This window comes from Coregonus clupeaformis, chromosome 21 (genome assembly GCF_020615455.1).
Source record: "Coregonus clupeaformis isolate EN_2021a chromosome 21, ASM2061545v1, whole genome shotgun sequence".
NCBI lineage: Eukaryota > Metazoa > Chordata > Actinopteri > Salmoniformes > Salmonidae > Coregonus > Coregonus clupeaformis.
Genome location: NC_059212.1, coordinates 13,679,778 through 13,928,902, shown reverse-complemented (window position 1 = coordinate 13,928,902; position 249,125 = coordinate 13,679,778). Strand labels below are relative to the sequence as shown.

At 42.4% G+C, this 249,125-nt stretch overlaps 3 protein-coding genes across 7 annotated transcripts; 1 reads left to right on the top strand and 2 right to left on the bottom strand.

The window, feature by feature from the left end:
• Positions 1-42,401: 42,401 nt before the first annotated feature.
• On the bottom strand, positions 42,402-197,497 carry LOC121534953 (cAMP-specific 3',5'-cyclic phosphodiesterase 4B). Of its 4 annotated transcripts, XM_041841588.2 has the most exons (17): positions 197,387-197,497; positions 141,708-141,838; positions 127,595-127,821; positions 113,357-113,557; positions 113,137-113,173; positions 112,955-113,025; positions 99,474-99,523; positions 62,560-62,672; positions 50,746-50,839; positions 48,771-48,988; positions 47,983-48,081; positions 47,169-47,333; positions 46,537-46,636; positions 45,965-46,119; positions 45,588-45,710; positions 45,275-45,457; positions 42,402-45,042 (listed from the first exon to the last, which is right to left on the bottom strand). In XM_041841588.2, exons 2-17 carry the CDS (start codon positions 141,747-141,749, stop codon positions 44,698-44,700), a joined length of 2,223 nt encoding a protein of 740 aa, XP_041697522.1. In that variant the 5' UTR covers positions 141,750-141,838; positions 197,387-197,497; the 3' UTR covers positions 42,402-44,697. The 4 variants fall into 4 exon arrangements, with proteins under 4 accessions (XP_041697522.1, XP_041697523.1, XP_041697524.1 ...); XM_041841589.2 differs by lacking the exons at positions 62,560-62,672; positions 99,474-99,523; positions 112,955-113,025; ... (3 more) ...; positions 141,708-141,838; positions 197,387-197,497 and adding an exon at positions 57,938-58,210; XM_041841590.2 differs by lacking the exons at positions 62,560-62,672; positions 99,474-99,523; positions 112,955-113,025; ... (3 more) ...; positions 141,708-141,838; positions 197,387-197,497 and adding an exon at positions 57,962-58,210.
• A 10,142-nt stretch (positions 197,498-207,639) lies between these two features.
• On the bottom strand, positions 207,640-211,289 carry LOC121534952 (leptin receptor gene-related protein). The gene is made up of 4 exons (XM_041841586.2): positions 211,175-211,289; positions 210,469-210,544; positions 209,991-210,177; positions 207,640-209,525 (listed from the first exon to the last, which is right to left on the bottom strand). The coding sequence occupies exons 1-4, from the start codon at positions 211,188-211,190 to the stop codon at positions 209,409-209,411; spliced, it is 396 nt and encodes a 131-aa protein (XP_041697520.1). The 5' UTR covers positions 211,191-211,289; the 3' UTR covers positions 207,640-209,408.
• Positions 211,290-211,734: 445 nt separating this feature from the next.
• Positions 211,735-241,043, top strand: LOC121534951 (tyrosine-protein kinase JAK1-like). 2 transcript variants are annotated; one of them, XM_045206216.1, is made up of 26 exons: positions 211,735-211,790; positions 212,486-212,663; positions 213,133-213,337; positions 213,655-213,778; positions 217,385-217,535; positions 217,658-217,821; positions 217,984-218,185; positions 218,381-218,533; positions 218,667-218,849; positions 219,289-219,446; positions 222,426-222,540; positions 222,803-222,992; positions 223,495-223,598; positions 223,801-223,956; positions 224,579-224,666; positions 225,128-225,255; positions 226,437-226,572; positions 226,680-226,831; positions 227,169-227,319; positions 227,518-227,606; positions 228,317-228,509; positions 228,636-228,760; positions 230,526-230,698; positions 232,641-232,758; positions 233,185-233,295; positions 240,797-241,043. In XM_045206216.1, exons 3-26 carry the CDS (start codon positions 213,154-213,156, stop codon positions 240,917-240,919), a joined length of 3,471 nt encoding a protein of 1,156 aa, XP_045062151.1. In that variant the 5' UTR covers positions 211,735-211,790; positions 212,486-212,663; positions 213,133-213,153; the 3' UTR covers positions 240,920-241,043. The 2 variants fall into 2 exon arrangements, with proteins under 2 accessions (XP_045062151.1, XP_041697519.2); XM_041841585.2 differs by having other exon boundaries at positions 212,486-212,752.
• Positions 241,044-249,125: the final 8,082 nt, after the last annotated feature.

Below are 249,125 nucleotides of genomic sequence, written 5' to 3'. Positions count from 1 at the left end.
AGATATTTTTTCTCCAGAAAATCACATTGTAGGATATTTTATGAATTTATTTGCAAATTATGGTGGAAAATAAGTATTTGGTCACCTACAAACAAGCAAGACTTCTGGCTCTCACAGACCTGTAACTTCTTCTTTAAGAGGCTCCTCTGTCCTCCACTTGTTACCTGTATTAATGGCACCTGTTTGAACTTGTTATCAGTATAAAATACACCTGTCCACAACCTCAAACAGTCACACTCCAAACTCCACTATGGCCAAGACCAAAGAGCTGTCAAAGGACACCAGAAACAAAATTGTAGACCTGCACCAGGCTGGGAAGACTGAATCTGCAATAGGTAAGCAGCTTGGTTTGAAGAAATCAACTGTGGGAGCAATTATTAGGAAATGGAAGACATACAAGACCACTGATAATCTCCCTCGATCTGGGGCTCCACGCAAGATCTCACCCCGTGGGGTCAAAATGATCACAAGAACGGTGAGCAAAAATCCCAGAACCACACGGGGGGACCTAGTGAATGACCTGCAGAGAGCTGGGACCAAAGTAACAAAGCCTACCATCAGTAACACACTAAGCCGCCAGGGACTCAAATCCTGCAGTGCCAGATGTGTCCCCCTGCTTAAGCCAGTACATGTCCAGGCCCGTCTGAAGTTTGCTAGAGTGCATTTGGATGATCCAGAAGAGGATTGGGAGAATGTCATATGGTCAGATGAAACCAAAATATAACTTTTTGGTAAAAACTCAACTCGTTGTGTTTGGAGGACAAAGAATGCTGAGTTGCATCCAAAGAACACCATGCCTACTGTGAAGCATGGGGGTGGAAACATCATGCTTTGGGGCTGTTTTTCTGTAAAGGGACCAGGACGACTGATCCGTGTAAAGGAAAGAATGAATGGGGCCATGTATCGTGAGATTTTGAGTGAAAACCTCCTTCCATCAGCAAGGGCATTGAAGATGAAACGTGGCTGGGTCTTTCAGCATGACAATGATCCCAAACACATCGCCCGGGCAACGAAGGAGTGGCTTCGTAAGAAGCATTTCAAGGTCCTGGAGTGGCCTAGCCAGTCTCCAGATCTCAACCCCATAGAAAATCTTTGGAGGGAGTTGAAAGTCCGTGTTGCCCAGCGACAGCCCCAAAACATCACTGCAACAGTGTGTGAAAACCTTGTGAAGACGCTTGGCATTCAAGCCAAAGTGTTCAATCTTGGTTTCATCAGACCAGAGAATCTTGTTTCTCATGGTCTGAGTCCTTTAGGTGCCTTTTGGCAAACTCCAAACGAGCTTTACTGAGGAGTGGCTTCCGTCTGGCCACTCTGACATAAAGGCCTGATTGGTGGAGTGCTGCAGAGATGATTGTCCTTCTGGAAAGTTCTCCCATCTCCACAGAGGAATTCTGTTTTAGAATAAGGCTGTAATGTAACAAAATTTGGAAAAAGGGAAGGGGTCTGAATACTTTCCAAATGCACTTCATGAACTCACATGGTACAGTTTGGTACCTTGTAGGTATAATGGGACATTTTTCTACCCAATATTTGAATATAAGGTACGATCATCATTGCGTTTTGAAATATAGCATATTTGGGTCAAACATATGTGCATTTGTGCCAACCGTCTCTGAAAGTGCTGTAGCAGTTTAGGTGTTTAATGGTTATGCCGATGCAAGTTAAGCACCTCCTTTGACAATGTCTGTTCTGCAAACTTTGTAAAAAGAATGTGTCAGTAATGAGCTGCACTGTAAAGAGGTTATTGTTTTCCAGTAAGTCAATGTCAACATGTTGCCAGAAGTTGCTGTGAATTTGAAATGTCTTACTTAGAAACTACTATACTGAATATAAATATAAACGCAACATGTAAAGTGTTGGTCCCATTTTCGACCATGCCCCCTAACATGCTAATGAACCCCAGTCAGCACATTTCCCCCACCTACATTTTAAAGAGCAGTATAGCTCTTTAAAAAGCAATCTATTAATATGTTTTTTTTTTTACACAAATTAGGTGGTTCAAGCACTGAATGCTGATTGGCTGAAAGCCGTGGTATACCACAGATATGACAAAACATTTTGGGCCTTATTGCTTAATTATTCAATGGCATTGTTGAATACTCCTTTCTGATTGGCTTGAAGGGCATTCTAGAGCGTGCATTATTTCCCTATAACGCACAGTAGAATTCAATGACTATACTTCATTTTTACATGTTTTGTTTAAGCTGCTTTTGAATTATACACAGTATTGGTATTGTTGAATTCAATTTTCATAATAGCAAGCTAGAACTGATGGTTTGGTTTGCTAAACTAGCAAGTCTGTTTATTTGGTTACCACGGCAACTACTGTAGCTATCTAGTAAACTTGCTAGCTACTTCAGTGGATGTTGAACACATTTCTACCGGCAAATGAACACATTTCTAGTGACAAATGTGTTAAATTATAGCCATGGTATAAAAGAGATAATCAACTCGGGGCTTTATGCGTTCTCTGAAAAATTATGCAAATTAGCAAACTTCCACGTCATTCATAATTTTCCATAGAAGGCATAGCCCCTCATTGATTATCCCTTACATAATCCTCTACAACATGGAATAGGAATTATTATGTGGATTATAATTATTGGATATTTTTGTAGGGTTGATACATTTTTCGTAAGGGTAAATCTAGTGATAATGAAAATTACTAACTTCATAAACCTATTTAAACCTCAAATACACCCTGCAACAGGGTGGTCAAATTAAGATGCTACCCTCCGATCCAACAGGTACCAGACGTGCTCAATGGGGTTGAGATCCGGGCTCTTCGCTGGCCATGGCAGAACACTGACATTCCTGTCTTGCAGGAAATCACGCACAGAACAAGCAGTATGGCTGGTGGCATTGTCATGCTGGAGGGTCATGTCAGGATGAGCCTGCAGGAAGGGTACCACATGAGGGAGGAGGATGTATTCCCTGTAACGCACAGCGTTGCGATTGCCTGCAATGACAACAAGCTCAGTCCGATGCTGCTGTGACACACCGCCCCAGACCATGACGGACCCTCCAACTCCAAATCGATCCCGCTCAAGAGTACAGGCCTCGGTGTAACGCTCATTCCTTCGACGATAAACGCGAATCCGACCATCACCCCTGGTGAGACAAAACCGCGACTCGTTAGTGAAGAGCACTTTTTTCCAGTCCTGTCTGGTCCAGCGACGGTGGGTTTGTGCCCATAGGCGACGTTGTTGCCTGTGATGTCTGGTGAGGACCTGCCTTACAACAGGCCTACAAGCCCTCAGTCCAGCCTCTCTCAGCCTATTGCGGACAGTCTGAGCACTGATGCAGGGATTGTGCGTTCCTGGTGTAACTCGGGCAGTTGTTGTTGCCATCCTGTACCTGTCCCGCAGGTGTGATGTTTGGATGTACCGATCCTGTGCAGGTGTTGTTACACGTGGTGTGCCACTGCGAGGACGATCAGCTCTCCGTCCTGTCTCCCTTTAGCGCTGTCTTAGGCGTCTCACAGTACAGGTGCAGAGTGACCCTCAATGTTAACAATGAAAATATATATATATATATATATATATTTCAAAATGTAAAAAAATTATGAATTGTGCTATGTTGAGGGGACTGATCAGGGGAGAACGACTGCCCCCTCTCATTGAAGCCACGGAAGTCCAAGGCCAACTGCGGTACTGCAGGCATTGTTAGCAAAAAACAGGATCCCACATTAGTGAATGGAAAAATGGCGATCTTCATAGTCAATCTTCATGTAAATAAAAAAATAAAAATGAAGACAATCATGGTACCAAAAATGTCTTCTAATACACCAGATTTATGTTCTTGAACCTATCATTTTTAAATCGCACACCGAAGAATTTATAAGGATAATTTTGTTGCTAATGGCAGCCTGCAGTACCCTGGGCGGCCTTAAACTTGAGTTGCTCAATGAGAGGGGTCAGCACTGAGCTAGCCTGCACGTCACTTCCTGGAGTAGCTCATGAGACGCCATCTTAACCGACTTCATTTAAGTCTTCACATAGGAATGAATGGTGTCTTGTAATCAATGGCTTTGTCCATTCATTTATACAGTCATTGGGACAGATGGGGTAGCTTGTCTGGAGGTTGGGCGGCTGGAGTAGAGAGGTCACAGGTCAATGAGTGACAGAGAACAGTTCTCTTTCTAACCCTCTGTCTGTCACTCCCTCTCTGCCCCTCTTTCTTTCTCTGTATTTCTCTGTGTACTAGGTGGAAGCGATATGGTCAAAGGGCCGCCACTACGCTGCTTCTACCTATCCAGACCATTCAGATCTGCAAACAGCAAAGGGTTAGAAGAAGGGAGTAAATGGGGACTGAGCGTTTCTCTTTCTCTCTCTCTCCCTCTACCACCAAGATTGTATTAATTCCTGGACTTGTCCAGAAAAAAACAGATTGTTTTCGCTTTCTGTTAAGAAACACTCAAAAGAGTGTGCCTTAATAAATACAACCCAGCACTACCCTCTCCACCACTGGCAGGTCATAATCAGTGTTGTAGGCTAAACTGAGCTGAGCCTCTTAGTAACATGTTAATGGGATTATTCAGGACTACCAGGCTATCCCAGAACATCCTTGGTTCACAGACCAGATCTGCTAGAATTAGCCTGAAGGGGTCCTAGAGCAACAACAACACAGTGAAAGTGATGTTGTCAAGTTGAAGGTGGGCTCCCCTGCTGAAAATAAAACTGTATAGACCAGCCTAAATTTCAAGCTGGTCCATGCTGGTCTATGCTGGTCAGTGCTGGTCTGATGCTGGTCAAGCTGGTCTGACCAGCATGGTCTATCTGGTTAGGCTGGCTGACTAGCTTGTCAAGCTGGTGATGCTGGGGCCAGCTCATGCTGGTGATGCTGGTGACCAGCTTAATGCTGGTATGCTGGTGATGCTGGTACGCTGGTGACCAGCTTAATGCTATGATGAACAATCAATCTCTGTTACTGGGGAGGAACTGAGTTTGTTCCTCATGTTGGTGCTGTTGTGTCCCACCTGGAGTCCGGAACCTTAATACTCCTCCATGCCTTTCACAGGTGTTCTTATCAGTCAAGAGAGGCCTTCATTTAGGGGAGTACTGTAGTGTATTAGGATTATGTCTTTGTTAATGGTTTTAAGTGGAACTGAAAGAATGTTGTTTATGTTAGGTCAAAAGTAGCAGTTGTAGGGTGACGCCCCAGGGGAGACCGGTGATTGGACCGCAGAGGGAGCCACCCACATTTTTGCCATTGTTTATAAGTATGGGCTAGACAAAGAGGCGGCAGAAGCATTCAGATTAATTTGGGACGGTGCTTCTCCAGACTCCGCGGGTCTGTAACTTATGCTGTAAACTTGTGATATTAATAAAAGCTTCTAATCAAGGTGCAGCCTAAGCGGACTCTTTGTTTGACAGCAATAGCCACCAACAGCCGACGGGACACGACAGAATGGGGGCTCGTCCGGGATACTGATTGCATCGTTCTTGGCTCCCTTCCTGAGTCGCGAGTTGACTACTGCTCAAGCCGGCTTTAAAGGTGAGATTACTCACAAAATTTGGGCATTAGTTATTCCGCTGATTCATGAGAGGGCATTGAAGGTGTACAGTGAAAATTAGTTGGGATTGTGCGGATGTGGTGCTATTGCGGTCGACTAGGAGTCTGTAATAATTATTCTAAAATGTGGTTGCATTGGTAAACGGTAAATAATTTGAATTTTAGAGCAATCGATGGTAGGAACTAAGGCAGATATGCCCATTCATTAGAGCACTGTACCGCGTAAGACGCCAGGGGGGCCATTTAGAATGGGCCGACAAATCCGGTTGCGCGTTAGAATGTGCAGTCGGTGGGTTTTAAAGAAAACTCGGGTTGATGAAATTTATCTGATTGTGATTATTGCTCGACTTTCATCCGACGGGGGGTCCGCTTGGGTGTAATTTCTCGGTGAATTGTCATTAAATCCACGGTAGCACAAAACGGTAGGATAATAAGTCAAAAGAAAAGGGCAGTCCAGGATGCTTATTGTGTGGGGTAGGCCACAGTTAGCTAAAGGCTAATGCTAATGCTAATGCTAAATGCTGGTTCAGGCCACATTGTACATAAAGGCTAATGCTAAGGCTAAATGCTAATTGTGTTGCGTGCTACATGCTAACGGGTGTCCTTAGAGGTCCCATTGCGATAGGATAACCCTCTTAAATGTGTTTGTGTGTGTGTGAGCTCTGTTAAGTGTTATTGTCTGACTATAAGTGTAAAATAGAGAACTGAGGTAGAATGCTGGCGTTCTATTGTTTGGCCATCGTATTGTTAAATGGATTTGCGCATGCGCTTGATTTTACGGCGCTAAAACTACAACACGAGGGGATTGGCTAAAACTACAACACGGGATTGTGGGTAAAGTGTCATATTTCTGTGGGGTTGTGTGCCGCAGGGGGAGACAGAGAAACACAGACGAGGGAACAAAGAGGAAAGATTTGAAAATGAATTAAATCTTCTAGTTGTTACATCGGCTGTTGGTTAAAGATGAAACTTGTTTTGTGACCTATTGAATTTATAAATTAGATATATGTTGACGGATTATAATAAATTAAATTAAATGACGATTAAAATAAATAAAAATTAAATAAAAATGTTATTGATCTATTTAGTCCTGAGTTGATTCTTAGAGCGAATGTGAACGAAGGAATATTAAATATGGTTGAAATAACTCAGTGATTGCATTAACTACTAAAATCTTTTTGTGTCTCTGTTCTTTTGTCATATGAGAGGAACAATGGAGAGAGAAAGAGAGGGGGTGCTGACGTACACGTCACGTGACGCGACAGAGGATCAAGTCAAAAAGGTTTTGGTACTGGTCTGGTTACAAAATCTTCCCCTACAGGATATTTGATGTTATGACAATTTCACATAGGCTTGGCAAATACTGATTCATTAAAAATTGCATTTTAGAGTCTCTGGCATCACTTGGGTTTGATTGGAATTGTGTTGGGAATCAAGGACTGACATTATTCTTTAAAATTAAGATAATTAGGTGCTTATAGAGCAAGGGGGTTATGGGAATTGTAGTGTTGTAAGGTTATAAGGCTTTGTTTTTGGGATTGCTTTGAAGTTGACTAACTTACATTTACTTTCCTGATGGGTTGTGGTAAGATAACCACCACTAATATTAGAACATATAAATTGGTAAGATATGATATAGAAATAAAAAATTGGTTTTAATTATTCATAATTTTTAATAGATTTTTTAATTGATTTTTTATTTTAATTAGAAATGGTTTTTGAATAAAAAAATTAATTGAATAGACATATTCATATTTTGGTTTTCAAAATTCAAAAATTTTTTTGGGGTTGTTTGGTTTATATTAATAATTAAAGGGGGGAAGCCATAGGCTATATAGTCTAAAATAAAATAATTCACGATAAAGGAATATAAAAGGGTTGTTACAATGGGGAAAAACGACATCAAGGCTATGAAAGTCATTACACCGGTTGATATAGTAAAAAATAGTAATCCTTTAACTAAAGTAGTGTTAGGTTATCCGGCAAATGAAATAAAAGTTGCCCTTCATTCTCAAACAAAAACTGATAAAAGATTCCAGCGATAAGATAAAGGTATAGAGAAAATGCTAAAGGAAGAAAAGGCGACAGAAAAACTAATGGCAGAAGTTAGTACACCTTTCTCACATACGGATTCAGCAAAAAGACACCCACCTTATGAGAAGGAAGAAGAGCTTAGGGATGTTTATCCTCAGCTTCCAGTGATCATCCAGCAGGGTGATTATTGCATCAGAGATGAAGATGAACGAATAATAGATAGAGGACAAGCAGAAACGACCAGAAAGATGAATCCAAAACTCCAGAAGGAAGAAAATGAGATGTCTGGAAGAGAAGAGTGAGGTTAAGGAAGATGGAACTTGAAGAAGATGATGAAGATGAAGATCAGAGTGATTGAGAAGAGATCATGGGTGGATATGACTCTGTGATCAGAAGGAAGTTGGCAAGAGAGGAAAGAAGGATACTAGGGATTCGAGTTCAGATGAAGACAGCGATAAAGAGGAGACTAAAGGTGCTGTGTATTCAAAAGGAGTTTGTCCTACAAGGACTGGCACAGAAGAAATAGAAGAAGATATAGACCGATGCTTATCATGCCTGGATAAAGCGACTAGTTTAGAAGAAGTAACACAACTGGATGAACAACTCAAGAAGAGAAGATACAGAAGGAGAAAACCTGCTGAGAAAATAATCCCAAGAATTGGAGAAGAAGAATAATACATTGAGGTCAAGGAAAGGCCAATAGTAAGAAGATGATGGAAGATCATATTTCGAGGACCGAACTTAGAATATAAGCTTTTGAAGAATCCTGATATGTCAACAGCAAGAAAGAACAGGATCAAGAAACTCTCAGAAAACTCAATCATACAACTGGTGGAGAAGAGAAGCTTTGGTTATGAAGAATCAGAGTGAACCAAATCAACAATCACTGTTACAGCTTCAACTGAACAAGGCCAACCGCAATTGTACCAGCCACCAAGGGGGGTACCAGGTGTTTCATATCCACAGCCAGTTTCTGGACAGACACAGAATTGGAGAGGAAGAGGACGAGAAGGCTTAGAAGGAGGAGGAAGATTTCAGCTACACTTCCAGCAATCTCCAGAAGACTGTTATAATTGTGGACAGGGTGGTCACTTTACCTGTGAGTGCAATGGGCCAGGAGGAAACAACAGAGAACATTTTTAAGGAAGATACAGGGGCCAGTCAAGATCACCTGTTCTCCAGGTGAACCCTAAGGATTCTAGAGTGCCTAGAAGATACAAAGGGGGGTGTCAGCTGATAGCACCGATTAGAGAAGAGGAAGAAAATATCTAACAATTGAAGTAAAAACAGAGGACTATGAGAAGTGATAGTGAATAGTGGAAAAACTTGTATCTGTGTTCAGCCTAAAGAGGTTAAACATCTCACTATGTAAAATTAACTAATTAGGATAGGGATTTGAGGTAGTAAAACAGCTAATTACTCTTAAGGAACCAATTGAGCTCTGCTATAAAAATCAAAGAGAAATTAAAATAGACATACTAATATTAGAACATATACCTATTGCATTGCTGGAAAGAGATGCATTGTGTAAATTGAACTGTACAATAAGATGTACACTAGACGGCTGTCTGGTAGAATATTTTAAAAAGTAGGGTTTTTGGGAATCATATTTGCTTAAAAAGATAATATCATAGGAAGAATGATAATCTATTAGACTGCCTATTAGACAATCTGTCTGAAAAATAAAGTTAAAAGAGGTGACGGGTATTCTGGGTTACATTCTTACACCAAGGGATTTCAGGCTAGGCTAAAAGGTGTTTAGTCGTTTGCCAAGTCTGTGTGTAAAGAAGTCAGAAGCATGTGGGGACTTCCCAATCACATATCCTAAACATTTGGTGGTAAAGGGATTTTGTGAATAAATCAGTGGAAAAGGTTTTTAAAGGTTAGGAGAAAAGATTAGATAAAAATAAGTTAGGAGAACTAGGTTGAAGGGACTCTAAGACAGTAAGCTAAGTTTCAAAGTTAGTAGTAAGAGAGAGAACAGTGGTGAAGGACATTTTAGAGTTTAGTGGGAAGATATGGTAGGAGTTTAGATCTGTTAGGAGCAGATGCATTGAGAAAGTATGTGTTGCTGAATGATAAGAGAAGATTGAGGGTGATTGAGTATCTATATTTACAGTTCCCAGCAGGGAGATCAAGGTAATTATAGGTGTATTTTTTATAATCAAAAGTTTGAAAGTCAGGGATTAGAGGTAGGACTGAGAGTGGGAAAAAGTGACACTAGTGGTGATAGATGGAAGTACAAGCAAAGAGTTCAAAGCTTTGGGGAAAATGGATGAAGTAACTAAGGACATTAACACTTCAGTCTATTAAAACAACAGTGAGAAGCAATTTAACTCTTTCAACATTGATAGTTATTAAAGCCATAAATATATCGCATTTGATTATAAGGGAACCAATAGCTCCAGCATCAATTTTAGAGGAAAATACTTATTAGGGTTAGGATGGGGACGTTCCTCCCACATGGAGAGATAATTATGGAGAAGAAGTATTGTTATCAGGACCAGATGTAGAAGCTGTTGCACCTAGTCAAAGGAGGTATAGTTTGTACAACAATATGAAGTGGAAGAGGGTTATGAGTGACTGTTCACTTAGTTTGCGTAATGTTACAGAGAAAGATCAGGGAGAATATATGTGTACTTATCTAGTGCAAGCATTAAAATTTGTTCCGGTTAAGAATTATTGGTTAAAAGGCTATGTAATTCGTAAAGTGACGCTTAAAATGGAAGATGTGAAATCTGTTGAAGCTTCCACAGTCACCAAAGGAGTTCAGGAGGAGTAGATTGCAGTAGTCACTCCAACAGTAGATAATACACAGAGGATATCGGTAACTTTCCCGCTAGAAGTAGTTAAGAGTGTTAATACATCAACTAAATCAACTACTTTAATGGTAACTTTGGAAAGGGATTGATGATACGACGGCGGTAACAGATGTAGGAAGTATGACACAGACACAAACAACAACTTAGTAAGGATAGGGTTAAAAAAGGAGAGCAGATAGTGGTAGAGAGAATATAGATTCATCTGAAATAGTGAAGGATATTATCATGGAGGTACAGGATGAGGTCTTTGATTTTAATGACAGACAAGGAGAGGTATCTGATCAGTACCGCTCGTTAGGGAAGAGAGAAACTAAATGGATGGGTTTGATTCTTCTGTTGTGAAAATTAGAGATAGATGGGCAGGTAGGAATCTTTGGTTCCAGCAGCTCATTCTGTAAGATCAGTGAGGAATCTTGAGGGTCCATGTCTGTTGAGAATTCCAGCCAAACATTTTAGAGACGGTCGCTCGACCTCTATTAAGTATGTGTCAATCTTATGCTTTGTCATGACTGTTGTATCAGCAACAACGATCAGTAACAGATAAAATAATGTCGTTGTCAAAACATTTGTTTAAGCCTAGGTTTAAGTGTTCTTGGTTAAATGAATTACCCTCTGGGAATTTGTTAAATGGGAAGAAAAATCAGGTAACAGCGAACCCTGAAGCATTGGAGGTGAAACCATTGAGGGCTAAAAGTTGTTTTGTTCTAATAAAACATATGATGTAAGGGGTATGTTTATGGGAATATCAGATTGTGATGATTATATGATAACTTTGGGTAAGCAGGACCTTAAGGGTAGTAATGGAAATATGTTACTTTTTATGTTCCAGTTAGTAAGAAGAGCAGGACTTTGATGGTTAAAAGATTAGCTTTTGCCTGACAATGTGACTATGGGAAATTTTAGAGATATTTTGAGGGTTTGTGGTGATAAAGTATATATATTCTTACCCTATGGATGGATAGGATGTTGTTACATGTCAACGTTGAAGCTTCCATATGAGGTTTGAAAATAGGGTGAAAAGAGACATGGCGACATGTCATAGTCTTCAAGCCTATCATTGAAGGATGAGTCCAAGAGAGAAGGGGGGACTTTTTCCATGGTATGGTGTAACATTTGGGAAGATCATATTGATAATATTAGTTATACTTTGAGTCCAGATAGTTCAGATATTATCACTAGGGTTATATATGCATTGAAGAATATAAGGGATGCATTTGGTAGATCTGAAGGAGCTGGATGGTCAGCGAAGACTTGGTTGCAAGATCAGGTAGGCCAGTAGGAGCAGTGATGGATTACATTTTAATAGCAGTTTTGATAGCACTGTGTGAGATGTTTGTAATTTGTTACTGACCTTTGAGAAAGCTATGATATTGAGATAGGTTGGAGAGTGATGCCTGGAGACAACACTCAGATGCCGTTGTTGACTGTTCCTGATCTGGATGAAGATGGACAAGTGGGACTGGATGATAAATATCCTTTTTGATTATTTGATCATTTTTCAAATTTATTTTTTTCAATATTAGTGTGATTTTTAGTATGATTTTATGAATCAAAGGGGGGAATAGGGTAATGTGATTCATACATCATTTATATATCATTTTTATATTCTTAGTTGATATCATTTATATATAATTTTTATATTCTTAGTTGATATTGATGTTTAATTTGAAAGTGTTGTTTTGCAAAAGATACTGTTTGGTCTTTTCTTTTCTTCCAGAAGCATTTGGGGGAATATGTGGAGATTGAAATACTCAAACAAGGACAATATGAAAGGACAATGACTGGAGGAGATGAAACAAGGAGGGTGTGGAAAGGTTCCCATTCCATCATCAACAATCCATTGGAAGTCGAGACTACGGGGAGATGAAGTGTAGTGGACTACATTCCAGTGTCTGCAATGAAATATAGACATATTTGCATGTGTAATACATAATTTGTGTCATATTCTTAGGTATTAATTTTTGTAGAATGATATTTGATGTTATTGAATACATGTGGGGATCTTAGATGTTTTTGTTTATTTCGTTGATGCTTAGGGACAGGGAGTCTAGGCAGGGAGAGGTCCACTGTAGGGTCCAATGGGTTGACCAGCCTTAGAGTGGACATTTTTTGGATAGTATTTTGTTTGCAGGGGCTTACATGTGTATTTAATTGCATCATAGTTTCAAATGCATTGATAGGGATTTATGAGTTTATCTGGAGTATCTAGGTGGTTGCCTGGGGCAGAGGAACCGTGAGAGAATTTTACTGTCTTGATTGATGGATGGATATCTGGAAAGATGGCTGCCGGACAGTTTTTCGCTCTCACACTCCATAAAGATTTGTTCATATTTCATAATAATGTATTCACACTCCATAAACAGTTATTCATATTTCATAGTAATGTATTCACACTTCATAAACAGTTATTCATATTTCATAGAAAGGTATATACACTCTAGAGAATAATGTTTTTTGGTTTAAGGTTAAAAATACTCAATAAGATAAATTGTTACTTGTCATAATCCTATTCTGTTTGGTTTCGAGACTTTTAGTTCGTCTCGAAGGGGGGAAATGTAGTGTATTAGGATTATGTCTTTGTTAATGGTTTTAAGTGGAACTGAAAGAATGTTGTTTATGTTAGGTCAAAAGTAGCAGTTGTAGGGTGACGCCCCAGGGGAGACCGGTGATTGGACCGCAGAGGGAGCCACCCACATTTTTGCCATTGTTTATAAGTATGGGCTAGACAAAGAGGCGGCAGAAGCATTCAGATTAATTTGGGACGGTGCTTCTCCAGACACCGCGGGTCTGTAACTTATGCTGTAAACTTGTGATATTAATAAAAGGTTCTAATCAAGGTGCAGCCTAAGCGGACTCTTTGTTTGACAGCAATAGCCACCAACATCCGACGGGACACGACAGTACACATTCCTACATTCCACTGAAGTCCACTACATAATTACCCTTCTCATACACAAAGAGAACACTACTTTAAATCTCCAAAAATATGTAAAAGCCATCTATTCATACTAAGAGGATATGATGATATAAAACAGTCATATAAAACAGTAATGCACAACCTATACCCCTACCCATAACAAGTGATTTCTACTAATAAGTAGATTGGTATTACTACTAATAAGTGGATTGGTAATACTACTAATAAGTGGATTGGTATTACTACTAATAAGTGGATTGGTATTACTACTAATAAGTGGATTGGTATTACTACTAATAAGTGGATTGGTATTACTACTAATAAGTGGATTGGTATTACTACTAATAAGTGGATTTTGCAATTATAAACGAGCTCATTATGCAGTAGGCTATAGCAACATATAGGTACCTAAATGGTGGTTTCTTCCCTGTCTTCGCTTTCTGTCGCGAATGATGAATAACTGTAGGCAGACTGTGCAGAGGCCCGTCAGTCGGAGGCTTGACTACTTTGAGCAGGCCAAATCCGATGTGACAAGAACTGCCACAGACAGAAAACTCAAAACTGTTATGGACTTGGGGCTCATGTAGGCCTACGACGCACTTGAACTCGCCCTACTGTCCGAGTGGTTAGCTTTCAGAAACATATCACGTCTATTGAGTATGCAGACAAGCTGATCCAACGCATGAACCTCATCACACCAACGAGATCTAGGATCCAAATTCACTGTGTGTCTTATTTACAATGACGGCAAGAGGCAAAGGCCTCCTGTGGGGATAGCGGCTGGGACAAAAAAAACACACAGACAGAAGACACTGGCAACAGCACTTGTTCGGGCAGGTTTCGGCGTTTGTCGTCACCGGCTTACCGCTCCATATATCATCATTCCATTTGTCTTGTCTTGTCAATTACACACACCTGGTTCATATCCCCTCATTAGTCCGTGTATAAGTTTTCCCTCTGCCCCCTTGTCCTTGTGGGTGATTGTTTTATGTGAAGATGAGTGTAGCTCGGTTGAGCTACCCGTACTTTGTACTGCCAGGGTTATTTCTCCCTGTGTGCCTGTATTGTGTTCCAGTGTGCCTGTATTACGCCCTGTGCTGTTGACGCTATCCAGCGTAACTGTGTACTACGGAATAAACTCTGTATTCTGTGATTTACCCTCCTGCGCCTGACTCCTTCAAATCACACTCTCACAATCTATGTGTCCTTTGAACTCCTCCAGGGACACCAGGTCTTGGAGTTTTAGTTTGACTTGAAGGGACTTCCAAGACCAGTGGGCTGAGTAATGGAAGGACATTTTTCCAAGCTCGGTTCAAATTTTCGGGGATTGTTAGCATAAAACAATATTGGGATCTGAGCTTGGATGTGTTTTCATTTCAAGCTAGAAGAGAGGATAGATAAAATGGCAGTTTTCCTAAAATGGCCTTATAAATAATATTTGACGACTTTGTTACAGTGCTGTCCTTTTAGCACCACGATTCGAAGGGCGCTCAAATCACTTAAAATAGCCCTCATCATCAAGATCTGTTGCCTACGCATAATAGTCCTACTTATCACTTATTATTATTTCAAATAGAAGAGATTCTCACTTCTCACAATGGTGCTCTTTTAGTAAAGTTAGATCAAAGCTGAATCAATGTCTCGCAAGATCACATAATAATTTATTAGGATTTTACATTACAGATCCCAATATAATAGCATATACAGTGCCTTGCAAAAGTATTAATCCCCCTTGGCGTTCTTCCTATTTTGTTGCATTACAATCTGTAATTTAAATTGATTTTGATTTTGATTTCACGTAATGGACATACACAAAATAGTCAAAATTGGTGAAGTGAAATGAAAAAAATAACTTGTTAAAAAAAAAATGTAATAATAACGGAAAAGTGGTGCGTGCATATGTATTCACCCCCTTTGCTATGAAGCCCCTAAATAAGATCTGGTGCAAACAATTACCTTCAGAAGTCACATAATTAGTTAAATAAAGTCCACCTGTGTGCAATCTAACTGTCACATGATATGTCACATGATCTCAGTATATACAGTGATCCCTCGCCACTTCGCGGTTCACTTATCGCGGATTCGCTATTTCGCGGATTTTCATAATGCATTTTTTTTTTTTTGGTGCATTGTGCTCTGCATTCTGATTCGCTAAAAACTCACTCCCGCTTCTTGTATCAAAACATGCTACGAATTGTGCTATCATTTTGTCGTCTCGTGCAGTTATGTGTACGTACATAAAACAGCTTGGCAAATTTACATTAAGTTGGCCAAATTATCTTGTAATTTCGAACATCTCCTAAACCCATAATGTCGGCTTAAACGGCCTGGACCGACAAAAGCACCTGCGGATGGGCGACGATGAAAGAGAAGAGGGAGAAGAGGACACGAGAGATGAGGAGGAAGGACTAACGCTTGGTCGCTTAGCAACCATGGTGCGAATGGCCACTGAACTTAAGCGAGTAGCTGAGGAATGGGACCCTTTGATGAGCGGTTCGTTACAGTTCTCCAACGTAATCGATGGTGGCATGTCGGTGTACAAGGATCTTTTTGCAAAGAAGAAAAAAGAGCGACAACAGCTGCCTATCACTATGTTCTTCTCCCGAACAAACACACCTGCACCGCGGGCTTCAGAAGAAGAGAACACTGCAGAGCGCAGTCAGGATGCAGCGGCCCAGTCTGAAGAGCAGTGAAACGGCCTACACGTGAGTCACTGTATTTGTATACATGTAATAGTTGCTAATTGTAAAAAAAAAAAAGTTTTCTATTTCGCTGATTTCACTTATCGCGGGTCATTTTCGGAACGTAACCCCCGCGATAAACGAGGGATTACTGTATACACCTGTTCTGAAAGGCCCCAGAGTCTGCAACACCACTAAGCAAGGGACACCACCAAGCAAGCGGCACCATGAAGACCAAGGAGCTCTCCAAACAGGTCAGGGACAAAGTTGTGGAGAAGTACAGATCAGGGTTGGGTTATAAAAAAATATCAGAAACTTTGAACATCCCACGGAGCACCATTAAATCCATTTTTAAAAAATTGAAAGAATATGGCACCACAACAAACCTGCCAAGAGAGGGCCGCCCACCAAAACTCACGGACCAGGCAAGGAGGACATTAATCAGAGAGGCAACAAAGATACCAAAGATAACCCTGAAGGAGCTGCAAAGCTCCACAGCGGATATTGGAGTATCTGTCCATAGGACCACTTTATGCCGTACACTCCACAGAGCTGGGCTTTACGGAAGAGTGGCCAGAAAAAAGCCATTGCTTAAAGAAACAAATAAGCAAATACGTTTGGTGTTCGCCAAAAGGCATGTGGGAGACTCCCCAAACATATGGAAGAAGGTACTCTGGTCAGATGAGACTAAAATTGAGCTTTTTGGCCATCAAGGAAAACACTATGTCTGGCGCAAACCCAACACCTCTCATCACCCCGAGAACACCATCCCAACAGTGAAGCATGGTGGTGGCAGCATCATGCTGTGGGGATATTTTTCATTGGTGGGGACTGGGAAACTGGTCAGAATTGAAGGAATGATGGATGGCGCTAAATACAGGGAAATTCTTGAGGGAAACCTGTTTCAGTCTTCCAGAGATTTGAGACTGGGACGGAGGTTCACCTTCCAGCAGGACAATGACCCTAAGCATACTGCTAAAGCAACACTCGAGTGGTTTAAGGGGAAACATTTAAATGTCTTGGAATGGCCTAGTCAAAGACCTCAATCCAACTGAGAATCTGTGGTATGACTTAAAGATTGCTGTACACCAGCGGAACCCATCCAACTTGAATGAGCTGGAGCAGTTTTGCCTTGAAGAATGGGCAAAAGTCCCAGTGGCTAGATGTGCCAAGCTTATAGAGACATACCCCAAGAGACTTGCAGCTGTAATTGCTGCAAAAGGTGGCTCTACAAAGTATTGACTTTGGGGAGGTGAATGGTTATGCACGCTCATGTTTTCTGTTTTGTTGTCTTATTTCTTGTTTGTTTCACAAGAAAAAATATTTTGCATCTTCAAAGTGGTATGCATGTTGTGTCAATCAAATGATACAAACCCCCCAAAAATCCAATTTAATTCCAGGTTGTAAGGCAACAAAATAGGAAAAATGCCAAGGGGGGTGAATACTTTCGCAAGCCACTGTACTGTAGCACAGTAGGTCTATAATATGTTACACCAAAAACACCTCCTGTCTTCAGTCATTACTTATCTGAAGCTGAACAGTCAAATGTTTTCCCTCATGTGGCCAACACTCAACAGCGTGCGCCACTAGGCAGGATATACTGCTTTGACTGAAACAAAATAGGCCTACAAGAAAGGCTTATAGTTTGTTAACACCGTCTGCTTTCATTTGCTCACAAAGCATAATTAAAGAAGCTTTAAATGCATATCCCCATGAAACTGATAGTGATCAAATGATTGGCATGCAGTTTGGACATTTCACTGGTAAAACGTGAAGAATTTAAATTAAAGATTGACAGTGATGAAGGTCTATTTTGAAATTAGGTATGCCTACCTTGGTGATTGAGGGTATTAAAACTATAATTTTTTCTTGAGAGAACATGTGTGGGTATAGGCAGATGAGAATGCATTTTATGCATAGGCCTATTCTACACCCGTAAGTACAAACTTTGATTGAGAAATTATTACATAATTTTTTTAATTTTTTTGCGCTCCCTCACCCAAAAATATGTGCACTATACCACTGCATACCAGCATATGCTGATCACCAGTGTCCAAAACACAGTGAAGGATGGTGACCAGCTTGACTAGGCTATGCTGGTCTATGCTGTTTTTTCAGCAAGGTCTGAGACTGACTTGGCTAAAAGGAGTCCTTTTAAATTCAATATATAAATCCATAGACATTAATTCCTATTCATTAATGAATTTAAACATATACAGGTAAATATAGGCTATGAGGAATTTAGGCTACCATTAATGTATTGACTTTCAATACTGGTAGGCTACATGAAAAATGTCAGTAGGCCTACAGGTCTACTCTGTTGTAGTAAGCCATGGGTGATGTTTTATCAACCTGGACTCAGGAGTAGACGTAACATAGTAAACGTAAATCCGGGACACTCTGTGTATGCTACGAATGTACACAACAAATTCCAATTTGTTGTGGCTAACGTTAGCTAGGTGGCTAGGTGGCTAACACTTACATTAGCTAGGTGGCTAACATTAGCTAGGCTAGGGGTTAGTGGTTAAGGTTAGGGTTAAGGTTAGGAGTTAGGTTAAAGGGTTAAGGTTATGGTTACGGGAAGGGTTTGCTAACAAGCTAATTAGTTGCAAAGTAGCTAAAAAGTAGTAAGTAGTTGCAAAGTTGCTAATTAGCTAAAATGCTCAAGTTGTCCATGATGAGATTCCAACATGCAACATTTGGGTTGCTAGATGTTTGCGTTATATGCCCACCCATCCACTCCGACCAACCATCCTACTTTCATTTCTGCTTTAAAGGGTAATTTGACCCTGGCTGTGCCATGGCATATAGTCATTACAAAACATATCCTTGACTCAAACGATGCCAGCCCATTGAATGAATGAGAAATGGATGAATGGGCGATAATTGTGCACATTACTTCACAATATAATTTAAATTAGGCCTAACTGAACGATAAGGAGGGTGACGAGGTTGATTTAATTTAGAACAACAATAGTGTAATGATGAGTTTGTGTTATGCCGTTGACGCTCATGTTTATAGCAAATAATTTGACTGAGTGCCTTGCGGGTTGATATAATTTTATTTTACATTTTACTTTGTAAAAAGAAGCTGTTACATGACTGTTTTATTTACTATAGCTCTATTACTAATCAAATGTATTGTAAGAGAAACGAAAACATACATGTAGGCCTTTAGAATAATGCAAAACATATCCTTGACTCTATCCATGTTGATGAGCGAAGGGAAGCAAACGATGCCAGCCCACTGAATGAATGAGAAATGGATGAATGGGCGATAATTGTGCACGTTACTTCACAATCAAATTTAAATTAGGCCTAACTGAACGATAAGGAGGGTGACGAGGTTGATTTAATTTAGAACAACAATAGTGTAATGATGAGTTTGTGTTATGCCTATTTATCAGCATTGGCGCTCATTTTAATAATTTGACCGCACGCCTTGCGGGTTGATACCATTCTCTTTTACGTTTTACTTTGCAAAAAGACGCTGTTACGTGACTGTTTTATTTACTATAACTCTATTACTAATCACATGTATTGTAAGGGAAACGAAAACATGCTACGTGTTGCAGTAGGCCTTTAGAATAATGCGAAACATATCCTTGACTCTATCCATATTGATGAGCAAGGGGAAACAAACGATGCCAGTCAGCCTGCGCAGCCGGCCCATCGAAACTACACCTAAACTATACCGAAGCTAATTTTACACGTAATATGAGAGCCTATAGACAAGATTAAATAGTCTGATGAGTGACAATATTATCAGTTGTCAAATTATACATGAAGAGATGGGCGCATCTTGTAATTGACAGATGTAGGGAAAGGAGCATCAAATCCTCCTTTAGAGTCACAAGCGTTTTGATTTCTATAGCCTACAGTATCAGAAAGAGCATATGCTGTCAATGCGTTCAGCACACGACCACTCGCACGGCAGCATTGTTCTGGCCACTAAGCAAAGACTAGTAACATAATAAACGTAAATATGCTATTGTGTTTTCTTTTAAATACATTTCTTATTTCCAAAATGTTTCTTTACACTTCTTTGTGATGGACTTCAACTAGTGGTTTTTCGTTTTTTACTTATAAACATAAACTAATGAAAATGCTATGATGTTCTTAGAAATAATAGTTTTTTTGTTTTCTAATGTTACCTAAGACCTTTATAAACAAAACCAAATTATTATTCTTCCGATAGCATATACGAAATGTATTTATTAGACTGTTCGAATGTTGACCTGTCATTGGCTGGAAGTATCAAAAACTGGCTTTAGGCCTACGTTTTTCACCAGGACTTTGTAGAATTATACAAAACATATCCTTGACTCTATCTAAACAAAGATATTGTTGTTATATTTTTTACATGGATATATTTCCATGAATATTTCTTCTTGCAAATCATGCTTTACAATTGTTTATGCACTATTTATCAAGCCTTGGTGTTAATGTTTGCGCACCTTGTGGGTTGATATGCATCTGATGCATATGCTAAATATGACGGGCGGCAATGTTCTCAACATTCTCTAGTGGGTACTTATAGGCTGAAAGACCAGGCGGTTCTAGTGTTAAGTAACCTTCTGTCTTATGTAACCATACCAAACGTAACATATCATACTAATTTGAGTTGCCTGGATTTACATTTATATGTTACGTCTAGTCTATGAGATCAGGCTGGTTTTATCATCATATTAGCATCAAAATGAAAGGTATTGAGGGGCTTTTGTTTTTATCTACTCTATTAATGTATTATGTGTCTGTGTGTGGTGGGCATTGGCAACAGCAGCCTTGACATGTTGTGCTGGAGAGAATCACTTGTGAGTTCAATGGGAGATCTTGGCAGGCGACATTATTTGTTAACTTGGTTCATCCTAGGTTGTTTAAGGTAGCTGGCCATGTGTTGCCTGGCTGACGCGTAACCCACGTGACTACACAGCGCTGCGTAGAGAGGCTGGTTAGCAATAGGCCACGTGTCCACTTTGGCAAACATGGCCAGTTAATTTTGTCCTATCACTTTTAAGACGATTCCTTTTTCGTCTGTGTTTTGACTTTCAACACAGTTTATTTTACATTACCTGCTTCAAAAATGCATATGCCTTGCTTCGGTAATGTGGAATGTATAAGTTTAGTGGCGCCATTAAGGACGTTTTCCTCGTCTGGGTCCATTTTATGACATTTTCTCCATTAACCACTAGAGAGCGCAAAATATCTGAGTATTTCCTCAATAGCAAAGTAGCGTGCATCATCTGCATTGAGACGTATCAAAGTGGAATTATCAAACAACCTAGTGGGCAGTAACATTATACATTATAAAATATGTTCCACTTAAGTCAAAATGAACTCAAAACATTTCCCCATGCATGTCTAGTTCATTGGATTTTCGTTGTGTGCAAATATGTGTTTGGTGATTTGAGGCCATATTGAAATAATATTCAGAACTTCCAAAAAATGATAATGAACATATTTTTTATCTAATCTATTTTAATCCATTTCTTTTAATTAGCCCTCGTCTTTCCCAGTAGGGAACAGGGGCAAGTGATCCAGACATCCAAAGAAGATGACAGACATGGTCTTGGTCACCCTGCATCAGAGAAGGGAAAAAGGGGAGTGATTACTGTGGAAAACCCTCTACAAATACTGACTGAGAGAAATAACAGAAGCGAGAGAGAGGAAAGAGAGAGAGAGAGGGAGAGAGGGAGAGAGAGAGAGAGAGAGAGAGAGAGAGAGAGAGAGAGAGAGAGAGAGAGAGAGAGAGAGAGAGAGAGAGAGAGAGAGAGAGAGAGAGAGAGAGAGAGAGAGAGAGAGAGAGAGAGAGAGAGAGAGAGAGAGAGAGAGAGAGAGAGAGAGAGAGAGAGAGAGAGAGAGAGAGAGAGAGAGAGAGAGAGAGAGAGAGAGAGAGAGAGAGAGAGAGAATGGAAGAGCGAGCTGCCAGCCAGCTAATGAGACTGGTGTGGCAGAGTGGAGAGACAGGGAATGGCATCCCCAGTGGCATTCAGAGCTGCCCGTAGGCCTGCCAGCAATGCTAGTCTGCCCGCTCACACCCAGCAACTGAGACACATTAATATGTGCATGAACACATAGAAAATGTGTGCACGTATGCGCACACACACAGACACACACAAAATATTTACAGATACAATATATGTAAAACACACACACATACACACACAAACACACAATGCACATATACAGATATAATACATATACACACAATTAAACGCACAGACACACGTACACACACACACACAATATTACTCACACAGATCCCATCTGCTTGGGTTTAGAGTTGACCAGTCACAACAAGCCATCTAATCTGCATCGCTCATCGGGTCCAGGGAGCAATGTGCAGCCAGGGCCCAATTAGAGCCTGTGCTGCCTACAGGTAGCTTAGTGGTTAAGAGCGTTGTTCCAGTAACCGAAAGGTCACTGGTTCTAATCCCCGAGCCGACTAGGTGAAAAATCTGTCGATGTGCCCTTGAGCAAGGCACTTAACCCTAATTGCTCCTGTAAGTCGCTCTGGATAAGAGCGTCTGCTAAATGACTAAAATGTAATAGGGGCCCCTATTAGGGGCCACAGTAGCTCTCAGGTCTGGGTGGACCTGGTGGAGGGGGAAGTACCAGGGCGGCAGGGCTTTATCATTCCTGACGTGTACACACACACACATACACACACACACACAAATGTGCACTAATGTACGCATACAGAAGTATGGGACCTTATCATTCCAGTAAGACAGGACAGCTCAGTGGACTCAGAGGAAACCAGATTACAGTATTGAAGTGCTGCCTCACATCTTGACATCTTTTTTTTTTTTTTGGGGGGGCTACAGCTGAGCTACAGAGGACTATTCAATACCTCCCATCTATCTCTTAACACCATCCATATAGGATTTCTATTTGCCATATATATTTCAACCGTACTGTGATGTTTTACAAAAGTTCTGAACCTTTCTATTCTCATTGCTTCTACAGATTGTGAATTAAAAATAAACATTTTTGCTAAAAGTATTATTATATTATTGATTGATTGACTATGACTTTTCAGATCACCCATTAATGCTATCTGCAAGGTTAGCTCCAGGTAAATATTGCAATCCTTTAGCCATTCCTGGACCTGTGTCCAAAAACAAGCTATCAATGGACATAACCAAAACAAATGATCTAATGATTCTGTCTCTTCACAGCAAAATCTGCAGAGCTGGGAAGATTGTATCCCCCATATAAATAACATTCTATTGGTAGCAAGAATTTTATATAATAATTTTAATTGAAAGATTCTAATTTTTGAATCCGGTGTCGTTTTGCGTGTCAGTTCATAAACACTATGCCATGGGATCGGTATGTCAAAGATCTCTTCCCAACTATTTTGCAATCTATATGGGACGGCTGTCAATCCTTTGGTCCTTAAGTGAAACTGATATACTTTTTTATTTATCACAGTTTTCCTTAACCAATTATGTTCTTTAAAGCAAGGCCGACAGACAAGTTCCTTACTTTCTCCCCCTTCCACTTTCCTCTTCCATTTTTGCGGTAAGGCTGCAATTATTTGGTTGTAATTTTGGGTAGAGCAGACATTTCCATATGTTTTTGTTAGCTGCATGTGCGACATAACTCCACCAGTCCTACCGATGATATCATTTACGAAGATTATATCTTTTTTAAACATTATGTCAAAAAATTACGGTTTTTTGTCAATTAGTATATTTGAATTTAACCACAATATTTGTTGCATTATTTGTTCTGTCGTTTCTGGAGGATTAAATTGAAATTGCAACCAACTTTCTATGGCTTGTTTTAGAAATAGTGATATTTGGGAGATGATTTCCTTTTCAAATAACTGCAAATGAGTTGTTGTAATCTGAATAAAGGGAAAAAGGCCTTTCTTGAACATTGGGTGAGACAATCTTACTAATTTGCTTGAGAACCAGTTCGGATTTAAGTATAACTTTTGTATGACTGAAGCTTTTAGTGATAGGTCTAATGCTTTAATATTTAATATTTTCGGTCCTCCGAATTCATATTCATTATATAAATATGCCCTTTTAATTTTGTCTGGCTTGCCGTTCCAAATAAAATTGAATATTTTTTTCTCATATAATTTAAAAAACTGTTCGCTAGGCGTAGGCAAGACCATAAGCAAATAGGTAAACTGGGATAATACTAAAGAGTTTATCAGGGTGATTTTTCCACAAATTGACAGGTATTTTCCTTTCCATGGTAGTAAGATCTTATCTATCTTTGCTAACTTTCTATTAAAATGTATTGAAGTGAGATCATTTATTTCCTTTGGGATATGTATTCCGAGTATATCCACATCACCATCAGACTATTTTATTGGTAAACTACATGGTAATGTAAAAATTGTATTTTTTAGTGATCCAATACGTAATATAGTACATTTGTCATAATTTGGTTGTAATCCAGAGAGGTTAGAAAATGTATCTAGATCCTCTATGAGGCTGTGGAGGGATTCTAGTTGTGGATTTAAAAGAAAACATGAATCATCAGCGTACAATGACACCTTTGTTTTTAAGCCCTGTATTTCTAATCCTCTGATATTATTATTGGATCTGATTTTAATAGCTAACATCTCAATGGCCACAATAAATAGATATGCCGATAGTGGACAACCTTGTTTCACTCCTCTTGACAGTTTAAAACTTTCTGAGAAATAGCCATTATTTACTATTTTACACCTAGGGTTACTATACATGATTTTGACCCATTTTTAAGAGATTCTCCAAAATTGAAATGCTCCAGGCATTTATATATAAACCCCAGTCGAACTTTATCAAATGCCTTTTCGAAGTCTGCTATGAATAGCAGGCCTGGTTTCCCATATTTTCCATAGTGTTCTATTGTTTCCAATACTTGCCTTATATTATCTCCAATGTATCTTCCATGTAAAAAACCTGTCTGATTAGAATGAATAATATCCGACAATACCTTTTTAATTCTATACGCTATACATTTTGCTAGGATTTTTGCATCACAACACTGAAGTGTAAGGGGCCTCCAATTTTGTAAATGGACTGGATCTTTATATTTTCCACTTGTATCCTGTTTCAGTAATAATGAGATCAGACCTTCTTCTTGAGTGTCAGATAAGCTACCATTTACATAGGAGTGGTTAAAACATGCTAATAACGGTCCTCTTAGTATATCAAAAAAGGTTTGGTATACCTCGACTGGTATGCCATCCAACCCTGGAGTTTTCCCAGACTTAAAGTCTTTAATTGCATCCAGAAGTTCCTCCTCTGTAATTTCACCTTCACATGAGTCTTTCTGTGTGGCTGTTAATTTGACATTATCAATAGAAAAAAATCTCTACAACTAGCTTCAGTTAGAGGAGATGGAGGCGACTGAAAAGAAAACATATGCTTAAAGTACTTTGTTTCTTCCTTCAAAATATAATTTGGTGAATTATGGGTGACTCAATTGTAACCAGTTTCATTAAGTTATTTTTGGTAGCATTCCTATGTTGAAGATTAAAAAAGAATTTTGTGAATTTTTCCCCATATTCCATCCAGTTTGCTTTCTTTTTATAATATATTACACTTGATCTTTCTTGAATAAGTTTATCCATTTCTTATTATTCTGAGCCTCTATGTTACAGTTTTTATTGCCATCTATCTGTTCTGTTAGACTTTCTATTTCCTTTCTTAGTATAAACTCTTTTGACCTAAATTGCTTTTGTTTTCGAGATGAGTACTGAATTGCATGGCCTCTAAAAGCACATTTAAAGGTGTCCCACACAATAAGGGGATTCGCTGTACCTATGTTATGTTGGAAAAAGTCAGTTATAAATTCCTTTGTTCTAATTATAAATAAATTATCATCCAATAGGCTTTGATTACATTTCCAATATCCTCGCCCACGTGGAAATTCAGTAAGAGTAATGTATATGCCTATTATATGATGGTCCGACCGCATTCTGTCCCCTATCAACAATTTTTTTTACTTTTGGTGCCAACGAGAATGAGATAAGAAAGAAGTCAAGACGACTAGCTTGATTCAGTCTCCCCTATGTATATCTCACTAGATCAGTATATTTAAGCCTCCATATATCTACTAGTTCTAATGTATCCATGACATTCACAATTTCCTTAAGAGCATGTGGGTGATTGTTTGTGGTGTGATTTCCTTTACGGTCCATTGAGCTATTTAAAACAGTATTATAATCCCCCACCATAATAATATTGTCTTGAGTTGCTTGCAGGCTTGATAATTTATTATATATATTGTCAAAGAATTGTGGATCATCATTATTTGGTCCGTAAAGGTTAATGAGCCATATCTGTTTATGGTCCAATAACATATTTAAAATAATCCATCTACCTTGCGTATCTATTTGGACAATTTGCACATTCGGATCGAAATCCGAATCCCAACCGGCGAGGTAAAAGGTCGTCAAGGTTCTCATTAGCAGCTTTGAGAATTTCCTTGTATATTATGCTCTCCCATCAGGGGGCTCTGGCTTTGTAGGACCAACCCTGCCAGGCAGGCTCAGAATCTTGAGGGGGCGGTGCTGCTCAAGTAGGTCTCTGACCGCATTTATTTCTCTGTTTAGACATCTTGACATCTTGACATTTTGACATCTTGACATCTTTACATCTTGACATCTTTACATCTTGACATCTTGACATCTTGACATACTGGAATCCACAACAACACAATAATGATCAAACCCCAACTAATCTGATATATCTCTTAATGATCCTGACGAGTCTGTTGACATTCTAATACATAGAGAGACATAACATGATATTAAGTCTTATTATAAGACATTATAAAGGCGCATACATGCTTAGAACAGGTTACAAAGCATTATACCTCTATGTTTTAAGTAAGTGTTACCTACAGCGCTTACAGTAGTTTATAACCATGTTCTTATGTGAAAATGTTGTATGACTGAAAAACAATGAAGTAACTTCATATTTCATAATTTACTGTGAAAACAAACCAGTGTACATGTATAAGACAATATCTCATAATATTTTTTTAATGAAGACAGATAAGGTGCAGGTTTAGTTTCGTTTGCCAGAGGTATTTTGTAGATCCAAATCATCATGTAGATGACATCAGAAGATTATATTAAAGTTGCAACTCTGGTTGGACCGTGGGAAAGTTTACTGTTAACCTATTGAATGTGCCTCCACACACATACATACACATAGGCTAGCCATGCTAAAATGTACATGTTTTCAAGCCCTTGTATACACACAGGGCGTACATACACACGCACACACACGCACATACACTGCATGCACACACACACACACACACACACACACACACACACACACACACACACACACACACACACACACACACACACACACACACACACACACACACACACACAGTATGTGACATGTCCTTCCACACACTCCACTGTCAACTCACATTGCAGCACTCTCTCTGTCGGCCTATGGCTCAGTGATGCAAATGAAACAAGGACAACCATTCATCTGCTAGTTAAGACCCAAAACTCCATAGTGTCATTAAAATGATACAATTTACTATTCTGGATAGCTGCAAAGCCAACAAGGTTTTAGGCAGTATTTCACCATATATTAGATATTAAGTTTAATTACAAAACGCTATACAGTATGTACATTTTCAGAAATGTTGCTAAATAAGCTATTTTTCTTTAAGGAACTTACAAAAGAGATTTGTATGTTTTTTTCCCATCTGATCATGGCATGGGGTTGTTCAATGACAGACATATTTGTTTAAAACCTATCACTGGATTTCAGAGACACAAACAATTACACTCTCAGAGAAAAAAGTAGCACTGCAAGGTTTTACATAGTCAAATGTGACAAATAATAAAAAAAATTTGTAAAGAACTGTACAAAAGATACAAATGATAAAGAACTGTATGTAAGCCTCTGATTCCAAAGGTTGCAAGTTCGAATCCAGCGATCGAAAGTTATTTTTGTTTTAAACCTATTCCAAACCTTAACCCTTACCTTAAACATTCAGAGTTAATGCCTAACCTTAATATTTCAGAGTTTATGCCTAAACTTAACCCTAATCTTTAAAATACGGAGTTAATGCCTAAACTTAACCTTAAACACTTTGAAATTTGAAATTTGAGAAACATGGATAAACATTTAATTCTGACGTGAGACTATGAGAGCTAGTTGAACCAAACACTATAGCTTAAGGCTAGATTCATGATGTCTTGAATTTCTATGTTAAAAATACAGGATATTAACTTTCCATTCCAGCTAAACAACGGATATATAGCGTTTTGGAACAAAACCAATTGTATTATCTTTGAATTTAAAATCTGAGGACAGTAATATTTTACAAACACAGAGGTACCCATTAATTTCTGATGAAAAAACACAAATGTAAAAAATTAGTAGATTTTGTTTAGGAAATAAACTCTTCATGTAGGAGCTGATTCCGACCTGAGTTAAGCGTGCATAAATGGAACGTACTTCCCTTTTTATGCACCTTTCTCTCTATGCGTATTCTGACCTTGAACTTAGTATGAGAATAGCATGCTATTCACCCGCTATTCGTTTTGGGTGGAGAGCAAAGAACTGAAGGTGTCTACAGATATGTTGTATTCTGACTTGACTTAATTTCCTCATAATTCCACCACCTTTACGCGTGAGGAAACCATGAATAAGGTTGAGCAACCTGTCGGTTCCAAGTGGAACAACATCTACTTAATTTTTTCCCTATAGAAATTACACCATTCTCCATGCCCTGTAATTTACAAATTGGTAAGAGCTATTGATAAGAGCTAGGTAAATGAGTAAGCCATTAATACATGTAATTCAGCCTTTGTAAACTCTCCCACTTGCAGGCCAACTGATTTTCTCGTGGAGTTTTTATTCAATAGGGTTTTCAGTATTTGTCTCTTTTTCAGCACCAATTGGTAGATTTAAAAATACTCTGATCTTGTATATTATTTATGGTTAGGAAAGTATTTATGATTAACCCCCTAAGGTCAATGTCTGCGCCCCCACGGAAATCGAATTAGCATAATACAAAAATCCCCATAAAATCCGTCAGTTTAAACTAGAGATATCTGTTTTTTTGCATTGGAATGCGTCAATCCACCTATGTCGCACTTCCGCATCTGCAGTGAAAGGTGACAGAGCTAGAGGGGTGTTTGTCAGACCATGAGACATCCTGAAAATTGGTCTTCTCGCAAAATCGTCTGTAGTGTCCGAACGGTTTGGCTTACAAACTATTATGAGGAGGAGGGATGACAGGAGCGGTCTCAGCTGGGATGGGCGAGATTGGGATCACAGGGATTATGGGAGAGGAAGGCGGGGCGGCATCTGTCTGCTAAACAATAGCAGGGGATGGGTCAGAGGTCAGACGAACAGTGCAACACAGATGAACACCATGGGATGCTTCCCTAATGGCCCCCTATTCCCTACATAGTACACTACTTTTAACCAGGGCTCTGTTCAAAAGAAGTGACCTTAAAAGGGAATAGGGTGCTATTTGGGAAGCATCCCATGGTGTTCATCTGTGTTGCACTGTTCGTCTGACCTCTGACCCAAGAGAATGTGGATGTGGGAGGGAGGATGAAAGGATGAAGTTGTGTGTGTGTGTGAGTATGCGTGAGTGTGTATGTGTGTATGGACACAAAATAAAATCCCCATATCCCAATGGGACAATGAGGCACAGTGGGGGTTGGCCTCAACAGATGCCCTTTTTGTGCTTATTGAAAAATATAGAAATGTCAATCTCCAAATGTAGATAGATGTAATATTAACCCCTAAAACATCTCGCTTTGCAAGGGGTGCTTTCAGGGGACAAACAACTCCACAGGCATAGTACAGGACCTGCTGATATACGTATAAATGTTGCCAAATTTGATTGTGATGTTGCCTGATTTTATTGTGATCCAATAGAAGGTGTAGCATTTGTCCCAAGTGGGGCACAGGGCATATGATTAAATGTATTGTGGAGTTGACCCAGCATACACTCTGTGTGTGTCTGAATGCATCATTCTCAGAAGAGAACCCCTGTCACGTGATGTAGTAGTTCCCCTGCAGTGAACGCATCCAAGGAGAAAGCCCAAGTTTCAGTTTCAAGTTTTAATGTCACATGCACAAGTACAGTGAAATACCTTACAAGCCCTCCCCCTCCCTCCTCCCTCTCTGCCGCCGACTTTGTCAACCACTTTGAAAAGAAGGTTGATGACATCCGCTCCTTATTCACTCAGCCTATTGAGTCCACTGTTCCCAAGCAGAGAACTACCTTACGCCTTGACCTCTTTCTCCCCTCTCTCTCAAGGTCTGGCTGACCGGCAACCTGCCCGCTCGACCCCATCCCCTCCTCCCTTCTCCAGACCATCTCTGGAGACCTTCTCACATTCTTCACTTGCCTCATCAACACATCCCTGACCACTGTGTGCGTCCCCTCTGACTCCACTCCCCTCCTCAAGAAACCAACACTCAACTCATCTGACGTCAAAAACTATAGACCTGTATCCCTTCTTTCTTGTCTCTGATCAACTCTCTCGTTATCTCTCTCAGAACGATCTTCTTGACCCTAACCAGTCAGGCTTCATGACGGGTCACTCAACCGAGACTGCTCTTCTCTGTGTCACGGAGGCTCTCCGCACTGCCAAAGCTGACTCTCTCTCCTCTGTTCTAATCCTCCTCGATCTATTCGCTGCCTTCAACACCGTGAACCATCAGATGCTCCTCTCCACCCTCTCAGGGCTGGGTGTCTCAGGCTCTGCACACACTTGGATTGTATCCTCCCTGGCAGGCCGCTCCTATCAGAAGACGTGGAGAAGATCTATGTCTGCACCACATACTCTGACTACTGGTGTTCCGCAGGGCTCAGTTTTAGGCCCTCTCCTCTTCTCTCTACACACCAAGTCATTTGGCTCCGTCATATATTCACATGGTCTCTCCTATCATTGCTATGCAGATTACACTGAACTACTTTTCTCCTTCCCCCTTCTGACACCCAGATGGCGACAAGCATCTCTGCGTGCCTGGCAGATATCTCAGCTTTGATGTCGGCCCACCACCTCAAGCTCAACCTCAACAAGACAGAGCTGCTCTTCCTCCCGGGGAAGGCCTGCCCGCTCAAAGACCTCTCCATCACGGTTGACAACTCCACAGTGTTGCCCTCCAAAGAACCTTGGCATGTCCCTGGATAATACCCTGTTGTTCTCTGCAAACATCAAAGCTATGACTCGCTCCTGCAAGTTCATGCTCTACAACATCCGTAGAGTACGACCCTACCTCACACAGGAGGTTGTCCTAATCCAGGTACTTGTCATCTCCCATCTGGACTGCTGCAACTCTCTGTTGGTTGGGCTCCCTGCTTGTGCCATCAAACCCCTTCAACTCATCCAGAACGCTGCCGCCCGCCTGGTGTTCTCCCATGTCACCCCACTCCTCCGCACACTCCATTGGCTTCCAGTCGAAGCTCGCATCCACTACAAGACCATGGTGCTTGCCTACGGAACAGCAAGAGGAACTGCCCCTCCCTACCTTCAGGCTATGCTCAAACCCTACACCTAAACCCGAGCACTCCATTCTGCCACCTCTGGTCTCTTGGCCCTCCCACCCGTAAGGGAGTATTCAAAGAATATCTTAAATAATCCCCCTCCTCACCTCGACCCGCCACCGTTCTAAATGTACATGTACACTATATATACAAAAGTATGTGGACACCCCTTCAAATTAGTGGATTTGGATATTTCAACAACACCTGTTACTGACAGGTGTATAAAATAGAGCACACAGCCATGCAATCTCCATAGACAAACATTGCCAGTAGAATGGCCTTTCTGAATAGCTCAGTAACTTTCAATGTGGCACTGTCATAGAATGCCACCTTTCCAACAACTCAGTTTTTCACATTTCTGCCCTGCTAGAGCTGCCACGGTCAACTGTAAGTGCTGTTATTGTGAAGTGGAAACATCTAGGAGCAACAACAGCTCAGCCGTGAAGTGGTAGGCCACACAAGCTCACAGAACGGGACCGCCGAGTGCTGAAGCGCCTGCCCCAATGCATAGTGGCAACTGTAAAGTTTGGTGAAGGAGGAATAATGGTCTGGGGCTGTTTTTCATGGTTCGAGCTAGGCCCCTTAGTTCCAGAGAAGGGAAATCTTAACGCTACATACAGAAAATGGTTTGTCGAGATCAGTGTGGAAGAAATTGACTGGCCTGCATAGAGCCCTGACCTCAACCCCATCGAACACCTTTGGGATGAATTGGAATGCCAACTGCGAGCCAGGCCTAATCGCTCAACATCAGTGCCTGACCTCACTAATGCTCTTGTGGAAGCAAGTCCCGCAGCAATGTTCCAACATCTAGTGGAAAGCCTTCCCAGAAGAGTGGAGGCTGTTATAGCAGCATATTAATGCCCATGATTTTGGAATGAGATGTTCGACGAGCAGGTGTCTACATACTTTTGGTCATGTAGTGTATGTGGGTATACAGTGGGGGAAAAAAGTATTTAGTCAGCCACCAATTGTGCAAGTTCTCCCACTTAAAAAGATGAGAGAGGCCTGTAATTTTCATCATAGGTACACGTCAACTATGACAGACAAATTGAGAAAAAAAAATCCAGAAAATCTAATGGTAGGATTTTTAATGAATTTATTTGCAAATTATGGTGGAAAATAAGTATTTGGTCACCTACAAACAAGCAAGATTTCTGGCTCTCACAGACCTGTAACTTCTTCTTTAAGAGGCTCATCTGTCCTCCACTCATTACCTGTATTAATGGCACCTGTTTGAACTTGTTATCAGTATAAAAGACACCTGTCCACAACCTCAAACAGTCACACTCCAAACTCCACTATGGCCAAGACCAAAGAGCTGTCAAAGGACACCAGAAACACAATTGTAGACCTGCACCAGGCTGGGAAGACTGAATCTGCAATAGGTAAGCAGCTTGGTTTGAAGAAATCAACTGTGGGAGCAATTATTAGGAAATGGAAGACATACAAGACCACTGATAATCTCCCTCGATCTGGGGCTCCACGCAAGATCTCACCCCGTGGGGTCAAAATGATCACAAGAACGGTGAGCAAAAATCCCAGAACCACACGGGGGGACCTAGTGAATGACCTGCAGAGAGCTGGGACCAAAGTAACAAAGCCTACCATCAGTAACACACTACGCCGCCAGGGACTCAAATCCTGCAGTGCCAGACGTGTCCCCCTGCTTAAGCCAGTACATGTCCAGGCCCGTCTGAAGTTTGCTAGAGTGCATTTGGATGATCCAGAAGAGGATTGGGAGAATGTCAGATGAAACCAAAATAGAACTTTTTGGTAAAAACTCAACTCGTCGTGTTTGGAGGACAAAGAATGCTGAGTTGCATCCAAAGAACACCATACCTACTGTGAAGCATGGGGGTGGAAACGTCATGCTTTGGGGCTGTTTTTCTGCAAAGGGACCAGGACGACTGATCCGTGTAAAGGACAGAATGAATGGGGCCATGTATTGTGAGATTTTGAGTAAAAACCTCCTTCCATCAGCAAGGGCATTGAAGATGAAACGTGGCTGGGTCTTTTAGCATGACAATGATCCCAAACACACCGCCCGGGCAACGAAGGAGTGGCTTCGTAAGAAGCATTTCAAGGTCCTGGAGTGGCCTAGCCAGTCTCCAGATCTCAACACCATAGAAAATATTTGAGGGAGTTGAAAGTCTGTGTTGCCCAGCGACAGCCCCAAAACATCACTGCTCTAGAGGAGATCTGCATGGAGGAATGGGCCAAAATACCAGCAACAACGTGTGAAAACCTTGTGAAGACTTACAGAAAACGTTTGACCTGTGTAATTGCCAACAAAGGGTATATAACAAAGTATTGAGAAACTTTTGTTATTGACCAAATACTTATTTTCCACCATCATTTGCAAATACATTCATTAAAAATCCTACAATGTGATTTTCTGGATTTTTTTCCCTCATTTTGTCTGTCATAGTTGACGTGTACCTATGATAAAAATTACAGGCCTCTCTCATCTTTTTAAGTGGGAGAACTTGCACAATTGGTGGCTGACTAAATACTTTTTTCCCCCACTGTAACTAATGGTGGCTACCAATAGTGGCTAATATCTAACACGATACAAATTGTAAAAAATACAGTGAAAAGTCTGGGCATGTAAACATTCTAGAAATCATAAATCAACTTTGTAGGTTTGGCATTGTACTGTCATTTGTGTATGGCTACAGAGACCTATAGCTTGGGTAGCTAGATAGACAGCTAGATAGATATCTAGATATAAAGACATAAAACAACTGTCATTTATACAGTGAGGGAAAAAAGTATTTGATCCCCTGCTGATTTTGTACGTTTGCCCACTGACAAAGAGATGATAAGTCTATAATTTTAATGGTAGGTTTATTTGAACAGTGAGAGACAGAATAACAACAAAAAAATCCAGAAATACGCATGTCAAAAATGTTATAAATTGATTTGCATTTTAATGAGGGAAATAAGTATTTGACCCCATCTCAATCAGAAAGATTTCTGGCTCCCAGGTGTCTTTTATACAGGTAACGAGCTTGTCACGATCGTCGGATATAGAGGACCAAGGCGCAGCGTGGAAGGTGAACATACTTATTTATTAAATGATACACGAACAAAACAACAAATCGATGCGTGACGTCCACAGGTGCAAAACACAAACCAACACGGAACAAGATCCCACAAACACTGTGGGAAAACCACCTGACTAAATATGGTTCCCAATCAGAGACAACCAGCAACAGCTGATACTCGTTGCCTCTGATTGAGAACCACTCTGGCCAACATAGATATACAAAAACTAGACTAGACACAACGAGCACAAAACATAAACTCTACACACCCTGGCTCAACTTAAAAGAGTCCCTAGAGCCAGGGCGTGACAGAGCTGAGATTAGGAGCACATTAGGGAGTGCTCCTAATCTCAGTTTGTTACCTGTATAAAAGACACCTGTCCACAGAAGCAATCAATCAATCAGATTCCAAACTCTCCACCATGGCCAAGACCAAAGAGCTCTCCAAGGATGTCAGGGACAAGATTGTAGACCTACACAAGGCTGGAATGGGCTACAAGACCATCGCCAAGCAGCTTGGCGAGAAGGTGACAGTCTCCAGAACTTAATCCCATAGAAAATCTGTGGAGGGAGCTGAAGGTTCGAGTTGCCAAACGTCAGCCTCGAAACCTTAATGACTTGGAGAAGATCTGCAAAGAGGAGTGGGACAAAATCCCTCCTGAGATGTGTGCAAACCTGGTGGCCAACTACAAGAAACGTCTGACCTCTGTGATTGCCAACAAGGGTTTTGCCAACAAGTACTAAGTCATGTTTTGCAGAGGGGTCAAATACTTATTTCCCTCATTAAAATGCAAATCAATTTATAATATTTTTGACATGCATTTTTCTGGATTTTTTTTGTTGTTATTTGGTCTCTCACTGTTCAAATAAACCTACCATTAAAATTATAGACTGATCATGTCTTTGTCAGTGGGCAAACGTACAAAATCAGCAGGGGATCAAATGCTTTTTTCCCTCACTGTATTTACAATCCCCTTCTCCAAGCGGCTTACTAATTTATCCAGCTCTTATCAATAGCTCTTATCAATTTGTAAATTACAGTGAATGGAGAATGGTGTTATTTCAGAAAAAATTAAGTAGATGTTGTTCCACTTGGAATTGACAGGTTGCTCGACCTTATTCATTGTTTCATCGCACGTAAAGGTGGTGGAATAATGAGAGACTTAATTCAAGTCTTTAGACACAACTTAATTTCAATTCTTTAGACACAACTTAATTTCTTTGATCTCCATCCCAAAGAATAGCGGGTGAATGGCAGGCTATTCTCATGCTATAGTTCAAGGTCAGAATACGCATAGAGAGAAAGGTACGTAAAAAGAGACTTACGATCCATTTACACATGCTTAATTCAGGTCGGAATCGGCCCCTGGATGAAGAGTTCAGAATGAGAACAGAAAGAAATGTCAAAAGTGTATAGAAAGGGATTGATGTTCCATTTGTGCTAAACTCGGGCCGGAATTCCTCCCATATTGAATAGGCAGAAAACTCCAGGTGAAAATCATGCATGCATGATAGGTGCTATATACGAAGGTGCTATACAAATAAAATAATACATTTCAATACTGTCACTTCAGAATGGTCAATATTTACTCTGTAAAATTTGTGTTTGTCTATCTGTGTTCCCTGAGTTAGTCTGTCCATGGTTTATAAGGACAAATAGGCTACCTCCAGCCTAAAATGGCACAAATCATCTCCATTCAGATATTTCAGCCATGGAGCTCTCTCTCTCTCTCTCTCTCTCTCTCTCTCTCTCTCTCTCTCCCGCTCTCTCTCTCTCTCCCGCTCTCTCTCTCTCTCTCTCTCTCTCTCTCTCTCTCTCTCTCTCTCTCTCTCTCTACATCTGCTTTTAACCCAGAGGTGATGTTCCTTATCTCTCACTAACCGAGAATGACAGTGTGGTGTGTGTGCATGTGTGTGTGTGCACAGACACGCATGAGTCTGTGTGTTTGCACACAAGCATGTGTATTGTTCCATCCCCATTGGGATGTTCTCTTCTATATCCTGACTCTCTGTCGATTGAGGACAGGAAGCCCTTAGGAAACCACAAATGTCAAACTGGTTCCCATAACCTTAGAGAATGAGTGTACTGAAATGACACAATCTACTATCTAGTAGTGCACACTGCACACTGCCATTGCACAAAAGGCTGCTATTAGCTACATCTCGCCTGGCTTTGAGCCACTGATGGATGGATAGAATGTTTATATTGCAGCTATATGTTTTTTAGTATGGGCATCAAACAGATTATTCTTTGAAGCCATTCAATTAAGCATTTTTGTCTGGTGCAACAACACATGGCTTGAATTTTGTTGATTGTATGTACAGTGCCTTCAGAAAGTATTCACACCCCTTGACTTTTTCCACATTTGTTCCATTACAGCCTGAATTTTAAATGGATTACATTTTGTGTCACTGGCCTACACACAATACCCCATAATGTCAAAGTGGAACTATGTTTTTAGAAATGTGTACAAATTAATAAAAAATGAAAAGCTGAAATGTCTGTAGTCAATAAGTATTCAACCCCTTTGTTATGGCAAGCCTAAATACATTCAGGATAAAATATTTGCTTAACAAGTCACATAATAAGTTGCTTGGACTCTGTGTGCAATAATAGTATTTAACATGATTTTTTAATGACTACCTCATCTCTGTACCCCGCACATACAATTAATTACCTGAAAGGTCCCTCAGGCAAGAATTTCAAACACAGATTCAACCACAAAGACCAGGGAGGTTTTCCAATGCCCCACAAATTGTTAGATGGGTAAAATAGAAAATAAATAGCAGACATTGAATATCCCTTTGAGCATGGTGAAGTTATTCATTAAACTTTGGATGGTGTATCAATACACCTAGTCACTACAAAGATACAGGCGTCTTTCCTAACTCAGAGTCCATGAGGCCAATGGTGACTTTTAAATGGAGTTTAATGGCTGTGAAAGGAGAAAACTGAGGATGGATCAACAACATTGTAGTTACTCCACAATACTAACTTAAATGACAGAGTGAAAAGAAGGAAGCCTGTATAGAATACAAATATTCCATAACATGCATCCTGTTTGCAAATAAGGCCTAAAGTAAAACTGCAAAACATGTGTCAAAGAAATTAACTTTATGTCCTGAATACAAAGCGTTACGTTTGGTGCAAATCCAACACAACACATCACTGAGTACCACTCTTTATATCTTCAAGCATGGTAGTGGCTGCCTCATGTTATGGGTATGCTTGTCTTGCATCATGTTATGGGTATGTTTGTCATCGGCAAGGACTAGGGAATTTTTTTGGATAAAAAGAAACGGAATAGAGCTAAGCACAGGCAAAATCCTAGATGAAAACCTGGTTCAATCTTGTTTCAGAAGATAGTCCTATTTGGTAAAAGACCAAGTCCATATTATTGTAAGAACAGCTCAAATAATCAAAGAGAAACGACAGTCCATCAGTACTTTAAGACATGAAGGTCAGTCAGTTTCTTCAAGTGCAGTCGTAAAAACCATCAAGCGCTATGATGAAACTGGCTCTCATGAGGACCGCCACAGGAAAGGAAGACCCAGAATTACCTCTGCTGCAGAGGATAAGTTCATTACAGTTACCATCCTCAGACATTGCAGCCCAAATAAATGCTTTTGACTGGTACTGTATGTACAGTAAATGAGATATTTCTGAATTTCAATACATTTGCAAAAATGACTAAAACATGTTTTCACTTTTTCATTATGGAATATTGTGTGTAGTCAATTTAATACATTTTGAATTCAGGCTATAACACAACAAAATGTGGAATACGTGAAGGGGTAAGAATACTTTCTGAAGGCACTGTAGCTCTTAGAGGAAGTGCTGTGATTTTCATGGATATTTTATCTTTCTTCCATATGCACAGATACATTCAGTACAGACATGCATATACAGTGGGGGAAAAAAGTATTTAGTCAGCCACCAATTGTGCAAGTTCTCCCACTTAAAAAGATGAGAGAGGCCTGTAATCTTCATCATAGGTACACGTCAACTATGACAGACAAATTGAGAAAAAAAAATCCCGAAAATCACATTGTAGGATTTTTAATGAATTTATTTGCAAATTATGGTGGAAAATAAGTATTTGGTCACCTACAAACAAGCAAGATTTCTGGCTCTCACAGACCTGTAACTTCTTCTTTAACAGGCTCCTCTGTCCTCCACTCGTTACCTGTATTAATGGCACCTGTTTGAACTTGTTATCAGTATAAAAGACACCTGTCCACAACTTCAAACAGTCACACTCCAAACTCAACTATGGCCAAGACCAAAGAGCTGTCAAAGGACACCAGAAACAAAATTGTAGACCTGCACCAGGCTGGGAAGACTGAATTTGCAATAGGTAAGCAGCTTGGTTTGAAGAAATCAACTGTGGGAGCAATTATTAGGAAATGGAAGACATACAAGACCACTGATAATCTCCCTCGATCTGGGGCTCCACGCAAGATCTCACTCCGTGGGGTCAAAATGATCACAAGAACGGTGAGCAAAAATCCCAGAACCACACGGGGGGACCTAGTGAATGACCTGCAGAGAGCTGGGACCAAAGTAACAAAGCCTACCATCAGTAACACACTACGCCGCCAGGGACTCAAATCCTGCAGTGCCAGACGTGTCCCCCTGCTTAAGCCAGTACATGTCCAGGCCCGTCTGAAGTTTGCTAGAGTGCATTTGGATGATCCAGAAGAGGATTGGGAGAATGTCATATGGTCATATGAAACCAAAATAGAACTTTTTGGTAAAAACTCAACTTGTTGTGTTTGGAGGACAAAGAATGCTGAGTTGCATCCAAAGAACACCATACCTACTGTGAAGCATGGGGGTGGAAACATCATGCTTCGGGGCTGTTTTTCTGCAAAGGGACCAGGACGACTGATCCGTGTAAAGGAAAGAATGAATGGGGCCATGTATCGTGAGATTTTGAGTGAAAACCTCCTTCCATCAGCAAGGGCATTGAAGATGAAACGTGGCTGGGTCTTTCAGCATGACAATGATCCCAAACACACCGCCTGGGCAACGAAGGAGTGGCTTCGTAAGAAGCATTTCAAGGTCCTGGAGTGGCCTAGCCAGTCTCCAGATCTCAACCCCATAGAAAATCTTTGGAGGGAGTTGAAAGTCCGTGTTGCCCAGCGACAGCCCCAAAACATCACTGCTCTAGAGGAGATCTGCATGGAGGAATGGGCCAAAATACCAGCAACAGTGTCTGAAAACCTTGTGAAGACTTACAGAAAACGTTTGACCTGTGTCATTGCCAACAAAGGGTATATAACAAAGTATTGAGAAACTTTTGTTATTGACCAAATACTTATTTTCCACCATAATTTGCAAATAAATTCATGAAAAATCCTACAATGTGATTTTCTGGAAAAAAAATCTAATTTTGTCTGTCATAGTTGATGTGTACCTATGATGAAAATTACAGGCACCTCTCATCTTTTTAAGTGGGAGAACTTGCACAATTGGTGGCTGACTAAATACTTTTTTCCCCACTGTATTCTATGGTTGCAGTGCTGTCATCTCTGATAGCTGATAGCTCTGATGATTTTGGGATGGAGGCATCTTGTTCTTTGTCCTAGGATCTTAGAGTAAAGAGGAGGAAAGTACACACACGTGCAGACAAACATGCGCAAATGCACAGACACACACAGACACACACACAGAGGCATCTGGGGGCCTGGATCCACGTGCATGTAAGGGCCTCCACCACCACATGCTCCTACCACGGATGCTGGCTTGCTGGCTACTGGGGTTGGGCGGCCCATCCCCAGCCCCATTGACGTCAGTCACCCACACACCACAATACCTCTGTCGGGATTTTTAAAACAAACTTTGCCTCCTGTCGTCAAGGCAATGCGGACCCCGGCAACAGACCGCCATGGAAAAAGCTGGCCCTTTGTGACCATGTGTACGGTAAACAGTCAGGTTTCTCTTACTCTGCAGGAAAGAGGAAAAGGGTTCGGGTTTCCTCCTATCGTCTTAAGATGCAGCTCATACATCCTGCTGAGATAGAGAAATCAGACTAGACTGAATATACCTTTTCTACTTAGATATTACTACTACAGTACCTGTAATATTGTTCATTGATTTCACAATTGTAGTAGAATAGAGGAGTTGGAACTATGGCTACAGTACATAGAAATAGTTATTGTAAAAAAATTACAAAAATAACAAAATAATCACCAGCACTTCCACTTGAACCCCCCCTCCCCCTTCTAGCTCTAACTGTAAGTTGCTCTGGATAAGAGCGTCTGCTAAAAGACTAAAATGTAAAAAAAAAAAAAGTGATAGTGGCAAGCAGGGTATACATAAAATTATGACTGAATAAAAAGGCAAGAATTCACAGGAACAGTAGAGGAAGTTGGTCCTACTACGGTATTGATTATAGAAGTGATAGTGGCAACATGACAATGGTGAACTGTTCGGTGTATGCCCTTGAGTTCTTTCCCACGTATGCCTGATCCCTATCTCTACCTCACTGGGCTGTGACACTGGGTCTGTAGGCCATGGGAGAGTGGTTAGCACAGGGCCTAGCGTATAGCATCGCTATCTCTGCATTTCCTGTTGTCACGTACGTTGGGTGCAGGATTGAACCAAGGTGCAGCGTGGAATGCATACATGTTTGTTCACACACGACCAAACAACAAAAGCAACGTAACGTGAAGCTCACTATAGCTACACACAAACAAGCCAAACAAGAGTCAAGATCCCACAACATAGGTAGGCAAAATGGCTACCTAAGTATGATCCCCAATCATAGACAACGATCGACAGCTGCCTCTGATTGGGAACCACACCCGGCCAACATAGAAATACACCACATAGATATACACATAGAAATTCACACCCTGACCAAACCAACGAGAAACAACAGGCATTTAAAGGTCAGGGCGTGACACCTGTTTACATTCCTGCCCCTGTGCCCAGCAGCAGTCTGTTACAGCAAAGTCAACAACATCACAGTGGAGAGAGAGAAGCCCTGTCAGAAATGTATCCTTCCTTGCTAACTTCCATGAGATAATCACACCACTGGTGAGGCGTAGTGCTCAAGGTTGGGGTCAATTCAAATAAAAGCCAGTCAATTCAGAAAGTAATCTGAATTTCCAATTCAATAATTGGCATTCAATGACTGAATTCAAAGACTTCTCAATGAACAGAAAAATAATTGACCCCTAATTGTTACTTTTCTCCTGCCACTGGGCCTCTCATTCCAGCCATTCCTCCTGGACATCCACAGACTGCCCAAGGTCATGAAATAGCTGGTGAATCTCATCAAATGCCCTCCTGCAGCCATTGCGATGTCACGTCCTGTCCAGATAGGATGACACAGGGTCCCCTGCAGGCCTAGATGGATCCTAGCACTGCCACCAAATGATTGCAGGTCTGGAGCCCACTGCTGCCACCAAATGATTTCATAGTAGGTGAAAGGAAGTTTTCTATTGGCCTATGTTGCTTTCACCCATCAAATCATGTCAGATCAGTGATTACGTCAAGGACGGGAGGAAGGAAAAATACATTGTGATAGTATTGGAATGCAACCAGAGGCTTTTGAGTAGACTAGAGCAGCCTTCTCCTCGGGGACCCCCAGACGTTCTATGTATTTGAACTCTTCCAGAACTATCACACCTGATTCAACTCGTCAACTAATCTTCAAGCCCTTGACTACTTCAATCAGGTGTGCTAGTTCAGGGCTACAACACAATTGTGAAACGTCTGGGGGTCCCCGAGGAGAGGTTTGAAAAAGGCTGGACTAGAGGCTATTACCACAATGAATAATTTGAATTTCCTGTATGTTGTTCCTTTAAAACTAAAGTGGACTGACATCCTATATGACACTACAATTACAGAAAGGTAAGACATGAAACAATGCATAGAGTAAATTCATGCTCATTTTAATAATTTCATAAAAAATATTTGTTGAACACAACATACAATACCTTACCATGCATTGTGTGAGACTTCTGAGAAACACATGGGAAATATCGGTACAATATTTCAATAAACATATAGCTAGCTGTATAATGACCCGTCACCGTACATCATATAGGAACAACGCAGCCTTCATATGGCTCCAGATAACAACAGGAAAACAACAGAAACCGAGGAATTACGTTTTTGCTAAGCACCTCAGTTTTCTGCCAAGTAACAAGGAAATCTGCAAAAACTTGAGTATTATACCTTATAACAAATATTTCACTTGTTTTGACAGGTAATCGTAGTGCATATAAATGATACCAAACATACTTTTTGTGAATATGATTCTATTTACAGATCAAAGTCATAAATACACTGTTTCAAACAGTTCATGGATCGACATAGGACTAGGTGCAATGACGAGGAGATTGTGTAGCTAAGTTATCCTCATACACAAACACACACATGCACACACAGTCAAGGAGGGAAGTATTGTCATCTAGTGATGTTATGCTGATCTCCCCACACTCTAGAAGCTGTGAGTTGCAGCTTCCATCGCAGTACCATTTAGATGTATTGTTGACAGAAGAGCAACTAGGTGCTGAGCTATCCAGCTCGTCAAAGTGCTGGACAGAAATCATGGATTGTTTTTCAAACATTTCACTTCAGTATCTCCACTTCCTACACCTTTTAGGTGACATTAAATGAACATTGAATCAACATTTAAAAATATGCTATTTGTTTTTGGTTTAGTTTCATTGTGTTTGTTGCGCTGAGATTTCTGCCAAACCTCGAGAGGTGTGTTGTTGGCTGTGGTCAGCTCAAGGAAGACCTGGCAACCAAAATAATAACATCAGCTTATGTCAAATATTGTTGTATGGAGGTTTGTTTTTTGACATTGGTTGACAGTCACGAGGCTAGTCTGGGGCTTCAAAATATAATGTGAAGGGATTTTTATCTCTTTCTCTTTGGAAAGAAACCACTCAATCGTTAATTTGATTGGCCTTAATTGTCTTTAATTCTGTGCATGAATTAGATTAGGAGATCACATTTACTGGACTTCCATTCTTGGAAGATATTCTAGATATTTTTGCAAAAAATTCGAAGATTATTGATTAAGTGCTAATCAGATGTGGCACCACACGTCTGTTGGACTGAGTTCATTCTTGCTGTTAAAGCGCTTTTATCAGGTGATCTTTGGAGCTTATTGGTTTGGACAGTTTACATTGACTTTCATTGGTTTTTCCAACTGGGAAAATCTGAATGATGGAGATAATTGCTTTATGGTAGGAAAATATGTAAAATCATAAGTAACAGGTTTGCAACAGCATTGCTGTGAATATGGAACTTATGTGCCATTTGTTAATATTGACTTGACATTTGTGAGATAACATGTAACATATAACATTGAGCGTATAGTCTTATGAGTTGGGTGTTGAAAGAATAACCTGACTCTATAAATACTGTTCTAGCGCTCTACCCTTGCAAAAAGTGCAACTTGTGCTGGGAAGTCCGACGATTTTGGAAAGTCAACAAAACACCATTGTGAATACACTATTGCTGATAAGACATAAGGAAGACTGTGTGTATTCTCCTCTTGTTCGAGAGACAAATATATTCATTGTGTGTAGAAAACAAACATTTTACAATATCGACTTAAAACTGTTCAATAAATTATAAAATTACATACAAAAGACCCTGTCATAGAAAAGTCTTTAGACACCTGTTACAAATGGGTAAACCTTCTGCGTTACAAATACCTGTGGACTACTAGTTTTAACTTTGAACGCTACCCGGCAACATCCCATCCAATCCCGTTACAAAACAAAACATATACCCGAAAATAGTCACGGAGAACAACAATCGTTCTGAAGTGCAAGTGTCTCTCATCTTGTCCCAATTGAACACCATAGTCTCTTAGTGTAAATTAGCTTAATCTTCTTTGTCAGAGCAAAGATTGTAGTATCTGGCTAAGGACCAAAATACGGTACTTCTGCCACACAGCAGTTCAACAGGACTCCTTCAAGGCATCACTCTCTTCAACTCTTCATAATCTTCTTTCTGAGGGTTCCCAAACCAAGTGTTGGGGTCCCCCACCCTCTTCTGCAGGGGCCATAAGTCAGTCAGGCCCTCGCGCACAAGCAGAGCAGCTCCAAAGAGCCAGATTGCAGGATTCCTCCACTGCAATAAAACAATACACCAAACACAGCCTAAAACTGGTGCTTTTATAAAGATCAAGGGTCAAGGCTTGTTATGTGGGGGAAGCCCCACGTATCTCCATCTCTACTCCACCCTGGTACATTGGCGACCGTCCCCCTTCTGTCCCTCGCTCGCCCTCCTCCCTTCCTATCTGTCCATCCTCATCCTGTCCGTCATCTAGCGTCAGCTCAAACTGGAACTTGTGACCTCCTTCTCCTCCCTCTCCATCCCCCTCTCCGTCGCCAGTGTAGAAGGGAGGAGAGGGGCTCTGGGGGATCATGCTCTGGTACCAGTTCCTGTTGTCCTCCAGGGTGTCCAGGATGTCCTGGGCGTCAGGGTGCACCAGGTCGGCCCAAGTCTCCCACAGAGGGTGGACGATGTAGTCGATAAAGCCCACCTGGAGAGAGGGAGAAGAGAGAGGAGGGTGTGAGATTTAAAGATAGAATAGTGTGTATGAATACTGTATTAATAGCAGTAGAGCGGGTTGAGCGAGAGTGTGTGTGTGTGTGTGCAAACAGTATGTGCACGTGTAAGATGTGTATACACGTGTGTATGCGAGCAGTGTGTGTACTGTACGTATGAGTGTGTGCGTTCATACCTGTATATGTGTACATGTATTAGTAACCTACCTGGCTCTTCTCCACTGAAGCCGTATGCTTATCACACATGGGGCTGATCTCCATGCCTCTCTCCCTCTCCCGGTCTCCCTGGTGGGAGAACTCGTTCATGATGCGGTCGGTCCACTGGCGGTACAGGTCCAGGGACTTGGTCGGATTGCTCAGGTCTGCACAATGAACCATGTTACGCATCACCTGGAAGAGAGGGGTCGGAGAGAGGATTGTGTGAGCCTACATGCCTGTATGTCCACCTGTGTGTGTGCGTGCGCGCGCGTGTATGTGTGTTTGCGCATGCGTTCTTATACATGTGAGTGTGAGCTCCTACCTGTATTTTGTCTGTGTAGTTGTCCAGCAGCAGCACTCCAGAGCTGGTCACCTTCTTGGTCTCCACCATGGTCTTCAGGTCAGCCAGTAGGCTCATGTGTTTGGACATGTCAGTGGCCAGTACCTGGAGGGAGAGAGAGAGAGAGCAAGAGAGACAGATTGTTGTTAGTGATTTATACATGTTTATGCTTCAGTAATGTATGATTTGTGATCTATGATGCCAAGAAACCTACATTTAAAAAATGGAATTGAGAATTGAGCCAGAGATAGAAAGATGGACCGTCGGACGGACCAACGGACCGACACGCGGTCAAGAGACTCATACGAATGGGACATCAGAATCAAAAATCTTTGGTCAGAACCGGGACATTCTCTCACCATGTCTATGACCATCCTCCTGAGGGACTGGCGTTGTTTCTTGGTCAGGTTCTGGAAGATGTCACAGTTGTCCTCCTGCAGCAGCTTGAAGCCCACGGCTAGGTGGTGGTTCTCCAGGACTGACTCATCGTTATACATCAGGGCCAGCTCTGAGTCTGGACAGACAGAGAGTGACAGAGACAGAGAGACGGACTGATTAGAAGAAATAGGGAAACAATAATGGGTGCTTTCCCTGGATCAAATATAGCCAACCCACCATGACTACCTGCGATAGACTGGTGTCCTGTCTCCAGGCATCATACTACAGAAACCAGAGATAGGCTCCTACCCTATGGGCCGTTCTGACTCGGACAAGGCTACTTACCAGTTTATTAGTATCTATGTTGTGAACTTATGTGTTTTCTAAAACATTTACTTATGTGGTTTTTGTGACAATGCATTTGAAACTTGAATATTTCACTTGTATCTTCAAATATGTCAAGAAATTATAAATGCTAAGATAAGGTCGTACCAAAGTAGCAGAGATTATGAATTGGGCGCTGTTGTTAGATTTTGATGGAGAAAGTACTCACTGGTGTTAATGAGGAACTGGTTGGAGACCCCAGGGTGGTCCACGTCATGGATGGCTGCCGCAAAGATGGCCGCCAAGATCTCCAGATCTGTGAAGACGGCCTGTGATTGGACAGGACGGGGGGGGGATGGAAAAGGAAACAGGAGAGATTTGATGAGTTTTCAACATTGAGAGTGAAGGTTTCACTGCATTAAAAATCATGCTTGACAAGATAGAGTAACACACATGAATCTGGTAATAACTCATTATCGTCTGACATAACTAGGTGGAGTGGCAGTGACATATTTAGGTGGAGTGGTGTGACATTGTACATGTGTGTTTACTGATAACACTTGCTGGTATACATTATTTATTATTACTTGGGGCAGGGCTCTCCAACCCTGTTCCTGGAGAGCTACCGTCCTGTAGATTTTCGCTCCAACCCTAATCTAGCACACCTGCAGTTTACCTACAGGAGGGTAGCTCTCCAGGAACAGGGTTGGAGAGCCCTGACTTAGAGGTTTGCTATGTGAGATAGTGTTGTTAGTCACTCCTCAGAATATTCAACACAAATCAAGAAGAAAAAGTGGATAATATTATTAGTTATTAATTATAAGTGGATGATATTAAGTAGAGTTGGGTCAGATCACTTACGTCCAGAGCGGGTGTGGCGAGCAGGATGTGTGTGGACTGGGCCACGTCTGCAGCGTGGAGGCTGTTGTGGTATTCTACATCTGAGTGGTAGTGTGCTTCCAGGGTCAACAAGAAGGTCACGAATGTGTCCGCAGGGATCTTGAACGTCTTCATCAGGTCTCGCTCCTGCATGGGACACACAAACAGACACAGCACTGTTAGCTTAATGGAAATAATGTAACCCATAACGTCTTCATCAGGTCTTGGTCATGCACAGGACACACACCAACACAAGACAACACACCACCATTCATTAACTAAAGGAGAAATGTAACCCATATAATATACCATACTGTATGTAACACAACAACCCATAACCACTCTCTGATGATCCTTTCAATTTACTTCAACTTAAAATGACTGACTTTGGTTTTACTTTGAGTTTGTCTGTTTAAATTGCAATGGCTTCGTCAAACAAAAGGCAATTACAATATAAAAACTGCTAAGGAAAATGAATTGCTTGACTTGGCTGGCTAAGTAATTCATTGGCACTGTGTGTTAATGTCCACCTATCCATATGACTAGATTAGTTCCTAGACTAGTTCCTTCTACAGTAGCATAACTGATCATTAAGCTACTGACCCAGAAGATGAGGACACATTATTGAGAACATAGAGTGCTGATGTACAGTACTGTAGGCTGTGTGCTGGTGACTCCCCCCCTGTGTGTGTGTCTGCAAGGCACCTCAGTCAGAGAAAACACAGCATTCTGACAGGAACAAAAAAGGAAGAAAAGGAGGAGGAGGAAGAGGAGGAAGAGGAGGAAGAGCACTGACCTGGAAGATGGTGTACATGGTGCATGTGAGCGGGTGGTTGTGGGAGTGCTCGGCCACCCTGAAGATGTTCAGACCCCACTTGTTGATGTCCTCAAGGTCCTGAGAAAGAGAGAGAAATTGTCAGGGTACGTTCTTGCAGAGAGATGGCCGGAAGGTGCAGTCACAATGAATTATAATCAGGAAGACAAATTAAATATCCAGATATTTGTATTGGAATTTCAATTCAAGAATCAAAAAGTGCCGTTTGTTCTATGATTCCATTGGTGTCCTAACCTTGAGCAGAATATGTGCACCTTAGGTTTGGGGACATCTACTTAATATGTTGTCAGTTACCAGTTTGTCACATTGATAAAAACAAATAAGCTCATCATAAAAATGTGTTTGTCACTAGGTGATACCTCATCATTAGCCTACTTTATTGGTTTGTCTTTCTTACATTTATATTTTAGTCATTTAGCAGATGCTCTTATCCAGAGCTACTAGGGTTAAGTGCCTTGCTCAAGGGCACAGACAGATTTCTCACCTAGTCAGCTCTAGGATTCAAACCAGCGACCTTTCGGTTACTGGCCCAACACTCTTAACCGCTAAGCTACCTGCCGCCCTGTCTTTTTTGAAAGATAAGCTTGAAATGGGCATGGTCTCTAGTTCACTCAACAACCAAAAACATATTTAGCTAAACATTTTTATTATTATTATTATTTTTTTTTTATCAATGTTAGCTGGCTAACTCAGTGACACTGCTTTATATAGTATACCCCTCCAGTGTAAAGTACAGACTTCCCAAGTACCTTAGACAGCAGGTCCTCCTGGTCTGTCTTGACCCCGAAGCGGCTGACGCTGCAGCCTTGGAGCCCGGGGGTTTGGCTGACCTTCCTGACCCCACTGATCTGGGTCATCGTCCCTTGACGTTGAGTCTGACCCCCCTGCTGGGTCTGGGGGTGGGGCCTCTTCTTCCTCTCCCTGGTCTTGGCCATAGGGCACGGCAACTCCAACTCATTCTGCTTGTCTGGAGGGTGAGAGGGATGGATGGAAGGAGGGAAGGAGGGATGGAGGCGTGGAGGGAGAAGAAAAGGGCTTCAACTACTGCACCATGGAATGAAAACACTGAGTCGGAAAGACAGACTCACAAACAACCTTTGTGGTAATTTCAATCACAAAGCAATTTGACACTCCTCAGTTTTCTTTTACAGTACATAACATGAATTGACATGGTAAAATGGTAATTACACCGCATTGGGAGAAGAGGTTACATTGACTTGAGTGGACAATCATTCAGTCAGTAGTGTATATGAGTAACTGGTCTGTACTGGTTCTCTGACTAGACCATTCAGTCTTCCTCATCTACTGACAGTCATTCTCTTACTCTTTCAAAAAATCTAGCCCTTCTCTTGTTCTCTTCCGTCTCCTTCAGTTAAAATTCACTAGCAAAGAGCCAACTGACATTCAGCATAATAAACTATTTCAATATTCAATGTATAGGGAAAACATAATGCCATAGAAATAACATGTTAAAAACAAATAAATAGCAAACACATGCTAATGAAAAACAATGGTGTAACTTCTGTGATATATTCATAGAATTAGAGAAATTCCATAATATTCAATGAGGTGTCAATTCTCAGTGGAGAGATTAATAGCGTTTGGGGATAAATAAAAGCTTGTTGCCAAACCATAACAACGCATAGAAATGTTGGCTGCTGCTTTGTTGTATTAAGGAGAAGTGTTTGGAGGATGGCTTGTTCTGGTGGCGCTGAAGCGACCTCTCTTGAGGCGCTACATGTTAGCGTCACGCGGTGTGTGCAGCTGACCGTGTATGTGATTCTGCGGCTAACCGTGTGTGTGTTTTTCACACAATGCTTCACACACTGCCTCAGTTCTATTCTCTATGAGGCGTAGGAAGATGATTTGCCTCGACCTGACAGGTACTAGCCGCAATGCAGAACACAAAACAATTCTGCCTTAAATCACTATCCATTCTCTCTCTCTTCCTCCCTCTTCGCTTTATTCTATCTACCTTAATATCTCTTCACATCTTATCATCAACGTATCTTTATAGCTTATCAATGTCCCCCTTCTCTTCCTGACTTCCTCCCTCCTACCATCTCCCTCTCTTTCTCTCCATCTGCTTTTTCATCCGTGAAGAGAAAGATGGAGGCTTGTTTACGAGTCGGTGCACTGCGCAGTTTTCTCAGAGTAGTAGTTTTCTCTGTGCTGTGCAGTCAGCTAGCGCTGGCTAATTGGCAAGGAGCCATGGAATGTGTCACTGGGTTTTTAGAGATGAGGCAACACCACAGACACGTAACAAACACACTCTCTTTCGTTCTCTTTCACGTTCTCTCCCTCTCCCTCTCCCCCTCGCTCTGCAGAACGACAGAGGGACGGCGTCCCAGGGAAGAGTAGAATCGCTCCTCCCTTCCTCCCTCGCTCTGCAGTGAGACAGAGGGAGCACTCCAGCAGACCAGATCAGACTGGTTTGAAACTAGTGCATCTCCACATTGATACCCCACTCCACAGCATCTCTTTCTCTCTGTCCCTCAACCTCTTTTCTCCTCCTGCTTAATCATTTATGATTATTATATTATTATGATTTGTTTCTCTTTGTGTAAAAGCCAATAATACCTAAAACATCACCATTCAGCCAAAGGAGGCATAGGTATTGTCCATTAACACAGCTAGAGATAATAAATGAGATTAGTTATTTTGTTTCAAGAGCGTGTGTGTGTGTGTGTGTGTTTGCGTGCAGGCGTGTGTGACTTGACTTACCAAGGAAGGTGTTGGAGATGAACTCTGACACCTGGTTGCCGGAGCGACTCATCTCTGACAGGTGGGTCAGCTCCCGGTTCAACATCCTCTTGAACTGGGGAGACACAAAATGAAACAACACCATGTTAGATCATCATTAGATGGACTCTTTAGCTCAGTTGGTAGAGCATGGGTTTGATTCCCATGGACCACCTATACGTAGAACGTAATAAGTCGCTTTGGATAAAATAGTTTACCTCAGGTCAGCCATTTCCTGTTGCCAATTAGCAGTGGGAAGCATATAAACGGTTTTGTTTTGAATTGGAGTAACGGAAAATGACACAACACTGTGTTAGATACACTGTGTTAGATATACTGTGTTAGATACACTGTGTTAGATACACTGCATGGAGACCAACAAGACATTGAACTGGAGTAACAGAAAATGACGGAACACCATATTAACTGTAGATATAATGCATGTAGACAAGCAAGATATCAAACTGGGGAAATACAAAACTACACAACACCTTATTAGATATACTGCATGGAGACCAACAGGAAATAGCTGCCCTGGGGTAGTGGCATAACTTGTTTCCAGGGAGTTTCTGTTGACGTGAAGTAGTGATGAGTGGGTTGACTCATAAACCACATTCCCCAGCGGTGCAGGCTGGTTTAGGGTGGCGGTCGGGTTGAAACAACACATTAAAAAAATCGATAAATGTATAATTCTTGTGCAATTTATATCTATAGGCTACATTGAGGGTTTTTTCTCATAATTTGTAGGCTATCTGGCATTAGCGCGTAAACCTAAGCTTTAGGGCCTAACTTTACACGCACTACATAGCCTACACGCCAAACACTTTTGGAAACAGGCAGAAAAAGTTCACGTCTATCCACTTAGGCAAAAAGGACAATGTCGGAGTTTAATTCACTAAGAAAAAAGCTGCGAAATGGAGAGTTGAAAATAAAGAGAAGGGAGGGCCAGAAAAGTATTGTTTGGGAAAGATTTGGTGAAGTGGTAAAAGAGGATGATAGCAGTGCCAGATGTTATGTGTGTTGATTGTGAGGCGCTATACAAATTCGACATTCACAAGAAAGGGATTTCAAATAGGCCTATGGCACGTAAAGGGAATAACTGTAGCTTACTGTTCAGATGGGTTAAATGGAAACTGAAATCTGGACACTGATTGTAGGACTATAATTTCCCACATAGTCTTAATATTAATTCCTGCAAAATGAAGCATTTCTTGCAGTAAATTTGATACACCAAATGTACATTTTGACTCGGGAACAAAATAAATATTATTTATTTCTTTCAGCATCTTGAGAGAATGTGAATGCGCACCTAGGGACCGTCTGCAGAGGTGCTACCTTTATCAGCATCATATAAAAGCTGATAGTACTTCAACCACATAAAATATGCATCCAAGCCGAACTAAAACTACATAAAATATGCAAACAAGCCGAACTGAAATCTTATTAGAAACATGTTGGGTCGTTTTCACAGCTTTCTCTTTCCTTACAGGCCTATTGCATTTTCTCCCCGGTCCCTAAACGTCTTTGCTCTGCGAAAGAAGCAGAGATGACAGAGAAAACTTTACCTACGTCAACTAGATTGAAGCATTCATTTATGACATTATTCTGATGAGCAAGGGTATATTTAGTCTTCAAGGGCAACATATAATGACAGATGAGAAGCTGCATGTATCTAATTATAGACACGTTGACTAACAAATAGCTTACCAAAATGTTGGCAATTATAAGCAGAAACATATCTAAATTAGGCAAAAGAAAATCCTGCAACCCCTGTCAAAAAAGAGTTTTTCACTTTATCACATAGTCTGGCGATTGCGGATGGGTTATTAGCAATTGCGGGCGGGTGCAGGTGAACAAACAGCTGACCCGCCCACCACTAATGTGGAGTATTGGAGCCCAAGGGAATAGGCTTGTTTGTTTGATACCATATAAGGAGTTTGCATATCTTTATACAGTATAGGATATTTGAGAGTCCTGTTTTGAGATATTTAGAAAACAAATCAAAGATTTCTGTATTTCTGGATAAATATGTACAGCATAGGGCCAGAATCAACCAAACTTCTGCAGTAGCTTTTCAACCAAACATTTACCCGCACACACATCTTATTCTGTTTAGAAACTAATGCACAACAACTATGTTGTGAGATTGATTCAGTTGAGATCATGGGCTGTGGGCTGTAGTGGCCAATCAATCTGATGCAATACGCAAATAAATACTAGAATGTGCTACAAGTATACACATATGAACGACCCCCCCCCTCCACACGAACACACATTTACCCCGAGTCCCCAACACACCTTGATGTACCCCCAGGAGACACAGAGCATGGTGTTGGCTTCAGGCATGTTGCTGTACTGTAGCTGTATATCCTTTGGCTGTTCTATGGCAGTCACCTCTGGCTGTCCTCTGCAGAAGCCCTGTCTGAATAGGAAAAACCAACCAAGGCTCTCCTTACTCAACAACCAACAGCCCTCTCTTCTATCTCCCTCTTCGTATCTAGGTCTTTAAGCCTCTTTGGTGGTCCTTCACGGAGTCACAGATGACAGATCAACGAAAACCCCCTCCAAGACGAGCACCTAGACCACCGCAGAGCGCTTTTCCTCATTTCTGGAATCTCCCTGTGATATCTTCCCCAATCACAGCAGCTAGTTTGATAGCGACTGTATTTCCTTTAGCAGTAGACGGTATTCCCCTGAACAGCAGTATATAGGTAGGTCCAGTAGGTAGGAAGCTTGTAGCTACGTAGGTAGTAACTGTATCTCTTAGGTACTGTAGGTGCCTCCCTTTAACCATGATATCTCTATCTATCTCTATACAGCCAATGGAAGACAAATGGTTCTCAAAGAGGATATCCCAGTCCTATTGCATCGCTATCGTATCTCTATCCATCCCAGAGGTAGCCAATGGGAGCGGGTTGCGGAGGGGATTCCAGTGCTATATCCATCCATTCGATGTGAGACTAAAAGGAGAGGCAGAGAGGCTTGAAGGAGGGAAGAAAGAGGGGGAGGGGGGTTCCAGCGGTGGTGAGGGATCCCCGATGACTGGCTAGAACTGGCTGGTTGGTGGAGGATGCCTCTCTCCTCTCTCTCTCTCTCTCTCTCTCTCTCTCTCTCTCTCTCTCTCTCTCTCTCAGATTAGTCTCCCGCCAATGCCAGATGTCTCCCCCTCTCTCTCTCCCCTTTCTCTCTCTCTTAGCCCCCTCTCTCTCTCCCTCTCTCCCCGCCAGCAACACGCACATCAACTCACACCACTGCAGACATCAACATGTAGATCACGCCATGGCAACAGAGTCACGTGCACTGCATAGGCGCTCTCACGGAGGTCTCCCCTCCAAACACATCAAACGCGCACACATGCACACACACACTGCAGCGCATTATTCAGCTGAGTGAAGGGAGGCAGCTGTGCATCGTCCTGACTCTGGCCACTGCATCAATCTCAATGGTTATGTCTGTGTACATATGTGTCTTATCTCAATGATGCTGCCTCTGTGTGTCTTATCTGCTAAATGGCATATTATTATTATTATTATTATCTCAATGATGCTTCCTCTGTGTGTCTTATCTCAATGGGGCAGTATTTGAAGTTTATTTCAATGGCACTACTTAATTTCAATGGGCTTGCTTTTCCTTTTTCACTAAATTAATATTTTACTTGTTTTATATTTTACATGATTTTCATTTCATTTGGCAGAAATCATTAACATAACTCACACATACACTGCCCACTCTTGAAAAGTGATGCAAGAAATCAAAGGTAGCCTATTCATCTACAGTGCCTTGCAAAAGTATTCATGCGCCTTGTCGTTTTTCCTATTTTGTTGCATTACAACCTGTAATATAAATTGATTTTTATTTGGATTTCACGTAATGGACATACACAAAATAGTCCAAATTGGTGAAGTGAAATGAAAAAAATCACTTGTTTCAAAGAAATTCTAAAAAATAAATAACGGAAAAGTGGTGCGTGCATATGTATTCAACCCCTTTGCTATGAAGCCCCTTAATAAGATCTGGTGCAAACAATTACCTTCAGAAGTCACATAATTAGTTAAATAAAGTCCACCTGTGTGCAATCTAAGTGTCACATGATATGTCACATGATCTCAGTATATATACACCTGTTCTGAAAGGCCCCAGAGTCTGCAAGGGGCACCACCAAGCAAGCGGCACCATGAAGACCAAGGAGCTCTCCAAACAGGTCAGGGACAAAGTTGTAGAGAAGTACAGATCAGGGTTGGGTTATAAAAAAATATCAGAAACTTTGAACATCCCACGGAGCACCATTAAATCCATTATTAAAAAATTGAAAAATATGGCACCACAACAAACCTGCCAAGAGAGGGCCACCAAAACTCATGGACCAGGCAAGGAGGACATTAATCAGAGAGACAACAAAGAGACCAAAGATAACCCTGAAGGAGCTGCAAAGCTCCACAGTGAATATTGGAGTCTCTGTCCATAGGACCACTTTATGCCGTACACTCCACAGAGCTGGGCTTTACGGAAGAGTGGCCAGAAAAAAAGCCATTGCTTAAAGAAACAAATAAGCAAATACGTTTGGTGTTCGCCAAAAGGCATGTGGGAGACTCCCCAAACATATGGAAGAAGGTACTCTGGTCAGATGAGACTAAAATTTAGCTTTTTGGCCATCAAGGAAAACGCTATGTCTGGCGCAAATCCAACACCTCTCATCACCCCGAGAACACCATTGGCGGGGACTGGGTAACTGGTAATTATTGAAGGAATGATGGATGGCGCTAAATACAGGGAAATTCTTGAGGGAAACCTGTTTCAGTCTTCCAGAGATTTGAGACTGGGACGGAGGTTCACCTTCCAGCAGGACAATGACCCTAAGCATACTGCTAAAGCAACACTTGAGTGGTTTAAGGGGAAACATTTAAATGTCTTGGAATGGCCTAGTCAAAGCCCAGACCTCAATCCAATTGAGAATCTGTGGTATGACTTAAAGATTGCTGTACACCAGCGGAACCCATCCAACTTGAAGGAGCTGGAGCAGTTTTGCCTTGAAGAATGGGCAGACATCCCAGTGGCTAGATGTGCCAAGCTTATAGAGACATACCCCAAGAGACTTGCAGATGTAATTACTACAAAAGGTGACTCTACAAAGTATTGACTTTGGGGGGGTGAATAGTTATGCACGCTCAAGTTTTCTGTTTTGTTCTCTTATTTCTTGTTTGTTTCACAAGAAAAAATATTTTGCATCTTCAAAGTGGTAGGCATGTTGTGTAAATCAAATGATACAAACCCCCCAAAAATCAATTTTAATTCCAGGTTGTAAGGCAACAAAATAGGAAAAATGCCAAGGGGGGTGAATACTTTCGCAAGCCACTGTATATTTGCCATACTGTAATTTACTTGTAATTTTTATCTTGATCCAGATATGAAAAGTGTATGCGTTGTAATATGGTAATCTGAGAAATATCCAATCAAATATCCTGCAACTAATTTACAGAATCTCTTGGATTTGTTTGTCGTTTTTAGCAAAAACTTTTGTCAAACAGGTGCTTTTTCAGTGAACCATTAAATCGCACCTTCTCTAGCAGTGAACGGCCGTCATATGGCAGATCTGTCTGTTATTTCCCGTTGACTGCAAGTAAGAAGCCGTCCGTCTTTCAAAGCTTTGGCTGCACTCAACTCTACAAACCCAACTGCCAGAGACAGTCTATAAATCCAAAGAAACCCCATAAAACTTCCCGAATTGGAAATGTCCTAATCCGATGCGGATATTCCATTCAAGTTTATTTGTAATATATTTTTACAGAAGGCATCAAGGTACTGTATCGTGACCTCTGTGAATTGACCCATATGAGTCATGGACTATGTCTTCTGTGTTTTCCCCGCTAGTCATACCGAGCTATGTCAGCGCCATATGATAGTCAGACCAACTTTCAGTAGGCTAGCATACGCCAGCACCATAATGGTAGTCATACAACATCTGTAAACAATGCATTCATGCAGGATGACAAAAACATGAGTGTGTTCGGTAGGACACATTACTCAACGCGCGCCGTTACTCACACAGTTGTCAGACTGGGGGAACACACACTTGTGACAACCGGTTGTTGTTTGTCGCTTCCGAAAGCGAGTGTACATTTGTGTGGTGAATGAGTTCTGAGTATTGAAGTGTTACGTTTTAAAGTGTCAAGTGTTCATAATGTTGAAATGAACATATTCAAAGTAGGTAGTGATAAGATGAGCGCCAATGCAGGCTATGAAATATGTCAAAGGCAGCTTTCAACAGGCTCCTTGTTGCATAATGTAACTGTATTCTGTATTCAGATAAACGCTATCCGACCCACAAACCATACATTATATTGTGTGCATGAATACACATTGATAGTGGATGAGGTGAGGTTCCCCTTACATTGTAGGCTAAAGCGTTCTGAGCACATGTAAAAGCGCTATATAAAAATCCTATAAATTATTACACTGTATTATTATCATCAACTGGTGAACAAGTCTGAAACAAAATATCAGATTATGTTCCTCCTGGCCCTGGTCTGAACAACTCAACCATTGTCTGAATGACCCTAATCTCTAGAATAGACACAAAATCGGAAATGCAGAAACTAAATTCCTGGACGTAGCGTAATACTAAACCACTGTGAGGTAATTAATAGCATTATGATTAGTTATTATGCTATTTATCACAATATTATCCATGCATATTAAAATCCAAGATAACAGGCAACTACTGTACTTTTAATGGAATTTAAAAGACCAACACAAAGCCCTTTCCTGACGAAAATCCAGTGTTTCTATGTCAAACAGTTTTGTTATATTTCAGTCTTCTGTGATGTATATAAAGTGTAATATTGGGATGCAAACTCAAAATGTAATACATTTTTACTCTATATCTGACTTGGTACAGGTGTCTTCTTTTTTTTAAGCCCATAACCATGTGTGGGAGGTGTATACTTTTATTTCAAAGTAGATTTGTTTAAGACTACCAAGAATCACTCTGTGTGACCCTGATTTAGCCCACTGCAGTAAAAGGTTAAAGGGAAGTGAAAGTTTTTTGTAAATAAATTACAATGCCAGAGCAAGTGTATGACCCAAACCCATACAATCTGACTAAGTCCCTACATTCATATAAAAAAAAATGTTTTTAATAAAGCCATTTCCCTTATTCAAGAGAGTAGATACTCACTCTAGCAAAACAAGTTGTGCACACCTGTTTCCAACTTGTAAGCATCCCAAACGTTTTCTTATTCGTCTCAGAGCACCATAGTCCCATTATTGCAAAGGCAATGCCACACATACAATATAAATGTTCCAAAACTTGTGTGAAAGTTCCCAAAACTTCTCTCAAATATGTTAGCGTGTCTCTGTCTCGCTCTCTGTGTCTGCTTCCTCTCTGTATTCAAGTCTATTCTCTTCTGGCGACAGTCAGGAAACGTAAAGCAATAAAACATGACTGATTGGCTGGCTGGTTGACTGGCCCACACAGAGACTAAGCTAAACAACTCCTCCCTCTATCATAATGTAGCTCTGTGCCTGTCACCACCCCTCCCTTCCTTCTTCCTTCCACACCAGCTTCCTCCTTCTACCGTGGTAATTTACTGGTAAGAGCCTCCTGACAATGTCTCTGGCACTGACCAGTAATGTAGGTAAAGTCCCTCATTACAAAATACCAGGCAGTCATACTGACGCACTGTATCATAAGGAATGATAAAAGATTACATTTGTGTATATTTCGCAAGGTCCCACCCAGGGCACACTTGAAACATGTATTTCAATCACAATGTGACGTCACTGGTTAAATAAAATATAAATCAGCAATATATACAATCTTTCTGTGGAGGTTGATTTCCTCATTCTACTTTCTGAGCAGATTTGCAATGTTAGCACAATGAAAGTAGATTGTAGGTTTGGCCTTGGTTGATTTAAAGCAAAGAGATACAGCAGATTGCAATGTTAGCATAGCGCAATTCTGACCCAAACTGACAAAGCCTAAATGACTTGAACCAGTGCCAGTCCCTGTGCCCTAGTTTGGGCTATTTGCAGGGTAAACAGCTGTAGTAGTCGCGCACGCACACACGCACACACACACACACCCCTAACCTTAACATTAACCCAAAAACCTAACCTTAACCCTAACCCTAGCTCCTAACCCTAAAAAGAACTCTAGCTCCTAACCCTAAACCTAATTCTAACACTAATTCTAACCTTAATCCTAAACCCTCTAGGGCTTGTGGGAAACTGTGTCTATTAAGAAAACCTTATAAAAATCAATGCCACCATTTAATAGAAACATTTGTAGGTTCTTTTGGAGACATCTTTGTGGTCCGAAAAGCAGTTTGTAGATACAAAGCCAATTTCTGTGCAGGCACAAAAAAGTTAAAGGGCCTGCAACTATAGAAAAATAAGTCTCATCTCATTAGTACAACTACTAGTCAAACACTATTATTATCAAACAGTCATTTAACAAGCATTACCCTCCCTCAAGCCACTGACCCAAAAAACTTGCACATCTGTTTCAATAATTCCGGCACTCTGGTCTAAAGACTGCGGCATTTTAAAGTGGAATGACCACACGTGAGTTAAAGTTTCCTACTAGCACTCGATGCTAGGCTATCACGCTAGCCTGTAAAGCCGCTCTCGCTAATTGGATTCAGATGGCTGTGTTTGTCTAAGGCCCAGAGCTAACCAGAGCTAACGTCAGTATGGACATGTGGGGAACTTAATGACAGTGGCGCTAGAACAGCAGCTATAGCGGCTCGCTCCTCTGAGGTCATTGGAACCATGGAGTGGCCTAACAGGACAGTGTGTGTGGTCCAAGCCCCGGATACACCTGTGTCCTTGGAAACCTCCCCCCGGGGAAATGCCCATTATAGGGTTCATTAGTTCCACTCCGAAATCTTGGGTCTGGAACAAAAGCCTCCACACCCAATGGACCAGGTTTAGGACCAACCAATGGAATAGTCCCCTATTTGAAAGAGAACAAGTACTGTTTGCCCTCCAGCTCTGGTTCATGCTATGAGATTTCCCACTTAGCAAAGTGCAAACACATGCCGTGAGCAGCATTTAGGGATTTTGCACCATTCTCAATTTTATAGATCAATAAATGTCACATGCCTCACATACACCACTGCACAAGAGGAGTCATCTGACTGGGGATTTGAACATGCAACCTTCTAGCCTCCACTCCCCAGTCCTATTCCCAACACACTGGACTTGGGGTAACCGTCAAGCATCCATCTTAGAGGCCTATGAATCACGGTCAACAATAGCTCCTGTACCCTGCCTGAACGCTGAGTACTGAATGTTGTACTTGCGTGTGTTCAGGGTCTCCGGCCTCATTGTGTTGAGTCCCTGTGACGTTGATAACGGTAAAGGGAGGCCTAGCCCTGACCTTAGGGCCATTGTAGTCTGGTGGCCCGGTAAAGATGGAAGGGGAGGCTGTGTGGTGGTCAGGAAAAGAGAGACAGGAAACGCATGTCATGGTCACCGATCAACACGGTTAGGGTTGGCGCTTTCTTTTGTCCGCAACTCCACTGTAATGCCACTGTGTAGGACAGGGAATTGAGAAGGGTGACCTCCCAACCAGAATCCTTAGCGTTTTTTGGTCGCCGTACGGTCTCCTCTCTATTTGAGTTTGCTGTGCTGTTATGCATTATATTACAGAAGGCTAATTGTAAACAGGGGTGGAGGTGTGTTTCCCCTCTTAAAAGTGTTGAGAACATTTTTAAAAATCACTATATAAATCAAATTCCTTATCATTATTAAAGTGCCATATGGCTAACCAACGTTGCCACCTACTGTATCAGCTAGCCTAGCCTAGTACGCTAGTGTCAAACTAGGCTGACTTCGTGATAGTTCATCTAAAAACGTTATAAAACCAGAGTTATAGCAAGAAAGGTCAGGTTTTGGTCATGGTTTCCGAAAACTGTTTGAACCGTTGAATAATGTCTGGCTAATATGAGCTTTCCTAGACACAAGGACGTCATCAGACAAAAATACCTATGGCCCAGTGATTTCAACAACATAAAAGTGGACATGCAGAATGTCACGCACAATGGTGACTATTATTTGTATTGTGTGTATAATTCATTAATATCACAGTCTTACACAGAAAAGACAACAAATGGACAGACACGTCTTATTCAGTGAGAACAGTAGTCTATGATCCTCTATGCAAACTCTCCACTGTTTGTGCATTTTACAGCAGATCCATGAAACGGCAGTAACCGTTCACACACACAACCGCAGGATGCTAGACACTTGGCAAGTACGTCAATGGGTCGTTCCACGAAATGAGTCCCTTTTGGATAGTGTAACTTGGTGAGAAAAAAAAGTTTTATTTCCCATAATTTTAACATTCTGTCATAAAGAGCACATGTTCAACTTAATAAAACACACATTTTCCCATCACAAGAAAAAGAAAAAGACTATAGTAAGTGCCTATTAAACATGCCAAATAAAGTTTATGATTTAATCTTAAAATCAGCCATGAATCCCCAGGAGGAATGGAAGCTTGTGTGCAACAGGGAGGGGCATTTGAATGCAAGCTTCACAAACAAAATAGAAATGTTTAAAACATTTCTAGCCTGTCTATCTATGGGTAACAGGGTTGACGTGTTATGCCTCAAGTTTTCCACCACAAAACACCAGAAAATGTCCAAAAAGAGTAGAACCAGCTCACCTGCTTTTACACTATGATTTAACTATTCAATGTTTCTTTAGAGAAAAAAATAAAAAATTAATAGTTTCACTATATTAAAATGAGAGTTCAGTTCACATAACAGGGTTGATCTTCAAATGAGGGACAGGTTTTTTTTTATACCTTAAAATCTATCACTAATCACATGAAATAAATAATAATCTCCAGAAATGACTTTGTCAAAGCAAGAAAATAACTAGGGCTTTACAATGAAGGTGAAAACTTGAGGAATTTTGAGGTTTAGTGGGTAAAACATTTCCTAGAAGTCACAGAGGGTGCACAGAGGGACATGCCAAAATGCTGAATTTTCTTTAGTCATATAAAAATCGGATTTATAGAATTTTACATGTGGTCTATAATAATAATAATAATAATATGCCATTTAGCAGACGCTTTTATCCAAAGCGACTTACAGTCATGCGTGCATACATTTTTGTGTATGGGTGGTCCCGGGGATCGAACCCACTACCTTGGCGTTACAAGCGCCGTGCTCTACCAGCTGAGCTACAGGGCATTTCATTTAATACAACAGGCTTTTTAAAATTCAATATTGGTGCACCATTTCTACTTAAAATATCAAAGGGTTGCAATAGGGACTCATTTCGTGGAACAACCCCAAAGTTCATCAAAGCATTATTCATATTGCACAGTAAAGACTCAAAGAGCTTTTGTGCTGACATCAAGCAGCCTTAACATAAGTCCTATATTATCTCAACCAAGCCACATCTAGTTTCTGTGTACCATCATGCCGACGAGCTACTAACCAGATCATACAATACAATATCATCACAGCAATAGTCGCAATGCACTTAAGTGGTTTGTTTCAGGTTGTGTTGTAGTAAGTTTGTGTGGTTGTTGTTGCAGTAAGATTGTGGTTGCATTATGGTCATGTTGAGTTGCTGTTGTGTTGTGGTTACATTACAGTGGTGAGGTGTTGCAACTGAAGTACCGTTGTGTTGTGAACAGTTGTGTATGGTGGTGTTGTGTTGCATTTGTGTTGTTGTTGCATTACGGTCATGTTGTGTTGTGGTTTCGTTATAGTTGTGTTGTGTTGGTTTGTGTTGTGGTTGCGTTATGGTCATATAAACAACGGCACAGCTCAGTTTTACCTTGTTGGAAGCCATGTCACTGACGGAACGGTAGGTCTGGATGGTCTCCAGCTGGTCAAGACACCAGTCCAGCTCCTCCATCGTCTCCATGGCCAGCTTCTGGTATGACTCGTCTGTCAACAGACACACAGCAGATACAAACTCAGGATGCAGCGGCTCCATGTCCGACACAGAGCGTGGTGGGGGTCCCAGGGCAGGGTGACCATGCCGTATGGGGGTCCCAGGATGTCCGGGTGGGGAGGCGTGAAGAGGCGAGCAGTGCTCCTTCATCATACGTGGTGGTCCAGTTAACTCAAAAGGCACACTCAGTCAAGGAAAGAGGCTAAGAGTCGCAGTAGTCTCTCTCTCTCTCTCTCTCTCTCTCTCTCTCTCTCTCTCTCTCTCTCTCTCTCTCTCTCTCTCTCTCTCTCTCTCTCTCTCTCTCTCTCTCTCTCTCTCTCTCTCTCTCTCTCTCTCTCTCTCTCTCTCTCTCTCTCTCTCTCTCTCTCTCTCTCTCTCTCTCTCTCTCTCTCTCTCTCTCTCTCTCTCTCTCTCTCTCTCTCTCTCTCTCTAGGTGGTTACGTCTGCTACCCTGCTCGCCTTGTGGCGTTGATGTGACATTGAGCCCCCCGGCCTGAGGAGGGTTTGGAGGGGGAGGAGGAGCCCTGCCAGCACACTCACTCACCCTCCTCACACGAGACGTTTCACCTCAGAGCAGCAGGGCAGACACACACACCAGGGCTACACTGTAGTTTACAATGTACTGTATAGCCTCAAGGGCTAATTGGGTTGGCTTGAGGAGAGGGCCAGATCCTTAATACTTACACATGTGTTAACTGTTGTATGTCTAGGAGGCTTACACTGGGAAAACTATTATGTTGCCCTTGGAGTCATAGAAAGAGATAGACAGGAGAAAGAGGGAGAAATAGAGTGGGAAAAGGGGGGAGAGAGGGGGTACCAAATAAATTAGGATACAAAAATAGAGAAAGAAAGAGAAGAGAGTGGTTGATGGATAGATAGATAGAAAGATAGATTAAAAGAGAGAGTGAGAAACCCTATAATACTTCTCAACGTTGTAGAACAGAGTACCCATTCCCTAGCTTTCACTCTCCCCACCCCTCCCCCGAAACATATCGGTCGGCAACTGAAAGCCTGAAAGAGAGACTTCAGAGAGCTGCAGAGGCTCACACCACCGTGCTAGACCAACAAGCTCTCCTCACTCTGATCCTCCTGAAAGAGAGAGACCCAGCTAACAACAAACATTCCCACAACTTTAGAGAACGTTCCCTTAATTGTCTCATTAGGTTATGTTTTCATAGGAATGTTCCAGTGATGTGCAAGGACTGTTTCAAAGAGACCATTAACTTAATGTCCAAAGAATTTACCCAGAACCATGTTCTCAGAATATTCAATATTAATGTTCTAGAAACATTTCATTGGAACGTTGCAGGAATATTCCAGTGTCCCTTTTTGGAGGGTTAGGATAATATTCTATCAACGTCATGCCAAATATACACAGGACATGGTTGCCATGTTCTCAGAATATAATATATTAATGTTCTAGACATGTTTCATGGGACCGTTGCAAGAACATTCATGTGTCCAGTTTTCTGAGGGTTAGGACAATATTCCAGCAACGTCCCATCAAACATACACTGTACATGGTTGCCATAAGATACGTTTCATGGCAATGACATTTAAAACATAGTATGTTCTGTCATGGTCCCCTGGTGGTTTTGTCTAGTTCCCAGCTTGTTCCGTGGACATCCCTGAAGACGTTTTTAGGACGTCGCCTGATGGTCCCAAATAAATATTAGTTTCTTTACACCCACACCCTTGTTACTGATGCCAAGCCCTGATTGGTGAACCACTTATCCCTTCACAGCCATTTATCTGTTGGTAAGGTTAGTTAGGGACACCCACACACACAGTGTTTTAGCATTTAATGTTTTCAACTTACATAGTGTATTTGACACACTTTAGCATACAGTGGGGAAAAAAGTATTTAGTCAGCCACCAATTGTGCAAGTTCTCCCACTTAAAAAGATGAGAGAGGCCTGTAATTTTCATCATAGGTACACGTCAACTATGACAGACAAATTGAGAAAAGAAAATCCAGAAAGTCACATTGTAGGAATTTATTTGCAAATTATGGTGGAAAATAAGTATTTGGTCACCTACAAACAGTCCTCCACTCGTTACCTGTATTAATGGCACATGTTTGAACTTGTTATCAGTATAAAAGACACCTGGGGTCATGTATCATGAGATTTTGAGTGAAAACCTCCTTCCATCAGCAAGGGCATTGAAGATGAAATGTGGCTGGGTCTTTCAGCATGACAATGATCCCAAACACACCGCCCGGGCAACGAAGGAGTGGCTTCGTAAGAAGCATTTCAAGGTCCTGGAGTGGCCTAGCCAGTCTCCAGATCTCAACCCCATAGAAAATCTTTGGAGGGAGTTGAAAAACTGTGTTGCCCAGCGACAGCCCCAAAACATCACTGCTCTTGAGGAGATCTGCATGGAGGAATGGGCCAAAATACCAGCAACAGTGTGTGAAAACCTTGTGAAGACTTACAGAAAATGTTTGACCTGTGTCATTGCCAACAAAGGGTATATAACAAAGTATTGAGAAACTTTTGTTATTGACCAAATACTTATTTTCCACCATAATTTGCAAATAAATTCATAAAAAATCCTACAATGTGATTTCCTGGATTTTTTTTCCTCATTTTGTCTGTCATAGTTGACGTGTACCTATGATGAAAATTACAGGCCTCTCTCATCTTTTTAAGTGGGAGAACTTGCACAATTGGTGGCTGACTAAATACTTTTTCCCCCACTGTATGTGATTACATTGTGCATGTTAATTTATACAATAATTATTATTCAACATGTCCTCACCTGGGATTTGAACTCACAAACTCTTGGTTCACGGCATTCTGATATTCCTGCTACACCACCATGTCTGTGTCAGTTATCAGTTAATCTGACTATTCTCCCATCATGAGGGTTTTCTGTATAGTTGTTTCATGTCGGTGGGTCATATTACTCTGTTTTAATGTTACTCCTTAATCACTATGATAAATAAAATAGTTTTTCTTGAGTGTACTTTTAACAGAGCTGAGATTTACTTCAAAGTGCAGCAATACAGGTAAAATCAGTCATTGACAAAGACATGGTGGGGTAACAGGAGGATCCGAATGCCGTGAACAGAGGTTATGAGTTTGTATGTTTGGTGTGACTGATGGAATATTCTCCTAACCCTCAGAAAACTGGACACATTAATGTTCTTGTAATGTTCCCATTAAACGTGTCTAGAACATTAACATCTTATATTCTGAGAACATGGCAGCAATGTTCTGTGTATATTTGGTGTGACGTTCATGGAATATTCTCCTAACCCACAGAAAACTGGACACATGAATGTTCTTGCAACGTCCCATGAAACGTGTCTAGAACATTAATATGGGTGATTCTACAGAAGTGGAGCAAATTGCAGTCCCACTCCAAAAAACAAAAACAAAAAAAACAACAGCTAAGTCTCCAAACTTAGGACATTTATTTACATCGTGATATGTTCTAATTCAATCCAAGGCAATAACAAACATATTGTTAAATTAATATAGTACAAAGTAGGGATGTAACAATTATCCAATACGCATCGGTCCCCGATTCAAATGTTTAAGATACAAGTGCATCGGTCCGTGGACCCAAAACCGGTCCAAATGTAGCATGCTTTGGTCAGAAAATTAATTAAAATGTTACGAATCGCCGGTTCTCTTTTTTAAAATGCTTATATTACACTCTTTCTACCTTCTAGTGTCGAACTGCATGTACTGTAACTGTGTTGACAGTCATTGATCTACAAGTAATTTTGCATGCCGAACAACCCCAGGCAATATCAGTAGCCTAGTCAAACTGCGCACTGTGCCCAGCTTCACATGCTAACCAATGCGAGGAAGGAGGCCTGTTCCTGATCTTGCATATCTGTGCGGCATTTTCTGCTTTTAAATGCTAAAATGGCTTGCGTGATATTAGGCTTTATTAGTAGAGTGACAACCTATGTAATTTACTAGGTTATTGTTATCTATGCGCTGTTGAAAATAGTGTTTTACCAGAATAAAAGTACGTTACCGGAGACAAATCTCATCTGGCTATACCTGCTGAATGGGGCTTACAATATATTTTATTTTGATTGTTCAGGTTTACCATCAGCAATAGTTTTGGTAGTTTTGCTTTAAACAAATCAGTGTATATGGTCATTTTTAGACACACACAGTAAAGTTTATAATTTCATAACGAGGACTGCAATCCCTTTTGCGAGGTGCACTGCATGGCTGAAGCAAGAGGAGAAGATAAGATCACTCCATAAAAACTTCCAAACGGTCAAAACCATTTGATTTTGAGATGGGGATGAAATCCAGTAGTGCTATATATTCATTGGCTATGTCATAGCTAATTTGTCAATGATAAATATTGATACATTACTATCGCAAACACTTAATCTGCAAAAATTACAAGTTAATTAGTGGGTGATGGTGATTTCAGAACCAAAGTGGGGGGCCAAAAAATATAGGCTACATTACCTGATAGTGGTAGTGTGGTGCTAGATTCTATTCTCCCTTATGGCTCAGCTCAAGTGCCTACATAATTCATACACCATAGACATACATAATTAACCTGTAATCAAACCGAATCGCACTGAATAGTTTCAAACTAAAACGTATCGTTCCTGTATCGTATCGGAGCCCATGTATCTAGATATGTATCGAATCGACTTGAAAGGGAATGATGCACATCTTTAGTACAAAGTCATTGTTTATATACCTGTTTCTATGGAGAGGTGACTGTCCCAAAAACCCTGACTCCTAAACTTCATGTTTGAAAATAAAGCAATTCATGCTTTTTTGAACACTATTATTTCAGTAGAACACCTTGAGTTGTTCTATGATTACATTGAAAGATACTGATCTAATTATTAGTTGTTTATTTTTAAACATCTTTCTCTTTCTTTGTCCCACCTTTTGATGTCACTACTACACACATTAAAGCTACAGTATGTAACTCTTTGGGCGACGCGACCAAATTCACATAGAAATGTGAGTTATAGATCTGTCATTCTCATTGAAAGCAAGTCTAAGAAGCGGTAGATACTGTATGTTCTATGTGCGCCATTTCTATGCGTCACGTTCTTAAGTTTAGTTTTTGCATCTTTTACTTTCAGTTTTGTACACCAGCTGAAAATACAATATTTTTGGATATGGAAAATATATGTCACAGCAGTTTAGATGGTACAATGATTCTCTACACAATGACTGCTTGTTTTGTCACATAAACTGAAATTAGGCAAACTATTAGAATTTTATCAACCAGGGACAGTAGGAGCGATATCTGCATATTGCACCTTCAAAAGACTGTAGAATGAATGTGCTTTAACCCCTATAAATATCAACAGGTGATGGGATTGCACCCCTCTCCAGCATGGCCACATGGTAATAGTCTGTCTGCAAACCATTTGGAGAATATGAGTAAGCACGTTGGTAAATCTTCATGTATTTTTAAGAAGTGTCACTACCTAATATATCAAGAAATATGTAAAGTACGGTTTTGGGACTAAAATATATGTTTGCTGGGATGTACATCTGTCAAAAGCAAAGATAGGCAACCATATTTTAGCTAAGGGGATTCTTTAAAGTCCAAAATTGTCCAAACTGAAACGGTCACAACTGACACCATAGAGATATCTAGAGGTCTCATCTTTGTATCTGTGCCATTATGGTCTGTGACAGCACGGGCAGCGCCATTGAGGATATCTCCATCTTAAAGTTGCATGAGCCATGCTCTACCAACTGAGGTACAGAGAACCACCATGTGGGTAGTGGACAAGTGCACAATTCAGTGTAATGTACTGAGATGCATTGCCAACAGGAGGGCTCCAACCGTTGGGACAGTAACCAAAAGGTTGCTTGTTCGAATCCCTGAGCCGGAAAGATTAAACAATCTGCCGTTCTGCCCTTGAGCAAGGCAGTTAACCACCACAACAACTGCTCCCCGGGCGCCGATGGATGTGGATTAAGGTAGCCCCCCGCACCTCTCTGATTCAGAAGTTTTGGGTTAAATGCGGAAGACACATTTTGGTTGAATGCATTCAGTTGTACAACTGACTAAGTATCCCCTTTCCCTTTCCAACTCTTCAAGAGCCCAAACATTGACATCTATTTGGCCAAAACATAGACGTCTATAATGTGCTATACTGTACTCTACTGTACTGTACTCTACTGTACTGTACTCAAGTTCACTCTACTTTAGTTTCTCACAATTGAAGAAAGGGCCCATGGACTCTTGATCTAGTGGTCTTGGTCTTGAGACCACTCAAGACCACATACATTTGGTCTTTAACTTCTCATGGGGGAATCTCAATTGCGTACTCTTCACGTCCTCTCTACTCGCCTTCTCCCCAAAACCCATTGAATGAGAAAGCCAGAGGTTCTCTCCCCTCTGACCTTCTCCAATGGGTTTTGAGAAGGAGGCGAGGAGAGATGCGAGGAGTATCCATTCGAGATTCTCCAATGGTCTCAACTCACTGGGTCTGGATCTGGTATAAATGTTGGTCTTGGCTCGTGGATATTACCTTAGTCTTTGGTTTACAAACCATAGGCAACTCAATTTGAAGAAGACGATGTGCTCTGATCATTGACTGATCACTCCCAACCCATAGGAATCCCCACCCAGTTGACTACTTTTAAATGGTGGAAGCCCTCAATGGCAATGTCTATACTAAAACAAGTTATATCCATCAACAGTCCTCCACACTTGTTACGCCTGTTATTTTGCCAAAATAAAGATAGGTAATGTGATAATTTATACATTTAACCACATAATTAATTAGATGCATAAGTAATTCAATCAATCAGCAAGTTTCAGATTCATACAATCAACATTGAGCATTTTACAAAGAACAATAGAGATTGTATTTCTCTAAATTCAACTTAAAGGTTTTGAAAATCTGGTTAAAAATCATGTTTTTACTATTTAGTAAATTGTATGCAATCACAATTTCTACAATTAACCTGTAATAAAGGGTTAATGAAAATGATCACTACTGTGCATGGTTCTCCCTTTATTGCAACTTGTTCACTATGTTTCGGTAGTGACAAATTTAATTGGGTGGTAAGGAACTCAGGTAAATATTTCAAATAAGTGTGTGAGCGGAATATATATACAGTACCAGTCAAAAGTTTGGACACACCTACTCATTCAAGGGTTTTTCTTTTTTAAACTATTTTCTACACTGTAGAATAATAGTGAAGACATCAAAACTATGAAATAACACATATGGAATCATGTAGTAACCAAAAAAGTGTTAAACAAATCAAAATATATTTTATATTTGAGATTCTTCAAATAGCCACCCTTTGCCTTGATGACAGCTTTGCACACTTTTGGCATTCTCTCAACCAGCTTCACATGGAATGCTTTTCCAACAGTCTTGAAGGAGTTCCCACATATGCTGAGCACTTGTTGACTGCTTTTCCTTCACTCTGCCGTCCGACTTATCCCAAACCATATCAATTGGGTTGAGGTCGAGGGATTGTGGAGGCCAGGTCATTTGATGCAGCACTCCATCACTCCCCTTCATGGTCAAATAGCCCTTACACAGCCTGGAGGTGTGTTGGGTCATTGTCCTGTTGAAAATGAAATGATAGTCCCACTAAGCCCAAACCAGATGGGATGGCGTATCGCTGCAGAATGCTGTGGTAGCCATGCTGGTTAAGTGTGCCTTGAATCCTAAATAAATCACAGACAGTGTCACCAGCAAAGCACCCCCACACCATAACACCTCCTCCTCCATGCTTTACATTGGGAAAAACACATGCAGAGATCATCCGTTCACCCACACCGCGTATCACAAAGACACGTCGGTTGGAACCAAAAATCTCAAATTTGGACTCCAGACCAAAGGACAGATTTCCACTGGTCTAATGTCCATTGCTCATGTTTCTTGGCTCAAGCATGTCTCTTCTACTTATTGGTGTCCTTTAGTAGTGGATTCTTTGCCGCATTTCGAACATGAAGGCCTGATTCACACAGTCTCCTCTGAACAGTTGATGTTTTGATGTGTCTGTTACTTGAACTCTGTGAAGCATTTATTTTGGCTGCAATTTCTGAGGGTGGTAACTCTAATGAACTTATCCTCTGCAGCAGAGGTAACTCTGGGTCTTCCATTCCTGTGGCGGTCGTCATGAGAGCCAGTTTTATCATAGCACTTGATGGTTTTTGTGACTGCACTTTAAGAAACTTTCAAAGTTCTAGACATTTTCCGTATTGACTGACCTTCATGTCTTAAAGTAATAATGGACTGTCGTTTCTCTTTGCTTATTTGAGCTGTTCTTGCCATAATATGGACTTGGTCTTTTACCAAATAGGGCTATCTTCTGTATATCCCCCCAACTTTTGACTGGTAATGTATTTCTACCTGACATATTTTGGAAGACGTGCGCTGAAAGTTTGGGGCAAATAGGATACAAATGTGAATTTTTTTCCAACCCACAATTTGCACCACTTCTGTAGAATGACCCATATAGGATATTCTGAGAACATGGTAACCACGTTCTGGGTAAGTTCTGTTTGACATTAAGTGAATGTTCTCCTAACTCTAATGCCAAAACATGCTAAATAGGTTCTCTGGAGGTTTTTGCTAACATACATAGAATGTTCCCCTAACTAACGGAAAACTGGACACAAACATCAGGGGTACATTACGGGTAACATTACAAAAACCTCTCTCCCTAGAATTGTTAGCTGGGGAGAGAGAGAGAAAGAGAGAGAGAGAGAGAAAAAAACATATCAAAGGGCAATGCTGTGTTTGCACAAGCAATACGAGAGGCAAAGTTTTACTCCCTAAGCTGAGGGGAGACCAGACCCAGGGTTTGAGACACTGTCAAAGAAACCAAGGCAAACTTCCTCCCACTGCCGCTGGACTACACAAAAAGCCTGGAGTGGACTTCTGGGAGGATGGATGGCTGGACTGGAGTAGTTGGAGAGTTGTGGTTGACTATGACTGACATTTGATCTGGAGAGGAACATTCCTTTGTCACAAAATCATGTGAGCTCAAGATCGGTCATAATTGGGGCTGGGAGTTTTCCTTGGACCAAGTGACCTGATTAAGAAAGAAAGAGGTATAGTTATAGCCAATAATGAATGGGCCTAGTTATGATAGTTAGCCTATCTGGCCAAGAGTCTTTCCTGGTCAAGTAACATGGTCAGCAGACAACTACTTGCCCTCATCATACAGTGCTGTATCACTCACTGTGAATGCACTACATACCGAAAAGGCCACTCTGCCTTTGAACATTGCTTCTGTGGGAAACCCTGATCTCCACTTTGAAGGCTTCACATATGGAACGGATTGGACCCATATGCTTCGCACAATGGGACAAACCAGTGTGTGTTACAGCAATTTGCGTCAATAACTTGGATAAAAGCACATCAAAGCGCTCTGACATCCCAATGACGTCACCATCGTAAAACCTATGAACTTGTGTACTGTCAAAAAGAGCGGCCATGAAATCTGAGTTCCCCCTCAATAAACCTAGTAGCAGAAGGCGAGTTACTGCAGAGGCACCTATTTTCTCTCAATCACTTTTATGAAGACTCTGGACTATACCCATGCATAACAGGGGTGGTTAGGTGAATTATGCTTGAGTGATGAATAAACTTGCCTAAGACCTGAAGACTTATGTTAGCTCCTCAAGCGAATGCCAGGCTTTAGCTAAGAGGTGTAACAGTCTTGTGGCACGCAGGAGACCCGGGTTCAAATCCTGGTCCGTCATACACAGGTGTTGCAGTGGTGGACCACTGAGTGACACGTGCTACAGCTTCATCAAAGGCGATGAGTAGCCTTGACTAAGATGTGAAGACTTATGTTAGCTCCCCAAGTTAATGCTAAGTCTTGTGGCACGCAAGAAACGGTGGAGGGCCACAGGTCCATCAAAGGGGAGCCTTCATAAGGGGGTGTGTTGCTGAAACCCGGCATGCACCACAAAGCAGCTGCCTGGCCCGAACCGTTGGGGTGCGAGACGTGCCAAGGTGGAACCACATCCTGCCTTTTCCCTCTATGGAGGATGTATAAAGAGACATTAGAAGGTTTCATAGTGCAGTCGGTCCGCCAAAATCAAAGACCACTAACTGAATCATTAAAACCGGCTGTAATGTAATTCCCTTCATAGGAGAAACAAATGGTGGTTGGTTGGTTCATTCTGTTCACATACAGAAGTTATTAGGGAGGTGTTCCTGACCACGTCACCTGACCAGGACATACTCTGGTAAGCTAATTACGTAGGGCCCAAAGTATTCTTAGTCAGGTCATGTGGTTAGGAAAAACCTCTGGCCCTAAGGTATGTTTGGATGAAAGTAGAACCAAAATGTTGACCACAGGCTTGTCTTGTGTTTTCAAAAAGTGCTGCACAATCTAGTGTCGTGAGTTGTGACAATACTGTATGTGCCTTGAGGTTTCGAAACATATAATGTCCTACTTGATGTAGTGAGGAGTTGTAGTGTTTGAACTCAACCGAGACACAACAAGAATAGATAGGACCCTAGTCCCGAGTTGATTATAAATGCACCGCTATATGGGTCAGGAGACATTTCACAATGTCACCAATCAATGGTGGCGTGGGTGATGCATATCTCAGGTCTGAAAATGAACTCAGAGAGACAGATCTGGTTTTCTTTTATTCGCAGCCAGATGTAGTCGGTCTTAATGCTTCAGCCATATGCTGGGAGCCTGGGAGGAAAACAGGCTTCAGTGTTGACTGCCTTCCGTCCTCTCTCTCACTCTCCTTCTCCTCTCTCTCAGTCCTCTCTCTCAGTCCTCTCTCCTCTCCCTCTCCTCTCTCTCGTTTCCTCTCTCCAGCCCACAAACCAGCCTCTGTCAGAGACCCATCAGCGGCACCCACTAAGGCAGGCCTGGGCATCCGCCCCCACACCCCACCTCCATCCACCTCACACTGCCCCTTTCTCTCTCCTAAACCCCCCCTCTCCACCCCTACTTCATGCATGGATGAAGACCAGTGCTGACATGACATAACTGGTCAGCACTATACATTAGAACAAACTGAGCAATCAAGTTAACTGGAACGCTAGCTAGGCACAGTAATCCTATAAAAACTCAGTTCCCGTTCAGTCGGTCAACTCAGTACAACACAGCTAAGGGGGAGTTCTCGCACTAGTCCCCTCTACTGAAGAACATTAGAATGACGCCTGACAAGGCCAATGAACAACGTGCCTCACCCGAAGCCCCGCCTTCCACAGGTGATAAACCCGAGGCAGGGATTAATTCCTTCAAGTCTTCCACTCTTTACCTCAATACAATTCACACATTTCTTAAAAAGGAACATTGGAACGCAACATTTATCAGCCTTTACTCCACTTAAGGAGGCTGTTCTCATCCTTCTGGACTTTGTGTGTTAAAGTTTAGTAACTAGTTTTGTGAAGTTCCCTACCAATTTGTTAGTTATTCTTCTGCTTGTTTAGCCTCGCTAAATGGTTGTAAGTAAGAAGAAGGCTGTTAACCCCTTACACACGTGAAAATGGGCCTATATGAAATGTAGGGCCAAATTGAAATGTTTCTAACTGATATTACGTCTTTTATACAGGATTAGTTAATGTTTGATAATTGAGAGCTGCATAAGGAATTGGAGGATGAGGACATTCCATGTATTTGTATTTATGTGTGTGTAATCAATTACTAGAGAGGTGATAAAGTAATAATTAGAAAAATATTTATATATTAACTTGCTCACCCAAACATAGACGTCAGGGTGGGAAAAAAAATTCGGAGTTGGTACTGTTTATGGATCATTTGATAGAGATAAGGTTTAAGAAATGAACTGCCCATAAGGAGTGGAATTTACAGTTGAAGTCGGAAGTTTACATACACCTTAGCCAAATACTATTAAACTCAGTTTTTCATAATTCCTAACATTTAATCCAAGTAAAAATTCCCTGTCTTAGGTCAGTTAGGATCACCACTTTATTTTAAGAATGTGAAATGTCAGAATAATAGTAGAGAGAATGATTTATTTCAGCTTTTATTTATTTAATCACATTCCCAGTGGGTCAGAAGTTTACATACACTCAATTAGTATTTGGTAGCATTGCCTTTAAATTGTTTAACTTGGGTCAAACGTTTCGGGTAGCCTTCCACAAGCTTCCCACAATAAGTTGGGTGAATTTTGGCCCATTCCTCCTGACAGAGCTGGTGTAACTGAGTCAGGTTTGTAGGCCTCCTTGCTCGCACACGCTTTTTCAGTTCTTCCCACACATTTTCTATAGGATTGAGGTCAGGGCTTTGTGATGGCCACTCCAATACCTTGACTTTGTTGTCCTTAAGCCATTTTGCCACAATTTTGGAAGTATGCTTGGGGTCATTGTCCATTTGAAAGACCAATTTGCAACCAAGCTTTAACTTCCTGACTGATGTCTTGAGATGTTGCTTCAATATATCCACATAATTTTCCTTCCTCATGATGCCATCTATTTTGTGAAGTGCACCAGTCCCTCCTGCAGCAAAGCAACCCCACAGCATGATGCTGCCACCCCCATGCTTCACGGTTGGGATGGTGTTCTTCGGCTTGCAAGCTATCCCCTTTTTCCTCCAAACATAACAATGGTCATTATGGCCAAACAGTTATATTTTTGTTTCATCAGACCAGAGGACATTTCTCCAAAAAGTACGATCTTTGTCCCCATGTGCAGTTGCAAACCGTAGTCTGCCTTTTTTTATGGCGGTTTTGGAGCAGTGGCTTCTTCCTTGCTGAGCGGCCTTTCAGGTTATGTCGATATAGGACCCGTTTTACTGCGGATATAGATACTTTTGTACCTGTTTCCTCCAGCATCTTCACAAGGTCCTTTGCTGTTGTTCTGGGATTGATTTGCACTTTTTGCACTAAAGTACGTTAATCTCTAGGAGACAGAACACGTCTCCCACGGTCCCATGTTGTTCATACTTGCGTACTATTGTTTGTACAGATGAATGTAGTACCTTCAGGCGTTTGGAAATTGCTCCCAAGGATGAACCAGACTTGTGGAGGTCTACAATTTATTTTCTGAGGTCTTGGCTGATTTCTTTTGATTTTCCCATGAGGTCAAGCGAAGAGGCAATGAGTTTGACGGTAGGCCTTGAAATACATCCACAGGTATACCTCCAATTGACTCAAATTATGTCAATTAGCATATCAGAAGCTTCTAAAGCCATGACATCATTTTCTGGAATTTTCCAAGCTGTTTAAAGGCACCGTCAACTTAGTGTATGTAAACTTCTGACCCACTGGAATTGTGATACAGTGAATTATAAGTGAAATAATCTGTCTGTAAACAATTGTTGGAAACATTACTTGTGTCATGCACAAAGTAGATGTCCTAACCGACTTGCCAAAACTATAGTTTGGTAACAAGAAATTTGTAAGGGTGGTTGAAAAACAAGTTTTAATGACTCCAACCTAAGTGTATGTAAACTTCCGACTTCAACTGTAGGTATGTTTATGCTATTTTCATCTGATCTGACCTTTGGTTGAATTCCTCAATCCTAACTAGTCCAAGGCTGTACTGAGGCATATTATGGGAACAGATTCAGGGTTGAACAGAGTTGAACATGGTACCTATTAACAGTCTTGGGTTTTCAAGCAATTGGGTCTGAAATGTCACTCATTGGACAATATGCAATTGATAATCGCATAGCATTGGATGCTATTACAGTAGTTAAAGGGGGAATGTACGTGATTATAGGGGGAGATGCATGTTGTATATACTTGCCATCAGAATAGGATGGTTTTGGGAATTTAATCAAAAAGCTATGGGAAATATTAGAAAAATACAGGATAGGATTGGTGATTACAGCTAGAGATGTAACTTACAAATTGTCATGAATCAATATATTTTCTGGGATGATGTCATGAGGTTAAGAATTAATTTGTATGTTTGGTTTGTTTGGTTTAAGTAATGTTATATCTCTGGAATTTTACTTACAACAGAAAAAGAATGAAAATGGGGGACTGATATTACGTCTTTTATACAGGATTAGTTAATGTTTGATAAATGAGAGCTGCATAAGGATTTGCAGGATGAGGACATTCCATGTATTTATTTCTGTCACTGGTGGGTGCCAGAAGGTATGTGGGCCAAGATAGCTGGGGGGCCACTGGTGCTAATCTTAGGAGGAGTACGTGATGGAATATCCTGACTAGGGTGCAACACAATACCATATAGGGTGATCCTATATGTGGCGAGGAGTGACACTCAGTAATGGTTGGCAACTGTTGGATAGAATTAGCTTGCAAACAAGTATATAAGCTAAGAGATTTCCTTTGTTCAGTTAGTTCAGATAGCAATGGGCCACTCATGGCCCATTTGCTATGTGAACCCGGTACCGCAATATTAAATACTTTGTACCAACTCTCCATCTAAGTGTTTAACTATTCTCTTGCATCCTGAATTACACGATACCGGAAAACTCATCATAACACTAACAGAAGAACTATAAAAAGCATATTCATGACCATGGTAGCAATTGAAAGAGAACACTTTGGACATTATGGGGAAATTATCAGACCAAAGGTGAGGACACAACAGTTCACAAGACTGAATCTAAACATTACCACTGTTGACTTTATGTGCATTTTACATTTACTGTACCGTTCACAGCATTTTGACAATAACAAAATCTGAAAATACTCTGGATACATTCAGTAACATAATAAGAATATTCATAGACATTTTGGAGTAGGTGCAATATAAGAAAAAACTATTACAAGGGTTTGAGTGAGAGGTCTAACAGGTGTCTCCAAGTGGCACCGTTCCTAAGTAATTTCAATGCACTTTTATGACTTAAGGAAAGAGTCTTCAACTATAAGGTGCTTTTATGAGCTCTCCTAGCTTTGCCATTGAGGAACTGAAGCAAGCACACTTGTAGTTTTTGTTTGGAACACAGCCCTGCATCCCCACCATCACACAATTACTGTTGTTGTTTATGCAATCCAAAAATGTTCCATTATAAATCACAATCTGGGTCAGGTGGTCATCATTTAAAAGCTTATTCTATTGCCAACATGGTTAGATAAGTTATAAAATACAATCTTACAGTGTTAGGCTTTCAAAAGGCACTTCAGACAAACAGATTGTAATTTTGGTGCGCATAGAATGGAGTCATGAGTGCATTTAAGTGCGTGTGCTGTGGCAAATTTTTCTTCACAATATGACAAACAGGCTCAGTCTGTTCAGGACAACCCAGGGTATAACGCAGGTCATCCTTGTAAAACAAAGCGATCATAAACATTGATACTGTATATGACATGAGTTTTCCAATTTGGAAATGTAATGTGCACATTTGGACTGTGTGGTTTGCTTGTATGACATCAAAGCTGTATTTATTATCATCCTCAACGTCGCATCTTTCAAAACACATCGACTCCTCTATTTACAGCATTTCCCTCACTCAGACAACAACAAATGTGCAAAAGTAGTCCAATTAGTGGGAGGGATAGGGGCATCTTCTTCTGTGGTGCTCAAGTTTATAATGGCTGTCAGTCAAAACCGATACAGCGCTTTAAAGAAGAGAACCTGAGGTCTGACGTCATGTATAGCATGTTACTGTACAGCCACTGCGTTCCAATTAAGATGCTTATCAATTACAACATTTTCAATTTTCAACCCGTATACAGGATGACAGTGGCTGTGAGTGAAAAGGGCTAGGCCGAGTTCGAGTTCACAACCTTGCCCGTGGTCATGTGGTTTCAGCATGTCTTTGAAATCAAATCAAATCAAATTTTATTGGTCACATACACATATTTAGCAGATGTTATTGCGGGTGTAGCGAAATGCTTGTGTTCCTAGCTCCAACAGTGCAGTAGTATCTAACAATTCACAACAATGCACACAAATCTAAAAGTAAATGAATGGAATTAAGAAATATAAATATGAGATCGAGCAATGTAGGAGTGGCATTGACTAAAATACAGTAGAATAGAATACAGTGTATACATATGAGATAAGTAAAGCAGTATGTAAACATTATTAAAGTGACTAGTGTTCCATTATTAAAGTGGCCAGTGATTCCAAGTCTATGTATATAGGGCAGCAGCCTCTAAGGTGCAGGGTTGCGTAACCGGGTGGAAGCCGGCAAGTGATGGCTATTTAACAGTCTGATGGCCTTGAGATAGAAGCTCTTTTTCAGTCTCTTGGTCCCAGCTTTGATGCACCTGTACTGACCTCGCCTTCTGGATGATAGGTGGGTGAACAGGCCATGGCTCGGGTGGTTGACATCCTTGATGATCTTTATGGCCTTCCTGTGACATCGGGTGCTGTAGGTGTCCTGGAGGGCAGGTAGTTTGCCCCCGGTGATGGGTTGGGCAGACCGCACCATCCTCTGGAGAGCCTTGTGGTTGCGGGCAGTGCAGTTGCCGTACCAGGCAGTGATACAGCCTGACAGGATGCTCTCAATTGTGCATCTGTAAAGGTTTGTGAGGGTCTTAGAGGCCAAGCCAAATTTCTTCAGCCTCCTGAGGTTGAAGAGGCACTGTTGCACCTTCTTCACCATACTGTCTGTGTGGGGGGACCATTTCAGATTGTCAGTGATGTGTACGCCGAGGAACTTGAAGCTTTTCACCTTCTCCACTGCAGTCCTGTCGATATGGATAGGGGCGTGCTCCCTCTGCTGTCTCCTGAATTCCACGATCAGCTCCTTCGTTTTGTTGACGTTGAGGGAGAGGTTATTTTCCTGGTACCACTCCGCCAGGGCCCTCACCTCCTCCCTGTAGGTTGTCTCATCATTGTTGGTAATCAGGCCTACTACTGTTGTGTCATCTGCAAACTTGATGATTGAGTTGGAGGCGTGCGTGGCCACACAGGCATGGGTGAACAGGGAATACAGGAGGGGGCTGAGCACGTACTCTTGTGCTGTGTTGAGGATCAGCGAAGTGGAGGTGTTGTTTCCTACCTTCACCACCTGGGGGCGGCCCGTCAGGAAGTCCAGGACCCAGTTGCACAGGGCGGGGTTCAGACCCATGGCCCCAAACTTAATGATGAGCTTGGAGGGTACTATCGTGTTGAATGCTGAGCTATAGTCAATGAACAGTATTCTTACATGGGTATTCCTCTTGTCCAGATGGGATAGGGTAGTGTGCAGTGCGATGGCGATTGCATCGTCTGTGGATCTATTGGGGCAGTAAGCAAATTGAAGTGGGTCTAGGGTATCAGGTAAGGTAGAGGTGATATGATCCTTAACTAGCCTCTCAAAGCACTTTATGATGACAGAAGTGAGTGCTACAGGGCAATAGTCATTTAGTTCAGTTACCTTTACTTTCTTGGGTACAGGAACAATGGTGGACATCTTGAAGCAAGTGGGGACAGCAGACAGGGATAGGGAGAGATTGAATATGTCTGTAAACACTCCAGCCAGCTGGTCTGCGCATGCTCTGAGGACACGGCTAGGGATGCCATCTGGGCTGGCAGCCTTGCGAGGGTTAACACGCTTAAATGTCTTACTCTCCTTGGGCATGGAGATGGAGAGCCCACAGTCCTTGGTGGCGAAGAAGTTGTTTAGCTTCTCCGGAAGCAAGACGTCGGTGTCCGCAACATGGCTGGTTTCCCTTTGTAGTCCGTGATTGTCTGTAGATCCTGCCACATACGTCTCGTCCTTTGGTTGACTTTGTCGCAAGTGCCGGAGTGAGACAGACAGTTGTACTTGGACAAGTACGTTTTGAGGAGAAAAATAAGTAGGAGGCTTCACACTTCCCTTCCTCGGAGGACCTTTGCTTCTGTGGCGGCATCGTCTTCTAGACTAGAGGGTCTGTAGACAGAGGCCAAGTGGCTAAGTGGGCTGCCCTGGCTTCCGGGTCCACCCCCAAGTCTGCTCCTGCTTTTCCTCTTCCACAAGAGCAGCGGCAGTCTGCTTGGCACACGCGCCATTTTACACCCAAGGGTGAAGTGAAAGCTGGTCCCTCCGCGGCGCACCTAGCACGATGAGAGGGGAGGTGGCATGGCCCACAGTACCCCCAAGTGGCACGGCCAATCAGGGTACATCACTGGTAGCCAAAGCCCCCGAACCCAAAGTGGACCGGGCTTCAGGCAAATGTCGGCACTTAAACACATTGTTTCTACCCCAAGTTCCACGGTGTCAAGAGTGTTGTGTCCTCCACATGTGAGCTGAATAAAAATAGTCCCTTCCCCACAGTCAGACAGTCGGTTGTCGAGAATGGTGGAAATGAAAAGAAGGATCCTCCCTTGGGTGCCTGTACCTCAGCGGAGTCTGAGTTGCAGGATACGGGGGTAGATCTGGGTTTGTGGTCGGATCACATGGAGCTATCCTTCCAGCATGGCAATATAGAGCTGTCTAATATCGCGGTCTCCTTCGGTGTTACACAGGACTCACATTCTGTTGACAACTTGGATTCTCTGGCCAGTTCCAGGGTTTCTTCTGAGACAGAGATGGAGGTTTTGGCTGTAGAAGGGGAATCTCTGGCTTCTAGCGAGCCACTCATTGATCTATGTCGCCGAGTGGCTGCCTGCTTGTCAGTAGAGTGGCCGTCCTCCCCTCCGAAACGGAAGGCATCAAGGTTTGTGGCCAATATCTGCCACCAGTGCTAGCCGCAGTCAAGTGCTAGCTGTTGTCCCAGGTGCACAGGCAGGTCTGGCACCAGCGGCCGGAGATTTGGAGTCTGTGGGCTTGGCCCCTGAAAGGTCCAATCTGATGGCAAGGGGTTTACCTCTGAACGTTATTGCTACTATACTGTCCACAAGGGTACCCTCCATGAGAGGGTTGTATAGTGGTCGGAGTTTGAGCTTTGGTGCCAAAATAAAGAAATTGTTTATTTTCAGAGCTCTCTGGTGGACATTTTAATGTTCCTACAGGTGCTTTTCGACCAGGGCCCTTCATTCTCCACCCTGAAGATGTATATGGCAGCTATTTCAGCAAGTAATGCGGGAATTGATGGTGCAACTCCAGGGGCTCATCCCCTGGCGGTGCGGTTTTTAAAAAGGTGTGTGCTGTATCAGGCCAGTTTCTAAACCTATTGCGCCCACTTGGGATTTGGCTTTGGTTTTGAATGTACTGTGTGAGGCCCCCTTTGAACCGCTGAAGTTTGTGGTCTGTACAAGGACCTGTTCGTGGCTTTGGCCTCGGCTCGCTAATTCCACATTTCACCCCTCCTGTTGAAGTTCGCCCTTGGCGCCTAGTTGTTCGCTTCACCCCTAAGAACATGACTATGTCCTACAGGTCTCTAGCTTTTTCCCTTTTCGCCTCCTCTGGGCGTTGTTTAAAGGTTTACCTGTAGGACATGTGTCAAACTCATTCCACGAAGGGCCGAGTGTCTGCAGGTTTTCGCTCCTCCCTTGATTGATGAATTAAGATCACTGATTAGTTAGGAACTCCTCTCACCTGGTCTTAATTGGACACAAATTGAAAGGAGAAAACAAAAACTGCCATGGAATGAGTTTGACACCCCTGTGCTGCAGCGAGTTGGGCATCACCACACACTTTTGTGAGGTTATATCACTTGGATGTCACGCCCCCAGTGTAGCCCACAGTTTGCTTACGGCTGGACAGGAGAGGGTCATTAGGCAGCATGCAGATTACACAATATCTAGGTACCGCAGGTTTTCCTGCCGGGTTGGAACACTGGGTGGTCTGCCATGGGCCATTTCATTTGCTGTCCACTGGGGTCGGCTTGGGGCGTGATTTCATGTCCCTATAGCTGTGATGTACCGAGTTGACCGACTGAAAGGGAACTTACAGTTTGACTATAACTACTGTTCCCTGAAGGAAGGAAACGAGGTACAACACGCATCGGGATTATTACCTGTGGAAGGCAGGGCTTCCGTTGAGGCACAGTGTTCAGGCATGATTATAATGTTCTTCAGTAGCTGTGTTGTACCTCGTTTCCCTCCTTCCCTCCACCTCCAGCCTGTTTGTCTGATTCTTCTGATCGAGACGTGATGGAAGATCGGATATGAACCAATGATGACCTGTGCTATCACCTAGGAGTCATCCAGAAGTCTGGAAAAATTTAGACACTAACGCAACAACCACCTTGTTGACATGTTGTTGATGAAATCTACATCTGAATCCACAGAAACACACACCCAACAAATATTTTCTCACGTTCGTCAGTTCATAAACTAAGACTAACTTGATGGGGGAATTTGATAAGTCATTAAGTTGATATGTATGCTTTACAATATCACGTTGCAGTTGTTATAAGGTTTAAGGATACAAAAGTATCTTGGGAACCAGTGGAGTGAATGTACTTTTCTGGTCCGCCCAGAAACCACACCATGACTCTCTTTGTAGTCCATCAACAAACAACCACCAGCACTGTTGATTGTGTCTCTTGAGAGTTTACAAGTGCGGCTCAATCTCTTTAAAATATCAACACAACAGTCAAGTCTGCCGAGTTTGACGCCCTCCCCACAACACACACACACACACACACACTCTCACCCCCCACCACCACACAAACCCATACATGCACATGCACACACACACGCACAACCCCCAGCCTGAGGCCCTCACAATGCATTAGGGAGGCTGTTGCTGCAGGGCTGCTGGCACGGGCTTACTCTAGGGATGGGCCACAGTCAGCTTTATGGGTGTGCTGACGTCAATAACATAATTCAAATACTAAACCAGACTGAATGCTTCCAGCCCTCAGGATCCCTCTACTCCGGGCCAGACACAGGGAAAACACGACATGGATTTAACATTACACGATAGGACGGAGAAAACACTGAAAATAACTGCTGTAGAACTGACTGAAGAGTGAAGTCTTATGTGCTTATGACGCTGCTACAAGTGTGAGACGTTAGGCACATACACGTACACAATTAGTTGCATTGTTTGTATTTTGTTGTATTGTTTGTATTATTTTGTTGTTGTATTGTTTGTACATCATTGTATTTTTTATTTGTGTGACTGTCCTTGTCTATCAGTTTATCAGTGTTTCGTTACTTGTCATGTTTTGTGTTTTTTGTGGACCCCAGGAAGAATAGCTGCTGCTTCTGCAAAAGCTAATGGGGAAAAAAGCTAAACGTTGCAAGTTTAAAACTTTATATGTGTCTTTTCATTTTCATGCTGTTATATTATGTATCTGGCCGTTCTGACAGCTTTGCCAGTGCAAATATCTTTATTGGATTACCTATATTTTTGCATTCTGAAGGGGGATTGCAATTTTTTTTAGTGACTTTGGAACTGTTTTTGGATTGGATTCTGGACTTTCTTATTGACATTGGTCATTGAGACTTTTGAGTTGGGATTCTATTGGGAGATTTTAACTGTATGAACTTTATTTTGGGACAATTAAACAAATTATTGTTTATGTTGATTAAAACTCTCTTTGACATACTTATTTTGCTCACTTAATATAATTTGAACACTGTATTTTCTTTTAACTTTAATGTTGTAGCATGGTTTGAAATGTAAGCTGATTGTTACATGCTGTCAATGTATAATACACTGAGTGTACAAAACATTAAGGACACCTTCCTAATATTGAGTCCCCCCCACCTTTTGCCCTCAGAACAGCCTCAATTCGCTGGGGCATGGACTCTACAAGGTGGCGTTCCACAGGGATGCTGGACCATGTTGACTCCACTGCTTCCCACAGTTGTGTCAAGTTGGCTGGATGTCCTTTGGGTGGTGGACCATTCTTGATACACACGGGAAACTGTTGAGCGTGAAAAACCCAGCAGCGTTGCAGTTCTTGACACAAACTGGTGCACCTGGCACCTACTACCATACCCCATTCAAAGGCACTTAAATACACTGCTCAAAAAAATAAAGGGAACACTTAAACAACACATCCTAGATCTGAATGAATGAAATAATCTTATTAAATACTTTTTTCTTTACATAGTTGAATGTGCTGACAACAAAATCACACAAAAATTATCAATGGAAATCAAATTTATCAACCCATGGAGGTCTGGATTTGGAGTCACCCTCAAAATTAAAGTGGAAAACCACACTACAGGCTGATCCAACTTTGATGTAATGTCCTTAAAACAAGTCAAAATGAGGCTCAGTAGTGTGTGTGGCCTCCACGTGCCTGTATGACCTCCCTACAACGCCTGGGCATGCTCCTGATGAGGTGGCGGATGGTCTCCTGAGGGATCTCCTCCCAGACCTGGACTAAAGCATCCGCCAACTCCTGGACAGTCTGTGGTGCAATGTGGCGTTGGTGGATGGAGCGAGACATGATGTCCCAGATGTGCTCAATTGGATTCAGGTCTGGGGAATGGGCGGGCCAGTCCATAGCATCAATGCTTTCCTCTTGCAGGAACTGCTGACACACTCCAGCCACATGAGGTCTAGCATTGTCTTGCATTAGGAGGAACTGAGGGCCAACCGCACCAGCATATGGTCTCACAAGGGGTCTGAGGATCTCATATCGGTACCTAATGGCAGTCAGGCTACCTCTGGCGAGCACATGGAGGGCTGTGCAGCCCCCCAAAGAAATGCCACCCCACACCATGACTGACCCACCGCCAAACCGGTCATGCTGAAGGATGTTGCAGGCAGCAGAACGTTCTCCACGGCGTCTCCAGACTCTGTCACGTCTGTCATATGTGCTCAGTGTGAACCTGCTTTCATCTGTGAAGAGCACAGGGCGCCAGTGGCGAATTTGCCAATCTTGGTGTTCTCTGGCAAATGCCAAACGTCCTGCACGGTGTTGGGCTGTAAGCACAACCCCCACCTGTGGACGTCGGGCCCTCATACCACCCTCATGGAGTCTGTTTCTGACCGTTTGAGCAGACACATGCACATTTGTGGCCTGCTGGAGGTCATTTTGCAGGGCTCTGGCAGTGCTCCTCCTGCTCCTCCTTGCACAAAGGCGGAGGTACGGTCCTGCTGCTGGGTTGTTGCCCTCCTACGGCCTCCTCCACGTCTCCTGATGTACTGGCCTGTCTCCTGGTAGCGCCTCCATGCTCTGGACACTACGCTGACAGACACAGCAAACCTTCTTGCCACAGCTCGCATTGATGTGCCATCCTGGATGAGCTGCACTACCTGAGCCACTTGTGTGGATTGTAGACTCCGTCTCATGCTACCACTAGAGTGAAAGCACCGCCAGCATTCAAAAGTGACCAAAACATCAGCCAGGAAGCATAGGAACTGAGAAGTGGTCTGTGGTCACCACCTGCAGAACCACTTCTTTATTGGGGGTGTCTTGCTAATTGCCTATAATTTCCACCTGTTGTCTATTCCATTTGCACAACAGCATGTGAAATGTATTGTCAATCAGTGTTGCTTCCTAAGTGGACAGTTTGATTTCACAGAAGTGTGATTGACTTTTTTTGAGCAGTGTATTTTGTCTTGCCCATTCACCCTCTGAATGGCACACATATACAATCCATGTCTCAATTGTCTCAAGGCTTAAATATCCTTTAACCTGTCTCCCCCCCTTCATCTATACGGAATGAAGTTGATTTAACAAGTGACATCAATAAGGGATCATAGCTTTCACCTGGATTCACCTGGTCAGTCTAGGTCATGGAAAGAGCAGGTGTCCTTAATGTTTCACTCGAAATTCACTGCCTCGACTGAGGGACCTTACAGATAATTGTATGTGTGGGGTACAGATATGAGGTAGTCAATAAAATAATGTTAAACACTATTTCTGCACATCGAGTGAGTCCATGCAACTTATTATGTGACTTCTTAAGCAAACTTTTACTCCTGAACTTATTTAGACTTAGTTGAATACTTCCTGAAATTTTCCACTTTGACATTATGGAGTATTGTGTGTAGGCCAGTGGCACAAAATCCCAATTTAATCTATTTTAAATTCAGGCTGTAACACAACAAAATGTGGAAAAAGTCAAAGGGTGTGAATACTTTCTGAAAGCACTGTAACTCTGGGATAGTTGTATTTTTCAACTGGACAGTTACACAAATTGTAATGCCTACGACATGTCAAAATGGCTTTCCAAGAGGTGTTGAGTGTTCCTGAGGGGTCAAGTCTCAATCCTGACTTAAATCTGTTTGAAAATCAAAGCGTTTAAAAAACAAAAACGTTATTTAACTAGAACTCTATGCGAAGGAGATGTGTCGCGCTGCATGAGGCAAATGGTGGTCACACAAGATACTGACTGGTTTTCTTAGGCAAGTCAGTTAAGAACAGATTCTTATTTACAATGACGGCCTACCAAAAGGCAATAGGCCTCCTGCGGGGACGGGGGGGATTAAAAATAAAAATGTAGGACAAAACACACATCACTGTCACGTCTCCTCCCGTTGCTCCCCTCCAGGCACTCAGATTCGCCAGTCTACTGAGCCACCGGTCTGAGCGCACCACCTCGGCAACACCGGAATGGAAACCCAATGCACCCTAATCACCTCCAGCACACCTGCACCTCATCATCTCATCACCACCCCTATTTAGCCCTGGACTGTTCCTTATGATGCTGTGTGTGATTGTTTAGCTTCGTGTCGTGTACTCTATCTTTGTTATTTCTCTTTGTCTTTGTTTAAGTAAACCTTGACCTTGTTCATTCCTGCGTCTGCGTCCTGCCTCTTCGTATACTCAGTACTCGTCACAATCACGACAAGACAGACACCAGAACACTACATAAAGAGAGACCTAAGATGAAGATGGCGCCAACAGACATGGCAGCTCTACCTCTAGCTCCTAAGCAACTTTGCACAATTTTTTTGTGTGGGTGTAATTTCTTACATTATTAGCCCAGAACGTTTTTTGTGTTATTACATACAGCCGGAAATAATATCAGAGTGGCGGTAACTCACCAACATTATGACCAGGAATACGACTTTCCCGATCCGTTGTTCGTACCCCCCAGGGCAATTGAACTAATCCCAGAGGCTGCTCCATGAAGCCGCCGGCAGAGAAGAGGTATTCGGAGTGGACTTCTAGTCCGACTCAGGAGGCGTGCAAACCATCCACCGCTTCCGAGTATATTACTACGCTAATGTTCAGTCTCTGTACAATAAAGTAGGCGAGCTCAGGGCGAGGATCTCCTTCCAGAGAGACATCAGGGACTGAAACATACTCTGTTTCACAGAATCATGGCTCTCTCCGGCTATACTGTCCCCATCCATACAGCCAGCTGGGTTCTCAGTACATCACACAGACAGGAATAAAGAACTCTCCGGGAAGAAGAAAGGCAGGGGTGTATGTTTCATGATTAACTACTCATGGTGTGATTGTGATAACGTACAGAAACTCAAGTCCTTTTGTTCACCCGACCTAGAATACCTCACAATCACATGCCGACCGTATTACCTCGCAAGAGAATTATCTTTGGTTATAGTCACAGCCGTGTGTAGTCACCCTCAAGCCGATACCACGACAGCCCTCAAGGATCTACACTGGACTTTATGCAAACTGGAAACCACATATCCTGAGGCCACATTTATTGTAGCTGGGGATTTTAACAAAGCAAATTTGAGGAAAACGTTACCGAAGTTCTATCAACACATTGACTGTAGTACTCACGCTGAAAAAACACTCGACCACTACTTCTCCCCCTTCCGGGATGCCTACAAGGCCCTCCCCCGTCCTCCCTTCGGCAAATCAGATCACGACTCCATTTTGCTCTTCCCTTCCTATAGGCAGAAACTCAAACAGTTTCTGCCTATAGAAACTCAAACAGTTTTTTTATATTCAACGCTGGTCTGACCAGTCGGAATCATGCGGACTGGGATACGTTCCGGGTAGCCTCTGAGAATAACATGCAATAAATAACATGCATAAATGCAAATTAATTACTTAAAAATCATACAATGTGATAATCTGGATTTTTGTTTTAGATTCCGTCTCTCACAGTTGAAGTGTACCTATGATAAAAATTACAGATCTCTACATGCTTTGTAAGTAGGAAAATCTGCAAAATCGGCAGTGTATCAAATACTTGTTCTCCCCACTGTATGTATTCACCCCCTTTGCTATGAAGCCCCTAAATAAGATCTGGTGCAACCAATTACCTTCAGAAATCACATAATTAGTTAAATAAAGTCCACCTGTGTGCATTCTAAGTGTCACATGATCTCAGTATATACAGTGGGGGAAAAAAGTATTTAGTCAGCCACCAATTGTGCAAGTTCTCCCACTTAAAAAGATGAGAGAGGCCTGTAATTTTCATCATAGGTACACGTCAACTATGACAGACAAATTGAGAAAAAAAATCCAGAAAATCACCATTGTAGAATTTTTTATGAATTTATTTGCAAATTATGGTGGAAAATAAGTATTTGGTCACCTTCAAAGAAGCAAGATTTCTGGCTCTCACAGACCTGTAACTTCTTCTTTAAGAGGCTCCTCTGTCCTCCACTCGTTACCTGTATTAATGGCACCTGTTTGAACTTGTTAACAGTATAAAAGACACCTGTCCACAACCTCAAACAGTCACACTCCAAACTCCACTATGGCCAAGACCAAAGAGCTGTCAAAGGAGACCAGAAACAAAATTGTAGACCTGCACCAGGCTGGGAAGACTGAATCTGCAATAGGTAAGCAGCTTGGTTTGAAGAAATCAACTGTGGGAGCAATTATTAGGAAATGGAAGACATACAAGACCACTGATAATCTCCCTCGATCTGGGGCTCCACGCAAGATCTCACCCCGTGGGGTCAAAATGATCACAAGAACGGTGAGCAAAAATCCCAGAACCACACGGGGGGACCTAGTGAATGACCTGCAGAGAGCTGGGACCAAAGTAACAAAGCCTACCATCAGTAACACACTACGCCGCCAGGGACTCAAATCCTGCAGTGCCAGACGTGTCCCCCTGCTTAAGCCAGTACATGTCCAGGCCCGTCTGAAGTTTGCTAGAGTGCATTTGGATGATCCAGAAGAGGATTGGGAGAATGTCATATGGTCAGATGAAACCAAAATATAACTTTTTTAGTAAAAACTCAACTCGTTGTGTTTGGAGGACAAAGAATGCTGAGTTGCATCCAAAGAACACCATACCTACTGTGAAGCATGGGGGTGGAAACATCATGCTTTGGGGCTGTTTTTCTGCAAAGGGACCAGGACGACTGATCCGTGTAAAGGAAAGAATGAATGGGGTCATGTATCATGAGATTTTGAGTGAAAACCTCCTTCCATCAGCAAGGGCATTGAAGATGAAATGTGGCTGGGTCTTTCAGCATGACAATGATCCCAAACACACCGCCCGGCAACGAAGGAGTGGCTTCGTAAGAAGCATTTCAAGGTCCTGGAGTGGCCTAGCCAGTCTCCAGATCTCAACCCCATAGAAAATCTTTGGAGGGAGTTGAAAAACTGTGTTGCCCAGCGACAGCCCCAAAACATCACTGCTCTAGAGGAGAGCTGCATGGAGGAATGGGCCAAAATACCAGCAACAATGTGTGAAAACCTTGTGAAGACTTACAGAAAACGTTTGACCTGTGTCATTGCCAACAAAGGGTATATAACAAAGTATTGAGAAACTTTTGTTATTGACCAAATACTTATTTTCCACCATATTTTGCAAATAAATTCATTAAAAATCCTACAATGTGATTTTCTGGATATTTTTTTCTCATTTTGTCTGTCATAGTTGACGTGTACCTATGATGAAAATTACAGGCCTCTCTCATCTTTTTAAGTGGGAGAACTTGCACAATTGGTGGCTGACTAAATACTTTTTTTCCCCACTGTATACACCTGTTCTGAAAGGCCCCAGAGTCTGCAACACCACTAAGCAAGGGGCACCGCCACTCAAGAGGCACCATGAAGACCAAGGAGCTCTCCAAACAGGTCAGGGACAAAGTTGTGGAGAAGTACAGATCAGGGTTGGGTTATAAAAAAAAATCTGAAACTGGAGTATCTGTCCATAGGACCACTTTAAGCCGCACACTCCACAGAGCTGGGCTTTACGGAAGAGTGGCCAGAAAAAAGCCATTGCATAAAGAAAAAAATAAGCAAACACGTTTGGTGTTCGCAAAAAGGCATGTGGGAGACTCCCCAAACATATGGAAGAAGGTACTCTGGTCAGATGAGACTAAAATTGAGTTTTTTTGCCATCAAGGAAAACGCTATGTCTGGCGCAAACCCAACACCTCTCATCACCCCGAGAACACCATCCCCACAGTGAAGCATGGTGGTGGCAGCATCATGCTGTGGGGATGTTTTTCATTGGCAGGGACTGGGAAACTGGTTAGAATTGAAGGAATGATGGATGGTGCTAAATACAGGGAAATTCTTGAGGGAAACCTGTTTCAGTCTTCTAGAGATTTGAGACTGGGATGGAGGTTCACCTTCCAGCAGGACAATGACCCTAAGCATACTGCTAAAGCAACACTCGAGTGGTTTAAGGGGAAACATTTAATGTCTTGGAATGGCCTAGTCAAAGCCCAGATCTCAATCCAATTGAGAATCTATGGTATGACTTAAAGATTGCTGTACACCAGCGGAACCCATCCAACTTGAAGGAGCTGGAGCAGTTTTGCCTTGAAGAAATCCCAGTGGCTAGATGTGCCAAGCTTATAGAGACATACCCCAAGAGACTTGCAGCTGTAATTCCTGCAAAAGTTGGCTCTACAAAGTATTGACTTTGGGGGGGTGAATAGTTACGCACGCTCAAGTTTTCAGTTTTTTTGTCTTAATTCTTGTTTGTTTTACCCCCAAAAATATTTTGCATCTTCAAAGTGGTAGGCATGTTGTGTAAATCAAATGATACAAACCCCCAAAAAATCAATTTTAATTCCAGGTTGGAAGGCAACAAAATAGAAAAAATGCCAAGGGGGGTGAATACTTTCGCAAGCCACTGTATAAGACCGTATCATCTGCATATAAATGGATGAGAGAGCTTCCTACTGCCTGAACTATGTTGTTGATGTAAATTGAGAAGAGCGTGGGGCCTAGGATCGAGCCTTGGGGTACTCCCTTGGTGACAGGCAGTGGCTGAGACAGCAGATGTTCTGACTTTATACACTGCACTCTTTGAGAGAGGTAGTTAGCAAACCAGGCCAAAGACCCCTCAGAGACACCAATACTCCTTAGCTGGCCTACAATAATGGAATGGTCTACCGTATCAAAAGCTTTGGCCAAGTCAATAAAAATAGCAGCACACCATTGCTTAGAATCAAGGGGCAATTGTGACATCATTTAGGACCTTTAAGGTTGCTGTGACACATCCATAACCTGAGTGGAAACCAGATTGCATACCAGAGAGAATATTATCGACATCAAGAAAGCCAGTCAGTTGATTATTGCCAAGTTTTTCCAACACTTTTGATAAACAGGGCAAAATAGAAATTGGCCTATAACAGATAGGATCAGCTTGATCTCCCCCTTTAAATAAAGGACACACCGTGGCTGCCTTCCAAGCACTGGGAACTTCCCCAGAGAGGAGAGACAGGTTAAAAAGGTCAGAGAAAGGCACAGCGATGATAGGGGCTGCAACCTTTAAAGAAGAAAGGATCTAAACCATGTGACCCAGATGTTTTTTTGGGGTCAAGTTTAAGGAGCTCCTTTAGCACCTCAAACTCAGTGACCGCCTGCAGGGAGAAACTTTGTAGCAGGGCAGGGGAAAAAGACGGAAGGCTAGTCACATAAAAGGGCTGGAAGATGAGGAAATGTTTGGACGGGGAAGGAGTATGAAAATGTATGCACTCACTAACTGTAAGTCGCTCTGGAAAAGAGCGTCTGCTAAATGACGTAAATGTAAAAAGGAGGCATGGCTGAGTCAAATAGGAATCCTGACTTAGTGAAGTGGTGATTAAAGAGCACAGCCATGGGCTCCTTGTCAGTAACAACCACATCATCAACATTAAGGGACATGGGCAGCTGTGAGGAGGAGGGTTTATTCTCCAGGTCTTTCACCGTTTTCCAGAACATTTTGGGGTTAGACCCACAGAGCGAGGACTGCTCCTTAAAGTAACTAACTTTAGGCTTCCGGATAGCCTGAGTGCACTTATTTCTCATTTGCCTGAACGAGAACCAGTCAGCCTGAGTATGCGTGTGCCGAGCCTTTTGCCAAATTGAATTTTTGAGGTGGAGTAACTCTGCCAGATCACGGTCGAACCAGGGCCGTGTTTGTTAACAATACCATTGACAATATCAAAAAATAAGGTCCAAGCGTCTTCGACAGAGGGGATCAAGCTGATTCTATACCAATTTACAGAGGCCAGGTCATGAAGGAAGGCTTGCTCATTAACGTTTTTTAGAAAGTGTCTATGACAAATCAGAACAGATCGTTTAACTGAGCAGCCATTACGAACACGAATATTGCTGTCCATCAATGATTCCCAACCAAATGTACTAAGCGGTTTTGACAAAAACAATGGATGTTGCCCTGAGAGTTGCGCAAAGTTGGTAGAATCTTATAAAAATGATTTACAGCTGTAATTGCTGCCAAAGGTGCTTCCACCAAGTATTAACTCTGGGGTCTGAAAACATACACAATCAAGACATCTTCATTTTAGCATTAGAACATTTTCTATAATTTTTCTTTCAATTTCAAAATGTGGAGCAGGTTGTGTAGATCGTTCGACTTCTTAAAAAATGCGATCCTTTTTACATTTAATTCTAACCCCCTAGAGTCGATGTCTGCGCTCCCAATTAAATCAAATGAGTATAATAATAAAAATCCCCATCAAAATGTGTCTGTTTAAGGTAGCACATTTTAAAAACAGTGAAAGGGGTATGTAGACTTTCACTAGACACTGGGTTGGGTTGGACACCAATACAATATATTCCTAAACCTTTAAATGGGTCAGAGCACAAAGACATTCAGGAAACAGCAGCACTGGCCTAAAGAGGCTCGCTGGGAGCCCCTTGGAATTCATCATAAACAATTCCCACAGTGTCATGTTGTCCACTGAAAATAACTTGGGTCCTCAGTGTATGAGACAGTGGAGAGTTGTGTGGGATATAAGCAGGAAGCAGGATCAGTGAGTTAGCCAGCTAACTGTCCAACATTGCTTGAAATAACGTCATCTTTTTAGAGATCGACTTAGACTTGGCAGGGTATAATTGGGCTCGTTTGAGTGGTAAGGCAAAAACAACCAACTGTAGACGAAAGTGAAGTCATGGGAGGGGGATGCAGAATGTTTTTTTGCCCGCGCTACAGACGGCTATATCGGTCCGCTAATACAGGACTAGTAAAAATCAACGCAGTGCACTACTTTTGTGAGAATTTATTTACTTGTATGTATTTTTTTAATTCCGATTTTTCAAGGAGTGATGCAGCACCCTTAGCACCCCTACTTCATGCGACAATGGACATTGATGTGGCTTTCCAACAGCAAGGTGCTGTGTTGCCGTTGTTTACAAAAGTTGTTCTTTATAATGTTGAAATAAACATGTCTCCAAACCCCATAATCACACAATCACAAACTGAAAATGTGTGTACATTGTACAATCAATTGGTGAGAGAGAACCTAAAATATATTAATTTGTACATATCCACTGTAAACATGAATTGCGGCAAAGTTGGTTCCTGTTTCAGTCATGTCTTTGGTCACGTTGGCGTTGGTCAAACAAAAACACCCTAATGATTGGTTGACAATACAGCCTCCCACAATGCAGAGCAACTGCCATAGCGATAGAGGACTCATATTTATATCTGGGCCATTATAGCATCTGTGACAGCATAAGGCAGCGCCATTGAGGCTACAACCCATAGGAATTCCCATCAAGTTGACTACTTTAAAATGGTGAAAGCATGGTGGAAGCCCTCAATGGTGCTGCCCATTCTAAAACAGCCTTTTGCCCACGATCATTCTCTATGGCAACTGCAAACACTTGCAGTCGATTGCAGTCCATTTTTTTAAAGTTCATGCAGTCGACATGTTGGCACAAGTCAGATTTTTCTCCGCTCATACAGGAGTAATATAGGCCAAGTACACTAATTTGGTTGGGGGAAAAAACGTAAAAACAAATCATAATTATATATATACAGTGGGGGAAAAAAGTATTTAGTCAGCCACCAATTGTGCAAGTTCTCCCACTTAAAAAGATGAGAGAGGCCTGTAATTTTCATCATAGGTACACGTCAACGATGACAGACAAAATGAGATTTTCTTTTCCAGAAAATCACATTGTAGGATTTTTAATGAATTTATTTGCAAATTATGGTGGAAAATAAGTATTTGGTCACCTACAAACAAACAAGATTTCTGGCTCTCACAGACCTGTAACTTCTTCTTTAAGAGGCTCCTCTGTCCTCCACTCGTTACCTGTATTAATGGCACCTGTTTGAACTTGTTATCAGTATAAAAGACACCTGTCCACAACCTCAAACAGTCAAATTCCAAACTCCACTATGGCCAAGACCAAAGAGCTGTCAAAGGACACCAGAAACAAAGTTGTAGACCTACACCAGGCTGGGAAGACTGAATCTGCAATAGGTAAGCAGCTTGGCTTGAAGAAATCAACTGTGGGAGCAATTATTAGGAAATGGAAGACATACAAGACCACTGATAATCTTCCTCGATCTGGGGCTCCACGCAAGATCTCACCCCGTGGGGTCAAAATGATCACAAGAACAGTGAACAAAAATCCCAGAACCACACAGGGGGACCTAGTGAATGACCTGCAGAGAGCTGGGACCAAAGTAACAAAGCCTACCATCAGTAACACACTACGCCGCCAGGGACTCAAATCCTACAGTGCCAGACGTGTCCCCCTGCTTAAGCCAGTACATGTCCAGGCCCGTCTGAAGTTTACTAGAGTGCATTTGGATGATCCAGAAGAGAATTGGGAGAATGTCATATGGTCAGATGAAACCAAAATATAACTTTTTGGTAAAAACTCAACTCGTCGTGTTTGGAGGACAAAGAATGCTGAGTTGCATCCAAAGAACACCATACCTACTGTGAAGCATGGGGGTGGAAACATCATGCTTTGGGGCTGTTTTTCTGCAAAGGGACCAGGACGACTGATCCGTGTAAAGGAAAGAATGAATGGGGCCATGTATCGTGAGATTTTGAGTGAAAACCTCCTTCCATCAGCAAGGGCATTGAAGATTAAACGTGGCTGGGTCTTTCAGCATGACAATGATCCCAAACACACCGCCCGGGCAACGAAGGAGTGGCTTCGTAATAAGCATTTCAAGGTCCTGAAGTGGCCTAGCCAGTCTCCAGATCTCAACCCCATAGAAAATCTTTGGAGGGAGTTGAAAGTCCGTGTTGTCCAGCGACAGCCCCAAAACATCACTGCTCTAGAGGAGATCTGCATGGAGGAATGGGCCAAAATACCAGCAACAGTGTGTGAAAACCTTGTGAAGACTTACAGAAAACGTTTGACCTGTGTCATTGCCAACAAAGGGTATATAACAAAGTATTGAGAAACTTTTGTTATTGACCAAATACTTATTTTCCACCATAATTTGCAAATAAATTCATTAAAAATCCTACAATGTGATTTTCTGGAAAAGAAAATCTCATTTTGTCTGTCATCGTTGACGTGTACCTATGATGAAAATTACAGGCCTCTCTCATCTTTTTAAGTGGGAGAACTTGCACAATTGGTGGCTGACTAAATACTTTTTTCCCCCACTGTATATATATTTCTTTTTAATTGTGATTTTTCAGGAAGTGCTGCAGCACCCTCAGCACACCTACTTCCCACAGCTACAGGAATACACCACTCTGTTTCAGTAACCTGTCTGTATATGTGATGAGGTGGTGTTGAAGGAGTCAGGCGCAGGACGGTAAATCACAGAATAACAGGCTTTAATCCGCAAAATACAGGTTTACGCAGAAATGCATCAAACACACTCCAGGGCACAAAACAGGTGCACTGGAAAATACTCCCGTCTATACAAAAATACACAAGCTCCACCGAGCTTCACTAACCTCCACAATAAAGAATCACCCACACAGACAAGGAAGCAGAGGGAACACTTATACAATGACTAATGAGGTAATAAGGACCAGGTGTGTGTGATTGAAGACAAGACAAATGGAGTGATGATAAATGGATCGGCAGTAGCTAGTAAGCCGGTGAAGCCGAACGCCGAAACCTGCCCGAATAAGGAGGGGAGGCAGCCTCGGCGGAAGTTGTGACAGTATAACCTGTTTTAAATTCCGCTATGCAATAATCTACCTCTCATGACGTGGTTTACAATATGAAACAAAAGGTGGATGAGCAATGTTTTGAGTGGGGACCACACCCATGGTGAACTATGCACACAGTCAAGTGTGTGTTTGTTTTTTTGGCTAGGAATGTGTTTGTTAGTAAAGTTTTGGCTCATTGTGCTATCTCATTTTACAGAGTCATGTGTGTTGTGGCTGACCAACTTTGGTGGGAAAGGGCCTACTGACAAACATTCACACACAAAAGCATACAGAGTACGCAGAGATTGACGAAGTACCACAGATTCCTGCAAGGAATACACATACAAAGATGTCTGACAGAAACATTCACATTGCAAACAACTGATTCAACACTCTGGAAATAACCAACAGTGATAGGAAATAATAATAACCCTGCAATAGTATGGACATTGGAAGGACAGAGACACTGTATAAACATCCCTAAGGGTCCCATTCATACAGTCACTGGTACAGTAAACATACATTTTCTGAGAGGCTGCTCAAAGGGCGTCAGTTAAAATGTTACCATCCACCCTCTTAAGAAGATTAACAAGCCAGCTAGCCACAATACCCTTTCATGCTTTCAGACTCAACCACCAATGATGTATCCCCCTACTAGTTTGCACGGCGTGATGCCCAGTGATAGCCTTTAAAGCTGAATTACCGAATACCGATCGTTGACCGCCAAAATACGTCAGAAGTGCGTATTTCCCTAAAATAAATGGCATTTATCAAGACGGTAATGCACTAATACACACTAAAAGCCTCTAATCTTATACAGTGTTTTTGGTATGAGGGATGGGGCCAAGATTCGGCGTGAAGCATCCACTCTGAACTCACGTGCGGACATTTTTTTTTTGGAATGTTTTCACAATCGACTCGCATTACCTCATAATGGCAACATTGTAAACTAGCACCCAGTGACGCAGTGGTGCTACTGATCTGGTTTGAATTCTTGGGCCTCTTTCCTCTCTCGTTCACCTAGTGACACCGGACCGGTCACATTCTCTCGCTCTCTCTCTTCTGTTTATTTCATTTGCCATGGTTCTCTTTCTTTCTGGCTGTCCACTTGTTTATTGTGGTGAGAGCCTGGTTTCCGTTGACCTCATGCAGTCTCAGGAAGGTCATATTTCGGTTGTCTTTCCCTCTTATTTTCTCTCTCCCTCTCTTCCTCTCTCTCTCTCTCTCTCTCTCTCTCTCTCGGTCTCACCTTCATCTTTCTTTCCAACTCCAGCCCTCTTTCAACACATGCTCATCTCTTCCTTTCTTCATTACTCCATCTTTCCTTCAGCACCTGCTCCCGCTCTCTCTTGAGGGTTCCTTTAAAGCATCATGCAGTGATATGCACTGAGCAAATACCGGAAAAACGCAGGTATCCTTTTCCACCATGATGTTGTTCATTAATGAAAGACTACTGCCTCATCTAATAAAACACAGATGCAAAACAGGAAAAATCTGTTCTCCCTTCCTTCTCCGTTTCCTGTCATGAAATTCTATTGTCTTTGACAAACAGAATACAAAGAGCTGGATAGCAATGGGAGGATATGAGGTTTTCTTTCCTATTGGCACTTTTGTTCATTGTTATGCTTCAAATCAGTATTAACAATGATTCGTTATTTAGGTTGATGTCATCTGTTGAGTACCTAAAAAGGCATTTAGGTAGAGGTTTGAAATGTGCCAATCACTAAAATTTGGAGAGGAGCACATCAGTGAATGTGTGCTAAATGCAACTAGATAGGTTTGATTGTGTCCTTGTCTTAAACAGTGCTGGTGGAGTGTATGTGTGTGTGCATGTGTGTGTCAGACATACAGTAAGCTTTCATTTTTGTATGTGCACAGTGTCTGTACTTACATAGTTGTATTTATTTGTGTGTACTGTATGCTCTTTTAGTTCGTTTCAGCATACCGTTTCCTACAAAGTTGGGGTATTTGTATGTGTTCCTGCCTCTGAATGTGCACGTGCGGGGGTGGACAATGCAAAACTCCTCAATCGTCTTATCTTGTATTTTTTCCTGCAAGTCTACACATTTGTGGTGATAGGAAGTGTCAAGGGCAAGTATGTTGGCCATCCTGACGTCAATGAAGTTGGACGGACCCGCGAAACAGGAATTCCAAAATCCTTCATTCCTTCTTTCTTCCTTCCATCCTCCACCTGATATCAATCTGGGCAGGCTGGAGAAGACTCTTCTCCAGTCTCTCTTTTTTGGACTCTTTCTATTTCATCGCTCTCTGATTGTGACGTCAGTGAAAGGGACGTTTATTGCGTTGTTGTTAAGTCGTCACGGTTCATTTCCTGTGATGATGATAGCTGTGAGGGGAGCAAACCTGGGTTCAAATAGTTTATTTTCTTTCAAATTAAACATTTGCTTAAACCAGTCTGGTGTCAGGTGGGCAGAGTTTGCACTTTATTCAATTGGTTCCATTGAGCCAGGGAAGCTAAATCAATCGCACAATCGCATTTGACAGGAAAACAAATACAATTTCAACCAGGGTCTGGAGGGGCGCTTGTTTTTATGCCCAGTGTCCACATGTTTTTATATCCCCCCCCTACCCCTTTGGCTCTGTCTATTAGTCTGTCAGTCTTCCTGTCTGTCTGTCTTTGGTGGAAAAAAGTTGACCACTTTCTATGACCACCTGTGTGTTATGCATTACGAAGGCATAGTGCATTATGAATTAATGCATTACAGCCTTTTGGGCATTCGCAGACTGCTATAGACAGACACAAGCTGTTATGAATGGTTATAGCAAGCCTAATAATGCAAATGCATACTTTGAATGTGATCTCAAAATGAACTTTCAAATGTAGTTTCAGGGATTATGAATTAACATAATGTGACTAAGAGGATTGGTTGAGTCTGGAGTTGACAAAGAGCTCACCTGACAGACAGACTCTGGTTACAGGAGGCTGGGGAGCGGCCGGAGACCTCCTAAAAACACAGAAGAGAGAGGAGAGAAACACTGGATATCAGTGCAGCACTGCACACACAGATGGACAAATGCATACCTGCGAGCAAACACACACACACACACACACACACACACACACACACACACACACACACACACACACACACTCTTTAGTGTACACACTTATTATTTAATATTGACCTTGAATAGGACCTAAATATAGTTCATTATCATGGGATTTAAGTATCAGCCCTGTGGTGACGCTAATATCCATGTAGCCACCCTTTGCCTTGATGACAGCTTTGCACACTCTCACAACAAGCTTCATGAGGTAGTCACCTGGAATGCATTTCAATTAACAGGTGTGCCTTGTTAAAAGTACATTTGTGGAATTTCTTTCCATCTTAATGCGTTTCCTTCTTAACACAATCAGTTGTGTTGTGACAAGGTAGGGTTGGTATACAGAAGATAGCCCTATTTGGTAAAAGACCAAGTCCATATTATGGCAAGAACAGCTCACATAAACAAAGAAAAATGACAGTCCATCATTACTTTAAGACATGAAGGTCAGTCAATGCGGAACATTTCAAGAACTTTGAAAGTTTCTTCAAGTGCAGTCGCAAAAATCATCAAGCACTATGATGAAACTGGCTCTCCTGAGGACCGCGACAGGAAAGGAAGACCCATAGTTACAGTGGGGAAAAAAGTATTTAGTCAGCCACCAATTGTGCAAGTTCTCCCACTTAAAAAGATGAGAGAGGCCTGTAATTTTCATCATAGGTACACGTCAACTATGACAGACAAAATGAGGAAAAAAAATCCAGAAAATCACATTGTAGGATTTTTTATTAATTTATTTGCAAATTATGGTGGAAAATAAGTATTTGGTCAATAACAAAAGTTTCTCAATACTTTGTTATATACTCTTTGTTGGCAATGACACAGGTCAAACGTTTTCTCTAAGTCTTCACAAGGTTCACACACTGTTGCTGGTATTTTGGCCCATTCCTCCATGCAGATCTCCTCTAGAGCAGTGATGTTTTGGGGCTGTCGCTGGGCAACACGGACTTTCAACTCCCTCCAAAGATTTTCTATGGGGTTGAGATCTGGAGACTGGCTAGGCCACTCCAGGACCTTGAAATGCTTCTTACGAAGCCACTCCTTCATTGCCCGGGCGGTGTGTTTGGGATCATTGTCATGCTGAAAGACCCAGCCACGTTTCATCTTCAATGCCCTTGCTGATGGAAGGAGGTTTTCACTCAAAATCTCACGATACATGGCCCCATTCATTCTTTCCTTTACACGGATCAGTCGTCCTGGTCCCTTTGCAGAAAAACAGCCCCAAAGCATGATGTTTCCACCCCCATGCTTCACAGTAGGTATGGTGTTCTTTGGATGCAACTCAGCATTCTTTGTCCTCCAAACACGACGAGTTGAGTTTTTACCAAAAAGTTATATTTTGGTTTCATCTGACCATATGACATTCTCCCAATCCTCTTCTGGATCATCCAAATGCACTCTAGCAAACTTCAGACGGGCCTGGACATGTACTGGCTTAAGCAGGGGGACACGTCTGGCACTGCAGGATTTGAGTCCCTGGCGGCGTAGTGTGTTACTGATGGTAGGCTTTGTTACTTTGGTCCCAGCTCTCTGCAGGTCATTCACTAGGTCCCCCCGTGTAGTTCTGGGATTTTTGCTCACCGTTCTTGTGATAATTTTGACCCCACGGGGTGAGATCTTGCGTGGAGCCCCAGATCGAGGGAGATTATCAGTGGTCTTGTATGTCTTCCATTTCCTAATAATTGCTCCAACAGTTGATTTCTTCAAACCAAGCTGCTTACCTATTGCAGATTCAGTCTTCCCAGCCTGGTGCATGTCTACAATTTTGTTTCTGGTGTCCTTTGACAGCTCTTTGGTCTTGGCCATAGTGGAGTTTGGAGTGTGACTGTTTGTGGTTGTGGACAGGTGTCTTTTATACTGATAACAAGTTCAAACAGGTGCCATTAATACAGGTAATGAGTGGAGGACAGAGGAGCCTCTTAAAGAAGAAGTTACAGGCCTGTGAGAGCCAGAAATCTTGCTTGTTTGTAGGTGACCAAATACTTATTTTCCACCATAATTTGCAAATAAATTCATAAAAAATCCTACAATGTGATTTTCTGGATTTTTCTTTCTCAATTTGTCTGTCATAGTTGACGTGTACCTATGATGAAAATTACAGGCCTCTCTCATCTTTTTAAGTGGGAGAACTTGCACAATTGGTGGCTGACTAAATACTTTTTTCCCCACTGTACCTCTGCTACAAAGGATAAGTTCATTAGAGTTAACTGCACATCAGATTGCAGCCCAAATAAATGCTTCACAGAGTGCAAGTAACAGACACATCTCAACATCAACTGTTCAGAGGAGACTGCGTGAATCAGGCCTTCATGGTCGATTGCATTCTCATGAAGCTGGTTGAGAGAATGCCAAGAGTGTGCAAAGGGTGGCTATTTGAAGAATCTCAAATATAAAATATATTTTGAATGAGTAGGTGTGTCCAAACTTTTGACTGGTACTGTATGTAAATCTGATATTTTAGTTTTAATTTGGTATAAATTAGCAAACATTTCTAAAAACCTGTTTTTGCTTTGTCATTATGGGGTATTGTGTGTAGATTGATGAGGTAAAAAAATAATTTAATACATTTTAGAATGAGTCTGTAACCTAACAAAATGTGGAAAAAGTCAAAGGGTCTGAATACTTTCCGAAGGCACTGTATAAATATATATAATGAACTATATATACACTATATACAAAAGTATTTGGACCCTTCAAATTAGTGGATTCGGCTACTTCAGCCACACCCCATGCAATCTCCATAGACAAACATTGGCAGTAGAGTAGCCTTACTGAAGAGCTCAGTGACTTTCAACGTGGCAACGTCATAGGATGCCACCTTTCCAACAAGTCAGTTCGTCAAACTTCTGCCCTGCTTGAGCTGCCCCGGTCAACTGTAAGTGCTGTTATTGTGAAGGGGAAACATCTAGTAGCAACAACGGCCGCGAAGTGGTAGGCCACACAAGCTCACAGAACAGGACCACTGAGTGCTGAAGCGTGTAGCGCGTAAAAATCGTCTGTCCTCGGTTGCAACACTCACTACCGAGTTCCAAACTGACTCTGGAAGCAACGTCAGCACAATAACTGTTCGTCGGGAGCTTCATTAAATGCGTTTTCATGGCCGAGCAGCCGCACATAAGCCTAAGATCACCATGCGCAATGCCAAGCGTCGGCTGGAGTGGTGTAAAGCTCACCGCCATTGGACTCTGGAGCAAAGGAAATGCGTTCTTTGGAGTGATGAATCACGCTTCACCACCTGGCAGTCCAACGGGCGAAACTGGGTTTGGCGGATGCCAGGAGGAGGAATAATGGTCTGGGGCTGTTTTTCATGGATCGGCCTAGGCCCCTGAAGGGGGTTCCAGTGAAGGGACATTTTTACGCTACAGCATACAATGATATTCTAGACGATTCTGTGCTTCCAACTTTGTGGCAACAGTTTGGGGAAAGCCCTTTCCTGTTTCAGCATGCCAATGCCCCTGTGCACAAAGCGAGGTCCATACAGATATGGTTTGTCGAGATCGGTGTGGAAGAACTTGACTGGCCTGCAAACAGCCCTGACCTCAACCCCATCAAACACATTTGGTATCAATTGGAGCGCTGACTGCGAGCCAGGCCTAATCGGCCAACATCAGTGCCTGACCTCACTAATGCTCTTGTGGCTGAATGGAAGCAAGTCCCCGCAGCAATGTTCCAACATCTAGTGGAAAGACTTCCCAGAAGAGTGGAGGCTGTTATAGCAGCAAAGGGGGGACAAACTCAATATTAATGCCCATGATTTTGGAATGAGATCTTCGACGAGAAGGTGTCCACATACTCTTGGTCATGTAGTGTATATATACTGAACAAAAATATAAACGCAACAATTTCAACGATTTTACTGAGTTACAGTTCATATAAGGAAATCAGTCAATTGAAATACATTTATTAGGCCCTAATCTATGGATTTCACATGACTAGGCAGGGGCGCAGACATGGGTGGGCCTGGGAGGGCATAGGCCCACCCACTTAGGAGCCAGGCCCACCCACTCAGAATGAGTTTTTCCCCACAAAAGGACTTTATTACAGACATAAATACTCTGTTTCATCAGCTAAATTCCCATGTACCAAATAAAAAATACAAGTTAAATGGGTTTCAAACGCATTTTCAACTCTACTGATGGTTATGTCACAAATAAAGTTACGTTATATAGAGAATTTGCCCACTCTGGAATTGGCACATGCGCTCAAGCCAACAACTCACAGACACAGTGCAGGTATAGCCTACATTATGAGATTATTGCGGACAAAAGAGCAAGATTATTTTTATTTGTCAAACGGCAGCCAAGAATCGATCATCATGGCGCCGGAGAAGATGGCTGCCGTTTTACAGCCCTCTAACCAATTGTACTATTATGTGTGTTTTTCCGCGTTATTTGTAATTTATTTTGTACATTATGTTTCTGCCATCGTCTCTTATAACCAAAAAGAGCTTCTGGATATCAGGACAGCGATTACTCACCTCGTATTGGACGAATCATTTTTCTTCAACGAGGCGGCCGCGAAGGATATCCTACAGGCACCCGACAAGGCCCAAATCCCCGTCATTCGCATGAGGAAGAGACGGAGATATCGTGGACGTAGGTCAGGGTGCCTTGTAAGGATCCGACGGCGAGCGAGTAAACTGCCGCTCCCATCAATCCTTTTAGCCAATCTTCAATCATTGGAAAATAAATTGGATGACCTAATATTACGGTTATCCTACCAACGGGACATAAAAAACTGTAATATCTTATGTTTCACCGAGTCGTGGCTGAACGACGACATGGATAACATAAAGCTAGCGGGCTATACGCTACATCAGCAGGATAGAATGGCTGACTCCGGTAAGACAAGGGGTGGCGGTCTGTGTATATTTGTAAACAACAGCTGGTGCACAAAATCAAATACTAAGGAAGTCTCGAGGTTTTGCTCGCCTGAGGTAGAGTATCTTATGATAAGCTGTAGACCACACTATTTACCAAGAGAGTTTTCATCTATATTTTTCATAGCTGTCTATTTACCACCACAAACCAATGCTGGCATTAAGATTGCACTGAATGAGCTGTATAAGGCCATAAGTCAACAGGAAAATGCTCATCCAGAGGCAGCGCTCCTAGTGGCCGGGGACTTTAATGCAGGGAAACTTAAATCCGTTCTACCTAATTTCTACCAGCATGTTAAATGTGCAACCAGAGGAAAAAAAACTCTAGACCACCTTTACTCCACACACAGAGACGCATAGAAAGCTCTCTCTCGCCCTCCATTTGGCAAATCTGACCATAACTCTATCCTCCTGATTCCTGCTTATAAGCAAAAACTAAAGCAGGAAGCACCAGTGACTCGGTTAATAAAAAAGTGGTCAGATGACGCAGATGCTAAGCTACAGGACTGTTTTGCTAGCACAGACTGGAACATGTTCCGGGATTCGTCAGATAGCATTGAGGAGTACACCACATCAGTCACTGGCTTCATCAATGAGTGCATCGATGATGTCGTCCCCACAGTGACCGTACGTACATACCCCAACCAGAAGCCATGGATTACAGGAAACATCCGCACTGAGCTAAAGGGTAGAGCTGCCGCTTTCAAGGAGCGGGACTCTAACCCGGACGCTTATAAGAAATCCCGCTATGCCCTCCGACGAACCATCAAACAGGCAGAGTCAATACAGGACTAAGATTGAATCGTACTACACCGGCTCTGACGCTCGTCGGATGTGGCAGGGCTTGAAAACTATTACAGACTACAAAGGGAAGCACAGCCGCGAGCTTCCCAGTGACACAAGCCTACCAGACGAGCTAAACCACTTCTATGCTCGCTTCGAGGCAAGCAACACTGAAGCATGCATGAGAGCACCAGCTGTTCCGGATGACTATGTGATCACGCTCTCCGTAGCCGATGTGAGTAAGACTTTTAAGCAGGTCAACATTCACAAGGCCGCAGGGCCAGACGGATTACCAGGACGTGTACTCCGAGCATGTGCTGACCAACTGGCAAGTGTCTTCACTGACATTTTCAACATGTCCCTGACTGAGTCTGTAATACCAACATGTTTCAAGCAGACCACCATAGTCCCCGTGCCCAAGGACACTAAGATAACCTGCCTAAATGACTACCAACCCGTAGCACTGACGTCTGTAGCCATGAAGTGCTTTGAAAGGCTGGTCATGGCTCACATCAACACCATTATCCCAGAAACACTAGACCCACTCCAATTTGCATACCGCTCCAACAGATCCACAGATGATGCAATCTCTATTGCACTCCACACTGCCCTTTCCCACCTGGACAAGATGAACACCTACGTGAGAATGCTATTCATGGACTACAGCTCAGCATTCAACACCATAGTGCCCTCAAAGCTCATCACTAAGCTAAGGATCCTGGGACTAAACACCTCCCTCTGCAACTGGATCCTGAACTTCCTGACGGGCCGCCCCCAGGTGGTAAGGGTAGGTAACAACACATCTGCCACACTGATCCTCAACACAGGGGCCCCTCAGGGGTGCGTGCTCAGTCCCCTCCTGTACTCCCTGTTCACCCATGACTGCATGGCCAGGCACGACTCCAACACCATCATTAAGTTTGCCTACGACACAACAGTGGTAGGCCTGATCACCGACAACGATGAGACAGCCTATAGGGAGGAGGTCAGAGACCTGGCCGTGTGGTGCCAGGATAACAACCTCTTCCTCAACGTGACCAAGACAAAAGGAGATGATTGTGGACTACAGGAAAAAAAAGAGGACTGAGCACGCCCCCATTCTCATCGACTGGGCTGTAGTGGAACAGGTTGAGAGCTTCAAGTTCCTTGGTGTCCACATCACCAACAAACTATCATGGTCCAAACACACCAAGACAGTCGTGAAGAGGGCACGACAAAGCCTATTCCCCCTCAGGAGACTGAAAAGATTCGGCATGGGTCCTCAGATCCTCAAAAAATAATACAGCTGCACCATCGAGAGCATCCTGACTGGTTGCATCACCGCCTGGTATGGCAACTGCATGGCCTCCGACCGCAAGGCACTACAGAGGGTAGTGCGTACGGCCCAGTACATCACTGCCATCCAGGACCACTATACCAGGCGGTGTCAGAGGAAGGCCCTCAAAATTGTCAAAGACTCCAGCCACCCTAGTCATAGACTGTTCTCTCTGCTACCGCACGGCAAGCGGTACCGGAGTGCCAAGTCTAGGTCCAAAAGACTTCTCAACAGCTTCTACCCCCAAGCCATAAGACTCCTGAACAGCTAATCATGGCTACCCGGACTATTTGCACTGCCCCCCCACCCCATCTTTTTACGCTGCTGCTACTATAGCCTCCCTACTGTTATTTTATTTACTTCTGCTCTTTTTTTCTCAACACTTTTTTGTTGTTGTTTTATTTTACTTTTTTATTAAAAATAAATGCACTGTTGGTTAAGGGCTGTAAGTAAGCATTTCACTGTAATGTCTGCACCTGTTGTATTCGGCGCATGTGGCCAAAACAATTTGATTTGATTTGATTTGATCATGCCACCAGAATAAGACCCTTGATATTTATTGGAAAGGAGCTCAACCTCATCACCGTGCACTTTCACCACCCTGTGAAGTGCATCATAACTTATTTCATCTGTAGCCTTATAAACTGCATGCTTTCCGGAGTCGAAGTGGGAGGACCACACAACATGTCATCACGTTAATCCAAGTTTACTTCCATATGTTGGTTATTATCTCAATATTTGTGCATAAAAGCGTTTCCACTGCCATTTCTTGCATAATCCAATTTACACACAAAAAGATCCTACCTTTTCTAGCATATTTTGTTTTGTCAACATTTGGAATGGCTACTGTCAAATTTGCTGTTTCCATCAGGCCTGTCTTTACTTGCATAAAAAGGTTGGATGGAAACCTGGTTATTGATACACTGGTTATTGATACACTGTGGTCCATTGGCGGCGAAAGAAATGAGCGCATAGAACTCAGATAGCCTATGGGCCAATGCAGCACTAGGCCTATAACCTCCATCATCAACTAAGTAAAATACATACAGTTGAAGTAGGAAGTTTACATACACCTTAGCCAAATACATTTAAACTCAGTTTCACTATTCCTGACATTTAATCCTAGTAAAAAATTCCCTGTCTTAGGTCAGTTAGGATCACCACTTTATTTTAAGAATGTGAAATGTCAGAATAATAGTAGAGAGAATAATTTATTTCAGCTTTTATTTCTTTCATCACATTCCCAGTGGGTCAGAAGTTTACATACACTCAATTAGTATTTGGTAGCATTGCCTTTAACTTGTTTAACTTGGGTCAAACGTTTTGGGTAGCCTTCCACAAGCTTCCAACAATAAGTTGGGTGAATTTTGGCCCATTCCTCCTCTGACAGAGCTGGTGTAACTGAGTCAGGTTAGTAGGCCTCCTTGCTCGCACACGCTTTTTCAGTTCTGCCCACAAATTCTATAGGATTGAGGTCAGGGCTTTGTGATGGCCACTCCAATACCTTGACTTTGTTGTCCTTAAGCCATTTTGCCACAACTTTGGAAGTATGCTTGGGGTCATTGTCCATTTGGAAGACCCATTTGTAACCAAGCTTTAACTTCCTGACTGATGTCTTGAGATGTTGCTTCAATATATCCACATAATTTTCCTTCCTCATGATGCCATCTATTTTGTGAAGTGCACCAGTCCCTCCTGCAGCAAAGCAACCCCACAGCATGATGCTGCCACCCCCATGCTTCACGGTTGGGATGGTGTTCTTCGGCTTGCAAGCTATCCCCTTTTTCCTCCAAACATAACAATGGTCATTATGGCCAAACAGTTATATTTTTGTTTCATCAGACCAGAGGACATTTCTCCAAAAAGTACGATCTTTGTCCCCATGTGCAGTTGCAAACCGTAGTCTGCCTTTTTTATGGCGGTTTTGGAGCAGTGGCTTCTTCCTTGCTGAGCGGCCTTTCAGGTTATGTCGATATAGGACCCGTTTTACTGCGGATATAGATACTTTTGTACCTGTTTCCTCCAGCATCTTCACAAGGTCCTTTGCTGTTGTTCTGGGATTTATTTGCACTTTTCGCACCAAAGTACGTTCATCTCTAGGAGACAGAATGCGTCTCCATCCTGAGCGGTATGACGGCTGCGTGGTCCCATGGGGTTTATACTTGCGTACTATTGTTTGTACAGATGAACGTGGTACCTTCAGGCATTTGGAAATTGCTCCCAAGGATGAACCAGACTTGTGGAGGTCTACAATTTCTTTTCTGAGGTCTTGGCTGATTTCTTTTGATTTTCCCATGATGTCAAGCAAAGAGGCACTGAGTTTGAAGGTAGGCCTTGAAATACATCCACAGGTACACCTCCAATTGACTCAGATTATGTCAATTAGCCTATCAGAAGCTTCTAAAGCCATGACATCATTTTCTGGAATTTTCCAAGCTGTTTAAAGGCACAGTCAACTTAGTGTATACTTCTGACCCACTGGAATTGTGATACAGTGAATTATAAGTGAAATAATCTGTCTGTAAACAATTGTTGGAAAAATTACTTGTGTCATGCACAAAGCAGATGTCCTAACCGACTTGCCAAAACTATAGTTTGTTAATAAGAAATTTGTGGAGTGGTTGAAAAACGAGTTTTAATGAGTCTAACCTAGTGTATTTAAACTTCCGACTTCAACTGTAGGCCTAAAGCCGACAAATAAAAACAGTATAAAATATCCTGATGAAATTTCTGGTTCTTTCAATCACATTCATCTCTCTACTCATATATATACAGTGGGGAGAACAAGTATTTGATACACTGCCGGTTTTGCAGGTTTTCCTACTTACAAAGCATGTAGAGGTCTGTAATTTTTATCATAGGTACACTTCAACTGTGAGAGACGGAATCTAAAACAAAAATCCAGAAAATCACATTGATTTTTAAGTAATTCATTTGCATTTTATTGCATGACATAAGTATTTGATCACCTACCAACCAGTAAGAATTCCGGCTCTCACAGACCTGTTAGTTTTTCTTTAAGAAGCCCTCCTGTTCTCCACTCATTACCTGCATAAAAGACACCTGTCCACACACTCAATCAAACAGACTCCACCCTCTCCACAATGGCCAAGACCAGAGATCTGTGTAAGGACATCAGGGATAAAATTGTAGACCTGCACAAGGCTGGGATGGGCTACAGGACAATAGGCAAGCAGCTTGGTGAGAAGGCAACAACTGTTGGCGCAATTATTAGAAAAAAGTTAAAGATGACGGTCAATCACCCTCGGTCTGGGGCTCCATGCAAGATCTCACCTCGTGGGGCATCAATGATCATGAGGAAGGTGAGGGATCAGCCCAGAACTACACTGCAGGACCTGATCAATGACCTGAAGAGAGCTGGGACCACAGTCTCAAAGAAAACCATTAGTAACACACTACGCCGTCATGGATTAAAATCCTGCAGCGCACGCAAGCCAGCGCATGTCCAGGCCCGTCTGAAATTTGCCAATGACCATCTGGATGATCCAGAGGAGGAATGGGAGAAGGTCATGTGGTCTGATGAGACAACAATTGAGCTTTTTGGTCTAAACTCCACTCGCCGTGTTTGGAGGAAGAAGAAGGATGAGTACAACCCCAAGAACACCATCCCAACCGTGAAGCATGGAGGTGGAAACATCATTCTTTGGGGATGCTTTTCTGCAAAGGGGACAGGACGACTGCACCGAATTGAGGGGAGGATGGATGGGGCCATGTATCGCGAGATCTTGGCCAACAACCTCCTTCCCTCAGTAAGAGCATTGCAGATGGGTCGTGGCTGGGTCTTCCAGCATGACAACGACCTGAAACACACAGCCAGGGCAACTAAGGAGTGGCTCCGTAAGAAGCATCTCAAGGTCCTGGAGTGGCCTAGCCAGTCTCCAGACCTGAACCCAATAGAAAATCTTTGGAGGGAGCTAAAAGTCCGTATTGCCCAGCGACAGCCCCGAAACCTGAAGGATCTGGAGAAGGTCTGTATGGAGGAGTGGGCCAAAATCCCTGCTGCAGTGTGTGCAAACCTGGTCAAGACCTACAGGAAACGTATGATCTCTGTAATTGCAAACAAAGGTTTCTGTACCAAATATTAAGTTCTGCTTTTCTGATGTATCAAATACTTATGTCATGCAATAAAATGCAAATTAATTACTTAAAAATCATACAATGTGATTTTCTGGATTTTTGTTTTAGATTCAGTCTCTCACAGTTGAAGTGTACCTATGATAAAAATTACAGACCTCTACATGCTTTGTAAGTAGGAAAACCTGCAAAATCGGCAGTGTATCAAATACTTGTTCTCCCCACTGTATATATACATTTCAACACTTCATATCTATCCCCTTACATCATATAATTCCTTGGATTTCAACATTACAGCTACAACAGTACACATGCTCGGGAGCCATTCAAAGTAGCAAGTTTTGTACAATCAGAAATGGCTTGTAGTTTACTTTCAGAAAGTATTCATACATTAAAAAAAAAAAATTCTTCATACCCCTTGACTTATTCCACATTTTGTTGTGTTACAGCCTGAATTCTAAATGGATTGATCACCCATCTACACACAATACCCCATAATGACAAACTGAAAAAAATGTTTTTAGAAATGTTTGCAAATGTGTTGAAAATGAAATACATAAATATCTCATTTACATAAGTATTCACACCCCTGAGTCAATACATGATAGAATCACCTTCGGCAGCGATTACAGCTGTGAGTCTGGGTAAAAGTCTCTAAGAGCTTTGCACACCTGGATTGTACAATATTTGCACATTATTATTTTTAAAATTATTCAAGCTTCATTGCTAGACAGCCATTTTCAAGTCTTGCCATACATTTTCTAGCTGATTTAAGTCAAAACTGTAACTAGGCACATCCTATGTGGTCTTGGTAAGCAACTCCAGTGTATATTTGGCCTTGTGTTTTAGGTTATTGTCCTACTGAAAGTTGAATTTGTCTCCCAGTGTCTGTTGGAAAGCAGACTGAACCAGGTTTTCCTCTAGGATTTTGCCTGTGCTTAGCTCTATTCCGTTTCTTTTTATCCTAAAAAACTCCCTAGTCCTTGCCGATGACAAGCATACCCATAACATTATGCAGCCACCACCATGCTTGAAAATATGATGTGTTGTGTTGTGTTGGATTTGTCCGAAACATAACACTTTGTATTCAGGACATAAAGTTAATTTCTTTGCCACATTCTTTGCAGTTTTACTTTAGTGCCTTATTGCAAACAGGATGCATCTTTTGGAATATTTTTATTCTGTATAGGCTTCCTTCTTTTCACTCTGTCATTTAAATTAGTATTGTGGAGTAACTACAATGTTGTTGATCCATCCTCAGTTTTCTCCTGTAACAGCCATTAAACTCTGTAACTGTTTTAAAGTCACCATTGGCCTCATCATGAAATCCCTGGGTGGTTTCCTTCCTCTTCGGCAACTGAGTTAGGATGACGCCTGTATCTTTGTAGTAACTGGGTGTATTGATACACCATCCAAAGTGTAATTAATAACTTCACCATGCTCACAGGGATATTCAAATGTCTGCTTTTTTTTTTTTTACTCATCTACCAATAGTTTCCCTTCTTTGTGAGGCATTGGAAAACCTCCCTGGTCTTTGTGGCTGAATCTGTGTTTGAAATTCACTGCTTGACTGAGGGACCTTACAGATAAATATATGTGTGGGGTACAGAGATGAGGTAGTTATTCAAAAATCATTATTGCACACAGAGTCCATGCAACTTATTATGTTACTTGTTAAGCAAATCTTTACTACTGAACTTATTTAGGCTTGCCATAGCAAAGGGGTTGAATACTTATTGACTCAAGACATTTCAGCTTTTCCTTTTTAATGAATTTGTAAAAATGTCTAAAAACATAATTCCACTTTGACTATTGTGTGTAGGCCAGTGACACAAAATCTCAATTGAATCCATTTAAAATTCAGGCTGTAACACAACAAAAATGTGGAAAAAGTCAAGGGTGCAAATACTTTCTGAAGGTGGTGTCGCAGTATGAAATCATCAACTTGACACGAGTGCCACCTAGTGGTTGGTTGAAACCTCAGGTCAAACTCTCCTGTATATAATTCTCTAGCACACTGGTTACACCAACTGATATGTGTCTTCTTATGTTGCATTTACCCATGGGTGTACCACCGGCCACACTAAATTCATCAGCCACAAAGACTTGTTACCAAGTTTCAGGGCAGATGTAACACACCTTCTTTATTTTATTGTGGATTTAGATAACTATACAAATGCATTGCATACAAATCCAATGTACATACTACATGCATGAGTTATTACATTTCAGATGGAAGCAAATTGTAGGTTCACTTACTTATTAGAGGTGCATTGTACATTGGTCAAGGTGGTGAAGTTGTTCCTCACTGTGCGAAGACTGGCAAGAACCTAAAGCCAGACAGCACATCTAATGTTAAATCACATAATCATTCCGTAATAATCCATAATTCATAATCATGTATATCTAAATGTACATTCACAAATGGAGGAAACATTTACCTGAGCAAAAGGAGTCACAATCAGGTCTTCCCCATGCCTGAAGGAAAACAATAAAGTCAGAGCTATATTATACTGAACAAAAATATAAACGAACGCAACATGCAACATTTCTGGGATCTTTTATTTCAGCTCATGAAACATGGGACCAACACTTTACATGTTGCGTTAAATACATATTTCACCCAGGTAAAACTACGACACTACTTTGAAGCAGACTCACAGTTCTCCGGCGACCGAGGAGTTGCGGGACAACTCGCGGGACTTGGGCGACATGTCGTAGTCCGAGTCGGAGCGGTAGAGGAAGGACTCGCGGCGCTGCCCGTGGCCCCCCATGTTGGGGTGCAGGACCAGGCCGGAGCTCGGGGACGCCTGGGGGTCCGACGGGCTGCAGCATGCAGACGGGGCATTCTCCACATCGAAGCTGCAGTAAGACACAGGAGAGAGAGAAAAACAGATGACAGACTCACAGCGATGCACCTAGAATAGAGCAGGGAAGAGTAGAGTAGAGTAGAATAGAATAGTCCACCCCAGAGTGGCAATTTGCAAGCAAACAGTGTAATCATAAGCAATGAAATATTGAATATTGAAATTAGTTGAAAACCTAGACTGTGATAACAGTACCAATAGGAGTTTTTTCTAGGCACCGTGCTTCTGTTTCTGCATTGCTTGTTCTTTGGGGTTTTAGGCTAGGTATCTGTAAAGCACTTTGTGACAACTGGTGATGTAAAAAAGGGCTTTACAAAAAATATTGTTGATTAATTGAATAGGTGACAGTGAAGTGAACTGCTGTATGACAGGACCTGTACAGTTAAATGCTAAAAATGTTTATTCTATTCTACTGAGCCATTTACTTTATGTTCATATTCTTATTTTTTATTTCCTATTGTTGTTGCATTGTTGAGAAGGAACCTGCAAGTAAGCATTTCGTTGGACGGTGTATACCATGTGTATCCTGTACATACGACTAATAAAACTTGAAACTTGAAACCTGTACATACAGTGATACAGGAGAGCACACCATTATAAGCACACCATATTTCGGTGCACAGAGCTAAGGCAGAAATGCCTTGTGTTTGATGGCTTATAATGATGCAGATTACACGCAAATGGCTCATAAGCAGATGACAGAAAATAACCGGATTTCCTCTACTGATGATGCCAAACATTACAGGGTGGCAGAGAGGTCAAGAGGTGAGCAGCCAAGGCATGTGAGCAGAGCAGAAGCTAGATAGAATATCCTGCTCAGAGGGAGGGATGCAAACAGAGTTGTACAAACAGAGATAAGGCACCAACTAAGTGTGTGTGTGTGTGTGTGTGTGTGTGTGTGTGTGTGTGTGTGTGTGTGTGTGTATGTGTGTGTGTATATTTGAAACGTGCACACTCCAAATCCAATATGCACCAAACACTACCCAACAACACTACTACATCTAAAGCCTCACAGTTGAGCCTATAATACAGTAGCCCAGCAGCATTTACCCCCACTGTAGTCCCTTCATGTAGGATTATCCCAGAACATATCTCCATATCCCACTAAGGCATTTCCTACTCCCACACCTCCCAGCGACCATCAGATTGACATAATCGATGTTAAATACAAGCGTAGGAACACACACACGCACACACACACACACACACACTTTTTTAATCTTACACTGAACCCCAGCATGTTAGTACAGTACATCTGCTGTAAATGTGTATTCAAAGTATTCATATTGCATTGCAAACACACAGAGGAATTCACCACCAAAGTAGTACATTTTCACAATATCTTTGCAAATCATTATTGTGCAAGGGCAATCCTATCTGAAATGACTTACTGTACAGTAAGTAAATGTTGCAACACAGCCATTCTACAATCTATCATACACAGGTATTTATACCAATACTGCAACCTAAAAAAGTATGAGAGAAAGAAAGAAAGACTGACACAGACAGACAGACAGAAAAATAAACTAATAATCAAACAAACAGACGAAGAACTAAAGGAAGAAAGAAGAGAGTCACCTGTGAGTGGTGGAGGGGGAGCGACTCCTGACCACCTCCTCACTAAAGTCAAAGTGCACCTTGCCTATGTGACAGATAGGTGACCTGGTGTACAGCACCTCCCCTGCACCACCTCCTCCCTCCTTCCTCCTCCGGATGGACATTTTGATTTCTCCTTTCTTTAATCAGGTTATCACAGACACTCGGAGCACACACACACCCCTCCTCACACTGACACTACGCTTTGCTCCTGAGCGCAATATCCCTGACCAGAGGCCAACAGTGTGATGGCACAGGATTGGCTTGGCTGAGGGTAGAGGGTAGATCTGGGCTGGACTACAGGGAATGGATTGTCTCTCTTTGTCTTTTTCTGTTCCTGTAGTATGTTCAGTCATCTGACTCTTGGTTCCACTGTGTCTGTCTAAATGGCTTGGAGGCATATAAGGGGGGACATTACAAGGTTATTGGTATCACGGGCAAGACAGAGAGTGACTTGAAAGAGAGAGAGAGAGAGAGAGAGAGAGAGAGAGAGAGAGAGAGAGAGAGAGAGAGAGAGAGAGAGAGAGAGAGAGAGAGAGAGAGAGAGAGAGAGAGAGAGAGAGAGAGAGAGAGAGAGATATGAAAGATTGAAGAATAAAGGTCAGCACAGTCACCACCAGAGGGCAATCCTTGTCATGTAAAAATATTTTGGCTGCGAGGTTAAATGTCTGATATTGCTTATAGTGGACTTCAGGAAAACATCAAAGCCATTGGTCGCATGTGACAACCCTGCCTGATGCCTAAATTTGATGCCATGCTTCCACCAGCACTTTGAAGCTATCAGTACAGTACTTATCACAAGAGCACGATGACGCTAGTTTGTGCTCCCATAAGTCTCAAAGAAGATGACTAGCAATCCTATTAGTCATCTTAAAGTGGAACTGACAGCGTTTTAACTACTTTGCAGATATGAAACAAACAGTCAATCATAATATCAGTGAAAAATATCAAATTCCCAGTTTATGCTACAATACCAACTTTAAGAGGTTTTAAAAATAGGTTATATTTGACTCAAAATGCCATGACGTAGAGTAAGCCATTGTTGTCAGAATAGATGGATGCAGTTCAATGCATGATTAATATAACTAATTCACCAATACGTTGTTTTGGTAGTCCAACAAATATTGTTATCAAGTGTGCTTTCCCTTCCCTAAATCACAGCTGGCCTGGTAAATTGTTTGCTGGCACCAGGCAGCCATTCGGGATTCAGTTTCAATTACTCAATATTTTTGACAAAAAGGACAAACGTAACTAAGGCTGGGAATGTCAATACAATCAAACTAGCAAGGGCAATGACCACAAGTCAGTCATAACGTGGCTAATAGGCTAGCGTATCTATTTATGTAGCTATTTATTTAGCAAGCTAAAAATAGAGCCTAACGTTAGCTAGCTAACTAACTAGCTGCTGGGAGGATATTTATTTATTTTATTTTATTTATTTTTTCACCTTTATTTAACCAGGTAAGCCAGTTGAGAACAAGTTCTCATTTACAACTGCGACCTGGCCAAGATAAAGCAAAGCAGTGCGATAAAAACAACAACACAGAGTTACATATGGGGTAAAACAAAACATAAAGTCAAAAATACAACAGAAAATATATATACAGTGTGTGCAAATGTAGCAAGTTATAGAGGTAAGGCAATACATAGGCTATAGTGCAAAATAATTACAATTAGTATTAACACTGGAATGATAGATGTCATGTCATTGGATGAGTGGCCAACTTTTTCCTCCCATATTGTTTTTCGGTGGCTACAGCTAGAGATGCAGGTGTCATTTGGTTAGCTAGCAAGAAATGTGAATCACTTTGCTACCTAGCTATGCTGAACTTGAACGACTATCCACAGTTAGCATATCTCTTAGTTGTCAATCAAATGTATTTGGCATCGATCAAATGGGCGGGCAGGCAGGCAAGTTCCCATTCAGTTGTCAAAAGGTGGGTTGGGATAAGCATGCATTGGCAGGCAAGCTGCAGAAGGGCGAGCAGGCTACTATTCCCCATCGTTTATTAACGCAATTTTGACTGCCAACTACAAGCTGAAAAAGTTTGAGAAGGTTTATCTACTGTTCCCTCGTTAGATTTTTAGCTCATCTCGCTCTGGCTAACATTAGTTGTTGATCTTGTTGTTGTTGTGCATAGGCAACTGAGGGAGAAATATCCTACTTCTTCATGGTTGTTTGATCAATAGGACTGTGAAGTTCCCAAATGTAAGAGGACTCCCGTGATGTATTTTGTGGCTTTTGGCGAATGCGTTCTAATGATCTAAAGTCGTGCTGTTGCTACTGCCTGTAAACACACAGTCCGGTTCAAAGTGGATGATGGCAGGCTAGTGTGGAAAATGGCTTATTTGCATATAGGCCTACTGTAGCTCTGATTGGCTATGGCGCACGGTTTGTGTAGAGTCCGGTCCTGGACAAGACTGACATGTTTTTATTAGGTTTTATTTACTGCAGTGTCTATTAATTGTCCAAACGCACTGCCGCTTTCCCACTCTATTTTGCTATAGATTTCACATTTTTTACATTTACATTTTTAGTCATTTAGAAGACGCTCTTATCCAGAGCGACTTACAGGAGCAATTAGGGTTAAGTGCCTTGCTTAAGGGCACATCGACAGATTTTTCACCTAGTCGGCTCGGGGATTAGAACCAGCGACCTTTCGGTTACTGGCACAACGCTCTTACCCACTAAGCTACCTGCCACCCCACAATGCCTTACTATACCATACGTCATTCCCAAACTTTCTATAAAAATATTAAAACGTGAAAATGACCGTATCTAAGTGCTCGATTTCAGAAAATGTTTTAAAAAAGGCATCATATTCTTCCTGGGGGTGTATATGAACAGATTTTAGTAAGATTTCATGTTGCTAAAATGCTCTCAGTTCCACTTTAATGAACATTAATAATGCCTGCTATAGTGTTTCTTTAAATCAGGGATCTCAAACTAACAGTTTGGGGGCCACATCAGGCTTGCTTTTTGTGACCCCCATGATAACTGCAAGACTGACATTGACCCCAGGTAATTTGGTTTAAAATTCTGGCTTTAAACAAAGGAATGTATCCATTACTGTGTTAGAGTAGTGGAAAAGCAAAATGCTCTCAAGGGGGACAGAGGGGATGACGTACTCTGCAGTGTCTGACCAGAGATGTGGAGTAGAGGGGAGTAGGGAATAGGACAGGGTAGGAGACACTCAGTAAAGGGTCATGGGCCTGGGCCAAACACAGCCAAAGGGATGGAATGATGACATTTGTCCAACTATAGGCCTTTTTCTAAACCTTTGAATTCACTTTTAGAAACACCATATTTGCGCAATGCCGCCCGGTAGTCTATAGCCTAGTTTGTAAGTTAATTTAGCCTAGCAGATGCTCTTATATTCCCATGCCCTAACCATAGTCAACACAAATCTATTTTGTAATAACAATATAATGGAGTAGAATATTTGAAAATTATATTTTCCCAAATGAAAAAAAGTGGTGGCATGTGTGCGCAATGATAATTAAACTGGCAACGTCGAGCGCTGGAGAGGGGGAGCGGGAATAGACGTGACAAAATCAAAATGTCTTCGGTGCGTCATCATGCACTCATTCATTGTCTTCCCATCAATTATACAGGCTGTCAGTGACCTATTTCTTGGTCGATTTATATCAATATCTTTGCGCATTACTAGTGGTGGGGTAGGCTAAATAAATACCGGAGCAAAATTGGAGCAGGAGCACTACAAAAATAATATGCTCTGCTCCAGCCAAATTATGCACGCTCCCCTCCAGCTCCACTCCACCCACATGCGCTGATCAGGAGGAAGCTCAATGCCCCCCAATTGATCCTTTGCTAAGCCCTGCCCCCCATAGTTACTGTTGCAACCTCAGTATAATTTATTCACGGGAACCTGATAAAATTATGTTTGTGCTGTGGCTAGCCACTGAATGGCTCTGAATTCACTGTCGGCATGGAGTCAAAGCTACTAACCACTTTTGGAGCTAACTAGTGCTCTCAAATCGTATCCTGATGTCGACAGCAGATGGGAGTTGTATTCATAACATGGCCAACTTAGCTAGCTAACATACATTTCAAGAAAACAAGTTATATTAAGTGGCTAGCTAGCTAGCTAGCATTATCAACGTTTGGTGGTCAGTGAGACTGAGAACTAGCTAATCAGCTGAGCTAGCAAACAATGTAACGAAAGTATAATTTCGGATTAGAAAAATACTCTAACAGGCTCTGCATTTCAGGAATCACAGTAGCAAGTACCCTTGGTGCACTGTTAAATTATTAGCCATTTAAACAATTTATTTCTTGACATCACAGGCTTTTATGCATTTGAAACGTGAGCTTGTCGACGACAATTGCTATTAGTGATGTGCAGTTCACAAACAATTTGTTCTATTTTAACAAGTTTCAAGTTTTAATGTCACGTGCAAAAATACAGTGAAATGCCTTTCTTGCAAGCTCCAAATCCAACAATCTAGTAATCAATATCAATAACAATGTTGCACAAAAAATAACACGAGAAATAAAATTAAGAAAGAAGAAGAACACAAGAAAGTAAGAAGCTATATACAGGGTCAGTTCCAATACCATAACAATGTGCAAGGACACTGGAGTGATAGAGGTACAGTGCATTCGGAAAGTACTCAGACCCCTTGACTTTTTCCACATTTTGTTACGTTACAGCCTTATTATAAAATTGATTAAATTGTTTTTTCCCCCTCATCAATCCACACACAATACCCCACAATGGCAAAGCAAAAACAGGTTTTTAGACATTTTTTGTTTTAAATAATGAATTATCACATTTACATAAGTATACAGACCCTTTATTCAGTACTTTGTTGAAGCACCTTTGGCAGCGATTACAGCCTTCTTGGGTATGACACTACAAGCTTGGCACATCTATATTCTCCCATTCTCCTCTGCAGATCCTCTCAAGCTCTGTCAGGTTGGATGTGGAGCGACGCTGCACAGCTATTTTCAGGTCTCTCCAGAGATGTTCGATCGGGTTCAGGTCCGGGCTCTGGCTGGGTCACTCAAGGACATTCAGAGACTTGTCCCGAAGCCATTCCTGCATTGTCTTGGCTGTGTGCTTAGGGTCGTTGTCCTGTTGGAAGGTGAACCTTCCCCCCAGTCTGCGGTCCTGAGCACTCTGGAGCAGGTTTTCATCAAGGATCTCTCTGTACTTTGATCTGTTAATCTTTCCCTCAATCCTGTCTAGTCTCCCAGTCCCTGACGCTGAAAAACATCCCCACAGTATGATGCTGTCACCACCATGTTTCACCGTAGGGATAGTGCCAGGTTTCCTCCAGACGTGACAATTGGCATTCAGGCCAAAGCGTTCAATCTTGGTTTCATCAGACCAGAGAATCTTGTTTCTCATGGTCTGAGAGTTCTTTAGGTGCCTTTTGGCAAAATCCAAGTGGGCTGTCATGTGCCTTTTACTGAGGAGTGGCTTCCATCTTGCCACTCTATCATAAAGGCCTGATTGGTGGAGTGCTGCAGAGGTGGTTGTCCTTCTGGAAGGTTTTCCCATCTCCACAGAGGAACTCTGGAGCTCTGTCAGAGTGACAATCGGGTTCTTGGTCACCTCCCTGACCAAGGCCCTTCTCCCCCGATTGCTCAGTTTGGCCAGGCGGCCAGCTCTAGGAAGAGTCTTGGTGGTTCCAAACTTGTTCCATTTAAGAATGATGGAGGCCACTGTGTTCTTGGGGACCTTCAATGCTGTGGACATTTTTTGGTACCCTGCCCCAGATCTGTGCCTTGACACAATCCTGTCTCTGCGCTCTACGGACAATTCCTTCGGCCTCATAGCTTGGTTTTTGCTCTGACATGCAGTGTCAACTGTGGGACCTTATATAGACAGGTGTGTGCCTTTCCAAATCATGTCCAATCAATTGAATTTACCACCGGTGGACTCCAATCAAGTTGTAGAAACATCTGAGTGACTCGTTCATTTTAGTCGTTTGTTTGACCTGCTGGTCGCAATGAATCCTGCAGCTGGATTGATACACGCTCCTCCGGCTCAGCGGCTCCAGAGACATGCTCCGACCAACAACTGTCTGTCAATATGTCCTTCCACAGTCACACTCCAGAGGAAATTATACAACGGGTGGGTCTAATCATGAATGCTGCTTGGTTAAAACCGCATTCCAGCCGGTGTCTATTCCACAAGATACCACCGGCTAAATCTATGACATTAAAATGCCTATTTCCTCTGTTCCATCTGACTGCGCAATCCACTGTCTCATCAGCCCAGCCAGGCAATTTATAAACTTGATCTCCACTATAAAAAGCATCTAGACATTATCTCACATTTATTTTAGACTAACATTTAGTTTTCAACTGTGGAGATTTGTATAAACCTTGCTGTCTGTCTCTCCGACATTTCCAACATTGTTTCAATATTCAAGTTCGATCTCCAGCTGACCCATAGTAATGAATGTGTCGGGAGTCGGGATGAGACAAACAGGCAGGCAGCTTTTCTCAGCCAGTCGAAATCATGAATCAGCATCATTTTTATGGATATATACAAAGAACTATCAATAGAAAACAGGTAAAACGAAACGAAGTGCAGCTAGTTTGCTGTCTTTCCAGATTCAGTTTGAAGTGATTGTGTTAGCTGTGTTGTTGGCTAGCTCCTCTGAACAACAGTGTCCTGACGAGAGAGCATATTTTCTATGCCAGGCGAAATCGCGCATCATTAGCTCATTGTTATGGATGTTTCCAAATAAATGTCACTAGAAAACAGCTTAAACAAACACAAATGCAGCTACTTTGCTGATATTCTGGCTGCACTGTTTGACGTGACTGTAAGTTAGCCATAGTTGGCTAGCTAGCAATCAAGGGATAATGACGTTGCCAGCCAGTATGGCAATGGAACATTGAGAACGAATGACTGGGTCACGTCCATAGATACAGAACAAAAAGACTGAGCGACTGTGTCTCGTCTCTGGCAACCGAACCAATAGAACGAACGACCATTTGTGTCGGACTATATCTTGTGGAAGGATGAAATAGTATGAATAAATTAATCAAAATAACGTTTTTTTTATAAATGTAAATCATAATTTGAATATGTTGGTAACCCGTTCTATAAAAGTGATAATGCCCTCGAAGCCGGTGTTTGGAGGATATATTGGCAACACCCGTGCCAATATATCCTCCAAACACCGGCTTCTCAGGCATTATTACTTAAATAGATCATGCTGCAGGCAGCATAGAGAAGAAAAATACATGTTTATTAGAACTGATAATTGATTGCATGGTGCAAGCATGTATTCAATTATTGAATGTCAGTTCGCAAACTATATTGTGCGTATCACCCTCACGGCAGTCAAGCATTCCGCCAAGAGTCATTCACAATCTAGTCTGGTTGCGGCAACTAGACCTCATTTCAAATGTATCAATAAATAATCTTATTTGTATGCCTAGCAATCAACAAACGTACATTGATTAAAGCACACTTTTACAAGTCTCAGTCACAAATGACAGCGCCAATAAACCCCCTATGATGAACGACATGTGAACGAGAGGCTTGTAGAATCATGACTCTTTCGAGTTTTCAGCTCATCATTCGCCGGTAGGGGGTCCTGCGTACTCTGGGAATTACTGACTCAAAATGACTCAAATGAACGAAATGAGTAGAAAGATTTGTTATTTTGATAGAACGAGTCGAATTGATCAGTCAGTAAAAAGAACCGAACTTCACATCACTGGTTGCGATTGATTGCCCAAAATTCTGGGGCGGGGCTTAGCAAAGGGTCAAATCCCCTCAAAACTGTCATTCAAGGTTAATTGGAAATGCAGGGTAGGCAGAAGAAAGTGTTTTTGGGCCAGACTTCAAGTTCATCAGTGTGACCAAGTGATGTACAGTATGAACATCAGAGAGAAACCAAAACTCACCATTGTTGTCTGAGTGGAAGCAGACCAGAGAGAGGGAGAAGGGGACAGGCTGCCTTTTTTCTCCACAACCGCACTAAGCAAAGCTTGAACATTGGAATCATTCAGTACAAAAGATTACTGTCTGATGATTGCAGAATATGGAATAACGTTAAGTAAGGAGGTTTGCATAGTGCAAAGAGAGAAGTCCAGATTCATCAAACTCTTTCCCCATGCTTTTGAATGCACCGCCAACAGATACAATCCGTTTCTTCTTGCATTGCCACATTCTCCCAAAAATGAAATTGTACCAGCTAACGAAATGAATTTTTTTTTGAAGGAAACAACAAAACCCAAAGGAAGTCAAGAATTAGATAAAAACATAAGTCAACTATCACTTTAATAAACAGTATTTTCCCTTTTTTTTAAGAATGATGACAGACATGTTAATAAGCGAACCTATATGATTTGTAGGCTAGGTTTCAGATTCTGAGGTCATAGTTTCAGTTCACATTTTCCAGGAACTGGTATATATTCCTCCTGAGGCAACCAGAGGCCGACTGTTCTTGAATTACCCAATATGCATTTCAACAGTGCCATTTCACACAATTACTTATCAACGCATAAGTTGCTTAAATGTTACAAAAGCGGGGGGCGGGGGGGGAAATCACACAACAGTGACCAGGGTCAATGCTATGCGCACACACAAACACACTAGTGATGGGAGGAAAAATCGAAACAGTAATAGAGTATTGTAATATTATTTTTGATGATATTATATAGATTATATTACTCCCAAGTATAATTTTTTTCTAGGTAGTGCATGTTAGCTAGTAGGCTGCACCTGCGCCAAAACTCCAGTATTTCGCTTTCTATAGCTTGTTCCCATCCTTCTATAGCTTGTTCCCATCCTTCTATAGCTTGTTCTCACTCTTTCTCATGGCTAAGAAATGAAGGTGATACAGATACACCGTATTCTGACCTTGACTTAAACCATGAATAAGGTTGAGCGAACCTGCCGGTTCCAAGTGGAAAAAGCATCTGCTTTCTTTTTTCCGATAGAAATAACAGCATTCTCCATGCACTGTAATTTATAAATTGATAAGAGCTATTGATAAGAGCTAGGTAAACAAGTAATCCACAAGTAATACGTTTGTAAATACACATAGCAATTGTTTTAGATGATTTTTCCTTATGATCCCTGGAGACGAATGTGAAACTGAAAATCATATCAACATGACATGTATTGCGGACCCTTTTCCACAGTGAAGTAGTCTATAAATAGTTGTGCCGTTATTCAGAATTTTAATTGTGTGCCCTCATAATTTGCATGGATGAAATTTGGAGACCCAAGCTATAGGCTTCTGTAGGGCTGAACCTGCTGAGTTGATGTATACGCTTTAGAATGTTTACATTATATACCTGGGCTTTCCTCAATTTGTATCATGTTACATATTAGCCACTATCGGGAGCCACCACCAGAAACACCCACATACATTTAGAACTGTCACTTTAGTGTTAGTTTTCTTCAATTTGTAGCTTACATTTAGCATAATTCCATTCCATTACGTTGACCATTCTTTCCTCTGTCATGTCTGTGTAGTTGTTCCTGAGGGTCGCTAGCATTAGTGGATCATATTAGGTTAACGCTGTGCAATAATTTAGGAAATGTAGCCTATTTTAATCATTATAGAACTCAGACCACACATAGCAGGTTAAACCTGGAGCCTGATGCACGGTTCACGACAACTGAACCGTTGTCATACAGTTCCATGATTAGTGAGAATTAAATGATAGTCCCACTATGCGCAAACCAGATGGGATGGCGTATCGCTGCAGAATACTGTGGTAGCCTTGAATTCTAAATAAATCACAGACAGTGTCACCAGCAAAGCACCCCCACATCATCACACCTCCACCTCCATGCTTCACGGTGGGAACCACACATGCGGAGATCATCCGTTCACCTACTCTGCGTCTCACAAAGACACGGCGGTTGGAACCAGAAATCTCAAATTTGAACTCATCATCCCAAAGGAAAGGTTTCCACCGGTCTAATGTCCATTGCTCGTGTTTCTAGGCCCAAGCAAGTCTCTTCTTCTTATGGGTGTCCTTTAGTAGTGGTTTCTTTGCAGCAATTCAACCATGAAGGCCTGATTCACGCAGTCTCCTCTGAACAGTTGATGTAGATATGTGTCTGTTACTTGAACTCTGTGAAGTATTTATTTGGGCTGCAATCTGAGGTGCAGTTAATTGCCGATTTCTGAGGCTGGTAACTCTAATGAACTTATCCTCTGCAGCAGATGTAACTCTGGGTCTTCCTTTGCTGTGGCGGTCCTCATGAGAGCCAGTTTCATCGTAGCGCTTGATGGTTTTTGCGACTGCACTTGAAATTTTCCGGATTGACTGACCTGACCTGAGTGGCGCAGTGGTCTAAGGCACTGCATCGCAGTGCTAACTGTGCCACTAGAGATCCTGGTTCGCATCCAGGCTCTGTCGCAGCCGGCCGCGACCGGGAGACTCATGGGCGGCGCACAATTGGCCCAGCGTCGTCCAGGGTAGGGGAGGGAATGGCCGGCAGGGATGTAGCTCAGTTGATAGAGCATGGTGTTTACAACGCCAGGGTTGTGGGTTTGATTCCCACGGGGGGCCAGTATAAAAAAATATGTCTTCACTAACTGTAAGTCGCTCTGGATAAGAGCGTCTGCTAAATGACTAAAATGTAAATGTAAAATGTTAAAGTAATGATGGACTGTCATTTCTCTTTGCTTATTTGAGCTGTTCTTGCCATAATATGGACTTGGTCTTTTACCAAATAGGGCTATCTTCTGTATCCCAACCCTACCTTGTCACCACACAACTGATTGGCTCAAACACATTAAGAAGGAAAGAAATTCCACAAATTAACTTTTAACAAGGCACACCTGTTAATTGAAATGCATTCCAGGTGACTACCTCATGAAGCTGGTTGAGAGAATGCCAAGAGTGTGTAAAGCTGTCATCAAGGCAAAGGGCGGCTACTTTGAAGAATCACAAATGTGTTTAACACTTCTTTGGTTACTACATGATTCCATATGTGTTATTTCATAGTTTTGATGTCTCCACTATTATTCTACAATGTAGAAAATAGTAAAAATAAAGAAAAACCCTGGAATGAGTAGGTGTGTCCAAACTTTTGACTGGTACTGTAAGTATTGTGATAATATTGTATTGTTAGGTCCTTGGCAAAACCCAGTCCTAACACATACACACACACACACACACACACACACACCCCAACACAGCTCCAGGGCCTTACCAGGTGTGGGCCACAGTGAAGCGCCTGTAACGGCGCTTGGTCACCACTTGTTTACGAAACCGTCTCGGGGAGTTGTGAGGTGAAACTCTCGTCCTCTTGTCTGATTCGGTTGTCCCAGATGAGTCGATATTCTGTTCCTGCTCTGTTCGGTCCCCATGGGCCTCCATAGCCAGGGTCTTGGTTTAGAGCCTAGTGCTGTTCACTCAGTCCCAATGAGTGGAGCTCAAGCTTGAGTCTACAGCACAGTACCCGCCAGAGAGCTGGTGGACAGAGCAAGGTTCTTTCGACAGCTCTAGTTCGCAGACATTTACATTTACATTTTAGTCATTTAGCAGACGCTCTTATCCAGAGCGACTTACAGTTAGTAAGCAGACCTCTTTGGCAAGCTCTTCTTCTCACTTCAAGCCTTTCCCTATCTTTTTATTTCCTTCACTCTCGCTTTCTCTCAGGCACTCTCTACCTACCTGCTCTTTCTTTGCTTCACTTAATCTCTACCCCTCTTCCATACAGTCCCGTCTCTCTCTCCATTCAGGGACCACTGTAAGCCCAGAAAGTGATGTGGGAGGTCCCTTTTAGGGTCCGCCCCCTCTGTAATATTCTTGAGGGGGGGGGGGCATATTAGTGACCACCTCAAATGATGCTGATTGGCTTACCACAACTCTCTGTTGCTCTGTACAGTGACTGGAACTCAACAATTAAGTAGGCACAGTAACTGGCTTCAGAGCACTTTGTCTCCACCCAGTGGTTGTTGGACGAAAGTGCAGTTTGCTGACACCGAATGTACAGAATAGATTTACATTTACATTTTAGTCATTTAGCAGACGCTCTTATCCAGAGCGACTTACAGTTAGTGAGTGCATACATTTTTTTCATACTGGTCCCCCGTGGGAATCGAACCCACAACCCTGGCGTTGCAAGCACCATGCTCTACCAACTGAGCTACACGGGACATGTAGATATGCTTCTCTGGCTCCACAATCAAATAATATACTTTAAGTACAATCAAAAATATTAGCATTAAGTAAGATGTGTTCAAAAATATTATCATTGTATACTATGCTCTACAGACGCAGGAGAAGTAGGGATGTGTTGGCCTCAGGTAAGAGTGCACAGTTGCTGTCCTCCAGGACTGCAGTGTCGGCTGGTTTCTGGCCAACCATTGACAAATTGATAAATCAAGTGGAGATACGAAAACCAGCAGGAGTGCCTTCGAAGACCGGAGTTGCCGACCTCCCAACGTTGAGCTATGACCTTCGATATCTCACCTGTCAGAGTCGACATGGGTAATGTCGATGCGTGGCGGAGGTTGGAAGGGCAGGCTGGTGGGTCGGGCCATGGCATACTCCTCTGGCGTGCGGCCCAGATCCCTCTCCGCCTGTCGCCATGACAACGGTGGCAGCATTAGCGTGCCTGAGTGACGCCTGCGGCCCCGGCGAAGGTCCACCCCCAGGGTGCTGCCAAACAGGGGCACTCCCGGTGGCTCCTTGGTGTCCTGAAAGGCAAAGGTTGAGAGAATGTTAGTAGAACGTTGATAGAAGGTTATGGCTAAGAGTAAGAGGCAGTGGGGACGTTGAGAGAATGTTCCTGTAGCGTTGATAGAGGCGAGGGTTGACAGAACAAAGGTTATAGCTAAGACTAAAAGGCATGGGAAAGTTGACAGAGTGTTGATAAAAAATTATGGGTAAGACTCTCATAGAGGGGCCTCCCGAGTGGCTCAGCGGTCTAAGGTACTGTATCGCAGTGCTTGAGGCGTCACTACAGACCCGGGTTCGATCCCAGGCTGTGGGAGACCCATGAGGCGGTGCACAATTGGCCCAGCGTTGTCCGGGTTAGGGGAGGGTTTGGCCGGCCGGGATTTTCTTGTCCCATCGCGCTCTAGCAACTCCTTGTGGCGGGCCGGGCGCCTGCAAGCTGACTTCGGTCGCCAGCTAAGCGAGCAGTGTTTCAAGAAGCAGTACGGCTTGGCAGGGTCGTGTTTCAGAGGACGCATGGTTCTTGACCCGCATGTTTTTTTAATTTTTCATTAAAAGACTCTCTTAGTGGACATACATGGGATAACAAAAAGGCAACAAAGATTTTTTTATTTGTGTCATTTCTTGCATATTACATGACCATGCACTGCTTCGAATAAGCCCAAACCAGCCACTATGTCGGCGCATTGCAGCATACATTAATTCAAGGTAATACTTTGTCTATGTCATTGGATGTCAAATCCTAATATTTTTCCGGTTCCGTACACATAGCGCTAGAGGGCAATCTAAAAACCCAAGATACGGACTCATCAGAACCAAAACTAGAAAAGGAGCCAGACCAGGAATTTCACTTCAAGTCTTTTACAGATAATGTCTTCCAGCTGGTCACATTTTGGAGAGTACTGGATTTGAAATACGTCTCCAATGTTTGCCAGAAGATCATGTTTTCGTGGGAAAAATGTATTACGTTATATTATGTTAGTTTCCTAACACAATGACCGATTTGATTATAACTCAGCATACATAAACATTTCTGTGATATTTGATAAACACACCAACTAAATAACAGTATCCATTGGGTCGAGAAAAAATGTATTGTCTAATCAAAGGTAATTCAAAACAGCGACACTGATTGAGTTTTATTATAGACTGTGGTGTGTGTCTGTGTGTGTGTGTGTATGTGTGTGCGTGCATGTGTGTGTGTGAGGGGTTGATCTATGCAGTGTGTATAAAACAGTGTATAAAACATTAAGGACACCTTTTTTTGTTTTATTATATTATACTAATACAATTGCTCAGAGAAAGATTTTGTTTAACAAGGAATACAAAACATCTAAAAATATATGGGTCAAAATGATTGGATCCCGTATATTCAATATTCCAGCACCCTCCCCTTGTGAGTAAGACGACACTGAGCCTTTTTCTAAAATGTTTTATGAGATTGGAGAACACACTGGGAGAGACCTTAGACCATTCATCCACACATAATCTTTCCAGATCCTTGACATCCTCCGTTTGCGCTTATGAACTGCCCTCAGAGACTGAGATGGCCATTGCAAAATGTTGATTTTGTGGTCAATTAACAATTTATTTGTGGTACATAATGTCTGCTTGTCTTGCTGGAATATCCATTTGTGTCCAAGTTTCAGCCTCCTGGCAGAGGCAACCAGGTTTTTGACCCCATAAAAATGGTACTTGGTAAAGTTCATGATGCCGGCGACCTTAACAAGGGCCCCAGGACCAGTGTGTCACGTTCGTTGAATGACGGGTCAGACCAAGGCGCAGCGTGATATACGTACATGTTTATTTACACTGAATAAACACACAACAAAACAAACGAAACGTGAAGTCCTAAGGTTGTACATACAACAAACCTTACACGGAACAAGATCCCACAACCCACTAGTGCCAATAGGCTGCCTAAGTATGACCCCCAATCAGAGACAACGAGCTACAGCTGCCTCTGATTGGGAACCACACCGGCCAACATAGATCTACACATAATAGATCGAAACATAGAAAACACCACAAAGAATATACACACCCTGACTCAACATATACGAGTCCCCTGAGTCAGGGAGTGACAAAGTGGAAGCAAAATAGCCCCATAACATAAAAGATCCACCACCATATTTTACAGTAGGGATGAGGTATTTTCTGCATATGCATTGTTCTTTCGAAGACCAAAAACCACCATTTGTGTACATGGCCAAAGACTCTATTTTCATAACAGCTGACCATAGCACCGCCTGGAGTTTGCTAAACGGCATTGGCACATGGATTGGAACTGGTGCTATGGTCATATGACATGAAAATAGAGCTCTTTGGCCATGCACACCAGTGGTGGGTTTGGCCTTCGAAAGAACAATGCATCAGTATTTGTAGTATTTATTTTTTGCTCATCTTTATCAAGGGATCCAATTCTAGACCCCACTGTATGTGCACGTGTGTGTGTGTGTGTAAATGCATGTGTGTTTTATGTGTCTGTGTCAATGTTATGACTTTCTCTGTAATGGTGGGCTGTAAAACACGGCGGTTTCAGCTAGCGACTCCTGGCAGAGTGGGGTTATACATCACCCTCTGTTTAATATTCACTCCGTCAAAGTGTAAAAGAACGAGGGAGACGGAGGACGAGATGGAGGCAATCAAGGAATTCCTAAAATGCTGTCTGTGTGAGTGATAGGTGTGGTGGTGTTTGCGGAGAATGGTAAGGGGTGGGGGGGGGGGGGGATTGGGAACCAGGAGCTTCTTGTTGTTCTGTATCACGTAAGGCTTTGGCGAGAAACATGGGTCCTGCTATGGTGCTTTGGGGGGAAACCAGATTTTGGGAGAACTACAGGTCCTGTTGTTATTGTGTCTCTCCAAAAGTCTCTGGATCCGCCTGGCCGGATCTTTCGGTTTCATTTCCGTATGTAGTGTTCTGTAGTATGTCATACCAATTTCCTGGATACCAATTTTCCCTATGGAGACAATAAAAGATTAATGTCATTTGACTTTAATATTTTAAAAATAATGCCCCAGGACCATCTCCTCCTCTCCCTCCCTCCCCCCGCTCTTCCTCCTCCTCCTTCTCCTCAGTGGGTTGTCTTCTCTCTGTCCCCATGTCAGAGTAACATACACCATACTCCTCTCCCCTCAGGTCACCTTTTCCTCCTCCTCCTCTCCCTCTCCCTCTTCCATCTCCTCTCCACTCAGTGGGGTGTGCGTCCCTCTGTCCCCTAGCTCGTGTCAGAGTGACATCACACTTCTCTGCCCTCAGGGAAAAACTCTGTCAGAAGTAATACGCTGGTCTTGGGTCTAATGGTTAAGATTAGGGAAAGGCAAGCTGATCCTAGATCTGTACCAAGCCATAGGGGCCACTTCAGCACACTGTAGCTAAGGACTGGGCTTCATTAAGTGTTAAATCCATTACTCTGATCATGTGTTCTATTTACTTGACTACGATAAACGGTATGTATTATATACCTCTTGTGCTGTGCGTTCTCCTCTTAAAAGAAGTGTTAGCATAAACATGTATTCTTTTACTGTATCACAAAGTGTCCTACTGGGGTGTTATTGGATTCTCTCTCTCTCTCTCTCTACAACTCTGTGAAGCAGTAAATATGCATGTAAAGAGCGAGACAGACAGAGGGGGAAGAGAGAGAAATACAACAATGACAGAGATAAAGGGAGAGAAGACGTTGAGTCAGTTAGACAGACTAACACAGGGGAAAGATATACAGACTAACACAGGGGAAAAATAGACAGACTAACACAGGGGAGAAATAGACAGACTAACACAGGGGGGAAGATAGACAGACTAACACAGGGGGGAAGACATACAGACTAACACAGGGGAAAGATATACAGACTAACACAGGGGGAAGATATACAGACTAACACAGGGGGATGATATACTGACTAACACAGGGGGGAAGATATACAGACTAACACAGGGGGAAAGATATACAGTGAGGGAAAAAAGTATTTGATCCCCTGCTGATTTTGTACGTTTGCCCACTGACAAAGACATGATCAGTCTATAATTTTAATGGTAGGTTTATTTGAACAGTGAGAGACAGAATAACAACAAAATAATCCAGAAAAACGCATGTCAAAAATGTTATCAATTGATTTGCATTTTAATGAGGGAAATAAGTATTTGACCCCTCTGCAAAACATGACTTAGTACTTGGTGGCAAAACCCTTGTAGGCAATCACAGAGGTCAGACGTTTCTTGTAGTTGGCCACCAGGTTTGCACACATCTCAGGAGGGATTTTGTCACACTCCTCTTTGCAAATCTTCTCCAAGTCATTAAGGTTTCGAGGCTGACGTTTGGCAACTCGAACCTTCAGCTCCCTCCACAGATTTTCTATGGGATTAAGGTCTGGAGACTGCTTAGGCCACTCCAGGACCTTAATGTGCTTCTTCTTGAGCCACTCCTTTGTTGACTTGGCCGTGTGTTTTGGGTCATTGTCATGCTTGAATAACCATCCACGACCCATTTTCAATGCCCTGGCTGAGGGAAGGAGGTTCTCAACCAAGATTTGACGGTACATGGCCCCGTCCATCGTCCCTTTGATGCGGTGAAGTTGTCCTGTCCCCTTAGCAGAAAAACACCCCCAAAGCATAATGTTTCCACCTCCATGTTTGACGGTGGGGATGGTGTTCTTGGGGTCATAGGCAGCAGTCCTCCTCCTCCAAACACGGCGAGTTGAGTTGATGCCAAAGAGCTCCATTTTGGTCTCATCTGACCACAACACTTTCACCCAGTTCTCCTCTGAATCATTCAGATGTTCATTGGCAAACTTCAGACGGGCCTGTATATGTGCTTTCTTGAGCAGGGGGTTCTTGCGGGCGCTGCAGGATTTCAGTCCTTCACGGCGTAGTGTGTTACCAATTGTTTTCTTGGTGACTATGGTCCCAGCTGCCTTGAGATCATTGACAAGATCCTCCCGTGTAGTTCTGGGCTGATTCCTCACCGTTCTCATGATCATTGCAACTCCACGAGGTGAGATCTTGCATGGAGCCCTAGGCCGAGGGAGATTGACAGTCCTTTTGTGTTTCTTCCATTTGCGAATAATCGCACCGTTTTCAGCTTCTCACCAAGCTGCTTGGCGATGGTCTTGTAGCCCATTCCAGCCTTGTGTAGGTCTACAATCTTGTCCCTGACATCCTTGGAGAGCTCTTTGGTCTTGGCCATGGTGGAGAGTTTGGAATCTGATTGATTGATTGCTTCTGTGGACAGGTGTCTTTTATACAGGTAACAAACTGAGATTAGGAGCACTCCCTTTAAGAGTGTGCTCCTAATCTTAGCTCGTTACCTGTATAAAAGACACCTGGGAGACAGAAATCTTTCTGATTGAGAGGGACTTATTTCCCTCATTAAAATGCAAATCAATTGATAACATTTTTGACATGCGTTTTTCTGGATTTTTTTGTTGTTATTCTGTCTGTCACTGTTCAAATAAACCTACCATTAAAATTATAGACTGATCTTTCTTTGTCAGTGGGCAAACGTACAAAATCAGCAGGGGATCAAATACTTTTTTCCCTCACTGTACAGACTAACACAGGGGGAAAGATCGACAGACTAACACCGGGGGAAAGCCATAGAAAGTTGTTTGCAATTTCAATTTAATCCTCCAGAAATGACAGAACAAATAATGCAACAAATATTGTGGTTAAACTCAATATACTAATTGATAAAAAACCTTCTTTAAAAAAAAAGATGTTTAAAAAAGTATAATCTTCGTAAATGATATCATAGGTAGAACTGGTGGAGTTATGTCTTACATGCAGCTAACAAAAACATATGGAAATGGCTGCTCTACCCAAAATTATAACCAAATAATTGCAGCATTACGGCAAAAATGGAAGAGGAAAGTGGAAGGGGGACAAAGTAAGGAACATCAAAGACCATAATTGGTTAAAGAAAATTGTGATAAATAGAAAAGTATACCAGTTTAATTTAAGGACTAAAGGATTGACAGCTTGAAAATGATCGGAGAGGTTGAGGGTAGAGGAAGTGCAGGAGTAAAAACAAACAAAATAGAATTATTGTAAAATTGACTGTCCATAAAAATAGTATGTACAGTTGAAGTCAGAAGTTTACATACACTTAGGTTGGAGTCATTAAAACTTGTTTTTCAACCACTCCAGACATTACTTGTTAACAAACTATAGTTTTGGCAAGTCGGTTAAGACATCTACTTTGTGCATGACACAAGTAAGTTTTCCAACAATTGTTTACAGACAGATTATTTCACTTATAATTCACTGTATGACAATTCCAGTGGGTCAGAAGTTTACATACACTAAGTTGACTGTGCCTTTAAACAGTTTGGATATTCCAGAAAATGATGTCATGGCTTTAGAAGCTTCTGATAGGCTAATTGACATCATTTGAGTCAATTTGGGGTGGACCTGTGGATGTAATTCAAGGCCTACCTTCAAACTCAGTGCCTCTTTGCTTGACATCATGGGAAAATCAAAAGAAATCAGCCAAGACCTCAGAAAAAAGATTGTGGACCTCCACAAGTCTGGTTCATCCTTGGGAGCAATTTCCAAAGGCCTGAAGGTACCACGTTCATCTGTACAAACAATAGTACGCAAGTATAAACACCATTAGACCACGCAGCCGTCATACCGCTCAGGAAGGAGAGGCGTTCTGTCTCCTAGAGATGAACGTACTTTGGTGTGAAAAGTGCAAATCAATCCCAGAACAACAACAAAGGACCTTGTGACGATGCTGGAGGAAACAGGTACAAAAGTATCTATATCCACAGTAAAACGAGTCCTATATCGACATAACCTGAAAGGCCGCTCAGCAAGGAAGAAGCCACTCGTCCAAAACCACCATAAAAAGCCAGACTACGGTTTGCAACTGCACATGGGGACAAAGAACGTACTTTTTGGAGAAATGTCCTCTGGTCTGATGAAACAAAAATAGAACTGTTTGGCCATAATGACCATCGTTATGTTTGGAGGAAAAAGGGGGTCGCTTGCAAGCCGAAGAACACCATCCCAACTGTGAAGCACGGGGGTGGCAGCATCATGCTGTGGGGGTGCTTTGCTGCAGGAGGGACTGGTGCACTTCACAAAATAGATGGCATCATGAGGAAGGAAAATTATGTGGATATATTGAGGCAACATCTCAAGACATCAGTCAGGAAGTTAAAGCTTGGTTGCAAATTACTATTATTCTGACATTTCACATTCTTAAAATAAAGTGGTGATCCTAACTGACCTAAGACAGGGAATTTGTTACTAGGATTAAATGTCAGGGATTGTGAAAAACTGAATTTAAATGTATTTGGCTAAGGTGTATGTAAACTTCCGACTTCAACTGTATATATTTGCGGGGAAAAAACACATGGGGGATTGGAAGTGATTCAGACAATTACATTGATTTGAAGTTACAATCTATCTGCAATATTAAAGCTGATCTACCCCCCCATATATTTTTTTAAAATAATAAAAAAAATTAAATAAAGAAAATACTAAAAAATATACTAAAAACACTGGGGGAAAGATAGACAGACTAACACAGGGGGAAAGAGATAGAGTAACACAGGGGGAAAGATAGAAAGACTAACAACGGGGGAAAGATAGAGAGACTAACACAAGGGGGAAAGATAGAGAGACTAACACAAGGGGAAGCTAGAGAGACTAACACAAGGGGAAGATGGAGAGACTAACACAAGGGGAAGATGGAGAGACTAACACAAGGGGAAGATAGAAAGACTAACAACGGGGGAAGATGGAGAGACTAACACAAGGGGGAAAGATAGAGAGACTAACAACGGGGGAAAGATAGAGAGACTAACACAAGGGGGAAAGATAGAGAGACTAACACAAGGGGAAGCTAGAGAGACTAACACAAGGGGAAGATGGAGAGACTAACACAAGGGGAAGATAGAAAGACTAACACAAGGGGAAGATAGAGAGACTAACACAGGGGGAAGATAGAGAGACTAACACAAGGGGAAGATAGAGAGACTAACACAGGGGGAAGATAGAAAGACTAACACAAGGGGGAAAGATAGAGAGACTAACACAAGGGGAAGATGGAGAGACTAACACAAGGGGAAGATAGAGAGACTAACACAGGGGGAAGATAGAGAGACTAACAAATAAGAGTTAGATCAGAAAGAGAAGACAGGCAGAGAAGGAAGTGAAAATGAGAGAAGTCAACAGGAAGATATAGAGGCAGGCTGAGGGAGGGAGTGAGGGAGGGAGGGAGCGAGAGAGAGAGGGGGAGAGAGAGAGAGACCGATGAGAGAGCAAGAGAGAGCGACAAAGAGAGGGACAGACCGATGAGAGCGCAAGAGAGAGAGCGAGAGACACAAAGAACAGACAGAGGATGGAGATAGAGAACAGCCCCACCTGCTCCCAGTCAGTCCCTGCTGTAACTGACAGAGTAAACACAGCACTGTCTGATTTATCGTTGCTGTCTGCAGTGGGAGAGTGGCAGTCCAACCTAGCAACCCTGAGATGGGCTTTTTCCATTATGTTTCACGTGTCAAATAAGGGCCGACAAAACAGGATATTTCAATGGCAACATGTCAATACGTTACAATGTATTTATGGTGTGATAGGCTTTTTCCTATTGCGTTTCACTTGTGTCACAAAAGTGCCATAACCAGATATTTCAGTGGCAACATGTCAATATGTTATAAACGTATTTATAATGTGTTTTACTGTGTTGTGTATTTATCACATATTGATTAGTTATTTCCAGGAGCCGGACATGTGTAACTCTAATCCGTGATCGATATGCTGTTCTTACTTTGAATTGAAAAAAGGACAGGGAAAAATACCTGTATATCTTTCACTGCATTAGGTTTCAATGATAATTTCAGATAGGGGATGTTCTTTCATCTTTCTGTATTGTGTTTAATCTTCCTTTCAAATAATAAATGATTTCTTTTTTTATCCGAATCTTTGAAAGACATATTGATTAGCATTGGCATATTGTCAAAGCATCAATGAGGTAGTTCATTGTGGTAAAATGTGAATAAACAGATACACAAAAATTGTCATTTTTATAAGAAGATGGTGACAAAAGTTTTACAATCTTGCCAGAAAACTCACCTAGAATCGGCCCTCTGTCAGAATTACTAGTACTAAGATTATATTGTGTGATTTTATATGACCATAAGAAATGTGGACAACGCAATGTGTGTGGATTTGACTGAATTGAGGCCAATGTCTTACTGTGTTAGGCAGTTGAGGAACATAAGGAAATATGCGCTACTGAGTAAATACCGCATGTGTGTTTGACCGAATTGAACCCAATGTCTTAGCTCCTAAATCGTAGACGATTTAGTAACGTAACTAACGGTGGCATAATCACTTAACCAGGCCCCAGGAACAGGATGTGCTGGGCCCATTAACTGCTGTATTATTGACTGCAATAGTTAACATAAGGCTGTTTACATCAATTATTGATAAATGTGTCAAAACTGTATGCTGCTGTGTGAAGGAGCATGTCAGTCATAAATATAACACATATAATAAGTATACAGAATACAGATATAATCATTCCAGTGACACTAAAAGGCTCTGCATGGTCAATCCGACGTCTGCAGTGGCCATACAGCATTTCCTGCTCTACGGCCTCTGCAGAAGTCTGGGCATTCATACTTCTTGCACTTTGCGGAGTAGAGCTGTAGAGCTGTTGTGAGGAAAGTGAGTGTGTTTATTCCTGCCTAGGGCTGTGGCGGTCACGAAAATGTGTCAGCTGGTGATTGTCAAGCAAATAACTGTCGATCTCACGGTAATTGACCGTTAATTAACATAAACACATTTAGCATCTCCTGGCTTCCACACATAGCCTACAAGCCACTGATGCAGACCTTTGGAACATCTACATTTGAAAAAGTCTAATAAATCCATTTAATACAGCCTACACCTTCCCAATAAATTCATTATTTATTTTAGACAGGTCTCAAGAAGCATGATATGAAGATGGTCCTCTGTAGCTCAGCTGGTAGAGCACGGCGCTTGTAACGCCAAGGTAGTGGGTTCGATCCCCGGGACCACCCGTACACAAAAAAATGTATGGACGCATGACTGTAAGTCGCTTTGGATAAAAGCGTCTGCTAAATTTTATTATTATATTATTATTAAGAAAACGTCGTCTATTTCAGAAGAATAGAATAGCATAGCATACTCTGAGTTGTCCTTATGTTTGGTCCTGCTCTTGGTGTGCCAAATGGCTGTGGGCTACACTCGTTCATTTAGCAGACAAGATTTGTTTAGAATTCTGTCACATTATTTTATATTATTTTATAGTATGAAGAATACAATTGAACAAAGCTGAATAAAATATAAATATGTTCTCCAAACGAAATTGAGGGAGTGCGCACATGCGGCTATTCTGTGTTGAGCGGTTAACAAAGAAATAGGTACTCCTATATGCTTAATTTAGAGTTAATGTAACTTTAGTTGTTCTACAAACGTTGGGTTGTATGTTGTGACATCGGGGACGCAACTGCGCGCGTCCTTATCCAATTCCGAGTAGCATATTGAAGATATTGGAAGAACTTGTCCACATTTACTTTTCGTCAGCCAACAAGATGAGTAGGCCTAACGAACAGCAAAAGCACTAGCCTATGTCAATCTACTATCCCCCATAGTACAAAAGTCGACCTATTCTATTCTGTGCGAGAAAAAAATATTCCAAACAGTCTGGGACAGTTGTGGGATCCAATAGATCCCAAATTAATACAACCACTAGCATCAGAAAAACGTTTTTTACGCAATGTGGCTGACGCAACAGATCAGAAAATTTAGCTTAAAATGTTGATAAACTATTAAGCTATTTCTTCACATTATAAGCGCAGCAATGCGCACATGGCATTAGGCTATAAGCGCCAATGTTCCATTAGCAGGAAAACACCATTATCAAAAGTGACCGCAAATGCGATTATGCATGTAATGCTTTTATTATAAAAGTGCATTTTTATGGTGAAATGTATCTTCCCAAAACTTGAAACTCACGCGCTGCTTATGTATGTCAGTTAGGCTCTAAACCCCTTGTAAAGTTGATTAATATGTTAATTTTAAGAAGGTATTTGGCCACTTTAGTTGTGATACAAACCTTATCAAAACATATAGGCCTATGGGCTAGGCTACATGAGGTGTGCGACTATGATTCGAAAAAGTCACACAAAAAAAGGCTGTTTCTTAGGCTGGGCATCATTCACAAGTGATAATATATCATTCATAAGTGATAGGCTAATAGTCACCCATCAGACTATTCTTGATTTAATCTTTACATATACTAAATAATATGTGTGTGAAATTTGTTTTCATTTAGAATGGACCACTATCATGCACCTCTCTTGAAACGTGGGCAGAGTGAAAAAATACATGTAATCTATGCACTTAAAAAGCGAATGGAGGACGCTTTTCCCTTGGTTCATTTTCATGCCAGCCAGGTAGGCTATACTCCTGTTGTAAAGAGAAGCAATGTGCTTAATATTAGGAAAGTAGAGAAATAAATATAGTAGGCCTAGCCTATAGAAAGCTGATGGGATCCTCCTCTTTTTATTAGCCGCCATCACTCTGTTTTCTCCCGCAATTGCATAGCCTATAGAAATGTTGCGCAACATGAGCTTATGGACTCTCATTAAGTGTTTGATTTGATTTTCAAATATATTTGCATTGATGTCAGAGTGATTAGAGGGACAATAGAGTTCTGAGTACCAGGCAGTTAGCAAGTTTGATAGGCTACTAATGACCATTAGCAGCATTAGAGCTTGGAGAAGCCTAATCACCGTGACTAAGCGGTCACGTGGAATTTGACTACATTCATTTTTTAAAAACATTTTTAGTCATTTTAGCAGACACTCTTATCCAGAGCGACTTACAGTTAAGTGAGTGCATACATTTTTTCCCCCATACTGGTCCCCCGTGGGAAACGAACCCACAACCCTGGCGTTGCAAACACCATGCTCTATCAACTGAGCTACACATGACTCGTGACCGCCGGTGTGGTGGTAATATGGTCACCGCAACAGCACTACTCCTGCCCCCACCTATGTCAACCAATCATGTCAATCAGGAACTATATACGGAGCCCTCCGCATTGTTACAATATTTGGGAGGTGCACGGTGATGCGGTACAGAGCTCAATTTGGCCTCCACAAGCCTCCAGAGGCTCCGCAATTGCGTCACACCCTCCGTACGGAGCCTCCGGATCGCATAGCCAGAGCCAGCATAAATTGGCTTGAAGGCTGTATATAAAATCCCATTTTCAGGACCCTGTCTTTCAAAGATAATTCGTAGAAATCAAAATAACTTCACAGATCTTCATTGTAAAGGGTTTAAACACTGTTTACCATGCTTGTTCAATGAACCATAAACAATTAATGAACATGCACCTGTGGAACGGTCGTTAAGACTTACAGCTTACAGACGGTAGGCAATTAAGGTCACAGTTATGAAAACGTAGGACACTAAAGAGGCCTTTCTACTGACTCTGAAAAAAACCAAAAGAAAGATGCCCAGGATCAATGCTCATCTGCGTGAACGTGCCTTAGGCATGCTGCAAGGAGGCATGAGGACTGCAGATGTGGCCAGGGAAATAAATTGCAATGTCCGTACTGTGAGACGCCTAAGACAGCACTACAGGGAGACAGGACGGACAGCTTTCTCTCTTTCTAAAGCTCCCTTCCTGTCACCCTCTCTCCATATCTCCGTCCCCCCCCACACACCCCCACCCCCACTTCCTCTCTCTTCCTCCCCCTCCCCCTTTCTCCTTTTCTAAAGCTCCCTTCCTGTCACCCTCTCTCCTACCCCCCCTCCCCCCACCCCTCCCCCTTCCTCCATTCCGCTCTTTCTCTGCCCTGTCGGACACCCCTCTGTTTCTGGACGGTCATCTGCTCATGAGCTGGAGCACACCCAGAGAACATTATTTAGTGGAGAGGTGCTGACTAACAGTGAATAAACTGTAAGCTATAAAAACAAATAACTGAAGAAGGCACAGTGATGCCGAAACGTTGGTGGTTTCTTACCCAATAAATTACTGGGAGTTTATACATAGAGTGTGCGACTCTCTTTATTTGTTTTTACGACTTAAGTATTTATTAAATGCTTATGTACTGCTTAAGAGTGTGTTATGAAGTCCTCATTTAGGTACTCTTCATATGATGTGTTTGGCTACCGATAAGGGTGGATGGGAGGACTTACTGTACTAGCTAGCTAAAACAACCACACTGAGTTTTGTTGCCATTTGAGAGGGAAACTAATGCCATTTCACGCAGTGGGGTAAATGATTATCCAAGTAATGAATAGATATAACACTACATTGTTGCCTTGCCAAATGATGACTAGTAAGCAAAGGCAAACTGCTAAACAACCTGAATGGAAAGATACTGTCAAAACAAGGTGTGAATAATAAGTGAGGTGTTGCAGTCTCTCTAGACAGACAGTCTAGAGGGTAGTTTGACAGCTAATGTTAGCGTTTCAAGCTTACAACCACTAACTGGGTCTAATGCGACGTTCATGTAATGTCGGAAAATCAGAAACTCAGACATTTCCGACTTGGTTACTGGTTGTAGAAAGATGATACCCAAGTTTCCCACTTGGGAGGTATCAGACTCAACCAATAGGAAGCTCTACGCAAATAACTTACGTTCATTTTAACTCGGAGGACCCGAGTTTCCGACATGACGTGAACGCGGCATAACATTTGCCTAGCTATCCGAGTCTGCACTGTGTCCGCATCTCTCATGTTTTCCTACCCAAACTCGTGATTTGTTGGGAGAATTGTCTATCTGAAGAGTACACCCCACCCCCAAAATGTTTTTTCTCCCCTTTCGAAGTGGCCAAGAAAATCCGACATGATTCCCAGACCTAGTGCTGTTGCCCTAGGTCTGGGATTTCAGAGACTAGCGATATAGCTAATGCACTCACATCGCCTGGGGTCACCGCTAACACACTCCTGCTCTTCTTCATCCTCGGTCACCACGTCAGTCAGACACTTTCTCTCTTCTTTCACACACTTCTCCTCTATCCCTCCTTCACTGGAGCCTCCACCAGCACACCTAGCAATGGAGAGGAAGAGAGGGATGGATTGAGAAAAAAGCATGAGAATTAAATTAGATAATCACACACTGTCATCGGTTTGAGCATGGCACAGACATTTTGTGGAATATTCTCTGTTGGATAATTGGAGTGGGTTCAGCTGACAGAGAATTACGCATTCTAATGACGAACAGTGATAGAGTGAGGGAAAAAAGTATTTGATCCCCTGCTGATTTTGTACGTTTGCCCACTGACAAAGACATGATCAGTCTATAATTTTAATGGTAGGTTTATTTGAACAGTGAGAGACAGAATAACAAACAAAAAATCCAGAAAAACGCATGTCAAAAATGTTATAAATTGATTTGCATTTTAATGAGGGAAATAAGTATTTGACCCCTCTGCAAAACATGACTTAGTACTTGGTGGCAAAACCCTTGTTGGCAATCACAGAGGTCAGACGTTTCTTGTAGTTGGCCACCAGGTTAGCGCACATCTCAGGAGGGATTTTGTCCCACTCCTCTTTGCAGATCTTCTCCAAGTCATTATGGTTTCGAGCCTGACGTTTGGCAACTCGAACCTTCAGCTCCCTCCACAGATTTTCTATGGAATTAAGGTCTGGAGACTGGCTAGGCCACTCCAGGACCTTAAGGTGCTTCTTCTTGAGCCACTCCTTTGTTGCCTTGGCCGTGTGTTTTGGGTCATTGTCATGCTTGAATACCCATCCACGACCCATTTTCAATGCCCTGGCTGAGGGAAGGAGGTTCTCAACCAAGATTTGACGGTACATGGCCCCGTCCATCGTCCCTTTGATGCGGTGAAGTTGTCCTGTCCCCTTAGCAGAAAAACACCCCCAAAGCATAATGTTTCCACCTCCATGTTTGACGGTGGGGATGGTGTTCTTGGGGTCATAGGCAGCAGTCCTCCTCCTCCAAACACGGCGAGTTGAGTTGATGCCAAAGAGCTCCATTTTGGTCTCATCTGACCACAACACTTTCACCCAGTTCTCCTCTGAATCATTCAGATGTTCATTGGCAAACTTCAGACGGGCCTGTATATGTGCTTTCTTGAGCAGGGGGACCTTGCGGACGCTGCAGGATTTCAGTCCTTCATGGCGTAGTGTGTTACCAATTGTTTTCTTGGTGACTATGGTTCCAGCTGCCTTGAGATCATTGACAAGATCCTCCCGTGTAGTTCTGTGCTGATTCCTCACCGTTCTCATGATCATTGCAACTCCACGAGGTGAGATCTTGCATGGAGCCCCAGGCCGAGGGAGATTGACAGTCCTTTTGTGTTTTTTCCATTTGCGAATAATCGCACCAACTGTTGTCACCTTCTCACCAAGCTGCTTGGCGATGGTCTTGTAGCCCATTCCAGCCTTGTGTAGGTCTACAATCTTGTCCCTGACATCCTTGGAGAGCTCTTTGGTCTTGGCCATGGTGGAGAGTTTGGAATCTGATTGATTGATTGCTTCTGTGGACAGGTGTATTTTATACAGGTAACAAGCTGAGATTAGGAGCACTCCCTTTAAGAGTGTGCTCCTAATCTCAGCTCATTACCTGTATAAAAGACACCTGGGAGCCAGAAATCTTTCTGATTGAGAGGGGGTCAAATACTTATTTCCCTCATTAAAAGGCAAATAAATGTATAACATTTTTGACATGGGTTTTTCTGGATTTTTTTGTTGTTATTCTGTCTCTCACTGTTCAAATAACCCTACCATTAAAATTATAGACTGATCATTTTATTGTCAGTGGGCAAACATACAAAATCAGCAGGGGATCAAATACTTTTTTCCCTCACTGTAAGTGTTATCACAGATTCAGTGATGACGTTATCATAAGTAGCAGGGAGACTTCCGACCCAAAGATAGTACGAAGCAAGAGGCTACTCTTCTAGGAATTTGATGTCGCCGGCTATCATATTGCTTGAGACTAGAGTGAACACCAGAGCACATGCACAAATGCTTTACAGCAGGTATGGGCAACTTTGATGGGAGTGGTGGCCACAAAAAATCTGATCTCATCGTGAGGGGCCGGAGAGGCTTGTGGGTCTGCGTACCCACATCAATACCCACTAATGCAGTGAGAGCCAGCCCTTTTGGGGGCCCTAAGCGAAATTTGGTCAGTTACCCATCCCTGCTTTACAGTATCTCTGAATTAGATCTGCCTCTTGCATCTCTCTATAATAGCTTTGGCAGCACTGCTGTTTATGGTCAGAATCATTAGAAAATAATAGTGTTAATGATTAATTGAAGTAGGTTTAAGTTTTAAAAATAGAGCCATTTAATCGAGCCATAGCTATCGATTTTGTACAGTAACACATTCTGCCTGAAGGTCTTGTACTGTACAGTACATCCGGTCTGTACTGTCTGTTCTACATGATGTCAGCTGGGGGCTGCGAAAGAGCTCAATAATAATCAGGAATGGTTGGGCCATCTTTGTGACAACAGGACCCAGTCAATATCTGACACCATTATGGATTTTTGAGTGACAAGGAGAATTTGTGTCATAGTGATGAAGCTTACAAAAAGTCTATAAAGTAAGTTGGTTTGACTGCTACTCCAAGGCTATTGTTGGAAACAGAACTGACAGGGGCTCTGATAGGGGCACAGTATGGTGTAAGCATTAGCAACCTGTGGGGTTTGCCTTTTCAAATATCAAACCATAGTTGGGTATCTGCTCTATAATGTATGAATTGAGTTTTGTGTGTGTCAGGAATAGATTATGGGTTTTGGGGTGAGTATGTCCTCCTTTTCAGCATTTTATTAATAAGCACATTCTATGTCCAATATGAATTGCACTCGGGCAAACCTCATACAAGCAGTTTATTTTTACTGCATTCAATGCTACACTACACAGTGTACTTGAAAAAACATCTTAGACAAATATTTTCCAAATGCCAAGCCGTCATGTTTCCCTCCCAAAAAATATCCCCTATTTTCTTCTCTTCAACTCCAAAAGGTTATGCTACAAATAATCACGAATGATCATCCGATGGTCTATGAATAAAACCTACGGGCAAAATCTACATAAACAACAACCAGACAAGGATAGAGAGGATCGCAAAATGTTAAATGTCAATGCCATTTGGTAGACGAATGGCCAGATCCTCATCCTCTATCGTTTTTTAAGGGACTAGGCGCAGATCATTCCTCTCCAGAGAAAGATTGTTAAAAATGTCAAGCTGACCTGAACGAGAACAGGCTCTGGGGCTTGCTGCATCCTCCTCCTTTAACAGTTTTATAGGATAACTCCTGGGTTTGGTTCTCAGTGTAATAAGTAGCCCTGGGGATTTACCCTGAGTTCTGACATGACATAAAGATGCCACTCTGGCTGAGGTTAATGGCTTACTCTGAGAAAGTGTATCTATCGTTGATGTTTATTTTAGGACTGTCTCACTAACCAGGTTACCATTTCATGTGGATGAATGACCTGATGCATAAAAAAAGTCACGACAGGCCATATGGAAAAATGTGTCGGTAAAATTTCACAACTTCGCCAAAACAAAATACACTAAACAAGGTGGGATATTTTGGGGGTCAGTGAAATACTTTATGCGACAATTGCAGTGCGGGCAACACTCCAGTCCAGTTGGTGGCGGTAATGAACCTTTAAAGTTGGTTGCCAACCGCCATATAAAATCCAAAGAAGATACATCATGGGCAAGAAACATTGTTTTTAATAAAATCAATTATAATAGTAGCAAGCTATCAAAGTTGACCTCCGGTCCCCTTCATCTTCGCGCTCTCCTCAAACTGAACAGAACATAGGTTCTAGGCTAGTCCTGCCGCAAGATAGGATGGCACCTTTCAAACAGTCAGTTCGTCAGATTTCTGCCCCGGTCAACTGTAAGGGCTGTTATTGTGAAGTGTAAACGTCTAGGAGCAACAACGGCTCAGCCGCGAAATGGTAGGCCACAAGCTCACATAATGGGACCGCCGAGTGCTGAAGCACGTAAAAATCGTCTGTCCTCGGTTGCAACTCTCCCAACTGAGTTCCAAACTGCCTCTGGAAGCAACGTCAGCACAAGAACTGTTCGTCGGGAGCTTCATGAAATGGGTTTCCATGGCTGAGCAGCCGCATACAAGTCTAAGATCACCATGCGCAATGCCAAGTGTCGGCTGGAGTGGTGTAAAACTTGCCGCCAATGGACTCTGGAGCAGTGGAATGATGTGTGTGTGTGAGTGGCATTCTCTGGAATGATTAATCACGCTTCACTATCTGGCAGTCTGACGGACAGAGGTCGGGGGATTGTGGAGGCCAGGTCATCTGATGCAGCACTCCATCAGTCTCCTTCTTGGTAAAATAGCCCTTTCACAGCCTGGAAGTGTGTTGGGTCATTGTCCTGTTGAAAAACAAATGATAGTCCCACTAAGCCCAAACCAGATGGGATGGCGTATCGCTGCAGAATGCTGTGGTAGCCATGCTGGTTAAATGTGCCTTGAATTCTAAATCAATCACAGACAGTGTCACCAGCAAAGCACCCTCACACCATAACACCTCCTCCTCCATGCTTTACTGTGGGAAATACACATGTGGAGATCATCCGTTCACCCACACCGCGTCTCACAAAGACACGGCGGTTGGATCCAAAAATCCTCCAGACCAAAGGACAAATTTCCACCGGTCTAATGTCCATTGATCGTGTTTCTTGGCCCAAGCAAGTCTTCTTATTATTGGTGTCCTTTAGTAGTGGTTTCTTTGCAGCAATCCGACCATGAAGGCCTGATTCATAACACGGAGCCTGCCCAGTCATACGCTTCCTCGCGTGAGTACGGGGAGTTGGCTCTGCTCTGACACTAGGCTCCGCCAACCACCCCGTGTGCCCCCCAATTTTTTTTTTATTGGGGCTGCTTCTCGGGCTTCCTCCTCGACCGGCCTCCTCCGTGTTGCCGTTGCTCCTCTCCGGGCATTTACCTTAGCCCATGGTCCTCTCCCCGCAAATATCTCTTCCCATGACCACAAATTGCCCACCTGTGACATGGCTACTCGCTCCGCCTGGGCACGCTGCTTGGTCCTCGTTTAGTGGGATCTTCTGTCACGCTCGTTGAATGACGGGTCAGACCAAGGCGCAGCGTGATATGCGTACATGTTTATTTAAATTGAATAAACACACAACAAAACAATAAACAAACGAAACGTGAAGTCCTAAGGTTTAACACACAACAAACCTTACCCGGAACAAGATCCCACAACTCAATAGTGCCAATAGGCTGCCTAAGTATGATCCCCAATCAGAGACAACGAGCGACAGCTGCCTCTGATTGGGAACCACACCGGCCAACATAGAAATACCCATCCTAGATAAACCACATAGAATATACACAATCAAAGAATACACACACCCTGACTCAACATATAAGAGTCCCCTGAGTCAGGGCGTGACACCTGGAGGACTAGCATCGTTGACTATGGCATCCCAGAGTCTTCACATGAGAACTGGGCTGAGTCTGAGGAGAAAGTAAGAAAAATTATCACAGAAAAGCTGCAGATGGATCATAGGAAGATTGAGGTGAAGCCCACAGGTCTGGAAAACCTGTAACCAGCCCAGGTGACAGACACAGGCTGATAGTGGTCAAGTTCCTAAGGTTTAACGACAAGATGGCTGTTCTGGAGAGAGCCAAGAACTTAAGAGGAACAAACATCTTCCTTAAAGCTGCAATATGTAACTTGTTGGGCGACCCTACCAAATTCATATAGAAATGTGAGTTAAAGATCTGTAATTCTCATTGAAAGCAAGTCTAAGAAGACATTTCACAGAGGTTTAGATGGTACAGTGATTCTCTACATTGCTTGTTTAGTCACATAAACTGAAATTAGGCGAACTATTAGAATTTTTGCAACCAGGAAATAGAGGAGCGATTTCTGCATATTGTACCTTTAACACAGACTACTTTGAAGCTGTGTCTCATTTGCATACAGTAAATATTCACACTCCTGAGTCAATACTTTGTAGAAGCACCTTTGACAGCGATTACAGCTGTGAGTCTTTCTGGGTAAGTCTCTATGAGCTTTACACACCTGTACTGTACATTATTTTCCCATTATTCTCCCTCCCCCCATTCATTTTTTAGACAGTCCACCTTCTTCTCAATCTAACAGTCTCTTTTCTCTTGTCCACCTCTAGTCCAACAGATTCCTCAAGACCACACAAGATCTTGGCCCCAGCAGACACCACCACAAGAAAACCCAGGGATTCATCAGAGGGAGAGATGTGGAGGATATGTTCATCCAACGCCGAGAATAGTCACATCTTCCCTGTCTCTCCTTCTCTTGGTGGGCAGCAATATACAGTCGTGGTCAAAAGTTTTGAGAATGACACAAGTATTGGTCTTCACAAATTTCGCTGCTTCAGTGTTATGAGATATTTTTGTCAGATTTTACTATGGTATCCCGAAGTATAATTACAAGCATTCCATAAGTGTCAAAGGCTTTTATTGACAATTACATTAAGTTTATGCAAAAAGTCAATATTTGCAGTGTTGACGCTTCTTTTTCAAGACCTCTGCAATCCGCCCTGGCATGCTGTCAATTAACTTCTGGGCCACATCCTGACTGATGACAGCCCATTCTTGCATAATCAATGCTTGGAGTTTGTCAGAATATGTGGGTTTTTGTTTGTCCACCTGCCTCTTGAGGATCGACCACAAGTTCTCAATGGGATTAAGGTCTGGGGAGTTTCCTGGCCATGGACCCAAATTTCGATGTTTTGTTCCCCGGCCACATAGTTATCACTTTTGCCTTATGGCAAGGTGGTCCATCATGCTGGAAAAGGCATTGGTCGTCACCAAACTGTTCTTGGATGGTTGGGAGAAGTTGCTCTCGGAGGATGTGTTGGTACCATTCTTTATTCATGGCTGTGTTCTTAGGCAAAATTGTGAGTGAGCCCACTCCCTTGGCTGAGAAGCAACCCCACACATGAATGGTCTCAGGATGCTTTACTGTTGGCATGACACAGGACTGATGGTAGCGCTCACCTTGTCTTCTCCGGACAAGGTGTTTTCCGGATGCCCCAAACAATCGGAAAGGGGATTCATCAGAGAAAATGACTTACCCCAGTCCTCAGCAGTCCAATTCCTGTACCTTTTGCAGAATATCAGTCTGTCCCTGATGTTTTTCCTGGAGAGAAGTGGCTTCTTTGCTGCCCTTCTTGACACCAGGCCATCCTCCAAAAGTCTTCGCCTCACTGTGCGTGCAGATGCACTCACACCTGCCTGCTGCCATTCCTGAGCAAGCTCTGCACTGGTGGTGCCACGATCCCGCAGCTGAAATCAACTTTAGGAGACGGTCCTGGCGCTTGCTGGGCTTTCTTGGGCGCCCCGACGCCTTCTTCACAACAATTGAACCTCTCTCCTTGAAGTTCTTGATGATCCGATAAATGGTTGATTTAGGTGCAATCTTACTAGCAGCAATATCCTTGCCTGTGAAGCCCTTTTTGTGCAAAGCAATGATGACGGCACGTGTTTCCTTGCAGGTAACCATGGTTAACAGAGGAAGAACAAATGATTTCAAGCACCACCCTCCTTTTAAAGCTTCCAGTCTGTTAGTCCAACTCAATCAGCATGACAGAGTGATCTCCAGCCTTGTCCTCGTCAACACTCTCACCTGTGTTAACGAGAGAATAACTGACATAATGGCAGCTTTTGTGGCAGGGCTGAAATGCAGTGGAAATGTTTTTTTGGGACTAAGTTCATTTTCATGGCAAAGAGGGACTTTGCAATTAATTGCAATTCATCTGATCACTCTTCATGACATTCTGGAGTATATGCAAATTGCCATCATCAAAACTGAGGCAGCAGACTTTGTGAAAATGTGTATTTGTGTAATTCTCAAAACTTTTGACCACGACTGTACACTTACCTCACTCTTGTCCACCTCGTTGTGTTATATCAAAATGCCACTTAAAATGTCTTTCAGCATTAATTCAGGAAATGTTAACGACGCAAGAGATGATACTGGATAACTAATGTAAAGCATACTGTGTCCATAATAAGTATATACAGTGAGGGAAAAAGTATTTGATCCCCTGCTGATTTTGTACGTTTGCCCACTGACAAAGACATGATCAGTCTATAATTTTAATGGTGAATTTATTTGAACAGTGAGAGACAGAATAACAACAAAATAATCCAGAAAAACGCATGTAAAAAATGTTGTAAACTGATTTGCATTTTAATGCATGTGTATATGTATGTGTGTATATATACACACACACTACCGTTCAAAAGTTTGGGGTCACTTAGAAATGTCCTTGTTTTCCATGAAAACATACATGAAATGAGTTTGAATAGGAAATATAGCAAAATGAATAGGAAATGTAGTCATTGACAAGGTAATGCTTTTTAATTTAAATAATAATTGTGTCCTTCAAACTTAGCTTTCGTCAAAGAATCCTCCATTTGCAGCAATTACAGCCTTGCAGACCTTTGGCATTCTAGTTGTCAATTTGTTGAGGTAATCTGAAGAGATTTCATCCCATGCTTCCAGAAGCACCTCCCACAAGTTGGATTGGCTTGATGGGTACTTCTTACGTACCATACGGTCAAGCTGCTCCCACAACAGCTCAATAGGGTTGAGATCTGGTGACTGTGCTTGCCACTCCATTATAGACACAATACCAGCTGACTGCTTCTTCCCTAAATAGTTCTTGCAGAATTTGGAGCTGTGCTTTGGGTCATAGTCCTGTTGTAGGAGGAAATTGTCTACAATCAAACGCCGTCCACAGGGTATGGCATGGCGTTGCAAAATGGAGTGATAGCCTTCCTTCTTCAAGATCCCTTTTACCCTGTACAAATCTCCCACTTTACCACCACCAAAGCACCCCCAGACCATCACATTGCCTCCACCATGCTTGACAGATGGCATCAAGCACTCCTCTAGTGTCTTTTCATTTGGTCTGTGTCTCACAAATGTTCTTCTTTGTGATCCAAACACCTCAAACTTCGATTTGTCTGTCCATAACAATTTTTTCCAATCTTCCTCTGTCCAGTGTCTGTGTTCTTTTCTTTTTATTGGCCATTCTGAGATAAGGCTTTTTCTTTGCAACTCTGCCTAGAAGGTCAGCATCCAGGAGTCGCCTCTTCACTATTGACATTGAGATTGGTGTTTTGCGGGTACTATTTAATGAAGCTGCCAGTTGAGATCATGTGAGGCGTCTGTTTCTCAAACTAGACTAGTATTTGTCCTCTTAATCAGTTGTGCACCGGGGCCTCCCACTCCTCTTTCTATTCTGGTTAGAGCCAGTTTGCGCAGTTCTGTGAAGGGAGTAGTACACAGCGTTGTACAAGATCTTCAGTTTCTTGGCAATTTCTCACACGGAATAGCCTTCATTCATCTGAAGAAGAATAGACTGACGAGTTTCAGAAGAAAGTTATTTGTTTCTGGCCATTTTGAGCCTGTAATCGATAATAATTGCTGATGCTCCAGATACTCAACTAGTCTCAAGGATGCCAACTTTATTGCTTCTTTAAATCAGCACAACAGTTTTCAGCTGTGCTAACATAATTGTAAAAGGGTTTTCTAATGATCAATTAGCCTTTTAAAATGATAAACTTGGATTAGCAAACACAACGTGCCATTGGAACACAGGACTGATGGTTGCTGATAAATGGGCCTCTGTACACCTATGTAGATATTCTACTAAAAATCAGCCGTTTCCAGCTACAATAGCCATTTACAACATTAACAATGTCTACACTGTATTTCTGATCAATTTGATGTTATTTTAATGGACAAAACATTTGCTTTTCTTTCGAAAACAAGGACATTTCCAAGTGACCCCAAACTTTTGAACGGTAGTGTATATATACAGTTGAAGTCGGAAGTTTACATACACCTTAGTCAAATACATTTAAACTCAGTTTTTCACAATTCCTGACATTTAATCCTAGTAGAAATCCCCTGTCTTAGGTCAGTTAGGATCACCACTTTATTTTAAGAATGTGAAATGTCAGAATAATAGTAAAGAGAATGATTTATTTCAGCTTTTATTTCTTTCATCACATTCCCAGTGGGTCAGGAGTTTACATACACTCAATTAGTATTTGGTAGCATTGCCTTTAAATTGTTTAACTTGGGTCAAACATTTCGGGTATCCTTCCACAAGCTTCCCACAATAAGTTGGGTGAACTTTGGCCCATTCCTCCTGACAGAGCTGGTGTAACTGAGTCAGGTTTGTTGGCCTCCTTGCTCGCACACGCTTTTTCAGTTCTGCCCACAAATGTTCTATAGGAGTGAGGTCAGGGCTTTGTGATGGCCACTCCAATACCTTGACTGTAAGTATGCTTGGGGTCATTGTCCATTTGGAAGACCAATTTGCGACCAAGCTTTAACTTCCTGACGTCTTGAGATGTTGCTTCAATATATCCACATAATATTCCTTCCTCATGATCCCATCTATTTTGTGAAGAGCACCAGTCCCTCCTGCAGCAAAGCACCCCCACAGCATGATGCTGCCACCCCCGTGCTTCACGGTTGGGATGGTGTTCTTCGGCTTGCAAGCCACCCCCTCTTTCCTCCAAACATAACGATGGTCATTATGGCCAAACAGTTCTATTTTTGTTTCATCAGACCAGAGGACATTTCTCCAAAACGTACAATCTTTGTCCCCATGTGCAGTTGTAAACCGTAGTCTGGCTTTTTTATGGCGGTTTTGGAGCAGTAGCTTCTTCCTTGCTGAGCGGCCTTTCAGGTTATGTCGATATAGGACTCGTTTTATTGTGGATATAGATACTTTTGTACCGGTTTCTTCCAGCATCTTCACAAGGTCCTTTGCTGTTGTTCTGGGATTGATTTGCACTTTTCGCACCAAAGTACGTTCATCTCTAGGAGACAGAACGCGTCTGCTTCCTGAGCAGTATGACGGCTGCGTGGTCCCATGGTGTTTATACTTGCATACTATTGTTTGTACAGATGAACGTGGTACCTTCAGGCGTTTGGAAATTGCTCCCAAGGATGAACCAGACTTGTGGAGGTCTACCATTTTTTTTCTGAGGTCTTGGCTGATTTCTTTTGATTTTCCCATGATGTCAAGCAAAGAGGCACTGAGTTTGAAGGTAGGCCTTGAAATATATCCACAGGTACACCTCCAATTGACTCAAATGATGGCAATTAGCCTATCAGAAGCTTCTAAATCTAAAAAAAAAACTTAGTGTATGTAAACTTCTGACCCACTGGAATTGTGATACAGTGAATTATAAGTGAAATAATCTGTCTGTAAACTATTTTTGGAAAAATTACTTGTGTCATGCACAAAGTAGATGTCCTAACTGACTTGTAAAAACGATAGTTTGTTAACAAGAAATTTGTGGAGTGGTTGAAAAACGAGTTTTAATGACTTCAACCTAAGTGTATGTAAACTTCTGACATATGGGGGATTGGAAGTGATGCAGACAATTACATTGATGGAAGTTACAATCTATCTGCAATATTAAAGCTGATCTAAACCCCCCCCCCCCACACAACAAAAAAAAGAAAAAGAAGAAAAATAAATAACAAAATAAAATACAAATAGAGATGATACTGGAAGAACAGACACTCATCCTACGACTCATAGAAACAGGACAGCAGAATGGAGCAGAATATGCTATTGAAGAAGGCCTTCTGCCTTTGAAGGATCAGCAATGTCTCCAGAGCCTGGTATCCGATCTTCAGGGGGCTGACGTAAAACTGGTGAGTTTCATTCCACTTTGTATCCAATTCTCTTTGAAAGATTCAATGGGAGTTTATGGGATTCAAATACTTTTTCAGTTATCCAAGACAAAAAAAGGATTTATGCCCACAACAACTTTTCTATGAAAAGGAAAAGGCGCCTTGCTCCCCAGTACAATCTTTCAACTTAATGTAAGATAAAAGCATGATGTTTCGATCTCCAAAGACCTTCATCAGAATGAGCATACAGGTACGTGTTTTCTAGAACCACATATGCTTCCCTCACCTGGGGAAAAGCAGCAGTCACTTCTGGCTTAAAGTTTATTGATGTCAATTGATACATTATTCAAATGTATTTTTCCTTTTGATTAACCACTTGAGCCTCATTGGGGATGCGATGTGAAAGATGCCGTGTGGCGTGTAATGAGGCGCACAATTTCCAACCCGCTGGCAGAAAAACATAAATTGGAGAGGAGTAAATAGGAACACGTATTTTGCTTCCCCTCGACTGAGGGAGGTTTTGATTGGTAAGGATATATATTTACAAATGTCTCATCACAACACATATCATGATGAGACTTGTGCTCTTGTTCATTAGCTGCTGTCCAGAGGAATCCGATAACGTCTAGAGCATCCGAGAGGGATGTGGAGTCGGTGATGAAAAAGTGGTTGCAGCTGGCAGCAGACCGTGAAGGAGAAAGAAAGAGACGAGCCAGGAGTGTTGAGTCACCTGTGCCATGATGGACTTTGGGAGAGGGGTGTATTTGAGGGTGGAGAATGGTTTGGAGTGAGGGATGGTATGTGCCAGCTGGTGGAGGGAGACATGGGGAGGATGTGTTCATCTGACGCCGAGGATGGACACATCTTCCCTGTATCTCCTTCCAGCAGCTTGGGAAATATATCAACACCAGGTAGAATTCTTCTGAGGAATTGTTATTAGAATTGTTATTATTAATTAATATAATTAGTTTAATAACTGATGGTGTGCTCTGTTAAAATGTTGAAATAGAATTTTCAGAATAACACACAGTTCAAAGTCAATGGATTAGGAATTTAGAATTCTCTTATATAATTTTAGCCTTTGAAGCCCCACAGGTGACTCCCCTCCTACTTACACTGGGCTCACAAATAGTTAACACAATAGAACAGTGCAAAAATCTGAAATTAAATACAGAAAACAATTATCCCCATTAACACCAGTGGGCTTTCCATGGGAAGGGGAAACAGTAATTACATGGATAGTTCACCCAAATGTCCTTACCCTGTTAGCTGTCTATGGACAACGTATGACAGCAGTCCATGCTTTCTTTTTGTTTACCTGGCCAATGTTTTCAAAATGGTCACGTTTTAGCATGTGGCAATTCAAGTCAATGGTACTTATTTCTGAAAACATTTTAATGGGCTTTTGTGGGCCGTTTTTCTACGATTCATGTTCCCTGTTGCAACTTGTAATAAACCAAAATGTTTTATTGACCTTATCCTGCAGCTGCTCTTCTCTTTTGTTGATCTTCTCTTTTGTTTAAATACAGCATTTAATAGCAGAGTATCTGAATGTAATTTGGGGAGTATACCTGGTTTAATGCTGGTTTAGCTGGCTTAATGTAGCCCCATTATAACGACACAGGATGAGACCCAGATACAGACACAGACACAGGAGGCAGATGGTTCGAGTCTCTGATATTTATTAATAGACAAGGGGAAGGCAAGAGGCAGGTCGAGGACAGGCAGAAGTTCGTAAACCAGGTCAGAGTCAGATAGGTACAGGACGGCAGGCAGGCTCAAGGTCAGGGCAGGCAGAATAGTATGGCAGGCGGGCTCATGGTCAGGGCAGGCAGAAATGGTCGGAACCGGGAGGACTAGAAAACAGGAACTGGAAAAACAGGAGCACGGAAAAAATGCTGGTAGGCTTGACGAGACAAGACGAACTGGCAACAGACAAACAGAAAACACTGGTATTAATAGACAGGGGATAATGGGGACAAATGGGAGACACTTGGTGGGGGTGGAGACAAGCACAAGACAGATGAAACAGATCAGGGTGTGACACCCATATAAGATCTGTGTGTCAGCCTGCATCTGTCCCACCTCTGGACCAGAGACCTAGGCATGAACTCAGCCATACCTTTGTGAAGTATGTGGGCCAGACCTTTCTATTTTACAAAAATGTTTCACTATATGGCCCACATCTGGGCCATACCTTTTAGAATTAATCATTTTATAGCGCATGTTTCTAATTTGATGATGAGCAGTGTGTGGGCCAGATCTGTGGCAGAATAATTTTGCTATCTGGGAATAGTAAACAAAGCAAGATACATTTAAAAATTGCGTTTTGAATGTAATATCCTACAGTAATGTACATTTCAGTACATTACACTGTTCTTACATTAGGCACTACACTTGCACTACCCATCAAAATGTACTCAAAATCAAATTTCCATCATTTCTATCCCATTTGTGATCAAAGATGTTATCATTGAAGACATCTCACAATTATTGATGGAAGAAATACATGTATTGTTCAATTAAGCAATAAGGTAACAAGGGGCAGTGCTGTATCATGAATACTATATCATATGGAATTGTGATACAGTGAATTATAAGTGAAATAATCTGTCTAAACAATTGTTGGAAAAAATTACTTGTCATGCACAAAGTAGATGTCCTAACTGACTTGCCAAACCTACAGTTTGTTAACAAGAAATGAGTGGAGTGGTTGAAAAACAAGTTTTAATGACTCCAACCTAAATGTATGTAAACTTCCAACTTCAATTGTAAATAGTGGCAAAACACTGTTCTAAAATGCGCACTACACATGCGAGCAGTTTCATGGACAGAGATGGAAATATCAGAGAGGAGATCTAAAGATGCAGCAGCTATCATGGGTTGCTAATATGACCAGGATAATGCCTTTGGCTGCTAGACAATGACAGAAAGTGGAAAGAAAACCAATAGAACAGGAGAACGCATATGAGGTTACCAACATATTAAATTACAAATTAAATTAATTAAATAAATAATCACATTTAGCAGGCACTAGTTTGCATCAAGCCTGTCTTGAGCATTTGGCCATAGGTTCTCATCGACATCACAGTAAATGTCCCCATTGTTCATGCACTTGGAGAAAAGGCTTTTGGCATGGGGAATCCAAGCCTGACATTGGTCTGGATTGATGTCATTTCATGCCTAATCCATGGCCTGGAGGAGGGTGGCACGCTCATGGGGATGACAATCATACACCTTCCACCTGCATTGTAATGTCGATAAGAACCTATGGCCAAATGCTCAATATTCTATGTGCACATCTCTATGCGGCTGCATGACTATCAAATCGATAGTCTTTCTGTGGTGCCAGGGCATGTATTGCTTTGCTTTAGCGAATGGATAACTGTTTATTAGAAGGCCTATTTGGTCATCATTTTCTCAAATTAAGCCTAACATTTCACAAAGCTATACACGATGTCGTAATGCTTACTAGGGATTGTTTCATTGTGCAGTGTACTATCTATAGCTATTTACCGTATTTAGCTGCTATTCATGAACTTTTTATACAAATTACACATCAAATAGCCTAACAATGAGGTAGTTGGCAAGAGGATAAATTCAGCCACTATTTACTGTTGAACTCAGCAGGTTTTGTCTGGCTAATAGCCTACACAAATGGGCTGCAATATTCAAGGCAAATTAAATGAAATATAATTAAGGGTGTCCAGTATTCAGATGACCTGTCCCCAGAGCTTCCTATACAGTTAATCTCTTTCTGTAACGTATTGAGGCCGGCGATTAAGGAGAATGAGGCTCAATTAAATACGTTGCAGAACCACTTTATTTGAAGCACCACTCCCTTCTGCCCAGCTTCCCTGATGTTGCCACGGCAACTGTCACTTCTGCAGAGAGATCATTTTCTAAACTAAAACTCATAAAATAACTACCTAAGAAGCATTAAGCTCTCGGTCTGATATGCGCTTTTGAACACCTGAGTAAGCTCCACTCATTGAACTAGCGTCGTCATAACCTTGACCACAGCATTTGTTCACCGATATTCCCCTTATACTTTCAATCAGTAAAGAAATAGGCCAGATGTACTTTTTTAGTCAAATTCACAAAAAGGTTTATGAATTACTTTTTGGAGGGTTACTGTCAAAATGATTTATTACATTAAAAAAAAAAATGTGACACCAATGACAGGCACATGGGCCCCCAGAACTCGTGGGCCCCCCTGCCTTCAAATAAAATCAAATCACAAATTATTTGTCACATGCGCCGAATACAACAGGTGTGTAGACCTTACCGTGAAATGCTTACTTACAAGCCCTTAACCAACAACGCAGTTCAAGAAATCGAGTTAAGAAAATAGTGACTAAATAAACTAAAGTACAAAATAAAATACATAATAATAACGAGGCTATATACAGGACGTACCTGTACCGAGTCAATGTGCAGGGCTACAGGTTAATCTAGGTAATTTGTACACGTAGGTTGGGGTAAAGTGACTATGCATGGATAACAAACAGCGAGTCAATGTAAAGAGTCCGGGAGGCCATTTGATTAATTGTTCAGCAGTCTTATGGCTTGGGGGTAGAAGCTGTTAAGGAGCCTTTTGGACCTAGACTTGGCGCTCCAGTACCGCTTGCCGTGCGGTAGCAGAGAGTTTGCCTGCCCCCTGTTTTTGTAAATTAACGTTTTGCTATTTCGAACTGTCTGCATCTGGGTCTTATCCTGAGCCTTGATATACCCTCTGTAGCGCCTTACGGTCGGATGCTGAGCAGTTGCCATACCAGGCGGTGATGCAACCGGTCAGGATGCTCTCGATGGTGCAGCTGTAGAACCTTTTGAGGATCTAGGGACCCATGCCAAATCTTTTCAGTCTCCTGAGGGGGAAAAGGTGTTGTTGTGCCCTCTTCTACTGTCTTGGTGTGTTTGGACCATGATAGTTTGTTGGTGATGTGGACAACAAGGAACTTGAAACTCACGACCCGCTCCACTACAACCCCGTCAATGTTAATGAGGGCCTGTTCAGCCCTCCTTTTCCTGTAGTCCACGATCATCTCCTTTGTCTTGCTCACATTGAGGGAGAGGTTGTTATCCTGGCACCACACTGCCAGGTCTCTGACCTCCCCCCTATAGGCTGTCTCATTGTTGTCAGTGATCAGGCCTACCACTGTTGTGTCGTCAGCAAACTTAATGATGGTGTTGGAGTCGTGCTTGGCCACTCAGTCGTGGGTGATACAGGAGGGGACTAAGCACGCACCCGAGGGGCCCCGGTGTTGAGGATCAGCAGGGCAGATGTGTTGTCGCCTACCCTTACGACCTGGGGGGCGGCCCGTCAGGAAATCCAGGATCCTGTTGCAGAGGGAGGTGTTTAGTCCCAGGGTCCTTAGCTTAGTGATGAGCTTTGAGGGCACTATGGTGTTGAATTCTGAGCTGTAGTCAATGAACAGCATCCTCACATAGGTGTTCCTTTTGTCCAGGTGGGAAAGGGCAGTGTGGAGTGCGTCATCTGTGGAACTATTGGGGCGGTATGCGAATTGGAGTGGGTCTAGGGTTTCCGGGATGATGGTATTGATGTGCGCCATGACCAGCCTTTCAAAGCACTTCATGGCTACCGACGTGAGTGCTACGGGGCGGTAGTCATTTTAGGCAGGTTACCTTTGCATTTTTGGGCACATGGACTATGGTGGTCTGCTTGAAACATGTAGGTATTACAGACTCAGTCAGAGAGAGGTTGAAAATGTTAGTGAAGACCCTTGCCAGTTGGTCCACGTATGCTCTGAGTACATGCCTTGGTAATCCGTCTGGCCCTGCGTCCTTGTGAATGTTGACCTGTTTAAAGGTCTCCCGAGTGGCGCAGTGGTCTAAGGCACTGCATCGCAGTGCTAGCTGTGCCACTAGAGATCCTGGTTCGAATCCAGGCTCTGTCGTAGCCGGCCGTGACCGGGAGACCCATGGGGCGGCGCACAATTGGCCCAGCATCGTCCAGGGTAGGGGAGGGAATGGCCGGCAGGGATGTTGGTAGAGCATGGTGTTTGCAACGCCAGGGTTGTGGGTTCGATTCCCGCGGGGGGCCAGTATGAAAAATAAATACAAATATGTATGTACTCACTAACTGTAAGTCGCTCTGGATAAGAGCGTCTGCTAAATGACTAAAATGTAAAAATTTAAATGTAAAGGTCTTGCTCACATCGGCTACGGACAGCGTGCTCACATCGGCTACGGAGAGCGTGATCACAGTCATCCGGAACAGCTGGTGCTCTCATGCATGCTTCAGTGTTGCTTGCATCGAAGCGAGCGTAAAAAAGGCATTTAGCTCATCTGGTAGGCTCGCGTCACTGGGCAGCTCGCGGCTTGGTTTCCCTTTGTAGTCCGTAATAGTTTGCAAGCCCTGCCACATCCGACGAGCGTCAGAACCAATCTTAGTCCTGTATTGACACTTTGCCTGTTTGATGGTTCGTCTGAGGGCATAGCAGTGTTTCTTATAAGCGTCCGGATTAGTGTCCCGCTCCTCTTGCTATAGGATTAACTGGTTGTTAAAACAACTAAATTGAAAATATCATTATGTTGTGTTTTGGTGATTTAAATAAACGTTGTCATGGTATTTCACAGCAAACTTATATTTTGGATCAATGGTTGTGTGGTGAAAGATGTCTCCAAACAAAATGATGCACGATAAAAGGTTATGAATATAAGACTTGCTGCGTTACAAGTGTCACCATTTTGTTGTTTTGTACTAAATTCACCACAGACTTATGAAAATAGCACCAAAACGATTGATAATTTTTTAAAATAATAACATTAGGATGAATGAATATCCATTGCTATACACACTAGGCGCTATGTTTCAGAACTTAGTTGGAGACAATACGGAGATCAGATGAGACCACAATCGTAATATGTTTACAGTAACAAAAAAACTTTCCATCTGTGTCACAAGACATACAGTATGTGCACAAAGGAAGCCTGTAGAGGGTGAGTCAATGCCCAACACACACTCAAGGTCATTGGACACCCATACAAAGATTGCTTTTGTGAAGCCAAAACAAAGGAGTTTAAATACGCTGTGTTCCATTGCGTTCATATTATACTGAACAAAAATATAAACGCAACATGCAACAATTTCTAAGATTTTACTGAGTTACAATTCATATAAGCAAATCAGTCAATTGAAATACATTCATTAGGCCCTAATCTATGGATGTCACATGACTGGGCAGGGGTGCAGCCATGGGTGGGCCTGGGAGGGAATAGGCCCACCCACTTGGCGGCCAGGCCCACCCACTGGGAAGCCAGGCCCAGCCAATCAGAATGAGTTTTTCCCCACAAAAGGGTTTTATTATTACAGACAGAAATACTCCACAGCGCAACTTGTCTGGGTAGACTGTTGCAGTCTGGATATAGGCTTTTTTTTAATCAAACACCTGTCCTGGACAAAGGAGGCTGTGATAGTGTTGTCCCATGATTGACTTGTGACGATGGTTAAAACATTCCTCAGATACATGTTTTAATATTAATATTGTCTAAAGAAGTATGCATTTCTCTTCAAATATATTCATAATTGTGTCTTGGGAAACCTGTTTAATGTTATAGAAGTTAAAGGACGGTATTAATACATTAATTAACAACATATCTAAATCACCTTAGGCTATCAATCCCAAATGCCTCCAAATAATTAATTGGACATTTTATCCCAATTGACCTTGTTGACTGATGTAATTTTTTTTTCAATTGACCATGGATAACTTATCCTATGTAAGCCTAATCAATTTCAGCAGATACGCACTGACTGCAATGCACATCACAAGGGGCAAAGGCAAGGGTCATGGCACATTACCTTTGTAGGCCACTCAAAACATGGCATTATGACCACTCAAAACATGTAATTATGACCATGAGTCCCAAAACAGATAACTGGTCTTCAATGTTTGGCCTGTTATAGACATCAATAAGTGTTTCCAAATGTCTCCAAAATGCATGTCTACATGCTATCAAGACAGAAAGCCAACACACAGACTCAGGGAGATGTAAGCCACAGACAGATGGCGTAGACAGACAGACACACAGTACTAAGACCATCAGTAAGTACTGAAAAATAAGAGACTGGCAGTGTAGTCAGAGACTGGCAATCTGTCTGAGAGCGAGAGCGAGCGAGAGCGAGAGCGCGAGAGAGAGAGAGAGAGAGAGAGAGAGAGAGAGAGAGAGAGAGAGAGAGAGAGAGTGTGTAGCATTTGCGAGATGAGATCACAGATGACGGCCACATGCAGCTACTGTATATGGCACAGCCTGGCCAAGACAGACTCCACCAGGGCACTGCCTTAAGACAGGACTGTGCAGAAGACCCAGAGATACTGGGTTGTTAACTAGTGTTGACCATGTTGGACCCAAACGTTCCATGACAATAACATTGTCATTTACATCCTCAGTAGAATGTAATGGCCTTGGAACTATGGGTGCCAAAATGGCACCCACTGAGAGTGGAACACTCAAATAGAGCTTTACCATTGTAAATCTACAGAGCTCTAGGCTGACTGACACTTGTCTCCTCCACGAGTCCCAGAGCAAGCCAATATGCTTGACATACAGTGGGGAGAACAAGTATTTGATACACTGCCGATTTAGCAGGTTTTCCTACTTACAAAGCATGTAGAGGTCTGTAATTTTTATCATCGGTACACTTCAACTGTGAGAGACGGAATCTAAAACAAAAATCCAGAAAATCACATTGTATGATTTTTAAGTAATTCATTTGCATTTTATTGCATGACATAAGTATTTGATGCATCAGAAAAGCAGAACTTAATATTTGGTACAGAAACCTTTGTTTGCAATTACAGAGATCATACATTTCCTGTAGGTCTTGACCAGGTTTGCACACACTGCAGCAGGGATTTTGGCCCACTCCTCCATACAGACCTTCAGGTTTCGGGGCTGTCGCTGGGCAATACGGACTTTCAGCTCCCTCCAAATATTTTATATTGGGTTCAGGTCTGGAGACTGGCTAGGCCTCTCCAGGACCTTGAGATGCTTCTTACAGAGCCACTCCTTAGTTGCCCTGGCTGTGTGTTTCGGGTCGTTGTCATGTTGGAAGACCCAGCCCCGACCCATCTTCAATGCTCTTACTGAGGGAAGGAGGTTGTTGGCCAAGATCTCGCGATACATGGCCCCATCCATCCTCCCCTCAATACGGTGCAGTCGTCCTGTCCCCTTTGCAGAAAAGCATCCCCAAAGAATGAGGTTTCTACCTCCATGCTTCACGGTTGGGATGGTGTTCTTGGGGTTGTACTCATCCTTCTACTTCCTCCAAACACGGCGAGTGGAGTTTAGACCAAAAAGCTCAATTGTTGTCTCATCAGACCACATGACCTTCTCCCATTCCTCCTCTGGATCATCCAGATGGTAATTGGCAAACTTCAGATGGGCCTGGACATGCGCTGGCTTGAGCAGGGGGACCTTGCGTGCGCTGCAGGATTTTAATCCATGACGGCGTAGTATGTTACTAATGGTTTTCTTTGAGACTGTGGTCCCAGCTCTCTTCAGGTCATTGACCAGCTCCTGCCGTGTAGTTCTGGGCTGATCCCTCACCTTCCTCATGATCATTGATGCCCCACGAGGTGAGATCTTGCATGGAGCCCCAGACCGAGGGTTATTGACCGTCATCTTGAACTTCTTCCATTTTCTAATAATTGCGCCAACAGTTGTTGCCTTCTCACCAAGCTGCTTGCCTATTGTTCTGTAGCCCATCCCAGCCTTGTGCAGGTCTACAATTTTATCCCTGATGTCCTTACACAGCTCTCTAGTCTTGGCCATTGTGGAGAGGTTGGAGTCTGTTTGATTGAGTGTGTGGACAGGTGTCTTTTATACAGGTAACGAGTTCAAACAGGTGCAGTTAATACAGGTAATGAGTGGAGAACAGGAGGGCTTCTTAAAGAAAAACTAACAGGTCTGTGAGAGCCGAATTCTTACTGGTTGGTAGGTGATCAAATACTTATGTCATGCAATAAAATGCAAATTAATTACTTAAAAATCATACAATGTGATTTTCTGGATTTTTGTTTTAGATTCCGTCTCTCACAGTTGAAGTGTACCTATGATAAAAATTACAGACCTCTACATGCTTTGTAAGTAGGAAAACCTGAAAAAAAAAAATTGGCAGTGTATCAAATACTTGTTCTCCCCACTGTAGGTCCACATTCCCAATGACAAGAACAATTTTGACTACATATGAACAGTTTTGGGATCTTTTTGGATACCTTTCTGCAGTAGACGATTGAGTACCCACACCCAGAAAATACACCAAGATTGGATGTGCTTAGTACTAGGGCTTGCACAATATATAATCGTGTCACCAACAATTATGGACAATAATCATCATAACAGTCTTAATATATATTCATTTTAGGAGAAGGGGGGATTGAATTTGATATTAAAGTAGATATAGTTTCCCCATAGCAGTTTTTCATCATTTTACGAGCAGACCGTCACGGTTGGGTGAAGAAGCTTCATTTCCAACATTTCAAAGCGGTCAGAACCATTTGTTTTTTGAGACAGGGGTGTCACCAAAGCTGTGTTGTATTCATTAGGTATGTCGTAGCCAATTTTCAAAGATGCATTATGGTGCATTACAAGCTCAAAAACGTTTCTACAAAAATAACAATTACGTCCAAAACCGCGGCCATTTGCATGACCGTTAATCCTTACCCAAAATTCCATAATCGTCCTACTTCCTACCTGCCTTATTTAACATAACAAGGCTAGATAAGCTTTTCTGGGCCCAAAAACTATTTAGTAGAGCACTTTGGCAATTGGCAATTCCACTTTAACAATCAGAGAGGAGTAGTTACAGTAGGGACTAATTCACTAATTCATCATACGCCTTTAGTGCCGACCTGTCTCGCTAACGCAGAGAGCTGTAGCTAAGTGACCCAGCAACCCACTGCAGGAAATCTAATTGGGTAGACACATTTATCATCTGGGTGAGCTTGTCAATTACCTCCATTCACTGGCAGTGGACTGTGTGTTGCCTGATGGATTAAAACCCCTCCTCTGGGTGAGTCATGATGACAGACGGAGAGGGATAACGGGGAAATAGAAAACGGGAGACCAGGGAATTTCTGTCAATTTCACTAGATGACATGTACTGAATCAGGGCCCCTCGAAATCTCTGCAGACGGGAACATAATTCAGAGTGCAGCTTTGGCTGACCTACCAGGCACTTCTCAAAGCTTCAGCTAGGGAAAGAACCGAGTTGGGTGTGCAATGTGCATCCATGTTAATCCACGTGTAAATCTATCATAGATGGCCTTTAGGCAAAGTCCAAAAACATTATTCCCTCTGTGCATATGTTTTGATACAGCAAAGGCACCATACACAGTGGTGCTTCTGCTCCAGCATCCACAGGCTTGATATTCCATATCAGAGACCAGACAGGAGCTCAGTGGGGATCTGGGATCACATTTTCACTACCCTGACATATATTCTTCATCAGACCAGTAATAGAAATTCCAGACATCAATCATCTTCAGGTTCCCTTGATGTAGCTGCACAGCAAGCATGGCATCCTGATCAGCTAGGGCTTCTGGCCAGACATATCACAGCCAGAATCATGATGAATTTCATTTATAGTCACCCTCTGGCTATTACAGTATCACTTTTTAAAATAATGACAAATCGAGACCTTGGGACTATAAGGTTCTATCTGCGCAAAGCATAGTTCTGAGATATTGAGCCTCAAAGTTTTCACATCCCAGATCTCAGAACTGTTTTGTAGTAAATTCTTCTTTCATAACCCATCACGGTCCTCCTCACCTTAAAGGTACCTAGAGTGCATAGTAACAAATTCCTAAGACATTTGTAAAATCTCAGATAGAACGTTACGGCTCTGAAATGTCAATCTGGGTTCAGCCATAATGTTAAAATGATTTCAATTTTAATAGAAAGGTACAGATTTTTTATAATTAAAAAGAGAATACCCTTCCTTCTTTCTAATCACATCATCAAATATATGAATTCATGTTCATCACACATTTGTTAAAGAGATAGTTCCTTAAAATGACAAAGACACTATATCCTATGGATAACCAGCAATATTGCTAAAGCTTAGCTCTGGATGAGAGAATGTATATATTTTTCTGGTCTCCGACACTGAAAGTCACTACACTACTTGCTATTAATCAATAAAATGTGGTAAATGTAATTTTTTTGAAAAACAGTAATGCCTCTTCTCGGGGCCTAAAACATGCTCTAAGGCACCTGTATATATTTTATTTTTACCATAAAGAGCTTACATTATGGACATTTTTCTGAAAAAGTGGTGAAAACAAATGTAAGTAATTTAAAAAGACGACCACAATCTACACATCTAGGATTTGAATTTGATCACTCTTTTGTTGCTGAGAAGTTTCCTGCACAGCGGGAAATGCAAACATGTAGTGTATTTGAGTTTTAAAAACGCTTCTGAAGTTTGTAATTTCCACTTTGAAATTTCAGACTTGATTTGCCCTAATGAAAAAAGTACCTACCCTTACAAAAATGTCCATAAATTATAATCCACATAATAATTCACATTTCCTGTTGCTGCAGGATTATTTTCCTGCTGTAGCAAACTGGCTCAAATTAATATTCTACATCAGTATGATATGAATTAGGGCTGTCCCCAGCAACAACAACAAAAAAGTAATCTGTTCTTTCGACCAATCGATTGGTCAAAATTTTTAAATGTGTATTTATAGACACGCTTTGTTTGAATAAAATCAACTATATGTAGGCTACTTTGCCTGATGCTTTAAGCAATGCAATTAAAAATCAAGACATACAAATTACCAAAGAGCCAGAGATCAATATAGCCTACCCAGAAGAAAAAAACCTGTTCCCAACCTGACCCTCCTCCTCCCGCTGCTGCAGATTCTGCCATTATGCTACTGAAGTTGCTGGTAATAGGCTACACCAGCGGTCGGCAACCTTTTCCAAGTTATCGTACCATTTCTACTGATCTGCGTGCCAGTTATGATTTTCATATGCAAATTTTTGAGGAACAGTTTCATTTCAATTATAATAAAGTCTTCATATTTCAAAATCGATGTCATGTGGTTAATCAAAATTCAATCTAAATGAAAATGATACGAATCTAAAAGTAACTTCTATTGCCATTGCCAACATGTAAAAATATCCTGCATAAAGCCAACAAATAAAAACATTGCAGCCTGCCGGTAGAAAACATTGTGATAAAATAAATATCCTATAAGTCACATTGCTATGCATGGCCTGTCTGCAAGGAACTTGAAACATTGTATCAACCATTAACTTGGGTCTGCATGAAGCTTGCTAGCAAACTTGCAACAATGTATACAATATTCTGGGCCCTCCCCAGGGAGCTCCGGACAGACGGACACAGACGGACACAGACGGACACAGACGGACACAGACGGACACAGCTGTAGGCCTTTTTTATGATGTTGCCACCGTTAAATTTTTAATGCTTAGCAGGACAGGAAAATTGTCTAATTCACACACTTATCAAGAGAACATCCCTGGTCATCCCTACTGCCTCTGATCTGGCAGAGTCACTAAACACAAATGCTTCGTTTGTAAATTATGTCTGACTGAAGTGTGCCCCTGGCTATCCGTAAATGTAAAAATAAAGACATTTGTGCCGTCTGGTTTGCTTAATATAAGGAATTTGAAATGATTTATACTGTTACTTTGACTTTTGATAGTTAAGTACAGTTGAAGTCGGAATTTTGCATACACTTAGGTTGGAGTCATTAAAACTCGTTTTTAAACCACTCCACACATTTCTTGTTAACGAACTATAGTTTGGCAAGTCGGTTAGGACATTAACTTTGTGCATGACACAATAAATGTTTCCAACAATTGTTTACAGACAGAATATTTCACTTATAATTGTCACGATCGTCTAAGGAGGAGGACCAATGCGCAGCGTTGAAGGTGAACATATTTATTAATAGAATGATCACACGATCAAAACAACAGACGATAACGTGATGTCTACGGTTGAACACAAACCAAATAAGAACAAGAAACCACAAACACAAAGGGAAAGATAGACAGTTTAAATATGGCTCCCAATCAGAGACAACCAGCTGACACTCGTTGCCTCTGATTGGGAGTCACTCAGGCCAACCTAGAAATACAAACTAGAACATAAACAAATGAACACTCACACCCTGGCTCAACATACTAGAGTCCCCAGAGCCAGGGCGTGACAGTACCCCCCCCTAAAGGCGCGGACTCCGACCGCGCCAACCAAATACAACAGGGGAGGGACCGGGTGGGCACTCCGCCTCGGCGGCGGATCCGGCTCCGGACATGACCCCCACTCCTTCTCTAACCCCCCAAAGTACCCCTGGTCCGGTCTGGCCCTGCTGACCAGAGCTGAACTGAACACAGGTGGAGCGGATTGCTCTAGCTCCGGCGTGACGCAGCACCTGACCGGTGCCGGACCCGCCACCGGTGGAACAGGCACGGGCCGTGCCGGACTGACGACGCACACCACTGGCTTGGTGTGGGGAGCAGGAGCGGGCCGAGCCGGGCTGACGAAACGCACCACTGACTTGGTGCGGGGAGCAGGAGCGGGCCGGACCGGGCTGACGAAGCGCACCACTGACTTGGTGCGGGGAGCAGGAACGGGCCGTGCTGACGACGCGCACCACTGACTTGGTGCAGGGAGCAGGAACGGGCCGGACAGGGCTGACGAAACGCACCACTGACTTGGTGCGGGGAGCAGGAATGGGCCGGACTGGGCTGGCGACGCGCACCACAGACTTGGTGCGGAGAGCAGGAACGGGCCGGACAGGGCTGACGAAACGCACCACAGACTTGGTACGGGGAGCAGGAATGGGCCGGACTGGGCTGGCGACGCGCACCACAGACTTGGTGCGGAGAGCAGGAACGGGCCGGACAGGGCTGACGCAAACGCACCACTGACTTGGTGCGGGGAGCAGGAATGGGCCGGGCCGAGCTGGCGATGCGCACCATAGACTTGGTACGAGTGGCAGGAACAGGCCGGACCGTACTGGGAACACACACCACTGGCCCTACGTGGGGATCAGGAACAGGCCGGACCGGACTGGCAACACACGCCAGTACCTCTCGCCGTGCCTCTACATCCTCCATCCCCTCTTCGACCAGTGGCCCCCGTAACCTGGCGGCCTCCTCTGGCAACCCGCTGGGCCGCTCTATCGCGGCCTCCTGCTGGTCCGACGTCGTGAGCCCCCCCCTAAAAATTTTCTGGGAGTCTCTCCTCCCTGTGGGCCAGGCCTCGATAATTCTCGCCCAACTCTCGCTCTTCTGCTTCCAATCTCCGCCATTCAGCTCCTCATTCGGCTTGACCCAGTCTAAGCTCTTCCTCCACTGTTGCCAAGTCCACCCACTCTGCTCCTCACTAGGCTGCTTGGTCCAGTTCTGGTGGTTTCTTCTGTCACGATCGTCTAAGGAGGAGGACCAATGCGCAGCGTTGAAGGTGAACATATTTATTAATAGAATGATCACACGATCAAAACAACAGACGATAACGTAATGTCTACGGTTGAACACAAACCAAATAAGAACAAGAAACCACAAACACAAAGGGAAAGATAGACAGTTTAAATATGGCTCCCAATCAGAGACAACCAGCTGACACTCGTTGCCTCTGATTGGGAGTCACTCAGGCCAACCTAGAAATACAAACTAGAACATAAACAAATGAACACTCACACCCTGGCTCAACATACTAGAGTCCCCAGAGCCAGGGCGTGACAATAATTCACTGTATCACAATTCCAGTGGGTCAGAAGTTTACATACACTAAGTTCACAGCTTGGAAAATTCCTGAAAATGATGTCATGGCTTTAGAAGCTTCTGATAGGCTAATTGCCATCATTTGTGTCAATTGGAGGTGTACCTGTGGATGTATTTCAAACTCAGTGCCTCTTTGCTTGACATCATTGGAAAATCAAAAGAAAATCAGCCAAGACCTCAAAAAAAATAATTGTAGACCTCCACAAGTCTGGTTCATCCTTGGGAGCAATTTCCAAATGCCTGAAGGTACCACGTTCATCTGTACAAACAATAGTACGCAAGTATAAACACCATGGGACCACGCAGCCGTCATACCGCTCAGGAAGGAGACGCGTTCTGTCTCCTAGAGATGAACGCACTTTGGTGCGACAAGTGCAAATCAATCCCAGAACAACAGCAAAGGACCTTGTGAAGATGCTGGAGGAAACAGGTACAAAAGTATCTATATCCACAGTACAACGAGTCCTACATCGACATAAGCTGAAAGGCCGCTCAGCAAGGAAAAAGCCACTGCTCCAAAACCGCCATAAAAAAGCCAAACTACGGTTTGCAACTGCACATGGGGGAAAATATTGTACTTTTTGGAGAAATGTCCTCTGGTCTGATGAAACAAAAATAGAACCGTTTGGCCATAATGACCATCGTTATGTTTGGAGGAAAAAGGTGGTGCCTTGCAAGCCGAAGAACACCATCCCAACCGTGAAGCACGGGGGTGGCAGCATCATGCTGTGGGGGTGCTTTGCTGCAGGAGGGACTGGTGCACTTCACAAAATAGATGGCATCATGAGGAAGGAAAATTATGTGGATATATTGAGGCAACATCTCAAGACATCAGTCAGGAAGTTAAAGCTTGGTCACAAATGGGTCTTCCAAATGGACAATGACCTCAAGCATACTTCCAAAGTTGTGGCAAAATGGCTTAAGGACAACAAAGTCAAGGTATTGGAGTGGCCATCACAAAGCCCTGACCTCAATCCTATAGAACATTTGTGGGCAGAACTGAAAAAGCGTGTGCGAGCAAGGAGGCCAATAAACCTGACTCAGTTACACCAGCTCTATCAGGAGGAATGGGCCAAAATTCACCCAATTTATTGTGGGAAGCTTGTGGAAGGCTACCCGAAACGTTTTACCCAAGTTTAAATTGTTAAAGGCAATGCTACCAAATACTAATTGAGTGTATGTAAACTTCTGACACACTGGGAATGTGATGAAATAAATAATTCTCTATTATTCTGACATTTCACATTCTTAAAATAAAGTGGTGATCCTAACTGACCTAAGACAGGGAATTTTTACTAGGATTAAATGTCAGGAATTGTGAAAAACTGAGTTTAAATGTATTTGTCTAAGGTGTATGTAAACTTCCGACTTCAACTGTATATTTAAAACCAAATACTTTTAGACTTTTACTCAAGTAGTATTTTACTGACTTTCACTTTTACTTTTCTATTAAGGTATCTTTACTTTTACTCAAGTTTGAAAATTTGAAGAAACACTGTGTGACCCTGATTTAGGCCACTGCAGTAAAAGGGCAGATAAAAATGAAAAATCCTAAAGTTCTTTCATTGTAAATTGACGTATTTTTTTTTTATCGGACATCTCACATGTAAAGAGCAACTATGTGAACTACACATTTTCTGATGTCTGATAGATCCTTACAGTCCCAAGGTCACAAAATGACAACCAAAAATGTCCAAACGATATCAGGCTGAAATGTAATTTTCTAAATTTTGTGTCAGATTTTGGGATATCAGTCATAGAAAGGCATTGAGTGTGCGAGTAGACTGGAGAGAAATATGTAGCTAGGGGATCATAATTTGAAGAAATATTGATAAACATTACAATTCCGATAATAGGCTTTATGTAATGGAGGTGGTTTGGTGGTCCACAGTTGTGTGATGAACCTTGTCTGAGAACTGAAGACTTGTGTTAGTTCCCCAAGTGACTGCCCTAGGCTTTAGGTCAGTGGGCTAACACAGTCTTGTGTTGTGCAGGATACCCAGGTTTAAACCCAGTTTTATGTATGCAGCTCACAATCCGAGAACACTTACAACAATCTATAACCTTGACACTTTGATCTTGTTTTTCCCATAGCTCTTATACAACAATCAACTCCATTATTGATGCCTTGCCTTGGCACCGCTCTGAATGGAATTCGTTCAGAAAAAAAACTTGCTGTTCGCAAACAGCCACAGTCTGCTGTCAAGATACAGATAGAACTGTGCTGAACAATCTAATTCAATCTTAACCCTTTACACCCGTGGGAATTGGCCTATATGGATAGGGCTACATTAAAATGTTTCTTATATGCATAACCATGGTAGCAATTGAAAGGGAACAGTTTCGAGATCATGGGAAAATTATTAGACCAAAATGTGAGGACAACAGTTCACCTGACACAAGACTGAATCCAAACATTACACAGTTGAATTATACATTTACTTTACGCCACATTTGTTGATAACGAAATCTGAAAATACTCTGGAAACATTCAGTTACATGATGAGAATATTCCTGGAAAAAGTGCAACATAAGACAACCAAATGGGTTTGAGCGAGAGGACTAACTGGTGTCTACAAGTGGCCATACCTCTCCAAAGTGTGCACAGTTCCTAAGTCATTTCAATGTACTTTAATGTCACAAAGAAAAGTCTTCAACTATAAGGTGCTTTTTTAGAGCTCTCCTAGCTGTGCCGTTGAGGAACTAGAGCAAGCACTTTTGTAGTCGTTTTGTTTGGAACACAACTCTGCATCTCCGCCATCACACAATTACTGTTCTTGTTTTACGCAATCCGAAAACGGTCCATTACAAATCGAAATCTGGGTCAGGTGGGCATCATTTGAAAGCCTGCTCTATTGCCAATATGACTAGCTAAGTTATAAAATACAATATTACAGTGTTAGGCTTTCACAATGCAATTCAGGGAAACAGATAATTGTGGTTTCGCTTAGAAAGGAGTCATGAGTGCATTCAGGTGCGTGTGCCGCAGTGAATTTTCTTCACAGTAGACAAACATAAGCTCATTCTGTTCAGAACAACCCAGGGTATGACGCCATGTAATCTTGTAACTGTACATCAAACATAGTGATCATTAACGTTGACACTGTATATGACATGAGTTTTATGATATGGAAATGTAAAATGCACATTTGGACTCACGGGTGTTTGGCTTGCTTGTATGACGTAAAAGTAGTATTTATTATATTCCTCAACGTCTCATCTTTCAAAATACATAGAGTCCTCTTCATTTACAGCATTTCCCTCACTCAAACAAAACATTTGCGAAAGTTGCCCAATTAGCGGGAGGGAAGGTGGCAACGACTTATTGCACGAAGTCCTCAAGTTCAGAACGGCGGTCAGTCAAAACCCATACAGCGCTGTGTAGTGCAGAGCCAGGTTCAATTGAAGATGGCCTCCAGCCTCCTTTTCACCTAATTTATCACGTGATTTACTTGAACTTTCACCTGGGCAGGTGTAAGGTCGAAGGGCAGGTATTACGTTGCAAAGGTGGGCATGAACGTGTGCTGGCTAATAGTAGTTCCGTCAACAACACACACATCACCGGTGGAACAATGGGCTACACAAACGTCTGACACCGAAAGTAGCTTTGTGTTGGACTACATCCCAGAGGGAGATTTGCTTCCATTGGAAGATCTGGAGAGAGAATTACAAAATATCCAACCAAATTGGTGAGGTGGCCTATGGATTTCAATACGCTACACTAGCTCCAACTTCCCTGACCTGAGAGTGTCACAGCTGACTTGGCCTATTCAAGATAACATGCTACAGATCAATGAAATCAGGCTGGTTTAGACACAGAATAATTAGCTAATTAGTAATGTAGTAGTATAAAATTGTCATTTACTGTCAACAATGTAGTTATGAATAGAAGTGGGTCGGATTTTCATTTTGTCTACAAGTAGCCTTACGCCGGAGCTAACGAGTAACTTTAATGTTCATAAAAGAGGTCCACACTTTTCTTCCGATGTTGCTTGATCAGTGGGTAGGCTGACCAAAATTACATGAAAAGTGAACAAAATAAACAGAATGTACAAAACATTAGGAACACTTCCTTATATTGAGTTGCACCCACTTTTGCCATCAGAACAGCCTCATTTCGTCGGGGCATGGACTCTACAAGGTGTAGAAAGCGTTTCACAGGGATGCTGGCCCATGTTGACTCCAATGCTTCCACAGTTGTGTCAAGTTGGCTGGATGTCCTTTGGGTGGTGGACGATTCTTGATTCACATGGGAAACTGTTGAGCATGAAAAACCCAGCAGCGTTGCAGTTCTTGACACACTCAAACCAGTGCGTCTGCACCTACTACCATATCCCGTTCAAAGGCACTTAAATCTTTTGTCTTGCCCATTCACCCTCTGAATGGCACACATACACAATCCATGTCTCAACTGTCTAGAGGCTTAAAACTCCTTCTTTAACCGGTCTCCTCCCCTTCATCTACACTGATTGAAGTGGATTTAACAAGTGACATTAATAAGGAATCATAGCTTTCACCTGGTCAGTCTGTCATGGAAAGAGCAAGTGTTCCTAATATTTTGTACATTCATTCCTCATCCACGATCCAGCTTTAGTTGTGGCCATCTTTGTCCATATCTTCAGATACTCCTCAAAAGGGATTCTTCTCACAAGCCTTGCATTTAGCCAATATTCCTACTACTGTAACTACAGAAGTCAAGAGTATAGTATTATCATGATACTATGCAAGCCATTCAAAATGATTTCACTTTGAATTTGTCATAAAACTAAAACGGAAAGTAATACTATTTGTCAGTGGTAAGATTGTGAATTAACAAATTCAATACAGTAATTCATCAATAAAAGGAACGGAGAGAACAATATTATATGAATAAAATAGATGAGCACATGAAAAAGTGGAGATACACTGAGTGTACAAAACATTAGGATATATTAACAGTATTGCAGTAATTTCAGCAGTTCAGAATTATTTTGATTTTAGAAAGCATAGCAATCAATATCCTATCCTAAACATGTTGGAAAGGAGAGGTCATTGGTTAGCTATGTCATTTTGAGCCACATCCCATTTCTTGCTAGCCCTGGCCACTAGCCTTCAATCATTGGATAGGTGTAGATGAAGTGTCTACCAATACAGTTACACCAATCCACTGCTTTGAATATTTAAGGGGGGTGAACGAGTGACAGGCGAGAAGGGGTGATGCACACGCACGCTGTCTTCCCGTTTTCTATACTGAACAAAAATATAGAAACACAACGTTCAACAATTTCACTGAGTTACAGTTCATATAAGGAAATCAGTCAATTGAAATTAATTAATTAGGTCCTAATCTATGGATTTCACATGACTGGGCAGGGGCGCAGCCATGGATGGGCCTGGGAGGGCATAGGCTCACCCACTGGGGAGCCAGGCCCAGCCAATCAGAATTAGTTTTTCCCCCACAAAAGGGATTCATTCCAGACAGAAATACTCCTCAGTTTCATCAGCTGTCCGGGTGGCTGGTCTCAGACAATCCCGCAGGTAAAGAAGCCGGATGTGGAGGTCCTGGGCTGGCGTGGTTACACGTAGCCTGCGTTTGTGAGCCAGTTGGACGTATGCAAATAGTCCGGGTAGCCATTTGATTAGCTGTTCAGGAGACTTATGGCTTGGGGGTAGAAGCTGTTAAGAAGCCTTTTGGACCTAGACTTGGCGCTCCGGTACTGCTTGCTGTGCGGTAGTAGAGAGAACAGTCTATGACTAGGGTGGCTGGAGTCTTTAACATGTTTAGGGCCTTCCTCTGACACGGCCTGGTATAGAGGTCCTGGATGGCAGGAAGCTTGGCCCCAGTGATGTACTGGGCCGTACGCACTACCCTCTGTGGTGCCTTGCGGTCAGAGGCCGAGCAGTTGCCATACCAGGCAGTGATGCAACCAGTCAGGATGCTCTCGATGGTGCAGCTGTGGAACTTTGAAAAGATTTGGCATGGGGTCCTCAGATCCTCAGTCTCCTGAGGGGGAATAGGCTTTGTCGTGCCCTGTTTACGACTGTCTTGGTGTGGTTGGATCATGATAGTTTGTTGGTGATGTGGACACCAAGGAACTTGAAGCTCTCAACCTGCTCCACTACAGCCCCGTCGATGAGAATGGGGGCGTGCTCGGTCCTCCTTTTCCTGTAGTCCACAATCATCTCCTTTGTCTTGATCACGTTGAGGGAGAGGTTTTATCCTGGCAACACACGGCCAGGTCTCTGACCTCCTCCCTATAGGCTGTCTCATCGTTGTCGGTGATCAGGCCTACCACTTTTGTATCGTCTGCAAACTTAATGATGGGGTTGGAGTCGTGCCCAGCCATGCAGTCATGGGTGAACAGAGAGCACAGGAGGGGACTGAGCACACACCCGAGGGGCCCCCGTGTTGAGGATCAGAGTGGCAGATGTGTTGTTACCTACCCTTACCGCGTGGGGGCGGCCCATCAGGAAGTCCAGGATCCAGTTGCAGTGGGAGGTGTTTAGTCCCAGGGTCCTTAGCTTAGTGATGAGCTTTGAGGGCACTATGGTGTTGAACGCTGAGCTGTAGTCAATGAATAGCATTCTCACGTAGGTGTTCCTTTTGTCCAGGTGGGAGACGGCAGTGTGGAGTGCAATAGAGATTGCATCATCTGTGGATCTGTTGGGGCGGTATGCAAATTGGAGTGGGTCTAGGGTTTCTGGGATAATGGTGTTGATGTGAGCCATGACCAGCCTTTAAAAGCACTTCATGGCTACAGACGTGAGTGCTACGGGTCGGTAGTCATTTAGGCATGTTACCTTCGTGTTCTTGGGTACAGGGACTATGGTGGTCTGCTTGAAACATGTTGGTATTACAGACTCAGTCAGGGACAGGTTGAAAATGTCAGTGAAGACATTTGCCAGTTGGTCAGCGCATGCTCGGAGTACACATCCTGGTAAACCGTCTGGCCCTGCGGCCTTGTGAATGTTGACCTGTTTAAAAAGGTTTTACTCACATCGGCTATGGAGAGCGTGATCACATAGTCGTCTGGAACAGCTGATGCTCTCATGCATGCTTCAGTGTTGCTTGCCTCTAAGCGAGCATATAAGTAATTTAGCTGGTCTGGTAGGCTTGTGTCACTGGGCAGCTCACTGCTTTGCTTCCCTTCGTAGTCTGTAATAGTTTGCAAGCCCTGCCACATCCGACGAGCATCGGAGCTGGTGTAGTACGATTCAATCTTAGTCCTGTATTGACGCTTTGCCTGTTTGATGGTTCGTCGTAGGGCATAGCGGGATTTTTTTATAAGTGTCCGGGTTAGTGTCCAGCTCCTTGAAAGCGGCAGTTCTACCCTTTAGCTCAGTGCAGATGTTGCCTGTAATCCATGGCCTCTGGTTGGGGGTATGTACGTACAGTCACTGTGGGGACGACGTCGTCGATGCACTTATTGATGAAGACAGTGACTGATGTGGCGTACTCCTCAATGCCATCGGAAGAATCCCGGAACATATTCCAGTCTGTGCTAGCAAAACAGTCCTGTAGCTTAGCATCTGCGTCATCTGACCACTTCCTTATTAACCGAGTCACTGGTGCTTCCGGCTTTAGTTTCTGCTTGTAAGCAGGAATCAGGAGGATAGAATTATGGTCAGATTTGCCAAATGGAGGGCGAGGGAGAGCTTTGTACGCATCTCTGTGTGTGGAGTAAAGGTGGTCTAGAGTTTTTTTTCCCCTCTGGTTGCACATTTAACATATTGGCAGAAATTAGGTAAAACAGATTTAAATTTCCCTGCATTAAAAGTCCCCGGCCACTAGGAGTGCCGCCTCTGGATGAGCGTTTTCCTGTTTGCTTATGGCCTTATACAGCTCACTGAGTGCGGTCTTAGTGCCAGCATCGGTTTTTGGTGGTAAATAGACAGCTACGAAAAATATAGATAAACTCTCTAGGTAAATAGTGTGGTCTACAGCTTATCATGAGATACTCTACCTTAGGTGAGCAAAATCTTGAAGACTTCCTTAATATTATTATTGTGCACCAGCTGTTGTTTACAAATATACACAGACCGCCACCCCGTCTTACCGGAGGCCGCTGTTCTATCTTACCGATGCAACGCAAACCCCGCCAGCTGTAGGTATGTATCCATGTTGTCGTTCAGCCATGACTCAGTGAAACATAAGATATTACAGTTAATGTCCCGTTGGTAGGATATTCGTGATCGTAGCTCGTCTATTTTGTTATCAAATGATTGTACATTGAATAATAGGACTGATGGTAGAGGCAGATTACCCACTCGCCGTCGGATCCTTACAAGGCACCTCGACCTACGTCCCTGATATCTCTGTCTCTTTCTCCTGCGAATAACCGGGATTTGGACCTTGTCGGTGTCTGAAGTAAATCCTTCGTATCAGACTAAATCTTTGTCCAATACGAGGTGAATAAATCACTGTTCTGATTTCCAGAAGCTCTTTTCGGTCATAAGACGGTGGTAGAAACATTATGTACAAAATAAGTTACAAATAACGTGAAAACACACACAATAGCACACACACACACAGACAATAGCACAATTGGTTAGGAACCCGTAAACACGGCAGCCATCTCCTCCGGCGCCGTTCTGTAATGGAACATTTCTGGGATCTTTTATTTCAGCTCATGAAACATGGGACCAACACTTTACATGTTGCGTTTATATTTTTGTTCAGTATAGTTAGTCCTCAATCATTGTTGAAGCTGACTTCTCAGATAAATAGCGATTGTTTGATTTAGCTAGTTAGTTGTCATTACTTTGAGCAAAGCTGCCACTATGCTCTGAATTACCGGTAATCAAGGATTATTTTACGAGTGGTCCCAACGATCGTCTGTCACCTCAGATCATGGATGGGAGCATCTTCAACGAGGAGCAAGCAAGGTAAATTATGCTAGCTAGCTGGTTAAGTACACAATGCATTAGCTAGACTTCATAAACTATCAGGCCTACACTACCTGCATCTTCTTTGTGTTGTTCAAGGTAGGCTATAGCCAGTGTTGTTGGAGTGACAGTACTATTGAAGACAAGCTGATATAGCCTAAATGTTTTACTGACTATTTCACTAGCCATGGTATTTTTCATCCCTTTATCCCACAAAACAAGTTAGGTAGCTAACAAGCTAATGTTAATTCATTGAGTGAGGGAGAGAGATAGAGATAAGAGACAAACAGCGGAAGAGATCCCCTGCATGTGTGTGTTTTAAAAACATTTGGGTCACCATGACAATTTCCTTTATTGTGGACCCAAATGAATATGACTGATAAAGCACCGAAATATGTTTTTTCGCCCTCAGGATAAGATGGTGAAGGGAATGGGCAGGCTCATGGATCTACAGTGGTGGTCAAAAGTTGAGAATGACACAAATACAAATTTTCACAAAGTCTGCTGCCTCAGTTTTTATGATGGCAATTTGCATATACTCCAGAATGTCATGAAGAGTGATCAGATGAATTGCAATTAATTGCAAAGTCCCTCTTTGCCATGAAAATGAACTTAATCCCCCAAAAACATTTCCACTGCATTTCAGCCCTGCCACAAAAGGACCAGCTGCCATCATGTCAGTGATTCTCTCATTAACACAGGTGAGACTGTTGACGAGGACAAGGCTGGAGATCACTCTGTCATGCTGATTGAGTTAGAATAACAGACTGGAAGCTTTAAAAGGAGGGTGGTGCTTGAAATCATTGTTCTTCCTCTGTTAACCATGGTTACCTGAAAGGAAACACGTGCCGTCATCATTGCTTTGCACAAAAATGGCTTCACAGGCAAGGTTATTGCTGCTAGTAAGACTGCACCTAAATCAACCATTTATCGGATCATCAAGAACTTCAAGTAGAGAGGATCAATTGTTGTGAAGAAGGCTTCAGGGCGCCCAAGAAAGTCCAGCAATTGCCAGGACTGTCTCCTAAAGTTGATTCAGCTGTGGGATCGGGGCACCACCAGTGCAGAGCTTGCTCAGGAATGGCAGCAGGCAGGTGTGAGTGCATCTGCACGCACAGTGAGGTGAATACTTTTGGAGGATGGCCTGGTGTCAAGAAGGGCAGCAAAGAAGCCACTTCTCTCCAGGAAAAACATCAGTGACAGACTGATATTCTGCAAAAAAGGTACAGGGATTAGACTGCTGAGGACTGGGGTAAAGTCATTTTCTCTGATGAATACGGAGAAGACAAGGTGAGCGCTACCATCAGTCCTGTGTCATGCCAACAGTAAAGCATCCTGAGACCATTCATGTGTGGGGTTGCTTCTCAGCCAAGGGAGTGGGCTCACTCACAATTTTGCCTAAGAACACAGCCATGAATAAGAATGGTACCAACACATCCTCCGAGAGCAACTTCTCCCAACCATCCAAGAACAGTTTGGTGACAACCAATGCATTTTCAAGCATGATGGAACACCTTGCCATAAGGCAAAAGTGATAACTAAGTGGCTTGGGGAACAAAACATCGAAATTTTGGGTCCATGTCCAGGAAACTCCCCAGACCTTAATCCCATTGAGAACTTGTGGTCGATCCTCAAGAGACAGGTGGACAAATAAAACCACACAAATTCTGACAAACTCCAAGCATTGACTATGCATGAATGGGCTGCCATCAGTCAGGATGTGGCCCAGAAGTTAATTGACAGCATGCCAGGGTTGATTGCAGAGGTCTTGAAAAAGAAGGATCAACACTGCAAATATTGAGTCTTTGCATAAACTTAATGTAATTGTCAAAAGCCTTTGACACATATGGAATGCTTGTAATTATACTTCAGTATACCATAGTAACATCTGACAAACATATCTCATAACACTGAAGCAGTGAACTTTGTGAAGACCAATACTTGGTCAAAACATTTGACCACGACTGTAGTGGCCAGCACTGGATCCAAGGTGGTCGTCACCATGGAGCACTCAGATAAGGTAAGAATGATGACCTAGTAATTTGTGTTTATTAGAGATCTCTTTTTGTTTGTCAGAGAGTCTATAATCATGACTCTCAATATGAATCATTAATATCAATATGAATGAAATCCTTCTTACCCACTGCCATCCGGGCATTCAACAACACCAGGTTGCGGTCAACACACGACACTACCCACTTTGGCTTTTGCACACTAGTACTGTACCATTTTACTTGCTTCTCTACAGTTCTGTTCATGTTTTGTGTGATTGTCTTGTAGTGTTGTGAGTATTGAATTGTTTTGTATGACAAACTCATTTAATCTAATCTCGCAGCAGAGAAGACATCGGCAACTCCAGTACCCGTTCCTGCTAGCTGAATTTCAATTATCATTATTTTTGCCATCTTTCATGCCATCCAGTGTTGTATATAGTCAGATCTTTAATGTTTTTATTTTTAAGGAATTGTTGTTGACGGTTCATAATCACACTGAAATGTACACTACTTTGTCTCCAATTCAAATATACAGTATCTATTATTGTACAGTATACAGTGCCTTGCAAAAGTATTCATCCCCCTTGGCGTTTTTCCTATTTTACTGCATTACAACCTGTAATTTAAATGGATTTCATGTAATGGACATACACAAAATAGTAGAAGTTGGTGAAGTGAAAAAAATAACTTTTTCAAAAATAACGGAAAAGTGGTGCGTGCATATGTATTCACCCCCTTTGCTATGAAGCCCCTAAATAAGATCTGGTGCAACCAATTACCTTCAGAAGTCACATAATTTGTTAAATAAAGTCCACCTGTGTGCAATCTAAGTGTCACATGATCTCAGTAATATATATATATATATATATATATATATATATATATATATATATATATATATAGCTCTGGAAAAAAATTAAGAGACCACTGCAAAAATATAAGTTTCTATGGTTTTACTATTTATAGGTATGTGTTTGGGTGAAATTAACATTTTTGTTTTATTCTATAAACTACTGACAACATTTCTCCCAAATTCCAAATAAAAATATTGTCATTTAGAGCATTTATTTGCAGAAAATGACAACTGGTCAAAATAACAAAAAAGACGCAGTGTTGTCAGACCTCAAATAATGCAAAGAAAATAAGTTCATGTTCATTTTTAAACAACACAATACTAATGTGTTAATTTAGGAAGAGTTCAGAAATCAATATTTGGTGGAATAACCCTGATTTTCAATCACAGCTTTCATGCGTCTTGGCATGCTCTCCACCAGTCTTTCACATTGATGTTGGGTGACTTTATGCCACTCCTGGCGCAAAATTCAAGCAGCTCAGCTTTGTTTGATGGCTTGTGATCATCCATCTTCCTCTTGATCACATTCCAGAAGTTTTCAATGGGGTTCAGGTCTGGAGATTGGGCTGGCCATGACAGGGTCTTGATCTGGTGGTCCTCCATCCACACCTTGATTGACCTGACTGTGTGGCATGGCGCATTGTACTGGAAAAAACAATCCTCAGAGTTGGAGAACAATGTCAGAGCAAAAGGAAGCAAGTTTTCTTCCAGGACAACCTTGTACGTGGCTTGATTCATGCGTCCCTCACAAAGACAAAAATCTGCCCGATTCCAGCCTTGCTGAAGCACCCCCAGATCATCACGATCCTCCACCAAATTTCACAGTGGGTGCGAGACACTGTGGCTTGTAGGCCTCTCCAGGTCTCCGTCTAAACATTAGACGACCAGGTGTTGGGCAAAGCTGAAAATTGGACTCATCAGAGAAGATGACCTTACTCCAGTCCTCTACGCTCCAATCCTTATGGTCTTTTGCAAACCTCAGCCTGGCTCTTCTTTGCTTCTCATTGATGAAGGGCTTTTTTCTAGCTTTGCACGACTTCAGCCCTGCCCCTAGGAGCCTGTTTCGAACCGTCCTCGCCGTGCACTTCACCCCAGCTGCCGTTTGTCATTCTTTTTGTAGGTCACTTGATGTCATCCTATGGTTGTTGAGTGTCATCAGAATGAGTTTGCGGTCATCCCGGTCAGTAGAGAGTCGTTTTCTCCCTCTGCCGGTCTGTAGCTTTGTTGTCCCCAATGTCTGCTGCTTGACCTTGTTCTTATGAACCGCAGTCTTTGAAATGTTAAGGATGGAAGCAACCTGATGCTCACTGTATCCATCTGCCAGTAAAGCCAGAATTGAACCCTTCTTTTCCTCACTCAAAACTTTCCTTTTCAACTCTTTTGGCATGGTCAATAGTTATTTTTTGATTAATATTACTTTTGAGGTACTATTAGCACTGTTTTTGCATTCCAGCTGGTCCTATTGCAAGAGGATAGTGATGACCACAGCACTGGTCTTTATACTTTTCCTTGTTATATAAGATTTGGTTCAGGTGATCGCCTAATCCGTACCTAATTCAGTAGAATGAGGTGTGCCTGTGTTGGAATTCAACAGACACTGGAATGGCTGTCATACACGTAGAGATGCTGATTTAAGAAACATTTGCAGTGGTCTCTTAATTTTTTCCAGAGCTGTATGTATGCATTCATGCATCTGTTCTGAAAGGCCCCAGACTCTGCAACACCACTAAGCAAGGGGCACCACCAAGCAAGTGGCACCATGAAGACCAAGGAGCTCTCCAAACAGGTCAGGGACAAAGTTGTGGAGAAGTACAGATCAGGGTTGTGTTATAAAAAAATATCCTAAACTTTGAACATCCCACGGAGCACCATTAAATCCATTATTTAAAAAATTGAAAGAATATGGCACCACAACAAACCTGCGAAGAGAGGGTCGCCCATCAAAACTCACAGACCAGGCAAGCAGGGCATTAATCAGAGAGGCAACAAAGAGACCAAAGATAACCCTGAAGGAGCTCCACAGCGGAGATTGGATTATCTGTCCATAGGACCATTTTAAGCCGTTCACTCCACAGAGCTGGGCTTTACGGAAGAGTGGTCAGAAAAAAGCCATTGCTTAAAGGAAAAAATAAGCAAACACATTTGGTGTTCGCCAAAAGGCATGTGGGAGACTCCCCAAACATTTGGAAGAAGGTACTCTGGTCAGATGAGACTAAAATTGAGGTTTTTGGCCATCATGGAAAACACTATGTCTGGAGCAAACCCAACACCTCTCATCACCACGAGAACACCCTAAGCATACTGCTAAAGCAACACTCAAGTGGTTTAAGGGGAAACATTTAAATGTCTTGGAATGTCTTGGAATGGCCTAGTCAAAGCCCAGACCTCAATCCAATTGAGAATCTGTGGTATGACTTAAAGATTGCTGTACACCAGCAGAACCCATCCAACTTGAAGGAGCTGGAGCAGTTTTGCCTTGAAGAATGGGCAGACATCCCAGTGGCTAGATGTGCCAAGCTTATAAAGACATACCCCAAGAGACTTGCAGCTGTAATTGCTGCAAAAGGTGGCTCTACAAAGTATTGACTTGGAGGGGGTGAATAGTTATGCACGCTCAAGTTCTGTTTGTCTTATTTCTTGTTTGTTTCACAATAAAAAATATTTCGCATCTTCAAAGTGATAGGCATGTTGTGTAAATCAAATGATAAACCCCCCCAAAAAATCAATTTTAATTCCAGGTTGTAAGGCAACAAAATAGGAAAAATAACAAGGGGGGGTGAATAATTTGTTCTAGTAATGATTTAAACAATACCAGTGATTGCAGTTTAAAAAATATATATATAGTGGCAAACTCTTCTGAAACAATCAAGCCGAGTGTTGGTGTTTTTCGCTCATGCCTCAATGGAATTAGAAAACTACATTTTTGAATGCTGTTTTTTCAGTTTTAACTTTTTGGCTGAAGTCAACTTTAAAAGCTCATAACTCGGGCTCTGATGAATATATCTCAGTTATTTAAAAAAAGATCAAGATATGGGACAGTTTGTAGTTTTCAGAACCATAAAAAATACAAAAGTAAAAATGTGACTATGTGAAGGGTTTCCCTAGGCCGCCACAAATACTGCATGTTCGAGTCATTGCCTTCTAGCAACGAAGATGTGAGTTCGGAAAACGAAGTTCAACCACCCCTACCCCGCAACGTGTCTGAATGGTATGTAACATTATGTACCCTGGATATAGGCCTCCTGTAGCTCAATTGGTAGAGCATGGTGCTTGCAACGCCAGGGTTGTGGGTTAGATTCCCACGGGGGGCCAGTAAGAAAAATGTATGCACTCACTAACTAAGTCGCTCTGGATAAGAGCGTCTGCTAAATGACAAAAATGGAAAAAAATGTAGCCTAGCTAAGGTTGTTATAGCTAGCTAACGTTAGCTTGCTAAATGCATCTTTAACTGGCCTACGTCTATAAACGTTAGCTCTAAACATTATAAACTGGAACCTTATCGATTTGTTTATTCGCTGGTTCTGAGTTTATGGCGCTTATTGTGATAGCTATGTTGCCATTGTCTAGCGGCTATCAGTCTAAATGCAAATTTGGCGATTATGAGTGGTTTGATATTAGCTTTTTAGCTAGCTAGCTATTTGCTTACTTTATCCATGCCATGTATTTCCAAGGCACTGTTTAGAATGAATGGCGTTTAGTTCATTAGCTGCAGTGATCTGCTACTTCCTAAGAACATTTATTTTTATCCATAGGTGTTCTTATGGTGGCCACTGCAAAAACATGCCAACCGCTGAGGTAAACATCAGGTAGGTTTCAGTAGCCAGTGGTGTAAAGTACTGAAGTAAAAATAGTTTAACGTTTTTTGGAGTATCTGTACATCACTATTTATATTAACAACTTTCACTTTACTACATTCCTAATTTAAATGTACTTTTTACTCCATATATTTACCCGGACATCCAAAAGTACTTGTTACATTTTGAATGCTTAGCAGGACTGGAAAATGGTCCAATTCATACACTTATCAAGAGAATGTCCCTGGTCATCTCTACTGCCTCTGATTTGGCGGACTCACTAAAACACAAATGCTTCGTTTGTAAATTGTGTTGAGTGTGCCCCTGGCTATCCGTAAACAAATAAAAACACGACAATTGTGCCGTCTGGTTTGCTTAATATAAGGAATTTGAAATTATTTATACTTTAACTTTTGATACTTAAGTATATTTAAAACCAAATACTTTCAGACTTTTACTCAAGTAGTATTTTACTGGGTGACTCACTTGAGTCATTTTCTATTAGGTATCTTTACTTTTACTCAAGTATGACAATTGGGTACTTTTTCCCCATCACTGTCAGTAGCTTGACTAGAACTGATTAGCTCCATGTGTTAGTGTTGCCTATGGGTTACCAAGCTATACATAGTCATCCTTATTTAGGCCTAATACAGTAACAAACATTTACTGCTATACAGTTCATGGAGAAATTAGAGGCCCCCGAGTTACAAGACCCTGTCCAATGCATGATCCTGCACCCTGGATTTGTTTAAGTCTGTTGGCCCGATGTGTATCTACAGCTTTACAATATAGATAAAATATGATTATTACTCACCTGAACAAGTCGGAGGTCCAGTATTTTGTTAGTTGTAAGCAGGGGTTGGAATTGGAAAATAAAATTTGAGGAACAGAATCAGAAACAGGAACGAAAGTGATCTGTACTGTTCCGGAACGTTAGCATTATTTTTTAAAGCATTGAAACTGGTTAATAACGTTATTTTACGTTCCGGCAATTGTTTACCTGTCCGACAAAAAAATGATGCTACAAAACGCCTATGCTAAGCCCACACTATCACTCAAACTTATTCCAGTGTGCCTGCCAGCTGGAAATCTTTGCCAGTGTGTGCGCGTGTGTAGGCTACCTGCCACTCTCCCTAATAAGCATAAGCTACTGTAGCCTACTAACGTGATTCAGAAATTAGGGAGAGATGTTTTATGCTAATTAAGGATACCATAGTCATCACATTTCACAGTGGATTTATTAACAAAAAGGTAAGAAGTGTTTTTATTTTAATTCTGGTGCCGCTCTGCACACACAAGCTTGTTAGCTAGCTAGCTCTGGTAAGACGTTAAGCCAACTCTCAGAAGTTCAAAGACATTAAAAAGTTCCTTCATAGGTATAATTCTGTGGGCCTAATTCAGATACAAGATGCCCAGCGCTTCAAGCCAAGCCTCCTCCTCCACCCTCGCTCTCCCCACTCGCGCCCTACACTTGTCTGTCCAATGCATGTAAACAACTAGCTATAGCTTGCCCATTCCATAGCAAGCTGCTCTATCTGCACTGATAGGTGAGGTAATTTAATGTCGAGCTAAATGTAAGAGAGGTTTAAAAAGGAACAATATAAACCATTACTTATTTTGCCGGTCTGAACAATGGAACGGAACTAAAAAAAATAATGGTTCTGTTTAGAATGAAACAATCTGAAAATACAATATAATTTTGGTTCCAATCCCTGGTTGTACAGCCCATTGACATATTGCTTCCATATTTTGCACAGTGACCTATAGGGGTGATATGGTACACTCAGTTGACTTTACAAGTGCAAATCATAAAGACTTGTGTTATACACTTACTTACTGGACAGTTTAGTAGGTTCACAAAAATGGATCGCTACAGGCAGTGAGTCAAGTGGCCGTGGCTTGTTATATAAAGCAGGCAGACCAGCATCGAGACACTCAGTTACTGATCGATTGAACATTAGAAGAATGGGCAAAACGAGCGACCCAAGTTACTTTGAGTGTGGTATGATCGTCGGTACCAGGCGCGCCGGAGCCAGTATCTCAGTAATGGCCGCCCTCCTGGGCTTTTCACGCACAACAGTGTCTAGGGTTTATTGAGAATGGTGCGACAAACAAAAAACATCCATTCAGCGGCAGTCCTGTGGGTGAAAACAGTGCGTTAATGAGAAAGGTAGAAGGAGAATAGCAAGAATCGTGAAAGCTAACAGGCCGGTCACAAACAGACAAATAACGGTGCAGTACAACAGTGGTGTGCAGAATGGGCATCTCGGAACGCACAACTCATCGATACCTGTCATGGATGGGCTATTGCAGCAGACGACCACACCGGGTACCACACCTATCAGCTAAAAACAAGAACAGGCGGCTCCAGTGGGCACGCGATCACCAACACTGGACAATTGAGGAGTGGAAAAACGTCGCCTGAAACATGACAGCGAGTTCAGTTTACTTGAGTGGCCTGCGCAGTCCCCAGACCTCAACTCAATAGAGCATCTTTAGGATGAGATGGAATGGGCTGGTCGCAGAACGAATGTCCCGTCACCCAATCTGAAGCAACCGCATGATACCATCGCGTCAGCATGGACCAACATCCCTGTGCAACGTTTCCAACACCTTGTAGATTCAGGCTGTTCTGGAGGCAAAGGGGGGTCCGACCCGGCACTAATAAACTGGCAGGTGAGTGTATAGTAGTGTGGTACCTACCTGGTGTGTCAAGCTCTCATCCCGGGACCACCCATACGTAAAAATGTATGCACACATGACTGTAAGTCGCTTTGGATAAAAGCGTCTGCTAAATGGCATATTATTATTATTATTATGTCCCCACCAAGTGTCACAGAAGCTTGCTCTTAAACCAGCTGAATGAGGGCCCTCTAGTCAGTCTTCCACTGCCAATAGATGGTAGGATTTAGCAGTTTGCTGAAATGGTCGTAGTATGTTGATGCGCAGATAGTCTTCACCTGCAGCACTGAGAAGAACTGGAAACAGGCAGGCCATCAGAAACCAATGAAATGTAGATTACATAAACACCAAGTTGAATATTGGTAAGTGAGTAAAATGTACCTTATTGATTTTGACAAAGGATTCACCACTGAATGCTGTGGCTGCTGACACATGCACAATGAATAGGGTGCCTATGGTGGTTTTATCAAGGCTACAGGTGCGGGAGCATACAGGTCAGGGACGGAATAAACAGTCTTCATAGACAATCTACTTAGTAGCCAAGTGCAAAGAGGTCGGGGATGACCTGAAACAAAAGCAAATAACTACAGAAACATAAAGCCAAACATTTTTATAACTAACCCTTGTTTTTATCTGTGATAAAGCCTAGCTAGTAGGTGCAGGTCTACTACACATAATGTAAACAGGTATCATGATACCACTGGTATATGGGTTTAGTTAGCATAATCTTTTGACAATATGTCTTGCAGCTAGTACATGCCAGATAAACACCTTGCAGGTTGTTGTGTATAGCTAGCTAGCTTGCTAGAACATTTGCGAAGCTCTGATCTTTTGCATTGTCACCTAGCGATGGTGGGCAATTATGCAGGAATTTTGCAAACGCGTTCCAATTATCATGCTTTGTTTACAGAATTGGCTTTGTTTAGCAAGCAAAGGCAATTACAGCAAGCCAAGGTATAACCAACTAAAAGACTGCTTTAAGCAGCAAAACGTTAGCTTGCTAGCGAGCTAAATATCCAAAACACTTTCTAGATGACCAGGCCAAAACATTTACACCAAGGCAAACATATTACTCATTAAACAGCAAGGGTGAGCTAGCCTACCTTTCTTGTCCGTCCTCAGCGTCTGATGGTTTCATCCAAATGAAAAGTACTATCAGATCCTTCACTAACGTTAGACGCAGAAGGATTCGTCTACGTGTGGCCTTTAAGGTCCTACTCGTCTTTCCCAGCAAATTCCAACCATCTTCGCCAGCATTCTGGACTTGTCGGGAATAATTTTTTTAAGTTGGCTTGGTTGTCTTGGGGTTGCGGCCGATGACGTAATGCCTTCCAGTTGTGGAAGCTCGGTCTGGGGGAAATTTGACAATTTTTTTTACATCACTTAGCTCAAAACTTTCGTTTGTGTACTTCAGTGTATTTATATACTTAGGATATCACTTTAACAGGAAAACTTCAAAAATCACTGGAGTCAGTCTTTAAAACACCACACTTATTTTATTTGACTGTTTAGCCTATTGTATCAGTGGTTGAGGAGAGGGGTTGATGAATGACCAAATTAGAAGTGGATGATTAGGTGCCTAAGATAGTGTGGGGACCCCTCATCTTATATTTGGCTTTAGCCAAAGACAGTACAGTAACTCCTACATCCCAGATGTTTTTCCCCCGGTGATTAAATGATTTACCCAGTTCAGTCACGACCGCATGCGTGTTTGGGATATACCTTAGCTCTAAGCCAGTCACTTCGTATGAAATTAGTAGGAAGCTAACGGTGCACACACTCAATGTTGAACACCAAATGCTTCGTCCATAAGCTAGCAAGCTACTTTAGCAACATTATTTTATCACAATGAATGAGTTTTGAAGACGCAGCTGGCGCTGCCTGTTCTGCCCCGAGTCAGTAGCCTCCCATCTGCTCAGCTGACCCCAACGTTAGTAACAATTGTGGAGAAACATGCTGATCTACAGACTGTGTTCTAAATCGTAAAATAAAAATATGGAATAAATACAAAATTAGTAACGATAACTTGGCTATATACACAGGGTACCAGTACCGAGTCGATGTGCAGGGGTACGAGGTAATTGCGGTAGGTAAGGGTAAAGTGACTAGGCAACAGGATAGATAATAAACAGTAAGAGAGGCGTATGTGATGAGTCAAAAGAGATTAGTGCTGTTGGCGCAAAATTGTGTTGTTACAATCGAATGCTATTGTGGTGCAAAATGGTTGTTACAATCACTGGTAATTTTCCCTTTGCTGTCCATACAATACAACAAATGTAGACATTACTGTGAAATGCTTACTTACAAGCCCTTTCCCAACAATGCAGTTAAAAAGTTAGAAAATTAAGCTATATATATAAAAAATATAAAACACGGTAAAATAACAATAACAAGGCTATATACAAGGGGTACGGAGTCAGTATACTGGGGAACGAGGTAACATGTAGGTTTGGTTAGGTGATTGAAGTACTATGTACTTGTAGGTAGGGGGTGAAAAGCAGAAAGTCCGGGTAGCAATTCAATTAACTGTTCAGCAGTCTTATGGCTTTGGGGTAGAAGCTGTTCAGGAGCCTTTTGGTCCCATACTAGGTGCTCCGTTACCGCTTGCCTTGCAGTAGCAGAGAGAACAGACAGTTGGGTGGCTGGAGTCTTTTAAAATGTTTAGGGCCTTCCTCTGACACTGCCTGTATAGAGGTCCTGGATGGCAGGGAACTCGGCCCCAGTGATATACTGGGGCATACGCACTACCCTCTGTAGCACCTTGCATTCAGATGCTAAGCAGTTGCCATACCAAGCGGTGATGCAGCCAGACAAGATTCTCTCAAATGGTGCAGCTGTAAAACTTTGAGGATCTGAGGGCCCATGCCAAATCTTTTCAGCCTCCTGAGGGGGAAGAGGCGTTGTCGTGCCCTCTTCACAACTGTGTTGGTATGTTTGGACCATGATAGGTCCTTAGTGATGCGGACACTGAGGAACTTGAAGCTCTTAACAGTCTCCACTACAGCCCCGTCAATGTGAATGGGGGCGTGCTCGGCTCTCCATTTCCCGTAGTCCACGATCAGCTCCTTTGTCTTTGTGACGTTGAGGGAGAGGTTGTTGTCCTGGCACCACACTGCCAGGTCTCTGACCTCCTCCCTGTAAGCAGTCTCATCGTCATTGGTGACCAGGCCTACAACCGTTGTGTCATCAGCAAACGTAATGATTGTGTTGGAGTCATGTGCGGCCACACAGTCGTGGGTGAACACGGAGTACAGGAGGGGCCCCTGTGTTGACGGTCAGTGTGGTGGATGCGTTGTTGCCTACCTTTGGGCCGCCTGGCAGAAAGTCCAGTATCCAATTGCAGAGGGAGGCGTTTAATCCCAGGGTCCTTAGCTTAGTGATGAGCTTAGAGGTCACTATGGTGTTGGACGCTGAGCTGTAGTCAATGAACAGCATTCTAACATAGTTTTTTTATTTTGTCCAGGTGGGAAAGGGCAGTGCGGAGTGCAATAGAGAATACGTCATCTGTGGATCTGTTGGGGTGGTATGCGAATTAGAGTGGGTCCAGGGTGTCTAGAATTATGCTGTTGATGTAAACCATGACCAGCATGTCAAAGCATTTAATGGCTACAGATGCGAGTGCTACAGGGCGATAGTCATTTAGAAAGGTTACCTGGGCATTCTTCCTAACTCAGTCGCCAGAGAGGAAGGAAACCGCTCAGGGATTTCACCATGAGGCCAATGGTGACTTTAAAGCAGTTACAGAGTTTAATGGCTGTGATAAGAGAAAACTGAGGATGGATCAACAACATTGTAGTAGTTACACCACAATACTAACCTAAATGACAGAGTGAAAAGAGGGAAGCCTGTACAGAATACAAATATTCCAAAACATGCATACTGTTTGCAATAAGGCACTAAAGTAAAACTGCAAAGAAATTAACTTTATGTCCTGAATACAAAGTGTTATGTTTCGGACAAATCCAACACAACACATATTTTCAAGCATGGTGGTGGCTGCATCATGTTATGGGTATGCTTGTCATCAGCAAGGACTAAGGAGGTTTTTAGGATAAAAATAAACAGAATAGAGCTAGGAGCAGCCAAAATCCTAGAGAAAAACTTGGGTCAGTCTGCTTCCCAACAGACACTGGGAGACAAATTCACAGTTCAGCAGGACAATAACCTAAAACACAAGGCCAAACATACACTGTAGTTGCTTACCAAGACGACATTGAATGAGCGGCCTAGTTACAGTTGAAACTTAAAAATTGCCTTGAAAATGTGTGGCAAGATTTAACAACCTGAGCTTAAAGTATTTTTAAATAAATGTGCTAATATTGTACAATCTCGTTAAACCATTTCTGCATGAACCTCGCTTTGTACACGGGGGCATTGTCATGCTGAAACAGGAAAGGGCCTTCCCCAAACTGTTGCCACAAAGTTGGAAGCACAGAATTGTCTAGAATGTCATTGTATGCTGTAGCGTTAAGATTTCCCTTCACTGGAACAAAGGGGCCCCAGACGATTAATCCTCCTCCACCAAATTCACAGTTGGCACTATACATTCAGGCAGGTAGCATTCTCCTGGCATCCAACAAACCCAGATTTTTCTGTTGAACTGCCAGATGAATCACTCCAGAGAACACGTTTCCACTGCTCAAGAGTCCAATGACTCCACACCAGCATCCGCTTGGCATTGCGCATGGTGATCTTAGGCTTGTGTGTGGCTGCTCGGCCATGGAAAACCATTTCATGAACCTCCCAACGAACAGTTCTTGTTAACGTTGCTTCCTGAGGCAGTTTGAACTCGGCAGTGAGTGTTGCATCTGAGGACCGACGTTTTTTTACGCGCAACAGCACTCAGCGGTCCAGTTCTGTGAGCTTGTGTGGCCTACCACTTCACGGCTGAGCCGTTCTTGCTCCTAGACGTTTCCACTTTACAATAACAGCACTTACAGTTGACCGGGGCAGCTCTAGCAGGGCAGAAATTAAACGAACTGACTTGTTGGAAAGGTGGCATCCTATGACGGTGCCACGTTAAAAGTCACTGAGGTCTTCAGTAAGGCCATTCCACTGCCAATGTTTGCCTACAGAGATTACATGGCTATGTGCTCGATTTTATACACCTGTCAGCAATGGGTGTGGCTGAAATAGCCGAATCCACTAATTTGAAGGGGTGTCCTTCAATTTTTTGAATGCTGTTTTTTCAGTTTTCTAATTCCATTGAGGCATGAGAGAAAAACACAGCAATCTTTAAGTTATACCACATATTCTCAATTGGATTGAGGTCTGGGCATTGACTAGGCCATTCCAAGACATTTAAATGTTTCCCCTTAAACCACTCAAGTGTTGCTTTAGCAGTATGCTTAGGGTCATTATCCTGCTGGAAGGTGAACCTCCATCCCAGCCTCAAATCTCTGGAAGACTGAAACAGGTTTCCCTCAAGGATTTCCCTGTATTTAGTTATTTTTTTCATTTCACCAATTTAGACTATGTTGTGTATGTCCATTACATGAAATCCAAATAAAAATCAATTTAAATTACAGGTTGTAATGCAACAAAATAGGAAAAACGGCAAGGGGAATTAATACTTTTGCAAGGCACTGTAAATGAGATTTTCACTAAATGTGCAGACATTTCTAAAAACATGTTGTTTTCTCTTTGTCATGGGGTATTGTGTGTAGAAAATAAATCAATTTTGAATTCAGTCTGTAACACAACAAAATGTGGCATAAGTCCAGTGGTTTGAATACTTTCTGAAGGCATTGTACAGTGCATTTGGGAAGTACTCAGAGCCCTTGACCTTTTCCACATTTTGTTATGTTACAGCCTTGTTCTAAAAATGGATTTAAAAAACGGAAATATCACATTTACATAACTATTCAGGCCCTTTACTCAGTACTTTGTTGAAGCACCTTTGGCAGCGATTACAGCCTCAAGTCTTCTTGGGTATGATGCTACAAGCTTGGCACACCTGTATTTGGGGAGTTTCTCTCATTCTTCTCAAGCTCTGTCAGGTTGGATGGGGAGTGTCGCTGCACAGCTATTTTCAGGTCTCTCCAGAGATGTTCGATCAGGTTCAAGTCCGGGCTCTGGCTGGGCCACACAAGGACATTCAGAGACTTGTCCCGAAGCCACTCCTGCGTTGTCTTGGCTGTGTGCTTAGGGTGGTTATCCTGTTGGAAGGTGAACCTTCACCCCAGTCTGAGGTCCTGAGCAGGTTTTCATCAAGGACCTCTGTACTTTGCTCCGTTCATCTTTCCCTCGATCCTGACTAGTTTCCCAGTCCCTGCCGCTGAAAAACATCCCCACAGCATGATGTTGCCACCACCATGCTTCACCGTAGGGATGGTGTCAGGTTTCCTGCAGATGTGACGCTTGGCATTCAGGCCAAAAGAGTTCAATCTTGGTTTCATCAGACCAGAGAATCTTGTTTCTCATGGACAGAGTCCTTTAGGTGCCTTTTGGCAAACTCCATGAGTGCTACCATATGCCTTTTACTGAGGAGTGGCTTCCGTCTGGCCACTCTACCATAAAGTTCTGATTAGTGGAGTGCTGCAGAGATGGTTGTCCTTCTAGAAGGTTCTCCCAACTCCACAGAGGAACTCTGTCAGAGTGACCATTGGGTTCTTGGTCACCTCACTGACCATTGGGTTCTTGGTCACCTCACTGACCAAGGCCCTTCTTCCCCGATTGCTCAGTTTGGCCGGGCGGCCAGCTCTAGGAAGAGTCTTGGTGGTTCCAAACTTCTTCAATGTAAGAATGATGGAGGCCACTGTGTTCTTGGGGACCTTCAATGCTGCAGAAATGTTTTGGTACCCTTCCCCAGATCTGTGCCTCAACACAATCTTGTCTCGGAGCTCTATGGACAAGGCTTGGTTTTTGCTCTGACATGCACTGTCAACTGTGGTACCTTATATAGACAGGTGTGTGCCTTTCCAAATAATGTCCAATGAATTGAGTTTACCACAGGTGGACTCCAATCAAGTTGTAGACACATCTCAAGGATGAGCAATGGAAAGAGGATGCACCTGAGCTCAATTTCGAGTCTCATAACAAAGGGTCTGAATACTTATGTAATTAAGGTATTTCAGTTTTTGCCCTTGTATAAATGTGCAAAAATGTCTAACAACCTGTTTGTGTGCAAAGCTGTCATCAAGGCAAAGGGTGGCTATTTGAAAAATCTCAAATATAAAATAGTTGGATTTGTTTAACACTTTTTTGGTTACTACATGACTCCATATGTGTTATTTCATAGTTGATGTCTTCACTATTATTTTACAATGTAGAAAATAGTAAAAAATAAAGATGAGTAGGTGTGTCCAGACTTTTGACCAGTGGCGGCTCCTGAAAAAATTCTCAGGGGGGGCAATTTTTCTGATGATTTAGGTGACCTACACACATTTTAAAAAAGATATGTCCAGCAACAACATGAAGACAGGGGCAGCATATAAGTCAATGCCAGAAGCATTTATTGACTGATCTCAAAAGTGTTGGCTTACAAAAGCAAAATAAGTTATCACAGTAAAAATAATCAAGGGTGTTCTTTCACATTCCTCAACACTGCATAAACAATATGCATTTCCATAAACAAATGAAATATCAGCTGAAAATACAGCATCTTGGTATTTGTTCAGATTGCAGGATCAACAAGAGCTTTTACCACATTTTTTGCCTCATGGTTGAATTGGAAATATGTGCACCTGAGCATAATTCACAACAAGCAAGCAGGAGCTTTTGATAGAGGCTACTGAAAACATTGATGCAAGTTATTGGTAATAAGAAATTTGTATAGACTTCCATATTCTGCCCTCTTGTATAGATTTGTGAAAATGAACAGTGATAGACATTTTGCCTGAAAACAGAATTTGAAAATAATTTCTAGAAAAGGTAAACACAGCTATCTGTATGGCTTTGTAAAAATGAACAACCATATTCTGGCCAATTGTATAGATTTGTAAATATGAACAACCATATTCTGGCCAATTGTATAGATTTGTAAAAATGAACATGAACAGATTATTATTTATTTTTTACTTTTTTTAAAATGAAAAATAACTATTTTAAACAACATCAACTGTGAACTGATTTGGGCGTGTGTGTGTTAAAGAGACAGACAGCGAGGGACAAAGAGAGAGAGAGGCTACATTACTTGTACTGAAACTGTTCTCTTCTTTCTTTCAATGCAGCAAAGCGGTCAATGACTTTCTCATTGAAATCAGGCATGCTGAGGACTAGTTCCCTCTCCATGGAAAGCATGGCCAGTGCATTCAGACATTCCTGGCCCATTGAATTTCGCAGGAATGTCTTAACTCGTGTCAAAGTTGAGAAACATCTCTCAGCTTCAGCTGTTGTCATGGGAGTAGTTATGAGGATGTTCAACAGAGTCACAGTCTCAGAGAACGTCTCCTGGAGGTTGTAGCTCATGAGAACCTGGTACAGTGCCAGTGCACCACAGTTTGACTTTCTCGTCGTCGGCAAAAAGACCGTTCAGTCTCTCCAAAAGCACACTGGCGATTGAGACTGAGGTTGATTCCAAGATGGGAAGGAACTCAAAAAAGCGCTCCTGCACTTTGTGGTTGCTATCTATGTACCTCAGCACAAGCACCAGCTGTGTCTGTGTAGAAACGTCTGTGGTCTCGTCAGCTTGGATAGCTACGAAGTTCACCGACTTCACCTCCTCCACAATATGTTCCCTCATGACCGCTAGCATACACTCCAGTAGCTCGTTTTGAATGGTCTTTGATGTGAACTTCTTTCAAAGAGACAATCGAGTTGCACTGAACGCTAGCCATCTTGATAGTAGTACGTGAATTGATTGACGCTGCTACCCGCTCTTTTCTTAGTTACGTTCATGGTTATGTTACGTATGACGAAAGCGCGTAAGTGCAAGCCCTCAGATACCCATAGAGATTGTATTGAAAGCTCTGATATTTGAAAAAAAAAGATTTTACATGAGAGTCTATGAGATACTTCTGGGGCGATTTTCAACCTGACTGAAATCGCCCCAAAAGGGGCGGGGCCATTTGAAGCACGACTTTAGCCTGATTGGACATTTAGTGGCAGATCAGACGTCTAGATTAGAACACTGACAACTACTGTTGCCGTGATATAATTGATTAGAAAAAAAATCCCTTCCTTTTCCCGTTTGGCAGTGCGTCGCCCATATCGCCCTATTGAACACACCGCCCCTGCTTTTGACTGGTACTGTACGTAGTGCTGCAAACACAATGTTGAATGCTTCCAACAAAAAGCTAACTTATTATAGTAGTGCTGCTAAAGTTATGAGTTTTCATGAAGCAGCTGTTATGTCACAAGTCATTGCAGAAGCCTCCCGAGTCAGCTGCTGTGCTCAGCTGACCCAAAGATACAAAGCAACATTAGCGATCACGGAGAAACATGCTGATCTACGGACTAGGCGCATTAGTGCTCCTAAATTAAAATTCCAGATCACACAGCAGATGCAGAAATGCCCACATGCAGGTACACCCCGAATTGCAGAGATATTGTTATTTCAGTGTCCAATGCAAAATGTTACCCTAAGTAAGCTACAGCAACTTAACCACACCTTGGCAATAGTCGACTGGCTGCACGATAAACACACTTCCCACTGCGCACAGACTACAATTCAAAGTCTATTCCACGTTGGTTCAACGTCATTTTATTGAAATTACGTGGAAACAATGTTGACCTAACCAGTGTGTGCCCAGCGGGTTGTTTCCATGGGGCGGCATCTTTCGTAGAACAGCTACTACAACAACCTCGCGTGCGTGGACGACAACTAGGCTTCTAACTTGAATTCCGACTTGAATGGGAGAACATGAGTGAGTTTAGATAAAGGTAGCTACGTCTAGGTTAAGATATGTTAAAATCATCAGCCTCTCGATAAACAAAAGGCCAACTGACTGAGCCATCTTTCCCAACATAAAAAAGCATTAAACGAAAAAAGACGCCTTACCCAGAGATTAGTCCACTTTTCCACAAGGGGGGGGGGGATTATAAAATGACTTAAATGTATTTATGAAGTATAAACAGGCGGTCCGGTCTCTGACTTCAGTGCACTATCCTATGTGCTTCTTCGAGTTTGGTTTGGCGTGGATTTATGCACGCTCTTTATATGCCCATTGACTCTCCAGCGTCCGCCTCTTTCTCTCGCTCTGTCTCTCTCTCGCTCTGTCTGTCTCTCTCTCTCTCTCTCTCTCTCTCTCTCTCTCTCTCTCTCTCTCTCTCTCTCTCGCTCTGTCTCTCTCTCTCTCTCTCGCTCTGTCTCTCTCTCTCTCTCTCTCTCTCTCTCTCGCTCTCTCAATTAAATTTTTTTTTCAATTTAAGGGCTTTATTGGCATGGGAAACGTGTGTTAACATTGCCAAAGCAAGTGAAGTAGATAGTAAACAAAAGTGAAATAAACAATAAATATTAACAGTAAACATTACACTCAGAAGTTTCAAAAGAATAAAGACATTTCAAATGTCATATTATGTATATATACAGTGTTGTAACAATGTGCAAATAGTTAAAGTACAAATGGGAAAATAAATAAACATACATATGGGTTGTATTTACAATGGTGTTTGTTCTTCACTGGTTGCCCTTTTCTTGTGGCAACAGGTCACAAATATTGCAGCTGTGATGGCACACTGTGGTTTTTCACCCAGTAGATAAGGGAGTTTATCAAAATTGGGTTTGTTTTCGAATTCTTTGTGGATCGCTGTAATCTGAGGGAAATATGTGTCTCTAATATGGTCATACATTTGGCAGGAGGTTAGGAAGTGCAGCTCAGTTTCCACCTCATTTTGTGGGCAGTGTGCACATAGCCTGTCTTCTCTTGAGAGCCAGGTCTGCCTACGGCGGCCTTTCTCAATAGCAAGGCTATGCTCACTGAGTCTGTACATAGTCAAAGCTTTCCTTAAGTTTGGGTCAGTCACAGTGGTCAGGTATTCTGCCACTGTGTACTCTCTGTTTAGGGCCAAATAGCATTCTAGTTTGCTCTGTTTTTTTGTTTGTTCTTTCCAATGTGTCAAGTAATTCTCTTTTTGTTTTCTCATGATTTGGTTGGGTCTAATTGTGTTGTTGTTGTTGTTGTTGTTGTTGTTGTCCTGGGGCTGTGTGGGGTCTGTTTGTGTTTGTGAACAGAGGCCCAGGACAAGCTTACTTAGGGGACTCTTCTCCAAGTTCATCTCTCTGTAGGTGATGGCTTTGTTATGGAAGGTTTGGGAATCGCTTCCTTTTAAGTGGTTATAGAATTTAACGGCTCTTTTCTGGATTTTGATAATTAGCGGGTATTGGCCTAATTCTGCTCTGCATGCATTATTTGGTGTTTTACGTTGTACACGGAGGATGTTTTTGCAGAATTCTGCATGCAGAGTCTCAATTTGGTGTTTGTCCCATTTTGTGAATTCTTGGTTGGTGAGCGGACCCCAGACCTCAGAACCATAAAGGGCAATGGGTTCTATAACTGATTCAAGTATTTTTTAGCCAGATCCTAATTGGTATGTCAAATTGTATGTTCCTTTTGATGGCATAGAAGGCCCTTCTTGCCTTGTCTCTCAGATCGTTCACAGCTTTGTGGAAGTTACCTGTGGCGCTGATGTTTAGGCCGAGGTATGTATAGTTTTTGTGTGCTCTAGGGCAACGGTGTCTAGATGGAATTTGTATTTGTGGTCCTGGCAACTGGACCTTTTTTGGAACACCATTATTTTTGTCTCTCTCTCTCTCTCTCTCTCTCTCTCTCTCTCTCTCTCTCTCGCTCTGTCTCTCTCGCTCTGTCTCTCTCTCTCTCTCTCTCTCTCTCTCTCTCTCTCTCTCTCTCTCTCTCTCGCTCTGTCTCTCTCGCTCTGTCTCTCTCTCTCTCTCTCTCTCTCTCTCTCTCTCTCTCTCTCTCTTAGCTTTGATGCAGACTACAGAAGAAACTCCCCCAATCCCTCTCCCCACGCGCTCTTTCTGTCCTCATGGACTTTAGTCTCTCTAGCTCTCTCCCTCTCTTTCTCTCTCTGTACCTCCTTTAGTTTTGATGCTGGCAAATAGCCAACATAACAAATGACATCAAACTGACATCAGCATTCATTAATCTAATAGGCCTATCTCAGTCAATCCCCATCAGCAGTCCATCCAGCCAGGCAATTCAAAATCTCCTGCAGTCATTATAATGCATAATACCCCATTAGCCCTCCCACACAGCAGGGCCACCCACAGTTTCCTAACAGTAACTTTCCCCCAGGTACAGATCTAGGATCAGCTTCCTCTGCCCCCGGTCCTAACGTTAACCATTAGTGGGGGAAATGCAAAACTGACCCAAGATCAGTGTCTAGGGACAACTTCACCTTACTTCTCTAAAATCATGCACCTGCACGGTAACAGTTGGGTGGCCAACTATGAGCAGTGAGCACAGGCTATAACCATCTGTTATACCTTTGAGGAGTTATGTTCAAGGCTAGACAGGCTGGTCCAAACAGCTTTGATTTCTAGGCTGTTGCCAGGCAACAGTTGTCCCTGGTGCCAAGAATGGCTGGATGGTCATTCCAGTTTCTCTTCTTCTTTTTGTTCATCCTACCTTCATCCTGCTCCCTGAGCATCTGCCTCTGGTGCCAAAGGTTGCATGTTCGAATCCAGCGATAGAAAGTTGTTTAAGACTTTTGTTTTAAGCCTATCCAAACCATAACCCTTACCTTAAACATTCGTAGTTAATGCCTAACCTTAAGAATTCGTAGTTAATGCCTAAAGTTAACCCTAACCTTAAAAATGTTGAGTTAATGCCTAAACTTAACCTTTTTTACGTTTGGAACAACTTCAAAATCTGACGTTCTAGAAACATGGATGAACGTCTAATTCTGACATGAGACCGTGAGAGCTGGTAGATAGTGCTGCTGTCAATCATACATGCACAAGACATGACACGTACACGCACACAAACACAGCTGCACACATGTACAGTGCCTTGCAGAGGTACTCATCCCCCTTGGCATTTTTCCTATTTTATTGCATTACAACCTGTAATTTAAATTGATTTTTATTTGGATTTCATGTAATGGACATACACAAAATAGTCCAAATTGTTTAAGCGAAATGAAAAAAATAACTTGTTTAAAAAAAATTTAACAAATAAATTACGGAAAAGTAGTGCGTGCATATGTATTCATCCCCTTTGCTATGAAGCCCATAAATAAGATCTGGTGCAACCAATTACCTTCAGAAGTCACATAATTAGTTAAATAAAGTCCACCTGTGTGCAATCTAAGTGTCACATCATCTGTCACATGATCTCAGTATATATAAACCTGTTCTGAAAGGCCCCAGAGTCTGCAACACCACTAAGCAAGGGGCACCACCAAGCAAGTGGCACCATGAAGACCATGGAGCTGTCCAAACAGGTAAGGGACAAAGTTGTGGAGAAGTACATATCAGGGTTGGGTTATAAAACAATATCAGAAACTTTGAACATCCCACGGAGCGCCATTAAATCCATTATTAAAAAAATGGAAAGAATATGTCACCACAACAAACCTATCAAGAGATGGCCGCCCATCAAAACTCACAGACCAGGCAAGGAGGGCATTAATCAGAGAGGCAACAAAGAGACCAAAGATAACCCTGAAGGAGCTGCAAAGCTCCACAACGGAGATTAGAGTGTCTGTCCATAGGACCACTTTAAGCCGTTCACTCCACAGAGCTGAGCTTTTCAGAAGAGTGGCCAGAAAAAGAAAAAAAAACATTGCTTAAAAAAAAATAAGCAAACACGTTTGGTGTTCGCCAAAAGGCATGTGGGAGTCTCCCCAAACATATGGAAGAAGGTACTCTGGTCAGATGAGACTACAATTGAGCTTTTTGGCCATCAAGGAAAACGCTATGTCTGGCGCAAACACAACACCTCTCCTCACCCCGAGAACACCATCCCGACAGTGAAGCATGGTGGTGGCAGCATCATGCTGTGGGGATGTTTTTAAATCGGCAGGGACTGGGAAACTGGTCAGAATTGAAGGAATAATGGATGGCGCTAAATACAGGGAAATTCTTGAGGGAAACCTGTTTCAGTCTTACAGATATTTGAGACTGGGGCGGAGGTTCACCTTCCAGCAGGACAATGACCCTAAGCATACTGCTAAAGCAACACTCGAGTGGTTTAAGGGGAAACATTTAAATGTCTTGGAATGGCCTAGTCAAAGCCCAGACCTCAATCCAATTGAGAATCTGTGGTATGACTTAAAGATTGCTGTACACCAGTGGAACCCATCCAACTTGAAGGAGCTGGAGCAGTTTTGCCTTGAAGAATGGGCAGACATCCCAGTGGCTAGATGTGCCAAGCTTATAAAGACATACCCCAAGAGACTTTCAGCTGTAATTGCTGCAAAAGGTGGCTCTACAAAGTATTGACTTTGGGGGGTAAATAGTTATGCACGCTCAAGTTTTCTGTTTTGTTGTCTTATTTCGTGTTTGTTTCACACCAAAAATGTTTTTGCATCTTCAAAGTGGTAGGCATGTTGTGTAAATCAAATGATACAACCCCCCCAAAAATCCATTTTAATTCCAGGTTGTAAGGCAACAAAATAGGAAAAATGCCAAGGGGGTTGAATACTTTCGCAAGCCACTGTACGCTCATACACACATTCTATAAGTATAAATAAAGTATATAATCATATCATCAATATCTGCCTCTGAGGCTCCTCAAGTCTGAAAAGCAGTAACATGGCTTCAAATCGCCACCCTTTGCCTTGATGACAGCTGTGCACACTCTTGGCATTCTCTCAACCAGCTTCACCTGGAATGCTTTTCCAACAGCCTTGAATGAGTTCCCACATATGCTGAGCACTTGTTGGCTGCTTTTCCTATCAAATATGTTTTGATTTGTTTAACACTTTTTTGGTTACTACATGATTCCATATTTACATTTGACATATTTAGCAGATGCTCTTATCCAGAGCGACTTACAGTTAGTGAGTGCATACATTTTCATACTGGCCCCCCGTGGGAAACGAACCCACACCCCTGGCGTTGCAAGCGCCATGCTCTACCAACTGAGCTACAGGGGACTACATATGTGTTATTTCACATGTCTTCACTATTATTCTACAATGTTTTTTAAATAAGAAAAACCCTTGAATGAGTAGGTGTGTCCAAACTTTTGACTGGTAGTGTAGCTTAGTCACCTTGGTTGATGAAACACTTGTCCCTGCAGTTTTGGTGATTAAGCACTGATTGATTAGTATGAGTAGGTGTGTCCAAACTTTTGACTGGTACTGTATAAAAGATAATTTAATCTGGTTCTCTACTTATCAAGACATAGTCTACGTCCCAAATGACATACTATTCCCCACGTACCCACTGGGCACACCACGTCATTTAAATGTGGACATTTTGGTCATAATTGGTTGAGACGTTGAACAATGATAGTTCAACCTTTATTCACCCACTCAAAAAGACAGCCAGAAGTTTGTTGAATTCCCAATGTGTTATCACTATGCTTTCAACCATCTAAAAGCATAACCAAATTCCAATTGAAAAACAAATGTTCGATTTGTGTATTTGTCATCTCAATGTGTTATTACTGCGCATTAAACCATTTCCAAGCACAAAAAATTATGATTTACATGTTGGATTCACATCTCCATCTCAACCAGATATCAACGTTTAAAAAAGGGACTAAATGAAATCAAACTTTATTTAAAGTGCATTAAAGTATAATTTGATTTGATTTAGTCCTATTCTTTAACTTAGATTTTTGGTTAAGATGGAGAAGTGAATCCAACATATCAATTATTAATTTGTAGACAAACTTGAATTAAGGCCAGACTAAGTCAGTAGCTAGGTTTTCATCCAACTGGCGACAGATTTTAATGCGACTATCTAAAAATCTGTACGTGATGACATAGTACACACAAAATGTACTTCTTCGGTACATTTTTGATATACCAAATAAAAATAAAAAGTTCTATGTGTTTCCATCACATTTGCAACTCTACCGATAGTTTTGTCACAGTTAAATAGCGCTATTCAAACCTGCAATGCCGAAGGAGGTTTGTACATTCAAGCGTAAACTTCAGTAAATTGCTTTAGTTGACCCTGGTGGACTCCATCATGATGCATGCTGCCTTAAATCATTCATCCAACTGCTGGTTCAGATCTCTCTCTCGCTCTCTCTCATAGAGTGTCACACACACTCACTCACTCTCATACAGTTTCTCTCCTCTCTCTCTGACAGCACAAAATGGATATCGCGAACACAGCCACAAGTCAAGTTCCACACCACATCAATGTGGCCTTACCAAATAAGGACGTTTGTCTGATGATAGAATCCTTCTATCCTGTGTTTGTGATGCAAGTAACCACACTCCCATTCACAGCCCAATGCATCCTACAATCAATGATGTGCAAATTTTGAGAAACCCAAACAGTACAGGGAGTGATGTGTATAATTAATTCAGTTTGTCTGCTTGGGAATTTGGTGCCGGAAGAGATGGCTGCCATTTTACGGGCTTCCTAACCAATTGTGCCACTGTGTGTTTTTTCGCGTTATTTGTAACTTATTTTGTACATAATGTTTCTGCCACCGTCTCTTATGACCGAAAAGAGCTTCTGGATATCAGGACAGCGATTACTCACCTCGTACTGGACTAAGATTTTTTCTTTAACGAGTCGGACGCAAAGGATTTACTTCAGACACCCGACAAGGCCCAAATTCCCGTCATTGGGCTCCCGAGTGGCGCAGTGCTTGAGGCATCACTACAGACCCCCTGGTTCGATTCCAGGCTGTATCACAACCGGCTGTGATTGGGAGTCCCATAGGGCGGCGCACAATTGGCCCAGCATCGTCCAGGTTTGGCCAGTGTAGGCCGTCATTGTAAATAAGAATTTGTTCTTAACGGACTTGCCTAGTTAAATAAAGGTAAAATAAAGAAAAATAAATGTGCATGAAGAAGAGACAGAGATATCGGGGACATAGGTCGGGGTGCCTTGTAAGGATCTGATGGCGAGTGGGTAATCTACCTCTACCATCAGTCCTATTAGCCAACGTACAATCATTGGATAATAAAATGGATGAGCTCCGATCAAGAATATCCTACCAAAATAACATTTAAAAAACTGTAATATTTTATGTTTCACCGAGTCGTGACGATGACATGGATAACATACAGCTGGCTGGGTTTTTGGTGCATCGGCAAGATAGAACAGCTGCCTCCGGTAACAGCTGGTGCACGAAATCTAATATTAAGGAAGTCTCAAGTTGCAAAGAAAAAGCAATATCTCAGACTGCCCATCTTAATCTTTCCTTTTTATTGGCCATTCTGAGATATGGCTTTTTCTTTGCAACTCTGCCTAGAAGGTCAGCATCCCGGAGTCGCCTCTTCACTGTTGACGTTGAGACTGGTGTTTTGCGGGTACTATTTAATGAAGCTGCCAGTTGAGGATCTGTGAGGCGTCTGTTTCTCAAACTAGACACTCTAATGTATTTGTCCTCTTGCTCAGTTGTGCACCGGGGCCTCCCACTCCTCTTTCTATTCTGGTTAGAGCCAGTCTGCGCTGTTCTGTGAAGGGAGTAGTACACAGCATTGTACGAGATCTTCCGTTTCTTGGCAATTTCTCGCTTGGAATAGCCTTCATTTCTCAGAACAAGAATAGACTGACGAGTTTCAGAAGAAAGTTATTTGTTTCTGGCCATTTTGAGCCTGTAATCGAACCCACAATTGCTGATGCTCCAGATACTCAACTAGTCTTAAGGTTGCCAGTTGTATTGCTTCTTTAATCAGTACAACAGTGTTCAACTGTGCTAACATAAATTGCAAAAGGGTTTTCTAATGGTCAATTAGCCTTTTAAAATTATAAACTTGGATTAGCAAACACAACGTGCCATTGGAACACAGGACTGATGGTTGCTGATAATGGGCTTCTGTACGCCTAGTAGATATTCCATTAAAAATCAGCCGTTTCCAACTACAATAGCCATTTACACCATTAACAATGTCTACACCGTATTTCTGATCAATTTGATAATATTTTAATGGACCAAAAAATTGCTTTTCTTTCAAAAATAAGGACATTTCTAAGTGACCCCAAACTTTTGAATGGTAGTGTATATGTTGAATTGTACCCACAAAGGTTGTTAAAAAATCTGTTTGTGATGCAGCGCACTAAAGAAAAACAATGTTTAGGCCTTTCATCTGAATTCAGGGTTAGCTTCCAATTGACAACAATTCCTGGCGAAAACAACACACAACACGGCTCTAGCTGCATGCTTTTAAATATTGCAAGGTCTTTTAAATTATTCAACGGCACTTCACACTTGGGATTTCTGTCAATCAGGCCTGGGAGTTGACCCCCCTTCTCGCTTGGGGCAGTTGGAAATCTCTCTTTCTCACTCTGTTTCGCTCTTTCACTCTCTCTTGCTCTCTCCGTCTGTCTCCATCTCTCTCTCCCAAGGGAGGTCTTCACCGAGGTTTCTCCAGTCATTATGGTATTCAGGTGTTGACTAAAATGCTCCATCCATCAATAGTGGTCAGGGACTGGCAATGGTATACAGCTACAATGATTCTGTATAGAAATAATACATTTTTTGGTTGACACCAAAAAAGGGTCAATAAGTGATATAGGTACAGTGAGGGAAAAAAGTATTTGATCTCCTGCTGATTTTGTACGTTTGCCCACTGACAAAGACATGATCAGTCTATAATTTTAATGGTAGGTTTATTTGAACAGTGAGAGAAAGAATAACAACAAAAAAATCCTGAAAAATGCATGTCAGAAATGTTATACATTTTTCATTTTAATGAGGGAAATAAGTATTTGACCCCTCTGCAAGTACTCGGTGGCAAAACCCTTGTTGGCAATCACAAAGGTCAGATGTTTCTTGTAGTTGGCCACCAGGTTTGAACACATCTCAGGAGGGATTTTGTTCCACTCCTCTTTGCAGATCTTCTCCAAGTCATTAAGGTTTCGAGGCTGACGTTTGGCAACTTGAACCTTCAGCTCCCTCCACAGATTTTCTATGGGATTAAGGTCTGGAGACTGGCTAGGCCACTCCAGGACCTTAATGTGCTTCTTCTTGAGCCACTCCTTTGTTGCCTTGGCCGTGTGTTTTGGGTCATTGTCATGCTGGAATACCCATCCACGACCCATTTTCAATGCCCTGGCTGAGGGAAGGAGTTTCTCACCCAAGATTTGACGGTACATGGCCCCGTCCATCATCCCTTTGATGCGGTGAAGTTGTCCTGTCCCCTTAGCAGAAAAACACCCCCAAAGCATAATGTTTCCACTTCCATGTTTGACAATGGGGATGGTGTTCTTGGGGTCATAGGCAGCATTCCTCCTCCTCCAAACACGGCGAGTTGAGTTGATGCCAAAGAGCTCGATTTTGGTCTCAGCTGACCACAACTTTCACCCAGTTCTCCTCTGAATCATTCAGATGTTCATTGGCAAACTTCAGACGGCCTTGTATATGTGCTTTCTTGAGCAGGGGGACCTTGCAGGCGCTGCAGGATTTCAGTCCTTCACGGCGTAGTGTTACCAATTGTTTTCTTGGTGACTATGGTCCCAGCTGCCTTGAGATCATTGACAAGATCCTCCCGTGTAGTTCTGGGATTATTCCTCACCGTTCTCATGATCATTGCAACTTCACGAGGTGAGATCTTGCATGGAGCCCCAGGCCGAGGGAGATTGACAGGTCTTTTGTGTTTCTTCCATTTGCGAATAATCGTACCAACTGTTGTCACCTTCTCACCAAGCTGCTTGGCGATGGTCTTGTAGCCTATTCCAGTCTTGTGTAGGTCTACAATCTTGTCCCTGACATCATTGGAGAGCTCTTTGATCTTGGCCATGTTGGAGACTTTGGAATCTGATTGATTGATTGCTTCTGTGGACAGGTGTCTTTTATACAGGTAACAAACTGAGATTAGGAGCACTCGCTTTAAGAGTGTGCTCCTAATCTCAGCTCGTTACCTGTATAAAAGACACCTGGGAACCAGAAATCTTTCTGATTGAGAGGGGGTCAAATACTTATTTCCCTCATTAAAACGCAAATCAATTTATAACATTTTTGACATGCGTTTTTCTGGATTTTTTGTCTCCTGTGGGACTGTGCCAGCAAACTGCACTTGTTCTGGCTTTCTGTCCCAAAGCTCTCTCTCTCCATGTCAACCCCTTTGTGATGTAAAGCTGCAAAAAGCTGCAAAGATGGACTCAAAAGATGGCCATTGATATATTGACATACTAAAATCAAAGAGGAAATATTATATTTCAATAGTGCTTTAATTAATGTTAGAAAACAGACAATGTATAGGTTTTTGTCAGGAGTTTCAATACAGGTCTCTCTAGTGTTTTGAAAGTGCTGTTGGGTTTTGGGTTCACGCATACAGTACATACTGTCTGTGCAACACAAATACTTAATAATGAACGATAGCTAATGAGACACACAGCACAATACAAAGTAGTTTTTTTCATGATATGAGATCATGCTGCAATTTTGTTAATTAAATTGACCCTTTGCTGAAAACAAGACATTGTTTGTAAGTACAGCATACTTACAGCAACATTAAATCAGTATGAAGTGGTATTGTTACAGTCGGTTATTAATTGGAATATCGCAAAACATAATTCTATAATGACCTATGGGTTCTCAGAAGGCTATACCAATATAGAATGTAAAAAGTGACTCAAACTTTCTATAAGAACTTTTTGAATCAGTAAAAATAGTACATTATACTAGGCACCTGTGGGTAAACAGAAAAGTGGGCACTTCATTAGAACAAACTTCATTAGAACACAAAACTGCTAAACATAATAGTATAAACATTCCATGTGAAAAATCACCATTCATCTACCAATGTAGCCCATGATTCACAAAACCCCATTTTGGCTTCTGTCGTCTGTGAAGACAAACATATTAAAACACATGCATTTCAAAAATACATTCGTTAACATAATAATGGTGTATCACAATTACTCAATTAGAATTAATAATGTGTTTAATAATCATAGACACTCGTCAGAAACCATGGTGGGGGAGTGAATCGTTTCTAACTTATTTTCTTAACTGTCCTTTGGTATTGCTGTAAACATTTTCAGCAAGGCCTAGAATAAGGCTTTTATTTGTCTTGGAGCAAAATGTTTACAATTACAAACTACAGAAACGTTGACTACACCTTGACCCGATTATGTAGTCATACCCAAAGATCATATACAAAAGATATGGAATAACACATACAACCATAAACAAAGGAACACATGTAATCAACTGCAAGAATGAGTAAGGGTAGATCATTTGAAATGCTAATGTTTAAAATAAGCCAGATATATTTTCTAACAGAATACTCCCTGAAAAGAATAGAAACAGAAGTTGGTGATTACAACAAAACTCATTCAACAGTATCCCTTATATGATAAGTTCATTGAAGCATGACGTTTCTGGACGGGACCCTGCTTTTCAATGAATTTCCCTCAGCATTCGGGAGAGAAAAGGCAAAGGGGTTGAAGTGAAAACAGACTAAAAGAGAGATTACAATAAAAACTGATCATGGGTCAGCGAAAAAGGACAGACATCGCAGTGTCATTGTCCATTAACATCCCAGACACACTATTCAGTGCCATCCTCTTTCACCAATCAACCCCTTTCTAATAGGATATTAAATACAGTAAACATCAACTTGGTAAAACGTCCATTAGTAGCAACGTTAGGCCATAGTAGCAGTCCTTTGTTTATCTTATCCGTCCACTGTGTAACCTTGTTAACAGGAATGACTGGCTCACTCTGTCCTCTCTATGTCCCGATCTCAAAATGACCCCTAGATCCTACAGCCTATGCACTTGTAGAGATCAGAGAAGATTTGACTGGTATAAGCAATATGGTGAAACTTCCACCTAGCTAGCCTATCAGAGGGCAAGATGGAGCTATTACCATATTACTTACACCTGTCAAATCCTCTCAGATCTCCACAAGTGCATAGGGTCTAGGGGTCCATTTGGGATTGTGGCTCTGTTTGGCCAGAGATCCACAGACGGTCTACCACTGCTCCCAGCTGAAGTCGTCTCCCCCTCCAAACACCAGGAAGAAGCCCAGGATGGTGAAGAAGATGACAGCGTTGCTGGCCATCACCAGGCCACAGGCCCCCCACTGGATCTGCAAGAGAACAGGATCATGTTCATTGGGCACCAAACTGAAGAAAACGAACTGAAACAGGGATGGACTACCTGGACTTGTCAAATAAGAAAGGTTCATTTTGATTCTCTGTTGCAAAACATTTGAACACTTTTTCTGTTGTGACATTATGAACACGACCTAGATAGAGCACAACTGGTGAATGTGTCTTAATTGCATTTATTAGATGTTAACTACAGCTCTGTTGAAATGTAATAAATAGGTGTACTAACCACCTTCAGTCACCTTAGCTAGTATAGGGTATCATCGGGACTCGTACCATCTACCCTTCACAACTACATGTAATCTAGGATCAGCTCTCCCTACTCAAGTCATTATAACCATTATGAGATTCAACACTTAAACTGACCCTGAACCAGTTATTCATGGCATAAAGCAACTAAACCCAACACATGACAGTCATTGACCATATCAGTTAGGACTCACTAATGCAACCCGGGCCAGTATGATAGGAAGCCCAAACGCAGATACCACAATTCCCGTAGTGAAGAAGTATGCCAGCTCTCTGCATGCGTTGCTGGCCACATCACTGTCATCACTGAGCCTTCTGGATATGAAGGTGGGGATAGGAGAGAGTACGTAGAAGAAAAGGACGAAGAGAGGCCAGTACACCCTGTGAAAACAAATCAGTTGTGCTCATTTTCATTTTGTTTATTTGTCAGAGATCCAGAACATAATATAGCAATCACCATCAGTGTAACACCTCTTGCGGGTCTTTAACCCGGATCACCCAGCCCACACGCAAAACAACTAACCACTGCTCCAATAGGGTTAAACACCTTGGGGTAAAACGTGACACTTATATAGGTATTGCATTGGAGTTAGTTACATAGCTAACTTCCACATGTTGTCCCATTTACCAAGAGTGTCTCACAGATTTCAGAGGTAGGGGGCAAATACGTACCCATATTGATCCAGTGCACAGCTCAACAGGAGGAATGTCAAGCCAATGGCTCCAAAGAAGGACAACCCAACCAGCGCTATAGGATGACAAAAACAGAGATGTTGAGGCAGTTATAACTTTTAGAGACAGGGTACTTAGCAGGATGGATTCTACTCAATAGTCTACCACTCTAAGGAGCCAAATGTCCCATCCAGGGCCAGGGAGTTAAGTAGGCTAACATATGCAACTTATAACAGTGTATTATACTAATAATAAGGTTCTGCCATCATGAAAGTAAATAAAAAGACAAATGTTACAGACACAATTAAGTTACATTATCTTAGGTAGTCTCTCAAGAAAGAGTTTGTCCACAGTTTTCAGTGTGGATTGGCTTCCATCCCCCTCTATTGTGAAATTTTAAGCACATAATTATCAAGTAGCCCAATAAATCGTACTTGAATCTTCATTGTAGGGAAATTCACAAGTAAACTGTATCCTTTTATGTTTAATTTCAATACTGGACAAATTAACATGTAAATGTATTGTAAATGTATTTGTGCACCGTCAATGTATCACAACAAAGAAAAAGTGATATGTGACAGTAACAAGTGGTCGTACGTGTACTCGATACAACTAATGTTGCACTTGATTTGCCAGTGGCGGGAAGAAACGTTTATGGAAACAGGTTAGAGTTTTGTAGAACAAGTGTATATATATATTGTTTTACCTTTAATACCCGCCATAGTCTTAACATTTATTTCAGTTTCTCTTCTTTGAGCTTTGTTTGTTGTGTCGACGGTCGAGACTACTTCCTATTTCCTCCTTTAAACTTTTTCTTTGCATCAGCTGACTTTCTTAAAGGAGCTGTTTCTATTTCTCTCTATAGACGGGTTGGTTGGTTATTTAACAACAATACCAACGCGGGCGCAACAATGTGGCAATTCAGACAGGGTAGGTTTAGATGGTTGACAACTATATTTCGTCTCCAAATGTTTATTGAAAACTAAAAATACATTTTCATAATGAACACTTGTCTCTCAAATACATCGTTACAGTGTTGGTTAGTTAGCTAGTGAATTTTAGCATTGACATGAAATCAGTCAAAACAAGACATGTTATGAAGAACAAGATTAAACTAAAGGTATGATGCCCCACATGGCAGCTTCTTTGTTGCTAGATTTGTGGCCACTCAGAATCATAACAAAGCATGGCTTTCCGGCATTGTGGACACATCATTTCCGTGTCATTGTCATCCAACCAATCTATTTCTACTGTATTTCTATTTCAGAATTGTATGAGCACAACTAGAGTATGTTATGGACCAGTGCACAGAATAATAACTGGTATGCAATACATTTATTTAGTCCTACATTGTCATAGAGACTTTCAGAATGTTTTCATAATTGCATGTTAGGCTAATAAGAGATAATGTAGTGATTCCTAGAGTCAAACAGTCAAAATAGCCCTTGCTGTAAAATTGCCCCTGAATTGGAGTATGTCATTTATAACTGAAATAGACTAGCCCAGGGGTACTCAACTCTTACCCTACGAGGTCCGGAGCATGCTGGTTTTCTGATCTACCTGATAATTAATGGCACACACCTGGTGTCTCGGGTCCCTGATTAGAGAGGAACAACGAAAGAATTCAGTGAAACTGGATTTGAGGTCCAGAGTTGGGTTTGAGGGAACTAGCCTATAGTCCTGGGTCTGTAGTCCAGTACACTTCAATGGTTAATTATGTGGTGCGTTCAGTTCGTTGAACGCTTGCTACGTTGCGGAACGGTTTGTACTGAACGACACGTTTTCCCAAAACGTTATTTTACGTCTTCAACAGACTTTGAGATACGCTTGCTCCCGTTTGGTTTGGTGCGTGTGGCTTGAAGCAATGACTGACGTATTTAAGTCAGTTGCCATGCTGACAGCTTTCACCAACCCACAACCCAACCTTTCCCTATTTTTCAACTGGTCGTTCAGTACAGCACGGTTTCCGTACAGCTGAACACTTCAGAACATATGAACATGCTATTGTTTCCGCTAGATTGAATGACCAAATAACCAATAGACGACTATATGGGCGTGGATTGTCGACATCATTTTCGGGAATTGATACGACGCTTGCCTGGAAGACTCACCGCCGAGACTTGGCAACTTCATTGTGCAGGATTTAAAACAGTTATCAATGATAAATGCTCAGAAAATCATCATAATAGACGAATGTAAGTAGCCTACATTGATATTGGGCGGTTCATGAAAGAGAAAGTTATTTTTCCAGGGATTCGTTGACGGCATAAAGTCACAGACATAGGTGAGTTTCATTATGGGGGTGTTTCATCATAGGTTATTGGCACTGGTCTACTGAATACTCTAAGTAAGATAATTATATTCAGATTGCCCTTAATTCACATACTCAGAGTTGAACCTTCTGCTCTTTGAAGATACACATGGATTTAAATATGAAAAACTTTTTTTTCGCATAAATTATAGATTGTATATGGTTTTGTATGATTTTGTACTCAGCTTTTCACTTTCACTTTCATGTAGCGTATAGTTTTGGATGGATCTGGTTTAGATATATGAACTAAAATGACATCAAAGTCACTTACATATTATGCACTTATTAAAGCCATATAGTAGCCTACTATGGCTTTATTTTCAGCCTCTTAACATTCATCTTCTCTTATTTAGTGAACTCCTTGAAACAAGGCGATGGACATGTGCAGGCAACTGTTGGTAAAGATGAGGAGGAGGAGGAAGGGCAAGTTCACGCCAATCCCTGTATTACCACAGGGCCTCGAGGTCCACTTCTACAAGGGAGACTCTCACCAGCTGGAGTTTCTCAGTGGTTGTTACACTGCTGAGGAGCTGTGCACAGAGGCAGCCAAGAAGTGTGGTGAGTCTGACTCAGTGTTGGCACATACAAAGAAATATATGGATATTAATACAGTAACATAATCATAGTTTATGTCCCCCCCTCTTTGTTCACTCTTGCTCGCTCGCTCACTCGCTCACACAAACAAACACACACACACCTCACACACCTAAATTCTTACTAAGATCTCTCACGCAGACTGAAATTCCAACTAATCCTTCCCCATCCTGACTGGCTCATTTTAATGTGTGTCATGGATAATGAATATGACATGTTATGACATGTAGCAACTGGCTGGTTCTTGTTGAGGGAAATCATACCTCTCTCTCTCTTTTTAGGCATTTCACCTCTTTGCTTCAATCTGTTTGCCCTGTATGACGAGGGCATGAACATCTGGTACCCTCCCAATCACACCTTCAAAATCGAGGAAAGCACCCGCTTAAAGCTCCACTATCGCATGAGGTAAGCATTAGGATATGTTAATCCTCAGTTTGTCACATATTGAAGGAACAAAGCAGAGGGAACCATTTTAGATTGCAGCAGCACTTTGGTCTGCAAATTCACAAACTTGAGATAAAAATGACTTTCTTACAAAAACTTACATTTACATTTACATTTAAGTCATTTAGCAGACGCTCTTATCCAGAGCGACTTACAAATTGGATGAACAGTGTCTGTCCCTTAGCTCCTCAGGGTTAATGGGAATAGCAGCAGACATTCATAAGCTTCATGTTGACCTTCCAGCAGAACTCAATAATATCACAGAAAATAATAACATCATACACAATAGAATTCAACCACCTGGAGAGAGATAGCTAGCCTAGCGTTACCAACAGGAAATTAGATCAATTGGCCAAGCAGTACCACAGGGAAAGGGGATACCTATTCAGTTGCACAACTCAATGCATTCAACCAAAATGTGTCTTCCGCATTTAACCCAACCCCTGCTGCACCTAGGTCAGTAGGACACACAGTGTCCCAATTAGGCTTGGGCGGTATACCGTATATACCATATAATGGGTTATTTGGAAATAGCCACGGGATGGTTTTTCAATACAGTTAATACTATTTCTTTGAAGTTTTTAAAATAAATGTGAATATTTGTTGCTACTTTTTAAGTAAATCCCTCAAGTCAACTTATACGTTAGGAGATAAAGAAGATCGCATTCTTCATTTCACCGGTCACATAATGTTTCATTATGAAGCTTACCGGTAGTCTCCAGTCACGTGGTGTTTGTTCACAAGCACACAACGACGAAAGACCAGAGCCTTGTGAGTCACTCACTGTTGTTCAGCACAAGTCAGGTGATCTAGTTACAGTATGGAATTTACAACAAATGTTTGCCAGCGAGATATCTTATAACTATTAAGTTTACTGTCTAAAATGTGGCAAATGCTTTGGTTTGCTAATTTAGTAGCTAGTTAGCTATCTAGCTAAGTGGTTAACTTCTTCCAAAATAAAGCTTTGCTTGGTAACAGCAGAAAATCCCTTCCCGGAACAAGAGCCTTGCTGTCTAATATTTGTTTTGTGCGTGCAGCAAACTGAGAGTAGCATTTTTTTGTTACTTGTATAACTTTTGCATTTAGTTAGCATTCTATATGGGTTTTTACATGTACTTGTTAGCATTGCTAACCTTCGGATTAGAGGCAGAGTGGGGTTTGAAAATAGCGCTCCTTGTGTTCAGTGCCGGTATTACCGAATATCCCGGTATGGCACAAGGTCGGTATAATAATAATAATAATAATAATATGCCATTTAGCAGACGCTTTTATCCAAAGGGACTTACAGTCATGTGCGCATACATTTTTACGTATGGGTGGTCCCGGGGATCGAACCCACTACCCTGGCGTTACAAGTGCCATGCTCTACCAATTGAGCTACAGAGGACCACATGAAGGTATGATAATCTGGATACCGCCCAAGCCTAGTCTCAATACTCAACAGTGGCTTCCTCTCACTGGCTAGAACCTATCCTACTAGTGTCGGATCAAGCCGGGTGAAGAAAAGGAAAGAAGGAAAGGAGACAAGTAAAGGAGGCCACTGTAGAGTATTGAGATAAAGCCATTGCCTCATTTTCAGTTCTGGCTTGAAAGCATTTTAAACATGTGAGATGGGACGAGGTGGTGGTAGAAGAGGTTACATTATTTATCTTCAAATATTTTGGTGTGCTACAAGTCCTGTATAACATGTTTCAAAGCTGTTGATAGACTGCTGCAGACAGATTGACTGAAAGTCTGAATATAATAATAATAATAATAAGTCTTACTATAATAATACTGACTACAGTATATAATCTGAAATGTAACCATACTGGTAGTGGTCACCAACTGGTCGATCTTCAAGGCATTCCTAGTCGATCACCAACGATAAAGGCCTGTTGCGCTGTTGGTGGTAGATGCACTTGATTCAGAAGTCCTGTTCACCGGGTAGGCAAAGTATTCCCAGTTTGAACCATTTCATATGTCTGAAAAGACAAACTCCGCCTACCTGGCAGACCGGGAGATCTGTGGCTAAATTGAGTGTGCCTACTGTGCTGGCCAATCAGATAGCTCAAATCACTGTGTCTACCTACAGCTTCCACGACCCCGGCCACAGACTAGCCTACGTGAGATTTCATAACTTTTAAAACCATGACCAGAGAGAGACTGTCAAAGAATACAGCAAAGAGCTGCTGTTTTTATGAGTGTCTAAGTTTTATTAAGCACTATTACAAAACGTAAAGCGCGCAATTCCCTCTACTTCCACTCACGCTGCAATGAATGAGTAGCCAAGTATATCGATAGCCCTGCATTTTTATTATTATTAGCAGCTCGTTGTATCTATTTTAATGTCGAGGAGTATTTCACTTTCTTTGGTCATAGGAACAACCTGAATTTATGCCTGAGGCAGATGCGGTGCGACTTGAGTTTCGCCATCAGTTGAAAGATTGTGTCCCCTCTTTCTGGTCAATCTCACCTGAGGAAAGGAGAGAGCAGTGACCGTGAGAGGCGGACCCTCTGCTGCTCTCTCCCTCCCTCCATTGAGACTAATACTGTGTTCAAAAGAACTGAAATCTCCGACTTCTGAGCGTTCAAGACAACTGGGAACTCAGAAAAAAAACTAGATCCGACTGGGGAAAATAGTTTTGAACGGTCATCCAACTCGGTAACTCTGGCATCTTCCTAGCGCTCCGACTTTCTGACCTGAAAGCACCATACCCATCTGATGTAGGTACCACACCTCCAGTAAAATAAAAAAGCAAATTATTAGCATTTATGCTCAGCTGTGCCTCGCAGGTGCTACACCAACTGATCTATTTGTTATCAAAGCTTGAGTTTTGAAATATAATAAGGTCTGAGGAGAACAATATTGGCAGGCCAGGCATATAGCCAATATGCTGTGATAATGTATTAGGCCTACTGCACAAACCTCATTCCTACAGAACTGTTAGGTTAATGTAAAAAATTTTAAGTAAAGTTTAAAAGAATCTGAGTGGTAGATCTCAGCTTGCTTTTTGACTGCAAAAGTGATCTTGACTCAGAAAAGGTTGGTGACCACTGGACTAGTTGATATGTATTATGTACTGAATGGAGTTCTCCTTAAGTTTGATAAGGGGGCTGAGACACAGGCAGCATCTCAAATGAAACCCTATTCCCTAAATAAGGTGTCATTTGGGATGCAAACCCAACCCCTACGTAATGCCAACGTAATGCAACCTGTGTCACCCTTGGCCCGGACTCACAGAGTAGGATGAAGTGGTCCCTAGTAGACACTGATCTTAGGTCAGTTTTGTGTTTTCCATCCTAACAGTAAAGGTTAGCATTGGGAGAGAGTGAGCTGATCCTAGATCTGTAGTTAAGGTCAACTTCTACCCAGAGCTACACAGGCTGGCACAGCAGGGGTCTGGGAGGTTGGGTGGTGCCCCCTAGCTGGTGAGGAGGACTGTGTGCAGGAGAATGGGAGGAAGAGGAGGAGAAGGAGATATTCTTCCTCCTCCTGGTGAGACACTAGCGATATCGCAATATCACTGGAATGATGATGATAAGCAACTCATACTGACATTGAAATACCCTCATCTCTTTAAAAAGGTTCTACTTCACCAACTGGCATGGTGCGAATGAGAGTGTGCCACGTGTTTGCAGACACACCCTCAAGAGAAAGAACGACAATGGGCAGAAGACCAAATCAGGGGGTACTGCACTCCTTGACGCTGCCTCACTGAATTATCTGTTTGCCCAGGTATAATTTTGTACATCAAAATAGTTTCATACAGTTTAAAACAGTTATATCCTCAAATGTAGAGTTCTAGCATACACAATCATATATCCTGATTCATGTGTTTGTGCATTTGATTTTCCCAGGGTCAGCATGACTTCCTGAAGGGGTGGGCCGCAGTGCCTAACCCTCAGAATGAAAAGGAGGCCCACTGTATTGAGAATGAGTGCCTGGGGATGGCAGTGTTGTCTATCACACACCATGCCATGGAGAAGAACATCGGCAACCCAGATTTAGCAGGACGGATCAGGTAACTAATCATCACTCACAAAGAATTTCAGAATTAAGCTGGTGTTACTGTCGGTTTACCATCTTTCTTATACACACTCATGCACACACACACTCTCAGCACACACACACACACACACACACACACCCCTGACTCAACCAAATATCTTTCCATCCCACCCAGCTATAAGAAATACATCCCAGAGAGCGTGAACCAAATCATCAAGCAGCGGAACTTCCTGATACAACTCCACATCTCCCGGGTGTTCCAGCACTTCCTTAACGAGTTCAACAAGACAGTGCAGATCAACAACGTCAACACCCATGACATCAAGGTCAAATACTTGGCTACGCTGGAGACGCTGACATGTGGGTTCGGCTGTGAGGTGTGTAGCTAGATGTATTACAGTACCCATAATGCTCTGTGTAACCATGTTTGCAGACATGCTATTAATTAACGAAAGATTGGCATTGGGCCAAAGACAGAACCAAGTGGTACTCCAAAAGTCTGTAAGGTACTCTATGTGTAAAGAGGTTCCTGAAGCTAACACAATGGTGTCCTGTCTCATTATCAATACAAGATATACAAGCCAGAAGTTCTCAGTGTGACTGACAGCGAAGGGGAGATCGAAGGAACACCCACTTCCTGTAACCAGGGTCAGCCCACCCAGTACCAAGTCCTTGTGTCTGGAAATACAGGGATCAAGTGGCGGAGGATGCAACAGAATGTGACAGTGAGTATATTATTTTGTAGTTTAGAATGTGTAAATTATGGCACACATTGTATCTATCATTATTATCTAAGTATCACCTGCTATGTTGTTTTATAAAGAGATACATTTTTTATAATGTTAATCTATTTCTCAGAATACATGGACTGCCAAAGAGAAGAAAAAATCCAAAAAGTACAAAACCGACATCAACTGGAAGAACAAATCAGCTCAAGACGTTTCGAATGACTGGAAAACCTTCTCCGATTTCTATGAGATTACACACATCAACATCAAGGGCTCCACAGTCACTGTCCACAAGCAGGACAACAAAAGGATGGTAAAGTTTCATTGTTTTAAAGGTGCAATATGCAGAAATTGCTGCGCCATTTCCTGGTTGAAAAAATTCTAATAGTTTGCCTAATTTCAGTTAATGTGACAAAACAAGCAATGTAGAGAATCATTGTACCATCTAAACCGCTGTGAAATATATTTTTAATAACCAAAATATTGTATTTTCAGCTGTTTGAAACTGGTGAACAAAACCGAAAGTAAGAGACGCAAAAACTAAACTTAAGAACGAGAAGCATTGAATTTGATGGGGTCTCCCAAAAAGTTACATATTGCAGGTTTAAGCTTTAGAGGAAACTTAAGCATTCGATAATGCTGAATATCTGAAGGAGCAATCTTGAATGAGGCTCCGTCAGTGTATACTCTTGTACCCATTTTCTCTTTCATATTGGACATGCATGTTTGTTGTCGCTCTATCTCCACTACAGGAACTGAGACTGGGTTTCCATGCAGAGGCATTGTCTTTTGCCACCCTCATTGATGGATACTTCCGTCTGACAGTGGATGCACATCACTTTCTGTGTACAGACGTGGCCCCTCCCTCTGTGGTGCGGAACCTGCAGGAAGGCTGTCATGGTCCAATCAGGTGAGTTTAAATATTCCCATTGTTAGGTTATAAACGAACCGAACTGACGATTAGTAAAGCTCAACCAAGTTTATTCACCCACTGGGTCACACAGCTGCATAAGACAAAGACATGTTTCCACCAGCACAAGTATATATACCCCAATTTGGGTGAAGTATCCTCCTTCCCTCTAAACATTACATGTTTATTGCTAGGCAGGAAGTTAAGTGATGCAGGCAATAAACTGTTCCTTCTCCCTTAATGTGACCTGATCTGACCTCATTCCTCAAGCCTCACTGATACACAGCTATCCACCCTTAGCAGTGACTGCAACCATGTGATTGCTTCCACCATATACATTCCTCCTACAGATAACCATTAACTTCTGGTGTAGGAACCAGACTATGGCACTCCTCATTTCCATAGGATAGTTGATGATTGAACAATAACATGTTCTGCCAGTACTTACATGTCCTGCATTCTTCTCTCTCCCTCTGTGGCATGATTTAAGGATATTTCTAGTTTATAAGTCAGAACCCATCACCATTCATTGGTTAGAGAAAATGTAAATATTAGTAAAATACAACATTTTTGTAATACAGTCAATTTGTCCGATTATACAGATACACTGCTCAAAAAAATTAAGGGAACACTAAAATAACACATCCTAGATCTGAATGAATGAAATAATCTTATTAAATACTTTTTTCTTTACATAGTTGAATGTGCTGACAACAAAATCACACAAAAAGTATCAATGGAAATCAAATGTATCAACCCATGGAGGTCTGGATTTGGAGTCACCCTCAAAATTAAAGTGGAAAACCACACTACAGGCTGATCCAACTTTGATGTAATGTCCTTAAAACAAGTCAAAATGAGGCTCAGTAGTGTGTGTGGCTTCCACGTGCCTGTATGACCTCCCTAAAACGCCTGGGCATGCTCCTGATGAGGTGGCGGCTGGTCTCCTGAGGGATCTTCTCCCAGACCTGGACTAAAGCATCCACCAACTCCTGGACAGTCTGTGGTGCAACGTGGCGTTGGTGGATGGAGCGAGACATGATGTCCCAGATGTGCTCAATTGGATTCAGGTCTGGGGAACGGGCGGGCCAGTCCATACCATCAATGCCTTCCTCTTGCAGGAACTGCTGACACACTCCAGCCACATGAGGTCTAGCATTGTCTTGCATTAGGAGGAACCCAGGGCCAACCGCACCAGCATATGGTCTCACAAGGGGTCTGAGGATCTCATCTCGGTACCTAATGGCAGTCAGGCTACCTCTGGCGAGCACATGGAGGGCAGTGCGGCCCCCCAAAGAAATGCCACCCCACACCATGACTGACCCACCGCCAAACCGGTCATGCTGGAGGATGTTGTAGGCAGCAGAACGTTCTCCACGGCGTCTCCCGATTGTGTCACGTCTATCACATGTGCTCAGTGTGAACCTGCTTTCATCTGTGAAGAGCACAGGGCGCCAGTGGCGAATTTGCCAATCTTGGTGTTCTCTGGCAAATGCCAAACGTCCTGCACGGTGTTGGGCTGTAAGCACAACCCCCACCTGTGGACGTCGGGCCCTCATACCACCCTCATGGAGTCTGTTTCTGACCGTTTGAGCAGACACATGCACATTTGTGGCCTGCTGGAGGTCATTTTGCAGGGCTCTGGCAGTGCTCCGCCTGCTCCTCCTTGCACAAAGGCGGAGGTAGCGGTCCTGCTGCTGGGTTGTTGCCCTCCTACGGCCTCCTCCACGTCTCCTGATGTACTGGCCTGTCTCCTGGTAGCGCCTCCATGCTCTGGACACTACGCTGACAGACACAGCAAACCTTCTTGCCACAGCTCGCATTGATGTGCCATCCTGGATGAGCTGCACTACCTGAGCCACTTGTGTGGGTTGTAGACTCCGTCTCATGCTACCACTAGAGTGAAAGCACCGCCAGCATTCAAAAGTGACCAAAACATCAGCCAGGAAGCATAGGAACTGAGAAGTGGTCTGTGGTCACCACCTGCAGAACCACTTCTTTATTGGGGGTGTCTTGCTAATTGCCTATAATTTCCACCTGTTGTCTATTCCATTTGCACAACAGCATGTGACATTTATTGTCAATCAGTGTTGCTTCCTAAGTGGACAGTTTGATTTCACAGAAGTGTGATTGACTTGGAGTTACATTGTGTTGTTTAAGTGTTCCCTTTATTTTTTTGAGCAGTGTATTTGTGTCATTAACCACGTTTCCATCCACAGTTTTTATGAGAGTAAAGTCACACCATATAAAAAAATAAAATAATGACAGCTGTGATGGAAACAGGACGTTTCGGTACAATTTTATAAATGCTGACAGATAATTTGTTTGTTTGACATAGTGGGATCATATCGAAGAGAACTTGGAGTCACGCGATGATATGGTGTGTGGTCCTCCTGCTATGATGCGGGAAACCATGCAGTTTATTCAGCTACAGATTAAATAAATTATGATGAACTTCACAGGGTGGTGAAAATGCCCGGTGATGAGCTTGATGCGCCTTTCCAATCAATATCGAGGGTCTTATTCTGGTGACATGATGATCGATGCTTGACTGCCATTTAACAAATACAAATATTCTCGCTCTTATCCATAATAATCTCATGTAGACTAGCCTACCTGCACAGCCTTCTGCAAGCTGTTGGCTAGAGCGCACATGCCAAGACCAGAGTAGGCACATTTGCTATTTAACGGAACAACTATTGGTCGAGTTGAAAATGAAACAACTTTAGAGTTTTACGAGCGGAAAAGTACATTTTCTGTGCACTACTTCATCACGCACTGATTGTTATTCGCAACAAGTCAGTTTGGTGGAAACACACCACTTGTTGGAACATTTGCATATTTTGGAATATTCGCATGGAAATCTGTCGCCAATTGGATGGAAACCTAGCTACTGACACAATAATACTTCTATACTAGTGTAGAACTGAGTTGATTCACCCCTTTTCCCATGATCCAATTTGGCCCCTCCCCCTCCAGCATGGACTACACCTCCCACAAGCTGCGCCAGGAGGGCGGGGAGGAGGGCATGTACGTGCTGCGCTGGAGCTGTATCGACTATGACCACATCCTCCTGACTGTCAAATGCAACCAAGTACATTACCACTTCCACCATCTGCCTCACCCACAGTCATATAGACATGTATACAGCCACTATCATTTTAAGACAATCATACATTTGAACATTTTTGTGAGGCTTTCTCGCTTTTAAAAACCTGGTGGCGCTATCTTGTTAGTCACCATTATTTGACTGAACTGAATTGTGACAATTTGTTGCTGTAAAAATGGCTGGTGTAAATCAACTGGCTTGATTACTCTCTGTACTCCTTCTCCTCCTCTTGGCTCTTCTGCTGTAGGTGGACCTGACCGATAACCGTCCGTACCGTAGCTTTAAGATCGAGGTGGGGCCGGAAGGTTACGTCCTGAGTGGTACAGTCCTGAGGCAGCCCTCTCTCAGGGAGCTGATGGAACAGCTGAGGGGCCAGAGCCTCAGTACAGACAAAGTCATCATCCAGCTCCGCAAGGCCTGCCCTCCCCAGCCCAGAGGTATGGTATGATACCCTGCCCCAATACTACACACTTAGAAAAAAAAGGTGCTATCTAGAACCTAAAAGGGTTCTTCGGCTGTCCCCATAGAAGAAGCCTTTTTGGTTCCAGGAACAACCCTTTTGGTTCCCTTTCCACAGAGGGTTCTATATGGATCCCAAACGGGTTCTACCTGTAACCAAAAAGGGTTCTACCTGTAACCAAAAAGGGTTCTATCTGGAACCAAAAAGGGTTATGGGGACAGCTGAATAACCCCTTTGGAACCCTTTTTTCTAAAGTGTATCACCACGGCACCTAATGCTTTATCAGGTTTGGCACCTTATGCCATACAATACACCAGACCAGGATGTGCTCTTCTCTTTATACCACTATCAAACAGGAAATGTTGCTCAGTAACAGTAGTTTTCCTGAATTCGGCAGCTCTGTCACCTGTTCTCACTTCAGAAGGAGATGATTGGTGTGTGTCTATTGTTTCCTATTTCAGTTTTTTTGTTTGTTTCAGAAATGTCTAACCTGCTACTAGTGACAAAGAGAGCGGCGGAGCCGACGTACCCCGTACAGAGTCATGTCGTCTTCCACAAGATCCTCAACAAGGACATAGTGCAGGTGTGCGTGTGTGTCTGTCTGCTTGTGTGGATTAAGTATGTGCATGTGTGTTTGCATGTTAGCCTTCACTATGTGTTTACAGTATGTTTGTGTGCACAGGATGCCCTACGCTGACAATACTACTTTTTAATTCATTCCTTTGATCTACAAATAATGCTATTCTGTCCGTAACCGTGTCTGTGTCTCCCATATGTCTATATAGGAGGAGCACTTGGGCTGTGGCACCAGAACCAACATCTATGCTGGCAAACTGAAAATAAAGAGTGAGGAAGAGAAGGATGTGTGGGGTTCCCAAACTCACCACGAGGTGAAAGTGGTCCTGAAAGTGCTAGGGTCCCAACACAGAGACATCACTATGGTGAGAACACACACACACACACACACACACACACACACACACACACACACACACACGCTGTATAAACAAAAAGTGGCTTTAGAAATTAATGTGATTGGCATACACATTATCCTTTTATTGCAGTGGACTAAATCAGAGTCACACAGTGATTCTTGGTAGTCTTAAACAAATCTACTTTGAAACATTTACATTACATTACATTTACGTCATTTAGCAGACGCTCTTATCCAGAGCGACTTACAAATAGGAACAAAAGTATACACCTCACGCACATGGTTATGGGGTTACAAAAAAGAAGACGCCTGTACCAAGTCAGATATGGAGTTGAAATGTATTAGATTTTGAGTTTGCATCCCAATATTACACTTTATATACATCACAGAAGACTGAAATATAACAAAACCGTTTGACATAGTAACACCTGATTTTTGTTTGAAAGAATGTTGATTAATTATGACCTTATGAAAAATATGAATAATATTCCACCCATGAGGCCAGTAGGTAATTAGAGTGCAGGAAAGGGCTACCATACATACACACTGCTCCTCCCTCCACCACCCATGTCTGACCTTCTCCCTTTGACCTTCGACTCTGACCTTTGACACTGAGCTCTTTCCGTCAGGCTTTCTTTGAGACGGTCAGTATGATGCGTCAGGTGTCCCACCAACACGTTGCTCTGCTGCACGGCGTCTGTGTTCGCAACCAGGACAGTAAGTCATCCTTCCTTCCACCATTCCTCTTATTTTGACTCTTAAACTGAGACTCAGCGATATGCCACAAGCCGCAGGAAGAACCTAAGTTAATGCAGATCAGCGCCACGCAAGACGATGTACTCGCGCAGAGTATCTGCGCATGTGCATGGCTACCCTTCACATTGCTACAACGTGATATCTGCACGACAACAACTAGGGAGAAGTTTAGCTTTGCGCGTCGCGCTCTTAGTTGTTGCGGAAGTTGTCCCGATACTGCTGTTTACTTTGTGCATCGCTGAAGTCCTATAAGTTAGGACATAGAATGTCTGCATATACCATATGTTGTGGAAAATGTCTCTGACAGCAAAAGTATTTGTAATTTTTTTTATTAAGTTGCAACCTACTTGTACTTTTTAATCTGAAATAGGCTAGACATTTTTGGACCTCTTAACTGTGTGTATGGTGTTGTCCCTGTTCAGATATCATTGTGGAGGAGCATGTGAAGTTGGGTCCTCTGGATGTGTTCATGCGGGGACATCGTCTTGAACTCAGCACCTCCTGGAAGTACCAGGTGGCCAAACAACTGACCGGCGCCCTCAGCTACCTGGTGAGACATGATGAGACGACACCCAATTGCGATTTTGGCCGAACAACCCTGATTCACACTACAGGGCCAAATCGAGCTGTACTGGGCTGCCTTAATGAAAAAAAACAGCATAGACCAGCCTAAATGTCAAGCTGGTCCATGCTGGTCAAGCTGGTCTGACCAGCATGGTCTAGCTGGTTAGGCTGGCTGACTAGCTGGTCAAGTAGGTGATTCTGGGGATCAGCTAATGCTGGTGTGCTGATGACCAGCTTATGCTGGTGTGCTGGTGACCAGCTTATGCTGGTCTATGCTGGTCAAGCTGGTCTGCAAAACCACACCCATCATTATCATATTTCCCATCATGCTCTATTGCAGTTAGATTTTTTGAATTGTTTGTTTCAATATGTGTTTTTGCATGTTCATTGATTTATTTATTTATCTTATGCTACACAAAGATAAATAACATACATTTTTCTAAACTAATACAATCTGTTAGTTAACCTATTGCACCCGTTACTGAAATGGTTGTTCCAGTTTAGATGGATCTCATTTATTAATTTTTCTAACCCTGGCAGTCATTCTGAATGCAGATTGTGGGTGAATAAAAGTTACATTTGTTGGATATCCCCACTCTGGCTGGATTCCAATAGGAATTAAACATCACTTTGCAAGCCAGCATAATGTGACTTGACCAGTGTCGAAAACACAGCGAAGGCTGGTCACCAGCAAAAACACAGCGAAGGCTGGTCACCAGCAAAAACACAGCGAAGGCTGGTCACCAGCAAAAACACAGCGAAGGCTGGTCACCAGCAAAAACACAGCGAAGGCTGGTCACCAGCAAAAAGACAGCGAAGGCACCAGAAAAAAAACACAGAAGGCTGGTCACCAGCAAAAACACAGGCTGGTGACCAGCCTTTTTCCAAAAGGGTGGCCTGGTTATGCATTCACCATAGTTACTGGAACCGTGCTAGAAAGGACAATGTGAAAAGAAAATACCAGAGCCGGTCCAGTATGGTTCGGGTTGGCTCTCTAGGATAAATCCGGCATAAAAATTTGCCATTATAATAACATTTCATTTTATAATCTAATGTAGAATGTAATAGTCTTGGAACTTGGTGCCAACCTGGAGAATACAGTAGCAATAGTTTGGCAAACTATATGGCTCTAGACCTGACCCTTCCCTGTGTTTCTGTCCCCTACAGGAGGATAAGAAGCTGGTCCATGGCTATGTGTCTGCTAAGAACATCCTAGTGGAGCGGGATGGTCTGGAGGGAGAGACTGGGCCCTTCATCAAACTGAGTGGCCCTGGGGTCCCCATCTCCGCACTCAACATACAAGGTGTGTGTGTGGTGGGTGTGAGTGTGTGCAAGCGTGCGTGTGTGTGGTGTGTGCGTCTGTGTGTCTGTCTGTTCTTCCCCAGCTGACAAGGCTGTGTTGTATTACAGAGTGTGTGGAGAGGATCCCGTGGATCGCCCCAGAGTGTGTGAGGAACAGCCAGGCCCTGAGTGTTGCGGTGGATAAGTGGGGTTTCGGCACCACGCTGTGGGAGATCTGCTACGAGGGAGAGGCTCCTCTCAAAGACAAGAAACTCATAGAGGTACACCCATACTTCTCCTGACAAGAGACCTACTAACATACAGTGAGCAACACAGTCTCTCACTCACAACCACCCCAAGAGTCCTGCATACATAGCCTAACTCTTCTTTTAAAAAAGTATCCTTTATTTACCCAGGTGAGATATCTATTTCAGAGGGGAGCTCTTGAGTTATTTCATTGAATACATCTGTTGCTGTGAAGTTTATTGACACTTGTAGACTGTGGTAATCTTACAATATTCATAGCATGCCACTTAGAAGCAAAGTATTGGAATCAATATTGGAACAGAGCCCAAGTCTTGGTTCTGATCCATCTCCTCTCTTTCTCTCTGTGAGCAGAAGGAAATGTTTTACTCGGCCCAGTGTTCCCTTGTGACACCAGACTGCCCTCAGCTGGCTGAGCTCATCACCAAGTGCATGACCTACGACCCCAAGAGGAGGCCCTTCTTCAGGGCCATCGTCAGGGACCTCACCGGGGTGGCCGAGCAGAGTAAGAGGACACACCTTTTCTGTCTCTGTTTCTCTTGTTGTCATTGTCTCTGTCACTTTCTCTCTGTCTCTCACTCTCTCTCACATGCATGTGTATGTGCGTGCAGACAAGTGTGCGTGTGCCTGTGTTTACATAGAGAACGTGTTTGTATAACCCTATTATAACCCTGTCTCTGTGTGGCCCCTCCCCCATACCCAGTCCTGCCTCCTGGAAGGGTGCCCATCCAGGAAGTGGACCCCACTGTGTTTGATACCAGGTTCCTCAGGAAGATCAAAGACCTGGGACAGGTAGGGACACTCTTAATACATGTATAGTTTACTTTTGGGGTGCTTGTCCACATTAAAGGGGCAATCTGGGATTGGTACATCCATTATAGCCATTGATTCTTGAAGAATATCTCTTATAAATGCTTTATTGAGCTTAGTTTCATTGTCTTACCCCATCAGAACCCCAAATATAAGTGGCGAGGTGACCGATTTGTTGTTTGAATCCTACTAATTCCCATGTAATGTGACGATTGAGGTATGTAATTGTGTGTGTGTGGTACAGATATGAACTGTACTTGTGTGGTTTGTGTTAATATATGTTCACTATATCTGTGGCGTGCTTTATTTGTCACGCCCTGACTTATGGGACTAGTGTCTGTTGAGTCAGGGTGTGGATATCTATGTTAGTGTTTCTATGTTTTCATTCTATGTTGTGTGTTTCTATGTTTGGCCGGGTGTGATTCCCAATCAGAGGCAGCTGTCGCTCGTTGTCTCTGATTGGAGATCATACTTAAGTAGCTTGTTGGCACTCATTAGTTGTGGGATCTTGTTCCGTGTGTAGGCTTGTTTTGTGTTTAGCCTGAGGACTTCACGTTGGTTTGTTCGTGTGTTTATCGTTGAAATAAACATGTATGCATTTCACGCTGCGCCTTGGTCTGGCCCGTCCTTAAACGAACGTGACATTATTCTATAATTGTTCTCGTGTGTGTGTGTGTGTGTCTACTGTGCAGGGTAACTTTGGGAAAGTGGAACTGTGTCAGTATGACCCCCGTGGGGATGGCCGAGGGGAGCTGGTGGCGGTCAAGTTTCTGAAGCCAGAGAGCAAAGGCCAGCTGGCCTGCCACCTGAGGAGAGAGATAGATACCATGAGAGAGCTCTACCACCACAACATCGTCAAATACAAAGGAGTGTGTAGCGAGGAGGGTGAGGAGGGCAATGCATGCATTCCTACATACACACACAAACGTATACTGTATGTATATATACAATACACACACATGCTTGTTGTCACACACCACACACTTGTGAAAATCGTGTTTCTCTGTCTAGGTGGGAAGACCATTAAGCTGATTATGGAGTACCTTCCAGCGGGGAGTCTGAAGGACTATCTTCCCAGGAGGAAACACCAGACTGACCTCAAGAGGCTCCTCCACTACGCCCTTCAGATCTGCCAGGTATAGTAGTATGGAGCTTTATTAATGCCCCAAAAAATTGAATTTCATTGTTTTAACTAATACACTATAGGTATTTATGTACAGTGCCTTCAGAAAGTATTCAGACCCCTTGACTTTTTCCACATTTTGTTACGTTACAGCCTTATTCTAAAATGGAAATTTATAAAAAATAAAAAACAGCAATACCTTATTTACATGAGTATTCATACCCTTTGCTATGAGACTCGAAATTGAGCTCAGGTGCATCCTGTTTCCATTGATCATCCTTGAAATGTTTCTACAACGTCATTGGAGTCCACCTGTGGTAAATTCAATTGATTGGACATTTGGAAAGGCACTCACCTGTCTTTAGAAGGTCCCAGAGTTGACAGTGCATGTCAGAGCAAAAACCAAGCCATGAGGTCGAAGCAATTGTCTGTAGAGCTCCGAGACAGGATTGTGTCGAGGCACAGATCTGGGGAAGGGTACCAAAACATTTCTGCAGCATTGAAGGTCCCCAAGAACACAGTGGCCTCCATCATTCTTAAATGGAAGAAGTTTGGAACCACCAAGATTCTTCCTAGAGCTGGCCTCCTGGCCAAACTGAGCAATCGGGGGAGAAGGGCTTTGGTCAGGGAGGTGACCAAGAACCCGATGGTCACTCTGACAGCGCTCTAGAATTCCTCTGTGGAGATGGGAGAACCTTCCAGAAGGACAACCATCTATGCAGCACTCCACCAATCAGGCCTTTATGGTAGAGTGGCCAGACGTAAAGGCACATGACAGTAAAAGGCACATGACAGCCTGCTTGGAGTTTGCGAAAAGGCACCTAAAGACTCTCAGACCATGAGAAACAAGATTCTCTGGTCTGATGAAACCAAGATTGAACTCTTTGGCCTGAATACCAAGCGTCACATCTGGAGGAAACCTGGCACCATCCCTACGGTGAAGCATGGTGGTGGCAGCATCATGCTGGGGGGATGTTTTTCAGCAGCAGGGACTGGGAGACTAGTCAGGATCGAGGGAAAGATGAACGGAGCAAAGTACAGAGAGATCCTTGATGAAAACCTGCTCCAGAGCTCTCAGGACCTCAGACTGGGGCGAAGGTTCACCTTCCAACAGGACAACGACCCTAAGCACACAGCCAAGACAACGCAGTAGTCGCTTCGGGACAAGTCTCTGAATGTCCTTGAGTTCAGCAACGCTCCCCATCCAACCTGACAAAGCTTGAGAGGATCTGCAGAGAAGAATGTGAGAAACTCCCCAAATACAGGTGTGCCAAGCTTGTAGCGTCATACCCAAGAAGGCTGTAATCGCTGCCAAAGGTGCTTCAACAAAGTACTGAGTAAAGGGTCTGAATACTTATGTAAATGTAATATTTCCGTTTCTTTTTTTAAATTAGCAAATATTTCTAAAAATCTGTATTTGCTTTGTCGTTATGGGGTTTTGTGTGTAGAATCAATTTTAGAATAAGTCTGTAACCTAACAAAATGTGGAAAAGTCTAGGGTTCTGAATACTTTTACGAAGGCGCTGCGCTGTATGTGCTGCGGTTTCTGATTATGGAGAGAGTTGGACATTCTAAAGCATTGCAGTCCTTATTTAAATTAACTTTCTGCTACTTACAAAGAAATGAACACAGTTGGTAACTGTGGCTAGTACTAAATGAAATGTTGTGTTGAATGTTTCAATGACTCATAGAAACCACAAGGTAAATAGCTATAAAAGTATACAAACTATAGAAACAAGTGAAAACCCCCATAGTGAAAATGTGTGTGTGTGTCTCAGGGAATGGATTACTTGGGATCCCAGCGGTTCATCCACCGGGATTTGGCGGCCAGGAACGTTCTGGTGGAGAACGAGAGCACAGTGAAGATTGGAGACTTTGGCCTCACCAAGAGCATGAAGGAGGACAAGAGTTACTACACTGTCAAAGAGGACACCGCCAGCCCTGTGTTCTGGTGAGCAACTTAGAAATAGAATAACAAGACCAGGTCCTAGAACTTAACTTGATGGTTCACTCCCAAATCAAAGTTAAGGAGATAAGGTCACATGCCATTTAAAAGCCTGGAGCCAGTCTATCGTTGCTATCTGTGATGTATCCGATTAAAATCTCCTATGATCTTGACAGGTTGGAGCTCATTGTATTGACTTTAGCTGACAAACAGTGAGGGGAAAAAGTATTTGATCCCCTGCTGATTTTGTACGTTTGCCCACTGACAAAGAAATGATCAGTCTATAATTTTAATGGTAGGTTTATTTGAACAGTGAGAGACAGAATAACAACAAAAAAATCCAGAAAAACGCATGTCAAAAATTTGCATTTTAATTAGGGAAATAAGTATTTGACCCCCTCTCAATCAGAAATATTTCTGGCTCCCAGGTGACTTTTATACAGGTAACAAACTGAGATTAGGAGCTCACTCTTAAAGGGAGTGCTCCTAATCTCAGTTTGTTACCTGAATAAAAGACACCTGTCCACAGAAGCAATCAATCAATCAGATTCCAAACTCTCCACCATGGCCAAGACCAAAGAGCTCTCCAAGGATGTCAGGGACAAGATTGTAGACCTACACAAGGCTGGAATGGGCTACAAGACCATCGCCAAGCAGCTTGATGAGAAGGTGACAACAGTTGGTGCGATTATTCGCAAATGGAAGAAACACAAAAGAACTGTCAATCTCCCTTGGCCTAGGGCTCCATGCAAGATCTCACCTCGTGGAGTTGCAATGATCATGAGAACGGTGAGGAATCAGCCCAGAACTACACGGGAGGATCTTGTCAATGATTTCAAGGCAGCTGGGACCATAGTCACCAAGAAAACAATTGGTAACACACTACGCCGTGAAGGACTGAAATCCTGCAGCTCCCACAAGGTCCCCCTGCTCAAGAAAGCACATATACATGCCCGTCTGAAGTTTGCCAATGAACATCTGAATGATTCAGACGAGAACTGGGTGAAAGTGCTGTGGTCAGATGAGACCAAAATGGAGCTCTTTGGCATCAACTCAACTCGCCATGTTTGGAGGAGGAGGAATGCTGCCTATGACCCCAAGAACACCATCCCCACCGTCAAACATGGAGGTGGAAACATTATGCTTTGGGGGTGTTTTTCTGCTAAGGGGACAGGACAACTTCACCGCATCAAAGGGACGATGGACGGGGCCATGTACCGTCAAATCGTGGGTGAGTACCTCCTTCCCTCAGCCAGGGCATTGAAAATGTGTCGTGGATGTGTATTCCAGCATGACAATGACCCAAAACACACGGCCAAGGCAACAAAGGAGTGGCTCAAGAAGAGGCACATTAAGGTCCTGGAGTGGCCTAGCCAGTCTCCAGACCTTAATCCCATAGAAAATCTGTGGAGGGAGCTGAAGGTTCGAGTTGCCAAACGTCAGGCTCGAAACCTTAATGACTTGGAGAAGATCTGCAAAGAGGAGTGGGACAAAATCCCTCCTGAGATCTGTGTAAACCTGGTGGCCAACTACAAGAAACGTCTTAGCTCTGTGATTGCCAACAAGGGTTTTGCCACCAAGCACTAAGTCATGTTTTGCAGAGGGGTCAAATACTTATTTCCCTCATTAAAATGCAAATCAATTAATAACATTTTTGACATGTGTTTTTCTGGATTTTTGTTGTTGTTATTCTGTCTCTCACTGTTTAAATAAACCTACCATTAAAATTATAGACTGCCCACTGACAAAGAAATGATCAAATGTACAAAATCAGCAGGGGATCAAATACTTTTTTCCCTCACTGTATTTACCTTTGTCGTGTTCATTGATAATAGGCACCAAACGGAAGAAATCAAACTGAAAAAAGGGAGGGACTACCTAAACTTGAAATGCTTATCTCTAGGTTTTTTTTGCAAAACATTTTGTTACAGTATGTGTTGCCTTGTAGGTATGCTCCTGAGTGCCTGGTGGACAGTAGGTTTTACCCTGCGTCTGACGTGTGGTCCTTCGGAGTGACCCTCTATGAGCTGATGACCTACTGCGAGACAAGCAGCAGTCCTGACGAGGTAAAGAACTTTCTGTGTTTACCTCACTTCACAATGAAAATAGTTTCATACAAATTCGTTAAACTTTATTGATTTGAGAAAACATTTAACATGTACAGTATCTGATGAGATGTACATAATTATTGTCTTAGTTGATCAAGCTAGCACTTGTCTGTTATGGGATCAAATTATTCTGCAGTTCAATACTCTGACCTTTCTCCCTAAGTGTGCACATCATGTATTTTAAAGAAAATGACTAGAGTAAGAAATATGGAGGAAACTCCTTCCCCAAGCTTGCACCAATCCAATGTTTTTAAATGCATGGGAAGACGTGCATGAGTGTATAGTTTGAGAGTAAAGACTGGGCTGTAGGTACGGCCAGAATTGGAGCGTAGGACCAGTTTCCCATCTGTTTTGGTTTAGATCATGTGACATGGTTGTTCACAGGTATTTTTGGAGATGCTTCGTCCAACCCAGGGTATGATGACTCTCACCCTATTGGTGAAAGTGCTGATGGCCGGCAGGAGGCTGCCCTGTCCACCTCGCTGCCCAGAAACGGTAAGAGAACTCCGGGACGTGGTGTCATCTGCTCACCAAGGCTGTAGTCTTTCCTTATCTTTCATCTTAAAGCTAAGGCTCCGGGGTGAAGATTCCCCTAGGTACAGATCTAGGATCAGCTTCCCCTCCCCAATCCTAACCTTAACCATTAGTGGGGGAAATGCTAAACTGACCCAAGATCAGCGTCTAGGGGCAACTTTGCTCCACACCAAAGCTAATAGTACACTTTCTAAATACACATTCAGTAGTGTTATTCTATACTAAAATTATCCTCAATAGGAATGAGTGGGAATAGAACATCCTGCACATCCGATGGTTCCGAGCAGGTGCTGGGGTATCAAAGTCAATGTTTAGGGCGTTCACTCACTGCTGTAGAATGTAGAGGAAATGGGGCAATTCAAGAGGGTGCTATGAAATGAATGTCAAAACGTTGTTTTCTTTGCCCTATGTCATTATAAATTACATAGAATTAATCATTAGATTGTTCTCTACAATATTATAACCTTAATATACTTATACTTGACATTGTTGATTAAATAGGAACGTTAATTTGCTGTAACCGTTGCTAGTTTAGACTGTGCCGCTCTTTGTTGTATCTCTTCCATATTTGGTGTTGTGAGGTGGTACTATTTGGAGGTGTTTCCGCTGGTTGGACCAATCAAAATCAACGTGATACCGTCGTCATTTTCACCTCCAGATCACTGGCTTTCATTGCCTATAACTGCGATCAATCTACGTTGAGAGGGGCCGTTTCTATGGCGATTTAAAGGGAAAGACTCAGAAATACACAATGAATGGCTTCTGGTTGGGATATGTACGTACGTTCTGGTTGGGATATGTACGTGTCGTCTCCACAGTGACCATACGTACATTTCCCAACCAGAAGCCATGGATTACAGGCAACATCTGCACTGAGCTAAAGACTAGAGCTGCCGCTTTTAAGGAGTGGGACACTAATCCGGACGCTTATAAGAAATCCTGCAATGCCCTCCGACGAACCATCAAACAGGCAAAGCCTCAATACAGGACTAAGATTGAATCCTACTACACCGGCTCTGATGCTCGTCGGATGTGGCAGGACTTGCAAACTATTACGGATTACAAAGGGAAACCCAGCCGCGAGCTGCCCAGTGACGCGACCCTACCAAACGAGCTAAATGCCTTCTATGCTCGCTTCGTGGCAAGCAACACTGAAGCTTGCATGAGAACACCAGCTGTTCCGGACGACTGTGTGATCACGCTCTCCGTAGCCGATGTCAGTAAGACCTTTAAGCAGGTCAATATTCACAAGGCCGCGGGGCCAGATGGATTACCAGGACTCATACTCAGAGAATGCGCTGACCAACTGGCATGTGTCTTCACTGACATTTTCAACCTCTCCCTGACCGAGTCTGTAAAACCTACGTTTCAAGAAGACCACCATAGTCTCTGTGCTCAAGAATGCAAAGGTAACCTGCCTAAATGACTACCACTCTGTAGCACTCACGTCTGTAGCCATGAAGTGGGATGATGGTGTTGACTCACATCAACACCATCATCCCAGAAACCCTAGACCCACTACAATTCGCATACCGCCCCAGCATGTCCACAGATGACGCAATCTCCATTGCACTCCACACTGCCCTTTTCCACCTGGACAAAAGGAACACCTACGTGAGAATGCTGTTCGATGACTACAGCTCAGCGTCCAACACCATAGTTCCCTGAAAGCTCATCATTAAGCTAAGGACCCTGGGACTAAACACCTCCCTCTGCAACTGGATCCTGGACTTCCTGACGGGCCGCCCCCAGGTGGTAAGGGTAGGCAACAACCCGTATGCCACGCTGATCCTCAACACAGGGGCCTCTCAGGGGTGCGTGCTTAGTCCCGTCCTGTACTCCCTGTTCACCCACAACTCCAACACCATCATTAAGTTGGCAGACGACACAACGGTGGTAGGCCTGATCACCGACAACGATGAAACAGCCTAGAGGGAGGAGGTCAGAGACCTGGCACAGGACAACATCTCCCTCAACGTGAGCAAGACAAAAGAGCTGATCATGGACTACAGGAAAGGGGGGGGCGAGCACGTCCCTATTCTCATCCACGGGGCTGTAGTGGAGTGGGTCGAGAGCTTCAAGTTCCTTGGCGTCCACATTACTAACAAACTATCATGGTCCAAACACAACAACAGTCGTGAAGAGGGCACAACAGAGCCTATTCCCCCTCAGGAGACTGAAAAGATTTGGCATGGGTCCTCAGATCCTCAAAACGTTATACAGCTGCACCATCGAGAGCATCCTGACTCGTTGCATCACCGCTTGGTATGGCAACTGCTCGGCATCCGACCGCAAGGCGCTACAGAGGGTAGTGCATACGGCCCAGTACATCACTGGGGCCAAGCTTCCTGCCATCAAGGATCTCTATACCAGGCGGTGTCAGAGGAAGGCCCTAAAAATTGGCAAAGACTCCAGCCACCCTAGTCATAGACTGTTCTGTCTGCTACCGCACGGCAAGCAGTACCAGAGCACCAAGTCTAGGTCCAAAAGGCTCCTTAACAACTTCTACCCCTAAGCCATTAAACTGCTAAACAGTTAATCAAATGGCTACCCGGACTATTTGCATAGACCCCTTTTTTACGCTACTGCCACTCGCTGTTTATTATGTATGCATAGTCACTTTACCTCTACCTACATGTACATATTACCTCGACTAACCTGTACCCCCACACATTGACATGGTACTGGTAGCCCCTGTATATAGCCTCATTATTGTTATTTTATTGTGTTACTTTTTTTCTTCCTTTATTTTATTTTATATTTTAGCAAATATTTTCTTACTTAACCAACAATGCAGATTTTTTTTGTTAAGGGCTTGTAAGCATTTCATGGTAAGGTCTACACCCGTTGTATTCGCCGCATGTGACAAATACGATTTGATTTGAAAAAAGGGTGAACACCCTACAATGTTCATTAACAAAAAAAGGACAACTGCATACACTGGGATGAACATGTTTTCCCAAGTGTATCATAACGTTTTGACCCTTAGGTCAATGTTTCAACCTTTTATTATATTTTTAGCTGATTGCCGAAAAAAAAAATGTAATGATTTGTGACCGACCACCTCTATTCGGTCTTATGTAGCAACATTTTAAATTGTTTTTTTTTTTTTACATTGGATAAAAGTATAGACTACAAAATGGTATATCATACACTGTAGTTGAGGAACAATGGGAAAGTAATTCTGCTTTGAGAGTTGATAAACTTTTGAGAATATGGCCCTTGAATGTTTTGGCACACCTACTGGAGAGCTCTTCTTTGTCTACACCTATTCAGCATAGTTCACACCCAACTGAAGCCTTAGCCCCACCTAACTCTTTAAGGATTCACATGGAGGCCATGTGCTAAACAGAGTAAGGTAGTGTAGTAAACAACCAAAGATTTCAAGACTAAAAGTGGTGTAGTAGCCTTCAATAAGGGAAAAACGGCATGGAAAAATATGCTTTATCTAGTCCTTGGCATATATCCTAATCTGACTTTGGTGCAGGTCATGTTGTTCTTCACATTACCGTCTCTGGTAAGCACACACTATATCAAATAAAATCTATGTTTATTTGTCACATGCACAGGATACAGAAGGGGTGAATGGTACAGTGAAAAGCTTACATGCAAATATTCCATAGTAGCAATATCAAAAATAGAAAGTGTTGAGATAAAAATATTTTATAAATATTTTATCATTATTATAGTGAACAAAAATATAAACTTAACATGCAAAAATGTCAAAGATTTTAGTGAGTTACAGTTCATATAAGGAAATCAGTCAATTGAAATAAATTCATTAGGCCCTAATCTATGGATTTGACATGACTGGGAATACATACAGTGGGGAGAACAAGTATTTGATACTTTTTTAAAAAATTTTTATTTAACCAGGTAAGCCAGTTGAGAACAGGTTCTCATTTACAACTGTGACCTGGCCAAGATAAAGCAAAGTAGTGCAATAAAAACAACACAGAGTTACATATGGGGTAAAAAAAAAAACATACACTGACGATTTTGCAGGTTTTCCTACTTACAAAGCATGTAGAGGTCTGTAATTTTTATCATAGGTACACTTCAACTGTGAGAGACGGAATCTAAAACAAAAATCCAGAAAATCACATTGTATGATTTTTAAGTAATTCATTGGCATTTTATTGCATGACATAAGTATTTGATCACCTACCAACCAGTAAGAATTCCGGCTCTCACAGACCTGTTAGTTTTTCTTTAAGAAGCCCTCCAGTTCTCCACTCATTACCTGTATTAATTGCACCTGTTTGAACTCGTTACCTGTATAAAAGACACCTGTCCACACACTCAATCAAACAGACTCCAACCTCTCCACAATGGCCAAGACCAGAGAGCTGTGTAAGGACTTCAGGGATAAAATTGTAGACCTGCACAAGGCTGGGATGGGCTACAGGACAATAGGCAAGCAGCTTGGTGAGAAGGCAACAACTGTTGGCGCAATTATTAGAAAATGGAAGAAGTTCAAGATGACTGTCAATCACCCTCGGACTTGGGCTCCATGCAAGATCTCACCTCGTGGGGCATCAATGATCATGAGGAAGGTGAGGGATCAGCCCAGAACTACACGGCAGGACCTGGTCAATGACCTGAAGAGAGCTGGGACCACAGTCTCAAAGAAAACCATTAGTAACACACTACGCCGTCATGGATTAAAATCCTGCAGCGCACGCAAGGTCCCCCTGCTCAAGCCAGCGCATGTCCAGGCCCGTCTGAAGTTTGCCAATGACCATCTGGATGATCCAGAGGAGGAATGGGAGAAGGTCATGTGGTCTGATGAGACAACAATTGAGCTTTTTGGTCTAAACTCCACTCGCCGTGTTTGGAGGAAGAAGAAGGATGAGTACAACCCCAAGAACACCATCCCAACCGTGAAGCATGGAGGTGGAAACATCATTCTTTGGGGATGCTTTTCTGCAAAGGGGACAGGACGACTGCACTGAATTGAGGGGAGGATGGATGGGGCCATGTATCGCGAGATCTTGGCCAACAACCTCCTTCCCTCAGTAAGAGCATTGCAGATGGGTCGTGGCTGGGTCTTCCAGCATGACAACGACCTGAAACACACAGCCAGGGCAACTAAGGAGTGGCTCCGTAAGAAGCATCTCAAGGTCCTGGAGTGGCCTAGCCAGTCTCCAGACCTGAACCCAATAGAAAATCTTTGGAGGGAGCTAAAAGTCCGTATTGCCCAGCGACAGCCCCGAAACCTGAAGGATCTGGAGAAGGTCTGTATGGAGGAGTGGGCCAAAATCCCTGCTGCAGTGTGTGCAAACCTGGTCAAGACCTACAGGAAACGTATGATCACTGTAATTGCAAACAAAGGTTTCTGTACCAAATATTAAGTTCTGCTTTTCTGATGTATCAAATACTTATGTCATGCAATAAAATGCAAATTATTTACTTAAAAATCATGCAATGTGATTTTCTGGATTTTTGTTTTAGATTCCGTCTCTCACAGTTGAAGTGTACCTATGATAAAAATTACAGACCTCTACATGCTTTGTAAGTAGGAAAACCTGCAAAATCGGCAGTGTATCAAATACTTGTTCTCCCCACTGTATATGCATGTTGGTCACAGATACCTTTAAAAAAAATGTAGGGGCGTGGATCAGAAAACCAGTCAGTATCTGGTGTGAACACCATTTGCCTCATACAGCCCAACATCTCCTTCACATAGAGTTGATCAGGCTGTTGATTGTGGCCTGTGGAATGTTGTCCCACTCCTCTTCAATGGCTGGATATTGGCAGGAACTGGAACACACTGTCGTACATGTCGATCCAGAGCATCCCAAACATGCTCAATGGGTGACATGTCTGGTGAGTATGCAGGCCATGGAAGAACTGGCACATTTTCATCTTCCAGGAATTGTTTACAGATCCTTGCGACATGGGGCTGTGCATTATCATGCTGAAACATGAGGTGATGGCAGCGAATGAATGGCATGACAATGGGCCTCAGGATCTCGTCACGGTATCTCTGTGCATTCAAATTGCCATCGATAAAATGCAATTGTGTTCGTTGTCTGTAGCTTATGCCTACCCATACCATAACCCCACCATGGGGCACTCTGTTCACAACGTTGACATCAGCAAACGCTCGGCCACACAACGCCATACACGTGGTCTGCGGTTGTAAGGTCGGTTGGACATATTGCCAAATTCTCTAAAATGACGTTGGAGGCGGCTTATGGTCGAGAAATGAACATTCAATTCTCTGGCAACAACTGTGGTTGACATTCCTGCAGTCAGTTTGCCAATTTCACGCTCCCTCTAAACTTGAGACGTCAGTGGCATTGTGTTGTGTGACAAAGTGGCCTTTTATTGTCCACAGCACAAGGTGCACCTGTGTAATGATCATGCTGTTTAATCAGCTTCTTGATATGCCACACCTGTCACGTGTATGGATTATCTTGGCAAAGGAGAAATGCTCACTAACAAGGATGTAAACAAATTTGTGCTAAACAATTTAGAGAAATAACCTTTTTGTGCGTATGGAACATTTTTGGGATCTTTTATTTCAGTTTATAAAACATGGGACCAACACTTTCCATGTTGCGTTGTGAAAGAAATGCTATAACCACCCCCCCAGCCACATCTAGCTAAGTGGATGGGTCACTATTGTCTAGACATGTACACATGTTCATGAAATAGAATAGATGGCCGTAATCACACCCAGCCACACCTGGTTAACTTGATGGGTCATGTAATCATCTGGCGAAGTGGAGTCTTTTGTTTAGACATGTAGCTAACTAGCTAAACAATTAACCATAATCCCAACCCATACAATACTAGCAATACAAATGGATTGTCATAGCTAGCCACCATGCATGAAATGCTGTAGTATGAATCTGCAGGTAGTTAAAGCTAACCAACTAGGTTCAATGTTAGCTAGCTAGCTAACATTAAGCGATAACTAGCAATGCAATTGCATTTCTGAGATATGAATAAGATTACTACACAGATCATACGTTCGCTAGCTAACTGTACTCTTTAACTTGCAATGAAAATGACTTCTGCCAAAATTAGAAACGTATAATATCTGAAAATGTAGCTAGACTCTTATCCATATACATGGAGGAACGCTTCACGGCAGACCGGAACCCCTTTAACTAAGTAAGACGTCCTGTGTCTTTTTTGTTTTGTTTGTATAGCTTGTTTGGCCCATTGTGTCAAGTCACTCCGGTTCACACTGACCGTGTGCATAAAGTAGTCCATCACAACTTTTTCCCACTGATCTTTGTCGATAGCGCCTGCTAAATTCAGGGCAGCAATGTTGTTGAGAGCAGTAGCAACACTTTTGCAGTTCTCCATGACTAACGTTATATCTTTCAAAAAATGGTTCACATTTTCTCTGATCTTTGCTCTCTCTCCCTTCACTCTCTATCTCTCTCCATTTCTTCTTTTATGTTTGTAATGCTGTCTGTCTCCATGCGTGTGTGTGTGTGTGCAGGTATACTCTCTGATGAGGAGGTGTTGGGAGAATGCCCCGGAGAACAGGATCCAGTTCAAAGGCCTGATCACAGAGCTGGAGACGCTGCTGGACGAGAGGCACAGAGATAGATTGGCTGTCTGAACTGATAGAGCTCACACATGGATGGATATATAATAATTCATATTACAATAATATAATATACACTGAGTATACCAAACATTAGGAACACCTTCCTAATATTGAGTTTTGCCCTTAGAACAGCCTCAATTCGTTGGGGCATGGACCCTACAAGGTGTCGAAAGCGTTCCACAGGGATGCTGGCCCATGTTGACTCCAATGCTTCCCACAGTTGTCAAGTTGTCTGGAAGTCCTTTGGGTGGTGGATCATTCTTGATACACACGGGAAACTGTTGAGCGTGAAAAACCCAGCAGCGTTGCAGTTCTTGACACAAACCGGTGCGCCTGGCACCTACTACCATACACCGTTCAAAGGCACTTACAGTGAGGGGAAAAAAGTATTTGATCCCCTGCTGATTTTGTATGTTTGTCCACTGACAAAGAAATGATCAGTCTATAATTTTAATGGTAGGTTTATTTGAACAGTGAGAGACAGAATAACAACAAAAAAATCCAGAAAAATGCATGTCAAAAATGTTATAAATTGATTTGCATTTTAATGAGGGAAATAAGTATTTGACCCCCTCTCAATCAGAAAGATTTCTGGCTCCCAGGTGTCTTTTATACAGGTAACGAGCTGAGATTAGGAGCACACTTTTAAAGGGAGTGCTCCTAATCTCAGTTTGTTACCTGTATAAAAGACACTTGTCCACAGAAGCAATCAATCAATCAGATTCCAAACTCTCCACAATGGCCAAAACCAAAGAGCTCTACAAGGATGTCAGGGACAAGATTGTAGACCTACACAAGGCTGGAATGGGCTACAAGACCATCGCCAAGCAGCTTGGTGAGAAGGTGACAACAGTTGGTGCGATTATTCGCAAATGGAAGAAACACAAAATAACTGTCAATGATCTCAAGGCAGCTGGGACCATAGTCACCAAGAAAACAATTGGTAACACACTACGCCGTGAAGGACTGAAATCCTGCAGCGCCCGCAAGGTCCCCCTGCTCAAGAAAGCACATATACATGCCCGTCTGAAGTTTGCCAATGAACATCTGAATGATTCAGAGGAGAACTGGGTGAAAGTTTTGTGGTCAGATGAGACCAAATTGGAGCTCTTTGGCATCAACTCAACTCGCCGTGTTTGGAGGAGGAGGAATGCTGCCTATGACCCCAAGAACACCATCCCCACCGTCAAACATGGAGGTGGAAACATTATGCTTTGGGGGTGTTTTTCTGCTAAGGGGACAGGACAACTTCACTGCATCAAAGGGACGATGGACGGGGCCATGTATCGTCAAATCTTGGGTGAGAACCTCCTTCCCTCAGCCAGGGCATTTAAAATGGGTCGTGGATGGGTATTACAGCATGACGATGACCCAAAACACACGGACAAGGCAACAAAGGAGTGGCTCAAGAAGAAGCACATTAAGGTGGAGTGGCCTAGCCAGTCTCCAGACCTTAATCCCATAGAACATCTGTGGAGGGAGCTGAAGGTTCGAGTTGCCAAACATCAGCCTCGAAACCTTATTGACTTGGAGAAGATCTGCAAAGAGGAGTGGGACAAAATCCCTCCTGAGATGTGTGCAAATCTGGTGGCCAACTACAAGAAACGTCTGACCTCTGATTGCCAACAAGGGTTTTGCCACCAAGTACTAAGTCATGTTTTGCAGAGGGGTCAAATACTTATTTCCCTCATTAAAATGCAAATACATTTATTTATTTTTCTGGAATTTTTTTTTGTTATTCTGTCTCTCACTGTTCAAATAAACCTACCATTAAAATTATAGACTGATCATTTCTTTGTCAGTGGGCAAACGTACAAAATCAGCAGGGGATCAAATACTTTTTTCCCTCACTGTACATTTTTTGTCTTGCACATTCACCCTCTGAATGGCACACATACTCAATCCATGTCTCAAGGCTTAACCTGTCTCCTCCCCTTCATCTACACTGATTGAAGTGGATTTAACAAGTGACATCAATAAGGGATCATAGCTTTCACCTGGTCAGTCTATGTCATGGAAAGAGCAAGTGTTCTTAATGTTTTGTATACTCAGTGTATATGCCATTTAGCAGACGCTTTTATCCAAATGGATGGATAGACTGGCAGACTGACAGGCAGGCAGACAGATGAGCAGATGGATGGAGTGATGTCAGCCAGCAAAAACAGACAGACGGACAGACAAATGTCAGTTAACAGAAATAGACAGACGTATGTTTGCACAGACAGACTGACAGACAGACTGACATCGACTACTACGTAAACTATAGAAATAGACTTAAACTAGCACAGACAGACAGACAGACAGATGTCAACCATCACAGACAGACAAAGACATACAGAAAGCACAGAAGGACAAAAGCTCACTTTTGTCGACAGAGATAACAAGCAATATCTTTTTTTTACAATACAGAAACAAATCACCCGGATGTGGGCTTGATTGATATACTTTTCCACATACTGTACATATACAGTAACTCAAACGTATTCTGACCTTCAAATGCATGTTGCTGTCATATTCTATATTTTCTATAGTACAGTATTTGTTTCTATTGATGCACATTGTAAGTAATAGTACCCTTTTGGATAACTGAGTTAGTTCATTGTGTAAGAATGAAAGACATTGAGGCGGTAACGCGCGTTAGCCGACAGATCGCTTTTCATAACTTTTGTTTAGGCGGTGTTAGAGGTATAACCAATTATGTTTACAAACCCTGGATTGCTGATGATATGTATTTGCCAATGAGAGGCTTTGAAGCCACCGGTCGGCTATATTGGCACTCCCCAGAAGGAGCAGTCCTTCATAGGAATGAATGGAATCCTACAGTATTTCAATTAAATGTTTCAAGGACAAAATTACATGTATTGAAGTACTTTTGTTGTTGTAGTGGGGACATTAACATTAGCACATTTTTTATATATATACTTTAAGGAAAATGTTTTCATAAAGTTTTACATTTGTTATGTTTAGCTCACATAATATATTTTAAAAGTATGCATTAAGTTGTCTGTAATAGAATAAACGTGGCAAAAACAAATGCAGACATTAAGGCATTATATTGCTTCCAAACATTTTTTTACAATGGTGTGGGAGCGCCCCCTGCCAGTCATCTAGTGTATATATAAATTATTGGGTGTGAAGTTTACTACAAGCTCTATGCAGACGCAGTGTCGTGTTTTTCATCACCGAAGGGGTGGCCTTGTAATACGCTCCATCATTTGACATACTTTTTACTACCTGAAAATTGAGACACACTGTATCATTCCTTCCACAGCCGTGGTGGTGGTGTTGTCGCTTGGTTCCTTGATCTAATCTGTAGGCTATAGAGGCTATTCATCAAAGTAGCCCATTTTGCATTGATATCAAAATATAATCTCAGTGACTGTTCAAACAGTAAACCAAACAACAAGAATCCACCCAAAAAGGCATTTAATTTAGAAGTAATAACTAGTGATTACAGACTATTTTGAAATGGTAGAATCTACTGTAGTCAACTAGCTAACCATGTGCTTTTTTCTCCATTACCAAAACATGATGTTCTATTTTTAGCTGATATGGGAATGAATACACAAGCAGCATATTAATCTGGGATCATGTTTTAGGTTACACCAGTAAGTATACACATATTTGCCAGGGCATATTTTTTCATTATAAAACGGATTATTTCACTTGGAGATGTGGGAAGCTAAAAAGACAAGCTAGCTTGAAATGTTTTTCGCCAGCTAGCCATGCTGCCAGCTAGCTACTACTAGCAAGGGAAGGCGATTCTTCCTTGCCTTCACAAAATGAAAATACAAAAATATTAACTTTACTATCGCCTCCTTGTGAATGGGAGTGGGACCGTCGAGGATTTCATGTTAACAAAGGTGTACGTAGATCAACGGAGTGAAGCTTGTAGTCAGTGGCGGCTCCTGAAAAAATTCTCAGGAGGGGCAATTTTTCTGATGATTTAGGTGACCTACACACATTTAAAAAAAGATATGTCCAGCAACAACATGAAGACAGGGGCAGCATATAAGTCAATACCAGAAGCATTTATTGACTGATCTCAAAAGTGTTGGCTTACCAGGGTTGGTGGAGCCCTCAGTTTCATCTTTGCCTCGCAAAGCTAACTCAAACACTCCGCAAAACTTCACACACTGGATTAGCCGGCTGAGGATGTGGCGGTTCTTGCTAATGTCGTAGTAAATATATTTGTTATAGTGAATATGGAATATGATATGTTGAGTAAAATGTTGTGCTAAGATCTATTTAGGTCAGGAGCTGGTTATAAGTTCTGTTCCTATCCAATAACAATGGACAAAAGGGTCCTATCTTGTCAGCCTTGTCAGCAGGTGGCCAAGGACAACACCCACGCCATAGGCCTCTCAGTTCTTCCAACTCACGAGTTCTTGCTCTGAGGACACACACACACACAAACACACACACACACACATCATCACTGTTAAACACACACACACACACACACATCATCACTGTTAAACACACACACACACACACACACAAAAATCCCCTCTCTTAGGCTGAACATTTGAAGACAGAGAACCCGACTCAGAGCCAATGCAACAGTGACCGTAGCCTGCAGGGGACCTCGCCCAACTCATCAGGACCAATCAGAAGATCAGAACTACTAGATTGAACCTACTTCATTTATTGCATAAAATGTCTGCACACAATGTTTCGGGGCTCTCTTCAGATAATAATAATAATAATAATAATAATAATATGCCATTTAGCAGACGCTTTTATCCAAAGCGACTTACAGTCATGCGTGCATACATTTTTGTGTATGGGTGGTCCCGGGGATCGAACCCACTACCTTGGCGTTACAAGCACCATGCTCTACCAGCTGAGCTACAGAAAGTGGATACTCATGGATGCGCATTGCAATTGTAAAATGTCAACACAATTGGAGACACCACGTCATTTTGGAGACATGTTATTGACAGTAAACTATTGTAGATGCGACTGCTAACTAAATAAAACATTTTAGCTGGCTAGCTAATCATCTTAGCTAAATGTGGGGCAAACAATTCAGTTATTTACCGTTAATTTGAGGGATTGGTGTGAAAGAAATCGAGTTACATAGTGATACTTTACGATATACTGTATTGACAATATCGCAATATTTTAGCGCTAGTTGGCTGTACCTGCACCAAAACACCATTATTGTTCCTTCATAGCTTGTTCTCAATCTTTTCACATTGGGAGCAAATTTGTTTTCAGCACTTTTATTTCCATGACTGATCAAAACTCGTTCTCATGGCTTTCTGATCCCTCTGCAACAGACATATGGTGCGCAATAAAATCACAGTATCGAATCGCAATACGTATAGAATCATGAGACTCGCAATGCTGATGCATATATCTTATCGTGAGGTTCCTGGCAATTCCCAGCCCAAGTTCATTTGCCACAACAAATCTCTTCGCTTAGCAAACGCGATGTCTTCTCCAAAACGGCAATGTGTCTCCAGCAATGTTTACTTTTTTTGACGTTCTATGGCATCTCCACTTTCCAAGCATATATGACCACATGTAATATTTTGGTAAGTGATGCAAATAGTGAACTATGTAGGGCCAGGATGTAAAATATATGTAGCTGCAGCAATTTCTCTTATCTGATATGGTAAGTAATGGGGCTTAATTTATAGCTCCCTAAGAGTTTGACGAACGGGTCCGTGAACGCGATTCCAGATATATTTACCTCTGAATAAACTGCCTTTATTACACCATATCCACATCCAGTAAACTTGTGATTATCAACACTAACCTCATCGTTGTGGCGGCGGACAGCTAGCCTGTATCCCTCGTCATCCAGTTGAGTGAGTGGCAATGTCTTTTTCGTTCGTACCAATTTTTGGAAAATCCTCGGGTGTAGGACTTTCCGCCTTTAGTAGAAACCTGTTGAATTATTAAATTTGGTCTGGGAGGTCCTAATTGTTTCGTTGCCAATTTATCTCCATTTGTTCGCCGACAAAAAGGAACTTCTTTCAAACAATCCACTCTTTTCTCAGTTACGTTCATGGTTACGTAACGTATGACGAAGCGCTAAGTGCAAGCCCACAGACACCCATTGAGATTGTATTGAAGGCTCTGAAATTTGAAAAAAATAGATTTTACATGGGAGTCTATTACAGACTTCTGGGCGATTTTCAACCTGACTGAAATCGCCCCAAAAGGGGGGGGGAGCCATTTGAAGCACGACTTTAGCCTGATTCGACATTTAGTGGCAGTGTGGCACTGTGGCAGATCAGACGTATAGATTACAACACTGATAACTACTGTTGCCGTGATATAATTGATTAGAAAAAAAATCCCTTCCTTTTCCCGTTTGGCAGTGCGTCGCCCATATCGCCCTATTGAACAGGCCGCCCCTGCTTGTAGTAACATTTACTGCGTTAGACCTGTCAAATCTGTGAGCCTAATTGAGGTGTAGATTACATCACACATTGCATGGGATTTCTACTCATGACTAGGTGCATCCAATGGCGATAGGTAACGCAGGAGGCACTTGTGGATTTGACAGCTCTAACGTAGTTATACCTCCGACACCTTCTAAACAAAAGCAATGAAAAGCAATGCATTTTGTCGGCTAACGCGGGTTACCGCTGATTTGATAGAATCCTGGCATGAATCTTTAAGGCATTCACTTTTAATATTATTTAATAATATACTAAGGATTCTAAACTGCGAGAATATCTCCTACAATTTTGGGCCGATTGTCTTCATTTTGGCCTCAAAAGAAGCGCGTCATCCTCCAAATTGGGATTATCCACTTTATATTCCACTGTGTTTTGTATTCATTTTCCATGTTTATATGTTTGGAATGGCACGGTTAGTATTGCATCATCCTGCCAATACTCTGAATCGATATTCACGTCATACAAAGGAATTCCCCTCGACCACGCCCAACAAATTGGGGAAAACAAACATTCTTTCCCATTGACCCCCATTGTAAAAGAGCCAACTTCGTTGTTTATTTTTTGTTATACAGAAAAGGATGAAAAGCTACTGTGTTGTTCAATGTAACCAGGTAGGGCTGGCGTTATGCCCGACCAAATAAAATATTGAAATATTGATAATTTATTTGACCGAGACGCACGCCGACAGAAAGACGCATCAATCTCAGATAAAGCATCCGAGCAAGCGAAACAGTGCCCATCTGTCTCAGTACTGTATGTGTAGAACATGTATATGATGCTGTCTGGACCAAAGTAATATGGCATGTCATACAATTTCTGTCCAGACAGCATCAGATCCATGGGCTACATGTAGTAAGGCAGGGTGGCGCTGTTTCGCTTACTCGGATGCTTTCTCCGGTGAGAGTTTCACTCGCGAGAAGGCTCACTCTTACCAAAATCTGTCCAGAATAAGCCCAATGCATTTTTATTGGCATAATATGCAGACCTAAGTTTGTCGCCTGCCTTCCCACCTTTGGGACAACGACTCGCATTTGTTAGGGCGGAAACATGAGCATCTCGTCATTATATACAGATCTCTGGTTTAAATCTCTTGCGAATTGGAAATGAAAGTTGGCGGGTGCACAGTGCACTGTTAGGTTGCTGGCTTCCCCTAAAATAAATTGATGTTTTGCCCAAATTATATAATTACTCATGTCTAAATAAAAACATTAAAAATACTTCACCAGAGAGCATGACTTAGCCACAGAGGATCATTAGCTTCTTTTAAAAAATGGCTGTGGATGGTTTCAAATCACAAGTGTGTAGGCCAATGCCTATTTGGGAAGCCCGCAATTTGGGCAGCGCATGTTGCAATGTGTCTAGCTGATTGAGTTGCGGCTGTCAGTGAAAAGCATCTAAAATATGTGTGAAGATAATGTGTCTTTAGTATAATTTAAAATGTTGCAACAAGAAGAAGGGGAGGGGTGTGTGGCGAAGATATGGCTTGTCTCTCTCCAGAATGCATGCACTCAGCTCTCCAGAATGCACTCCGCTCTCTCCCGCCAATTCTTGCGCATTCATTGTTTCATTCTATGAATTGTTTGCCCTTTTGATTGTTTATTTTTTATCAATTCCCCATTACATGTGTCAATCATGTATTTACTTGTTCAGTAATTAATGTGTGAAATTCAAACATTGCAGATTGTAAAATGAATTTTCAATGCAACAGCATACTTATCAGTAACCGATATATTTTTTGGGAATATACAACTGTCCTGTAGGCCAATAGCCTACCTTAGCCGTCCTCGCGCTCTCTTGCA

Coding starts and splice junctions, on each gene's coding strand:
- LOC121534953 (XM_041841588.2), bottom strand. CDS start 141,749: ATGAAGAAGAGCAGGAGTGTGTTAGCGGTGACCCCAGGCGAT. Junction 62,673..99,473: donor AACCAGAGTCTGTCTGTCAG/GTGAGCTCTTTG, acceptor GTCTGTTGACAG/ACGAGTCATACCAGAAGCTG. Junction 48,989..50,745: donor CATCTCCAACACCTTCCTTG/GTAAGTCAAGTC, acceptor CTCACCCTCCAG/ACAAGCAGAATGAGTTGGAG.
- LOC121534952 (XM_041841586.2), bottom strand. Junction 210,178..210,468: donor TGTGCACTGGATCAATATGG/GTACGTATTTGC, acceptor TTGTTTTCACAG/GGTGTACTGGCCTCTCTTCG. Junction 209,526..209,990: donor TACTGGCCCGGGTTGCATTA/GTGAGTCCTAAC, acceptor GTTCTCTTGCAG/ATCCAGTGGGGGGCCTGTGG.
- LOC121534951 (XM_045206216.1), top strand. CDS start 213,154: ATGGACATGTGCAGGCAACTGTTGGTAAAGATGAGGAGGAGGAGGAAG. Junction 228,761..230,525: donor ACGCCCTTCAGATCTGCCAG/GTATAGTAGTAT, acceptor TGTGTGTCTCAG/GGAATGGATTACTTGGGATC. Junction 233,296..240,796: donor CACCTCGCTGCCCAGAAACG/GTAAGAGAACTC, acceptor GTGTGTGTGCAG/GTATACTCTCTGATGAGGAG.